The following is a 284,499-nucleotide window of genomic DNA, read 5'->3' on the forward strand; positions in this document are numbered from 1 at the left end:
GGGTGCATGTGGATTTCACAGGGCCTTTTCAGGGCCAACACTTCCTAATAGTGGTCGATTCTCAGTCCAAGTGGCTCGAGGTGGTGCCAACCTCAACCGTGTCCACTAGAGTGACTATAAACATGCTCAGGAAGCTATTTGTGACACACGGCTTGCCAGACACACTGGTGAGTGATAATGGGGCCGCTTTTACTTCGACAGAATTTAAGGAATTTGTAACCAAGAATGGAATCCGTCACATTTGTTCTGCTCCTTTTCACCCGGCCACTAACGGCCAAGCTGAATGCATGGTCCGTACTACCAAAGATGTGCTTAGGCGCATAATGCATGGGGACTGGACACTCCAGTTAACAGAGTTCTTATTGGCCCAACACATCACCCCAAGTGCAGTGACCGGCCGGAGCCCGGCAGAGTTACTAATGGGGAGGAGGCTCACTACCCTCCTTGATCGTATGCACCCGACCAGACTCTTGAGCAATGGCCATCCACTGTGGTGTGGGGGGCTCCAAGAGGGTTCTCCCTGGGGGATACTGTGTATGTCTGAAACCATGGGCCAGGACAGGATTGGGTCCCTGATATCATTGCCCGCTGTACAGGTCCGGTTTCCTACGAGGTAGGGTTGGAGGGGGTTCTGGTTTGGAAGAGACACCTCAACCAGATCAGAACCAGGGCACCTCCGAACATGGAACTTCAAGTGGAACCAGAGGACAGAGAAATGGGTACTTCAGGAGATTCTGTGACCAGGCCAGGTTGGGAACCAGACGGATTGCCAGTGACCATAGGCGCCGACTCCATGGGGCCTGAGGGGGCCCGAGCCCCCTCAAAAATTCGTTTGGGGGGGCTCTGCCCCCCCAATAATTTAAGAGCACAGGGGCAAAAATAGGCAAAAATCAGGCAAAAATAAGATCGGGCGGTCGGGCGGAGGGAAGGCGGAAGCTGCTGCTTTCCTGCATTCTGCCTCAGGGTCTTACTGCCCACCGGCTTCTGTTGCTGCGTTTGCTCAAACTCAACAAAGAGCAGGGAATCCCCTGCCCTCTTGGCAAGCAGAGGGTTAAGGAAAGGATCGAGTCCTTCCTTCTAATTCTTTCCTAGTCACACTGCGTGCAGGCTCCAGCCCACCACCTCCTCCTCTCCGTGCTCTAGGGATGCAGGTGGGAGAGAGAGAGAGGGCTGGCTTGGGGGGGGGGGACTTTTGCCTTCCTTTCCTCCCCCCACCCCGTTAAACTCCTCCCCTGCATTCTTAGCCAGCTGCTTCTCCGCACATCCCTCTTGTGCTTCTTGTCCCTTCTGTGTTTTTCCTTCCCTCCCCATTTAAAACGTGGTGACAAAGCATGGATCCACATGGATCCTCAGGATTTTTGCATTGGGTCACCCCAAATTCACCATCAGATCACATAGTATGTTCATGGCTACATCTTGCACCAAAAAAATCACGCACCCACTGTTGCCTAGGGTCACAGTGGTGCAAAAACGTGGTTACAAAGCACGGATCCACATGGATCCTCAGGATTTTTGCATTGGGTCACCCCAAATTCACCATCAGATCACATAGCATGTCCATGGCTACATCTTGCACCAAAAAAATCACGCACCCACTGTTGCCTAGGGTCACAGTGGTACAAAAACGTGGTTACAAAGCACGGATCCACATGGATCCTCAGGATTTTTGCATTGGGTCACCCCAAATTCACCATCAGATCACATAGCATGTCCATGGCTACATCTTGCACCAAAAAAATCACGCACCCACTGTTGCCTAGGGTCACAGTGGTGCAAAAACGTGGTTACAAAGCACGGATCCACATGGATCCTCAGGATCTTTGCATTGGGTCACCCAAATTCACCATCAGATCACATAGCATGTCCATGGCTACATCTTGCACCAAAAAAATCACGCACCCACTGTTGCCTAGGGTCACAGTGGTGCAAAAACGTGGTTACAAAGCACGGATCCACATGGATCCTCAGGATTTTTGCATTGGGCTACTCCAAACTCACTGTCAGATATTAAAAATCTTTATAAAATAGAGAATTAAATACATACAGAATGTTAAATTTTCAGTTTTGAAATATTAGTACTAGTTTAGTACTGTATTTCTATATTACTATAGTACTGTATTAGTTATTTTCAAATACTTAAATATTTTTAGGGTGTAAGACCCAATTAAAGCCCGTTATTTACATACAGTATTACAGTATTTACATACAGTATTAGGCATACTGTATTAACTTTATTAACTGTATTAAAGCATTAACTTTAAGATATTATATTTATTTAATGAACCCTCAGCCTTATTCAAAGTAAGCTTAAATTAGCTATTTCACTTATTAATCAAAGTGCTATTACTGTGCGACAGCAATATTTTATGTTTTATTCTTTTAATGATAGTTTAGGATTTATTTAAATATCATTTCAGTCTTTTCAGAGCTATATATTCACTGCTCTGTAATAGTCTATAAGCATAATTGTTACTATAAATTAAATTAGCTTTTTACGAAAATACCGTGCGTGTTTTTGTTTTGTTTCTTTTTTCAAAGCCAAAAAGTGTTTAAGGCTTGTCGAGTTTCCCGGAGTGTGGAGTTATAGAGAGTCGAGTTTTCGGGGTTCTAATGTTGATCATATGACTCTAAAATACTTTTAAAAAACTTTAAAACTCACTAATTTTCATCTAAAATTTAGAAAACTTCCCGGGGCAGGACCCCGGTATGGGCCCCCCCAATATTTTTTATACGTCGGCGCCCCTGCCGGTGACTGAGTTATCCCAGCAGGGCAACTTCAGGCCAGAATCCTCAGTAGTTCCATCGGCTGTGACCCCTTCGGAGCCGGCCTCACTGACCACCCCACTCAGACCACGGGTACCGGAGGAACCTCCTGGGTCACCCACTTGGGCACAGGAACCGCAATGGTCCCAGCGGGAGCAGAAAAGGCCGGCATACCTTGATGACTATGTTTGTTCCTTTTGTTAGGAAGTTGGGTGGAGGAGTGTTATGTATTGGGTTTAACACATTTTATGTTACAAAGTGCATTCTAACCATTCATAGAAGCGTTGGTAGTCGAATGTTCTAATGGCAAGTGAGCACATGCACTTTCAACTGTCAACAGTCAGTTCATGCTTGGGTTTATTATTGTGTTGTCTAATCAGTTTGGTTCTTGGGTTCCTATGAGTGAACTGTTGTCACTGACAAATGTTGAATAAACTTAGTTGAGGAACTTATACTGCCTTGGGCTTCTGACTTTTCCCGAACATTTAACATACCGTATTTTTTGCTCTATAAGACTCACTTTTTCCCTCCTAAAAGTAAGGGGAAATGTGTGTGCGTCTTATGGAGCGAATGCAGGCTGCGCAGCTATCCCAGAAGCCGGAACAACAAGAGGGATTGCTGCTTTCACTGTATACCAAGTAGATTTGAGAGTAAATAAAGTTATTTGCACTTCCAGCCCACTGCCTGCTTCGTTTCAGGTTAGCAAGCCATCAGATGAGCCTTTTCCAGAATCGCAAACAGTGCTGATGAAGTGAGTCCGTCCACACAACCATAATCATTAAAAAAAATCAAGTGGAACTAACACAGCATGAGAACTAGCTTGCCTGACATGCTTGAGCCAAAAGTGTGTCTTAAAAAAATTAAAAATTAACCCGCTTAAGAAAATAAGAAGAGCGCCACCGGATCAGGCCAAGGCCTATGCAGTTCAGCATTTTGTTCTCCCAGTGGAGACAAGACGCTTCCTAGAACTCCTTTTAAAATTTGTGTTTCTGTTCGCAGTATCTTAAATGCACCACAGAAACAATTTACACTCAGATGGTGACACATGCATATGTGGGAGAGTTTGCACAGAGGAAGAGCGTACAGGCTTGATTGCAGCCTGTCTCTTTTAAAATTTGCATTCAGCAAAGGCCTTTGAGCTCTACTGCCATCAAGAATTTTCCATTTATAACTGCATAAAAGCCTCTAATTTCTATGCTTTCTCTCTTATATATGTGGGGCGCCATGGCTTAGTTGGTCAAAGCGCCTGTCTAGTAAACAGGAGATCCTGGGTTCAAATCCCAGTGGTGCCTTTACGTTTCTGAATTGATTCTTTTTTCCTTTTTGGTCATGATCTAAAAGTCTTGCATACAACAACAGCAGCAAAAGGATATGGTTAAAGAAAACACGCAGGAACGCACAACAATTACTGTAAAGCAGGAAAACATTCATAACAAGAGTATTTTAAAAATAACACTTTCATGAGAAAGAGCTATTTGGGAAATATTTTTATTATTTTCTTAAATAATGTGGAATAAAATGAAATGCAGACAGGCGTCTTTGGAGATGGATTGAAAGAGAAACAACTATTTCCTTAAACTATTACATAAAAGGTATATTTGTTTTTTAAAATGAAGTTTAATTAATTAAAGGTAAAGGGATCCCTGACCATTAGGTCCAGTCGTGGCCAACTCTGGGGTTGTGGCGCTCATCTCGCTTTATTGGCCGAGGGAGCCGGCGTACAGCTTCTGGGTCATGTGGCCAGCATGACTAAGCCATTTCTGGCGAACCAGAGCAGCACATGGAAACGCCGTTTACCTTCCCGCTGGAGTGGTACCTATTTATCTACTTGCACTTTGATGTAATTTCAAACTGCTAGGTGGGCAGGATTTAATTAATTTAATTAATTAGGGACATGGTTATTCCGGGTTCCCAAAACCCATTTCATCGATAAGACTAAGACTACTCTCCAACGGGCCAAGGAAAAAGAAAGAGTTCTTCTGAACATGTACAATGTTCTTTTCTTACACCTGTGCCGCAATCACAGTCTGCTGAGCGTAGAAGGAAAGGGTTTTCAGGTGAAACAATAACATTTCCAAGCTAGTCTAGGGCAGTGAGCCCAATATTTCAGAAATTAAGCAAGGCACAGATCAAGCCAGAGATCAGTGAGAAGTCTGCGTCTAAGTTTAGCTTAGCAGACCTATCTATCTTTCACAACAACCCCACTCGCACATTAAACATTAAGTTAATAAGACTTCACATATATACTGCAATTCAAATCCATATCACTTAGTTTGTAGCGTTATAATTGCTTTTGAAAATGGAGCATTTTTAGTCGTCTCCCCCATAAGTAAAGGAGGGGGGGAAAATATTACCATCTCCCCGTCGGGGAATCGAACCCCGGTCTCCCGCGTGACAGGCGGGGATACTTACCACTATACTAACGAGGACCTGGTTACGTACGAGTTTTTCACAAGGATAGAAATAGCTGCTTCAAATGACGTAGTTTACAAACTTTTATATTAACATCATATTTTGCCATGGTTCAATTATCTCCTCAAAACCATGCATAGTTTTTCCAATCCTGAGCTTCAACTTACCGTAACGCAGAACTGCATTAAGTTTTTAATCAAGGAAAAGACTCATTCAGGAAAGAAAGGAAGAAGGAAGGAAGATGCTGCAGAGCAGGTTGGATAAAAAATTGCCCATGCATGCCCATTCTTCTCCACAAATAACATGTAACCTATGCTCCTTTTTCATTCCTTTTCTTCCTTTATTCCCTGAACAGAAAGTTTAATAATTGTTTTGAAAACGAAAACTGGAAAACAGTATTTTAATAGTTTTTTAAAACAGCCATAAAACTAAAATAATTTTTTAAAGAAGACTCTCTGCGTTGGCCGGGAATCGAACCCGGGTCAACTGCTTGGAAGGCAGCTATGCTCACCACTATACCACCAACGCTTACGGGAGAAAAATTCGAGAGTTCTCCCTGCTATGGTGACAAACCATGAACGAGAAGCAAATTGACTGTCTCCCTCCTGCTGCACATAAATTCTGTGCGCAAAGTTAACCAACGCTTTCTCAGGGCAAAGAGCAATGTGAGGTATATTCAGGTAACCAGAGCTCAGCCGAATTAGGTGCCTGTGAAATTTAACCGTCCAGGAGATAGTGTATCATCTGAGCATACTATAAAAAAATGCATAACCCTTACCAGCTGAAAAACAAACACATCCAGCATCCAGGTTTCAAGGGCTGAGAAAACTTTTTCTTTCTCAATCGCTTCCTGCACGTCTGCTTTTCAGAAATTAAAATGCGAACGACTGAATCGACCAAGCGGGACATTTAAAAAGCACACACACCACCATCGAGGCAGAATCCATTCTTTGAAACACTCTAAGCGACAGGAACAGCAACCCCAGTTTCTCTAACCCGTCTATCGTGAGTGTTGCGCGGTTTGCGTAAAATGACACAGCTAGCAAACAGCAGGCACCATTTCTCCAGCCCAAGGGTCAGTTACCGTGTGAAAATATTATTTTAAAATGTAGGAAACCACAACAAAAGAAGCGAGGTTTTAAAGATCCCAAAACGAAAAAAATTACGTATCGCGTAGTCGGCAGGATTCGAACCTGCGCGGGGAGACCCCAATGGATTTCTAGTCCATCGCCTTAACCACTCGGCCACGACTACGAAGTGATAAACAACTGTGCAACCTTTCATACTATGGAAATAGCTACGGTTTCAGCCTGCTTCTGTGCAAGTTGATGTCACGGAAGGTGACATTTGAGCTTAGCAATTGAGACCATACTTAATAACTTCCAGTCGGTACATTTTCCTCGCCGAACACCACAGGACTGTGTTTTCTAAATTAACCCAAATCATCAGCCTGCAGAGAGCTTCCTCTTCCGTCACTATTTTAAAAAGACTAACACCGTGATCGTGGGAACGGGCCAACAAAGTTACGGCACACCTTTGATCCCCGCCACATCAACACAAACGCACGATGGATTTCTCAGTCCAGCCAGTTTACGCTGCTCAGTGGTCGGTCATAAACATACAAAAAAACCAGATAATGTACACTTGTGAATGCTTCTTGTGTGAATCCTGTGCAAGTGTCCAGTAACCACGTGATGACTTTGCACGTGAGAACCAATCCGCAAAGTGGGCAGCACTCTCAAAGGCTTCCATAATATACCTTGAGACAGCACGCTTGAAGTTCCTTAAATTGTAGTCGCGCAGCTGGATGTACTGTATAGCAATTTATTGCCTTCGTCGATGAGGGGGCTTCCTTCGTAATCTTATTGAAATTCGTACTTTGAAGGTATACTGTACCTTTTTAAAAAATCAATATATGATGATGCAGTGATAAAGCATAAAGGTTTACATTATTATAATATGCCAAAGGTTTACATTAGGAAGAGGGAGAGGGGAGAATGTATTACTGTAATCTGCAAATACATGGGGGGGGGGAAGCAGGGGTTCAGAAAGTCAGGATGGCCGAGCGGTCTAAGGCGCTGCGTTCAGGTCGCAGTCTCCCCTGGAGGCGTGGGTTCGAATCCCACTTCTGACAAGATTGATTTTTATTACATAGACTTTTGTTAGTACAGTACTTCTGCCATTAAAAAAAATTCTGTAGTTTCAAGGACAGGGGCGTGGAGTTGAAGTGCTCACGTGGCTTGGATGCTTCTACTCTTTCAAGCTACTTTCTGAACACGCCCCTTGACAAAGAGTTCTGTGTAGCTCGAAAGATTACCCCGTGCTTTTAAAACATAATCCTTTTTTGAATGCTTATTCCAACTTAACTGTCGTGCTTACTCCGGTGGATGTTCTGTGGGGCAAAACCACTTCCCGGGGCGGCCTGGTCTTAAAAAGTCAGGCACACCAAGATGTGATTGTGACTTAAGAATACTCCAGGAAAATCTTTCCCATTTATTTTGAAATCCTTGCTACGCATGTCTGTCCTTCATTAAAATAAATAAGTTGAATTTTCTGTGCTAGATTTGTCGTTTAAAAATTTTTTTACACTACTTTCGAAAACTTTGAGAGCCACACAAGGAAAACTGGGCAGAGGCTTGTGGAGCAGCGGCTCCAGTGGCGCAATCGGTTAGCGCGCGGTACTTATACAGCAGTACTTGTGAAAGCAATGCCGAGGTTGTGAGTTCGAGCCTCACCTGGAGCATAAATTTTACTCCGCAGACCCTTCAAGGGTCCTTGTTCCGTCCTGCGTCCCAGATCAATAACCGATGCTTTCATTAATCTTAGAGAATGAGCAGAGGTGCTTAAAGATTTGAAGTTGAGCCATGGAACTAGAAAAAAACATTTCAAAAAGGTGGCACGGTGTGTTTCGATACTGAATTACCATTCGACAGCGCTTTAATTTTCACTATAGTTGTGGAGGTGTAGAGAAAAGGATTCCCCTCCCCCTCAAGGAGTGAAATTTGAAAAACTTCGACATAAATGTATGAAGCGACCTACAACTTTCAAATCCTTAGTGGATGGCGCCACCATGTGGAAACTCAGAGGCATAACTAATAGGATGCTTAGCCATAAAGAATCATAAAATAACCAGCTTTACACCAAAGGCGTTGGTGGTATAGTGGTGAGCATAGCTGCCTTCCAAGCAGTTGACCCGGGTTCGATTCCCGGCCAACGCAGTTACTTTTTTTTTAGTTTCTTCAAAGCTCATCTCCACATTTTGTTTTTCCCTTCTTTTGTTTCTACTGCATTACCAGGTTAAATAAATGTACAAAAACAATGTGTTCATTTTATCACAATTGTAAGATGATTTCTTTAAAGAAAAACAAGTCCTGTGAAGCACACACAGCTGAAATTAATCTGCAGTTAAAGTCTTCCTGGAATTTGCAAAGGTATTTCAATACTTACTGCTTTGCCTGGGATGTTTGAAAAAGACCTTAAAGGTACTCTGAGTGCACTTTAGGTTCAGAGCATGCTCAGAGGTATCCTGGCTTTTAATTATAACCAAAGGCCCTTCCCTACTAGAAGACATGAACTGAGGGTAATTAAGGAGAGGGCCTTTTCTGTGGTTAAGGATGAAAACAATATTGAGGAGTGCTTTTGGAATCAATCTCACCCCACTGAAGAGAAGCCTTATTTATTTCACATGTGTTATGGGGGGGGGGGGAATGGGGTTGGCTTTTACAGTCCAACTCTCTAGGGTGTGGCTTATCTCCTGTTTGACAAGGTCTTTGATAATGGCCACTGATTGCATTACCTGGCAAGTCTAGTTTCTTCTTTTGAGATGGTAAACCTTAGTTCTTGAATCCAGGTCATAGACCTAGCCTATTCATACACAAAATATTCCCTTAAAAAGAATTTGTAAGTGAAAAAAACCATAGGGGGAAGTTTCTCCAATATATTGCCTTCTGCATAATAATATTTGGCATCATTAAGACTCAATATGGCTTCAGGATTGCTCTTCTGTACTATTTCAGACATGTGGTTTATGCACTTACGCATGTGTGTTTACCTTGTGCACTTTATGAACATTCATTTTATTTACAACACCTTCGATTTCTTATAACATAAGCATTTACTGGACTGTCAGATCTAGCAACCAAGTCTTCAAAATCTACTAAACATTACTCTTTTAATGTGTTGAGGGTTTCAGAGGCCACATGCTGAAGCATCAGATTCATCTGCCCCCAGGAAAGACTTTCAGATTTGTTTGCTGGGAGGCCAAACAAAGTTGTTTCAAATCAAGTGTTATCCTGCACTTTCTAGTGCATTTCCTCATTGCTGTCTCATTGCAGGTTTGTTGCACAAGACCTCCCAAACAACTTTAAATGCACAGCCTGAAAATGCCAGTATCTTACTGAACCATACAAAGATAAAAACAGACTGGGAGTGCCCATTGATGCAACTGAAGCAAAATGACCCAGATTAGGTTGCCAAACAACCATTACTTTTAATGCATCATGAATGGGGCAGGGTGTGGATGTCATTGTCTACTCACTGGGAATGCAACCTGAAAGAGTCTTTGAGCCCAAAAGGGTGACCTTAGATTAGAACACCTCCATAGGTTACACAGTTATCTTTCTTTTCCAGCTTCTCTTTGTAAAATTTTAGATTGTAATCTGTGTCAGCTGTATAAGTGCTATGTATACGGGTGGTACTAGCTACCTAAACATATATAATGTTGCCAATTTTCCTGGCCATTGACCAGGTGGTACAATGTGCCCAAGGATCAGTGTTGGGACCTGTGCTTTTTAACTTCTTCATCAATGATTTAGAGTTAGGACTGAGCAATCAAGATGGCCAAGTTTGCCGATGACACTAAATTGTTCAGGGTTACAGATAGGTAGCCGTGTTGGTCTGCCATAGTCAAAACAAAACAAAATCCTTCCAGTAGCACCTTAAAGACCAACTAAGTTAGTTCTTGGTATGAGCTTTCGTGTGCATGAACACTTCTTCAGATACCATCTGAAGAATCTGAAGAAGGTATCTGAAGAAGTGTGCATGCACACGAAAGCTCATACCAAGAACTAACTTAGTTGGTCTTTAAGGTGCTACTGGAAGGAATTTTTTTTGTTTTGTTCTGGGTTGTTAAAGTAAAGTCATGTATGTTGGAGCAAAACAAAAACTTAATTTTATGCATGCATTCATGGGGTCTGAACTGGAGGTGATGGACCAGGAGCAAGACCTTTGGGTAATAATGTGGTAGATGGCTTAGTGACCATATTCACCCAGTTGGCAGCGGCAATGAAAAAGGTGAATTGCATGCTAGGAATCATTCAAAAAGGAACTGGAAATAAAACTGCCAGTATCATAATGCTGCTATACAAATCCATGGTGGGGCACTGTGTACAGTTTCACACCACCTCAAAAGGATATTGTCGAGCTGGAAAACATTCAGAAAAGGGCTACCAGCATTGTGACTCTCCTATGAAGAAAGGATGTGATGCAATGTTTGTTACTTTTTAATTTATAGAAAAGACAAGTAAAAGGTGAAGTTTATAAAGCTATGCAAGTGGAAGTAGAGAAAAGTTTTTCTCCCTCTCTCATAACACCAGCACTTGTTTTTTATTTTGTTTTGACAAAGTAATAATCATAAATAATTAAGAATAAAAATGTGCACCCCCACCACCGACACCATCCAACCTCCCAAAATTTCAACACCTCTTGCAATGGTTTGACTCCTTTCCATTTTAACAGTACAAATTCTGCAAACACCCTCCATATCTCCTCAAAATCATTTCTCCTGTATATTCCTCGTCTTACCTTAATGGCACATGTTAATTTACCATTGATAACTATATCCCACAGCTCTTTACACCATTCTTCCATTTTATATTCTGCTTGTCCCTTCCACTTCCTAGCTATCATAATTTGTGCAGCTGTCAATAAATTTGTGAGCAAGTCCTTCATAGCCTGTGAACCTTCCACCTCATCGTAAATTGAAAATAATGCTACCTCTGAACTTTTGGTCAGCTTTAACCCAGTGATTTCTGTTATCTCCTTAAACACCCTTTGTCGGTTTTTTTAAAAAAACATGTTGACATCCCCACCACATGTGAACATAATTCCCTGTTTCCTGGCATCCCCTCCAACATAACACTGAATATTCCTTGTTTATTTGATTTAATCTGACTGGTGTTAAATGCAATCTCCAAATGAATTTATAATAATTTTCTTTTATTCTTATGGACATCCTATGGAACTGAATGTTGGAAGATTTGGGACCGATAAAAGAAAGTGCTTCTTCACTCAATGTATAATCAAACTATGGAACTCACTCCCCACAAGAGGCAGAGACTGTCACCATCGTATTTATTATGATTTTATTATGTATCAAATTCCCTGGATGTCTTTAAAAGAGGATTAGACCAATTCATGGAGGGGCGAGCTATCCATGGCTACTAGCCATGATGGCTATGTTCAGCCTCCACATTTGGAAGCAGCCATGCTTTTGAATATTGCTGGACACCATGGGAGGGGAGAGGGCTCTTGCATTCATGATCTGCTCTCACTGCTTTCCCACAGGCAACTGTGAGAATGAGGGTGCTGGACTAGATGGGCCATTGGCCTATGGTTTTGAGCAGTATGGCAGTCTATCACTCAAGTTCTTAAGATGCCCCAGCCAAGTAAGTAGAAATTGTGTAGCATAGGCTCTTTTACAAACTCCAGGTTCCTATGTCTCAGGGAAGCTACCATCAATCACCCACCCAGACATGCAGTTTTGGCAGCTGTTCCACAAATGAAAAGATGTACTGTTTTCAATACTCCCCAACATCTTCAACATTCATCAGAAGAGGTGAAAGACTTTTAAAACATCTGATTTGGGCTTTTCAGTGCCCTAGTATTAAGCTTGTTGTGAGGACAGCAAAACTAGTAGCTTCTCTGCAAAATATTTTCCCCTGCTGGTTTAGCATTAAACGTTTTTAACACATTTAGCATTAGCAAGATGTATAACTTTCTCCAGAATGCTCAAATGCTTTGGGCTAAAGTTTGAGTCAGAAAGGCCTCACTTTCCATTGGAATATATATTTTTAAATATATAAGTTTGCTGTTATATTAGCCTTGCGACGCTTCACACACATAAAATACAATGTTGTGGCCCGTACGGGGATCGAACCCGCGACCTTGGCGTTATTAGCACCACGCTCTAACCAACTGAGCTAACCGGCCAGCTGCACGTTGCTCATTCTTTCCATGTGGAAACGCTCTACATCCTGCGCATTGTTTTTATAAATCACATCACAAGGCGGCGCCAGAAGACAAGGAACAAGGAAATTGGACGCCTTTCAGCAGGGATACCAGGAATATTTACTGAAATTGCCTCGAGTTCTTTCACGGAAAAATAAAACACTCCAGTTACGGTGTGCAAAGAACCTAATAATCCTGCTCCCTCCCACAAGTAAGGTCTCTGGCAACCTTGTTAATCGAGATAGTATGGCAGACCACACAACAACGTGTTTTGTGTGTGAAACAAGACCAGGGCTACTCAATTTGCAGGCAATATATATCTGGGGCAGACCCAAACTAGAAGGAATTAATCTGCACCCGTCACGTGTTGCTGTAACTCTGTACTCCTTGTAAACGTCTCTGGAGAATAGAGCTATCCATATGTGAATTTATCACTGCAGCGCTTTTCCGTAACACGGAAGCGTGACATTGAAACCACATCAAATGAAAGGATGAAAGAGAAGAGGAATGAAACCTCATCAAATGAAAGGATGAAAGAGAAGAGGAAGGATACGGATTTTTGAAAGCGGATATGACTATGTCATAAGGCACAAACGTCTCTAACCAAGCCTAATTTACTGAGTTGTCAAATAAACTGGCCCTAATGCTTCTTTCTAGGGTTGGCAACTTACTGCAACCATGGTTAAAGAGACAAAATGCATTTTAAACGCTGTCTTAGGCCGCTCCCCAGCAACTTGGATTTAGAGACTGTCACCGATGCGGAAGTGAAGTAGATACCCTTATCTGCCATTAATATAGCCAAATAAGAAGGGTCTGTAGTATATTAACTGCAACATTAAATTCGTTGAAGTTGCAACATAGCCTAGCTTTAAATTTATGAGGAATTTAGAAATCAGCTCATTTTTTTAAAATGGGAGGGACCAAGTCTCGACTCTCACTCTTAAAACTCCTTTTAAGATATTAGCCAAGGAACTGTGGCACAACACTCCTTAAAGTCTTCGTACTATAAGGATACGTTTCAATACTCCCATAGTAGTAACTCCCATCTTTGTTCAATGCTGCCCTCAGGCTCGCCCGCCACCTTTGTTACTTATCTTGTTTAGGCTGCAGGCAAAAACATACCAATTTTTTCAGCCCTTTGACTAATGAAGCAATCTATGGCCTTTAAAGCTTGGGGCGGAGCATTGCTGGTTACCCTACAATATTGTAAACCACCTTGCAGTTTAGAAATGCAAAAAGAAAATTAAAGAATAAAATTAAAAAGTACGTAGTCGCAACAGCTCTTTTTCTGAAAAAGTGGGTGGCTCTTAAAAGAGCCTTTGGGTATGTGAGGAGGCGAGATTCACTTGGAGCTGGTGTACTTGGTGACGGCCTTGGTGCCCTCGGAGACGGCGTGCTTGGCGAGCTCTCCGGGCAGCAGGAGTCGGACGGCGGTCTGGATCTCCCGGGAGGTGATGGTGGAGCGCTTGTTGTAGTGCGCCAGGCGGGAAGCCTCGGCCGCGATGCGCTCGAAGATGTCGTTGACGAAGGAGTTCATGATGCTCATGGCCTTGGACGAGATGCCCGTGTCCGGGTGCACCTGCTTGAGCACCTTGTAGACGTAGATGGAGTAGCTCTCCTTACGGCTCTTCTTGCGCTTCTTGTCGCCCTTCTTCTGCGTCTTGGTGACGGCCTTCTTGGAGCCCTTCTTGGCCGCGGGAGCGGATTTGGCTGGCTCAGGCATGGTGCTGTAATCACTCAATCACACGCGAAGCAACCAGAAATTCGAGAAGAAATGAAGGCAGCTGCTGAGCGTCCTGTATTTATACGGCTTCCATGCTAATCGCAGGATTGAAACACTCGAATTCTCATTGGCTCAGAAACCAGCGACGCCTATTGGAGGATTCGATTGTTACATGCAAATAGTAGAATTCTAAAACTTTGATTTCTATTGGATGGCATAAATGCCGTCTGCCTATTGGGTAGCAAACAGCACCGGCCTTCCAATTGGACAGATAGGATGAAACTCGAAAGCTAACCAATGGGAATGTGCACTTACAATCCGCAGGACTGAATAAAAGGCCGAGGAGCGCATTTGTTTCTCAGCTTGTGTTCTTTCTAGCAGGAATCGTGAGCTTTATACTCTTTTGAAATTAGCATCATGTCTGGACGTGGAAAGCAAGGAGGCAAGGCTCGTGCCAAGGCGAAGACTCGCTCTTCTCGTGCCGGGCTGCAGTTCCCCGTGGGTCGTGTGCATCGTCTTCTGCGCAAAGGGAACTACGCAGAGCGCGTCGGAGCCGGAGCGCCCGTCTACTTGGCTGCTGTGCTGGAGTACCTGACTGCTGAGATCCTGGAGTTGGCCGGCAACGCTGCCCGGGACAACAAGAAGACCAGGATCATCCCTCGCCACTTGCAGCTCGCCATCCGCAACGACGAGGAGCTGAACAAGCTCCTGGGCAAAGTCACCATTGCTCAAGGAGGAGTGTTGCCTAACATCCAGGCTGTGCTGTTGCCCAAGAAAACCGAGAGCCACAAGGCAAAAGGAAAATAGATCGCGTTTAATCGGAACTACAGCAGAAAAAACCCCACAAAGGCTCTTTTAAGAGCCACCCACAATTTCATAAAGAGCTTTGATCATATGAAACTTTTAGGTTTTTTTAGTGTTGCCGTTTGAAACCGTGCTTCGTTTTCTTAAGCAGGTGTAGAGAAATGTTTCAAGGCCAATATCCATGATACAATTTAAATAACGTGATCTGTGCTACTCTTGCAGTGAAAAAAAGTTGCAACATCACATCTCACTCTTGAAAGATACTAGAAGGCTGTTGTGAGAAGGATAAAATGTTTCTGAACTTCCCACTTAAATTCTCCCTTCAATGAATATTTCCACTCATGGTCGAATTTCATGAGCGTAGTTGCAAACCTAACCCATTCCGCTGTGAGTAACCTGATTACACTCGGAGATTTTATGTTGTGAAACTGCATAGAATTGCACAATTACGAGACGAACACAATTGTGAAATCCATGTTTGAAAGCATAAAACCGCTGCGGTTTTGGCGGCAATTTCAAATGAAAAACCGCGCGGGATTTTGAGGGCGGGGGCCCTTGAGTAGCCAATCACACGTTAGGGCGCGTCTTTCAAATTATCCGTTGGTTAACAGAAGTTACATTATCTGGCAACTCAGTTTCTTTAGTAAGGCTAAAGGAATTCTTAGTCTTTAGAAGGAAATGTCCGATTTCAATGGACTTTGCTCCCAGGGAAGTGGGTATAGGGTTACAGACGAGCTGCAATAAAGACATGGAGCCCGATCCTATGAATGTCTACGGAGAAGTCTCGCTCATCCCAGTGCAGTTTACTCCCAAGAAAGCGTGCAAAGCAATGCAGCAGCCTTAACCAATTTATTAAGGCATCCAATCAGTCTTCAATGTATGTTATGCAGTGCCCAGTATTAAGCTTACTCTACTGAAATTCACTGTAGTTTAACGTTCAGGGTCCTACAGATCACCTATTTTTACGGCTAAGTGCTGCGATGAGGTGGGCATTTGTTGAAAACTCTTTCTACTTTTATTATGTTTTCCGAGGGCGGGAGGATGAACAGAATAAACCACTTTAATCCCTATATTTCTTATAGCATTGCATTTCCATCTATCTAGGAAATAAAACCTTGGGAAGTAGCGGAATGACGAAGGGCGGTGCTGCAAAGTCTATCCAATCAATGCCGAGCCCGGGAAATTCAAATTCTGCAACGGTCCCCTGACCTCATTCAGCCAATCAGGACGCAGCCGCTGGCTATAAAAAGGCGGTCCAAAGACTCCTTGGCTTCATTTCTTTTTCCTTTCTGACGAAGAAACTTCTATCCGCGCGAAGAAGAAGATGGCCCGTACAAAGCAGACGGCTCGCAAGTCGACTGGCGGGAAGGCGCCTCGCAAGCAGCTGGCGACCAAAGCCGCCCGCAAGAGCGCGCCGGCCACGGGCGGAGTGAAGAAGCCTCACCGCTACCGGCCGGGCACCGTGGCGCTGCGCGAAATCCGCCGCTACCAGAAGTCGACGGAGCTGCTGATCCGCAAGCTGCCTTTCCAGCGCCTGGTGCGCGAGATCGCGCAGGACTTCAAGACGGACCTGCGCTTCCAGAGCTCGGCCGTGATGGCTCTGCAGGAGGCGAGCGAGGCTTACCTGGTGGGCCTGTTCGAGGACACCAACCTGTGCGCCATCCACGCCAAGCGCGTCACCATCATGCCCAAGGACATCCAGCTCGCCAGGCGCATCCGCGGAGAGAGGGCCTGAGAAGCGCCTGCACGCGTCCCCAGAACACGAACCCTGTTTCACCACAAAGGCTCTTTTAAGAGCCACCACATGGTCTTGGAAAGAGCTCGCACGATACTAAATTATCTCTTCCCGCTGCCGAATATCTGTTCGATTCTTAATCTTTATCTGCAATAATTTGAATAATCTGTTTGCTAGTTTTCTAATGATCTTTATTAACTACACTACATTGAAACTACATGGAACTCTTACGCTAGTAAGTTCCACCACCCTACTTCTTCCATTTTTACGTTCTGCACACAATACTTGAAGAAAAGACGCTAAGCTGCTTAATTGCAGGAAGCTAAATAATCGGTTACATAACTAACATTGGCTCGGGGTAGAAACGTTGCAATTTTAAAGCAGTTCCACCACCCCAATATAGATTTGAAGCTGAAGGCAGCCTCTTTTTCATAGGCATGTTAAAAGTGCTCGTGGGCTGCTTAAAAACTATGACTGCTGTAATGCCAGCATTTCTTTCCTTTTAGAGGGCAGCAGACACATTGCTCTCATGAAGTGATCCGAGTTTTGCACGGCAATGTAACGCAGGCAGAAATGCCAGGTGAAAAACAGTATATCGGCCGCGAAATCTGACCAAGAAAAGCTAGCTTGTCAGAAGTGGGATTCGAACCCACGCCTCCAGAGGAGACTGCGACCTGAACGCAGCGCCTTAGACCGCTCGGCCATCCTGACTTCTTAAGAAAGGTGGTTTCTTTGTTGAAGAAAGTGTATTTCATTATAACGCATTGGTTTAAGAAGTTTAGTGAGCCATGTGTAACAACAGTGAGGATCAGCTGATAAATCAACTTGTTAGCAGGAATCACCCTCAGTGAAAACGGTCTTTCTTTCCCCAGTTTCCTTTCCCCTTAATCTGCGGAGGAGGAGGCGGCAGCCATTTAGTCCCCAGCGTGGGGAGGGGAAATCTATCGCAATGAAGGAAACCTATCGCCCACACGGTGGCGCTGTATAGTTTAAAATGCTTTGCGATGGGTTATCGCTGAAGAAGCAGGACCAGTTTTTTACCCTGCTGCAATGCATGTAAATAAACATGGGAAAAGTTCATTGGTCACGTGCAGAGGACTTTTTCCTCTTCATAGAAGAGAGGAGAGCATCATTCATTGTCACTCGTGAGGAGGAGGCTAAGGATAGTCTTTCTAAGAAGCGGGAGAGTTTTAGGCTGCCACAACTTTCCGGAGCTGATAAGAATAGCACAGACATTTCGATGTGAAATAAAATCGAAGCAGGGCTGGCTGAAAGAGGAAAAGGTCGTTTTAAGTGCATTGATGGTCTGCAGGGTAAACGGGAGTTTAGCTAATTCCTTATAGCCTTTGACGATGACTCATAAATCCACACACGATTTTGAAGCTTGAAGACAAGCCTGTGAATTGCAACAACTTCAATTCATTCAATTTTTTTCTTAAGTAAAAAATACTTTTAGCAGAGGATGGTTTCGATCCATCGACCTCTGGGTTATGGGCCCAGCACGCTTCCGCTGCGCCACTCTGCTTGCGAAGGCAGGGTCTTTTAGACAGCCTTACAAACTCATGACGTTTGTGTGTGTCAGGAAATGCTTTTTATTTAATCGCTGACTTCTCCCTCTTTAATATTCTGAAGAGTTTTTACTTTTGCAAGTGCCAAACACCCAGTTGCACGTCAATTATCAATCACATTGCCTGTCATTAAGAAAGGCTTGTGCACACAGATTATTAGATTTCTGTAACCTACGGGCGCTGCCGGACGTCATTTCTCTACCGTTTCTCCATTAAAGAGACGTTTCTGTCTGGCTGGCTCTGCCTGTGTAAAAATCCCATCTTTGCCCTTGCCTTTTACATTCACGGTTGAAGATGTCGATCTATTGCTATTGTGATGGTTGCTGCTTTTATTAAATCCCACCATCTCCACGTGATTGTATCTTTTTAACTTGCTATGATCTGGGCTCCCTTGGAATCGAGGGATTACGGTAATAATAATAATAATAATAATAATAATAATAATAATAATAATAATAATAATAATAATAGTTGTTATACTTGCAAGGCAAAGCAAGAGTTTGAAAACTACATTTGCATGATGCTTAAATCAGGAACAAATCTCAGGCAGAGAGATTCACCGCTTCCGTGCATTTGTGTGTTCTCCAATTCTAATATTGGGCTGCAAATAAACACTGTTTTGTAGACATCACTGTCCAAATAACGAAATTTATGGGAGGGGAAAGTCATATCAGCACACGGGAAAGCATCTCTAACCTTTATGTTGGTTTGCTAAAGAAAGTTGGGGTGGGCGCTCAGAATGGTTTCGCCTGTGGGAATGACAGACAAATGAAAGAAATAGCAAAAAGGGTAAAATCAGCGTCGACGAAGGTGGGATTCGAACCCACGCGTGCAGAGCACAATGGATTAGCAGTCCATCGCCTTAACCACTCGGCCACCTCGTCTCTTCCGGTAGGAGCTCTCGGGATGCTTCCTTTTGCTCAAAACAGCCGCGTGTTTCTTCTCAGGTTGTGTGTCATTTCTTTGCGATGTACAGCATTTGATATCAATTTGGAAGCCTGTTTACTAAGTGAGCCGCTACAACTTTACAATCATCCCTTTTCAAAGCAGTAACATTTCTTATAAGTAGGAAAATACCACCTTTCTACGTGTCGTGGGTTCCATAGTGTAGTGGTTATCACGTCTGCTTTACACGCAGAAGGTCCTGGGTTCGAGCCCCAGTGGAACCAGAGCAGTGTTTTTTTAATTGAAATTGATTGAAAAAGTCAAAGGGGACCGAAGAGTGAGAAGTATGTGTGGAAGCTAGAAACAACGACTTCCTTCTGCTTTTTACCTTTCCAAAGCAATTAAAGGAGGTGGTATACATTAATGCACGAGCGACACTGTTGTTTGGCCAGAATTATATGATCTAACTCAAAGCGACTTGGGAGAAACAGAACATGCAATAGAAAAAGATTAATAATCTGTATGCATTACTGTATTCTAGATTTTAGGACGATGAACCCCAACGCGCCGATCCCTTCTCTCCCCACTTTAGTGCTTACTAGGACCTTTGGAACTGCATCAGAGGGTACAACTTCCTACCGTGAAATGACGAGAAAGTTCATAAGGTAGCCTTTTTGTCGTTTTGTTTTAAAAAAAGGTAAATCACAACTGGCCCGTACGGGGATCGAACCCGCGACCTTGGCGTTATTAGCACCACGCTCTAACCAACTGAGCTAACCGGCCACTTGCCTCTGAAAGTTTCCATACTACAATATACTACAATATACACACTCAATGTGCTTAGCAGTTGCAAATATTTTTAGCAGCATAAAAGTCAGACGACGGTGCATCGGTTGAGCACGCTTGGATCCTCCATCCATCGCCTATGAGGCATCTTCTGGGGTTCCTGTACACTAGCAGAGGTCTCATTCAGTCAGATTAGGGAAATAATGGGTTTATAATGTGGTTTTATTTTTATTTCTGGCCTGCTTTCAATATTAGTTCTTCTAGGGAAGAGCATCAACCTCACTCCTTTTTTAAAAAAAGAACCCTTAAGGTATTTGATGATAATAATAATAATAATAATAATAATAATAATAATAATAATAACAACAACAATAATAATAATAATAATAATTTGTACCTCGCCCATGTGGCTTCCACAAAGACCAAAAATACACTAAGATGTCACACATTAAAAGCTTCCCTGGACAGGGCTGCCTTAAGATGTCTTCTGAATGTCAGGTAGTTGTTTATATAATTACAAGGCATTTTGAACTGGTGTTTATTTCAATTATATCCCATCTTTCCTCCACGATTATAGTGGTTCTCCCTGATTTCATCCTTAAAATAACCCTGTGAGGTACGTTAGGGCTGAAAGGTCACCCAGTGAGCTTCATAGCTGAGTTGTCTCTTTTGCTCCTGGGTGGACGGCGTTCATCCATGCTTGTCCAACCCTCAATTGCCTGCACCGGCCCTCTCTTCCATTAGTGGCTCATTGTTTTCAAAAAAAAAAAAAAAAAACCACAAAGAAAACATTAAGAAGCTGCCTTTACACAGAGTCAGACCACCATCTAGCTCAGTATTGTCCACACTGACTTCTTGGGACTTCTTGCATGCAAGGAAGATGCTCAACCGCCCTTCCTGTTACATCTGACTGGCCACAATGGAAATGGAATATTAAGACTAGTTGGATCTTATTCCTGATCCAGCGCAGCTATTCTTATGTTCTTAACAAAGGAGTGCCTTATAACACATCCAATAAATGGCCTCTTTTGACTTCAGCTACTATGCATCTCACTGTCACATTGCATTTTCCCTTCTTCAGCATTACTGATTTTTGAAAAATGTGTGTGTGTGTTTTATTTTTATATATAATTTGGGATTTATGTCTTTTCCTATATTAAAGATTTTCCCGTGTATTTTGCCTTTGGGAGTAAGAAGTTGTAGTCAACAGTTTCACTTTGCCACTTGACTTTCCACCAACCTTGATAATATCCTTTCGGAGGGAAAGACTTTTGATTGGGCGGGGGTGGGGAAACCTGTGGCTAGAAGACTGGGTTCAAATGGCAGAGGGCATGTTAGCCTGTATACCTTGGTTTACTAAACATTAAATTTAATATATATTTATTTACCGGTAATTAACTAATTAATTAATAGATGTACGCTGTGAACCACCGGGCAGTTAACTCAAGTAAATGAAACAATTCAGTACACTCATACCCACATCTGGGATTTTCTTTCCTAGTTCGCAATGGAAAACAACAACAGGCCACAGACACACAGATGCATATTTCTAAAGTCAAATTTGCTTTTATTGGCAATATAGAAACTCCATTGGTCCCACGTTGTTCCACAATTGGATTGGTACAAAGCAACTTATTTATTGCACAATGTCACCCCCCTGTGCCCACTGGAGGGACTGCACATCCATTCTTCCTTGACCCCTCCCTAAGTTCATTCAAATGTGTGTTGCGGGTGTGGGGGCTAGGGACCTAGACTATGTATGAGGATAACAGCACTGGAAAGTTTTGCATCCACAGCACAGGGACCGTGTCTAATCTAGTCTAGTCTCGCTTGCAATTGATGGTGCAGGGTTAGCTTGTGAGTGGGTGTAGAAAGTTTTCAGAAAGGCAGCGGAAAGCAAGGTCAAGGCTGGCCCTGGGGATAGCGCAAGCACCACTCGCAGGCGTTCTGGAACATGCGGAGCCACGGGGAGACCTTCAGAGACTGGCGCCAGGAGGCGGGCATCCAAGGCCACTGCCAGGAAAGGACACATCGCTCCGGGTGAGGCATCATCGCCAAGTGGCGCCCATCGGAAGAGCAAATGCCTGCAATGCCCAGTGGAGACCCATTGGGATTCATAGGGTACTCCTCAGTTGGCAAACCCTGGTCATCCACGTAGCGGAGAGGCGCCAAGCGAGCAGAGCGCACCTGGGCCAGGACGTCATCTGAGCGGAATCGCATCCGACCTGCAGGAAGAGGAAGGGGGAAAAGGTGAGCGATGAGTCGTGGACTCTCACAATATTTATGCGGCAGCCTCTCTCGACTGGCCAGCCTAGATTACTCTCAGTCCAGTAGGAACTTGCAAATGGGGCCACAAAGCCACACGGACAAGGCAGGTTTCTCAATGCTTTGGGTTGAATTCTAAAAACAAACCAACCAGGGGGGATTTCTTACTGGAATAGAATTTTCCCCAGGAGAACATGCACACACACACAAGGTCTGGCAGTGGTGTTAGCATAAGTCAGAGGGATCACTGGACTTGAAAAAAAGGTTTCTTTTCTCTTAACCCCATTCCCAATAGCTCCTCTTGATAAAGAGTGTGCATTGTTTAGCTTCTTGCATTTTGAGCTTTATGTCTTGGTTTTTTCATATTTGCATGCTTCTATGTTCTCTTAAAAAATGGAAATGTTAAAAAAATCCAGCTCCCAGTACTGAAGCTTATTAATTATTGTAATTATGTTATTAAAAGTCAACGCTGCTGCGTGCACCAGAGCCCCTAAGTGCAACATACTGAATACATTTCTTCAAACATTACAGGTAGCCAGTTAAAACTGCAAACATTTTTTCTATCATTCAAGCTTGTTTAATTCCTGTCTCTAAAATAAATATAATTTGTCATTTTACATATTACTGTATAACCCCTTAATTTTTTTTTTATGCTTTTCAGAAATCATTGGTGTTTTATCCCCATTTCCAGTACTTGCACAGAAGGTTTTTCTAAACCTAATTATTAACCCTCTCCCCACCGCACTCAATTTTTTAAAAAAAGGATTACCTTCTCCATGTGCCACCCAGATGCCCAGGGTAGAACCAGCCATGCCCCGCAACATCAGCGCCGGACTCTCCTCGATGCCGACGCTCACAAAACGAGACTCAAAACGCCCAGAATTGTTGGGACTCAGCAGCACACCTGGCTGGATGGCGCCACCTGGAATAATAACCAAGATCAAGAAAATTTTTATATCTTTTTTTTATTTCATATGATTTACATACTGCTTGGTTGTAAAAAAGAAACCCCAAACAAACCTCAACGTGGTTTAAATAAAACAATGACATTGTCAGTAAAAAACAGCCGAAGGAAGTATTTTTTAAAAAATAAAAGAATGATTAATATCAGCAATAAGCTGAAAACATTAAAACATGTGTCAATGTTCTACATACCTGGAGAGGCTTGCCAAAGCAAATAAGTTTTTAGCAGGCAAGGAAAAGAGTACAGTGAAGCTGCCTGCCTATATCATGAGGCAAGGAGTTCCAAAGTGCACAGATTTCTTACAGATTTAAGGCTGCAGGTCTAATCTCGCTTCCCTGGTCCATTAGGGCAAACAGGGTGTTGCCCAACCAAACAAATTCTGCCCCCACTTGCCCCTCTCCTTATTTACATACAGTCCAGGGGGCGCCCCTGGCTCTCAGCTCCCTCCTCCTCCTGAGTCTCAGTGTTTCCCTTGCACGGAGCAGGGAACATGATGGGGTCAAAACTAGAATTTGCTGGCTCTGCCTGTCCACTGGCACTGGCTGCACAGAGTTTGCCTCTCTGCCGTCTGCCAACGGGCACCGGCCACCACTTATTTCTGAGCAGACAAGGTTAGGATTGTAACCAGAAATGTCACAATCCAAGATTTGTCACCCATGCCTTCCTCTTAGCACATTTCTCCCTTTCATCCCGAGTTCGAGTGTCTTCAAAACCCATGACACCTTTGGTAAAGACTGTTCTCCAATTGGAACGCTCGCAGGCCAATATTTCCCAGGATCCTCAAACTAAGGTTACCAGATTTTTTTTCAATGAATCCAGGGACACTTTTCAATTTCAATGGATATTGTATGGGGACTTATTTGTAAATCGGGGGACTGTTCCCGGGAAACAGGGACATCTGGTAACCTTACCTCAATCCACCTCTGACCAGAGCAGCATTCAGGGTGCAAAGCAAGCATGCCCTCACTCCGAGTGTCCTGGTATCATGAAGGGTCCCCTAGCCCAAACCCACTGCAAAACAGGAATCACAACTAAAAAGCCCCCAACAGATGGCCATCCAGCCTCTGAATAAAAGCCCCCAGTGAAGAAGAGGGCACAACCTTCCGAGGGAGTCCGTTCCACTCATAGCTGTCAACCGTCCCTTATTTGGCGGGAAAGTCCCATTTCCCAGCACCGTGTCCCGCTGCTGTCCCTTATTGATGATGTCCCTTAAATTTCCCAGGTTTCAAAGGAAGCAGCTCCTCTCCCTCCCTCCCTCCCTGCTGGCCAGGGAGGAGGGAGGCTCCAACTGTGTTGCTTGGCTGCATTGCTCACCCAATAAGGAGTCTAAGAACGACTGAGGGGGTGGAGCTTGCATGCCTTGTGCCGATCAAATTGGCTGCGTTGCCTAGGGACTCGCCTTTGCTCAGCGCTTCCCAGAGGAGAGGTGATGGTGGTTTTCCTTGCTGCATCCCCTTTGCCGAGTTGCTGCACTGTGGGAACCACCGCTTGAGGCTTCGTTTGGCTGCTGGCTGGGCTTTCTGCCTTTGGCTCGGAGGGGCTCAGAAGTTGAACATACCTGTGCTTGTAAAATCCCTTATTTTGGCTGCTGATCCCTTATTTTTGAGGCTGCTGGTCCCTTATTTTCAAATCTGTAAGTTGACAGCTATAGCTCCACTACCAACTCGCTTACCTTCATCTTGCACATCAGGGCTCTTGGTCCCCACCCAACCTAGCAGTGCCATCAGCTGGCAGCCATTGCAGATGCCCAGGCTGAAGGTGTCTCTGCGCCGATGGAAGGCCTGGAACTGAGCCTGCGCCCTGCGGTTATAGGTCACCGAAGCTGCCCAGCCTGCAAGCAAAAAAATGAGATGAATTGTGTGGATTTTGCAGGCCCTTCCGGACCGCACGTCAAAGACCCCACAGCTATCGTGGCATCAGCGGCAACAACATCTCCCAAAGAGCGTGAGGCAGGTAGGAACCTCCTGCCCAAAACCCAGCAACAAGGCCGCCATCCCTTGCCACAAGATTGGGTGGAAGCTTTCTCCTCGACCCGAGGCAAGCGGACAGCCCCGTTCCTTGCAAGAGGCAGGCTGACCTTTGGCAGAACCCAAAACATCTGCGTAGCTGAACCCTCCGACAAACACCAGGCCACGGAAGGAGTCCAGCGTCATCTCGCCCGAGCACAAGTCTTGCATGGTGAGGTCCCAGACCTGAAGTGAGGGCGGAGAGAAGACAATAAACAGGAGGGCTTTCAGGAAGGGAGGGGATCGAAGTGACAGGAGCATTGCGGGGAGGAGATCCAACTCCTTGCACGAGGTTCCTGTTCCTTCAGATTTTCGGTGAAATCCAATGTTAAAGTCCTACTGAGGGGAGACCCGCTGAAATGACTTACGTCCATTCATCTCAATGAACCTACTCCATGTTGTGTGGCGTAGTGCTATGCTACGACCTGGGAGACCAGGGTTCAAATCCTCACCCAGCCATGAAGCTCACACTCAGCCTGGTCACTCAGCCTAACCTGCCTCACAGGGTTTGTTGTAAGGATAAAATGAGGAAAGAGGAGAACCACAAATACAAATCTTGAGCTCCTCAGAGGAAAATATGGTACAGTCATACCTCGGGTTGTAGTTGCTTCAGGTTGAGTGCTTTCAGTTGCGCTCCGCGGCGACCCGGAAGTAACAGAGTGTTACTTCCAGGTTTTGCTGTTCGCGCATGCGCAGTCAAAATGACGTCACGCGCATGCGCGGAAGCGGTGAATCGTAACCCGCAAACACGGATCGTGTTCACTTCAGGATGCGAACGGGGATCCGGAATGGATCCCGTTTGTATCCAGAGGTACCACTGTATGTTAAGTGTAATAAATAACTAAGACAGGGGTCAGCAAACAAATTTAGCAGCAGGCCGGTCCACTGTCCCTCAGACCTTGAGTTGGGCTGGAGAAGCGGCACTGGGGGAGGGGGCTGGAAGAAGAGGCATGGGGGGGCAAGTAGTCCTCCTCCCCACCCCCACCCGCTGCACTTACCCGCCACAGCTGCTGCTTCTTGTGGGTAGGCAGAGTGAGCTCGTCCGCTCTCTGGCCCACAGGAGCACCAGGTTGGTGGCGGCGACGGAAGGAAAAGGCCGAGTGGTGGTGATGGCTCTGCCAATCAAACAGCACGCCTGGTTTACCTCAGGGCAGCATGAGGACATCTCTGCCAATCAAACACCACTGAGTTAACCAGACATGGCGTTTGATTGGCAGAGCCACCACCAGCACTCGGCCTTTTCCTTCCGTCGCCATCACCAGGAGTCTCGGCTTCACAGCGAGTTCTGGCTTCGCAGCACGGGCCAGATGCAGGACCCAGGGGGGCCTGATCTGTCCCAGGGACCTTAGCTTGCCGACCGCTGAATGAAGGAATGATCGCCAGGTGTGGAGCACACTTCCACCCACAGACAGGCCTCAGCTGTCTGAACATCATGCCCTCTATCTAACCTTTTGCTCTCTTAGTAGTCTGCTGTGCCCTGTCTGTGACCTTTGTCTCTTTTGATTAAACATTGTGCAAGGGGAAAGTGACGCAGTGCCAAAATAACCTTGTACCACCCCTCGATCTTGGGATTGGAAAATGTGTAAAGGTCACAGTATTTGACTGGTTTTGCATATTGTGCTAATAAAAAGAGCCTCCACAGAGCTAGCTGGCAGCTTGCTTATGCACAGTTCACCTGACTCGTGCCTTCACTTCAGCTGAACTAAGACACAGTTATTCCACTTGTCAATGGCCAAGATCCACCTCCAGTGCCAGAGATCATTTTATGCCTCTGAGTGCCATCACAGGAGGGGAGAGTACATCTGCTTGGCCACTGTGAGAACAGGATGCTGGAGGAGTTGGACCTGGGGCCTGATCCTGCAGGGCTCTCCTGACATTATTAGGTTAGAGATCTTCATCTCAAAGCACTTGTGGGCGATGCCTTCACTAAATCCACATTGGTCTGCTCACCTGGAAGCCACCCATGAGGAGTGCCGCCACCATTTCACGGTCCCCGTTACTCCCTTCTTCACGAAGGATGGCGACACGGGGGGCAGGAAGGGCTGTAGGGAAAAGACACACGATTTGTTGTCATCCCTTCACGATTAGGCTGCAAGGTTTTACCATGAACAATTAATCGATTTCACAATTCAAAATATGGTCAACTAAAAAAAGTGGCCTTACTGATTAAGTCAACTCAAAAAGTGTTCTTGATTAAGTGGGCAGGGGTTTTTAAAAACATATTTTTTAATACAGGTACAGTCAAACCTTGGCTCCCAAACGCCTCTGTTTTGGAACGTTTCGGCTCCCAAATGCCGAAAACCCGGAAGTAAACGCTCCGGTTTTCGAACATTTTGGAAGCCAAATGGACTTCCGGAACAGATTACATTTGACAACCAAGGTTTGACTGTATCACATCTCAGAAGATGAATCCCCCATTTCCTCTCGCAAAAGGATGTGTCTCCTAAGAACATGGCTACAAGGGCTCATGCATGTGTTGTCCAAAGCTAATAAAGTATACACTTCTCACTTCATCGCCACTGTTTTTACCCAAATGCAAATGCAATCAATTAATTTGCTAAAATTAATCTGCTAAGAGGTCAGGCAACAGCTCTATTTCCTTTTTCTCTATCTAGCGCTAGCCCAACTCAGGGTAGACCAACTGAAGTTCATTTTGCCTAGGTAAGTGAGGCTCCTTCTTTTCAATGTGTCGACAACCTTTACTCAGGTACCAGGCGGTCTCCCCCTTTCCCCTCCCCTCTTCTTGGCCCTGGTCTGCCCCATACCCATTTCCTGCAGCAGGGGAAGTTCTTCCTGGGGGTTAAAGGTCATGGTGTAGCTGGGCTCCGTGCGCTTGGTCAGCCCTGCCTCTTCTTGGGCCACACAGTCTGGGTTGGCTTGCAGCCTCTCCAGCTGGAAGCTCGTGTCTTCCCACCAGCCGCGCAAGGTGGACACTTTTTCCACCAACACTTCCTGGCCGTTCACGGTGACCTGGATCTGCAAAGCGTCACAACAAGGCAGCAAATTAGCAACAACAACAACAAAAAGCAGGGGGCATTGGCAGTGGGAGATGGAAAAACCGTAAAGAGGGGAGTAAGTGGACTGGCATTATAAGCTACAAGAATTTGCTGAAATGGCGCAGTTAGCAAACACCCTGAGAGGCAATTTAAAACAAAAATTTATGGAAAAGTGGGATAGATATAAAACATATGTTCAAAAATACAGTAAAGGTTCGCTATCTATGCTGGCATTTGATTGACGTTGGAGTGAGACTGAGTTGAGTAATAAGACTAAGAGCACATATTGATATAAGAATGTATTAGATAAACTGCAAAGAAATATACAATAATAAGAGTACATTCATTTGTAAAAAAGGAATATACAACGGGATAGACAGGAAGTCTAGTGTGTTGGTATGTATATGATTTGGGGGGGGGATTGTTTTTGTTTTTTCTCTTTGTTCTTTTTTATTTTCTTTCTAGGTATATAAAATTTGTATATAATTTTTGTATACATGTTGGAAATTATATTGTAGTAAGTCCTGTAATGTAATATGACAACGTTTACCGATGTAATGTAAGAATGTTAACAAATAAATAAAATGCAAATTTAAAAAATAAAGAGGGGAGTAGGTGGGAAGACCAAGTCCCTGCTTGGCCACGAACACAAGAGGAGTCTCCTGGATCAGGCCAAAGGCCCATCAAGCCAAGCATCCTGCAGGAGTTTTCACAGCATGCCTGCAGGAAACCCACAAGCAGGATTCGAATGCAAGAGCCCTCTCCCCTGCTGTGGTTTCCAGCAACTGGTATTCAGAAGCACAGCTGCCTCCAGCTGTTGCGGGCAGAGCCTAGCCATTGTGACTAGTGGCCCATCAATTGCCCTCTCCTCCGTGAATTTGTCTAATTCCCTTCTAAAATTATCCAAGTTGGAAGAACGCTTCGTATGTGGTGGACCTGTGAAAGGGTAAAAGAGTATTGGGAAATAATTTACAGTGGTACTTCGGGCTAAGAACTTAATTTGTTCTGGAGGTCCGTTCTTAACCTGAAACTGTTATTAACCTGAAGCACCACTTTAGCTAATGGGGCCTCCCGCTGCCACAATTTCTGTTCTCATCCTGAAGCAAAGTTCTTAACCTGAGGCACTATTTCTGAGTTAGCGGAGTCTGTAACCTGAAGCATCTGTAACCCAAGGTACCACTGTATAATGAATTGGGGGGGGGGGAATGTTTAAAAGCACCTTTCCCCAAAAAAAAACCAGAGTCCTTTTTGTTGGCGATGATTCAGATGAAAATTCCCAGGTGTCAAGAAAGGCTATTTATGTATGCCACTACTGCGGCCTGGGGGGACGCAGGTGGCGCTGTGGGTTAAAGCCTCAGCGCCTAGGACTTGCCGATCGAAAGGTCGGCGGTTCGAATCCCTGCGGCGGGGTGCGCTCCCGCTGCTCGGTCCCAGCGCCTGCCAACCTAGCAGTTCGAAAGACCTCCGGGTGCAAGTAGATAAATAGGGACCGCTTACCAGCGGGAAGGTAAACGGCGTTTCCATGTGCGGCTCTGGCTCGCCAGAGCAGCGATGTCACGCTGGCCACGTGACCCGGAAGTGTCTCCGGACAGCGCTGGCCCCTGGCCTCTTGAGTGATATGGGCGCACAACCCCAGAGTCTGTCAAGACTGGCCCGTACGGGCAGGGGTACCTTTACCTTTACTTTACTGCGGCCTGTGTTTTGTTAGCCCCATAATGGAAAATGAGTGAGGTCCCAGCTAAAGAAGAATGGCAATTTAAACTGATCGAATACGTGTAGCTTGCTGATCTAACTTATAGAATAAGAGAACAAAAAGAACATACGTTTAAAGAAGAATGGAAAATGTTTATTGAATATATGGGGGGAAATTGTGTACACTTGAAAACGTTGGCAGCATTAGGATAAATTAAATAGTGTAAATAAGTTTTGATGGAAGTAATAATGGAATACTGAATGGTTTCGTTTATATAAAATATTCAGGGATTTACGGTATGCAAAACGAACCATGGAAAGAGAAGAATGGAAGTTATTGATAAGTTAAGGTTGTCTAAATGAATATTCTAAATTGTAAAACAGAAAAGTTAATAAAATTTTACAGATCTTATATTATTTATAATAGAACCTTTCAAGTTGGTGGCCATCACTGTGGGAGTGAGTTCCATAGTTTAACCATGAAGCTCACTGGGTGACCTGGGTAGCCTAGCCTACCTCACAGGCGTGTTGTGCTGATAAAAGGAGGAAGAGTGGAAGAACCATGTACGCCACCTCCTCAGAGAAAAGTGGTTGGATATAAATGCAATAAATAACTAGAAAGGGTTTGTTTGTTTGTTTTACTCGAAAGTTGTGTTTGTGTTTGTGAGCTGCCTCAGAGGGTCTTTCTTGGTTGAAAGGCGGCCTGGAAAATTATCTCTAACAGCAACCCTTTAAGCAATTCTTCCCCCACCAGCCCCACTGCTGCCCCCCAGGGCTCACGTCCACACTCACCATAGCATTAGGGCCCCGGGGACCTGAATGCCCAACTGGCACGCATCGAACGCCAGCCCGCCGGTACCGTTGACAGACGTCGGCCGCCGCCGCACGGGGCACCTCCAGCACCAGGCCCAGTTCCTCAGCAAAGAGGACATCAAGGGCTAAGGGAAGAGAGGAAGCGCGGCTGTGTTAGGGTGAGGGAACTGGAAAAGGACAAGCGAAACAACAAGGGAAGGTTGCAGGGAAGGGTGCTAGTTAATTTAAGGGGGCGGGGAGGCAAGTAAAGAGGCCAGGACATTATAGAGGACAATGGAACTGTCAGGGACTGGGCGAAGGAGGAATGGTGGAGACTGCCTCCCCATCCTGACCCTTCCAGGGAGGAGGAAGAGGAAGACAGTATAGATTTACAGCAGGGGTTTGAGGAAGGCAGCAGCTCAGAGGCAGATGAGGAGGAAAGCTGGGAAATCATCGGGGAGCCAGAGCAACACCTGGCTGACACGTTGTCATTAGAAAGCATTCCAGACCCTCCATCGCCCAGAACCCGGCGAGCCTTGAAAGCAGGAGAGCAAAGAGCTCAAAGACAGAGGTGATGATGATGATGAAAGAGGAGGTGGGAGAGACGGAGGGGGGGTGTAGAGATTCACTCAGGACAATGCCATTATCCAAGAGGCTGGATTCTATAGTCTCTCTCTGTAAAGATTGAAGGGGGAAAAAAGGACTGTAAGAAACTTTTCCTTGTCTTTATACTTTCCTGGGCAACCAGCCGGGAGCTGACAGGAACTGAACGCTCGAAGATTCAGAAAATACTTCTTCACACAATGCCTACCTAGTCAATAGGGCCGGCGTGACCATAGGACAGAGGGAGGACACTGCCTCAGGCAGCAGAAACTGAGGGGTGGCAGCAGCACCTCATTGGCTGTTTCCCTCAGAAGCAGGAGAGCATTGTACCCCCTAACCCAGCCAGCAACCCTCAGATGTGGTGCTGCTCTCTTGTTGCTGGAGTTGAAGTCTGAGTCAGCTCTCGGTCTTTCTGAACGTGGAAGGGGAGCGCCATCTTGTCCTTTACCCTAGGCATCAAAGACGTCTTGGGCCAGAGTCTGATAGCCAAAGGACGTAATTCACTATCGCCACAAGAAGTGGCGACGGCCATCATTTCAGATGGCTTTTACAAAATGAGTTTTGTAAATTTTAGGGAGCATAAGGCTATTGGTGACGGCTAGTCAGGATGGCTGGTATATACCACTTCCAGGTTCCAAGGCCTCTCTGAATGCCAATTGCTACACTTATGGCCTGCAATAACTACCAGTGCCTCCTCCTTTGTCTTAGCCTTGCTTCTTGCAGAACTCAACAGGGAGACGGATGGGAACAGAATTGGCTCCCCCTGCTCTGGCGCCACCTGCTGTTGGCTCCCAGCTTTCCGCCCCATCAGACCCAATGGACAGCAGCTGCCGCTGCATTCTCAGATCCAGGTCAAGGAAACCTTTTCATCCTTCTCCGCCCACCGTTCTCCATGCCCTTCTTTTCTTTGTTGTTGTTGTTGTTGTTTAGTCATTTAGTCGTGTCCAACTCTTCGTGACCCCATGGACCAGAGCATGCCAGGCACTCCTGTCTTCCACTGCCTCCCGCAGTTTGATCAAACTCATGCTGGTAGCTTCGAGAACACTGTCCAACCATCTCATCCTCTGTCATCCCCTTCTCCTTGTGTCCTCCATCTTTCCCAACATCAAGGTCTTTTCCAGGGAGTCTTCTTTTCTCATGAGGTGGCCAAAGTATTGGAGCCTCAGCTTCACAATCTGTCCTTCCAGTGAGCACTCAGGGTTGATTTCCTTCAGAATGAATAGGTTTGATCTTCTTGCAGTCCATGGGACTCTCAAGAGTCTTCTCCAGCACCATAATTCAAAAGCATCCCTCTTTTCCACCCCTGACCAACTCTCCCGCTCACGCTTTGATCTCAAGGCAGTATCCCAGCTACCCCTGCCCAGCACATTCATTTGCCAAGGACTTCCCTTTGGCGCTCGCTCTCCCCCCACTGCATATCTTGTTCCAAATCAGCCAATCTCTGACAGCAACCCAAGCTCAGTGCCACCCTCAAACTCCCACACCACAACTCCTCTTCTCCCTAACTCACTGACCATTGACTCCAGGTGCCCCCAGTTCGATGTGGGCACCACAGTTCCCGGCAAAGGCCATTTCTAGCATGCAAGTCAAGAGGCCGCCATCGCTCACGTCATGCCCTGCGGAAATCACTGCGTCTGTGGGAGAGAGAAATAAATTCATCTGTGTGGCAGAAGAAATTTGTCTGTGTGGCCGAGTGCTGTCCTCAGCTTTGTTAAAAACACACACAAGAGAGACTTTGCTACTGGAACAGCAGCTTCTGCAGTCCCAAGAACCTCATGTTTTATTTAATTTGAAAAGGAAGTTTCTAGTATGGATAGGAAGCTGGCTTGTACACAACGCTAGGCGAGGTCAGAGCGGGATCTGTAGAAGTCAAAAAGCTTTACTTCATAGCCCTGCAAAACTTGTTACCCCTTCCTTTTATTTTTATTTTTGACAAAGTAATTTAAAAAAAACAAAAACAAAAATGTGCACCCTACGCCCAAGACAATTCCATTGTAACTATTTAACCTCCCAAAATATCAAAACCTCTTGTGATGGTTTGACCCCTTTCCGTTTTAACAGTATAAATTCTACAAATTGCCCCTTCCTTATGGCAAACAGAAGCAGGATTAATTATGCAAAATAATAAAAATAATTTATTATTTATACCCTGCCCATCTGGCTGGGTTTTTCCAGCCACTCTGGGTTGCTTCCAACTAAAGATTAAAAATACATTAATAAGCACATACATGCACCTGTGCTCAGTTTACCCAGGTCACAGAGTATTCCTTTTTCTTTGGTGCAGAATTCAGATTACCTTGATGCACAAGGCTGCCCTCCCAGATCCTCTTTCCCATCACAGAAGTATAAGGGATCTGCTTCTTCTTTCCACCTTCCTCCTGCCTTCTGCCATGGCTCAGAGGTGGAGTGCGTGCCTTTCATTTAGGTGTGTTTAGAGTGCCTTTACCCAATGGGGAATTATAAGCAAATATTTAGGTATGTCGTACCAGGGACTGGGACTGGCAGGGCTGGGTCTGGGGGTGGGGATGGGCAGGCCAGGGGTGACCCCATCCTCGTTCAACGCATGCTTACCTTGTAGCAGACTCTGGGTGACTTGGAAGCAGGAAACAAGGGTGCTGGGGTTATCCAGGTCTGGTGAAACATCCCCCAGCTGAGAGAAGCACTGGGTCAGAGCGCTGCCCCCCAGGCGGTGCCGATCAGGACAGATTGCCACGTGAAGAAGGGTCCCTGAAAAAATGCCCAAGAAATCAGCAAAGAGGACAAAATGACTGTCTTGGTTTTTTCTCTCTCCACTGCAAAACACCTTCAAAAAGGGGGCGGGGGGGGGGGAGAGATCTAATTGTTGTCAGCACTTAGTACATACTATCCTTTATGGTGGGAAGGCAAGTTGGTGCAGTGTTTTTGGAATTTGATTTTGACAGATATGTTAAATACTACTAAAGAAGCCATTGCTTCTTGTCTGAACGGGATGTTACTGAATATTTTTGATGATGCCAATGTAGATCCGTTGCCAAAGGAATTGGTCTCATATCTGATCTTAAGTAGTAATTGCAACGGAATGGAAAAGAAGCCCCAAATTTTACACTAGATGCTTGACATCATACCCTCTGGAATAGCTAAAATAGACAAAACACTGCAGATCGTTCGACTCCTGAAACCGTTTGAAAACCAAGGCGCGGCTTTCAGTTGGCAACATGAGCTTCCTGCACTCAAGCGGAAGCTGCGTCAAATGTTTGGCTTCCAAAAAATGTTCAAAAACCAGAACACTTACTTCCGGGTTTTCGGCATTTGGGAGCTGATTTGTCTGTCAACTAAGCCGTTCGAGAACCAAGGTTCTACCATATTAGCAAATATTCTACAAGTCATTCCCTAAAGCAGTGGCTCTCAAAGGGTGTGATGTGCCACAGTGGTGAGGTAGGAGAAGATGGCGAGTGTGGCAGAAAGATGCTATTCTCATCAGCTCTTGACTTTACCTTTTCCATCTGGACATTTGAGGTCAGGGGTGACCGTAGCAGTGATATCTGGACAGACAGCATAAGCTGAGATGACAAGTGTCCCTGGAAAAAGGAGCATAAAGGTGGAGGGGGAAGAGTTGGAAATGGAGAAAATATGCAGTGTGTTAAAGCACATTTATTGAGAGCTAGGAAAACATCCAAAGGTTGCCTGTAGTCAAGCTACAAGGTGCCTGGGGAACAGCTTGTTAGGAAATAACAACACCCTTTTTCTCCCTGTCCCGGGGGACCAAAAGTCAAGCAGCCACAGGAGATTTTTCTGAGGTTGTTTGACAAGGTGCAACCACAGGGAAAGCTTAGAAGCTGCCTCTAGCTCCTGTGTTTTTGACAGAATGTCCCATCGGCTCAAGGATTGGGGTGATCTATTTCCCAGTAGACTAGACAAAGCTAGAGCCTAACCTTTTTCTCTCCCTTTCAAAAGTGTTTCTGCAGACTTGGGTTTATGCCTCTAAAGTTACAACCCACATTCAGTTGATTTGGAAAATGTTTGTGCATCTGTGCACATATGTGAAACACACACACACACACACACACACACACACACACACTGTGGTACCTTGGGTTAAGTACTCAATTCATTCCGGAGGTCCATTCTTAACCTGAAACTGTTCTTAACCTGAAGTACCACTTTAGCTAATGGGGCCTCCTGCTGCCGCCAGAGCATGATTTCTGTTCTCATCCTGAAGCAAAGTTCTTAACCTGAAGCACTATTTCTGGGTTAGTGGAGTCTGTAACCTGAAGCGTATGTAACCCGAGGTACCACTGTTGGTGTGTGTGTGTGTGTGTGTGTGTGTGTGTCGCGTAAGCACACTAGCAACCTCATACCTGGCGTCGCTCAGAAGTTCTAAGATTTTTTTAAAAAAAAATCTGCAGTTTTGAAGTCAGCGGTTAAAACTGGTGCAGTTTCGAAATGTCAAGTTCACTACTTTTACTCAAAAGGGCTTGCAATTTTATCCAAACACTGATGAATACCTGCTCCTTGAGCTCAGGAACCATCTGGCAAAATTTGGTTACAATATCTTAAAAGTTGTCTGAATGCCTATCAGAAGCCGGTCTTTAAAAAAAAAGTAGCAGAGAGATGGCTTGGAAAGCCAGCAAAAATATGAAAAGGGCAAGGGAGGAGTTGAAAATGCAAAAAAAAGAGAGGACAAAACAAGCCTCAGATCCTCAGATAAAATAACCCTCCGAACTTGAGGAGAGCATTTTTATTTTGGAGGAAGGGGGCAACCACCCTATCCCTTGGCAGAAGCTTTTCTGTTCCTCACCAGGTGCCTTAACAGTCTCTGTGCCAACGCGGGCTGCCATGCTGAGGGAGTCCTTGCCGCCGTCCACAGCCACACCCAGCTCACCCATCACAGAGCACATGGCCCTGCAGGCCTCCGCCAAGGCAGCCCCTTCGCCAGGCAACTTGGCTGCCCACATCCAATTCCCGCTGCATTTCACATCCTGGAAGGACACAAATGTCGCCGCCACATATACAGAGAGGTTAGGCAACAGTGGGAAGGAGGCGGTTGCCTGTACGGCTAGCCTCCAACTCTAGCACACAAATTAATGTTTTATATTTAATACGCTTAGAGGTTTCATAAGAGAAATGCGTTGATTTCAGTGTGTGATCTACACAGAATATGATCAGAGACTAGGGCTGGGCGATATCTGGTTTTCAACATCATGATATCTCACCAAACTAAACATCATGATATACCGATATATCACCATGTCTGAAATAAGGATGGAGCTACATAGAGGCATTGGCTGGCTTCACGGTTTCCCCCTTTTAAAAATGTTTGCATAACACACACATCACGATTCGTTATATATTGCCAGTGCAAAAATTATGAAACTTGATATGGACTTCAAACTGGTTTGGGACGATATGTTGATATATTACCCAGCCCAATCAGAGGCAACCCATTATCTGAAAGTTTGTGTATTATTCAGATTTAACACAGTCTTTGCCAACCTGCCCCCCTGCCCACTCTCCTGAGATGTTGGAGACTACAACTCCCAGCCAGTATGGCGTGAATGGGAGTTGCAGCGCAAAACATTTGCAGGGCCTCAGGTTGGCCAATTTAACAGATATTAACATTTCCTGGCCCCTTTAGGCTACTGTGCAACATAAAATAAAGAAATATGATAAGTAGTAAAGAAAACCAATCAGCAGTCATGTTGGTTATTGCACAAAATTATATAATGAAAGCAGCCTTTCTTAAAACTGAAAACACTACAAAATGCCACAGCTTCTAGTAAAATGAGGGCATTGAGAAGACCTTTGCAGAGTGAAAAGCTAGACACCCTCTCTCAGCCTAGTCCACCTTGGATAACCTGAAACCGTTCTTAACCTGAAGCACCACTTTAGCTAATGGGGCCTCCCGCTGCTGCCGCACGATTTCTGTTCTCATCCTGAAGCGAAGTTCTTAACCTGAGGTAATATTTCTGGATTAGTGGAGTCTGTAACCTGAAGCGTCTGTAACCTGAAGCGTCTGTAACCCAAGGTACCATTGTATTAAGGCAAGGAGGAAAAATGTTGGGGGTGGGGTGGGGTGCGGACTGCCTCACCTTAAGGTCAGTGACCCGAGCGAAGACCAGATTGGTGAGGGCCTCTGCCACAGACAATCGGGCACCGGCTGCGGGGTCAATGAGCCCTTTGATAGGCTGCTCCCCAATGGCCGTGGCTCCTCCCACCGTCTCAAAGGGGGAGAGGGCCACCACGGCGACGTCCGCCAGTGGGGTGTGAAGGGGGCCGACGCACTGTTGCTGAGCCACCAGGCCCGTCACTGAGCGATCGACCTGACCAGAGGGAGAAGGGCAGAGGGGAAAAGAGGAGAAAAACAAATCAGCAGAAAATATACCTTCCCTCCATTTTTAAAAAAGATGGCTGGGTTAAAAGAACCCAGAGGCGCAAATCTGTGAGGCATTTACCTTGTTGGTCAAGTAGCGCTTGCTTGCCACAGATGGGAGCCTGAGCACACGCTGAAGGGCGTCCGACACACTAAGGCCACGGGGAAGAGACAGAGGGCTGAGGTCTCGGTGGACACGATTCAAAACAAATTCCTGGTTGGCAGAAATCATCGCCATTGTTTGTTCATTTAGGAAGAAGAAGAAGAGTTTGGATTTGATATCCCGCCTTTCACTCCCTTTTTAAGGAGTCTCAAAGCGGCTAACATTCTCCTTTCCCTTCCTCCCCCACAACAAACACTCTGTGAAGTGAGTGGGGCTGAGAGACTTCAAAGAAGTGTGACTGGCCCACAGTCACCCAGCAGCTGCATGTGGAGGAGCGGAGACGCGAACCCAGTTCCCCAGATTACGAGACTACCACTCTTAACCACTACACCACACTGGCTCACCACTAAGAAAATTTCTCAAAGCAACTGAGAAGTCCGCAAAATGTAAAACGGCTTGAGAACCCATTTTTTAAATAAAAACAACTCTATATCAAATACAAAAGAACCAAGTTCCTGAAAATATTCGTCCAATAAGTATAAAAGGGACAGATCCTAACCTGCTGAAGGAATAAACAATAATGGACATAGGATATTGGAATCCAAGCCAGAGCATTTTAGAGAAGGGATGGGAGGGTGGTGACACGAGAACGGGCTTTTTCTGTAGCGGCTCACCTGGCGCCTTCACTATGGATCTTTATTGTTTATTCCTTCAGCAGGTTAGGATCTGGCTGATTAACATTAACATTCTATGTTTTTGTCTCGCGTTTTTATGCTGTGAACTGCCCCGAGATCTACGAAGGAAGGGCAGTATACAACTTTAATAAATAATAATAGTATCACAGATTCAAAGCATCAAGATCTACTGCGGGGGGGGGGGGGACCTGTGGCCATCTAGATGTTGTTGGACTCCAACTCCCATCAGTCCCCAGGCAGCCTGGCCAGTGGTAAGGGAAGATGGGAACTGTAGTCCAATGTCTGGAAGGCCGCAGGTTCCTCCACCCTTGGTCTACTGGGACACCTTTAAACAGTTACCAAAACTTTTCTTTGGGGATGGCAGGGCAGGGGGAGGGGACACACACACAGGTGTGCCATACCTTGCGTGGCATCTTGCCAAGGACCCATTCCAGCATCAAGTTCACAGGAGTGGCTCTCCCTCCAACCTGCCCCTTCTCCAACTCCACGTCGCTCGCCGGGACCTTTGTGTCGTCAACTAACACAATCTGTCAAGAATTCGCCCAGAAGAAGGAAGAGGAGTCACTTTTACAGACCACCCGCTTCCCAAACTGTTCAGCCTTCAAACCTTCCCAATCCCTTCTCTCCCTTCTTGGATTTTGGCACTCAACTTTAACCTCTCCCCAGTTTCCCAGGCTCAAACAACGTCTGCACCACAACCAGGAAAACCAACCATCGCAGTGAAGGTTTACACTCCTAAAATCTAGCACACGCACACTCTCTCTCTCTCTCTCTCTATATATATATATATAAAGTCAGGGTTAAAGTCAGGGTCTGGACAGAATGCTAAACTGCGTTCATGAAAAATGGAAGCAGAAGCTTCAAAACTCCCACTCACCGGAGAAGGGGAGGAAGAAATGCAGAACCCCAAGGTTCTCAGCTGCAGGTAGTTCCCACAACTGGACACTAGTGGCCAAAATTGTGGAAAACTTTTGGGGAAAGTGTATTTCTGAGGTTTGATGGCTCATAACACCTGACTGGCTCTCTAAACACTCCTGCTCACTGGCTACATTCAAATGAAGGAATGTAGCAAGTTGTGCTTCCCTTTTCTGGTTATTTGGCTATAACTTTTTATAGAATACAGACAACTGAACAAACCTTGTTGCATTGCATTCTTCATTAAATTATCTTTCCATTGATATATAATTTTAAGGCATTATTTTTTTTAAAAAAGTGGTGTTATGAGCCATCAAACCTCAGAAACAAACTTTTCCCAAAAGGTTTCCACAATTTTGGCCACTAGTGTAGTTTATTGTTATGTCCAAATAACGCCCATGGTTTTCTGCACAGTACTTCCCACATCAAGGCAGTCTGCATGGTTTGTTTCAGCCATTCTCTCCACCCCTTCCCCTGCTCCTGCTGTCTTACCCGTCCATCGCCACTGATCTTGCCCACAAAGTCGACAGGGCACCTCTCACGGCGGGCAAGGCGTCGCAGGAAATCTGCATGGCGAGGGCGTAGCAAGAGGGCATTGGATTCTTGGTACTCAGCACCCCAGATCTCCAGAACGCTCAGCGTGGGGTCTCCTAGCTGGGAAAAGGAAGAAAGAAAGAAACGGAGTGACGAAGAACTGACTGAGAAGGCAGAGGGCCTTCTCGGCGGTGGCGCCCTCCCTTCAAATGCCAAGGAGATAAAGAACTACATAGCTTTTAGGCAATCCTGTATCAGAAAGCTTGATGTTTTTATATATGCTGTAAGAGTTCACGGGCACATTCCAGCCAGGCAAACACTCAAGGAGGGTGCTAACCCAGACGTACCGGGTGGGAAAGAGAAGATGCAGCCCAGACAAATACCGTATTTTTCACTCTATAAGACGCACCAGACCACAAGTTTTTGGAGGAGGAAAACAAGAAAAAAAATATTTTGAATCTCAGAAGCCAGAACAGCAAGAGGGATTGCTACGCAGTGAAAGCAGCAATCCCTCTTGCTGTTCTGGCTTCTGGGATAGCTGTGCAGCCTGCATTCGCTCCATAAGAAGCACACACATTTCCTCTTACTTTTTAGGAAGGAAAAAGTGAGTCATAGAGCAAAAAATACGGTATATCTGAAGGGCCACCTCTAGCCTTCAGGTCTGAATTTCTCCACCCAGATGTAGATTTAATTTGGGATTTTCCCAGATTTTCGTTTGCATGGGTTTGTTTTTAAATCTACTGCTCCCTGCCCTGTGCATTTAGGAACAGGGAAACATCTATGGGGAAGTAATCAATAGATATAAAGGACAGCAGACCAGAAGACAAAGAGCTTGGTGTCTGTAGGAAAGTCATAAATGAGAAACAGACCTGGAAGCGGCTTGCGTAGATGACAGCCCCGGCTGGCTCACTCAGTTCCTTCAGCACATTCCCTAAAACAGAAAGCAAAGAGTTTATTTGGAGGCCACACACACACACACACACACACACACACATCCTTATAATTCTTCCAAACTTATTCTCACCCAGAAAAGCAACCGTCAATGGCCTACTGTTCGCCCCCAGCTCAAAACATTCTTATCTCATGTTCTTCAACCTTGGGTCTTCAGATACTGCTGGACTACAACTGCCACCGACCCCTGATAGATAATACTAAAGATCAGGAATGATAGGAATTGTAGTCCAACAACATCTGCAGACCCAAGGTTGAAGAACATTGGCCACAAAACCATTGCTATTCACAAATCATTTACTGCCACTTAGTCAACATAATTTCTTTGTAGCAATGTAAACATAAGAAGAGCCTGCTAGCCAATCAAATCCAGCATCCTGTTCTCACAGTGGCCAACTAGAGACCTGTGGGAAACCAGAAAGCAGGATTTGACCCTAGGACCTCTTGCACCCAAAGCAAGAATCAAACCCTTAGGCCAATGAGCCAGTTAATGTACCAAGCAGGTATAGAATTCTTATAGTGAAGTCAGCTATGCTACAGGGGATGGTTTGTCTTAAGGTCATCCCATAACCTTTGTGGTCAAATGGGACATTTAGGAACGTAGGGACACAGGAAACTGCCTTCTGCCGAGTCTGTACTTTGATCCATCTAGCTCGGTCACATCCTTGGTCTAGCTAACTCAGAACTGTTGTGACAACTCTCCAGGGTTTCAGGCAAAGGGACATCGCTAGTCCTACCCAGAGATGCCGGGGATTGAACTTGCGACCTTCTGCATGCGAAGCAGGGGGTTTTACCTCTCAGCTACAGCCCTTCCCTGGTTGGTCCTCCAACATCACAAAGGAATATCCTGTACATCTGAACCACTAGAAACCGTTCTGCTCTTCATCCTGCAGGTTTCCCCTTCGCTGTAAGGTCCAAATGCTCTTCAGCTGCGGCATGTGGCCCAAATCAAACCACTCAGGAGGGGGAAAAGAGAGAGCACACACGGCTCAGCCTATAGCCACATTCCCAAAAGCCTTCTCCAAGCCGCTCACCGTTGCCTCCAGCGCCCTGGTCGTGCAGGCTGCAGATGGGATTGCCTTCCCCGCTCTCCACGCAGCCTCGCAACACCCGGTTCATCTTCTGCTCCATCTCGGCATCGCCACGTTGCACCGCTCCGAAATCCAGTTCGCTGGCGTTGTCCCCTTGCACCTGCACACACAGGGAGCATTTGCAGGTGTGAAGGGCTTCGCAGAGGGAAGCGGTAGCTTTGTCGGCAACGGGCAATCGCCAGTTAAGAAGAAGGCCAAGGAATGAAGCCAATAAGACAGGAAAGTAGGATTCCAGAAGGAGAGGTCGAAGTTAGAAACAGAATTGTTAGAACCCAATACTAAGAATCTGTCTAGAATGTATAACTTGCTGCTGAAATGGAATACACAGGAAGAAACGGTTAAATCAGCTATGATTAAATGGGCACAGGATATTGGTTATGACATTATGTTTGCTGACTGGGAGCAGTTATGGACCACTGGTATAAAATTTACGGCATGTAGTGCCTTAAAAGAGAACATAATGAAAATGATCTATAGGTGGTACATGACACCAGTCAAGCTTGCAAAAATCTATCACTTGCCCAATAACAAATGCTGGAAATGTAATGAGTCTGAAGGAACCTTTTACCACCTTTGGTGGACCTGCCCAAGGATTAAGGCCTACTGGGAAATGATCTATAATGAACTTAAGAAAATCCTTAAGTGGACTTTTTCAAAGAAGCCGGAGGCCTCCCTCCTGGGCATGGTTGGCCAATTGGTACCAAAAAAGGATAGGACATTTTTTATGTATGCAACTACAGCGGCAAGAATTCTTCTGGCAAAGTATTGGAAGACGCAAGAACTACCCACTCTGGAAGAATGGCAGATGAAGGCGACTGAATTTATGGGACTGGCGGAGATGACCGGCAGAATCCGTGACCAGAGGAAAGAGACAGTGGAGGAGGACTGGAAAAAATTTAAATTATATCTTAAAAACTGTTGTAAGATTGTGGACTGTTAAGATGTCAGGGGGTAAGAAACAGAGAATTACAGCTGTAAATAATAATATTAAGAAATTGGAGAGAGATACAAATAGAAAAAAGGACCAAAGGGTTGCTAAAAAATTGCAAAACAAGGATGCAGTGTAAGGGAGGTATGGGGAAGTCACATCTTTTGTGTTTTGTATATGTCTATTTCTTTTCTTTCTTTTTTTTCGTGTTTGTTGTTGTTTTCTTTTTTCTCTTTTGTCAGTTGTGAAAATTAATAAATATTATTTTTTTTAAAAAAAGGAATGAAGCCAATAAGCAGGGCCATCGTTGCCTGCTGCCCAGCAGTGGCATAGCAAGGTGACATGGTACCCGGTGCAGAAAATTGCTTGTAACACGCCCCCCTCCCCTGCACATAGGGACCTTTTTATTTTTTGCAGCCGAGGTAGAGCCAGTGGGTGGACAGTTTCACCAGAAGGAAGCCTGCGAGTGCCACAGCGTCTCTCACAGACGTTGAATGTCACACAGCATTTTGTCACCCCCCCCCCCCAGGAGGTGACACCCGGGGCAAACCACACCCACCTTGCTACATCTCTGCTGCCCAGGGCTCCTGAAAGGTACCTGCATTTCCGAACCTTCGCCTTAAGGCAAAGGAGATGCCACCTTCACCTGCAAAGGTGAGGATCAAAAGGCAATGCCCAACTTACCTGGATGGAGGAAGCAGCTCCTCCCCCAACACCAATTCGATAGACGGGGCCTCCAACCTTCACGACATTCATACCTAAGGAGGAAATGGGAACTTAAGTCGCAATTGTACAGTTGAAAAGAAAGAAATCTGGTCCAAATTCAACATTCTGAGAATATTAAGAAAAGTTAATAAATTAGATTATAATTAGAATATTGTTTTGGAATAGTGATATTGTAAAACTGCTACAATTAGTTACAAGGAAAATTCAGATGGAAGGGACCAGAGGAAGTCAAGCAATATGTTTATGATCTTGGATGCTCAATCAAAATAATCAATTTGTATTGTTTATGTGTTAGTTGTTATATTTTTTTTTATTTTGATGTTATTTGCTGTACTTCTTTTATGTTGTCTTTCCCCCCCCCTTCTTTTTTTATTTTATTCTAGATTATTTTTGTTTCTACAATATGTGTTAGAAACTTAATAAACATTATTGTAAAAAAAATAAAAATTCAACATTCTGAGAATCTCAACTGTGATTTGTTTTCTTTAATAAAAAAAAAAGACTCTAGTCCTCATGACTCCTTGGGAACATCTGGTAAAATATCAGAATGCAAGTGATGGGAGGGTGGGATTTCCACAGCAGCAAATGCTTCAGCAACTCTTTAACTTCCCCAAGCTCAACAGAGGTAGCATAACACATTTTTGCAAAATAGGCAAGCACTCATTATTACGAACTGACCCGGTTCCTGCAGTCATCATCTGAGACCCTTCTCCAGGTGCCCCACTCATGGGAGGTTCAAAGAACACAAGAACTGGACTTTTCAGTGATGGCCCCCCAACTGTGGAACACTCTCCTCAAGGCGATACACCTGGCACCACCATCTTTAGCCGCTAGGCAAAAGCATTCCTTTGCCACCAGGCTTTTCGCTCTTAATGGTCAGTGGCCTCCTTCAGCGGGCAGGAAGTTTTAGCTTTGCCTTTTAAAAATGTGAATGTGATTTAAATGTTTATGCCGATTTTTAAGTGTATGTGTTGTTTGTTTCTTTCCGTAAGTCCCTTTGAGTTATGTCTTTTTTTAAAAAAGCGACTAATAAGTTTAATAAATACTGCTACTAATAATAATAATAACAATAACAGAGCAGTAAATTCAGCATTGTCCATCGACCATTGACCATTTTTGCATGAGCAAGAACATTAGCACTGAAGGAATAAAGAGTGTGTGTTTTAGATGCATTAAAGAAGCATGTGTATCACAGCAAGCGCAATCTCCCAAACAGGCTAAATTAAATAAAAATTACCAGGCTGTGGGGCTTCCTTGCGGACGTGGGCATCTTCCATCGCTCCAATCCCACCACTGAACATGATAGGCTTGATCCACTCGTGCCGTTCGCCATCTGCCAGACGGAGCCCAAAAGAGCGTGCAAAGCCTGGAAGACAGGTGAGGGGGGGGAATTTTCTCACATTTCCAAACACACAGCCTTCCTCGTTCTCCCTCGCTTTGGCCTCTCAGCTGCCCTAAGCTGTCGCTAAAGGACGCCGCAGTTTCAAAGAGAGAAACAAACCAACCAGCTGGACGCTGAACCTCGGAAGCGAGAAAGGGGCCAAAGATCACCCACGCCGCAAGTCTCACCTGCCAGGACAGGTTCCCCAAATTTGTTGCCGTAGTCTGAAGCGCCATCGCTGGCTCTGATGGCAACCTCCACAGGTGGGGCAAAGTTGTCTGGATACAGCAGGGACGGATCTTCCCAGGGTAATGTGTATCCTGCAGAAACGAATGGGAAAAGAACAGGAGAGATTTCTCCCATAGCCTAGGGCTGCTTCGAATCACCTTTGTGCATGTACACCTTGCTGCCTTGGCAGGGGCACCGGGTATAGGGGGCAGGAGGGCCTTCAGCCACCCATATTGAGGGGGCCGCCATCCCCCACTGCCCCTGGGGGAGCACTGGCTTGCTGGGGGGCACAGAGGGCGGTTTTCGCCCTCCATGATCTCCTGCCACAAAGGGTTGCTTGTGCGTCCCGGTAAGCATGGTCCGACTGGGGGACAGGCGTCATGCATGTGATGTCATGCACGTGAGATGCACCCCGCAATGTTGGACCCAACTTGGCACACCTATGACTTGGACTGGAGGGCGTGACTGCCTTATTAAGAGGAGCTTCTGGTTTGTCTCAAGAGACTGTCACATGCCATGATTATCTGGGCATGTTTTATAGGGCATAAGTCAAAGGATTTCAAATCTGCACAGGAGCAGGCAGCGGTGCTTAGCTGACCTCCCATCACTGACGTCATCACAGCTTACTGGAAGGGAGAAGGGCAAGTCGCCATGGGGCAAACACACTGCCAGGAGTACCAGATTGGTTCCACTGAGGTTTTCGCACTATGCCAACCTTGCTGGTGCCCCCACCTCTCTTTCCCGGTAAGCCACAGCAATGCAAGCAGCAAGGGGGGGGTCGGCTAGCACCCCTGCTCCACCAACTGCTGCTCTTGGTGCGGCTTGAGAAATCTCAGCTTTCCAATAATAATAATGATGATGATGATGATGATGATGATGTCTCTAGTTCTCAAGGTAGGCACCCCATGAAATCTCAGAAGTCAGACAACTTCCAATCATTAGAAAGTAAACGTTCAGCGCTTGGGCTTCGCTTTTGAGCTGGTCAAAGTTGTGCAAACATATTTGATTGGAGTGATTTATTTGGCAGATTCTAGCTTCTTGTGGCAAATGGGAGGGATCTCCTCCCTGGCATGTAGTAAGCACAGCTCTACTGCTTGATAATAATAATAATAATAATAATAATAATAATAATAATAATTCTTATTATTCTTATTTATATGTCTCCTATCTGACTGGATTGCCTAAGCTCCCAACAATTTATAAAACCACAGTAAAACCTCAAATGTTAAAAAAAAACCTTCCCTATACAGAGCTGCCTTCAGATGTCTTCTACAAGTCAGACAGTTGTCTATTTCCTTGGCAACTGATGGGAGGGTGTTCCACAGAGAGGGCGCCACTACAAAGAAGGCACTCTGTGTGTTTCGCTGTAACCTCACTTCTCACGATGCGAGAAGCACCAGACCCTCAGAGCTGGACCTCTGGGTCTGGGATGAACGATGGGGGTGGAGACTCGGAAGGGAGAGAGGGAGGAATCTGGGGTGGGGGGAGAAACCTGTACAACACCCATCCATTTTTTGCCAAGCAAAACATCCTTCTGCAGCTGCCTTTTCAGTATGTTGCGCCCAAGCCACCACTACTAACCTGGGATGAGCAGATTGCCGAAACTGTAGCCAGCAGTGCCTGCGATATAGTGGGCCCCACGGCCTGTGCACTGCACATCGCGGATCCGCCCGCCAGTCCCAGTGGTGGCACCGCTGAAGGGAGCAACGCCTGCAAGGAGAGTTTAAAAGCAATGTCAAAGCCCACACAAATGCACTCCCTCCACGGAGCACCCAGACAGGTTATTCATCGACTCCGTCAATGCAAGGAAGCCCGTTATTTGTTTGAGGCTATAGTGATCCACAGGGGTGCCTGCCTGGGGAATTTACGATGCACTAGAAATAAGCCCCCTGCCCTTCAGACCATGCCCCCTTTCCCATCCACTCACCAGTAGGGAAATTGTGGGTCTCGGCTGTGAAAATGACGTGCCGGGTGGACGTCCGTTTCTCAAAGGGGCTGGAGCGAGATGGGTCGCTGGGCCACATCGAAAGGACCTCTCTCCCTTGGATCGCACTGTGTTTGGAAGACAACACACACACTCAGCTTCAAGAAGCCTCACGGCTTCTTGCCAAGTAATTGGCAAAAAAATGGCAAAAATGTATAAATCTAAATCAAATGTTGGAAATGTAAAGAGAAAGAAGGTTCTTTTTATTGTGTACGGTGGTCTTGCAGTAAGGTTAAAGCTTACTGGGAAATGATATATAAGGAGTTTAAAAAAGATGTTGAGAATAACTTTTATAAAATAGAAACAAACCCCAGAAGCTTTTCTTTTGGGAATTATAGGGACAGAACTACCTAAATTGTATAGAAATTTGTTTATGTATGCTACTACAGCAGCAAGAATGTTACTTGCCCCAAATGGAAAGGAGCAGAAGGCCCAGAAAAGGAAGAATGGATATAAAAACGTACGGAATATGCAGAAATGGTGAAACTTACTGGAAGAATAAGAAATCAAGGTAACAAACTCTTTATAAAAGAATTGAAACAGCTCATTGAATATTTTCAGATAAATTGTAAACAGATAAAAACATTAGCAGGATTAGTATAACAAACTGCAGTTTCATAAGAGTATCTATTTACAGTAGATAATTAAATGAGTAAATTAAACTAATTTGGATACACAGAAGGTATGAAAAAAATAAATTTAAGGAAACGCAGAAAGAGGGGGAAGGAAGTCAAATTTTGAAATGTTAAATGGATTGTAAAATTAATGAAATGAATAAATTTGGAAAGTATAAATAAAAACTAAAAAAGAGAAGGAAGAAGCCACACAGCCACCAAAAGCCACACACGGGAAGGGACTCCCAGCTCCCATTGACCGTAGCCAACAAGGCTAAAAGCCAGGCATGATGGGAGTTAAGAGTCTGCCCACATCTGGAGTGACCAGAATTCCCCAGACAGGCCTTATGAGTTGGCTCAGAAGCAGTTGTCAACCTGGGTCCCTGCAGACAATGTAGGATGTCAACTCCCCTCGGCCTCAGGCAATGGTCAGGGATGATGGTAGTTGTAGTTCAACAGCATCAAGGAAGGCCACAGGTTCTCCACTTCTGTCCTAGGCCTGCCCCATTGCTTCTTCTCTGCTTCCGAGATGGCAACAGGGAGTTGAGGCCACCATTTTGCAGGCCACCCGCTCCTCCCGCCGGTTTCCAAGGACCCCCACCTGCTGTTGTCGCAGAACTTGATGACATTGTTGGGGTTGCTCCGCTCCTGGGTCTTCATGATGGACTCGAAGAGGGACTCCTTGAGCTCCTGCCCATCCACCAGGAGGCGCCCCTTGAAGAACCAGTGGCGACTGTGCTCGCTGCAGGAAGAAGAGGCGGGTTTAGGGAGACAGGAGGCCGCTGGGCACCAGGTCAGGCTATTCGACCATCTAGCATAGCTGTCAACTTACAGATTTGAAAATAAGGGACCAGCAGCCTCGGAAATAAGGGATCAGCAGCCAAAACAAGGAATTTTTCAGGCACAGGTATGTTCAGCTTCTGAGCCCCTCCGAGCCAAAGGCAGAAAGCCCAGCCAGCAGCCAAACAAAGCCTCAAGTAGTGGTTCCCACAGCGCAGCAACCAGGCAATGGGTATGCAGCAAGGAAAACCACATCCCCTCTCCGCTGGGAAGCGCTGAGCAAAGGTGAGTCCCCAGGCAAGGCGGCCAGGCACAAGGCATGCAAGCTCCACCCCCCAGTTGTTCTTAGACTCCTTATTGGGTGAGCAACGCAGCCAAGCAACACAGTTGGAGCCTCCCTCCTCCCTGGCCAGCAGGGAGGGAGGGAGGGAGAGGAGCTGCTTCCTTTGAAACCCGGGAAATTTACCTAATAGTCAGGGGTCCCTTTACCTTTACCTTATGCTGAATAAATTTCTTGTAAATATGCTCACACATACTCTCCTGGCACTTCTGTTGCGTAGCGTTATCTCTGCTGATTAGAGCGTGCCCTAGCTTTTGAAGTTTGGGTCACTGATTCATGTGGCACCAAGGACTGGAGTTCATCCGGTACACTGGCCGGTGGGACGGAGCCAGCTGGGTGCCTGCCAATTGCCCCCGCTTCCTTGGTTGTATGCCAACATTTTCAACCAGCGTGCCGTGGCACCCTGGGGTGACTTGAACGATGGTCAGGGGTGCCGCGGGCAACACTGACCTCTCTCTCTTTCCTTCCTTCCCTCCTCTGATGCCCTCTTGCATCTCTGCTTCCCAAAGGCTTGTACGGCTGCTTGTTCCAGCAGCCCTGGCTACAAGTACCGCAGGAGAATAGTGGCTCTGGGGCTGGCCAGGGGGCGCTGATGCCAGGAGCCGAGGTGGCCTCAGAGTGAATTAGCAAGCAAGCAGGCAAGGGAGCCCAGCCAGCCAGTCTGCCAGCCCGTGCTGTTGGGAATGGACAGACAAGTCTGAGGTGCTTGTGGGGCAGTGTGGGGAGACACCTCTTTGGGGCAGGAGGGGCAGCTCAGAGACCGGGGGTGGTGGCAGCGGTTGCCCAGAGGACTCCCAAGCAGAGGGGAGAGGAGGCTGAGGGAACCCTCCACAAGGGAGGATGTTCGAAAAAGGGTGAGAGGCCGCCAGCTCTGCAGGCAAGGGGTGTCATAACTGGGCTCCTGAGCCCCACATGGGGGCCGCAGAAAGAATACAGTTTGTCAAGGGAGCTGTGGACTTTTGAAAGCCTCTGGCATAGGGTTATCCAACACCTATTTGTTTGGGTTTTTTTTTAAAAAAATAATGAAGTCACTTTTGACCCAAAAAAGGGCCCTCTCCCGCACCCACAAGGCAACTTGCAGTTGAAAAACTTTTACTTTATAAAAACTTTGCATGGTGAAAATCTGCGGGACTCAATGCTGTAAGATGGCCTCCCCTGAGCCTCAAGCAGGAAGGTTTTTCCCAGTTCCAGCCCCACCCCTCTGCACCCCATAGCCAAGCAGACACCTGTTGGACTGAGCGAGATCAAAGCATTCCACGCTGGTGGGATTCCTCCTAAGTTTCTTGAAGAGGTCAGTGTAGAAGTCCAGATCCCAGGAATCAAAAGCCAGACCTGTAAGGCAGAGAAGCGACTATAGTTTATCCTAAACACATACACACAAACCTGGCCAAATAAAGAATATTGTTTCTCATAATCAAGGGAAACTGGGACAGAACAGAGTTCCACTTTCAGAGGTAGGGCCAGAACACTCTCTGACTGGGGCGAACACAGCTTTATCACCTCCCTCAGAAGGCGGTGGATTCTCCTTCCTTGAAGGTTTTTAAGCAGAGGTTAGATGGCCATCTGCCATGGATACCCGAGTTGAGATTCCTGCATTGCAGGGGGTTGGACTAGATGACCCTTGGGTCCCTTCCACAGCTCCAAAATTCTACAAAACCCTTTAAGACCAGAAGGCTGAATCCCTCTAGATCTGTGTTTCCCAACCTTGGTTCTCCAGCTGTTTTTGGACTACAACTCCCATCATCCTTGACCACTGGGTCTTGCTAGCTAGGGATGATGGGAGTTGTAGTCCAAAAACAGCTGGAGAACCAAGGTTGGGAAACGCTGCTCTAAATCCACGTGGGTCTCTGCAGGGGAAAAGAGAAGAAAGGATCCAATGAGATATTTGCCAAAGCTGTGCTCATGCAAGCTAGGGTCAGACAATAATAAGTTGAGAGTTAGCTTCCAGAAACTGGCATTCAGAATCAGAGCATAGCCACTAAAGGTCCTCCATCTCTATCCAAGCCCAGCTTTGCCCTGCTGATTCATACCGAGCTGGTTGTTGGCTTCGACCAGAGCAGGTCTCCCTTCTCCCAAAATATCGACATGGAACACAGGCTCAGGGTGGGTGGCTATAGCAAAGCTGCTGATGGGTTCTGGGTAACACTGCTCTGTCATCCGATCATACAGCGTAGACACTATGGAGGCCTCCTGGGGTGCCGATGGGCGTTGCCCGCACTGAAAGAGAAGGATGTGGAAGCCATCGGGTTAAACGTTTCCAAATCCCTATGGGGTTCTTGCGTATGTGGTGGCATAAGGAATCTAACAGCAGTTTTCTTCCTGTGTTTAGACCCACCCACAGTCACCTTGAAAAGGTATCGACGGGAACATTCGATTCGATCAATCTTTTCTAGTCCGGCTGCCCAGCACACCGACACTGCATTTGTGGAATACGCAGTTGAGAAGTTCAACCTACAAACATAAAACATTTGTTTCAGCAAAACCTGCTCCTTCCTTTGGCTGGTCTATTTTCACCTGGCTTGGGAGGTGAGGAACCCTGTCTGACTCCAGAGACAAGCCTACTTCTGCAATTTGGGATCCCTGCAGACCTTCAGGGTGGGGGGGGTTGTTTAAGGTCAAGATTTAGTTTGAATTATTAGCAGACAGTCCAATTTTACTGTACATATATTAATAATGTTTTTGTTAGCCTAGTGTTTTAAACTATTTAAATTTTGATATGGCTTATAACAACCAACTACGTGAAATTATTTTGATGTGGCCTACAAATAAACAATGGTGTTGGTTTAGTAGCTTAAGTTAACAAATGAAAGCTGTCATATAACATTTGATTCAGCTGTAAAGGCCAAGTTTCAGACATCACAACTAATCCATGGTTTGTCTGTTGTGATCAGGCATTGGGGCAGGACACGCCTTCCTCCCAACGTACTCCGATTTCCACCCTGCTTCTCAGTAACTGTAGTTTGCCCTGACATCAAAATCCACAAAACCATAGTTTGCCACCAAACACAAATTGCAAACCATGGTTCTTAAACATGGTTCTGGTTTGACAGCAAACCACAGTGATATGTTGTCCTCCCCCCTTCAGATTTCACAGCAAACTATGGTTAGCGTGAACCAGGAAACGAAGAAGGAATCTCAACCAAAGCATCCATGACAGATTACCGTCTCTGCAGAAAAACTTCCAAGGGAGATGACTCCTGGGGTACCTTTTAACTCTACAATTGTATAAGCCTGAGGTCTGTTCATGATGCCTGAAACCGGTCAATATAAACATTCTCTTTCTCCCCCTTGCCATTATTGTATAGGACATGGGCAGAGTGGCTTTTTTTCCTCAGCTCAGGACGTACCGAGGGCCGACTTCTATCAGCAGATCTGAAGGAGTTGCACTAAGGAAGGACTTGGGTGCGATGTTGCCGTGTTCGAAAGGGCAACCAAAGATCCACAGCAACTTCTCCGTCTCCTCAGAGTTTGGGGGTGTTCCTCCTGGCGAGGAAACAGAAGGGAGAAATGATTATAGCTACCCACAATGCAACAGGGCAATCACCCAACAGGCAACTGGCTCTGCGACAAGAAGGGGTGGGGGGCAGCCCCATGCCAAACCTCTACTCACTCAGAAAGGAGGAAAAGAATCAATATGCACACCTCCCTCCATACCTCCCCATTCGTTTCATATCAGAATCCAGACACAGTCCGTGTCCCATTTTCGTACCTGTCCAGTTGACGTTGAAACATATTTCCTTCTGCACCCCTTGGAGGCCATTAACCAAGATGGCTTCAGCCGAACGCAGAAGTGTGGCCACTTCACTGTCCTCCTCACTGGGCCGCTGGTAGTAGTGTAGGACCCCCATGGCAGAATCCTGCCAAGGAAAGAAGAGAAAGCAACTGTGAGGGACTGCTTGGGATGGCGTTTTGCAAGGGGCCTCCATTTTCCTTTTTTTAAAAAAACACACAAGATGAGATGGAAGATTCTATGGCAGAAGGAACATAAGTCAGTGGCAGTAAAACTGCCTTGTGTGTAGAAGGTTCAATAAGAACATCGGGCTGAACGCCCATCTAGTAGCCATTGACAGTGCACTCCTCCGTAAAAGGTGCATCCAGGTAGGGTTGTGGGTCTGAAATCCTGGAGTTGCTGCCAGCCAGTGTAGACTACATAGAGCTAATTGGACCAAGGGTCTGACTCAGCTTCCTAGGTTGGTCTACCCAGGCCATGCAGGGACAGGAAGGGTGGGCAAAGGGAGCAGATGCCACAGAACGGCAGGAAGAGACCCGTGGCAGGCGAAGGACCACAGTAATGGAGGGAGCAGGGCTTGCCAGGTGTTGACTAGGCCTGCAATTCAAGGCACGAAAGGGTGGCTGTCCGGATGTTATAATAATAATAATAATAATAATAATAATAATAATAATAATAATAATGATAATTTATACCCCACCCATCTGGCTGGGCTTCCCCAGCCACTCTGGGCAGCTTCCAAAAAATATATATTAAAATACTGTAATACATCAAACATTAAAAGCTTCCCTAAACAGGGCTGCCTTCAGAGGTCCTCTAAAAGTCTGGTAGTTGTTGTTCTCTTTGACCTCTGGTGGGAGGGCATTCCACAGGGAGGGCACCACTACCGAGAAGGCCCTCTGCCCAGTTCCCTGTAATTTGGCTTCTCGCAGTGAGGGAACCGCCAGAAGGCCCTCAGTGCTGGACCTCAGTGTCTGGGTAGAACTATGGGGGTGGAGATGCTCCTTCAGATATACTGGACCGAGGCCATTTAGGACTTTAAAGGTCAGCACCAACACTTTGAATTGTGCTCGGAAACGTACTGGGAACCAATGCAGGTCTTTCAGGACCAGTGTTATGTGGTCTCGGCGGCCATTCCCAGTCACCAGTCTAGCTGCCACATGCTGGATTAGTTGCAGTTTCTGGGTCACCTTCAAAGGTAGCCCCACGTAGAGCGCATTGCAGTAGTCCAAGTGGGAGATAACCAGAGCATGAACCACTCTGGCGAGACAGTCTACAGGCAGATAGGGTCTCAGCCTGCGTACCAGATGGAGCTGGCAAACAGCTGCCCTGGACACAGATGTTGAACTCCACGCCCCAGCCAGCGACCAGGGATGGTGGGAACTGTACCCCAACAACTTCTGGAAGGCCGGAGCTTGCCCATCCTTGGCATAAGACACTGAGCAAGATGCCAGGGGGATGAGCACACAGACAGGGCTTACCAGTGTGTGTCTGCCAACAGATGAAGAGGCTCTACTGGCAGGGCCAGCCCAAGACATTTTGGCACCTGAGGCAAACCACAAAATGGCGCTCTCCTCACCAGGGAAGAAGGGTGAAGATGTCCATTGGGAACAAGGGTAGGAGAAGACCAAGAGCACCTCCTATTTACCAAGAGGCCACTGTAGAGGTGGCAGCAGCAGCAGGCAATGCATTCCTTGGAGGACAGATCTGCTGCCCCTGTGGATCCTGCCGCCTGAGGCCATTGCCTCACCTTGCCTCATGCATGAGCCGGCCCTGAGTGGGCTGAATCAATCATAGAGTTTCCCACCTGCCCCCTTTTCTCAATGTCCCTCTCCACCCCAGAATCCACCTTGCTCTAATCACAGATGTCCCAAAAGCCAGCACGCTGCAGCCAAATATCTCAAAGATAAGAAGCAGCAAATAGGTCAGTGGCCTCCGAATCACATTTCTTGCTTCATCGTCCAAGTTTCAAAGGCTCATGGAACATCCCCCAATTCTCCGCCTCTCAAACTGCAACTGAGAACAAAACGGCAAACTGTACACTGCATGCAACCAGCAGAGATTGGCTCTGTGAACGTGGCTCGATCCTTTTCACACCATCTAGCTAAAGTTAACTGGGACTTCGCTGTCACTGCCATCCGTGAAGTCCTGACTAAAGTGTTAATGCTCTTATTGATGATTAAGAACGTTCTCATTAAAGCGCCAAGGTGTTTTATGAAGTGCAAGAGGGCAGTTCCCTGCCCCCAAAGACTCTACAGTCTAAAATTCAACCCAAAAGAGGCACTAGGGAAATGGAGTCAAGGATACTCAAGGGAGGATGATGCATTTAATTCAGGGACATAGACTAAGGGTTAGTTAGTCTTGGCTAATTTTAAGCAGATTGAGGACTTAATGCAGTTGCCCATAAAGCTATCTAAAGAGAAATAGGAGATTGGTGCCTAAGGGCTTCTGCAGACATCCTCTTTATTGTGCATTCATGATTATTTGTGCTCATTACTGTAACATTATGCGCTCCCACTTTCAATACTGCTTGCTGCTGCAAAAGGTTCAGCACAGATATTCTGCAGTTTTCCAACCTGCACATGCCCTGCAACTGCCTGCTGAAATCCTGCAACTGGAAAATAAACTTGTACTATATACTATTTCAGCAAGAAATCGTCTTGCTCACATGTTCTGACTACAGCTACAACCTGCGGGTAGACACTGCCTCTCCACGTGCACAAGCATTTGTGTGAAAGGGGGCACACGGGCTGATTTGTAAAAATGATCGTGGGCTGGCCTCTTCTAACCCCCCCCCCTTTTTTATAAAAAAAAGTCGTGTTTGGATCACATGTTGCTCTCTAGGCACAGGGCTGCGTCTGCATGCCTCTGTTCGCCAGCCCTTTCTCCAAGCGAGGAATCATCACGTGTGGACAACAACCCACACGCGGGTTCGGTATTATTTCTGACTGGGATGTGAAAATTAACATAAGCAGGAACAAAAATTAATAAATCTGTAGCACCTTGAAGATGAACTGTTGCAGAAGCTTCCGCGGCCTAGAAGCAATCCCGGGAAGGATTGGATTCAGCCCTGCGAAGTGGAAACTCACCAACAACTTCCGTACGCCACACATAGCCTCTGCTAGTTATACCCAACACGTCCGCAGCGGTCTAGAGTTCGAATCCCGCGCAGAAGCACTTCCTACCCCACCAGATCGCAGCGCGCGGCCGCGGAGCAAATGTTTGGGATCCACGCGCCCTTGGATCTCGCAAGGGGCCAGCCAGCCTTCCCACGCTGGTTCCCCGCGTGGCATCGAGATAACGATTACCTGTGGATCTCGCGGGGTGCCCCCTCTCTCACACGCTCTCTGAGCCCCACAACAGCGCGATCTTCTACCCCGGCGGTCGCTCGATCACGGGGCGAAAAGAGGAGCGCCTGCCTTCGCTGCGCTAGGGGGAAAAGTTTACTGCGCGCAGCCCCTTTGGTGGGAGGAGAAAAGGGGGACGTGCCGCGGGGGAGGCGGCGACTCGAGGCAGCGCCCTCCCTATTGGCCGACCCCCCTGCCTCCCTTCTGCCTCCCTCCTTCCCGGCCTTGAATGGAGGCACGTGGGGGCGATGGCCAAACTTTGTTGCAGAGGGGGGCGGAGGGCAGGGGGGAGGTAAACCAAGGAATCCTGACCCACTTCCTCCGTACGATTTCCCCATAGAGAGTCATTGTCTCCACCCCTCACTTCGACATTTTGCCTCCCAATTCAGTCCTTACCCCCAAATAACCTATTCTTGCGAGCCAGGAAGAGAACCCAGGAGTCCTAGCTCATTCTCCTCCCCTCCCGCGCAGAGAATGCGCTCTTCTCCTCCTGCCCATTGTTGAGCGTCGTTCAGAAACTTTTTTTAATCCTTTTCTTTGTCCAAACCACTTAACTTTCTGAGGGTTACGAGGTAGCAGAACCAGGTAGCTAATTCTCTCGTAACGAGGGAAATTTCTTGTGTAAGGTTCCATGGTGTAATGGTTAGCACTTTGGACTCTGAATCCAGCGATCCGAGTTCAAATCTCGGTGGAACCTACTCCTTGGATTTTTTGTGAAGACAAGAAATCTTTGCAAGATCCCTTGTGGTTAGAACCCACGCTTGCAGGCAGAATGGGTTCACAATCCATCATTGGTTTTCCGAGATTTATTATTGATTGCTTGATTGAGATCCAACAGCAATGGCAAGAGGCTACAGAAAGCTGCTGCTGCCAGCCAGTGTAAGCAGTCCTGGCTTAGATGGACAAATAGTCTGATGCATTATATGGCAACTTATTTCTGTTTCTTTGGATACAGACTAGCAGTATGCCCAGAGTAACTATATAATGGACTCAGCTACATTTGTAAAGAAAGCGCTTTATATGCGTTATAACACTGTAACACCAGATGGTTGTCTTTCCAATGGGATTTCCCTGTACAGTGGTACCTCTGGTTACGTACTTAATTTGTTCCGTAGGTCCGTTCTTAACCTGAAACTGTTCTTAACTTGAAGCACCACTTTAGCTAATGGGGCCTCCCGCTCTAGCCGCATGATTTCTGTTCTCATCCTGAAGCAAAGTTATTAACCCAAGGTACTACTTCTGGGTTAGCGGAGTCTGTAACCTGAAGAGTATGTAATCCGAGGTACCACTGTATGAAGTTTACAACCCGTTTAACTGATTCACATTTTTGATGTGTCTAGATTCAGCCTATAACAGGGGTGCCCAAACTTTTTTCAAAGAGGGCCAGATTTGATGATCTGAACATGTGTGAGGGCCAACCAAAGTTGAGCTTTTTTAGGATTGAAGTTATTGAGCTTTTTTTTGAGGATTTTACCCCAGGACATATGCTGCCATGGGAGCAGGATTAAATCGACCAGCGGGCTGGATTAGGCCCCAAAAACAGTTTGCCTGCCCTATAACTAGGGATATACACTAGTAGCTAAGTCTAATGCCAGGAGGAGCAAGCACAAAAAGAGAGGAAAATTCCAAAATCTTTATTAGGGTGACAGTTTTATTAGAGCAACCAAAATCGTAGGTTGGTTCCCTCAAAAACTTGACCAGGGCACATCCAGAATATTGCTGTTTTCTGGTGGGATTCAGTCACATACCAACAAATTAAGGTATTGCAGTGGTGCTGGGTGATTTGCACAACGAAGTACAGTGGTGCCTCGGGTTACATACGCTTCGGGTTACATACGCTTCAGGTTACACACTCTGCTAACCTAGAAATAGTGCTTCAGGTTAAGAACTTTGCTTCAGGATAAGAACAGAAATCAGGCTCTGGCGGTGTGGCGGCAGCGGGAGGCCCTATTAGCTAAAGTGCTGCTTCAGGTTAAGAACAGTTTCAGGTTAAGTACGGACCTCTGGAACGAATTAAGTACTTAACCCGAGGTACCACTGTACAGTAATATGCTGTCCCCCCCCCCCCGCCCCACTTTCAGATTTCACAGCAAACGATGGTTAGCATGAACCAGGAAACACAGAAGGAGATTGACTCTCCTTCCTTTGATGTTTTTAAGCAGAGTTTGGATGGCCATCTGTCATGGATGCTTTAGTTGAGATTCGTACAGGGGGTTGGACTAGTTGACCCTCAGGCCCCTCCCAATTCTGATTCTAAGTTATTGTAGGACTTGGCTTCTGCTACACACAGTGCCTTTACTGCGCTCTTATTAGCCTGAGCTGTTGCTTTAATAAATAAAATAAATGGGTGTTGTACTTACCTCTCTGCTCTGCTACTTAAGTCGCCCAAGTTTAGGTTTGCCAGCTGCGGCTCCCTGTAGCTTGTGGAGCTCCTCCCCTTCTCAGCCCATTCTAAATTTATATGTACAGATTGTGACCAAAGTTCAGATTTGAGCCAGAGGGTGCATTTCGACATCCAACCACAATTTGTTCCTTTTACCATTCTTTAGAAATATTGCTCTCTGCCACATCACGATCAAGTTTAAACTAGCTAAGACAAGACCCAAGTCTCCCAAAATTAATTGGGGTTGGGGGAGGTGGAATTGGTCATTTTTACCTTTGTGGGATTCAGTGACCCTCCCCAGGGTGAATAAGCAGATGCCCTCCTGTCACTGAACTTTTGGCATGTCAGCGATTAACAGTTCCCAGATCTATTATTAACCAGCTCCTGGTGAATACAGAAAAAGCCATATGGGATCAGACCACCAGTCTGGTTCAGCAGGCAGCAGAGTCCAGAGGCAGCAGCTCTGAAAACGTTCTTTAGCCACACCAAATAAATAAAAAAATAGTTACAGGTACACTGCCTCTGAACATGTCAGTTCCATTTATCCATAATAGCCGATAGCTATGGATAGGTATGACTTGGGCAGAGTCCCAAGGGCCAGCTAGAGATGGCTGGTCAGTGTGTCTTGCTGTTAACCAGAAGGTTGGTGGTTTGAGCCCATCCAGGGACAGCTGTGGGCAGGATTCCTGCATGGCAGGGGGTTGGGCTGGATGACCTCTGGGGTCCCTTCCTTCCAACTCTACAATTCTATTATTTGGGCCCTAGGCCTGAATTTCAGCAACTAACTATAAAACCAGCCTCCAACAGTTAGGGTCCAATTCTCTCTATCCAGGGCCTTCTGCCAGAATTGCTTGTTTCTTTTACCAACTGAAGCTCATCTTCCTTCCTGACAGACAGACAAAAGAGGTACTGATGGAAGAATTACAGTGGTACCTCGGGTTAAGAACTTAATTCGTTCTGGAGGTCCGTTCTTAACCTGAAACTGTTCTTAACCTGAAGCACCACTTTAGCTAATGGGGCCTCCTGCTGCTGCCATGCAGCCGGAGCGCGATTTCTGTTCTCATCCTGAAGCAAAGTTCTTAACCAGAGGTACTATTTCTGGGTTAGCGGAGTGTGTAACCTGAAGCGTACGTAACCTGAAGTGTCTGTAACCCGAGGTACCACTGTATTACATTAGACAAATTCATGCAGGATAAAGCTGTCAGTGGCTACTAATCTTGGTGGCTGGGCTTTACCTCTGCTGCTTCTGAATACTTTTGCTTGTCTGCTTTCAGCAGGAAGACACTGAGAATGGGATGCTGGACCAGATTGGGGCACCTGCCTGACGCAGGTGGCTTCTTTTCATTCAGGACAAGCAAAAGGAAGAGATTCTATCAATGCAAACTTTAGCAGATGGGGTTTGTCTATCACACTGCTGAGGTGGGAGCCCACAGATCAGGCTGGATGTAGGGAAACTTAATGGCGGAGGGTGTTCGTTTCCTGTACTTTTTATTATTGAAATATACTGAGAGTCAAGAGTGGATTTCAGGCTCTTTATTCAGCTCATAGCGGTGAGGAGGAATGGAAGTTTCCCCAGAATGTCTGCCTTATATACATTATTTACACAATGGGCCCCACGTGATTGGCTAATTCCGGGATTCTCCTGTAGGCCAATCAGGTTGTGGATTCCCTTCCACCTGGAGCTGGATTGGGTGGCTCCTGTGGACCAATCATACTGCTGCATTCTGGATCCTATTGTTCTAGGACCAATCAGACTGCTGCATTCTGCATCCTATTGTTCTAGGACCAATCAGACTGCTGCATTCTGGATCCTATTCAACTCAGTACATAACAATTATCGTTATTATTCTTTATTGATAAATTACAAGCACACAGAATAAGACAAGACACAAGAAAGAAGAAACAGGAAATAGTACCCACGTAGAAAACAAAACAGAGAAAAAAGATAAGTGTACATTACCAAAAAAAAAAGGGGGGGGGAAATGTTACTGTAGTTAACCTAATGTAGCATTTATAGAAATGAATTCCCATAGTTGAAAGCTCCTGAGCTTGCTCAGCACAAAGCCTTCAGCAGAGCAAATGTGAAGCTGTTGCCACCCCTCCTTTAGTTGCTCTGCTGACGTCATAGGAGCAGCGAAATGCCTCATCCAAGGCCATGGGTGTGGGAGAGGGAAGGGGTTGGGGATGCCATAACCCCACACACCATCCATGGGCCTCTTGTAAGAGGCCAAACAGGCCAAATCAAGCCACCATAAGCGTAAAGCATTTTTTTGGCAGCTCAGAGTGTGTTGCAGAGAGTTTGAGGACACTGTGTCCCAGCCAGTGCAGAAGATGAGCTGACTGGCAGGCCAGGAGGAGTCTGGGGCTGCGCCAGGGAGAGGGAATCTGCGGCTGCTTTCACATGCCGCTGGACTCCCAGCTCCCCCTCAGGCCCAGCCAGCATTGCTAGCCACCGGGCTGGCCTTGCAGGCCTCCCCATTTGTCCCACAAAGGCCTGTTTTCCCGAAGTCACACCCAATGCGATGCCAAGTAGAGACACAGCAGCAGGAAACTGGAGTGAACATCCCACGCATCAGTTCAATCCTGCTTAGGGCAACATCTCTGCCCCTCCCCATGGGCCAACTTTGACAGGTGGGCAGGAGGACCACTCATCTGACAGAAAGACCTGGTTCAACAGATTATAGGATTTGTAATCCAGCAACATTCAGAGATCTATCAGTTCAATGTCCCTGGGTTATGTGACAGTCTCCCTAGAGCAGAAGTAGCACGAAACAGCTTTGTATTTGACAACATTGCCCAAGGGCAATATGGAGGGCAGTGAATCCGCTCAGCTGCCCTCAATTTGCAACTAGCCTGGCACCCAAGCTACCTGTCCCTGTATGGTAGGTGGCAATATTTTTTAACTAGCTTGCTATGAAGCTAGGGGCTTGCATTTCCATGTTGCTAGCCTTCCGGCAGGCTATTAAATAATTTTGCGGGTTCCTTATTTGGGCTTGTTTAGGATATGTATTTGATGCCATCCACCACTTCCAGCTAAGATGGAGTATAACCACGCCTGTGGCTACTTAGCCTCAAGCAAGAGATTTGGGAGAGGGATGTTGAAAGATTATTAGGCACGTGCCAAGGAAGTGGTCAGATTTCCAAATCAATTTGTCTATTAGAACACACAAACCTCCATATACGTAACAGCTGGCTACTAGTAGGTCAGGAAGGAGGATTCTAAGCCAAGCCTTTTCCCTGACATGCTGATTTTCTACATGCGGGGATTTGGTTTGTTGTCCCATAGTTGAGACCTATAGGCTATACTGGAAAAACGCCAACTCATAAGTCGTTTGAAGCCTTTTATTTGTTTTCTTTTTGGACACCTAACGTTTTCAGAATATTGTTTTTAACAACCAATTAATCCAACAGGGAGGATCATGCCGATTGCAGCAGCTACCCCAAACAGAGCTATGGAGATGGCTTTTGCAGCTGCTCCTGCAACAAAGAAACAAGGAGAGAGTCTAAGGAGCTGACTCAGGGTCGCAAAGCCTTTGCCCTAAGAACATAGCAAGTGGTCCTATTATACTTGAAGACAGACTACAGTGGTACCTCAGGTTAAGTACGGTACTTGATTCGTTCCGGAGGTCCGTACTTAACCTGAAACTGTTCTTAACCTGAAGCAGCACTTTAGGTAATGGGGCCTCCTGCTGCTGCCATGCCGCCGGAACACGATTTCTGTTCTCATCCTGAAGCAAAGTTCTTAACCTGAAGCACTATTTCTGGGTTAGCGAGTCTGTAACCTGAAGCGTATGTAGCCTGAAGCGTATGTAACCTGAGGTACCACTGTATTTGTTCATCTAGCCTAGTGTTGTCGGGTCCGACTAGCAGCAGCTCATCTTAGGGCAGAGGATCTTTGCAATCATCACCTGCTCCTCAAAGCTTTAAATGGAGAGAGAACAGAGATTGAACCTGCTTGGGACCATTGCACATGCAAAGTGTGTTTTTCTACATCACTGAGTTCTGTTCCCTCCCCAATGAACTATCATGAAACATGAGCTCTCCAAAGTTTATACGTCACCAATTCCAGGTTGTATTATTAGCATATACTTTAGTTTTTGGGGTGACAATAGTGGCGGGGTTTTTGGAGTGTGTTTTTATTCTGTTTTTGAAGAAGCAGATTTTCAACATGTCCTGATTTTAAGTCAAGCACCCACAGACAAGGCTGGTTCAAAATTTCAGCAGCCCATGGGACATATGAGTGTCGCCCGCAGCATAGAGCTCTAGCTGCCAGTTGGGAAGCTTGGTGTCTGCCTGAAGACACCAACCCCCCTTCCCCATCCCACCTTCTTCTCTCCACATGGCCTGGATCCTTGGTATCTACTCAAAGTTACCAACCTCCCTCTCCCGCAACACACAGTCCCTGCTGTGATATCTGGGCCAGTGAAGACCAGGTACTTATTCCTGTCAAAGTGGCATTCCACAGGTTGAGATGATGATCGAGGCTTTACCTGATGAAGAGCGGCCTGCTATCTGGGATACAGCATGGTGATCTGCAGACCTCTTCCGCTGATATGCTGAAAGACAGGCACATCCCAGTTGTTAGGAAGCAATCAAACATTACACAAGAGGAACACAATGGAGTTGTTCCTATACCCACCACCACAGATGATGTGTGTTAAGTCCACATTACATTCTAGCACATGGGTAGGCAAACTAAGGCCCGGGGGCCGGATCCGGCCCAATCGCCTTCTAAATCTGGCCCGCAGACGGTCTGGGAATCAGCATGTTTTTACATGAGTAGAATGTGTGCTTTTATTTAAAATGCATCCCTGGGTTATTTGTGGGGCATAGGTATTCATTCATTTCCCCCAAAAAATATAGTCCGGCCTCCCACAAGGTCTGAGGGACAGTGGACCAGCCACCTGCTGAAAAAGTTTGCTGACCCCTGTTCTAGCATAACATTTTGGGTTCCTTAGAAATGGAACCATTATTTGAGCAGAAGCCATGCTTTCAAGAAGTGGGGAGGCAGAAAGGTTTTCCTATATCTCTGGGAAGTGAAAACAGCCCTTTTCAAGTCCAGGGGTGTCATGTCGAATAAAATATGGGGGGGCAGGTAAGCCCCAAGATACAGCACACACTTACCATGTGAATGGCAATCTCCATCCATTTTGGGGAGGCCCGGCCCTCTCAAATATTATTTGGGGGCACACAAAGGTACCTCAACCCTTAAGAGTTGGCCAAAGGCATCAACAGGTCAAGCATCTTCTTCTCTTTTTCAATTACATTTTATTAAATTTCAACATTTTTAACATGTACAATCAAAACAATTTCGACTTTTCTTTTTGTCGACTTCCCACTCTGTTTTCCACAGAGTTGTTGCTTCTCCTCTTCTGTCGTACAGTGGTACCTCGGGTTAAGTACTTAATTCATTCCGGTGGTCCGTTCTTAACCTGAAACTGTTCTTAACCTGAAGCACCACTTTAGCTAATGGGGCCTCCTGCTGCCGCCGCGCCGCTGGAACACGATTTCTGTTCTCATCCTGAAGCAAAGTTCTTAACCTGAAGCACTATTTCTGGGTTAGTGGAGTCTGTAACCTGAAGCGTATGTAACCCAAGGTACCACTGTACTGTGAGTTGATCATACCATATACCAAGCATCCTATTCTTAGAGGCCACCCAAGATGCTCACAGGAAGCCCCCAAAGCACAGGAACATTCTCCCCAACTGCAATTCCCAGCAACAGGTTTTCAGAGTTTTTGAGTCACTCTGACAGTGGAGGCCAAACACAGCCATTGTGGCAAATGCACAGCCACATCCCTCCACGAATTTGTATTTGCTGGGATGCCACCGAGGTTCTTGCATTACAAGGGAGAAAAACTTCTCCTGGATAGGCAGTATGCATGCCTGATCCAGGAAGGATACGCCAACAGTGTGAGTGACCGGCTTACCTTTGGCTTCAAGAGCGTAGGGTTGAGGTGTCACCTGCCCCCCCTGCAGTTGGCGGGCCCACACCCGGAGCACCTCGTTGAGGGGGTAACGGCAGCGCAGGGTCAGCCTGGAGAGAAAAGCCAGACCTGTACTCTTACACAAGCCATGTGGTCCATTCCAGCACCACCACCAGAAGAAGAATAGGACAGCATCTCTCCTGGAACATTTTAACCACAGAGCCGCCTCACCTGTACTGGGAGTCCCTGGTTATAACTGGACTTGCTTCCGGAATCAACTCTCTCCTGAAGGTCACTTCGTTCTCATACACCAAGTAGTTACCGTCAAACTGAATGGCAGAGAAGAAATTCAGTGCGGGGGGGGGGGCTCCATAGTTGGGGAACCCTGAGTTGCAGAACTGTCTCCCTTACAGAGGTGTGTCTGGCACCTTCATTATGTTGTTTCTATCTGAAGACGCACCTCTTTACACCCTGGTCTCTTGACTGTAGGTAATTTTATTACTGTTGTTGTTGAACTCATAAGCCACCTTTCTGCCAGCCAAGGCGATTTAAACTAAAACCACTCAATAAAACGAAGAATAACCACTCAATAAAATTAAGTCCTCCCAGGCCAAATGAGAGTCAATGGTATGTGTTTCCCTTGGCCTGTGGCTCCTTTGTTCTGCCACCCTTATTGGTCTTTAGCAGGTCTTTAGCAGCCCCAAGGAGGAGCTGCCCCAACATTGGTGGCGGTGGTTATTAATAATACTGTTAAAACTATTAGTACTAAAAAGTATTATTACTAAATACTATTTTGCTACTTAATTTTTTTACTCGCCCTCCACCAAGGGGTCCCAGGGCAGGTTACAAATTTACAATTCAGAATTAAAAGCAGTTTACACTGATAGGAATAGGGTGGGAATCTTGCAAACATGCGTTGTAAGTGTCTCCGGCCCAAGTAAAGAAGTGTGTCTTCAGAACTGCCCCAAGCTGTAGAGTTCTGTCAGGAGCTGGTGGTACGGGTGCTCCCTGCCCTAGGAGCTACCTACCCTCCTTGTGGTGCCACAAGAAGCCACTGGGAAAGAGAAGAGGGCCTTGGACTCATCAGCAGCCACTGGCCCACAATTCTTGTCCCGTAGGTGGGTTTTCCTGGGGTCCAAATCGGGCTTCGTGTCCAGGCCGAGGACAGTGGCCATTATGGTTCCATTGGGGAGACACACTGCAGGAAGAAAGAGAAAACACAGCAAGCTGCCTTTTACTGAATCAGACCATCGGGTCCATCTGACTTAGCATTGTCAACACTGACCCTCACGCCTCAGACAGGGTCCTAGAGTCCTCCTGTCTCCTTCCCAAAGCCTAGTTAGCACTTGCCCAGCTTTGGGACAGAGGCAGAAGGGCTCTAGGACCCTGCCAGAGCCTTATGCCTCCTTCCCAAAGCCCGCCTCCTTTACGTCTGGCTTTGGGAAGGTGGCATGAGGACTGGCCTCACACAGGGCACCATTTTACCAAGCATGGGTAGAATTTTTGTTAGAGAGGGGTCAGCCAAAGTTGTTGAGCTTTTTGGGGGAACATTATGAGGGGCAGAGGGAAGCGGGTGGTGCTGTGGGTTAAACTACAGAGCCTAGGACTTGCTGATCAGTTCGAATCCCCGCGATGGGGCAAGCTTCCGTTGCTCAGTCCCTATTCCTGCCAACCTAGCAGTTAGAAAGCATGTCAAAGTGCAAAGTAGATAAATAGGTACTGCTCCAGTGGGAAGGTAAACAGCTTTTCCGTGCACTGCTCTGGTTTTGCCAGAAGCGGCTTAGTCATGCTGGCCACATGACCCGGAAGCTGTACGCCGGCTCCCTTGGCCAGTAAAGCGAGATGAGCGCCACAACCCCAGAGTCGGTCGTGACTGGACCTAATGGTCAGGGGTCCCTTTACCTTATGAGGGGCAGAACCCCGCTCCCTGCCCCTGCCCCTGCTGCATACCGAGCAGATACTCTAGGCCCGTCTCCAAAATCTCTCCACTTTTGCCCCTGGCCCTGCCTGCTACAAGCCCACCCCGCTTCCATCAAGGAATATGGGCCTTTGGTTGAAATAGGTTGCCAAACAAGTCTTACTCCACACAAAACAGAACCGCCATGCCCAATTCCTTACCAAGCAGTTTTCCGGTGGGGAAAATACAGCCAACGGGGAATGCTATCAGTGTTGCCGACGTCTTGTTGTCCCTCAAGGTGAAGTCGAGCCGGGCAATTAGTCCTTGGAGGGAGATATCCTGCGGCAACACAAACAAACTTACGTCACACGTATACGATCGGGTCGGCTCCCGCGTCAACTCAAGGCCAAAAGTGGTGGCAGGAGTGTTCCCCAACTCAGACCTACCTCATACACCAAGCCAGGTGCCAAAAAGGGCACTGAGACGTAGTAGTAGCTGCCGTCATCCTGCACAGTGTAGTTCTGCGATGCGGCCAATTCATTTGTCAGCTGCAAATTCCCCACGTATGGGACCCAGTAGCGATCCAAGTTTCCACGGGTCATCACCAGTCCAATCCTCCCCGTCTCACAGAAGCCCTCGAAGGTCGGAAGAACTGAAGGATGGTAGGTGAGGAAGAGGGCATCACCAAATATATCTTGTTGCGTATACAGAAGATGTTACAAGGCACAGCCTCTCTCAAAACACAGTTTTGCAATGACTGAGATTTACTTGCAAGAGAGGCCATCTTCTCCACAGAGATCCCAGACTTAATTGAATACACTTCATTAGGAATCTTTGTGGTCTCTTTCAGTGATAGGCAACGTGGACACCCTCAGGACGCTGTCAACGCCAGCTCCTGTGGTTCCTGATCATAGTTCATGCTGGCCAAAGAGTGTCCAAAATCTAGAGAGCACCATGTTGGGTATCCCTAATCTATTATAATGCTTGCAATTATGTTGTGCATTTTTGGGCACACCTGCATGAAATAACTTAAGAGCAGTTCTGCAAGGTGAGGAGGCCAGAGGCCCCCATTCTTAATTCAAGGACTTAAAACATACAGATGATAAGCACAAACTTAAAAGCTAAAAGGTTTCATGTGAGGGAACAAGGCTGTCACTATACATTTTAGGCTCCCTGATAGAATCCTGGGAACTGTAGTTCATTAAGGGTGCTGGGAAATGTAGCTCTGGGAGAGGGTGAGCTACAGTTCCAAAGACTTTTTGGGAGGAAACCACATGGCTTGAAATGTGCTTCAGACATATGGTGCATACGCAGGCCAAATCTTTCCAAACTATTGCTTATTTCTAAGAATATCTGTACAGATGTAATTTACACTTGATAGGCAATTGTACAGTGGTACCTCAGGTTACATATGCTTCAGGTTACAGACTCTGCTAACCCAGAAATAGTGCTTCAGGTTAAGAACTTTGCTTCAGGATGAGAACAGAAATCGTGCTCTGGCGGCGCGGCAGCAGCAGGAGGCCCCATTAGCTAAAGTGCTGCTTCAGATAAAGAACAGTTTCAGGTTAAGTACGGACCTCTGGAACAAATCAAGTACTTAACCCAAGGTACCACTGTACTGGATTGACTGAGCAACACTGCATTCCTTCCCATGTTTATATTTTAAACTGCTTTGAAAGACAGATACTTCAAAGCCCCTCCCTCTGCTCCAGCAGACTCACCAACATCAGGGACGTCACATTCAATTACCCCAGGGTAGGTGAAAGGCTTGCCCTTTGGGTTCAGGTTGAAGGTGTATTCTAGCCGCAGGGTGTATCTTCTGATGTTGTCATACAGGTACTGGTGAAGAGAAGAGCCCGTTCATGGCACAATGAAAGCTGGAAGCCCCTCCACCCCAAATGTTACGAATTCAAATCTCCATCATTCTCTCAATCCAGCTTGTTATCAGCATGACACTATTTTTTTTAATGTGATGCACTCTACATGGGGCCACCTTCGAAGGGCATTCTGAAACTTCAGGTGGTACAGCCAAAATATTAACCGGGACTGGTTTTATAGGGAGCACAGTTGTACCTTGGAAATCGAACAGAATCTGTTCCGGAAGTCCGTTCAACTTCCAAAGCACAGCCTCCAATTGGCTACAGGAAGTTCTTGCAGCCAATTGGAAGCCCTGTCGGACATTCAGATTCCCAAAGAACGTTCAAAAACTGGAACAATCACTTCCAGTTTTCAGTTGTTTGGGAGGCAGAATGTTCGACTCCCAAGGCGTTCGGGAGCCGAGGTACGACTGTATGACTTGCTTGCTACAGTAGCCTCTCTGACTACTGGCCGGTTCCCAGGCATGATTCAGAGTATGGGTTGTGAGCTGCACAAACACAATTTGAGAACAGGTTATTCGAAAGACCGTGTTCTCCCATAGGAGCCTGCCTGGGTTTAAGCTGCTTGGGAGAAGGCCATCTTTTTAATAAATAATAATATTGCCTCCCCCACCAACATCTGAGGCTCATTTGGCAGGAACTCAAGAGAGGACGGGATGCGGGTAGCGTTGTGGGTTAAACCACAGAGCCTAGGACTTGCTGATCAGAAGGTCGGCAGTTCGAATCCCCACAACGGGGTGAACTCCTGTTGCTCGGTCCCTACTCCTGCCAACCTAGCAGTTCGAAAGCACGTCAAAGTGCAAGTAGATAAATAGGTACCGCTCTGGCGGGAAGGTAAATGGCGTTTCCGTGAATTGTTCTGGTTCGCCAGAAGCAGTTTAGTCATGCTGGCCACATGACCCGGAAGCTGTACGCCGGCTCCCTCGGCCAATAAAGCGAGATGAGCGCCGCAACCCCAGAGTCGGTCATGACTGGACCTAATGGTCAGGGGTCCCTTTACCTTTACCAAGAGAGGACCCCCTCAGTGGCTATTCTCAGGTTCTGAAACTCCTTGCCATGGAGAGGTTTTGCCAGCTCAGTCATAGGAAGTCACCTTATACTGAGTCACACCGTGGTTCCATCCAGCTCAATACTGTATACACAGTAGCTCTCAAAGGTTTCAGGGAGGGCCCTACCTGGAGATGCCAGGATTCGAACCAGGGACCTTCTGCATGAAAAACAGTTACTCTGCTACTGACTTAAGGCCTTTCCCCATGTCTTCCTTCTGCTACCAGGCAAATACATGTTTGTTTAAACCGGTCTTTGGCCCACAAGCCAACTTGTAAATAATATAGTTGGCTTAACTTCTTTTTAAAAATAGTGTTTTACCTGCTATGGTTATGGATAGCCAAATTACAATTGGGAAGGTCTCTTGTTTGCTTGTGTGATGGAGAAGTAAGAAATGTAAGATATTCTAGAAAAGGGGTGGGAATCTCAGGTCCCCAGGGGCCGAATGTGGCCCTCAGCAATCCTCATGCCACATCCTTCACAGGCCTTATACCCCAAGCGCTTTTGTCTGGCTGGAATATCCCATACTTAAATTCTGCTTTCCTGGATGGAGGACAGGTGGGGGGGGGGTAGAAGAAACTAAGCTGCTGTACCAAGGCAAAGTTTACCTTCATCAAGATTGCTCAGAAGGAAAATACTAAAGGATAAGAGCCCAGAGTAAATGCAAACAGGTCACTGACTACCTTTCCCTGAATGGAAGAACTTCGACGCCTCACCTCGAAAGACCAGCAAACACACACATTCTAGTCTTTCTCTTTCACAAGACTGTAATTTCCCTGCTCAAGCTCTACTTTGCAGCAATGAGGACTAGTCTCTTATCATGGCCTCTGAAAACTATACTCTGCACACACACACACCCTGGCTGCCTGTGAAACAGAAACAATCCTTCAAAGCTGACCGCAAGTTAGGCCCCTACCTCCTGCTCCACCAGGGGGTCAGTGAAAGGGACCTGCAGGATGAAGACCCTCGTGTTGTTGGGGTTGGGGGCTTCGCCCAGGCCGAAACCACGCCCTTTGAGCTCTGCGGGCGTTAAGGGCTTGCTGCCAACCGCGATGGTGACCAGCTCCAAGTCTGGGAGGAAGTTGCCTAGGCTGATGTCGAAGTAACCTCTCTCAGCGACTGTGTCTGGAAAAGAGATGGTGCATTGGGTAGTAGATGGCGTCAGCTGAGGCAGAGACAAAAGCAGCGTTCAAAACCCCCATTGTCCGGCGCATTTTGCGACAGGGAATCTTATTAGCGCAAGCAGTTTCTGAGCTCTAGGCGCAGTGCCGCACCCAAGATTTCAGATTAAAACTGCAGAGTGGAAGGAAAGGAGGAGCTTTTCCTGCCACCCCACTTCCAACTACTTTCTGAAAACTGGAGAAGAGACCTCCTTAAGAATATTAGGGGAGTGGGCAGGGGAAGGACTAGACCATGTGAAAAATGAACACAATATTTAGCTGCAGTTCATTCATTTTCAGCATTGTATTTTTGTTATAAAAAAAGTGTGCCTGACATTCCATTGTTGCACCTATAACCTAAGCTTTAAGGTGCCACTTAGCTCCTAGCTTTCATATCTCAGTTTCTAACACTGGGAAAAATTGTCCCCCACAGCTCCACTTCCCTCAAGAGAAGGAAAGTTTGCAAGGGCTTATGACCAGCGGTAGCCCACATGGTTCCTTCAGATGTGTTTTACTCCCATCAGCATGGCCAGTCCTCAGAGTCAATAGGAGCTGAAGTCAGGATGGGCGCCATGTTGGCTGGGAATATTCTGGAAACCTTGCCAAGGCCCATTCTTTGTACCACAATGTTCACTGTTCCCCCCTGTGTACATATTGTGGGGGGGGAGAGCTGTAAAAGAAAGAAAGAAAGAAAGAAAGAAAGAAAGAAAGAAAGAAAGAAAGAAAGAAAAGCATTTGGCAACCAATGCACCCCTTTGGTTTCAGATAGTACAGTGGTACCTCAGGTTACAAACACCTCAGGTTACAGACTCCGCTAACCCAGAAGTAGTACCTCAGGTTAAGAACTTTACCTCAGGATGAGAACAGAAATCGTGCAGTGGCAATGGGAGGCCCCATTAGCTAAAGTGGTACCTCAGGTTAAGAACAGACCTCCAGAACAAATTAAGTTTGTAACCAGAGGGTACAGGGGTACAAGAGTCTAAAAAGCCCGGTACGCAAATTTTCACAGCCCTCTAGCAGCTATGGGGGCTCATTTACCAGAAGTATTTAGTGTTAACTCTGGAAATGTATACTACTCGATTCTGACCAAACTAAGCCTCCTAGAGCAAAATATACGTCAGGTGGTGTGCTAGTTGTGAAATATACTGGCATTATTTTCAGCTCTCCTACCCTACCAATAGGGTTGTATCCACCTAAGCTAGTGTTTGTTGCCCCAATGGAATTAATGGACCTATTTGAGCCAAAGCCATTCATTTCAATGGGCCTACTCTGAGTAGGGCTAACATTGACTACAACCCCACAGGGTTTCATACCATGGCATATAAACATAATGTCTGCCCGCAGGCTTTTGCAGGTGCCAACAACATGGGCTCGAGTATAACCTCCCCGGCGCTGTCATGAGTGCGGATCATCACAAATGCACAATAAAAAGGACATCTAGAGGGGACCTCTAAAACTGCATTGAGTATGGAAGAATTACCAACAATCGAAGAATGGAGGATGAAGTTAATGGACTATGCAGAATTAGATAAATTAACAGAAAGGATTCGAAACTGGCAGGACCAGAAATTCACGGAAGACTGCAGTAAATTTACGGACTATTTGAAAAGTATTTGTGAAGATCAGGCGACGTTTGTAGGTTTGCAAGAAGTTTTGTGAGGAGTATTATTGGAATTATTACAAAAATGGATAAAGGGGAAGATGATTTGTTAAGAGACTTAAAGGTAATATAAAATTGAGAAATGCAGAAGTGATTACAACGGTGGATTTTCAGAGGTGCTGATGGAAGTCTAAAAAGTTTGTATAAGTGATAAAGTTGTGTGGTACATTTTATAATTTATATGTTAAAATCAATAAAAATTATATTAAAAAATAAAATAAAACTGCACTGAGTATGGATGGGTACATTCATTTTATATGGTGCTTTTTTTAAAGACATGCTAAAAAGTGGACAAGCAAAGGATCCGGAAGCAAAGAAGGGTGAGATGGATAGCTAAGCCAACGTTCAGCTTGCTAGGATGCAAATAGGATTTCAGATGCGAATGCAATTTCTCTTGCCTAGACAGAGGTGTATTTCAAGCTCCAAGAGGAAGGAAGAACAAGGCCTGAGCTTACTGTCAGTCAGCACAGGTGCATGAGGAGCAAATGGTGTGCGGATGGCCTTGAAGCTGCGGTGGCGTGTCCGGTCACTCTCGTCTCCCTGCCACCTGCGGTCCAACAGCAGCTTTATGCTGTAGGTGGTGCCGTAGTGGTTGTCAATCACGTCGCTCTGGAAGCAAAAAGTGGGAGGAGGAATGTCAAAAATGATTCCTGCTTGAAACGCTAGAGAAAATGCTGCTGCTGCCAGTCAGTGGGAACAATATTAGGCTAGATAGAGCCTGGTACCAGCTCTGTATAAGAAGCTCCTTTAGAAGCAACCCTAGCATTAATCCCCCCCACCCCAGAGTCTATTAACCTCCCCACTCACCATCTGCAGATAGACTTGCAAAATGCTGCAGGGACCGATTGCTGCCAGACATTAGGATAAACTTTTTAACGGTGAGACAAAGTTTAAGGAATGGCATAAGAGCAAAAAGAAGTCTTTCTTTGAGGGCAGCCAGATTGCCTTCATTGGAAGAATATTAGCTAGGGCTGTGCCAATAATAATAATAATAAATTTTCCAATTTCTCAAAAAGTTATTTCTTCTGCAAAAGGGGAGATGCCAGGGATTGAACCTGCGACCTTCAGATGCTGTAACACTGAGCTATAGCCCTTTCCAAAACAGCAGATACTGACCTCCATGAGACCTCCTGGGGCCCCAATGGGCACTGTGATGCTGAAGAATTTGGTGTCTGCCAGGAAGCTGTATCCATTTGACAGGATGGTGGCTGCATCAATCACACGCCCATCCAAGCCCATCTCAACAGCTTCATCTCTATACAGATGCGGGAATCTCACCAGGGACGGCAAGATCCGGGGGGTCCCCCACCTTAAAGTGGTGGTGGTGAAAATAGGGAGATCTGCAAGAGACAGAGATTGCCCTTGTTATTGGCACTGCATCACATCATAAAAGGTTCGCCAAAAACATGAGCCAAATTTGACAGGTGGGAGGGACCCCGCAATCACCTGCTGTCACAATGGGGTCAGTTGATTGGACGCTTTAAAGTCCCCCAAAATTGGGACTTCAAAGCACCCCACAGGGCTTCCAAAGAGCCCTGCATGATGCTTTAAAGCAGAGTTTCCCAAACTCAGGTCTCTGGATGTTTTTGGACTACAATTCCCATCATCCCTGACCACTGGTCCTGCTAGCTAGGGATGATGGGGGTTGTAGTCCAAAAACAGCCGGAGACCTGAGTTTAGGAAACACTGTCTGAGCCTGCTTTCTTCAGATCATCTGCTGTGCAGAGCGAGTTTGCCTTGGGGGAAATTGCTAGTATGGTCAGTCCTCCAGGCTGTGTGATCCTGTGGGGAATTTGCTCACACAGCTCGGCCAACAGGCTTCAACTCTAACATCGAAATGGATTTCTCTGTCCCCGTATCCATTGCACCCAGATTTTGATGCCACAGACAGAGCACATAGTCACAGCAAAATGAGAATCTTCAGCTGCATGTAAAGGAGAGGTAAATGCCCTGGAATCGATGCCAGACGTTAAGAATAGGGACAAGTCTATTGAAATAGAGTGCCGTCATTTTTAATCCATTAAAACAGAGCTGGGCAAGGGCCGCATTCCCTTATGTATAGCCTTCTGGGGGCCACATGGGGGGGGGGAGCCAGAGACAGGACTAGGAGGAGCAGCAGGTATACCTGTTTTTTGCACACACACACACACACACACACACACACAAAAAGAGGTTTACAGGTACATATATATCTCCATAGTAGCAGGGAAACAAGAGGCAACACTGCTCAAGGATACTTCCCATCCCAGAAAAAACACATGAGGCAGCTGGTGAGAGGGGCATGACCTGCAAAGAGTCCCCCAAGGGCCAGCTAGGAAGGCCTGGAGGGCCAGATCCGGCCCCTGACTAAGTCCCAGAGTTAAATGTCGAAGGGCAATGCAAAAGCAGAGAGACTCACTGATGGGACAGGCAAGAGCGGTGTCTACCATGAGGATCATCCAGGCCTGCTTGTAAAAGACTGTGGCCCGTGCCACCTCCACTTCCAGGCCCTCGACCTGCAGAGGAAATTGACAATAAGGATGTAAGGTTAAAGCTCCAGCACTGAAACCAGGCAGACCAGGCAGGCAGCAACACCATTAGGGAAGGACTTCATTTGGCATTATTCTCTTCCTCATTCCCCAGCCCCAGGGTGGGTTACAGCATTAAAATCCAACATTAAAAATGGTTTAAAACAACCCTTAGCCCTACAGATGCTGAGTTCTTAACCGGCCGCATGGTGGGGAACCTGCAGCCCTCTGGACACGACTGAACCACAACTCCCATCAGCCCCAGCAAGCACGGCCAATAGCCAGGGATGAGCGGAGTTGTAGTCCAGCAACGTTTGGATGGCCACAGGTTCCACACCCCAGATCTGATAATTGTATGGACTCACTTAAAAACCCCAAAATGCTTTATATATATAATTTTTATTAAATTTTCTGTTTTAGAATTTAAAATACTCATTTTACATCAAGATATCAATGACTTCCCTTCTCTTCCCATGTTTCATTTTACACAACATAAAGTCCCTGCATATTTTACAAAAACGGTACCATTCAGTATTTAGAAGAAGAAGAAGAAGAGTTTGGATTTGATATCCCGCTTTATCACTACCCAAAGGAGTCTCAAAGCGGCTAACATTCTCCTTTCCCTTCCTCCCCCACAACAAACACTCTGTGAGGTGAGTGGGGCTGAGAGATTTCAAAGAAATGTGACTGGCCCAAGGTCACCCAGCAGCTGCACGTATTGCATCCATCAAAACAGTTGAATTTATCTTAACGCTGCCAGCGTTTTCAGCTGTATACAGTTATTTCCCATATATTCAATAAATGTTTTCCAATCTTCTTTAAACGGGTGTTCTTGTTTCATTTTGTGGGGAGGGGGGACAAAGTGCTTTAGAGCACTTCCTGCACTCTTTTGCGAGTGCACTGCTGATGCAAGTTAAGTGGAGAATTATTTAACTATGAACGTGCATAGGACAAGGGTATCCGAGCTAGCCTGGTTCTTTTCAATAAGGAAAGCCATCCCCCTTCTGGCACCAAACATTGAGCACCACACCATGGTTAGGCAGGCCTCGGTCCTGTATACCTGAAGGAGCGTCTCCACCCCCATCGTTCAGCCCGGACACTGAGATCCAGCACCGAGGGCCTTCTGGCAGTTCCCTCATTGCGAGAAGTGAGGTTACAGGGAACCAGACAGAGGGCCTTCTCGGTAGTGGCGCCCGCCCTGTGGAACGCCCTCCCTTCAGATGTGAAGGAAATAAGCAGCTATCTTCTCTTTAAAAGACATCTGAAGGCAGCCCTGTTTAGGGAAGTTTTTAATATTTAATGCTGTATTGTTTTTAACATTTGATTGGAAGCCGCCCAGAGTGGCTGGGGAAGCTCAGTCAGATGGGCGGGGTATAAATAAATTATTATTATTATTATTATTATTATTATTATTATTATTATTATTATTTGGTTGGTAGCCATTAATCCTTCCCAACACAGACATTTTCTCTCTCTTTCGCCTTACCAGGGAGACTTCGGTCTGCTGGGTGCCATAGGGAGTGCGGAAAAGGACGCGGGTAGCCGTGGTGTTGACGCCATAGCCCAAGGCATGTGCTTCGGTGGCCATCATGTTCTGCAGGGAGCCGTTCTGATAGTGGAAAGCCACCTGCCACACCTGGTTCACAGCCCCTTGGGCCTATAAAAGGCAAACCCATGAGGGGAGAGTTTAAACAGAGACTGGAATCATCCCACTTGCCTGCCCAATGACACACAGGGCCTCTGGGCTGGGGCAGGTACCCCAGAGAGGTTACTTTCGTGTTGCTAATACAGCAGTCAGCCTTCACCCCCGGAAGCGAACTCCATTGTCTCTCGAGACAGACAGATGCCAGCCACAACTCCCATGAGGTTCAGCTAGCTTGGCCAATGGTGAGGGATGGTGGGACTTGTAGTCCAACATCTCAAGGGTCCCCCCATACCCAATGGGAGAGGGCCAATGGAGGACATTTTGGTGCCTAAGTCAGAAAATAAGATAGTGCCCTCCCCACAGAAGCTGACCAGGTTGACTGTTCGGCTGGGCTGCGGAAAGGGCAGAGCCATTCACTGCCCCAGACGGCATCAGAGCTGGCTTAGAGGGCGCACAGCGAACAGCCTGGCACACACACACAGCTCTGTCCTCCGATACATTTTAAACACGCTCCGCCTCTCGGCATCTGCTGCCCGAAAGAGGAGCTACCTCACTTGGTCTAATGGTAGGGCTGATTCTGGACAACGCTAGCTCATTATTTACTTCCCCGAAGAGATCCATCCAGCCTTCTCCTTCTGCTTCCCTCTTATCAAGAATATCTTCTGCTGTCCCCTTCGTCCCTCAAAATCCTTACCACAGGCCACACTGCAATCCAGTCTTCATTCAGAGCCTCGCTAGCTATTCCTGGGACTGCCCGTCGGACGGAGACCTGCAACCACAGCCCTGTGTTAGTCCATAAAAGCATCTGGTACAGTTCCCAAGAGCCACAACAGAGATGGTCAGATTCGGGACAGGTTTTGCAGCACCATTCTTCTCTAGATCTGAAAGACTGCCTTCGCTAACACATCCCCTGCCTGCACTTTTACGAGCAGTTTTGCCCTGCTCAGAAGCCCAACTGCAAGATCAAGCAGCTGTACAGGCAGGAGATGGGGCCTTCTCAGTGGTGGCCCCATTTTCATTGGTAGTTAGTGCCCATTTGGAACAAGTAAGGCAGAAAGCAGGGAGGTCAAGAATAGGAGAAACCAGAACCAATGATAGAAGAGCCAACCAGTTCCAGTTTTCATAGAACTGTAGAGTTGGAAGGGGGCCTGAGAATCAGCTTCTCCAGTGCAGGAACATGCAGTTGTCCCATAAGAGGATCGAACCTGCAACCTTGGCACTATTAGCGCCACGCTAACCAACCGAGCTATGCAGTTTTGTTCTCTGTGAGTTGTACAAGGGCTGTACAGACTAAGGAGCATGAACTTCCTCTCAAGTGATTTGAACACGGTTCCTTTGCTACCAGCTTTCAAAAGGGTCTTGGGGGGGAAACCCTTTTTTCTAGGTTGAATGCTTTTTCTTAAAATCGCAGCAGGAAGCTCACAGTGGTATGTTGCAAGCCTGTGCATTCCGCTTAAGCTGCTGCTTTAAATGACTGTTTATTGAAATGCAATATACTGCATCTCTAATTACCTGATGCAAGAGCTTTGTCCTTGGAAATACTTAAAACTATCAATAAAAATAGATAGGAGCAAAGGAGCCAGCTCAATAGTTTGCCACTCAAAACCGATCTTCCTTCCACCTCCACTCACCTCCATGTAGTTTTCCTCACAGACGATCTCGCGGGGGCTCCATGGGGCACCAAGGGGGCAGTTCATAAAGACGTCGTAAGTGGCCGTCAAGTTCGCTGGACTGGTTACCTCCACCTGGAGCTGGAGGCTGAACTCCTGGTCAAACTGGACAGAAAGGAAATCTCATTTTCTCCCCCACTTTTCAAGTTAGTCCCCTCAATAGCATTTGCCTGCCCTAGGCTGCATCCGTACCACAACATTCAAAGCACACTGATACCATTTTAAATGGCCATGATTTCCCCCAAATAATTCTGGGAGCTGTTGTTTGTTAAGGGTGCTGAGTCTTTTTAGGGGACGCCTCATCCCCTCAAAGTACTACAATTCCCAAAGTGGTTTAACAGTCAGAACCTCTTCACAGGAAACTCTGGGAATGGTAGCTCTGTGAAGGGAACTACAACTCCCCGAATTCTGTGGGTGAAACCATGACTATTTAAAGTGGTATTACAGTGGTACCTCGGGTTACATGCACTTCAGGTTACATACGCTTCAGGTTACAGCCTCCACTAACCCAGAAATAGTGCTTCAGGTTAAGAACTTTGCTTCAGGATGAGAACAGAAATTGTGCTCCAGCGGTGCGGCAGCAGCAGGAGGCCCCATTAGCTAAAGTGGTGCTTCAGGTTAAGAACAGTTTCAGCTTAAGTACGGACCTCCGGAACGAATTAAATACTTAACCTGAGGTACCACTGTATAGTGCTCAACTTGTATGGTGTGAATGTGGCCTCAAACTCTTGAACTTTTTATCTCCTCATGAATGACAAAAATCAGCATTTTGGGCACTGCCATGTGTTTTTTTAATTGTTATTAAGTTTCTGTGTTACAAACAGTGCTATTTTTCTAGAGAAAGAGGTGCGAAAACTCACCATGAACACCTCTTTCTCTTAGAATGGCAATGGCACCCACCTGAGACGTGCCAAAACTGAGTTGCGGTGAGTTCCCCCTGAAAAAAGCCCTGGTTACAAATATAAATTTCACCTTTCTACATCAGGCCACAAAGACCCACACTCTCGTTCCTCCATCCAGGAAGAAACATTACAAAGTTTAAGCACATTTCAGCCAGGCGAGAATGCTCCTTAAAAATGGCTGATCTGTGGTGGTGGTCTGGGGAGAGACCCAAGGGGCAGATAAAGAGGATTAGAGGGCCGCATTTGGACCCTGGGCCTCACCTTGGCTTAGCAGAAGGGAAAGGGGGACAAATCACATGGCAGGTTCAGAGATGCACAGATTCTCTCCTGCCTGCTGGCATTTGGCACCAGCAACACTGGACCAGGGTTAACTTTAGCCGCACCCAATAAAGTGCTTATCAGGCTGCACAAAGAGAGATGATGGCAATAGGATGAAACCCAAGTCCTGCCCATTTTCTGCTGCCAGTCAGTGTCAACAACACTGTGTTAGATGGAGGAACGGTCTAACTGGGAACAACGCAGCTCCCTCTGCTCCCTCTCCTATTTTGCCATGATTGCATGACCCCTGCCCCTTCCAAAGGGTTTAGCAGCATAGCCAATCCTGTAACAGAGTTTTCCTGCCTGCCTTCCAGGAAGGGCAAGACTGAATTTGAGACCACCTGCCTGGGAAGCAGCGGAGTAAGATTTTAAAAATAAAAAATAAAGTGCATTATGTATCCTGCACCATTAGTTATGCCCCAGTTCTTGCACAATTTAAGCATGCCAGTTTGCTTTTTAAACAAGTTTACAAAGACACCATTAACACGAAAGTGAACGACCTGCTTACCGAATTGCGGACTGAACAGGCCAGAAAGGAAACTCTTATCTCAGGGTTGCCATACAAGTCGGTGCCACTGGTGAAGCCACACTGAGAGGCAACATGCCCCGTCACAGGGATGCGCTGTTTCTGCTCATCTACGGACAAGAGGAAGCAGGTTAATTCTATTGGATAAAAAAAACCAGGACACACAAACACACAAACACTCTCCCGATAGACCTCCCTGCATCACGCTCAACTTTCCTTGAAGCAGCTAGATCTTGGTTACCCACCTCAGCGGCGATGCATGAACAGAGTACAGTGGTACCTCGGGTTACATACGCTTCAGGTTACATACGCTTCAGGTTACAGACTCTGCTAACCAAGAAATAGTGCTTCAGGTTAAGAATTTTGCTTCAGGACGAGAACAGAAATTGTCCTCTGGCAGCACAGCAGCAGCGGGAGGCCCCATTAGCTAAAGTGGTACCTCAGGTTAATAACAGTTTCAGGTTAAGAACGGACCTCCGGAACGAATTAAGTACTTAACCCGAGGTACCACTGTACCCTGTTTCAGGCATCCTACAGGGATGGGTAAACTTTTTGAGTCTGAGGGCGGCTTCAGGGCAGCCTTCCAGGGGCCACATGCGAGTGGTGGGCAGGGCCAGAGGTAAGGGTGGATGGAGTAAAGAATGCACATTTTAGCTCTGAATGGCGGGTGAATTTCTACACACACACACACACACACACACACACACACACACACACACACCACTTCTCTATGCTGCATCCAGGAAGGCAAGAGGCATTGTCAGAATTCAGTGCCGGGCAATAAACACTCTGAGGAACGCGGGTGGCGCTGTGGGTAAAACCTCAGCGCCTAGGGCTTGCCGATCGCATGGTTGGCAGTTCGAATCCCCGCGGCGGGGTGAGCTCCCGTCCTTCGGTCCCAGCTCCTGCCCACCTAGCAGTTCGAAAGCACCCCTAAGTGCAAGTAGATAAATAGGTATCGCTTTCTAGCGGGAAGGTAAACGGTGTTTCCGTGTGCTGCGCTGGTGCTGGCTCGCCAGAGCAGCTTCATCACGCTGGCCACGTGACCCGGAAGTGTCTCCGGACAGCGCTGGCCCCCGGCCTCTTAAGTGAGATGGGCACACAACCCTAGAGTCGGACACGACTGGCCCGTACAGGCAGGGGTACCTTAATAAACACTCAAGGAGGGTATACAACAGAGGGGAGAGGGTCTGGGGAGAGCCCCAAGGGCCAGGCAGAGATGCCAAGAGGACCACATCCAATTCCCTGAGCCTGAGGTTCCCCAGCCCCAGTTGATGCTGTTTTCAGCAAGAAAATTTGCACTGGCAGAATTTCCTTCTCTTGTGCTGCCAACCAGCTGATTCAGTCTCTTGGCAATCCACTGGGGGAGGGACTGATTCCATATGGCAGAAATTACTCTGGTACCCCAAGATACCACTTACTTGTGATTTCCAGGGTTCAGTTTCAGCCACTAGTTAGCTTGGGGGGAAAGTAAAGAGTGCCTCTGAGCATGTGCAGACAACTCCTTTCTTATCGCAGAGAAATCAAAGCCAGCCTCTGCGTGCCTGGGATTAGGAGTGAACCTTTGACCACAGCCTTCCCAGATATTCACACCAGATGTTTTTGGACTACAACTCCCAGCAGGCATGCTGGCTCAGGCTGATGGGAGTTGTAGTCCCAAGGACCCAAAGGCACGTTATCAAGAGACAGCTGCCTTAGCACTTCTCCCTTTCAAGGGAAACACTCCATACTTACTGAAGACGCTGTAATGCCACAAATTCTGGCCCAAGGCAGCCTTGTCCATCCATATCCAGAAATAACGGCCCCGGCATTCTGTCCGCGCAGCACCTTCCGGGAAAGAAAATGTTTTTCTATCAAGGAAAGGCCCGCAGACACTCTATATCACAGCTGCCCTTCTGCCCCAACAAGCAGGCAAACACACTCCTCCCTCACATCCACTTTAGGAGTGGAGTTCTGGATCTGGTCAGTAGGCTGGATCCTGATCTCCCCCCCCCCCTCCACAGACCACTTTGACAAAGCCGCAGGTCTCTCATCTCTGCTTTAGACACTACCCCCCAGGGCTGTACACACAGGAATCCAGTCACTGGCCAGCAGATCCGAGTGCATACGGGTTGACAGATTCCACTAATGCTAACTGTTGCATTAGGGAGCTGTGGTGTTCAAGAAACTCTGAGCAGACATGTTGGGGAGATGCTCAAAGTAGCTTTTTCCAAAATACAGCCCGTGTTTCTCAAATTTGGGTCCCCAGCTGCTGTTGGACTACAAGTCCCATCATCCCTGACCACTGGTTCTGCTAGATAGGGATGATGGGATTTGTAGTCCAACAACAGCTGAGGACCCAAGTTTGAGAAACACTGAATACTGAAGCCAATATTTGCACCACACAAAGGAGATGGTGAGAATGAAGAACATTTGCCGACCCACCCACACCCTCCCTTTTAGTTTTACTCTCAAGCGCATCGGAAGAAAGACCTGATGCTCACCTGGGGGGAAAGGGATCGACTCCACCACTTGGGACAGATACATACAAAGCAGGGCTAACCTAAATAAAGAAACCAAGAGACAGAAATTGAATCAGTTTGGCTTTTACTTTAAGACACAGGAGAGAGGTTATGAGAGCATCACACCCCACAGCCCCATTTGAGTAGGGAAGGGTGCAAAACCGGCAACTGAGCAATATGATCTCTAGCTGTATGCATGAGTAACCCCCTCTAACCTATGGAAAGATCCAAAGATCTCAGGACAGCAGGAGAGAAGAGGACAAAATGGTATAAAACAGACTTCTCCCAACCTGGTGTCTTGCAGATCTTTTGGACTACAAGTTCCATCAGCCGCAGCCATACTGCTGCTTGTGGCTGATGGGAGTTGTAGTCCAAAGCAAAAATCACACCTCAGGCTGGGAAACTTTCAGGTTTAAGGTTCAAAAAGGCATTCAAGCTTGAACAAAGAAAGAAACCTTAAAAAACAAAAACAAAAAACCAACCAAACAGTTTCTTTCTAATGTTCCTTCTCTAGAGGAAGAGTTGAGCACAGTATTGAAAATGCCAGGTGTCCAAATCTCAGAGTATTCAAAGAAGAGAAAGACTGTAAGCAACATTTTGAGATCTCAAGACCTGGACTAACCATTTCTCCCCTCAAATAATTCTGGGCACTGTAGTTTTGTTGGGAATGGCAATACTAAGATGCTAACTACTGTGCCCATAATTTCTTTGAGGAAAGTAATGTGCTTTAAATTTAATGTGTGTACACAGCCTTGGAATAAAATCCCATTGAGAGAGTCAGCTGTGATGGCAGGAGTTAGAAAAGGCAGGGAGGGAAATAGAGAACCATGTACATACGGGATATAAATACAACAATAAACTGAGTTCAGTAGGAGTAGTTCCCCAATGGATATAGATTTGCAGCCTCAGTGGCTTTTCTTATTGCCTTTATGAAGTGTACAGCGTAAAATGTGATTTGCAGAAGCCCCTTTTGTATTGCAAATACAAGTCTTCACATGCACTCTGAATTTCCTGTGTTATTTCTATTTTTAAAGCTGCTAAAGAGTTAGAGAACACGCCCGCCTGATAATGTAAAGCCCTCTCCAAGAGAGTCAGCTGAAATCATATGACAAGCGTGCATGTCAGTAGGAGGGTATATTTCATGATTTCAGCTTTGCTGAATAAAATGATTGTTACGTGCATTTCTTAGGAAGCTGTTTTATACCAAGTCAGACCATTGGTGCAGCTAGCTCGGTGTTGTCTACACCAATGTGGGCTTGCCATACGTCCAGAATTTCCCATACATACACGGAATACTGTACTTGGAAGCAGTGTCCGGGTGGAAATCGGCAAAATGTCTGGGAAAATCAGGACGGAGGGCACCCCATGTCAGCAGTGTTGTTTTTGCCAGTTTTCCTTAAAAATAGCTCAGAAATGTCTTTTTTTGCAATTTTGCAATATTATTATTATTAATATTAATATCTCAACAACTTTGGCTTTAAAAGCTCAACTATTGAGTCCAGATTTTCAGTTTTTGAAATATGGCAACCCTACCTTAAGGTTTGCAGAAATACTATATATATATATATATATATGCTTTCGTAGATTTTCACGGGTACAGGAATGCAGGTTTTGGTGTCCTCGGGTGTCTTCCCGTGTAAAAGTTGGGGTGTCTAGGCGACGTTTCGACGAGGTCTCACTCGTCATCTTCAGGCTGGTGCTTTCGGCTTCTTGTTACTGGAACAGAGCGGGATCTCAATGTTTGAGTTCCTATAAATACTGTAGAGGGGGTGTGGTGTCTAGCCTCCAATGTTCTGGGCAGAGAGGAAGTTCCCAGGCTAGTGTGCCTTTTCTTCTTTTGTTCCTTAATTACTTGAGAGATACCTTGAGTGATTTCTTGAGTGATATCCTGAGTACCACTTAGGTGGGTCATTAGGTGTGGATTAGTTGCTAAAGTCTTTGTGTCTTGACCTCTTGAACTTTGTGAAGAGTTTTCCTGAGAAGATGGCTGTATTGCACTTAGTTGTGCTTTGGCTTGGCTTCGTGTATAGGGGCGAGCTGTGGTTTTGTGGCTAGTGTCAGCCAGATCTGTGTAGGGATTGCAGGGGGGTGCAGCATCCGGAGGTGCCACCATGGATTGGCTACTGGATGGTGTCAGTAATTCATCTGTGGAGAGGGTCTGGGTTTGGGTCTGGTGTGGTTGATTGGTGTTGGCGTTCTGTGTGCCTCTGGATCTGGTGTCAGTTTTTGTGGGGAGGGCTAATTTCCAGATGTCTGGCAAGCGGGATGTGTCGTCACGCTTGTTCATGTTGTGAGGGTGTTTCTCTATCTCGATGGCTTCCATGATTATTCTCTTGTGGTGATGTTCCGTGTTAAAGAGCAATTTGGAATCTGCAAAATTAATTTCGTGTCCTGTTTCTTTCATGTGTTGGAAAAGAGAGGAAGTTTTTTCTTCTTTTTTGACGGCATTCTTGTGTTCTGCGATACGTGCATTTATTCGTCTGTTTGTTTGTCCAATGTACGTGGCTGGGCAGACTTTGCAGGGTATTTCATAGATCCCTTGGTTTTCCAACTGGATTTTATCCTTGGGGTTTCTGAGGATATTGGCTATTTTTTGGTTGGTGCAAAAGGCTGTTTTGATATTGTGTTTATGGAGGATTTTGCTAATTTTATCTGTAGTGCCCTTGATATAAGGAAGGAGGGCCATGCCATTGTTTTCTTCTGTGTCTTGGTTTTTGGGGGGTGTTTCTTTTTGGATTAGCTTCGTAATCCTGTTTTGCTGGTATCCATTGGCAATTAACACATTTGAGAGATTCTGTAACTCAGTTGTCAAGTGGTCTTTGTCAGCCAGGCGTTTGGTTCTGGAGATGAGAGTCTTGGCTACGGAGTTTATTTGTGCAGGGTGGTGGTGTGATTGTGCATGTAAGTAGCGGTTGGTGTGTGTTTTTTTCTGGTAGATAGTGTGTCCTAGGGAGCCATCAGGTTTTTTGTAGATTAGGACGTCAAGGAAGGGAAGTTGGTTGTTGGCTTCTATTTCCATAGTGAATTGTATTTTGGGGTGTAAGTTGTTGAGATGTGTGAGGAAGCTATCCAGTTTTTCCTTCCCGTGTGGCCAAATTACAAAGGTGTCGTCAACATATCTGAGCCAAAGTTTGGGTTTGTGTTCTGACTTGTCTAAAGCATTGGTTTCAAAGTGTTCCATGTACAGGTTTGCGATGACCGGTGAGAGGGGTGATCCCATAGGTGCTCCTTCTATCTGTTTGTATCTTTGTCCATTGTGGATGAAGTACGTGTTGGTTAGGCAGTGGTTGGTCAGGTCCAAGATGTATTCGGGGGGATTGTATTTGTTTTGAATAGCTGTCAAGGCTTCATTAATGGGCACTTGTGTGAAGAGAGATACAACATCGAAGCTCACAAGTAGGTCATTAGGATGTAGGTTTTGCTTCTTTATTGTTTCTATGAACTGGAAGGAGTTTGGTACGTGTGAAGAGATGGATTCTGCATAGGGCTGAAGTTGCTTGGCGAGAAATTTAGCGAGATTTTGTAGAGGTGAGCCTATGGAGCTGACTATTGGTCTGAGTGGTGTTCCTTCTTTGTGTATCTTGGGGAGGCCGTAGAGTTTGGGGCATCTGGATGATTTTTCTCTGGGGATGATTCTTAGCTGGATTTCTTCACTGATAGGAGAGGCTTTTATTTTGGATTTGGTGGTTTTTTCCAGATAGGTGGTGGGATCTGTTTTTATAGGTTTGTAGGCAGGATCTTGGAGTAGCTTTGATAGTTTTGCTTGGTAGTCCGATGTGTTCATCACCACTGTGGCATTACCTTTGTCTGCTGGGAGAATGATTATGTTGTTGTCTTTCCTCAGGTTGGTGAGTGCTTTCTGTTCTTCTTTGTGTAAATTGCTTCTGGGTGGTTTGCTGGAGCAGAGGATGTTGGTGACTTCAAGTCTGATTTTATTGGCTTCATCTGGGTTGAATTTGGTTAGGCTAGCTTCGACTCCGCATATGATGTTTTCCGTGGGGATGCGTCTCGGGGCGACTGCAAAGTTGAAACCTTTGGAGAGTACTTTGGTTTCAGTTGTGGTGAGGATCCTGTCTGATATGTTATGTACTGTTTGTTTCATGGGTTGCTGTGGAGGGTGGCCGGGCTTCTGGCGTTTCTCTAGTTTGTGGAGTTTGTTGGTGTGTGTGTCTGTCTTATGTGAGGTCTCCGTTTCAGCTCTCCAGACGGCTAGTTGTTTGCATTTGTCCCAGAGTGCAGGGTGGATTTTGTTACAGAGTTTGAGGTGAAGAGTGAGTAGATCTTTGTTGGTTTGGTCTAGTAGGTATCTTTTCTTGTGTAGTTCGTTTCTGATTTCTGAACTACACAAGAAAAGATACCTACTAGACCAAACCAACAAAGATCTACTCACTCTTCACCTCAAACTCTAACAAAATCCACCCTGCACTCTGGGACAAATGCAAACAACTAGCCGTCTGGAGAGCTGAAACGGAGACCTCACATAAGACAGACACACACACCAACAAACTCCACAAACTAGAGAAACGCCAGAAGCCCGGCCACCCTCCACAGCAACCCATGAAACAAACAGTACATAACATATCAGACAGGATCCTCACCACAACTGAAACCAAAGTACTCTCCAAAGGTTTCAACTTTGCAGTCGCCCCGAGACGCATCCCCACGGAAAACATCATATGCGGAGTCGAAGCTAGCCTAACCAAATTCAACCCAGATGAAGCCAATAAAATCAGACTTGAAGTCACCAACATCCTCTGCTCCAGCAAACCACCCAGAAGCAATTTACACAAAGAAGAACAGAAAGCACTCACCAACCTGAGGAAAGACAACAACATAATCATTCTCCCAGCAGACAAAGGTAATGCCACAGTGGTGATGAACACATCGGACTACCAAGCAAAACTATCAAAGCTACTCCAAGATCCTGCCTACAAACCTATAAAAACAGATCCCACCACCTATCTGGAAAAAACCACCAAATCCAAAATAAAAGCCTCTCCTATCAGTGAAGAAATCCAGCTAAGAATCATCCCCAGAGAAAAATCATCCAGATGCCCCAAACTCTACGGCCTCCCCAAGATACACAAAGAAGGAACACCACTCAGACCAATAGTCAGCTCCATAGGCTCACCTCTACAAAATCTCGCTAAATTTCTCGCCAAGCAACTTCAGCCCTATGCAGAATCCATCTCTTCACACGTACCAAACTCCTTCCAGTTCATAGAAACAATAAAGAAGCAAAACCTACATCCTAATGACCTACTTGTGAGCTTCGATGTTGTATCTCTCTTCACACAAGTGCCCATTAATGAAGCCTTGACAGCTATTCAAAACAAATACAATCCCCCCGAATACATCTTGGACCTGACCAACCACTGCCTAACCAACACGTACTTCATCCACAATGGACAAAGATACAAACAGATAGAAGGAGCACCTATGGGATCACCCCTCTCACCGGTCATCGCAAACCTGTACATGGAACACTTTGAAACCAATGCTTTAGACAAGTCAGAACACAAACCCAAACTTTGGCTCAGATATGTTGACGACACCTTTGTAATTTGGCCACACGGGAAGGAAAAACTGGATAGCTTCCTCACACATCTCAACAACTTACACCCCAAAATACAATTCACTATGGAAATAGAAGCCAACAACCAACTTCCCTTCCTTGACGTCCTAATCTACAAAAAACCTGATGGCTCCCTAGGACACACTATCTACCAGAAAAAAACACACACCAACCGCTACTTACATGCACAATCACACCACCACCCTGCACAAATAAACTCCGTAGCCAAGACTCTCATCTCCAGAACCAAACGCCTGGCTGACAAAGACCACTTGACAACTGAGTTACAGAATCTCTCAAATGTGTTAATTGCCAATGGATACCAGCAAAACAGGATTACGAAGCTAATCCAAAAAGAAACACCCCCCAAAAACCAAGACACAGAAGAAAACAATGGCATGGCCCTCCTTCCTTATATCAAGGGCACTACAGATAAAATTAGCAAAATCCTCCATAAACACAATATCAAAACAGCCTTTTGCACCAACCAAAAAATAGCCAATATCCTCAGAAACCCCAAGGATAAAATCCAGTTGGAAAACCAAGGGATCTATGAAATACCCTGCAAAGTCTGCCCAGCCACGTACATTGGACAAACAAACAGACGAATAAATGCACGTATCGCAGAACACAAGAATGCCGTCAAAAAAGAAGAAAAAACTTCCTCTCTTTTCCAACACATGAAAGAAACAGGACACGAAATTAATTTTGCAGATTCCAAATTGCTCTTTAACACGGAACATCACCACAAGAGAATAATCATGGAAGCCATCGAGATAGAGAAACACCCTCACAACATGAACAAGCGTGACGACACATCCCGCTTGCCAGACATCTGGAAATTAGCCCTCCCCACAAAAACTGACACCAGATCCAGAGGCACACAGAACGCCAACACCAATCAACCACACCAGACCCAAACCCAGACCCTCTCCACAGATGAATTACTGACACCATCCAGTAGCCAATCCATGGTGGCACCTCCGGATGCTGCACCCCCCTGCAATCCCTACACAGATCTGGCTGACACTAGCCACAAAACCACAGCTCGCCCCTATACACGAAGCCAAGCCAAAGCACAACTAAGTGCAATACAGCCATCTTCTCAGGAAAACTCTTCACAAAGTTCAAGAGGTCAAGACACAAAGACTTTAGCAACTAATCCACACCTAATGACCCACCTAAGTGGTACTCAGGATATCACTCAAGAAATCACTCAAGGTATCTCTCAAGTAATTAAGGAACAAAAGAAGAAAAGGCACACTAGCCTGGGAACTTCCTCTCTGCCCAGAACATTGGAGGCTAGACACCACACCCCCTCTACAGTATTTATAGGAACTCAAACATTGAGATCCCGCTCTGTTCCAGTAACAAGAAGCCGAAAGCACCAGCCTGAAGATGACGAGTGAGACCTCGTCGAAACGTCGCCTAGACACCCCAACTTTTACACGGGAAGACACCCGAGGACACCAAAACCTGCATATATATATATATATATATATATATTTGCTTTCGTAGATTTTCACGGGTACAGGAATGCAGGTTTTGGTGTCCTCGGGTGTCTTCCCGTGTAAAAGTTGGGGTGTCTAGGCGACGTTTCGACGAGGTCTCACTCGTCATCTTCAGGCTGGTGCTTTCGGCTTCTTGTTACTGGAACAGAGCGGGATCTCAATGTTTGAGTTCCTATAAATACTGTAGAGGGGGTGTGGTGTCTAGCCTCCAATGTTCTGGGCAGAGAGGAAGTTGACTTTAGCAACTAATCCACACCTAATGACCCACCTAAGTGGTACTCAGGATATCACTCAAGAAATCACTCAAGGTATCCCTCAAGTAATTAAGGAACAAAAGAAGAAAAGGCACACTAGCCTGGGAACTTCCTCTCTGCCCAGAACATTGGAGGCTAGACACCACACCCCCTCTACAGTATTTATAGGAACTCAAACATTGAGATCCCGCTCTGTTCCAGTAACAAGAAGCCGAAAGCACCAGCCTGAAGATGACGAGTGAGACCTCGTCGAAACGTCGCCTAGACACCCCAACTTTTACACGGGAAGACACCCGAGGACACCAAAACCTGCATATATATATATATATATATATATATATATATATATATATATATATATAAAGTTAAGGGGAAAACACCTAATAACAACTCAACAGGCACTGTGCATGCTCGGGGTCTCAGGATGCTGACCTTGTCTAGGCAGTGGCGTAGCGTGGGTTGTCAGCAACTGGGGCAAGGCAAGTAATTTGCGCCCCCTAACCCATGGATTTGCGCCCCCTAACCCTAACCCCCAGATGTTGCGCTCGGTGTGGCCGGGCCCCCCTGCACCCCCACGCTACGCCACTGTGTCTAGGGCAGGGAGGGAGTAGGCAGGGGAAAGGAAGAAAAGACAGAATATCTCAGTGGGTACAGAATGTGACTCTTATCTGAGAATTGTGGGTTCAAACTCCACATTGGGCAAAAGATTTCTGCATTGCAGAGGGTTGAACTAGATGACCCTCATTGTCCCTCCCTTCCAGCTCTACAGTTGTAAGATTCTATGACTAGGAAATGCAGCGCAAGAATTCTCTGATCCACAGTACTGTACAACCTTTTTATTACAGACCCGTTCTGTCTTTCCCCGCAACAACCCCCCCCCCCTCGATTCAGTGATGTGATTCTTTACTTAACAATATGGCTGTCTCCAAGGAGGCACTACAAAACTTCTGGGGTCGAATGAGCAGATTTTCAAATTCCATAGGAAACACATGAAGCTGCATTAAAGTAAAGGTAAAGGGACCCCTGACCATTAGGTCCAGTCATGACCGACTCTGGGGCTGCGGCGCTCATCTCGCTTTATTGGCCGAGGGAGCCGGCGTACAGCTTCCAGGTCATGTTAACTAAGCTGCTTCTGGCAAACCAGAGCAGCGCACGGAAACCCTGTTTACCTTCCCGCCACAGTGGTACCTATTTATCTACTTGCGCTTTGATGTTCTTTCGAACTGCTAGGTTGGCAGGAGCAGGGACCGAGCAACGGGAGCTCACCCTGTTGCAGGGATTCGAACCGCCGACCTTCTGATCGGCAAGTCCTAGGCTCTGTACCCGCGTCCCAAAGCTGCATTATGCAGAGTCAAAACCTTGGTCCATCCAGCTCTGTAGCGTCCACTCTGACTGGCAGAAGCTCTCCCGGGTTTCAGGTAGGAGTCTCTCCTAAACCTACCTCGAGGTGCCAGGAATTGATGCTCTACCCTTTCCTCTTAAAATGCGCCTGGCTTCCATTGGGCTCACACCCAAAACCTACATGTAAAACAGGCATGATAGCCACTATACTATAGCACCCACAAATTCCAGGGGGACAGGAACTCTGCCCTAGTTAGGCAGTTAAAACACTACATGAGCATAAAAAGTTTGGGAGTTTTAGAAGACCCTCCACACTCCCTAACTGTCCTCTCCCTACCGATAGATCAAGTACCGGTGGGGCAAAATGCTGTTACACCAGATAATTATTTACATAACCTTTCTAATCTAGAAGACAACCTGATTTTTTTAACGATGAAGACCTCGCTTACAGAAAATAAACAACACTGCCCCCCAAGCTCAAAGACACACTGAGAAAAATAAAATTGACTTACCCTGCAAAAGATGGGGAAGACATGATTCTATTACTGTACTCTCTCCCCTGAGAGTTTCCCCAAGCAGCCTCCCACCCAAGTTTCCTCTCACTTGCAACAGATGAGAGCACTTTATATTGCTTCCTGGTTCCAAACAGTGTATCTCACCTGCTCCTAGTCACACCATCAGGAGCTGTTAGGGAGGTTGTCCTAATTTCATACCTTTTGAGCTAAATGTACTAACAGGATGCTGTGAATCAAGAGGAGATCTGTATGGATCTAAATTTTTACACGTTGTGTAATTGGGTTTTATACCTTGCGAACAGCTTTTAAGTGGTAAAAGTAGTAATTGCCTTCTCCTGTTCCCACATTCTCTACTTCTTTTATTCTTCAGGAATTTACAAAACTTCTGCTTGCAGGCTTGTGACCTTTTCTTTTTCCTCTCCCCAGGCACCTCCTGCCCTGTGCCTTTCACAGACAGGAATTCAGCAGGTAAAGCTTTCCCCCTGCATTGAGATGCAGCTCCAGGAAAAGCTTCTGCTGCTGAATTTCTGTCTATTAAATGCATGGGAGCGCTTATGAGGAAAATAAGTTGGCTTACAGAAGATAAAACAGTAACGTCAAAAAAAGTTTACAGCACTTCTAACTGATTTTATCTTTATTGTAGCTTTTAAACTTTACTGTACTGACTATGGTGTTAAGCGGCATATAAATTGCTCCAATAAATCAGTAAGATGCTTAAAAATATTAGGGTGGTATTAACAGGCTTCAGCTCTGTGCCTTGAATAGTGGCAAGACAGTCAGACATCCAACAGGTGCAGTTTTGTTATCTCTGTGATGGCAAAAAAGCAGCTCCGGCTTGACACTTCTATATATCGCATGCAATAAATATTAATTAATTTATGTATGGTGCTTTTCAACTGTGCTTCAGCTTATAATTGCAACCTGGTTTATAATATAAAACCAGTGGGTAAAAATTGCAACAACACACAGCGTCTTTAAAACAGCAACAATTTAAAAATTAAATGACCCATCACAATAAAAATTACAGTGGCCAGGTGGAAAAGAAAGAAGGGCAGGGAACCTGCTTCTTTAATAGTTGTCCAGAAGAAGATCTTTCAACAGGTGACATGCTACATTTACTAATTCCAGCTTCTGCATGACTTTTAAAGGTGCAGTAGCCCTGGCATTTTTTTTTAAAATAAATCACCCCAAAACCATTCAGTTAAAGTTAAACCAAAGAAGCTACATTGTGCGCAGCTACTGGAGTGGGGGTGGGGAATGATATGGAAATGAAATTATTCCTAGATTTATAATCATGGATATGATTCTACGATATAGAATTATGTTTAATACATCAAAGTAATCGCTTCCCCGTTACGCAAAGCAATCCTCTATGTGGCTACTCAGAAGTTAGTCCCATTGACCCAGGTAAAGGGGTAGAGCATTGCAGCCACAGTTTTATCAAAGTTAATGATTTTTAAATGAAATAGTTAAAAAAGGGAAAGTATCGTAAGAGATAGGATTGGGCAGGAAATGTGTCAGCTTCTGAGTCGCACAGAGCGCTTCTCAAACAGGCACAAGGGGAAGCTCATTCATTCGCTGCTACGCGTATCATTCACCGCCTTTCAGAGCGTCACTGGAGTTAGGCGGGGGCTTAGAATGCTCGAAACCAGTCGGCTACATCGACCTATGCGATTGGACGAGGTGCATGTCAGTCACACCATCTTCTGCGGACGTCACAATCGAATGCACGGAGCGAAGGCGTGGCAGAGTCCAATCCGTAGTTTCTGATTGGTTGGTTTGCATGCGAAACCTTCCGCCTTTGGGCGGGCAATTCATTCGCGGGGTACGATTTAAAGGGGAAGCAGCAGCCGGAGCCCTAGAAACGAACGTGACTCAAAGGTGAGCCTGGCCCAGGGAGAGTGGGCCATCCCAATAATCAAGCAGGGAGCCTTAAAAATAATAAAAGGAATTATTTATTTCCCACCCCCCCGTGCTTCCAGGAATTCCCCCTTTTCCACGACGTAGCTACGAAGCGACCTGTGGTCCACGGAAGCTTGCGCCCTATTAAAGTCACTCTTCCAGGTGCCACTGGACTCTTCGTCGTTTGTCCCCATCTCTTCTCCCGTTTGATATAAGCACTGCCCTTCTAGATCAGGCCAAAAGGCCATCTAGCCCCAGTCTCCAGATGACGCTGGACATGATTAAAAGCAACAGCCCTCCCACCGCCTTTCAGGAGTAGCTAGAGTGGTGCCCGCCACATTGTTCAGTTCCAGCTCCACCAGCCCCAGCCAGCGTGGCCAATAGTCAGGGATGATGGGAGTTGTAGTCTCACAAGCTCTGGGAGGGCACCACATTGGCCATCCCTGCTTTGGAGGATCAATAAGCTACTAGTTAATACTGTAGACCCTCCAGATTCAGGAGCAGGGACTGAGCAAGGGGAGCTCACCCCGTCGCGGGGATTCGAACCACCGATCTTCTGATCGGCAAGCCCTAGGCTCTGTGGTTTAGACCACAGTGCCACCCGTGTCCCAAGGGTGACTCTTCAACCTTGGATCTCCAGATGTTTGCTTAGCCAGTGGCTAATTATTGGTGATTGGAGTTGTAGTTCAGCAACATCTGGGTACACAAGGTTGAAGAAGTGGTTTAAAAAAACCTGTCCATGATGGATTTGTCTAACCCTATTTCAAGCTGTCAGAGTCAAGGGCCACACCCGTGTTTATCTTGATGCCATCCTCATGGTCTTAGGAACATCCTTGTGTTCTTTACCAAGTCCCATCACTTAGCTCAGAGCTCATTGCCTGGCAATAGTTCTCCAGGGTTTCACCTGGAAATGCCAGGGATTGAACCCGTGACCTTCTGCGTTCAAAGCAGATGCTCAGCCCCTGAGCCACAGACATTCCCCAAACTATGGCCCTTCCCTGTGTACATTTTTGTAGGCATCTGCCGTAGGTTGTGTGTGTAAAAGAGCGAGAATATGTAAGAAGTGAATCCGTGGCTGTCGGCATATACAGTGTTTAAGAACTGGTGTCTGAGTTTGATTTTTCTTCCTCTTCCCTCCCTTTCCCTTTTCCTTGTGTGTCGCATCATCGTACAGCTTTTGTCCTTCGTATGCTGAAGAGGCACCTCTCTATATCTTGACCTTGGACGCCTCTTCCTGTGACGGTGATTTGTTTTAAACTGTTTTTAATATTGTTGTACTGCGCCCTGGGATCTTGTGGTCAAGGGCAGGTAAGAAATCAAATAATTAAATATTCTCTGAAGAAATTAAGCTGGGGTGTTGGAGGTGATGACACCTGTAATGTTCAGCTTCAAATTCTTTCCAAAAAATCAGTGCACTCAAATGAATCTCCCCCCCCCCCCCCCGCTTTTCTTGCAGGCAGAAGGCCATGGACTATGAGGTGGATCCACAGCCGCAAGGCCACCCGCTCTTTGGAGGAGCCTTTTCTGCTTTCCTCCCTCCTGGAAGCCTGGATGTCAGGTACGTCAGACCCCGGGGGCAGCAGTTTGATTGAGGGTATCCTCACACCTAAGATCTTCCAGCAGGGAGTTCCCCTTTGCTTTGCCCCTAAGCTAAGAAAAAAGGGTGATAGAGGGAAGTAAAGGCTTTTCTGTATTCCCTTGCATTTTAAAAAAATGCAATACACAATTAGCTTGTGGATTTAATTGGCCTAAGAGATTGTGCGAACTTATAGCTTATATGTCTCCCCCTCCCCTTGACATCTTTTTAATTAAAAAAAAGGATTGGACGCAATTATGGAAGATTATGAGGAGGAGGGTTTTATTTTAAATTACTTTTTTATTCAAAATTAAAACAAAACATATTATCTAGAAACATATCATCCTTATTTTCCCCCTTTATTCCTTCCTCCCCCTCCCCCCCCACAGAACCCACCCACCCCCTCCCCTCCGACTTCCCTCAATTCCAGTCTTTGATTTCTCTAAAAATACTGTTTTCTGCATGTTACACAGTTGTATAGATCCTCAGACTATTTAAGTAATAGTTATCAATAAAATGTTTGTGAATGTTTATTCAAAACCAGTCAAGGAGTCTGGTTCGCTTTGTTGTGTCTTCAAATACTTTGTAAAGGGTTCCCATTCATCTTTAAAGTCACAGTTATCCTTGTCCTGTAGCTTGTATGTCAGTTTTGCCAGTTCTGCATAGTCCATCAATTTTTCTTGGCATGATTCTTTAGTTGGGGTTTCTTCAGTCTTCCATTCTTCTGCTACTAAAACTCTCACGGCCGTTGTCGCATACATGAAGATGTTTTTCAGCTTTTTTGGCAGATCTTTCCCTATAATCCCTAATAAAAATGCTTCAGGTTTTTAAACAAATGTTAAATGGAACATTTTCATCAATTCGTTATATATCATTTCCCCAATTTTTTTTATTACCTTACAATCCCACCACATATGATAAAATGTCCCCTTCGAGGAGGAGAATTTTATTTATACCCCGCCCACCTGGCTGGGTTTCCCCAGCCACTCTGGGCAGCTTACAGCATATATAAAACATAGCAAAACATCAAGTATAAAAAAGCTGCCCAATACAGGGCTGCATTTGAGATGTCTTCTGAATGTTGTGTAGTCCTTTATCTCCTTCACATCTGAATGGAAGGTGTTCCACAACCGAGAAGGTCCTCTGCCTTGATGGGCTTATCAATGGCTATCAGCCATGATTATGATAAATGGAGCATCCATAAAGGTAAAGGGACCCCTGACCATTAGGTCCATTCGTGGCCGACTCTGGGGTTGCGGCGTTCATCTCGCTTTACTGGCCGAGGGAGCCGGCGTGCAGCTTCCGGGTCATGTGGCCAGCATGACTAAGCTGCTTCTGGCGAACCAGAGCAGCGCATGGAAACGCCATTTACCTTTCCGCCAGAGCGGTACCTATTTATCTACTTGCACTTGACGTGCTTTCAAACTGCTAGGTTGGCAGGAGCAGGGACTGAGCGACGGGAGCTCACCCCGTTGCGGGGATTCGAACCACCAACCTTCTGTTCGGCAAGCCCTAGGCTCAGTGGTTTAACCCACCGCGCCACCCGTGTCCCTATCATAATCATAATATCATAATCAGCCATGATTATGATAAATGGAGCATCCATAAGCAGGCACAATATACCTCAGATTACCAGGTGCTGGGAGGAAGTGGCAAAGTGTGGCTGTTATCATTGGGGTCTGCTTGGGGCCATCTGATTAGGCTCTGTTGGAGCAGTTCTTTATCTTCTTGACATCCACAGGGAGGGTGCCACTACCGAGAAGGCCTTCTGCCTTGTTCCCAGTAACTTTTCTTCTCGCAGTGAGGGAACCAGCAGAAGACCCTCGGAGGAGGACCTCAGTGTCCAGGCTGCGCGATGGGGAAGCCTCACAAAGGGTGCTGATACCTTTAGCCCACCTGCCCAACCTTAGCAAAGTCAGGCCAGTCTTACTTGATTTTCCCACCTGACCCAACTTTTCCCCTTCCAGTGAGATGCGCCAGGTCCCTGATAACCAGGAAGTCTTTGTTCACCCCAGCACGGATCAGAGCTTCATCGTAGAACTTCTGGAGTACCAGGCAGATGTCCCCGATGAAAATGCTGCCAGGTTTGTGATGGGAATTGCAGTCCTTTTGTTGCGAAATGGAGTAAAGTTTTGCAGGAAGAACCCTAATCCTAAACTGACTAACTGAGATTTAAATACAGTGGTACCTCAGGTTACATACGCTTCAGGTTACATACTCCGCTAACCCAGAAATAGTGCTTCAGGTTAAGAACTTTGCTTCAGGATGAGAACAGAAATTATGCTCCGGCGGCACTGCAGCAGCAGGAGGCCCCATTAGCTAAAGTGGTGCTTCAGGTTAAGAACAGTTTCAGGTTAAGAGCGGACCTCCGGAACGAATTAGGTACTTAACCCGAGGTACCACTGTACACACTTCACCTGCTCAGAGAAATCTCTCTTATCATCACACGTAGAGAGGGCTGATTCCCAACACTGGTGTGGGGGAAAATCATGAGTTTTGTACTTGTATATCTTCCTCCAGACCTTCATAAAATGTTTTCTCCCTTTGGGCATTTATCTGATGTAGTTCTGCATGAGGTTTAAAAAACAAACAAAAAGCAAGCAGGGAAGCCTATTTATTTCATTCCACGCAGGAATCGCTTCCCAGGAACCGTCTCGAAGCAATTTTGCAATAATAAATGCAATAATATGTCGGGCAGATCACCATGCAAGGCCACTCTTAGCCTGCAGTAACAGAGCAAAGACAGGGGAAGGGGATGTAGCTCAGTGGGAGAGCGCGTGCTTCGCATGTACGAGGTCCTGGGTTCAACCCCCAGCATCTCCAGATTTTTTGAGGAGGGAAGAAACATCTGTTCTTCAGCACAGCTTTCCTGAAATGTGCTGCTTTTCTTTTTTAAATCCCTTTTTAAGACTTTACTAGGGCTGTGTTTGTTCGTTTAAAGCTGAATCTTATCAAATCTGAAACAATTTGAGAACGGAACACAGCCATTTTTTCTGGACTTTGCGATGCAGTTCTCTAACCAACTGTCGTTTATGGAAACTGCATATATATGGGGAAAGTGTGTGCATACAGAGCCATGCATTAGAGGGAATTATGAAAAGAAATGCATTCCGTTAGGGAAAGTTGCTCTCAGAAATGTTTCCATTAGAACTGCATATGAAAAACAGACTGGAAAAATGAGAAACGAAAGATCCGAAATAGACCGATCTTCCCATCCCTGCTATTAACGTGCTGTTTTGGAAATGCGAAAACATTTCCCTTCCTTTTTCTCTGCACCTTTGGATGGTTATTAAGGCAGGACAAAAATGGAGCTTGTCCGTGGCATCTTATGCTCTTCTAGCGATTTATTTGAACTGGGGGAGAGAAGAGAATGATTGTGAAAACATCCCACCAGCAGGGAAGTATAGGTCCCATCCACACCATAGATCTAAAGCACTCTAATGCCGTTTTAATTGTTGTGGCTTCCTCCCAAGGAATCCTGGGGCCCCTGGTTTGTTGAGGGTTCTGGGAAATGTAGCTCTGCGAAGAGTATCCTAACGACACCTTAGCGCCCCTAACAGACCAATAATGAGAAGAGGGACCATGTGGTGCCACAAATCAACCAACCTGAGAATGGGCAGCAGGTGGTGAGCCCGGGGATGTAGCTCAGTGGTAGAGCGCATGCTTTGCATGTATGAGGTCCTGGGTTCGATCCCCAGCATCTCCACTTTTTGTTACTCCTTGCTGTGCAGGGAATTTATTATTTATACCCCGCCCATCTGGCTGGGTTTCCCCAGCCACTCTGGGCGGCTTCCAACAGGATATTAAAAACACAGTAAAAGATTAAACATAAAAAACTTCCCTAAACAGGGCTGCCTTCAGATGTCTTCTAAAAGTCAAATAGTGGTTTATTTCTTTGACATTTGGTGGGAGGGCATTCCTTAGGGCGGGTGCCACTACTGAGAAGGCCCTCTGCCTGGTTCCCTGTAGCTTTGCTTCTCGCAATGAGGGAACCGCCAGAAGGCCCTTGGCGCTGGACCTCAGTGTCTGGGTAGAATGATGGGGGTGGAGACGCTCCTTCATGTATACTGGGCTGAGGCTGTTTAGGGCTTTAAAGGTCAGCACCAAACTTTGAATTGTGCCCGGAAACATACTGGGAGCCAATGTTGGTCTTTCAGGACCAGTGTTATATGGTCTCGGCAGGCACTCTCAGTCACCAGTCTAGCTGCCACATTCTGGATTAGTAGTTTCCAGGTCACCTTCAAAGCTAGCCCCACATAGAGCGCATTGCAGTAGTCCAAGGGAAATGACTGAGGGGCTGTTAAGGAGATCAGCCCAACAAAGGGGACTGGTCTGACAGGTTCAGCAACTAGATTCAAAACCTCACCTGCTACAGAATCACAGGCCTGGAAGTGACCCACAGATATCATTCAGGCTTGCCTGTCCTTTAACGCCCCCCCCCCCCACACACACACAGAGAGAGAGAGAGAGAGAGAGAGAGAGAGAGAGAGAGAGACACCATCTGTCTGTCTGTCTGTCTGTCTGTCTATCTAGATGACCCATGAGGTCCCTTCTAATTCTACAATTCTATGATTCCAACAATAGGTATGTTTTGATAAGTGACAAGTTTTAAACTATAGTTTCCTTTTTAATTCAAGCTGAAGCTTTTTTAAAAAACCCCTTTCCTTTCCTCACTTAGTTGGCAGCAATGTGTTGTCAGAGGTTTTCTTTCATTTCCTTTAGTGGTAGATATTTTAGTGGAGACACTGCAGACCCAGGAAGGGGATGTAGCTCAGTGGTAGAGCGCATGCTTCGCATGTATGAGGTCCTGGGTTCAATCCCCAGCATCTCCAGGGTGGTTCTTTTTCCCCTATTGTTGGGTGGCTTCGTGTGCATCCAGTGCGACTGTAATGCAGGAATCTTCTTCTATTTTTTTTTTTTAAGAAGACACTCTTACACACTACATTGGTACCTGGGATTACAGACTCCGCTAACCCAGAAATAGTACCTCGGGTTAAGAACTTTGCTTCAGGGTGAGAACAGAAATCGTGCGGCGGCAGCAGGAGGCCCCAGTAGCTAAAGTGTTGCTTCAGGTTAAAAACAGTTTCAGGTTAAGAACGGACCTCCGGAACGTATTAAGTTCTTAACCCGAGGTACCACTGTATTTTTTTAAAAAATAAATGCTTTAGCACATACACACACGGGTGTAGCAAAGATCAAGTAAATAAATAAAAATACTTAACTAAAAGTAGAAATTGTAGAAAGGTTTTGACAGATTTTTCTGAGCACTTGGGGTCCAGAGAAAGGTAATTTTGCTGAGACATTTCATTCTGAATCTGCTAGACAGAGCCGGGCAGAGGATGATGACAGGTGAGTGTTTAGTCCCTTCTGTCCCCCCCCCCCCCCGAAACATAAATCCTGGCTATTTCCATGCATACACAGTTTTTCTCTGCACCCCTGGAGTGGTGGCCATTAAAGACAGAACAGAAAGCGATCTGATTTTTAACTGCTTCTAGCAAATATGTGCTGCAGAGTTAAGAAAGGATTTACAGTGCGGTCCTTGGCAGGTTTTCTGGGGTGTACGCCGGACTGCGATCAGGGGTGCTTTTCCCCAGGGGAAGTGTCCCTATGCAGGACTCCAGCCTTAAATGTGTTTAGGCAGGGAGAAAAGCCTAAAACACATGGAAGGAGATGTGATCCTTAGAACTGCCCTAGAGGTCCTTAATGCTAGAATTGAACACAGCCAGGATGGAGGCTCTTTCTCTGCTTCCGTAGATCCTGGAGGCTACATTCTGCCTCCATGCTCAGAGGCAGTAATGCTTTTAAATGCCTTTTAAATGTGTTTGTGGGTGGGTGGGGGTTACAGTTCAGTTGTTTTTGTTTTAACTATTTGTGGTTTTGTCTCTGTGAACCACCCTAGATCCTCTGATGAAGGGCAATATATAAATCTACTAATTAATAATAATAATAATAATAATAATAATAATAATAATAACAACCGGAGAGTACTCAGCAGCTGTGGAACCAGGGGATGTGGCTCAGTGGGAAAGCGCATGCTGCGCATGTATGCGGTTCTGGGTTCCATCTCCACTTTTTACTCCTTGCTCTGCAGGCAAACGAGAAATGTAAAGAAGGAACTGCACAAGAACCTTCATGTGAACCATTCAGTCAGGGTTAGAAACTGCGATATGAAGGCTAGGAGCTAAATGGCACCTTAAACCTAGGTTATGGGCGCAACAACGGAATGTCTAGGCACGCTTTTTTTATGTAACAAGAATACATAGCTGTAAATGAACCAACTGCAGCTGAATTATTATGTTCATTTTTCACATGGTCTAGTCCAGGGGTCAGCAAACTTTTTCAGCAGGGGGCCAGTCCACTGTCCCTCGAACCTTGTGGGGGGCCGGATTATATTTTGAAAATATAATAATGAACGAATTCCTATGCCCTACAAATAACCCAGAGATGCGTTTTAAATAAAAGCACACATTTGACTCATGTAAAAACATGCTGATTCCCGGACTGTCCGTGGGCCGGATTTAGAAGGCGATTGGGCTGGATCCGGCCCCCAGGCTTAGTTTGCCTACCCATGGTCTCTAGTCCTTCCCCTGCCCACCCCCCTAATATTCTTAAAAGGGTCTCTTCTCCAGTCTTCAGAGAGTAGCTGGAAGTGGGGAGGCAGGAAAAAGCTCCTCCTTTCCGTCCACTCTGCAGTTTTAATCTGAAATCTTAGGCGCAGTACTGCACCCAGAGCTCAGAAACTGCTTGCACTAATGAGATTCCCTGTCGCAAAACGCGCCTAGAACAATGGGAGTTTCGAACACTGCATTCAGTTGGTGGAATCCAAATTTGTTGAAACCTAAGAGGGTAAGTGAATGTCAAGCATAAATGAGTTTCGGGATCTGTTTGTAGCTAGGTGCGTAGCTGGGTGTGTCCCACTGCCTAGGTAGATAGGCAGGCAGGCAGATAGATAAATATGCTCCTTCTGCTTTGATAAGAGACAGATGCTAATTTCTAGCTTCCTGTTTTAATGTAACCTGAGGCTTAATGATCCCTTCCTCACCCAGCTGGCAACAATGGGTTCTCAGAGACACAATAGAACAATAGATGCTTTGGTGGAGGCCTCATAGAATCAGGAAGGGGATGTAGCTCAGTGGTAGAGCGCATGCTTCGCATGTATGAGGTCCTGGGTTCAATCCCCAGCATCTCCATGTTCTTCTTTCCTTTTAAAAAACTGCCCCCCCAAAAAAAACATAATTACAAATACAGAAAACTATAAGCATGGTCTTCTCCAGACACGTATCCCAATTATCCAGTATACCCCAATTATCCAGATTGCAGTATGAAAAAAACACAAAATGGTTGGCAGCGTACAAATGAACCAGTTAGCAATGACAAAGTCCCAGGTTTGTAGGCAGTCTTTGTCTCACAGGCATAGAAAAGTACAACGTTAGTTTTAGGGGCTTTCCTCCTACGAATGGGGGGTTTGCACAGAGTTCTTAACATGGAGGACGGTAGTTATTTTTAAACTGAGCCTATGCTCAAGGTCAAGGTAGGGGGTTGGACTAGATGACCCCTTTCAGCTCCACAGTTCTATGATTTTGTGCCTTCAAGCTTGCAGGTTCTACTGTTTTACAAAAACCCCAAGATCCATCAACTGGGTGGGTAAGACGTAGCCTTAATAACACACACACACACACACACACCAGGATTTGTTTTGAGTACTAGAACTGAGCTGAGCTCACAGTCCCTTCACAGAATAACCCCATTCCTGGTTATTGTTTCAACCTAATCTGAAAAAAGGTGGCTGGAGTTGGGCGCTGCCATTTGTTCCTGCCCTTTTAAAACAATTGGGAGTCAGGCATCTTTGCTGATCTGTGGCAAGCCACCCTGCTCCCCACTCTTGTTCTAGATAACATCTAAAGAGACAGAATGAAGAAGAGCAAACCCCCGTTTTCAATGTGTGGACATTTAACATCCAGGGACCAGTGGAAGAATTTTTCAGGCTTCCAGTTTTCAATTGCTGTTCTTCAGTGAAGGACCTTTAAAGGGAGACTCCACTGCGAAACAGCTGAAATAGAACTTAACAGGAAGTTTGATTTTCATAATATGGGCATGAATTGAGACAATGGTCTCACTATAAGTATTAACCATCTTAGGGTGACTGAGTTATTACCAAAATGGCTGCTGTTGTGGGCGGTACTTTGTAAAAGTTTTGTGTTTTTTTTTAAAAAAATATTTATTAGGTTTTTGCAAAAGAAAAAAACACATAACAACCACAAAAGTGAAAAGAAACAAAACATAATCAAAGATATAAAACAGATCAGAACAACAAAATACAGAAAATAAGATTCCACCCAACAAATTAAAAAAAAACCAACTCCAACTTTTAAAATCATACTTAATTAACTTTCTTTCTTGACTTCCTCGCGCCTCCCTTTTTTGTGTTCCTCTTTATCCAATCAGATACAGCAAATCCTTACCGTCTTTCAGAGCTCATTTCTAATTGTTAGATTCATTCTATTATGTCTCCAATCTTTCCTCCTTATACTTAAACACCTTTAAAATAGTATTTACTTTCGACATAATATAACTTTAGTCTTTCACCCTTTTCTGTTACATTTTTGCATACTTTTTTAAACTGTATCACTAATGCCAAATTATTTTCATATCCAACATCGTTTTAACATTCATAAACTTTGCAGTGTTTCTGCAAATAGTCTTTAAACTTCTTCCAGTCCTCTTCCACTGATTCTTCTCCCAGGTCTCGGATTGTGCTCGCTTCGGCAGCACATATACTAAAATTGGAACGATACAGAGAAGATTAGCATGGCCCCTGCGCAAAAGTTTTATCTTTAATCGGATTGTTCTTTCTGCATTTTATCGCCCTTTGATCGTCACTGCTCAGAACTCTTCCCTCTACACCCATTAGGACAATAACACACTGTTGCCATATTATGAAAGACTTAACGATTTAGTTTGTTTCTGTGCAATTTTTCATTTCACCTTGACTTTCTTTTGTAAGGTGAGGAACAAATGGAACAAACCTTGAGAGCGCTTCCAGCCTGCAAGAGCAGGAAGTGGGGATGTAGCTCAGTGGGAGAGCGCATGCTTTGCATGTATGAGGCCCTGGGTTCGATGCCCAGCATCTCCGAATCTCTGCCTGGGAAATGCTGGATGGAGTGTGAGGCTTGATCTCTGCTACCTATAAGATACTGGAGGTCACCTGTTGGTATCTTTCCATGACTGAGACTGGTGTTCACACCTTTCCCCTCCCCCCTTTTCCAACCAGATATCACTTTGAGGACATAACTGGTGCTTCTGCCAGCGCTGAGATTTTGAGCCAGGAAGCGTTTGCTCCCCATCTCCTAGCTCTGGAAGGCTGCAGCAGCGCCTGGGGCCTCACCGCCCGCCAGCTGGTGGCCAAGTTTGATGAGGAGGTGGGTATCAGGGCTGCCTGAATAGAACTTATCAGGAACTTTGATTCTATCAGTATAGGCTTAAATAGAGACAGGGGTTTCCCACCCCAATTCATGCATAAATTACCCTAGCAGTGTTGCCCGGTTGGGAATTTTTCTCCCAAGGATTGCTCAAGTTTTCTCCAAGGTCTGCTCAGGGGGGCAGAGGGGTTGCTTATTTATTTATAAAAATATATCCTGCTTCATCATTAGGGGGTGGGAACCAAAGTGGCTTACAGCAAGAGTATTTATATATAATAAATAAAAAGCACGCAACAAGTTAAAATTAAATGCCTCCTGAATTTTTTTTCTATGCCATCCAACTTATGTAGGCAATCAAAAAACCATAGTTGATGAACTATGTTTTTAAATTGCCTACGTAAATTTGATGGCATAGAAAAAATTCCAGCAGACATTCAATGGCTAAAACAGAAGATGTCTGCTTAGAACTCTTTTTGGAAGAGGGACTCCAAACTTTGTTTCCTCCTCTTTCCCCTTTCTCTTTCTTTCTCTCTAGAGGTGTGATAGGGAACTTGTGGCCTTCCAGACACTGCAAGACTTCCATCCCTGATCACTTGCCACACTGGCTGTGGCTGATGGGAGTCCAAACAGCAGCTGGAAGGCCACCGGTTCCCTGCCTCTCACCCAGAGCCTAGGTAGCTCAGTTGGTAGAGCATCAGACTTTTAATCTGAGGGTCCAGGGTTCAAGTCCCTGCTTGGGCGTTACCCATTTTTGTGGCTGAGTTCAATCCCCAGCACTGCCGGATAAGGCTAGGATTTGGAAGGAGCAGTTTTTAAAAGCCGGGAGAGAGCGCCTTCTCTTTTCAACGTTCCTCTGCCAATTCCACCTGCAGTTTGTTACGGGTGTGGGGAATTGTAGCTTTGCGATGGGTAAACTACGTTTCTCATGTTTGTTTGTTTTTTACACTCTCATTTTCTTGAGTAGTGTCTTTGCATTTGGAGGTGGGGGGAGGGTGCTAGGTGATCAGAAAACAGAAGGCCGTTCCCAAGGGCTTTGATGACTCCCTTTTCGCTTACAGGCCAAGAACGAGGTGACTCTACATTTGGTCTTGCTGCGCTTGCCCCAGTACGGGACAGACCTGCTTCTCACCTTCAACAACCCCACCTTTATCCAGTGAGTATTTGCAGACTGAGGACCACATTCGCTTCTCCCTCTTCTTCATCCAGGCAAGCAAGGACGCATTGACCAGCTGGGCAGAAATACTTGAGGAGGGTGTGACTGGGGAAGAGTCTCAAGAGCCAGAAAGAGAAGCTGGGAGGGCAACATTTGGCCCCAAGGAGGGCTGAAGTTCCCCACCCTTGCTGTAAAACAGATACAGTAAAAGCTCTGCTAGGCAGGCTCCTGGTCATAGCTGTCAACTGTCCCTTATTTGGTGGGAAAGTCCCTTATCCCAGCGCCGTGTCCCGCTGCTGTCCCTTATTGATGCTGTCCCTTAAATTTCCCGGGTTTCAAAGGAAGCAGCTCCTCTCCCTCCCTCCCTGCTGGCCAGGGAGGAGGGAGGCTCCAACTGTGTTGCTTGGCTGCGTTGCTCACCCAATAAGGAGTCTAAGAACAACTGGGGGGTGGAGCTTGCATGCCTTGTGCCGATCAAATCGGCCACATTGCCTGGGGACTCGCCTTTGCTCAGCGCTTCCCAGCGGAGAGGGGACGGTGGTTTCCCTTGCTGCATCCCCTTTGCCGGGTTGCTGTGCTGTGGGAACCACCGCTTGAGGCTTCGTTTGGCTGCTGGCTGGGCTTTCTGCCTTTGGCTCAGAGGGGCTTAGAAGCTGAACATACCTGTGCTTGGAAAATTATTTTGGCTGTTGATCCCTTATTTTCGAGGCTGCTGGTCCCTTATTTTCAAATCTGTAAGTTGACAGCTATGCTCCTGGTGCAGGGCTTTTTAACATCTTAAAGGAAATGTGCCAGTCCTCATGGAGGAATTCTGCATTGCTTCTTGAACACACGGGCACAGCAGAAAGGCACTTTGCAGAGGTGGCAAAGAGGCAGAGGCTGGCTGTGTGTGTGTGTGTGTGTGTGTGTGTGAGAGAGAGAGAGAGAGAGAGAGAGAATATGAATTTGGAGTACTCCTACAGTAACACCCCCCTTCCCTTTTTTCCTCCGGTGCCAGTCCTCTAAGCAGCAGCGCAGACCCAGGAACAGAGGTTCCAGCTTCTCCTTCTCTGCCTCCGTGGACAGTGGAGCATTTCCACACCTTCGTACGCAGCTTGCGGCTCCTCGACCCCGGCATCTTTGGTTAGGACATCTCCAAGATGCAGCCACTTACCATCTGTTCTGCAATCCCAGAATCGTTTGGGTGAAGACTCTTAAAGAGGCTACTTCTGGTTAAATGTCTGGATCATCCATCTGCTGCTTCGGCTCTCTGGACATGGACTCCGATTGCCCAAAGGACATTTGCATGGCAGAGGGCGGTTTCGTGGCACCTCCGCTCCCAGAAGGTGGTTTCAGGTCTCCCCCTGCCTTTGGGCGATACTGGCCTGCTGTTCTTCCGTTTGCCTTTGGAAGGGGGTCTATTCCTCTCAGCTCCAACTATGTACCCCACCCAGCTCAGGGAGGGGAGCTGGACTTGTCCTTCCAGGTTGCTGCACCTGTTTGCCAATGTATCAACCACCTTCTCCAACCTGCCTTTTGAATTTCCTGCAACAAGGGTGTTTTGGTGTATCAGTCCGTTAGAACAAAATTCAGAGTCAATTAAAAAAAAACCAAAATGCCTTTTATTTGGACCAACCAATGTTTATAATATGGGGTATAAGCATTTAGAGTCATACATAGTAAATTCTTGGGTTTGAGGACCAAAAGCAGATGTTTATGTTTCTTTTATTTTTCTTTCCTACACATCCTCATCCCCCTGTTATTGTCGATATTTCACCTAAGGTGGTTCTTTCAGACTTCTTTAGGCTATATATTGCCCTGTGCTAGGGTGTCAAGTTGCACAGAGGCATGCTGGGAAAAGGCAGTAACTGACCATCCTTTGAAAATATATAAAAAAAGATATACTTCTAAGTCTTGCATTTAAAACCCAGTCATATATATTGCTCAGTGCTAACTGGAATTCATAGGTCCATTTTTAAGGAATGATGTGTATGGATTGCAAATAAATGTTACTCCAATGATAACTGGAATAAAGACCTTGCCGCCTCTTTTTTCCTGGGACTGCAGCTATTAGAGCACGAGTTGAGCTAGATTTACACACCCTGCCTCGCCATTAGCCATGCTTGCTGGGGCTGATGGGAGCTGAGGTTCGTCAACATCTGGCGGACCAGAGGTTTCCCGCACCTGTGGTAAAAGCACTTTTCTAAGCGTTTGTGTGGTTTGTTGCTATACAACGTGGTTTAGTGACAAAACCCTGGATCTCCTACATCTTTGGACAGCCATCACTCTCCCCCCTCCTCCTCAGCAGATTTGAGAGGATGGAATCAAAAATTGCCATCTCCCTGCAACTGAATTTTAATTTTAGCTGAGACTGAGAGTAGTGGAAGGAGAAATATTGCACTCTAGCGCCACCCAGGGGCTGGCCTATTGCAACTGGATTCTCATGGACACAGGAGGCCTATGAGGCCTACCTACTACAACGGTTGCTATGGAAACGCTTTGTGAGGCTCGGCAGGCCTTTGTCTAAAACGTGGGGCTGGCCTTGCCAGCCACAAATCGTTCTTTGATTGCTTCTTGCTTGGGGCTGTTGGGCAGCTGGCCATGGACTTAGCAGACCATAATAAGCAACTGGCAGAAGGCTACCTTCACCTTGGTGGGCTGGCCTGGGGAAAGGGGGCTGCTTTGGGTGCAAAAATCCTAAAACATGCGTTCGCCTCACACAATTGTCTCCTCGGTTGATAAGCTACGGCCGCAAGCTTTGCTATTTGGGGAAGGGTTTTGTGGGCATATATGTATATATATATTTATATGTATGTATATAAAGCATCTTCCCAAATGTGCAGCCAGTGAAAGAGAGAAAGGTCCAAGCTGGTGAGAACAATCACGGGCAAATTCAGCTACCGTGTGATGGGTTGCAAGGCTCACCGTGGCCCCGGAGCCAAGGTCAGAAACATCGCAGGAGGACGACACTGGCCTTGCAGATGCGAGGGGAGTTCAAGCAGGCAGCCGGCAGAGGCCGCCGCAGCAGACATCATCGCTTCTGCTGTGTCCAGCCACTGTAGGACTGGCGCAGCTGGTCCCAAAAGAGGAGGCTCAGGATGGTGTGAGGACCGATGCGGAAATAGGAAGCGCCTAGGCCTTTGTAGATCCCAAAGAAACCTTCCGAACGGATGATTTTGGAGAGGCAATCAAAAAGGCCCTTGTACATCAGACCCTGCAGCAGAGAGAGAGAAGAAAATCAAGCTGTGTTTTTATTTTCCCCTTTTCTTACAAAACTCACTGAGGTCTCAATTCAGACTTCAGCTTGTGTTCTCCCACTTTCCCCCGGGGAAACCCAATCTTTACAGCTGAATTGCAGGAAACATCAATTGGGTTTCTCTCTCACCCCCCCCCCCCAAAGGAATTTGGGAACTGTAGTTTGCTAAAGTTGCTTGGAATCGTAGCTCTGCGAGGGGTAAACTATAACTCTCAAGATTCTTTGGGTGAAGCCTTGTGCTTTAAAGGTACGGTTTGGATGTTGCCATAGTGAGTGGCACTTGTAAAGAAACCGTGGGCACTGGGAAACTGATCAAGGCAACAACCAGGGTTGCTTTTAAAGGCAAAAAGAGAGTACTGGAGACTGAAGGAATTGATTGTGTATAGATAACAGGCAAATATTGGTAGTTTATAATATCAGAAGGGGGATTTTCAAACAAAATCAGTTTTGACACTGGATTACCAGAAGCTTGTTTATCTAAATTCAGATGGATTTGGTTTACAAATTCAGAAGGGGAGAACTTTCACACTACTTTTGAGAGGCTGGACTTCAGTTTCTGATGAGTGAATGTTTGAAATGCTCAATTGGTTAGCGCTCCATGCTAATGACACCAAAACTCTGGATTTGATCCCTGTATAGGCTTTGAATTCTTTTTAGGAAGGGTTGCAGCTCAGTGGTAGAACATCTGCTTTGCAGGCAGAAGGTTTCAGCTTTCATGTGGGGGGCTAAGAATGTCCCCAGTCTAAAACCCTGGAAATCAGCGATGACAGTGGTTTGATTCGAGATACAGTCAGCTTCCTAAAAGATGTAACTATGCACATTTCCCCACAGAGGGGTTTACTTCCAAATAAACATGCATAGGATTAGCCTGCAAACTTATTTTCACTTTCAGTGAAACCCAGTTTTTAAATCTTATTGGTAATCTTATTAATTCTAAAATGTTAATGAAAGCTTCCAGTTTCCGGGGATCGACTGGGACATCTGATATGGACAGATAATAATTGATCTGGGGGCAAGCTGGGATCCAGACCAAGTTAGTTGCACTTAGGTCCCGTTGAAATCAATGGGACAGGTGACTCATGACACACACTTAAGCCCCATTGATTTCAATGGGGCCTAAGTGCAACTAATTTAACCTGGATCCTTCCCATGGTCTCCATCTTCGCCCTTGTCTACCCTGCCCCTAAAACACACCAATAGCTCATGCTTTCTCACCATGTTTCTCCCAAGCCATGCTTACCTCACCTCGGGGTCCTACAGGCTGATTGTAGAGGCGGGTGCTGGCCACATCAAAGGGTGTCATGGCGACAGCCACAGTGACACTGCTCGTCATTCCAGCGCTCAATGCCTGCAGCCAACTGTCCTTAGGGAAGACCTGGGGATGGGAGATGGGAAGTGATCAAGTAGGAGCAGGTGGAAGGGCCACAGCTCAGAGGCAGAGCTCTTGGCAAGCAGGAGGTCCCAAAATCAATCCCTGGCATCTCCAGCCAGGGCTGAGAAAGTCACTTGTGTGAAACTCTGGTGACCCACTGCTAGTCAGTGTAGACCAGAGGTGAGGAACCCAACAACCAGGCCAGATGTGGCCCACCAGGCCATTTCCACAAAACTGTGCCAATCTGCCATTATATGTCATGACAGGTGTGTGGCAGGTAGAGATGTGGGCTGATTGGCTGCTCATGCAGCTGGTCCCTCCCTGCAGAATGGAGGATTGAGCTCTCCATACATCTGCTGATGGGCAGATAGTTCAGCCCTGCTTAGCCGCTATCTCCTCCACCGTGTTGGCCAACTCTAGGCAGGTCCACCATGTGTCAATCACTTGACATCATACAATAAGAGCTGTTCAATAGTGGAATGATCTCCCTTGGGAGGAGGTGGACTCTCCTTTTTAATCTTTTAAGCAGAGTTTAGGTGGTCATCTGTCACGGATGCTTTGGTTGAGATACTTGCATTGCAGCGGATTTGACTAGATGACCCTCCAAGACGCATGTCCAACTCTATAATTATATGATTCTATGCTGCCAGATTATTAGTAGGTGGGTGGTCCCACCCACCTGTCAAAGCTGGCCCACGTGATGGGTGGAAGGGGGATATAAAGATCTGGCCCACCAAGACCAAAAGGTTCCCCATCCCTGGTGTAGACAGTGCTGAGCTACAAGGACCAATGTGGTCATGAGCTCTAGAGGCAGGAATAGTGCAGGAACCATCGGCCGAATGCTTTATGGGTTTTTTTTTTTTAATAATATTTATTAAGATTTTCAAAAATACAGAAAGAGAAGATTAAAGTACATTCAAAGCCTTATTTTCATACACCCACTTTCCGGGACTCCCTCTTTCCCCCACCCCTACCATATTCCCCTATCATATTGTTGGCTCCACAAGCTCTCAGTTCTAATTTAAAACTTAATTTGTTTAAACCATTAGTCGAATTTAAATTTAATTTTGTACAATCCCCATCAATACCCTTACTAACAAAACAAAAGTTCTTTCCCCAGGGCCCACCCCCTTTCCATTCCACAATTTCCCCTTTTTTTTAATGATAAAGACACCCCACACAATAAGAATATAAGAAAATGAAAAATAGAAAGTATAGTAAGTAGAAGAAAACCAATTCAGAAAATAGTTGACAAGCCTTTGGATTCTATTTCTCCCCCCCCCCCCCCCCCGTCCCCGGTTTAGTTTCCCCCTGGCCACCAATCCATGTTGTCTGCCTGGAATTTTTAAAGTCCATAAATCACATTTGTCCCCCAACTCCTTGCTGGCTTTTTCTTTTTATAATTATTTTTAGAATTATTTTTAAACCATTTAGCATCAAATCTTTAATAACGCTCCCCCTATTGTTCTTTCCAAGTTGTAGTCCAGTTTCCTCTTGTTCCGCTGCTAAAACGTTCTAGTTCAGAAATTTAGTAAGTCTGCAGGGGTTATTGTTATTCAGGAACAAAAACTTGCGTTCAGTCCCTTCCTTTCTTCAATAGAAAATTCTATTGTCTCCTTTAGCTGAACACCCTGTAGACACAATATTGTTTCCGTTTTGCAGCTTTCCCAGAAGATAACCAGTCCTGTAAAATTCCGATGGTATTTTTCCACTTACGACCTTCTTTGTAATGTCCCGAAGCTCCTCTAGGGGGATTATTGTAACTTTGTTTTCTCTAGTCCAAAAGTCCAATTGTTATCCATGTTTTCGCCATTTTGTATCCAAGTTTTAACGAGTTGTAACTAATTGTAACAAAATTTAACCAGCAAAGTCCTCGTATTAAAGTCCTCTTTGAATTTCCGACTTTGACAGCTACTTTGACAGCTGTCAAAATCTCCTTCGCTTTTCACCAGGCTCTCTCCTCAATCACCCCGGTTCCCAGGGGGGGGGGTTGCGTTTTCCCTCTCCCTCAATTCTTCCTCCAGCACAGTTCTTGTAATTTCCCATCGTGGAATTCTTAGTTTTTATCAGCAATACAATTCTTTTTGGACCTTGGTTTCCCAGTCCTTGTTTTGGAAGGTTTACAGTAGGGAGGGGGACTGACTTCCTTTTTGGATCCCCCCCCGCTCGTATCAAATCCGAAAAAATTTTCTTTTTTTTTTCTCCTTTTAAACCCGGTTTCCAAATTACTCACGGGTTGTTGTTAAAAGTCCGAATTCTCAATGGAAGAAGTCAGCGCTCTCCGCCGGATGGCATGCGGCTTCGCTCGGCAGGGATAGCAGAGGACTCAAAGCACCACGCTTCTCCCCGGCACCCGATCCGTAGCCTTTAAAAAGGCTCCTTCACGAGTCGGGAGGGCGCTAGCGGTGCCAGCCGAGTCTCCATGTCCACGGCCTCCGTGGCCGTGGTTTTTAAGGGTCCCCGCATCGCCGGTGCGGTAGGACCCAGCCCCTGCCGAGCAGGCTCCCTCCGGAGCTCGGAGGGAGTCCGCCATTCGGCGATGGCGCCAACCCGGAAGTCCGAATGCTTTATGGGTTTGCAGCCTATAAGCTCAGGGATTTAAACTGAGCAGAGAATGAGCATTCTGAGAACCACATGCTTTTATTTTGAAATGAAACATGCACACCCTTTTGGACCTGAGCACCAAGTGCAAAGTGCCTGGTGGCATCTCAAAAGCAGGAAGAAAAAAAACCTTCCAGTAGATGAGGGGGGAAGAGTTTTAGCATCTTACTCTGCTCCTTGGCACCAGAGCCATTTTTTTCTTCTCCACAACAGGCAAAAGTAGAATAAATGTACACAAAGCAATCACACAGACGCACATTTGTTTTGTCTGCATTATCTATTCAGTTTGCGGGGGGGGGGGGGGGTTGGTATAAAATTTGAACCAATGTATTAATTATCTTTAAAATGGGCAGCAGCACACACACAATCCTGGCCTCAGCCGTCCTGAACGCAATAGAGAATCCACTCGCAACCTGCTCTCCTGGCACAAATCAAGCCCAACTCGTAATGCAAATCGTAACACAAACACAATTAAGCTCTCTAGGGAAGGTTAGCAGGTTGACATCATATGTACAACAAAACCACCAAACAAACAAAAACACACACTTGTATTGATAGATTTTGAAATACACTATTTGGGCTTGAATGCTCAGAGGTGCAAGGGGAAAGAGCAATGTCACCATGACTTACTCAGGGCAGTTATGAGGAACCTTTGCCCCTCCAAATGTTGATGAACTACAACTCCCATCAGCCCCAGCCAACAGTCAGGGATGATGGGAGTTGTAGCTAATTAAATACTACTACTACTACTACTACTACTACTACTACTAATAATAATAACAATAACAATAATTTTATTATTTATACCCCACCCATCTGGCTGGGCTTCCCCAGCCACTCTGGGCGGCTTCCAAAAAATATTAAAATACTGCAATACATCAAACATTAAAAGCTTCCCTAAACAGGGCTGCCTTCCCCAAATCCCACCACCACCATTGCAATCCAAACCCAGGCTGCTGTTGCAATTGCTATGATAACACACAAAAGCCCAGTCACCTCTGCATCTCTGCACCCTCTTTACCTCAAGTTGGCTAAATAATTCTTTAGAAGAAGAGAAGGTAGCAAGTTGTGTAGAAGAGCCAACCATGACACGAGGTGCAGCTGAGAGGGACCCGCGCCACAGTCCCAACACGCCGTGCTCTTTGTGGATCATGGCCAGAGCATGGAGCATCCCCTGAGCATGGGAAGAGAGAGAAAATGAGAACCAAATGTCCTCCTGAAATGTCATTGGTCAGTTAGGACTGAAACGTGCAGCCAGTTAGATTGTATAAAGAGCCAACATCAGGCCAACATCCTGTTTTTACAGGGGCCAACCAGAAGCCCTGGGGAATCAGTTGAAGATATTGTGATATATTGCGATGGGAGCAGCAATTAATTGGGCACCCGGTTTAATGATTTCCAATACAAGGTCTTGTACTGCTGGACTCCAACTCCCACCAGCCCCACCCAATATGGCCAATGGTTAAGGATGATGGGAACTGCAGTCTAACATCTGGAGGCCCAGAAGCTCCCACCACTGGCCAAGACATTCCTAGCATGGGAATACAGAGACTTATTCTGTTACACTTGTAAGGCTGAAGGAATGATGGGAGCTGTTGTCCAAAGCCAGCTGGAGACCCAAGTTTGGGAAACTCTGGTGCAGGCTTCCTCAAACTTGGCGCTCCAGATGTTTTGAGACAATTCCCATCATCCCTGACCACTGGTCCTGATAGCTAGGGATCATGGGAGTTGTAGGCCAAAAAATATCTGGAGGGCCGAGTTTGAAGAAGCCTGCTCTGGTGTAACACAACCCCATCCTGCAATACACGTTTGCCATTGGGGGCAGCCTGCTGAGAACAAGACACAGGTGGACAACCTGTGGCCTTTCACATTTTTGAGCACCAACCCCCGTCAGCCCATGTCCATAGAGCAAATGGCCAAGAACTATGGGAGCTGGGAGTCCAGCAACATACAGAGGTGTAGGAATGAAACCACGACAGACGAGTAGTAGGTGTCATGTGAGAGGCGTCTGCCGGGGGAAGCCCCCGGGAACTCTCTTTTATTGATTATTACAAACATTGCCACAGGTGTGCTTGTGGCTGATTGGTTGATACAAACACAAAGCAACTTGTTGCTGATTGGTTAACATAGGTACAGGGCGGGAATTACATATAAACATTAATCACCAATAGATTAAAGGCTGGGAAACGGGGCCGGAACTAGACAGGCATGAAACCTCCTAATTAAAATATAACTAAAGATTGATATAGCATGACTAAAACAATTACTAATGATTGATCATAACATGAAAGAATATAATAATCGAGTTCCGTAGATGTGGTCAGCTATGCATTGAGAACAGGTCATCATGAACTTAAGATGAACTGAGCGATGAGGGAATGTCTTGGTGTTTGGGACAGGTTCGTACAGTGTGTGCAGAAGCAGAGAAAAGATTATAAGCGAGACTTCCCAGAATGCCAGAGAAAAGAAGCAATACTTCCCATAGCAAGACTTCCCACAAGGCCACAGTTATGTGCAGAAAGAGAACTTCCCTTCACAGAGGGCTGCAGTTCCCCTACCCATTTCCACATGATTACCTGAAGTATGTGAATGTGAAAAGAGAACATCACCTTGTCTCTCTGGAACCCAGCCATCCTCTGTGGCCACTGAGTACACTTCATCAACAGTGTTGCTGGCTGTTCCTGGTAGTGACCCCCACGGGGAGGCCTGGATGCTGGGCAACCCTGAGGGTTGCCAGGGTAATGAAATCTTTTCACGGGAGATACTGTCCCCTTGGTACAAGCAAGCTAGGAGTTCTTAAAGGGCCAGCATGCCTGGCTAGGTCCCTGAAAACTATCATCAATGCATTTAAGGAAGGGCCTTAGCTCAGGAGCAGAACTCTGCATGCAGAAGGTTCCATGTTCAGTCCAGGAAAACCACTGCAAGCCAGTGTAGACAATGCTCAGCTAGATGGACCAGCAGTTTGACTCTGGACAATGTAAAAAACCGAGCGAGCCCCACATACCTGGTGCTGGTATTGGTGCCCTACAGCGATCTCAGCAGCGGACTGAGCCTGGATGTGGGTCTTCACCTGCAGTGGAAATGGAAGAAACGTCTTGTCACAACATAAGGGGCCTATTAATAAAAATGAGGATATGCCTCCCTACAGAGAAATGCCATCTTCAAAAACCAGAAACGACACTTCCGTTCCAGGGCAGAGAAGTGTTTCTCAGGTGGAACTTTGTTGCGTGAACCAGGGCATTCAAACGCCTACATTCAAGGCCGTCCAAAATTTCCAAGTACAGGAAAACAGAGTGCATTACTTAACACTTACACAAACGCTGTCCTGTAGCATCTTGCTATTGGCCAGTGTTGGCAGGGAGGAGGATGCAGGAATGGATGGACCACAATGACAAGATGTCCAGAAAGTCAACATCTGACACTGTGTGACAGATAATGACAGTGTTTTGATCTCAGGGACTTTAAGACCCAGTTGGTTGTAAATGAGAGAAAAACAACAGCTGTGTGTGTCTGTCCCTCTCTGTGTTTTAAATGCTGAGGACTAGTGTATGTAGCATTTAAAGGAGGATCTTTTCAGCCTAGGCACCACATCCCCTCTTGGCCAAATCCCCAACAGCTAGCAGCAGTGGGTGCTGTCAGATGGATAAAAAGGGAGTAACTGGAAAGTCATTTTTGACAAGACTGTCCATGAACTTAAACTGGCCTTAAGACCAGTGAGACAAATCTCACGTCTTGAAGGGAAACTGGGACTTTTCCTATGAATGATTGTGTTGACAGAAAGCCACAGAAGAACTTCAAGTTGGAACTCAATGATAAATATATATATACATGCCATACCAGCAACAGAGGCTGCTGGTCCATTCGAGCAAATTGGGCACTGTGCCACCAACCCCACTGGCCTATTATTCCTTACAACCAGCCCAAGATGTGGCATTGCCCATCAGCTTCCTCCTGAGTCTCAGTGTTGCTTTTGTGGGACTCAGCAAGGGGCAGATGGGGAGAAAACTAGAATCAGTGGGCTCTGCTTGCCATTGGTTGTGGTGGTGAACCTACTACTGGTCTCCCTGCCTTGCACCCTATCAGTCCCCATTGCACATCAGGACAGACACATGCAAAGTTTCATGCACCACCCAGTTCTACAAAGCACACAAACCTGACTTTCTTGCCACTCAAGATTGCAGAATTCCGGAATTGGGACGATGGAATTCCACCCCCCCAGAGGCGTAGGAAGGTCTGGTGGTACCCAGCACAGAAAATTTCTTGTCACCCTCCCCCCACAATGATTTTATTTATTTTTTTGCCTGCGAAAACGGTTTTACATTATTTTATATTTTCTTACAAAGGAATGTGGATTCTGGGCCTCTGATAACAAGTAGGCGACTGTGGACAATACTGAAATTTACAGGATGGATTGTGTTTTGGCTTGTGTTATTTTATTTATATTTATTGTTTATCTATTTAATAAAATTTATTTTTAATAACCTGCAAAGTGGTTTATCAAAACAAAAACCCAAAAAACACCACAGCAGTAAAATCAAGAAAAATTAACAATCCTACTTTAAAACATACAAAAGCTAAAATATTAAGATTAAAATTACTTCAACTTCCTAAGCATCTAGGAATGCTTGCCTAAAGAAGAATGCTTTTAGCAAGTGCCCGAAAAGAGTCTAGCAAAGGCACATGCTTTGTTGCAATAGGCAGGGAGTTCCAAAGTGCAGTTGCTGTCACAGTAAACAATGCAGTACAGACATTATTTATATATCTTGACCCTGCTCCACTGAACTGAAATTTCAGCCTTCACGACATAGGAAAACGGCCAAATAAACAGCTGTTTTGTGGAGGAGGGTCAAGATATTAACTGATAAGCATGAAATTTCATATATAGCTATATAATCCCTAGTGTAGTAAGATAAGACCTTTGGAGCAGGCATTTTCATAAAAAGTTTTTTTTATGAACCTCCCTAGTAGGGCAGTAATTGTTCTTTGATAATTTGTCACCCCCCTGCATGATGGTATCTGGGGTGAACCACCCCCGCCCTCCTTCCTACGCTCCTGCACCCACCTACCCAACGGCTTGCAAGGACCCCTCCCCATCCATCCCTGTACTGATTCCCCACGCTTTGTGACCCACCATATAGATGGGGCTGCTCACGGTGGCACTGACCACCCCAGACAATGCCCCAGCCACGGTGGTGCGCAGGAGGCTGATGCTCCCGTCGGAGGCGTGAATGTAGCCCGCCGTGTCGGCGATCCCATAGAGGCCCAAGCGGAGTCCGTTAAAGCCAAACTGGTAAAACAAGGCGGGCGAGAGGCCCCGCTGGAGAGCTGACAGGCCGTCCACACGTCCAATGGTGTAGAAGGCATGGAAGACGTTGCGGTAATGGCGGGTGTAGGTCCCCGGAGCCCGGAGCTCTCCTTGCAGCTGCATGCGGGTCTTCACCACCTCCAGCGGGTTGGTAAACAGGCAAGCCCCACAGGCTGCCACCCCACTGAGGAGGAAGTCCATTGTTGGGGAGCCGAGGGAGAAAGAAATACGGTTGGGGTGGGTGAGGGGAAGGCAGGAGATGTGGGTTTTCTATGGAAGAAGACCAGGTGTTATAAGGAGTTGGGGAGAGGGGGACAAGGGACCTAGATGGATTAGGGGGATATACCCCCCCCCAAAAAACACTGGACCTTGGTTATAGGTCTCCGGAAGGCCAAAACAGCACTAGTGCTGGCATTAGCAGATGAGAAATGGAGCGAAACAGATGCTGTGAAGGATGGAGTAGATACATTTATGGAAGGGTCAGCTTTGAGAAAGGAGGAAACAGGCAATCTAAAAGGTCCCAGAAACTTTCAGGCGCTAAGGGTTCAGAAGGGGTGGGAGGCAGCGGGGTGACTGGCGATTTTAGATTTTCCTTTTTTCCAGGTTGGGGGCCAGGTGGGGGGGAAATGATATTCAAGGAACTGGGGAATTAAGGGCTGGAGGAAACAGGTACTGGTTTGAGAGGTGCTAATTTGAAAGGGGTCCAAATAGGGGCATAATTTGGGTTTGGCGAGGCTAGCAGGGGGAATGTTATTTTCAAAGCAGCTGATCGGTGGCCAACGGATTCCAGGCTATTTGGGATCCAGTCTCTGGGGAGGATCCTGCTGCACAGGGGGTTCTTTTTTGGGGGGTGGGGGTTAAAAGAGAATATGGTGGTGGATGGAGAGAAAGGAGCAGGACTTCTGCACCAGTAATGGGAGCCGGGATGGAGGACTGCAGAAAAGCCAGGGGTGGTGTTGGGGAGCAACCTTCCAGGGAAATGACAAAATTAAGGACAGGGTGGGGGGCATTGGGTGAGAAATCTGGGGAAATTCGGGGTGGGGTCCGCTGTCAGATGGGAAGCGGGATCCCCGGTTCCTCACGTGGCCAGTGCGCAAAGGCGGCGCTCCCACCAAACATCTTCGCCCTTCGCCTCCTCCTCTCCATCTGAGCCGGCGCCGGCTTTGCCGGGAGGTAATACCCGCAGCGGCAGGGATGGGCCACGCCCCCAACCGGCGCAGTTGTCCAACGGCCGGCCACTTCCCACGACGTTGCTCCTCTGATGCACCAATCGGGGAAGCGATGCCTGACGCGCCCCCTCCTTTTTCCTTCTCTGCACAGCCGTGGTGGGCGGGGCCTGTTTAGCCCAGCCTGACCTGAGCGCTCCAAGGGCTTATGAATGAAAACCTGGCGGGTTAAACCAGGACAGGCGGGAGGGGAAATGCGATTTTTCTTGGGGGGGGGGGGGGTCTGTCTATCTTTCCGCGATCATCTCGATAGTAGAAGCTACTGTGCCAAACTCAATTTCTGCAGAAGCGATGCGGGTATGAGGACAGGCAGACTTGCTCCGGAGTCAGCCCAATGCCGCGTCCAATGGGCCTTAATAAACTGAATTCTTAGCGCGTAGGATCAGACCTTTAAATCAAAATGCTAATATTTTCCTTGGGGCGAGTGACGATGCAGGAGGGCTGAATGCTGCAAACGGCCCGAGTGTACACCTATCTGCGTCGCTTTCAAGGGCATTGGTGGGCGTGAGTAATTAAACTGGATTAAGTTTGCAAGGCGCGCTTGCATAGGGCACATGCCCTTTGGAGTTCCGGAGCGATGGACAGGAAATGCCGGGGCCTGAATCCCCGCGGCGGAAAGGTGGAACCGAGATCCGCCGGGGGTAGCCAACGTGGTGCCCTCCAGATGGTTTGGACCACATTTCCCATCATCCCTGGCGGTTGGCCATGCTGGCTGGGGCTGATGGGAGTTACAGTTTAACGAAACCTCTGGCTGGCGCCGCATTGGCTCCCTTTGCAATCGCTCTCCCGGTGATTCCCCGAGGGCTGGGCGAAATACAAAACACGCGCACGCATGCAAAGCATTTAAAGCAGGGATGGGGAGCCTGCGCAGCTCTCTTGGCATTGCTGAACTACAACGCCCATCATCCCTGATCATTGGCCATGGGGGCTGAGGCTGATGGGAATTGGGGTTTATCCGCAGATCCAAGAGATGGTCTGCTCAATGCATTGCTGCCTGCAGAGCCGACTTGAGCGCCTTCTACCGCACAGGGCCCGGAGGCACGTGTGGCAGGAACCGGCTTGCGGGCACCTCGCTCAGAGAAGCGTACCCCCGATGTGTCCCACCCCGGACTTGCGCGTAACGAGATACGAAAGAAATCCCCAGACTTAAGCCGCCTAGTAAGAAACGTGGCTGTTTCATGGATGACATCAGGATCTGAACTCTGCTCCACTCAAGATCCTCTTCTGTTGGAAACATTTCTCATCTTTGTTCTAAATGCGGGGGCTGATCTAATTTGCCATTTTTGGGTACCGCACGCACAATTTCTCATCCACTTTCCAACGCTCAGCGGCCGGCCGGTTAGCTCAGTTGGTTAGAGCGTGGTGCTAATAACGCCAAGGTCGCGGGTTCGATCCCCGTACGGGCCAAGGAACGTTTTTGGGAAACGCCATTAGCTCTCTCGGAGCATCTTTGAATGCAGAAGTTCACAGGTTCACTTTCCAGACTGGGCTGGAACAGTGGAGGTTCTCTGCCCGCTACTCTGTCTTTGCAAAGTAGTAGATTCTGTTTTGCTTAGGACCGCGATCCACGCTGGCAGCGTATGACCAACCCAGCTGCTGCTTTGCTAAACAAATGGCGAAAATGGTCTTAGCCCAGCTGCTTTAAACAAATCCCTTGGCATCAGTTATCTTAAGTTCTTCCCTGAATGCTTGGTTCCCAAACTTTAAAGGGAGTGGCAGGTTTGGTCATAATTTAGTTTTTCCCCTGGATAAAGTTTTAAATGGAAAATGCTAAGGTTTCTGTGCATTCCTACCTTTTGCAGTACAGAACTAGCTGCTTTTAGGTAGTGTATGCAGTAAACGACTGTTCTGAGGACATGGGGGGAAAAACTTGGAATCTATGGTTGGCCATTGTATGCTTGGAAATAGAATCGGCTAGGCATGGTAACTGGGATTAATCTTGATGAAAGGATATTGGGAGACATTTAATGAATAGGCAAATTAGACACATTCTCAGAAATGGTTATTTGCAACCACATATGATGAGGGCTGAAGAGCCAAATAATTTTGATTAGTTCTGGATGATGACAGTGGGTTGCATCTATTACAATTGCTGTGATCCTCTGAGCAGGGAGTAAAAATCACGTGTGGATTAAAAAAACACTGCTTTGGGTGTAGCCTTCGCAGCCGCCTCCTCATTTTTGAAGCTGCCCCTGTGTGCATCTGTATTTCAATAAAGGCTTCTCTTTTCACTTGCATCTTTTGCCTTTGGGCTTTTGTGAGGGTATCCTCCAGTCTAGGAATCCTATTTTAAATTTCTCCAACGCTAGCATTCGGGGCTTGCTTCTCCCCAAACAATGCAGGTGGCTTGATCCGGTTGGGCCAAGAGTTCCTTTGGGGGAAAGGGTTTGCTTTGCATGCAAAATTTCCCAGGTTCAATTCCCATAATATCCAGGCAGGGATGGGAGAGACCTTGCTCAAAAACCCTGGAGAGTTGCTGATACTGAGATAGATGGACCAAGAATCCAGCTTCCTATGTTCCAGAAGTGGAACTCAATGTTTCTTTTTGGCTTCCACCCACGGCGTGTCAAAAGATGAACAATTAACGGTTCACAAAAATCTCACTAGGTGTGCTCCCAGGTAAAATACTTTTATCGAGCCTTTTCCTTGATTTGCTTGTGGGAAGGGAGGTTAGGCAACATGTCAAAGTGAGTGTTATCCCCTCCTGTTCCAGAGATTTCCCCCATATCTTCTCTTGTGCATGAAGTCTGCTTTGTTGGGGGAAAAAGATTGGTTGCGCAAGACCTCTCAATAAAATACAACCTGAATTTGCTGGGGTGTGACTGAATCCCACCCCAAAATAGTGTGTGGCTGGAAGTGCCCCGAGTCAGTGATATGGTTTGTTCCTCCCAGCTCAGCAATAGTAGAGTTCAGGGCATTTGGGCAATTCACAATAGAACTTGCTTGTCCGCAGGAAGCCATCGTTGCATTCTCACAAGCCGGGCCACTGTCCAACTCTGCTCTCATGCACCACATGACCAGAGTAGCTGGGTCCTGGATTAAGAAACTAGAATCTCAACCAGCATTTATACATATAAAAAATGGTGGCAGCAGCAGCAGCAGCAGCAGCACAGGAACTCCTGATAGGCACCTGTCAATCTAGCATGCCATTGTGGCCATTCTTTGGGAGTTTCTGCAGCCTGGTGACACCAAGCAGTTAAGCTTTGATAATATTAGCAGTACACTATCAACTCCCTGACTGCTTTATGTAACCCACTGTGACTAAGCGGTATATAAATCGCTAAAATAATAAATATGCCATTTTTTAGTTATAGCCGCAGCAACCAAACAAAACTATTTACACATCTCTGCTGCTATGAATTGGAAATCAAAGAATCAGTTACAGATAGGTAGCCGTGTTGGTCTGCCATAGTCAAAAAAAATTCCTTCCAGTAGCACCTTAAAGACCAACTAAGTCAGTTCTTGGTATGAGCTTTCGTGTGCATGCACACTTCTTCAGATACACTGTGTGAGATTTCTCCCCCAATTTCTAGGCAATTTTAAGCACCCAAAAGACAGGCAAGCAAGGGTTCAAGGGACAACCCTCGCCCCAAGCCTTGATGGCTGTCGAGAATACTTGCCAGAAGTTTTGATCTGCTATGGGACACCTGTGCCCAGTCAACCATGCAATGTCTGAATGTCTGCAGATAAAGCTTTGCTAAGCCGTCATCTCAATTCATGGTATCGTGTTACTTGCTGCATTCCGAGTTGCACAGCGGAGGTCCCTTACGACTGTAAACACACAGATCCAAATAACTGGTGGTGATGGTAGCAGTGGGAGGGAGCTCTCCAATTTCATAGTAATTATTTGGAGAGAGAGGGAAAAAAAAACCACCACAATTATGGATCTGAAAGGCTCCAGTATTTACTGATCCTGTAATTGCGACCTATATATTATACAGATGTATGTAGAATACCTGCAATGGTTCTGTAGCCCAACAAAGACAGCTTTGGAAAGACAATTTGAAGTTGAACTGAAAGGTCAGCAATAAGCTGAAAAGGTATTTCTTCACCAGGGATGGCTTGTATTTCTAAAACAGTAGATTTGGGGAGAAGTTAAGCAGAGTAGCTATTGCATAAGGCTCTTGTTGACCTCTGCCTTGTCTCAGTTCCGCAGGCGAAAATGGTTCCCATGCACACCTGACTTAGGAGACAAAGTGCAGCGCAGATACCTCCCTCCCCAATCTCAAAATGATGGGAAACTGAAAAGCCAGTGAGATGTGATGATCTCACCTAGTTGAAGGGGTGGGCTCTTACAAGTTTGTTCTGGGCTAGGGCTTTGTGGATTTGCTGTCAAAGGGTCGTGAAGCTCACATGGTGGTTTGGAAAAGTCCAGGGCGTACCAAGGGAAAAGCAAACCACCAAGTTAGGGCTCATCTCCAAGCCGCAAGTTATCAGCCTCCAGTGTTCCCTCCTCTTCCGCCAGCAAGACCGTACAGAAAGGGAAGAGAAATTTCCTGCAATTGGTTGAGTTCTCAGACTCCTCTAAAAACTCATCCAGCTGTTCCTTTTGCCCATCCTTTGGAACCTGCATCCTCCCCGGGGCCGCCAAACATATAACTTTCTCACGCCGAAATTGCCACTCAGTTTTTCGCTCCATTTTTATTTGGAATTAGAAAAGTCCACAGTCACCATCATGTGACCTACAGAGTTTGCATATTTCCTTAAACATTAAGTTCCTTCCCCCCCCCTTTACACTCTTTTGTTTTTTTCTTTTCTTTTAAGGCCAATAGTGTTCTCTGCCATTTTTATTTTTGTTAAATTCTCTTTATTTCTCCCCAGAAACCCTGCCTTCAAAAAAGAAACAAAACAAAAACTTGGTTACGTTGCTCCACTATAGGTTTTCTCTTATTTTTTTGCCTTGTCATGTTGACACAGCAAAAAAAAAGAGGGGACGGGGGTTAGTTGGGTTGGTAGAGCCACTAAGCTCACTCGCATCTCCACCACACACACACACACACACACACAATCACTCAGGCAGACACACACAGTCCAGAAGTCACAGTTTAAAAATCTGGAGAAATTGGATGTGGACTAGAAACTGAATGAGAGAGAGAGAGAGAGAGAGAGAGAGAGAAGAGAAGAGAAGAGAAGAGAAGAGAAGAGAAGAGAAGAAAAAGAGCTTGGCTCTTAAACTTTCTCTTTTGTTCAATGTTGCATATTTTCCCCTAATGTTTCAAAGCAAGTGCATCTTGAGGAAGACACGAGGGAGGGGAAAGAGGAAAAAGCACGAGAGAGAAAAGGAGGTTGAAAATGGAGAGAGAAGAAAAGGAGCAAGTCACAACAGACCCGACACCAGCTTTTGCCAACCTCGGCTGGCGCTCCTTTCCCCCGATGTATTGGCCAGCAGCTCCCACCTGGGTCAGAGCTGCTGTCCAGAACATCTGGAGGAAGCCAGGTTGGCAAGGCTAGTCTACACTGTGCCATGGGATGAGAAAGACTGGGTGGGGAAAGTGGGGGTGGGAGAGGAGACAGAAGACTGCCGAGTGCCAAAGTTTCTAAGTGCTCCCTGTTTCTGAAGAGTTCCTTCTGATCACAGGAGCCGGAAGTCTCCTTCCAGAGGTCCACACGTTCATGCAGAGATTCCCACAAACCTGTCTCTACGGTGCAGCTCAAATCTTAATGGTTTGTCGCCCGGGAGAGGGGCTATTTGCAAGCTTGGAGGAGAAGCGATTAACAGCCAGGCTGGCTGGCTAGGAGGAAGGCCGATGCGATCAAGTTAGGGGTGGCAGTACGAGAGTTCTGCCTGTCCTTTGAGTCCCCCTAAAACATTCGGCCCTTCCCCTTGGTTCAGGTGTGTGTGGACAGTACAAGAATCCTACACCTGGGAGGACAGAGCGGGAGACAGGGAAGAAAGGGGGTCCTTGCCTCCTCCTTTTTCAGCCGGGAGGGGGAAGTAGGGGTGTTACAGCCAAATTTGGCCAGGAGAGACTAATGCCCTGAAATTTGGCATGGAGACAGAGAGAGAGAGAGAGAGAGAGAGGGGGAGAGAGAGAGAGAGAGAGAGAGAGAGAGAGAGAGAGAGAGAGAAACGAGTTAGTCACATGAGGCTCGTTTCCACTTGTGTGCTTACAACCTGGCCTGCTTTGGCTCGACGAGGAGAAGGAAAAGGAGGGTGGCGGGGAGGTGGAAAGAGGGCTGGCTATGGCTTTTGATTGGTTAATGGATTGCACAGAGTCACAGAAAGAGAGAGGGCAGGCGGAGGAGGAGGAGGAGGAGAAAGAATCTGCCACATCCCGACAGCAAGAGTTGACGGCGCGAGAAAGCCGCCACGATGCCCAAGGAAGGCGGGAGCCGTGCTTGGCTGGCAGTGCGTCGTCACCGCCTCCCGCCGCCTCAGAACTTCTTGGGGCCCCAGACGGACGTCTGCTTGGGGACCACGCCGGTGCCGAAGACGGGAAACTCTTCGGCGCTGCTCACATCTGGGGCCTGAAAGGGGAGAGAGGAACGATGTCTTTCCTGTTCTAAATGAGTAGCGCATGCCGCAATGACCCTTTGCCTTTTGAGCAAGCTGGTTCTGCTTTTAAAAGGAACCCAAGGCACTAGGCCTCATGGGTCTTGAGGTTTTCTTAGCCCCTTCTTCACATGCACTGCCTAATATTGGCCAAAGCGGGCAGCTTCTAAGGCAGACTCTGCGTTGATGACGGACCCAAGCCATACCTTGTTCCCAGACGCGTTCCAGGGGGCATCGCGCACCACAAAGCCCTTGGCCGGGCCCCGGGGCTCCTCTTCCAAGCGGGACGGAGGCTTCATATACGCAGCCATGGCTTCGGTCTCCACCACGTCCATCATCTGTAAGGAGAAGCCTCCCGTTAAAATTGGAGGGTGCTAGCGGAGTCTTGTGGTCAACTCGAGGGCCTCTCGGGATGCAAGACAGATTTTAAAAAACTGGAATAAGGAGCAGTAGCTGCCCTCACCCCCTCAAACCACCAACCAAACCCACACGCTACTTGTGCCAATTTTGCACAAGCAAGGCAAAGCCTCAGGCACTTCAAAGCACCTTTTGCAAGTCCTGCTGGGACTTAAAAGCGCCCAGTCCCCTGACATCATTGTTTTATTTATTTATCATTATTTTCCTTGAATTTTTATTAAAGCTTGAGAGAACAAAGAAAGAACAGTCTAGAAACATCAAATATCAAGCATTTCTTAAACAAAGAAAATAAAGAAAAGGAAAAAGGAAAGGAAAAACGTCCAATTCTCCATCTATCAGCTTTAAAAACTGGCGTAAAATTCTTACTTCCTAGTAACATTCAACTCTCCTACTTTCCATAAACCAACCTTCAGCTCCACCCCCCAAAGTCTTCATACCCTGATACCACAAGTTCACTTGTGCAGAAAACCCGTAAGAGGTTTCCAATCATTAATAAAAGTCAACAGTGATTATTTTCCGATTAAGCAAGACCAGCTCTGCCAACCACCTGACATCATCATGACATCAAGGTGACCTGACAGGTGGGCAGCCCTGGCCACCAGTCCAATTTGGCCCACGCACCTGTGACATGGCACGAATCTCGCTAGAAGGAAGCTCCCCCATCCATCAAGCTGCTTGAGCACCCCTCCCAGCCATCTCCCCCCTCCTCACATATTCCTCTTCCAAGTTGAGCATGTGGTCTATAGCGTCGTCCACGTTTTCCGGCAGCCCTGTGACCGTGACTCTGTCAGGGTCACTGGAACCCGGTTGAGGGAAGCGGATGTCGACCTGCCGGGGTGAGAAGAACAAGGTCACAAGACTGCACTGTCCAAAAAGCATCAACTGGACGAGCGAGGGCCTGGCCGTCACAATTTTGCTTGCCCACCATTGTTGGTGGGGCAGACTGCAGAAGGGTCAGGCAACTTCCGCCCCTCAAACACAGAACAGCCACTGGCAACCCCCCTCCTTACCCGAAACTCCTCCATAAGCTTGCGGATGGCCTTGCCCCTCCCGCCAATGATACGGGCGTGAACCCGGTGATCCAAGCGGACATCTTCGCTGACCATCTCCTCAAGGTCGGCCACAATTTTCAAGATGGCGTCCCGGGCCCCCTCGGCGTTCTTCTCGTAGCCAGTGATCGTGATGAGGTCCTGGACCCGGGCGGAGGAAGGAGAAAGACCGAGACAAAAAGACAGCGGGACTTTTAGAGAAGCTTCATTCCCTCGCCACTACAGATTGAGGGGGGCGGGAGGGAACCCCACAAATGGGCATCACTTTGACCAAATGGGTACATGGAAATCTGATTCTAAGTGAGGCTATTATTTATCAAACTTCTTGCTTGCTTGTTACTTCTGGAGGTCTCCAAGCAACTTACATTTGGAAAAGATAAAAATATATTATACAGTAGTACCTCAGTTTTCCAGCATCTTGGAAGCCAAACGTTTCGTTTTTTGAATGCCGAAAACCCAGAAGTAATTACTTCCGTTTTCAAATGCGCCTTGGAAGTCGAATGTTTTTCAATTTTCTCCATAGACTTTGTCAACCGCCCTTTGTGCCTCGGTTGTCAAACGTTTCGGAAGTCGAACAGTCTTCCGGAATGGATTACGTTTGAAAACTGAGGCACCACTGTACCATAAAGGTTAAAGGACATACAAAGCGTTAAGCTTTTCAAAATGTTCCTTTTAAATGAATTGTGGAAGGAGGGCTTATTCTGTTGCCTTTGTTTTCATTTTTATTATGTATTTGTGGTTTTCATATTGTGATTGTAGGTTGTGAGCTCCCCCGAGATCTACGGGTAAAGGGCGGCAAATAAATTAATAAATAGAAATAAAATAATAAAAAAACCAAAACAAATTGCAGCTCTACTTATAAGCGAGCATAGACAAGTTTTATGTATGTCTGGGCCTTTTCACTGTGGTGGAGCATTATGGAGTCACTCTCTGGGTCCCGTAATCCCCCTGGGTAGAGGGGGCCAGTGACACACAGCAAAAGAAAGCAGAGAGACTCACCTGATTCTCATCCCCCTTATCCGGGAACTGGATGGTGACGTCATGGTCCTTCCGGATCTGGGAAATGACCGCCCCTTTTTTGCCAATGATCTTTGGGTGGTATTTGGGTTCCACGCTCACCGTCAGCTTGAAGCCACGCAACGCCTGAGGAGGAGAGGGAGAGGGAAGCCGGGAGTTACTGGTTGGCCTCAGGAACCCATCCCTCAGTACTCTGGTGGGTGGAAGCGATGCAGCTGGGAAGCCAGTGGGTTGGGCGTGTTTATGTCTCGAGGCTCTGGGCTCTGGCAGTTACCCGGTCTTCCTGCTCTGCCTGCAGCTCCCTGACCCTCTCCAGGAGGCCGGCCCTGGCCCGCTCCACATTGGGGACCAAGCCTGTGATCTTGATGACGTCCGACTGCTGCTCAGGCTGGGGCACCGAGATGTTCACCTGAGGAAAGGGAGAAGCGTCGCTGTCTTTAAAAGAAAGGCGGTGAAGGCTGCAAACCTGTCAGGGCAGGGGACCTACGGCCTAGCGTCATTTCCTAACTTTCCTTCAGATACATTTATAACCCAGCCCAAACAAGAACACTTAAAACTGTGCATACAGAACATTTAAGTCAATTGCCAATATGCAAATATAATGTTCCCTGCTCTGGGACGAACGGCACATCTCAAAGGCTCCCATTAGGCTTTCAAAGTGTTCCAAGCTAGATGCAATGTTCCCAGGATCCTTTGCAAAGGCCTGTTCTCAAGAGTGCTTATGAAAGTCCCTCCCTCAGGTGCTCCACAGAGTCCCTTCCTACAAACTACTTTCTGCTGCTGCCACTGGAGAAAGCAGCAGGCCTCTCCCTTCACATTATTTCTCAAGTACAATTACACCAAACATGAGTGAATTATATAAAAATATATGCATGCCTTGGAATCCACCAGGGACTAAAACAGGCAGCTAAACACACCTATAATTATGGAGCATAATCTTCAGAACAAAGAGCCTTTACAAACACACAGTTCTAGTTTCCTGATCTAGCTTAACTGCCCATTAAGTTTTATTCTTTTAAATATCATTTAAACTGAATAGAAAATACAGCAAGATGGAAGACAAAATACAACAACAACAACAACAACTGAACACCACCAGGAACAGCTTGGTTTTGTGTTTTTTTTAAAAAAGTCCATGTCCCAAAGATCTGTCTGGACAGCAGTTTTGAAAAGGTGCCCTAATGGAGGCAGAGAGGAGTCCCGCCAGACGTTTCTTTGGCAAAGTGTGCCCCAAGGCAGGGTTTGCCACGCTAAAGGCTCAGTCCTGGTTCAATGCTGGCCAAACCTCAGGGGTACAGTGAAGGGTGTCTCAAAAAAAGAAGCACCTAGGTTTAACTTTCTAGTGTTGGGTAACATGGTAAATTACAGATGATTAATGAGCCAACTAATTAATTTTTTAAAAAAAATCACCCACCAGTCTTAAATCACCCACCAGTCCTCTTTAAATAAAAGTGCTCAGCAAACTATGTACCTTGGAAAAGCCGCTTGCTATGAATTGGGCCCAACCAAATTTTTCCCCAAAAGGGCTTTCTACATACAGTCATATCTTGGGTTAAAGTCTCTTCAGGTTGAGCGTTTTTGGGTTCCGCTCCGCGGCGACCGGAAATTAACGGAACGCGTTACTTCCGGGTTTCGCCGCTCGCACATGCGATGCTCAAAATGATGTCACACGCATGCCCAGAAGCGGCGAATCGTGACCCGCACACACGCAGACACGGGTTGGGTTCTGCTCTGGATGCGAACGGGGCTCCTGAACGGATCCCCGTTCGCATCCAGATGTACCACTGTACGACATTTGTTTGCAGTGCCCCCTTGTGGGCAGTGCCCTCTCTGAAAGCAACAGGACAGCATTGCTGGCGACAGACACAAACACACATGTTGCAGTGCGCTTGTGTCTTCATCCCTTCTCCTCCTGTTCTCATACTTCCTTAGCTGTGGCAGGGTTAACGTAGATGTGCTTGTGACCTGGTCCGTCACAAGGAAGCCCAGGGCTGCCACGTGGAAGGCAGAGCGAGCTTGTTTTCTCCTGCTCCAGAGGGTAGGACTTCAAGTTACAAGGAAAGAGATTCCGACTCAACACCAGGAAGAGCTTTCTGACAGTAAGAGCTGTCTGACAGCGGAACAGACGCCCTTGGGAGCTGGTGGACCCTCCTTCCTTGGAGGTTTTTAAGCAGAGATTGGGTGGTCACCTGCCATGGATTGCTTTAGTTGAGATTCCTGCTTTGCAGGGGGTTGGACTGGATGACTTTGGGGTCCCTTTGCACTCTATGATTCTGTGAGTCTATGATTTGGCCGCCTAGTCAATCTGGTTGCAGACCACTGAAGCTTCCTATACCATCGACAGCGAACCCAGGACACACGAACAACATTTAAAGGAAAAGGTACGCCCAGTGTTTTTTTTTTCTTTTTAAAAAAATGTTTAGGGGTACTCTCATTTTAACTCAAGGAAATGACCATTTTATTGTTCAAATTGGCAAAAATAAATATACAGTCATACCTCGGGTTACAGACGCTTCAGGGTTGTGCATTTTCGGGTTACGGACGTGCCGAAACCCACAGGTACCGAAACAGGTTACGTCTGGGTTTTGGCGCTTGTGTATGTGCAGAAGCATTAAATCATGCTTTGCGCATGTGCAGAAGCACCAAATCGCAACCCGCGCATACGCAGACATGGTGCTGCATGTTGGGGATGCTGTGGGTTGTGAATGTGCCTCCCACATGGATCACGTTCGCAACCCGAGCATCCACTGTACAGTAAATGGACAAAAGTACAAAGATTCACAAAATGAATCTGCACCCCCCCCCCCCCCCCAGAAAAAAGCACTGAGTATGCCAAAGGCAATGCTCAGGCTGGAAGCAGGGCTGGAAGGAGGACCATGTGTTCCTACCTCGTACTCCTCCATCATCTTGCGAATGCCGGCCCCCTTCTGCCCAATGATGTAGCGATGGAGATCAAAGGGGACCTCCACATCCACTGTGATGGGAACCAGAGCCTGGAAGGGTAAGAAGAGTAAGGATTTCTGCAGGGAGCTTCAGAGTTGTTTTGGTCCTCCATGTCTATAGAGGATCCTTTTTATTTTATTTATTGAATTTATATACCGCCCTATACCCAGAGGTCTCAGGGCAGTTCGCAGAAGCGAAAAACCAACTGAGCAAGGCTGGAGAAATACATGCAGGCTCACAACCCTGGATCAGGCCCCAGCTCATCTGTATGGCAGGAACCAAAATGGCGAAAAGCACAAGGGATCATGCCGTCTCCGGATGCTGGGAATCACACCCAGCTCGCAGTCTTCCCAGAGACAACAGGCCGGCCGCTCTGAGAACAGGAGGCTGGACTAAGTGGGATGCGGGCCTGACGCCAACAAGGCTCTGCTTACATTCTTACGGTGCTGAAGGTACCACAACCGAGCAAGGAAGTCCAAATCGAAACACTCCCTATGGGCAGGTTGCCCTGACTGGGAATCCAAAGAACAGTAAGGTCCCCAATATTTTGCCTCTTTCCTCCACCACCTCCCCAATGATGTATATGCACCTAGAAGCGTATACTCAGTCCAGGGCTTGACCAAATTCCTCCCCTGCCATGAACCTGCCTGGGCCTCTATTCTCAACACAGCCCAAGCTGATGCACCTTGCAGCTATTGCTGACTACGACACCCCTCTCCCCATCATCCTTGACTATGCTGGTCAGGACCGATGAAGAGCTTCAGTTCAAAACATCAGGAGGGCAGCAACTTGGAGGAAGCTGTCTTAGGACTTAGGTCAACATCAGAGGTCCTCCTCCAGGTACTTCCACCCCCTTCTGAGGAAGGTCTGAAGGGGCGTGACCAAGGAGAGGGCCTTTTCTATACTAGCCCAGGACAGAGGGAGAAGATTCCTACCAGTAGAGCTGCCCGCGCCGCCTCGCATTTCTCCTTGCGCCCCGAGATAAGGATGATGTCACATTTGCGGGGGGCAGAGTCCAGCTCGGGGCTGATGTCGCCGTTTTCCTGAGACTGTGCTTCTGAACCTAGCGGGGTGGGGAGAAAACCAGGTGAAAATATTTCCCTGCATGGAATCTCCCCTCCCCTCTACCTGCAATCCCCTCTACCTGAATTGTCATCTCGCTCCGGGAACTTGATCAGCACGTCGTGGTCCCGAGTGATCTGCTGCACCTTGTAACCTTTGGCTCCCATGACGACCCGGTGGAAGCGCTGCGGGATGACGCACTCGAGGACCACCTGGGCTTCCTGGAGAAGAGGTGGGAAGCAAAAAAAAAAAGAAAAGGAAAGTGGGATGGGGCGAGCAAAGCGAGTTCAGGTTGCGGGGAAGGGGCAGCGGGGCTAAGCGTGCTTGCGATGACTTTGAAGCCAACAGAGGAGAAAAGGGATTTCAATCCTGCACGGTCATGGGGTGGGGAGGCACGTTCAGCCCCCATTATCACCAACCTGCAGCTTAAGGTATTGTTCTCATCTTAAAAGAGAATCACAACATGACACATGTTGGAAAGAGGGGGTTGTTGTTGTTGTTATTATTATTTATTGAATACCGCCCTATGCCTGGGGGTATAAATCAAGATATAAAACCACAAAATACCTAATAAAAATTAAAACAAACACCCAATAGCCCCCCCCCCAAAAAAAACATTTTAAAAGGGCATAGGATGTAAATCGGATCAACCACAGGCCTGGCTAAAAAGGAACGTTTTTGCCTGGCGCCTAAAGTGGTACCTCGGGTTACATACACTTCAGGTTACAGACTCCGCTAACCCAGAAATAGTACCTCGGGTTGCGCGGAAGCAGCGGGAGACCCCATTAGCTAAAGTGGTACCTCAGGTTAAGAACAGTTTCAGGTTAAGAACGGACCTCCGGAACAAAATAAGTACTTAACCAGAGGTACCACTGTATAATGAAGGTGCCAGGCGAACTTCCCTGGAGAGAGCATTCCACAAATGGGGAGCCACTGCTGAGAAGGCCCCGTTCTCATGTTGCCACCCTCCGGACCTCTCGAGGAGGCACACAAAGGAGGGCCTCAGAAGATGATCTCAGGGTCCGGGTAGGTTCATATGGAAAGAGGCGGTCCTTGAGGTATTGCGTTCTTGAGCCGTTTAAGGCTTTATAAGTCAAAACCAGCACTTTCCAAACACCCTCTCTGACCCAGACTCCAGAAACGGAGGCCTACCAGGTCGCTGATAATCTCCAGGATGCGTCTCTTGGCAGCTTCCACGCAGTCCTTCGCTCCCTTGAGCATGACGCGGTCGCTCTGGACGCCCGTCCGGGGGAAGCTCACCGCAACCCCGCCGTACTCTTCCGCAATCTCCCGCAGCACGTGGCCCCGCCGCGCCACAAAGTGGCGGTGGTACTTGGGGTCAACCATCATGGAATCCTCGATGACGTTATCCTGGGGAGCAGGAAGAGGAGCTGGGGGGAAGGGCCCTGTAGCCTCTCCTTCCACGGCTACAGTCTCTTCCCCAAATCATGGCCAATGTGGAAAAGGGACGCTATCCAGCTTTGCGCAATCTTACTCTCCAAAGGTTTGGGCTCTTTCTGGAAGACCACTAGTCCTCGGGCAATGAGGTTTATGGAGGTTTCCGGGTGGAAGTCAGCCTAGTATTGCTGCTCACGTTTATTGATTCATATCCTGCATCTTTCTCCAAGAAGCTCAAGGTGGTGAGCATGGTTCTCCCCCGCATTTAAACCCCACAACAACCCAGAGAGGTAGGTCAGGCCGAGAGGCGCCCAAGGCTCACCCAGGAAGCTTCGTGGCCCAGTGGAGATTGAACCCTGATCTTCCAGGTCCAAGTCCAACACTAACCACTAGGCTGCGCTGTGCCGCTGAATGCTACCAACTCGATAGCTGATTAGCGGCTGGTGGCTAAGCAACTGCTAGGCTGCCGTTCACCCAAACCAATTCTAGGGGTGCTGTATGCTGAGCATGCATATAACCATCCAAACCAGATGCAAATGCAACAAAACAGCCGAGCATCCACATTCATATATATACCAGGTTGCAAATGAGGCTTTCCAGCTCGTGCTGGGCTTGCCGCACCGCATCTTCCTTCCCCACAATGGCGATGATCTCCTGGTCCTTGTCGTCGGGGCTGGGGAAGATGATGCGGGCACCGGTGCGGTCCCTCACTCTGCGGATGTTGGCGCCCCCTCTCCCGATCAGGAATTTGTGGTACTCCGGCTTGGCGTGCAGCTCTGCCGAGTGGTTGTTGATTTGCTGCGGGTGGAGAGGGCAGAGGGCGGACAGCTGAAAGCTTGCCAAGAAGCGTCCTGCTCTGTGGCACAAATAAATACTCCCGCCTCCTAAACCGAACTGTAGAGCTCGCTGCCAAGGGAAGCACTTTCCGTACAGTTTTCTGCTTAGCCAATCCAGCCCATGGAATCGGCACGCTACCTACCGTATTTTTTGCTCTATAAGATTCACTTTTTCCCTCCTAAAAAGTCAGGGGAAATGTGTGTGCGTCTTATGGAGCGAGTGCAGGCTACACAGCTATCCCAGAAGCCAGAACAACAAGAGGGATTGCTGCTTTCACTGCACAGCGATCCCTCTTGCTCTTCTGGCTTCTGAAATTCAGAATATTTTTTTCCCTTGTTTTCCTCCTCCAAAAACTAGGTGCGTCTTGTGGTCTGGTGCATCTTATAGAGCGAAAAATACGGGATTTGTTTTTTAAAAAATTTCCATGCGCAAAAAGTCTGCGTGGGGATGTTAACATTTTATATGAATTCTAAATTTGTTTATTTTTGGGAATGTTTGCAGATCTAAGTCAGCTGGAGACCTCGGCAACATGGGACTGATCAGCCTAATCGATAAAAATGACACACCACCTCTCATGTCAAATCTTAAGGCGTTGTACAACTATGTCACAATACAATTAAAAACATTAGAAGTGTGGGAAGGAAAACAAAAACTAGGGCAGAGTTAAAATTATACTATGTTCGCTGCAGCAGCCTCAAGCACAAACCACTTCGAAAAGGGGGAGGGGTGTGTGTTTAGTCTCATAGGAATTATAGGAGAGATAAGCCGCAGAAGAACTCCTAAAATTGCCACTAACTGCAGCCAGGACAGATAGTTGCTCATTACTTTTTTAGCTGCTCTGTGTGGATGTTGTGTCGCCAAAAAGTACTGCGCGACCATGAATGATCCAAGCTCTTCGTGCAATGGACTGCAGTTTTAGAATCCTGCTGTTTTCCCAGGGATTACTTCCATGCATTTGATTTATTACATTTAAATTCCACTCCTTCCTTCCATCAAGAAACCACAGCCAGATCACATTGGGGGGGGGGGGCGGGTTAAGCCGGGTGATCTCCCATCCAACATCTGACCCGGGAGGGACATACAGTGGTAGCTTGGGTTACATACGCTTCAGTTTACAGATTCCGCTAACCCAGAAATAGCTTCAGGTTAAGAACTTTGCTTCAGGATGAGAACAGAAATCGTGCTCCGGCGGCGCGGCAGCAGCGGGAGGCCCCATTAGCTAAAGTGGTGCTTCAGGTTAAGAACAGTTTCAGGTTAAGTACGGACCTCTGGAACGAATTAAGTACTTAACCTGAGGTACCACTGTACTTCGCTTCAAATCATATTGTGTGCCTTTGAAATCATGCCTTCATAGGCTAGTAATTTGGGAGAGCAAATGGAGCTGGAATATGGAATTTTAAGGCCACATTCGCACCCTATTTAAAGAGCTACTATACCACTTTAAACGGTTGTGATTTCCCCCAAAGAATCCTGGAAACTGGAGTTTGAGACTTGTTAGAGGAGACCCATCTTCCCTTTTCTCTGAGTGGTTTGAGAGCTGTACCTCTGTGAGGGGAACAGGGATCTAGCTGAGATTCCTGGATTCCAGGGGGTTGGACTCCCAACTCCACAATTCTATTCTAACAGCTCTCAAGCATCTTTAACAAATTAGTTCTCAGGATTCTGGTTTTTTTTTGGGGGGGGGGGGGAGCCATGACTGATTAAAGTGGTATAATTCTGCTTTTAAAAGTGTGCCGAGGATGCGGCCCATGGCTCAAAGGAAAACAGGGAGGTGTGAAGGATGCCCTCTGTTATCGTAGCAACTTGACTGCCAAAGAACAACTGTTTTCTCCCCACGCTCTCCCACTGCTAACACCAGGCAACCTCCGATTTATTTGGTACCTTCTCTTCCGCGATCTGCAGCAGCTGCCGTTTCGCTTTCTCCACCTCCTCGCCAGGCCCTCGGATGGTGACCTTGTCACTGCCCGACCCCTCGGAAGGGAAGTGGATGTGCACCCCGCCACACTCCTCCATGATGGAGCGCACTAGCCGCCCCTTGGCCCCGATCAGGGAGTTATGCAGCTTGGCTGGTATAGACACATCCACTTCTTTTATGTTAGCCTGGGAGGGAAGGGGTGGGTGATAGAGAGAGACAAACAGAGACACAAGGGCTACAAAACCCTTTCTCCAAGGCCAAAGTTGGCACTTGCTTCCAAAGCAATTGCCACAAAATTTTAATATCCTGCCTTTCCTGTAAGGTTCAAGGCGAGCAAACAATTAACTAAGATACAATAAACTGCTGAACTTGCATCCAATGGCAGAAGCAAGGGATTAAAATATCTGGAAACAGGGGTGTCCCAAGAGCAGCCCCACATACAACATGCTACAGATTGCCTTTGGCCCAATCCAGACAGTCATCACCATAAACCATGGCTTATTGTGGAAAGAACAAGTCTAGCCTTCCCCTAGGCACTGAATCTCCCCACTTCCACTGGCACGGCAAGGAAAACAATTGAAGCTTTAACTTCCAGGGGTTAAAGTGGAAGCTTTTGGTTCCAATTTTATATTCATTGCAGCCAGACCTAAAACTGTAGTCAATCCTATCTCTGGTTTGTTGAAACAAGACGGTTTCATCAAACCATGGTTAGATGTTGCCTTGGTTTCAAACAAGCCAGAGTTAAGATTAACCGGTCTGTTAAGGTTTGGATAACATACCAAGCCGCAGTCAATCTAAAATGGAAGCTGAGAGCTTCTGAGCTCCTCTCCAAGGTGATGAAGGAGTGAACATGCACCCCCGAGGAGAGGCTAGGCTCACTCCTGTCACAATAAACTGTGGTTTGATAGTGTGACTTCCAACTGCAGCCGTTGTGTTACAGACTGGAACATGTCCAAGCTGTGTCCTTGAGATCTGAAAAGACTAACAGGAGGAAACTGCTTCACACACCCACCAGCTCCCTCTGGATGGCCAGGATGCGGTCCCGGGCGCACTCGCAGTTGGCCTTCTTCCCAGTGATCAGGATCACCTCCGAGTTGCTGTTTTCTGTGGGGAGGTCAATCTTGGTATTGGTTTCCTCTCGAATCTATTGTGAAGAGACAACATCAAACCCAGACCCTCAAGGCTAGGCTACCGTAAGGGACTCTACAAGGAGCAGCCCTTGGCAATGGCTTGGAAGAGGGAGGCAGGCAGGTGTGAGCAGCTAAAAGGTAAAGGACCCCTGGACGGTTAAGTCCAGTCAAAGGCGTCTATGGGGCTGCGGCGCTCATCTTGCTTTCAGGCCGAGGGAGCCGGTGTTTGTCCACACACAGCTTTCTGGGTCATGTGGCCAGCAGGACTAAACCACTTCTGGCGCAACAGGACACCATGATGGAAACCAGAGTGCACAGAAACGCCATTGACCTTCCTGCCACAGCGGTACCTATTTATCTACTTGCACTGGTGTGCTTTCGAACTGCTAGGTTGGCAGGAGCTGGGACAGGGCAATGGGAGCTCACCCTGTCACAGGGATTTGAACCGCCAATCTTCTGATCGGCAAGCCCAAGAGGCTCAGTGGTTTAGACCACAGCGCCACCTGCAGTGACCAAGTGAGCAGACCGCTGTCTGACAGCAGCAGTTGGTTAGGACCCCTCTTAGACCAAAGCTCCAGAGGTTTGCATTGGTTCCTTACAACATCAGAGGTGTCAGGCCAACATGCTGGAATTGACTCTTTGATTCTTAACTGGCTTGGACCTCTATCCACAAAAACCACTTCCTTCCTCAGAAAGCGAGATACTCCACCACCCCAAGCCCAGTTCTTGGGGGAGGGGAGGAAATCGGAAGGAGAAACCCCCCCCCCCACTCTTTTACCTTTTTGATGTTAGCACCTCCTTTCCCAATAATGTTCTTGTGGAACTGCTTGAAGATAGGGACTGGAATAGAAAAACTGTTTTCAACCTAAGGCAAAGAAGAAGAAAATCCATGAAGTTAAATATGGTGCCTGGAGGAGTGAGACAGACAATGCTGGAGAAGAGGAATGGAACCATTGATAGAGACATTCAGAAGCATCTTGAGATGGCAGAGATAGAGCTGAGACAGAAAGGATCCTGGGTACAAAGGCAAAGGGCAAACTCAAAAGACAAAACCACCAGGTTTCTGGCAATTCTCCTGGAGAAAGAATGGAAGAAGCAAAAATGGAAGGGACTTTTCTTTTTAAATTAGGGTGGGAAATCGTTGGCAATAGGAAATGAGATATGGAAATGGGTATGAATTAATGAATATAAAAGAACTAAATAATTATGGATTATTATTTCAATAAGGAATGAGACAGGGCCTTCTCAGTGGCGGTGCCCTGTTTAATGGAAAACCCGATGGGATTCTGTCACGCTGAGCAAAGGGGGGGGGGGGGAGCCAAGCAGCGGCCCTGTTCATCTGCAAGCCTAACCGGGTGGGACTCACCAGCTCCGCAATGACTTTCTGGAGATACTTGGCGCACTTTTCCACTTCGTTCTTGGGCCCACGTAGCTGCACAATGTCGCTCTTCTGAGAGGGGTCTGGGAAGTTGATGATAACCTGTAGGGGTGGAGCAGTTATCAGTACGCAGAGTCAAGGGGTAGGCACCTAGAATCCTCTTCTTTTGTGGGGAGGGATTAAATGAGGACAGAGTTAAAAAGGTGAGCTTCTAAGCTGCTATGCAACTCTGGAGATCGTGCAGGGCAAGGCTATCACAGCAGCTACAAGTTGCTTTGCATCTTTAACTCGGCTTTCCCTCTCTCCATGCGCAACAATGAGTTATAACAAAGGGCGCCGAGTCCTCATCCTCTGACTTTCAATCAGGTATTGCCCATACTTCTCTACAGTCAAACCTCGTTCTGCATCCGCCTCGGCTTCAGCGAACATCTGTAGCAAACCTGGAAGTACCAGAACGGGTTACTTCTGGGTTCGCTGCTCGTGCATGCGCAGACGCGGCACTTTGATGTGCATCATTTTCGGGTTGCGGCAGGGCCTCTGGAACAGATCCCCGCCATAACCTGAGGTTCCACTGTATTTCGTTCATATATATAATTTTTATTAAACTTTCAGTTTTACCATTTTGAATACTCATTTAAACATCCTTATACAGTGGTGCCCCGCAAGACGAATGCCTCGCAAGACGAAAAACTCGCTAGACGAAAGAGTTTTCCGTTTTTGAGGTGCTTCGCAAGATGAATTTCCCTATGGGCTTGCTTCGCAAGACGAAAACGTCTTGCGAGTTCTTGCGAGTTTTTTTTCTTTCCCCCCCTTTTTCTAAGCCGCTAAGCTGCTAGTAGCGCTAATCCGCTAAGCCGCTAATAGCGCTAATCCGCTAATAGCCGTGCTTCGCAAGACGAAAAAACCGCAAGACGAAGAGACTCGCGGAACGAATTAATTTCGTCCTGCGAGGCACCACTGTACTTCCATTCTTATCTTTCCATGGTTCATTGCACAACATACATCCCTGCATATTTTATATAAACTAAACCATTCAGTATTCCATTATTACATCCACCAAAACTTATATACACTGTTGAATTTATCTTAATGCTGCCCAAGTTATCAAATAAACACAATTTTCCTCCATATATTCAATAAACATTTTCCGATCTTCTTTAAACATATGTTCTTCTTGTTCTCTTATTCTATATGTTAAGTCCACAAGCTATTCCATCAGTTTAAGTTGCCATTCTTCTTTAGTTGGGACTTTGCTCGTTTTCCATTTTTGGGCTAACAAAACACGAGCCGCAGTAGTGGCATACATAAATAAGCTGGATTTCTTATGGACAGTGCCAATCCTGAATGTATTGGATTTGTGACCATTATGCTCATTTGCCTTCAGTAGCAGTAAAGCTCTGCTGGATGAAATATTAATTGCCTCTGGTCCATTTTGGGGGAATCCTGCAACGTGTTTAAGTTTTCACTCTGCTAACTATACATTGGAATCTACTCTGGATCAATCTTGAGTAGACTTTCATGACAAAAATATATATAAATGTAATAATTTTTCTTTCCTACCTCAGGAAACTTGTCACGGATCTCCTTGATTTTCTCGCCTTTCTGCCCAATGATGGTCCGGTGGAAGCGCTGCTCAATTATGAGGTCCTTCGTGCGTTCATTTTCCTAGGACAGAAGCCCACACAACCAGTCAGCTGCATCCGCCCCGAGAGAGACCCCTTCCTGCTCAATGGGGCTGCTACAAGCACTGCCCTTGCGCAAATGATTCTGGGAGGGGATCCACGAAGGAGCACCCAGAGTCCCACCTCCTTTATCTGTCGTATTTTTTCCATTCTTTTATTCAGTACATTTCTATCACACCCTTCCTTCAAGGAGCTTCAAGGTGGAATACACGGTTCTCCGCCCTCCCCGTTCCATCCTCACAATGACCTTGTGAGGTAGGGTTCAGCTTGAGAGGAGGTGGCTGGCCTGAGGTCATCTTAGTAAGCTTCACGGCCGAGTGGAGATTCGAACCCTGCTCTCCCAGGTTCCTAAGCCCAACTTTCCAACCAATGCACCTTGCTATGTGCTGCTCTGACTCCTGTAGAGGCAGAATATTTCCACTTAAGAGGCTCTGGTTTGCACGGAGCCAAATCACTGGTCAAATTTAGTCTAATCTTGCCTGCTTTGGGCAGAAGCCGACAATCGGGCTTGGTGGTGGTGATGCCTGGCTGGAAATTTACCAACAGGGCCTTTTCAGTGCTAGCTCCACATCTGCGGAACACCCTCCCTGATGCGAAGCGTCTGTCTCCCTCCTTAAGGGATTCCCAGAAGGAATCTAAAAGCATCCCTGTTGACCCAGGCGTTTGATGTCTGAAAGGCACTGTTCATGGCATCTCTTCAAGCTGAGAGTATATTTTAGAACAATTTTTACAATGCTCTTTAAAAAAATATATATAAACAACATTTTACAAGGACAGGAAGAAACATTACAGACAGAATAATTGCCACACACAGGAAGAACAAGGATAGTTTGAGTGCCTCACTTGTCGTTTTATAAATCATGTAATGTGTTAACATGAATAGATTTTATTAATATTGCAGTTGTTGTATAAAGGATTATTATTTTGACCGGAATGTAATAGAAATTAGTAAGATTTTGGAATGCAGATATAAAGAAAACCATCAATTCTAGCATGCGGGGGCAGGGTGGCACCTAAATTATATAATTTGATATCTGAACGATTGGTATTAGTAACTGTATTATAATTTGGCATTCTTAATAATGAGGCTGTTATTTGACTGTAATTGAAAACTAATAACATTATTATCAAAATAAAATAAAGTAAAAATAAATATAGATGTGTTTGCTGGCCTGGGCTCCTTTGGGAGGAGGACGGGATACAAATTGAAAGAACAAATTCTGAGTTATTAGCCCTCCAACTCCGCCCCCCCACCAAATAATCTCATTCACCCCTGTAACCCCTCCAACCTCACCCCCTCCCACTGCCATGCATTTCCCCTTCCAATCTCCCCTTCCCTCTTCCTGATTGGCTCCTGCTTCTTCTTCCATCCCAACTCCAGCCTGGGGAGGCTAAGGGAGAGATGAAGGTACCAGCTGAGATGCTGGCCTCCCCCTTACCATGCGAGCAGCCATCTCCAGCAGCTCCTTGCGGGCCAGCTGAACCCCTTGCGGGTCTCCCTCAATCCGGATCAGGTTGCTCTTCTCGTTGTCGGGCGGAATGCGGACGGAGACTTTGTGCTGTTCCTTGATGCGGTTGACTGGCAGCACGCAGAAGGGAAGAGAGACAGACAGACAGGCAGGATCAGAGACACAGAGGCCAGCACCAAACCTTTGCAAGCATTGCCTGGCAGGTATCCTCAATTGTCACATAGCCGCCACCCACCGCAACTTCTCCAAGACAAGACAAATTGCCAGCACTTGCGTTGGCACACCAGAACTCACTGTTGGCTCCATTCTTCCCTATCAGGTGACGATGGAACCGCTGATCAATGAGCACTTCGGTGTAGTCCATTCGGCCGAGCTGCAAAGGAATATTTTTGGGAGGGCAGGAGGGAAAGAGAAGATGGTGAGCTCGCCTCGTGGCCGCCGCCCAGAGTGGCTCTGTTGCAATTCTACTGTGCCCTCTGGAGATGCATTGATGCTATTTCTGCCCGGTCTACTCTCAGCATTCTCCTGAATTTTATCTGCTTTTATAATTTTACTGTTAGAACCCACCTTGGGACCTTGTGGAGAAGGGCAGTTAGAAAATTATAATCTAATTATATTCTTAAGGCTTTTTAACAGATTCGGTTTCCATCTCATATGCTAATGGGGGGCATCTTATTTACCCCCACCCTGTGGAACATCCTCCCATCAGATGCCAAGGAAATAAACAAGTGACCTTTAGAAACAAAATTAAAAAAATTGCTTCCAGTAGCACCTTAAAGGTAAAGGGACCCCTGACCATTAGGTCCAGTCGTGGCCGACTCTGGGGTTGCGACACTCATCTCGCTTTATTGGCCAAGGGAGCCAGCGTACAGTCATGTGGCCAACATGACTAAGACGCTTCTGGCGAACCAGAGCAGCGCACGGAAACACCGTTTGCCTTCCCACCGGAGCAGTACCTATTTATCTACTTGCACTTTGACGTGCTTTTGAACTGCTAGGTTGGCAGGAGCTGCAACCAAAAAACAGGAGCTCACCCCGTCGCTCACCGCCGACCTTCTGATTGGCAAGTCCTAGGCTCTGTGGTTTAACCCACAGCGCCAACCGAGTCCCGTAGTAGCACCTTAGAGAGCAACTAAGTCTGACTTTTAGAAGACACCTGAAGGCAGCCCTGTTTAGGGAAGTTTTTAATGTTCGATGTTTTATCGTGTTTTTAATATTCTGTTGGGAGCTGCCCAGAGTGGCTGGGGAAACCCAGCCAGATGGGCGGGGTATAAATTATTATTTTCAGTTTCATTATCATCATCTTAGCTCTCAATATACCAAGCCCCACCCTAGGCTAGGCGGCTCCTGCGAGCGTGAACTTTTTCACAAGATGGTGGGATTTCGGTTCGTACTCCTGCGACTGGGCCAGCAACAGACAACTCTGCAGCAAGAAGCTGCAGTGGCTCACCAGGTCCCGAATAATCTCCTGGATCTGCATCTGAGCCAGCTCCACCTCTTCGGTGGGACCTTCCAGCGTGATCTTCTCATCGCCGTCCGTGAATTCGATGTGAACCTGAAAAGGGACAAGCAATCAAACTTCTGATATGCCTGATGTGGAAAAAGAGATGACCCAAGTATCCCCCCAAAGGCATCTTTTTAAAACAAGTTTTTTTAAAAATTTTATTTCAAAACCAAAAAAATTGCAAACATCAAATTCAAAATCCATATTCATTTTCTAACATAAGCCTATTACATAGATTATCTAAATTAAAATATATCTAATTGCTCTATGCTTCCCTTTGCTATATGTAAATACAACGCACTTAACAAATTATATTATAAATGATATTATAGGTTCCCATATACCCCCTCCCCTTCACCCATGTGTGATCTCAATAATTTACTTCTTCCATCTTGTTGTGTTGTTATAATCCCCCAAAGGCATCTCTTATGTCCTGCGTGCCTAAGGTGGGTTGGCAAACTGCCACTCTCCTGCGGCGAGTAGTCATTGCCTCCAGGTGACCACCTCACGATGCTAAAATACAAGCTGAATAGGCAAAAGGATGGGCAAAAGGAAGAACGTCTTCACACAACATGTAGTTGAACTATGCAATCTGGTGGTACACAATGCAGGGGCGGCCACTGACTTGGACAGCTTGAAAAAGGGGATTAGAAGAATATCCCCAATGAAAGACTAGCAAAAGCTACTAGCTGTGATGGCTACATACTACCTTTAGTATTAGAAACAGCCTCTGAGTTAGCCGCTGCTGGAGAAACCCATGGGGAAGAGCAACTTGCTTGTGGGCTTCCCAGAGGTGTGTGGTTGAATCCTGCGAGTAACAGGATGATGGACTAAGTAGGGCTTTGGCTCGATACAGCAGGATTCTCCTTATAGTCTTAAGTCTTGCTCCTTGAGGCCAGCAGTACACCACAGATGACTGGCCCTGGTCTAATGGGTGGGACATGTAGTAAAAACTTGTGGACTAGTAACTTGCAGGTTCGTTTGCTAGCTGCCCCTTCTATCCGTCAAATAGGCACATCAGAACACCCAAACCAAGCCTCCTAGCAGCCCAAACTAGCCCACGTCTTGCTGCTTGGGTATCACACCCAGCTCTTCCTCGGGCTACAGGGATCATATGTTGCGTATCAAAATGGAAGCATGGCAAAAAGACATGCGGTTTCACTCCGATTACTCCAGTCTCTTGCATAAGCAATACTTGCCTTCGGAAGCTGCTGGGTGATCCTGCCAATGTTCTGTCCTTTCTTTCCAATTATAAAACGATGTAACCAGGCTGGGGCGGTTACTTCAGCTACCATCACACTCTTCGCCTGGTGTGGTGAGACAAGAGGGAGTTTTGTGGTCAAATCACAGTTTCCCTTGAGACCAGATTGGCATGCTAGGTTTTTTTTCCTCCCCCTTTTAAACACATAGGCTCTCCAAATTTCAGCTGTTCTAGCGCGGCAATGACTGCGTTCTGTCTCTGGGTGCCGCCACAGTACCGTTTCAAATATCCATCTCAAGTCGCAATACAGTGGTAAAAGGTAAAGGTAAAGGTACCCCTGCCCGTACGGGCCAGTCTTGACAGACTCTGGGGTTGTGCGCCCATCTCACTTAAGAGGCCAGGGGCCAGCGCTGTCCGGAGACACTTCCGGGTCACGTGGCCAGCGTGACATCGCTGCTCTGGCGAGCCAGAGCCGCACACGGAAACGCCGTTTACCTTCCCGCTGGTAAGCGGTTCCTATTTATCTACTTGCACCCGGAGGTGCTTTCGAACTGCTAGGTTGGCAGGCGCTGGGACCGAGCAGCGGGAGCGCACCCCGCCGCAGGGATTCGAACCGCCGACCTTTCGATCGGCAAGTCCTAGGCGCTGAGGCTTTAACCCACAGCGCCACCTGCGTCCCTTTAGCAATACAGTGGTACCTCGTGTTAAGTACTTAATTTGTTCCAGAGGTCTGTTCTTAACCTGAAACGGTTCTTAACCTGAAGCACCACTTTAGCTAATGGGGCCTCTTGCTGCCGCCGCGCCGCCGGAGCACGATTTCTGTTCTCATCCTGAAGCAAAGTTCTTAACCTGAAGCACTATTTCTGGGTTAGCGGAGTCTGTAACCTGAAGTGTATGTAACCTGAACCGTATGTAACCCGAGGTACCACTGTACTTAGCATCCCCAGGAGAACAGGGTTCAAATCCCCATTGAACAGTGAAGCTCACTGGGTGACCTTGGGCCAGTCGCCATCTCTTGGCCTAACCTACCTCACAGGGTTTTTGTGAGGATGAGATGGGGAGGAGAACTATGTACACCACCTTGAGCTACTTGGAAGAAAAAAGTGGTATATAAATGTAATAATACTCAGCACAGAAAGGACTGTCTCTCCCCATACAAACCAACCCGGACCCTGTGCTTGTCACCTGAGGCCCTTCTTTATGTACACACACAAACACCCCCAAGAGGTTTGAAGGGTGGTAACATGAGAATGGGCCTTTTCTGTGGTGCCTCTCCGATTGTAGAATGATCTTCCCAGAGAGACTCGCCCGGCACTATCTTTGGGTGCCTGGCAAAAACTTTCCTCTTTACCCAGGCCTTTGGCCATTAAATGATCTATGGCCTGTTAAAGCTGTGAGTGGGTGGGTGGGGGACTGTTATTACGATTATTTTGTTATTATTATGACTGTTATTATGCTTTTTATTATGTTTTTATCAATGCTCCATAAAACGTGTTTTTAATGTTGTACACCACCCTGGGATCTTTGGATAAAGGGCTGTATAAAAACTGAATAAATACTAAATACAGTCGTACCTTGGTGCTCGAACAGAATCCATTCCGGAAGTCCATTCGATCTTCCAAAGCATTCAGAAACCAAGGCGCAGCTTCCGATGGGTTGCAGAAAGCTCCTGTAGCTAATCGGAAGCTGCGTCGGATGTTCGGCTTCCAAAAATCGTTTGCAAACTGGAACACTCACTTCCGGGTTTGCGGTGTTCAGGAGCCAAAATGTTCGAAAACTAAGCTGTTCGAAAACCAAGGTACGACTGTAAATAAATCCCAACACAGGTCTGAAACCTGTGATAAAAGAGAGACCAGGTGCAGCCTCTTGAACGGCACCTTTTTTTTTAATTTTCCTCCGCTAAGAAAAAGCTAATTTTGGACATGGACGGGGGGGGGGGGGGGAGGAGCAAAGAGCCTCCTATGAGAAGATTACCCTCTACAGTTGCGTAAGACAATTCCCACTAGGTGCTTTTTAAGACCTACATGGTTGCAAGGAACAAAACAAAAAAATCCGATTACATAAACTTGCTTTAAAAGAAATGGTAAAGGCCTTTTTAATTTTTTTCCCAACAGCAATAAAACTGCCAAGCCACTACAGATGCACCTTCTTGATCATCCTTAGTGGTGCAGTCAATCCCCCCTTGGTATTCAGGTGGCCCACATGGTCCAAACTGCGCATAAAGAGGACCAGGCGGTCCAACACAGATGCTCAGAGCCCTTTACCTTGGCATAGACCTGAGTCAGAGCGGGACCCAGCTTGTCGGGCTCGCCTCGGAGGATGATTGTTTCTGAGCTGCTTTCCAGGGGCGGCATCTCCACTGAGACTCCGGTGGCTTCCAGGATCTCCTGCAGGGTGTTGCCTTTGGGGCCGATGATGTACTTGTGCTGGGACTTCTTCACCTCCACCGAGATCGTGGTCGTCTTGCGCTTCTGAGAGAGAGGGAGCGGGAGGGAGTGGCAGCTGCTTCACAGCATGGAAACAGGCAAAGGCACCAAAAGCCTCCCAGCAAGGCCAGAGGAAAGCAGCTATTATCAAACCTTCCCCACTCATCCAGCTAAAGCGAGTTGGGGCAGCTGACCGCACTGCACTCAGAAATAAGCTACAAATTAGGGCTGCAGCATTTATCCCGCAAATGGGGTGGTGACGGCCCTGTAGGTGCTGACTCCAGCACCAATCAACGCCACCCAACATGGGCCATGGGCCAGGGATGATGCGTGCTGCAGCCCAGAAACATCAGAAGGATCATGGAGCACCTTCACCCACATCGTTCAGCCTGGACACTTGAGGTCCAGCACCAAGGGCCTTCCGGCAGCTCCCTCACTGCAAGAAGTGAGGTTACAGGGAACCAGGCAGAGGGCCTTCTCGGTAGTGGCGCCCGCCCTGTGGAATGCCCTCCCATCAGATGTCAAGGAAATAAACAACTATCTGACTTTCAGAAGACATCTGAAGGCAGCCCTGTTTAAGGAAGTTTTTAATGTTTGGTGTTTTATTGTGTTTTTAATATTCTGTTGGGAGCTGCCCAGAGTGGTTGGGGAAACTCAGCCAGATGGGAGGGATATAGATAATAAAATAATAATAATAATAATAAAATAATAATAATAATAATAATAATGGGCTCCCCATCCCTACTTTATACTGTTAAATGGCTCACAGGAAGTTATAAGCATTCTGGTGTCCCTGATTAACGAGGGGGCAGATTTTTTCCCTGCACCTTGCAAGAGCCGTTTTTGCAGATGCATTCCCTCCAGTCAACAGGGAGGAAAGGCTTTTAAGAGGATTTCCGCTGCAACACACATCCATGTTCTCAAAAAAAATCAATGTTTCTTTTTTTCTGCTGCTCCTTTGCAAATTTCAGCAAGGTGGCGGTCCCAAATCCACCCATTCCATGTAGGAAGTGCATGTAGAAGTGGCCAGTGATTTCTTTAGGGCAGGTTTTTGCCAACCTGGTGCCCGCTGGATGTCTTGGCCTGTCATTCCCATCCGCCCCAGGCACCGCCGGGACCACCTGCACTCAAAGGGGCAGCTTGATGTAGCTGACACTCCCTTTCTTACAGAAACTGCCAGCTAAAACGCTAAGCGACAGAGCTCTGTACAGCTTTGGTGCTTCTGTCAAAGTGCTGTTAATGTCGCCTTTTGCAGGGACAGGCAAACCCACCCACCTTATCCTCATAGATCTTGCGGATGCGCAGGAGAGCCTGGGCCACCGGCTCCTTCTCGCCGGTGATGATGATCTCGTCTTTGTTGACGCTGGGCGGCGGGATGTTGATGCGAGCTCCGGTCTCCTGCATGATCTCCTGGACCACCTTGTTGAAGGCTCCAGCAATGAAAGGGTGGAAGGCCTTCTCCAGGTTCAAGCGCTCCACGGCCCGCTTATCCTGGAACACAAGGGGAAACCTGCTGATCCACGTGAAGAGGAGCAACCTCTGCTTGATCACAGGCTGCCCCGGTCCGGTATATCCAAAACCTGTAGATCAAGTCTCAGTTCTGCACTATTCAGCACCTCTCCTGGAAATAATGGGGCGGCGAATTGCTCGCCGTATGCTTTCCCCTTCCTGTCAATCACCCAAGACTGATTTATTTCCCCCGCTATGAGCTTCCTTTTGAAGAAGGGAGCTGGGATACAGAAGCTGCTGTCCATAAAACGCAGTCAAGGCCAAGACACAGAGCCTGAAGAGCAGCCTTGGCTGGATCACACGAAAAGCTAATCTATTCTACTTAGGCGTTCTGAATAAATGGTATTGTATATCAACCTGAAAACTGTGGGATGTATCAGCACTGAAGCAGTCAAATGCAACACTTCCTGTTGCCCAGAGTGGACACACAGGGGGATGTTACTCCAGCCAGGAGGACTTCCTGTCACACCTGTCTGGAGCACCCTCCCCCTGTGTGTGACCAGATAGATGGGCGTGACCCTGGCAGAGCCTATAAAAGGGCTGGTCACGCAGCCATCTTCCTCTTTTGCTCTTTCCTTACAGAGGATGGAAGCCACAAGGTAGAAAGTCTGAGGCCAGACATCCGGGTCGGCGCCATCGCCGAATGGCGGACTCCCTCCGAGCTCCGGAGGGAGTCTGCTGGGTAGGGGTCGGGTCCTGCCGCGCCGGCAACGCGGGGACCCTCAAAAACCATGGGCGGAGATGCCCATGGACTTGGTGACTCGGCGGGCACCGTTTGCGCCCCCCCGACCCGCGAAGGAGCCTTTTTAAAGGCTACGGAGCGGGTGACGGGGGGGGGGTGTGGTGCCATGAGTCCACTGCTTCCCCTGCCTAGCGAAGCCGCATGCCATTCGGCGGAGAGCAACGACTTCTTCTTTGGAAATTTCGGATTTGGATTAAAAAGAACAACCCGTGAGTAAATTTATTGGACTTAAAAGGGAAATTTGATCTACGAATTTGGAGCAAGCGGGGGAGGTGCAAAAAGGAAGTCCGCCCCCCCCCCCCGTTGTAGATGGCTTAACGCAAGGATTTGTCAACTAAGATCGAGAGATGAACTTGCTTACTTGAAAAAAAATGTAACTTCACGAAGGGAAATTACAATAATTGTGCTGGAGGAGAAGATTGGTTTGTAGGAACTAAAGTGCAACCCCCCGGGAACCGGGAACGATCCGCTATGAGAGACTGGCGAAGAGACACAGAAACTTTGACAGCTGTCAAAGTAGCTGTCAAAGCAGGAAAATAAAAGAGAACTTTGTTACTATGGCTTTGCTGGTTAGATTTGATACAATTTGGACATAAATTATTGGAAATAAAGGCAACAAGTTATTTGACTTTCGGGTCTGATCTGGAAAGAAATTAAGTTACCATATTCCCTCTAGAGGGAGGCTGGGACATTGCAACAGTAGCAGCAAGTGGAAAAATACTATGAATTTGAGCAGGATTTGTTATCTCTTGGGAAAGCTGCAAAAACGAAGCATTATTTTGTCTACAGAGGTCTCTATACTAAAGGAGACAATGGATTTATCTATTGAAGAAAGGAAGGGACTTGACGTAAGTTTATGTTCCTAAATAACAAAAGCCTCTGTGGAGAACAAGAAGTTTCTGAATTAGAAGGTTTCTGCAGCAGAACAGGAAAAAGCAACCTGAGGAATAAGAGCTGGACTAAACTTGAAGTTGGAGCATTTGGAACATCCAGACTTTAAAAGGATCAAGAAACAGAATTTGAGTTATACTCTTAAACATAGAGGTCTGGATGGAAGAAGAATGAACTTTTCTGAGAGTTTCTCCGAGATTGGACTTTCTGAAATTAAAAGCTATCAAAAGACGGCAAAGTGGAACTGAGATATAGACGTGGATGCACCAGGCTGGCAGTAGACAATGGATGAACTTTGGGGATCGGAACCGGGGACTGGGGGGGGGGCAGATTTGGAACCCAAAGGCTGTAAAATTACATATTTTTCTTTCTTTTCTTTTTTTCTTGTCTGTTGTTTGAAAATAGGGGAATTCGTGGAAGGGAAATGGGGTCGACCTTAGGGAAGTATATAAAATATAAGGAGAAATGGTTAAATAAGATAAATAAGATAAATTAATTTGGAATAAATGGGTTATTTAAAATTATAATAAGACTTTAAAATTCGGGGTAAGAATTTGTGGAATCAACTTAAGGGAAATGGAATACAAGAGGGGGAGGGGGGGAGTCCGGGAAAGATGTTACTGAAACTAAGTGTAAACTATATTTTTCTTTTCTTTCTATCTTTCCTTTTTATTCTGGAAAATTTAATAAATATTATTTTATTTTTTTTAAAAAAAAACAAAGTCTGAGGCCAAGCTCAGACTTCTTTTCTCTACAAATGTAACTGTAACCACAAGATAAAGCCTGTCATCAAAATACTACTGTGGACTAAAGTAAACTTTATTTTTAATCAAGACTGCCGTGTTATTATTCCAGAGGGAAATAAAAGGGAAAACTTACCAGGAACAAGATAGACTGGACAAGCCAGACTGGATTGCTTGGCTTAAATGATTCTAACGAATCCATCAACTAGCTTCGAGCAATGTGCACGGGAATGTGCTCTGCTGCTTGCTCACTAGCGTGAGTGAGGAGGGATAATATTTAATCAATATATGCTCTCCTACTTTCCTCAACATTCCCACAAAAATAAACACAAATAGCTCCGCATCCTGGTTGTCACAGTGGTCAACCTATGGGAAGCTTGCAAGCAGGACAGAACGCAACAACACTCTTCCAGCTTGCAATCATCAGGAATGGGTACCTCTGAGGCAAACTGTCTCTGACAGCCAAGGGGAAAGATAGCCATCATGGCAAGAACCCCTTCCCAGCCTTCCCAAAATACCCCATTGAAGCTGGTATCCCAGATTTAGCAATAAAACCTGGCCGCACCAATATTGTGCACTTCATGAAACCCCTCCATGTTGTGTCTAGAGCCGCAAAAATTCCAGACCTTCAGTTGGGTGTCTTGTCCTAGCCGTGGAATGCAGCATGCTAGAGTCCACTGCAAAAACCTGCTCGCTGGTTTTAAAATGAAGAGAAGCCGTAAGGCTGGCTGCAAGAAGTCTCTTGCACAACTGCTTCCCATTCCCGTTGCCTTCCACCTTTGGAGATAAAGGGTTGGGAGTCGCGACTCTTTCTCCCCGGCTCACCTGCTCTGCCGAAATGAGCAAGATCTCGTGCCGCGCTTTCTCAATGCCTTCTTTGGTGCCCGTGATCTTGATCTGGTTGCTGGGGTCCTCCGGCCGTGGGATGTTGATCTTGGTGGCCGTCTTCAGCTCGAGCTCCTGTAGTTTCTCGCCGTTCTTGCCGATCACAAAGCGATGGTGTTCCTTGGGGATTGTGACAGTAGCTGAAGCCTGTGGAAAGGGGAGGGGACAGTGGCGTTGCTGGGTTTTCCAAATGCAGTTTTAACAAGGGCTGCTTGATACAGAAAGAAAGGGAGCTGCCTTACTCATTTGCTACATTTATATCCCACCCTTCATCAAAAGACCTCAGGGCAGTTTGCAGAATAATAGCCGCTTGCGGAAAAGCGAGAGTCGCTGGGGTGGAGGGAATCACACTTTGGGGTGGAAGGGCTTTGCATGCACCTGGGTCTGAAGCCGAGCGACTATTTCCTTCCGAGCTTTCATGACGGAGTCCAGTTTGCCGGTTACCATGATGGACAGGCCCTGGTCCTTGGCCAAGGAGAGCTCAATATGAGCCCCGGTTTTCTGCATGATGTCCACGCACACCTTGGCCTCGTCACCTTCTCCAAACTGGCTGTTGTCCTTGTAGCGTCGCTCTTCCAGGGGGACGTGAAACACCTGCCAAGGAAGGAAGACCTCAGGGGCCGTGTCTACATGCCGCAAAATGTGTATTTCCAAATGCAAAAGCAGTTAATGCTGGACCGGACCAATAGGACCATCCAGGAAAGAATCCCACTTCCCTCTGTTTGGAAACATCTATCTTGCATGAGAGCGAGTGTGGTGCAGTGGTTAAGAGTGCTGGACTAGAACCTGGGAGACCAGGGTTCAAATCCCCACTCGGCTGTGAAGCTTACTGGGCCACTCACTCATTCCCAGCCTATCCCACCTCGCAGGGTGGTTGTGGGGATTAAAAGGAGGGGCAGCAGGAGAACCACGCCATCCACTTTGAGCTCCACAGAGAAGTGAGATATATAGGCAACAGATAAATATGCGCAATCTGCTTTCAAAGCCACCGTGAAGGGTTCCACACATTAATTTAAGTGCAGCATGGAGCAGTTTCTCCTGCTTGCCTCTCCCTCCATTTTCAATCTACTTAACTGGATGAATGCGAGTTTTTAAAAAAAATATACTTTTCAAGTTTGTACATTTCACTAATTTTACAATCATTTTGGAATTTCAAAGCTTGACTTCCTTTCCCCTCTTTCTGCGGTTCCTTAAATTTTTAATATCTTCTGCATATCCAAATTAACTTGATTTGCTCATTTACTCATCTTCTTTAAATACTCTTATGCAGCTGCAGGTTATTACAATAATCCTGCCAATGTTCTTATATGTTTACAATTTATCTGTAAATATTCAATAAACAGTTTCCATTATTTTATAATAAAAGAATGTTATCTTGGTTTATTATTCTTCCAGTAAGTTTCGCCATTTCTGCATATTCCGTAAGTTTTTGTATCCCTTCTTCCTTTGCTGGGACACCAAAAGGCCCATCTCGTCCTGCATTCTCGTTATTGCAGCGGCCAACCCGTTGCTACTGGGAAGCCTACAAGGAGCTATCATGAGTTGGAAGGGACCACGAGGGTCATCTAGTCCAACCCCCGGCAATGCAAGAATCCTTTTGCCTAACTGGGGCTCAAACCCACGACCCTGAGATTAAGTGTCTCATGCTCTATCAACTGAGCCATCAAGCAGGATAGGAGCACAACAGCACTCTCCTGCTCATCCTTTCTGAACTGGTACCCAGAGGCTTCGGATACTGGAGATGAGACAGAACAACCATGACAATTGCTCTCCTAATAAGAGAAGGATGCATAGAGGCTTTTTCGCACAGTCGCTGCCAATCCTTTGCCTAGCGTACATCCAAGACACTGGTTTTGAGCGAGGCAACACAAGCAGTCAGTTCAGCTCTACTGCTTCCAAGTTCAAAACCATCTTTCTAGGTCTGCCGATTATTTTGGCTACGCATCCAGCAATGAGATAAACACTTCACAATTAACATCCCCCATAGGGAAGCCTCTCTCTCTCCCTTGCGCGCGCGCACACACGCACACGCACACACACACACGGTATTCTGCGAAGACACGCCAGCAGCAGAAGTGGAACTCCCTGTGCCCTGCCTCTGCACACTCACCTGGGTGATGACAGAGGATTTGATAGGCCGGATTTTGTTCCATACTCCCGTAAGCTCACTGGACTTTTCCCCCGGGGCTCCCTTTTCTGGGAGTGGCGGAAAGGCTTCCAAGTAAGTGGGGATGTAGGCCTCATCCTCTGGGACACCACCTGCCCAGCAGACAAACATAGAAAGAGACAGCAAGATCACACACGAGGGTGGGAAGGAATCCTGGTGTAGAGAAGGGATTGTGCAGGCAACAGAGAAGACACACCCAGGCTTCTGATCAAATTACTTTGTGGACTAGAGACCACTTAATCAGATGCATCTACTCTATATTTTGGAAGGTTGTCCGTTCACTGTGCATTTGAACCCAGCAACTAAAGAGGCGGCATCTCAAGATGCTGTGAAAATGAGGATGTTATTTTCAAAACAGCCCAATGTCGTTTCAGCCACTTATTGCCTAAAGGCGCTTCTTCAGGGGTCAAATTGAAGAACAGCCTGCAGAGATCTTGCCAGATGTATCTCCTGTTCACATGAATTGGCAAATGGGAGAGAATATCTAACAGATATTATCTCCTAAGGCTGTTTTCTCCATGTGACCCCCCCCCCCAAAGGCAGCATTGGGATGCTTTGAAAATAAAAGCTTCATTTTCACAGCATCTTGAGATACAGGTTTGTTTTGGGGTTCATTTTGGATGCTCTCTGGTTTTTGTGGGGGCAGGGAGGGGGGTTTCTGTGATGCATTTGGACACCAAACCTTGCGCAATGATTCCTGAGATCAATGAGCAGATTTTCATCTATGCTTGGATGCAATCGTACGGCACTTTTAATCAATAAGGCAGATGGAACCTTTCAAAACTGATTTTTTTGGTTTATTAGAATTCCTGAGCAATGCCTGCAAGTATAAACCTCAGTTGGCAGGAGTAAATGCACACAGTGGTGTAGAGTAAAACAAAAATTAAGCAGCAAGGTCCACAGGGGAATGAAATGCAAAGTGGATTGTGACCATCATGCCACAAGCTTGAAATATATTATGTAAATTAAGTGCAGCCGGCTGTTTACAAGCCAATGTTGCTGATAGCACAAAGCACCCTGCCATTGGTTAGCCAATAAGGCACTTGTAGTGGGAAAAGAAGCCATTATTTTGATTCAATACACAGAAGATAGAACTGAACTTTTGACAAGCTTCAATAGAGCAACTTCACCCTAGAGTTTCCCTTCTGAATGTCAACTTTAGGGCCAATAACAAAAGAAACCCAGGAAGAGTGAAAATTTCTTCAACCGGTGTCTGCATATTTACCTTTCCAAAGTGTGTTGGTTTATTAGTTCCGCCAATGGATTCCACTCTAGCCCTATCCATCATCAAACACGCATCTCATTCATTGTGTGAGCAGCAGCCTCACAACACACCCACATCAAAAGATTCCTGCCCGTCTCACCTCGTGTTTCTTCATCCCTCAGCCCGCTGCGGTGCTCAGCAAAGCTTTCGGGTGTTAACACTGCTACCGAGCTCATAGCTTCAAACCCAGATTTGCGCGTTTCCGGTATTCCACTGTTGGAGTGACGAAAGAGAGAGAGTTAGGTCAGGAGTTGGCGAAGCTATTGTGACTCCTTTAAAAAGAGCGACCACATCACTTAAGTCAGCCTCCTAATAACCTCGTCCCTCCAGGTGTTTTGCTGGCTGGGGCTGATGAGAAATGTAGCCCAAAACATCTGGATGAGCCCAAAATTGTGCGGAGGTTGCTCTAAGTGCATCGCTCACCTTAGATCAACCATGTATTATTATCCAATGTTCTTGGACTTCCCAATACCAAATGAGCCATGCCTGAACAATAAACTCATCAGCCCAAGGCTCCCCCTTATATCTCACTACCAACACCACTGTTTGAATTCAGGTAGACAACCAGAGAAAAGTGGGATTTTTTGAGTTGCGCTGCCCCATTTGTGGTGCTACTCATGCATCAGGCAATTTTTTTTTATTATTATTTTTTGCTTGTGGAGGATGCCTCAGAATTTGAAATGCTCTCCTTGCCAAGTGTCAGATGTTGTTGCATCAAAGCAACCAACAAGAAGAGTCAAGCAAAATATTATGGGTCCCCTGTCCCTCCACTCAGACTGGCAGTGGAGGAGCGATGAAGGAAGCTATTTTAAATGAGACTCGGAGGACGTGATCTGTTTCAGGTTTGAGGGAGGATGCAACCTCAGCTCCTATTTTCTTCCACTTCTCCAATGCAATCACCACAGTAATATTGAGGCATGAGAAACGGGCGCCATCTATTTTCAATTGTTTTTGAATTCTTAAGCGTTTGCATGAGCTGCATTAATCGCTCGCTGGATGGCTTATTTCCGCTTTACTTACATATTATTCCATTTTTGGATAGGATGACATCGACGGCAATGTCGTTTGCTAATTTTTAACTGTTGTGCTCAAAGTTGTTAAAATAAAAAATTCTATATTGAAGCGGTTTGCGGCAATAAAAATATAAAATCATACAATAAAACCTTAAAATAGTTTTAAAAAATCAATTAACCATTGTGGAAGGATGTATTCTTCATTGCCTGTGTAGGCCTGGAGGAATAGAAGCTTTCAGCAGGCGGTTTAGTGTTGTTGGAAAAGCGGCACACACATGTTAAAACAAACACATGCAGAAATACATTGCCCACCCCGTGGCGCAGATGGGAAGGATGTACCCATGCTTTCCACCTTGGCAGAGGCTCCCAGCGACCCCGGGTCCCCCTGCTGCACCTCACTCTTCCCTTTTGCTGGATGCGGGGAGAGGGAGACTCACCTGCAAAATGGTCAAGTGCCAGAAGGGTCCGTCCTGAACGAGGCTACCTGTGGCGCTTCAGCGTGACGGCTGCTTTGGTCCTGAAAGAAGGATTAAACGCTGTCAGGAGGACCCACTTATGAGCAGCGCAAGGGGAGCCCCTTCCGCCTGAGCTTGGAAACAAACTCTTCAACACAGCCCTGTGCCAAAACGCAAGGTAGGTTATCCCTGCAAATTATGACTGGCTGTAAGCAGTATAAAAAAATGAAATTAGTACTAATACTAATAATTTTTACCATTTGAAAATGGCGCCTAGACATTCCATTGTGGTGACAGTAACCAAGGTTTAAGGTGCCATTTGGTAATTAGCTTATATATCTGAGGTTCTAAGACAGTGTAGAGAAAGAGAGAGAAAAAGAGAGGGATATCTGCTCCATTTTGGAATGTTTTTAATGAAATCATTTTTGTTTTTAGAAATATAAAATTATAACAACCAAAATGCTTATTCATATATAGACATTACTCTGAATCTCGAGCCTTCCCTCCAACCTCTCCATGGATCCTATTGTCAGCATTTACAACTGCGTATTATTCTATATTCCAGGGGTCAGCAAACTTTCAGCAGGGGGCCAGTCCATTGTCCCTCAGACCTTGTGGGGGGCCGGACTATATTTTTTTTGGGGGGGGATGAACAAATTCCTATGCCCCACAAATAACCCAGAGATGCATTTTAAATAAAAGGACACATTCCAGGACCATCCATGGGCCAGATTTAGAAGGTGATTCGGCTGGATCCGGCCCCCAGGCCTTAGTTTGCCTACCCATGCTATTCTATATCAATCCATATGGTCCATAATATTTGTTACATTGCAAGCAGATTAAAATCTGCTTGCAATGGTCTCCTAAATAATAGATTATAATTTTTCTCATTCTTTTAAAAAGTTTTTGACCTCTTGGTTCCTGAGCTTTCCAGTCAGTTCTGCCATTTCTGCATAGTCCATCAGCTTAGCTGGCCATTCCTCCCTGGTAGGGACTCTTTCTTCTTTCCATCCCTGGGCTAGTAGCATCCATGCGGCTGTTGTCATGTACCATAAAAAGTCTTTTCTGGTCCCATTTTGGGATAGCTTTATTGTGTTTCATAATTAATTATTTTGCCTGTGGATATAAATCTACTGCAACCTGTCCTGGGACTTTCTGGCGAAAGACAGGTGAGGAAACCTTATAAATAAATAAATGTCAAAGAATACGACCGAGCTCAGGTTAGGAGGCAACTACTGGCAAACGATAAGGTCTGTGGTTTAAGAAAATAAATAGCAGGCCTGCGGAATCAGCCCAATGTCCCATCTAACCCAGCACCCAGTCCTCATCTTCCCTTCCTGTCCATGAAAAGACGGCTCACAACTTGCAGCAAAGGTGCTTTTCGTGCCCTCGGCTTCCCAACCCCCATTAAGAAAGAGAGGCGGCGGCGGCGGCGGCAGCAGCGCTAAGCTCTATGGGGAGGATTTGAGAGAAATCCTCTTAAGGCAACCGTAAAGGAAGGAAGAACGAACCTCCTTGCACTTGGCAGGGGCTGCTATCACCTCTGTGTCAAAGCTGCATCCAGTATAGCAAAGGTTGCTGCAGGAAGGGAGAGAAATTGCTAGAGAGAATCCCCCCTCTGTGCACTCCTAATCCCCAAACAGCCTTAAAGCAGCACAGCTGAAGAAAGATCCTGCCCCCCCCCCAAGATCCTGCCCCCCCACAACCTTGACTATCTTTTAGGGAGCTGGATATCACTAAAGCAGAATTTTACTCTATTTTTTTTCCTTCCAAAAAGCAGGAGTCATGCGATGCCAGCCTCTCCAGGATTTCTGCATTTCGCTATGCAGAACTCGCACTTACACTTGGTATTATCTTGTTTCCAAAAATCAAGAAGAAATAAAGAGACAGATCGTGTTAGATTGCTAACATTTCTTTTTCTTCCATCTTTCGTAGCTCTAATTTTATTGTATTACAGTAAAAGCTCATTTTTTTAAAAAAAAAATTTTTTTATCAACTAACAGAAACAGGTATGTTTAACACATTTGCCCCTCTGGGTTGTATCCGATGCTAGTGCTACTCATCACACTTATAAGCAACTGCCTTACAGAGGGTTGGACAATTGCTCCATCTAGCTAAATACTGTCTGCACTGACTGGCAGCAGCATCTTTAGAAGGGCTCTTTTCCAGACCTACATGAGAAGGCCAGCAATTGAAATTGGGACCTCTTGCATGCAAAGCATGGGCTCAACCATAGAGCTGTGCTATCGGTACAGCCTCAAAGGAATAGAATTGTAGAGTTGGAAAGGACCGCAAGGGTCGTCTAGTCCGATGCCTGCAATGCAGGAATCTTTTGCCCAATGGGCCCACTAATACTAATACCCTCTTTTTCCTCCAGAAGGGGCCACAGCTCAGTGGTGGAGCACCTGCTCTGCACACAGAAAGCCTCATGCTCATCCCTGATGGCACCTCCAATTTAAATGACTCCAGGGTAAGCCCTCTTTCTCTGTCTGAGACCTTGGAGAGCCACTGCCAGGCAGTGGACAAGCTAACTGGTCTGACTCTGCAAAAGGCAGCTTTCCAGTGTTCAAAAAGTGATTTCGACAGACGCAATGAATGCATTTTGGCACAGCTTGAGTTGTTTAGTTGTTTAGTCGTGTCCGACTCTTTGTGACCCCATGGACCAGAGCACGCCAGGCACTCCTGCCTTCCACTGCCTTCCGCAGTTTCGTCAAATTCATGTTGGTAGTTTCGAGAATATTGTCCAACCATCTCGTCCTCTGTCGTCCCCTTCTCCTTGTGCCCTCCATCTTTCCCAACATCAGTGTCTTTTCCAGGGAGTCTTCTCTTCTCATGAGGTGGCCAAAGTATTCGAGCTTCAGCTTCACAATCTGTCCTTCCAGTGATTAAGGGCTGATTTCCTTAAGAATGGAGAGGTTTGATCTTCTTGCAGTCCATGGGACTCTCAAGAGTCTCCTCCAGACCATAATTCAAAAGCATCAATTCTTCGGCGATCAGCCTTCTTTATGGTCCAGCTCTCACTTCCATACATTACTAGTGGGAAAACCATGGCTTTAACTATACGGTACAGCTTGAGTATCGTACAGCAAAGTTCAAAAGAACACACAATGGGAAGGGTAACTGCACCGCAATCAGCACATGGGTCCATGAAGCATGGATTAAAATTCATAGAGGGCAACATCCCTAGTCCAGCGTTGCCTGCCTCTGCCTTTCGGTCTCTCTGATACCTGAATTCCCCTCCAGGGACACAGCGATCAACCCCACAGATCTGCCTAAGCTAAGCCGTTTGTGTGGGGAGAGGCAGTCCAATCCACCACGCTGCCCCGACAAGGACGGATGGGCAATGCCTTCCTGCTGCAGCACTGCCATGTTCCCTGGGAACTGGCCCTCGTTTGCCACGCGCCCCCCTGTTGCCATGCGTCCCCTCTCCCCCCAAGCTCCCAGCTCTGCACCGCACGGTGACCGAGTTGCAACCTCTTCTCCTTGATGCAATCCGACAGGACTGCGGCCTCTGGTCATCAATAAATAAAGACGGGAGAGAGAAAGAGCTAAAGACATAAACAAGGAAAGCTGCGGGAGAGGCAGGGGAAACCCAGCGCTGAACTGCAGGAGCCTGGCCTCCTAAGATGAAAAGAGGACACCTCCGGAATCTACAGAACCAACAGATGCTTCTTTTAAAGAAAAATCAAGGCATGGCTCTAGTCCTCAAGGTGTTAAGGAGACACGTGTATCTGAAAGCAAGGGAGATTCCCCCTAGCAGGTCAGGGACACAGGAAGCTGCCTAATGCGGAGTCAGACCACTGGCCCATCTTGCTCAGTGATGCCTACACTGACTGGCAGCAGCTCTTCAGGATTTCAGGTGGGGGTTTCAAGGAACCCTACCTGGGCATGCCAGGGGCCCAAAGCTGTGACCTTCTGCTTGCAAGTGGTGTTAGAAATTAGCCAGGTGTGTTTTGCAACTAGTGCAGGTCCAACTGCAAGCACATGGAGATCTCTGGATGACAGGTTAGCAACTGACATCTCCATCTGGCTGGCCATGCCAGCTTCCTTAAGCAGGTAAGCAGAAGAACTTATGTATTGCATTTATACCCCACTTTTTTCTGCAAGGATTACATGGTTCCTCCCCCCCACAGTTAATCCTTACAACAACCTTGTGAGGTAGGCCCAAGATCACCCAGTGGGCACCATGACTGAGTGGAGATTTGAACCCTGATCTCCCAAGCCCCAGTCTGACACTCTAACCTAGAGATTTCCAAACTTTTCATGTTGATCACGCTTTTTAGACATGCATCATTTCATGACACAGTAATTCAGTTTTACTAGCAAACCAGAGGTTAAACTAACCCCTTATAAGAGCACGGGGAGTGTTTGCGTGACACAACTACACACTGTGGATGACACACTAATGTGTCACGTGACACTCAGTTTGGAATGCTCTGCTCTAACCACTACACCACACTGGCTCCCTAGAGTCCTTCTGCTATGGGGCAGCTCTATAAATTAAGTAGGTAAAGAAATGTGGGGAAAACAAAATGCCACTTAGAGAAGGATTGGAAATATTTTCTTTGAAGACTTGGTTTGTTTTATTCTGGATTGTTTTACTTGATGTTGTGTGTTGTAAGCCGCTTTGAGGTTTTTTCTTTTAAAATATAAAGCGGTATAGAAATGAAATTAACAACAACAAATTTCACCATAAAAGGCACCTAGATAGACCGTTGTGGCAACCATAACCTAGGTTTAAGGTGCCATTTGGCAATGAGCTTATATATCTGAGCTTCTAACACAACCTGCAAGGCAGATGCTTACAACTGAGCTGTGGAGCTATTCATACAGCCGTTCTCTCTGCCTTGAGAAATGAGACCAGAGCGACGAGGCTGAGTCACAAGCTTGATAGTCGACAAGCAGAAAGTTCACCAGGTTGAAGAGAGTGACACCGTATGGGAGAGGAAGCTTTCCAAGTTCCCTGTCCCAAGTGCTTACTGTCTGCAGAAAGTGGAACACCGCTGGACAAGAAACGTCACCTCTGTGTTGATTCATGTGTGGGTCTGGTGGAAAAGGAGGGGAGGACAGACACATCACCGGTAGCAAGAGTTCTGAATGAGGCATCTGAAAATAGATTGTGCGCCCTGCCAGCACAAGGGAGAAAAGGGAGAGGTGTTTGCAGGCAGGGTGGAGAACAGCTGTTTCTGTGCAGGCTTAAGTCATTTGCTGTTTTGCCTCTGGTTGAACTTTTCAAGCTCCAGCTTCTTGTCCTGCCATCTTGCCTCTCTTACTCCTTCGCACAAAATGAAAAATAATGCAAATCTGGTTCTCAAAGTGTACCAAACTAAACATTTCTCCAAGCTTCCCATTTCCTGCACTAGCTGGCCGAATTCTCTGCCAGAGTGGAAGAGCAGCGCATCAAGGCCACAGGAACAAGCTGGGCCGGCTCCGCTCCAGTTTGATTACAGAAGATCGCTGGGCTCTGGCTTTGAGCCTGGCCTCCAAAGCAGCACAACTTTATTCATCGGGAAATCTCTCGTTTACCCGGCTGGCAGCACAAGCAGAGCTGTGCAAACACCAGGAAGGCCAAGAGGACGGCGAGGGCCAAAAGCAGCCGTCAGCCACGGAACGAAGAGAGATGCAGGCCAAGCAAGCAGTTGCTCTTTTTTTTTTTTTGGACTCCGAAAAGAACGGCAGCCGGTCAAGGCTGTGTTGGTGCTTGAGGATAAGCATGAGCCTCTGGCCAGAATGAGGAGCCTCAGCCCCAGGGTTCAATGCAGCTCTCCTGATAGCCTTCCCCCCAATTGTTTGCATGCTCCAGTACCCATGAAATTTGGAAGAACCTTGGGTGGGGGAACACGGGGCAGAAGAGAGATGCCTTTCTGAAGTCTTGGCAAATGGGGCAGGAGAAGGCACATAGCAAAAACCATGGCATTCACTCCTACAAGATGTATAGCTACCAACCTGGAAACGTTAGACAAGCTCAGGGATGGGAAGTCCATCTTTTCGCCATGGTTATTTTTGAGCTCCATAGTCCAAGACAGGATGATTCTGAATGCCAGCTGCTGGGGGATGGCAAGGAAGGAAAGCACAGTTGTGCTCAAGTCCTGCTTCTGGGCATCTAATGGGCATCAGCTGGCTTTCACCAGGGACCTAACCTTTAGCATGGCAGGCCCTGCCAGCAGCGTTTCAGCAGGAACCACCCCCCACCTCCTTTCCGACGCCTTCTGAAAACGAGGTTGTTTAGACAGGCCTTTGCAGTATGAGTTTTCTCTTCTTCACCAACTGGCATTTACTGACAAGCTTTTAGAGATGCTTTTTGTGGAGTTTATTCACTGTGTGCCGTATATCACCTTGACATATTTTAATGGAGGTGTGGATTACAAATACGTAAATAAAATCTGGTTGGCTGCTGTGGGAACAGGATGCTGGGTTACACTGGCCTTTGACCTGATCCAGAAGGCCTCACCTTATGTTCTTAAGACATTAAGCCTGAAAACTGAGAAAGCCAACTGCTCCCCATCCAACCCGGACTCCTGGCATACGGTGATAACAAATGGAGATGACGCTCTCCGAGTTATATGAAGGAAATGGTTGCCTAAGAAGCAGAAGTTTTAATAATACCCAGTACTGGCAGCCAGGCCTGCCTTGCTCCTGATTGACAGCGTTTGTCACCCAGACTACAGACCAGTCTCTGTATTCCAAGCTCCAAAATGTCTTGTGAGGAAAGCATCCTCTAAGGGGGGTTGTGTTGCTAACTCTGGAGCAAATGCCCTGGGATCTCATTAACTCCAACTGAAAGTTTCAGAGTGTTTTTCTCGGCCCGATCCCATTGTGCAGATGCGTTCAGGAGTGTTTCTCAATCATTAAGGCTAAAGCCGTTGAGATGAGAAGGCATGAGAATGGGTTTCACTTTTGCCAAACCCTAGTCAGCTGCTCAGCGCCAACTGGGCTGGCATACAGTTCCTTCCCCTGTTTTTTTATTCCAGTTGTATAAAAATCTGATTTGGAGGGACCTTGGGGGTGAGCAGGCTCTGAGCAGCGGCTGTTCATACCCAAGCTGTCTTCCGTAACCATGAGGACCAGAGCAATTATACATACCCTCTCCTACTACTCATGGTTAGAGAAGACTGTCTGCATACCAATAGCCACTGCTGAGATCCTGCGTGGTTAGGAAGTAGAGGATGCAATAACACTGCAGCAGCTAAGCAGGTCTAGGTCCAGTCAGTGTTTAGATGGGAGGCTCCCTAGGAACCCTACGTACAGTCTTGAGATCCATGGTGGAAGAAATAATAGCTGTGTACTTTCCAGGCAGGTTTAACCACAGCAGCTTCATTTTAAAAGTGGACCATTATGCAGCATTATATTCAGAGAAACATAGCCGTTGTGGTCAGGGTTCAAAATTAGCAGGGAATCAGGCGCATTGTATGCCTAAAAATTCTCCATTTGCCAGCACCTCTAAAAGTCTGGGTGCCATTTTTTGCACCTGACTGACACTCAAGGATCACTGGAATGTATGTGCTTTGAAGCCTCAAAGTATATGTTAAGGATAGACAATACGTTAAGGAGTTTAGCAATAAAGTGTAGAGTGTTTTGAAAACTGAAGTATGGCATCAATATTTTTATTGTAAACACCAAATTAAACATGCATTCGCAATTTCTGTTAAAAATGTGATATTAACAATATGCTTATCAAAATAATAAAAAGTGTTGCCGATCTCCCCAAATGGAGACTAGACATTCTGTTTTGGCACCCACAACCCAGGTCCCAGGAGCCACTTGGCTCCTAGCTTTTCTATTACAGTTTCTAACACTGATGGTGGCTGGTAGCAGTTGATCACCTTATCCTCCATTAGCTGGGGTACTCTTTTCAAGCCATCCCTCGCTACATCCAATTCCACTGTTTAAATTCGGTGTTGAGTGAAAACGTATTTTATTTTTGTCTGTCCTAAATCTTCAGTTTCATTGGGTGGTCCAGGTCCTAGTATTAGGAGAAAGTGAGGAAATACATATCCCTTCCCACTTTCTATAAACCATGCTATGCCAGATGTCAACCAATTTGCACAAGACAGCAGGTGACTTAAGGAACAGTAACAAACAGGCAAAATGACTGACAGGTCCCAGCTACCAAGCAAGTTGAGGCAGGGTTAAGAAGTGAAAAGGAAGCAACGATATGCGGTTAAAGGTAAAGGTAAAGGTACCCCTGCCCGTACGGGCCAGTCTTGACAGACTCTGGGGTTGTGCGCCCATCTCACTCAAGAGGCCAGGGGCCAGCGGTGTCCGGAGACACTTCCGGGTCACGTGGCCAGCGTGACATCGCTGCTCTGGCGAGCCAGAGCCGCACACGGAAACGCCGTTTACCTTCCCGCTGGTAAGCGGTCCCTATTTATCTACTTGCACCCGGAGGTGCTTTCGAACTGCTAGGTTGGCAGGCGCTGGGACCGAGCAGCGGGAGCGCACCCTGCCGCAGGGATTCGAACCGCCGACCTTTCAATCGGCAAGTCCTAGGCGCTGAGGCTTTAACCCACAGCGCCACCTGCGTCCCTAACGATATGCGGTTACTGTTCCCCAATGTCGCTGACTGAGGACACAGCAAGACACTATACTTTACAGGAATAGATTGAACACTGGCAACCAGTTGCCTTTCTCTGACCTGGAAGCAACGGAAGGGAACCGATGGCCCTTCAGATGTCGTTGGACTCCAAATCCCATCAACCCCAAGCCAGCATAGCCCAGTGATCAGGGATGATGGGAGCTGTAGTTCGGCAGCAACTGGAGAGGAAGAGGTTCCCCATCTGTGGCCTAGAGCAAGCCTTCTGACCACGACCAAAGATACCTTCATCGGGGTTGCTAGGCAACAGCACATTGGCCACATCTCAACTACAACAAGCCAGGAAAAAGAGAAAGAGTGGCTAAGATAGGCATTAAGTGGGATCTTGGAGGGAAAACATTGCTGAGATGACAACATGAAGCATACTTATCGCAGGGCACTCTTCAGTCTTTGATCTGAAGCTGCTGCTTCCTTTACAGGGTCTTCAAGGAGGAAAGAGTTAGGCCCAGAAATGTCACAAACTGGGGCAGAGCTATGACTTACTATGACTGACTGACGGCCTTCCTTGTTACCATCAGTCTACTGGGGGGCCCCTAAGGCTGAAAGTGACGGACTAGGCCTGCCGAGGTTTCTGGGAAGGGAGGGAGGCTGAAAAAATAGTAGGGTTGGGGGGGGGGTCGAAGGCCTTTGCAATCCCATGATAGGAATTCTTAGGAAAGGGGCTGAAAACAGATTTGACAGCGTCATTTTCCCAAGCCCACCACAAAAGACCACTCACATATTCATAAAAAGGGATACTGTAGAGATGGAAAATGCACAGCAGGGGTGGGGAGTGGGGTTTCAGTCTGGAGGTCACCTTTCCTCAAGGAGAACGTTATGGGGGGGGGCTCCATGGAAAGGGTGGAAAGAAGTTTGTGGAGAAACAGGTGAGATTCTTCCCTTTATACAGTAGAATTCAGAGGTTTACACGTACAGCCACATCTCCACTCACACTTCCTGAACCTCCACCAGACAAGCGAGAGGCAGTATAACTGCTTGACCCATTCCAGCCAGGAAAAAGGACTCAAGGAACACAGAGCAGAGTGGGAAGAACTACAGGGGCCAGGTAGAAAGGTCTGGAGAGCCACACACCTGATGTACAGTGGTACCTCAGTTTACGAACTTAATCTGTTCCGGAAGTCCATTCTTAAACCAAGGCATGCTTTCCCATACAAAGTAATGGAAAATGGATTAATCCGTTCCAGACAAACAACCCCTAAAACAGCAATTTAACATGAATTTTACTATCTAACGAGACCACTGATCCATAAAATGAAGGCAATAATCAACGTACTGTACTATAAAATAAATAAGACAGTATTGTAGATTATAAAAATTAAAATTAATTTTTCCTCTTATGTGCACTGATGATAGTCATTGTTTGGAGGGGGGACTTTTATCCATTTCTGCAGTCATACAATCAACCAGTAGCTGAACTGGGTTCCACAGTATCACAAAAACGAAGACACAAGCCACAGTCACAGGTCAGTCCCGTAAAACGAAGAACAAGTCATAGTAAAAAAAATAAATGAAAAGGCCACACAAACAAAACCGCAACAAAATAGCAAAAACAAAAGCCCCAAATATCACACCTCTGTGTTGTGTGGGTGCTCGGGACTCAACAGCCAACAGACTCAACAGAAAGCCTCAGATTAGCAGCGGGGGGCACAATTTACAAATGGAACACACTCAACAGGAAGCGGAACATGTTCTGCTTCCAAGGCAAAGTTCACAAACCAAAACACCTACTTCCGGGTTTCCAGCATTCTTATTCCAAGTTATCCATAAACTAAGCTGTTCTTAAACCAAGGTACCACTGTACAGAAAAGGGCAACCAATATCACCAGCGGGCTGAGGCACCTTTCCTACGACAAGAGGCTAAAAGGGGAATTGGGGTGTTGAATTAGCAGGCTCCAGTGTGGCCAACATTGGCTTCCCCCAACCAGGTGTTTTCCAGATGTTGTCTGACTCCCATCACCCCCCGTCAGTATGATCTGGGATGACGGGTATCACAGTCCAACAACATCTCAAGGTACCAGGCTGGGGAAAGCTGGCTTACACCATTCTAAAATGAGTGTTGTGGAATTACTGGTTGCCGAACACGGTCCCAGATCCAAATCTTCACTTTTGGATACCTTCAAGCGGTGGCAAGCATAGCCGGAGGAACAAAAGGACCAAAATGCAGGCGTTGTTTTGCAGCCCCACCGCCTGCGGTTGTTCATTCAGACTTCTCAAGAGCCTTTAATTGGGCTCCGCAGCGACTCTCTGGGTCTCGGAGGGCCACGCAGGTGCAGGTGCTAAAAGCAGCTCCTATTTTCATATCAGTGGGAGTTGCCGTTTCCCCCTTGAGTTGAGACGGAGAGAGCGCTTGACGAAAAGCAAGAGGTTGTGGAGGTGGGGAGGGATTAAAGCTTTTATTTTGTCTTAATACGTTTGCTAGTGTATGTAAAGCCACACCCATTGTACTCTCAGCACTATCATCCAATGATTATGCATTGTCTCCGCCCAGAATTCAATCTTTCTCCCCATCACTCATAAGCATGCCGCCAGTGGAGGAGAGCTGACCCCCTTTTCTAGCCAGGTAGCAGAGAGCCAGGTAGCAGAGATGTTAAAGAAGGGAGCCAGCAACCTACACAGCTTTGCAGCTGATATCACACAAGTGGAAAGATAGTTTTGCATGCAGAAGGTCCCATGATCAATCCTCAACATCTCCAGGATGGACAGGGAAGACCCCCTCACCTGGCTGAAGTTCTGGAGACAAATTTGTGGCTTGGCTTCTATGACTGCCACCACCCCACTCCAAAATTACCAAGGGAATGCAGCCCTCAACAGAGAAGATTTCCCCACCCTGGTGTTAAAGCATGTTGAGGAACATAGTCTGAAGGCAGCAGACGGCACCATAGGGCAGCCCAACATTTGATGGAGTGGCCCAACTCACTTTCGAAACCAAGATTTGACTGTCAGAGGGGACTTTGAGATGTTGCTTTTCGCTACAACAGGGATGGGGAGCCTGTGGCCCTCCAGATGTTGCTGGACTCCAGCTCCCATCAGTCCCAGGTCAAGCATGCTGGGATTGGCAATTCAGCAGCAATCTGGTTAGCATGACTTTCTGGTTAGTGGGGGACAGTAGTCCACTGCAGCCAAACCATGGTTTCCACTTCACTCACCAAACCATGGTTTTTCATCCACGAGGTAGGGTTATCCGTCACCAACACTTTCTGAATGGGGCTCTAGATGATTTAGAAATGTGACCACAGGAAGTACGATGCAGTGGCTGACTTAACCGCACCACCTCTCAAAGCTGCTACTTAAACTTACTTCTTCTTTTGCCCCTCAGCAAATGTCATTTGGCGACAGCTCTACCACCCACATCTATTCCCACTAAATCAGGTGAGTGCCTCTTCTCATCCCCTGCAAAGATGTGACATCTAAACTAATATTTTTATTGTGTACAGTGGTACCTCAGGGTAAGTACTTAATTCGTTCCGGAGGTCTGTTCTTAACCTGAAGCACCACTTTAGCTAATGGGGCCTCCTGCTGCTGCCGCACCACCAGAGCCTGATTTCTGTTCTTATCCTGAAACAAAGCTCTTAACCTGAAGCACTATTTCTGGGTTAGCGGAGTGTGTAACCTGAAGCGTATGTAACCTGAAGCGTATGTAATCCGAGGTACCACTGTACTGTGCACTGTTAAGGGGTGTGCGGAAAGAGAATTCACCTGATGTTTCTGCACATTGCAAGAAAGGTTCAGATGTTCTGTGGCTGCACTAAGTGTAAGCAGTTGACCCTGCAGACTGATCTGGAGGCCAAAAGGAACCAAAACCATCTTGAAAAACTAATCGCTACACCCTAGTCAGCAGGAGATGGAAGCCAGGAATTGAGATGGGGTCGGACTAGTTAGCTACTGGGGCAAACAAATAAGCAGCAGAAATGACAGCTTTCACTGTGTGCTATAAAAACTGTATTGGATTTTGAATGCAATGTTCAAGGAGCTGGGCCACACAGATGGCCAGTCTGTGACCTAGTCGGCACAGCCAGCCTTGACAGCAGGAATGTGCAGCATGGCTTGGCAGTGACTAGGAGGCCAGATGACCACATATTGCCAAGCTATTCCAGAAGAACTCTATAGATTTTTTTCAGAAGCTTGTCCAGGCTTCCCTAATGGCGCAAGAAACATTCCTGGAAAAAGAACTCCCCCACTACGAGCTACCTTCCACCTGTTAGAAAGTCAAATATATAAGCTAGATTTTTAAAGCCTAGAAAAATAAGGATAGGCACTAAGCAGGAGAACATTCCACAATTGCGGTGCCACCACTGAGCAGACTCTACCAACTCATGAGAACATAAGGAGAGCCTGCTGGATGAGGTCAATGGCCCATCTACTCCAGCATCCTGTTCTCACAGTGGCCAACAAGGTGACTGTGGGAAAGCCACAAGCAGGATTTGAGTCCATGAGCACCCTCTCCTCCTACGTTTTCCAGCCACTGGTATTCAGAAGCATTGCTGCCCCCAGTTGTGGAGGAAGAGAATAGCTATCATGGCTAGAGGGAGCCACTGCTATCGTCTTATCCTCCATGAATTCGTCTAATCCTCTTTAAAAGACATCTAGGTTGGTGCCCATCACTCTTTCCTGTCGGAGGGAGTTTCATAGTTTAGCTATGCTCTGCCTTCATTATACACCTTTAGGCGCCAGGCAAAAACGTTCCTTTTTAACCAGGCCTTTGGTTGATCTGATTGACATCTTAAAGGTAAAGGGACCCCTGACCATTAGGTCCAGTCGCAAATGACTCTGGGGTTGCGGTGCTCATCTTGCTTTACTGGCCGAGGGAGCCGGCATTTGTCCGCAGACAGCTTCCAGGTCATGTGGCCAGCATGACTAAGCTACTTCTGGCGAACCAGAGCAGCACACGGAAACGCCGTTTACCTTCCTGCCGGAACGGTCCCTATTTATCTACTTGCACTTTAATGTGCTTTCTAACTGCTAGGTTGGCAGGGGCAGGGACCGAGCAACGGGAGCTCACCCCATTGCAGGGATTCGAACCGCTGACCTTCTGATCGGCAAGTTCTAGGCTCTGTGGTTTAACCAACCGCGCCACCCGCATCCCTGTGATTGACACCTCATGCCGTTTTAAAATGTGGCTCTTTGGGAGGGGGTGTTATATATTGTGGTTTTTATGTTGATCTTTTCTGTACACTGCCCTGAGACCTCCAGGTATAGGGCAGTATATAAATTCAGTTTAATAATAATAATAATAATAATAATAATAATAATAATGAATCATCAGCATCTCTTTTGTCTGTCCTGAATCTTCCAACATTCAGCTTTGTCATATGTCGACTAAATCTAGCGTCATGAGAGGAGAAAAACTTTCCTATCAATCTTTTCCATGCCATGCATAATTTTATAAACTTCTGCCACGTCACCTCTTAACTCTCCTTTTGTCTGAACTAAAAAGTCCCCTATGCTGCCACCTTTCCTTTGATCATTTCAGTTGCCCCTTTTCTAACGCTACCATATCCCTTTTGGGGGTGAGTAAACTCATCTCCTGCTCCTCATGACATACGCGTGGGCCAGCCATTGTGCAAACCAACTCCCCACCCTCACCCCATGCCTTACAGATGTTATGGCATTGCAAGTCCTACAGTCCCAGCCATCATAGCTAGCGGTCAAGGATGATGGGGAGTTGGGCCCTAAAATGTTGGGAAGGGCACAAGCTTGGCAAAGGCTCCTGTGAGCAACAGCGGAACAAGCAGATGTACATCTTGTGTGGAGTAGGCAAAGCATATTAGGATAAGACAGGTATTTGGATTCAGTGGCCCAGAAGCCCGCCTTCCCCCCCCCCCCCAAACACTCCTCAGCGCTCAAGCAAAAAGATCAGCACAACGCCTACCCACAATGGACTGAAAGAGATGCCAGCAGTTAGCTGGCAGGTGTCAATGCTGCCAGAAGAACACATTTATCCAAAGCCTCAGAACAATTCTCTGCACACTAGCCTATGGGCACAGGCCAAGTTCAGGCTGTAGAAACACCATATGCCTCTATATCACTCCCCCCCCCCCCCAAAAAAAGGCTGTGATTTACTCTACACATTAACTTCAGCAGTAAAATACTTCAGTTTGGTACTGTTTGCACAGCTGTCTTGCTAAGGATTCCAGTCTGGCTAGTCCCTCTTTGCTTTGACTTCATGCCGAGGGGATGGGGGGCAGACAACAGCCATTCCACCTTCAGACAGTTATTTTCTTACATTTCTATCCCACTTTTTTCCCATCATGGAACCCAAAGTGATGTAAATCTCTCTTCCAGGCACTGAACAGGCCTAGACCTGCTTAGCATCAACAGAGCGGTGGCTTCAACTGTCTTGTGTATGCATGGCTCTTCCTGGAGAGGCCTGAATCCCAGTTTGCATCAAACAGCAGACTCCAAGTTCCTAGTCCATAGGGATGTACCATTTCAAGCTTGAAACGGAGGGGAAATTCAAGGCAGAGTGGTGGAGATTTATCAGAATTTTGACTTTAGAGCAGGCCTCATGCTCCACAACTAGCAAAAAGTATAGAGCTTTCGAATCCCCGAACAGCATACAGAAATATATAGCTCTGAAAGTGGAGGGAACATCTTTAGGAAAGGGTACCCAATCCATTGCAACCAAGTAACACTCTAAATATGGGAGCCATTGGGGACTAGGGAGAAACAACAGTCTAAAGCCACTACTTATAACCGGTTCAACTCTCCCATAATTGTGTACTTCAAATTCTCCAGTTGGGCTACAACTCCCATCAATGCTGCAAAACATCTGGAGAGCACCAGGTTGAGGAAGGCTGGCCTAGGACTGCCAGCAAGGAGGTTTCCCCCCAGCTCATCTAGCTATCTAGCTCCCCTGGTTCCTAGCCCCACAGAGAGGCACCCTCGCTTTATAAGGCACTCAGAATTCCCATCAACAAATTACAAGGACACTGTCACAATATCACCTAACCTTATTAGCAAACAAAAATGAGTGGCAAGCTACTTCAGCATCTTTGAGGAGGTCTGCGCAAAGGTAACAAGTCCATGTTGGGATGGCACATCCAGCAGCTGCCACAGCTAATATAATATTGCCTAAGAACAGGCATCTCCTCCCCACCCACCCACGATCCCCACTTTGCAAGAGTTGCCCATGGATACGTACCCAAGAGAAGCTTTCTGAAGTAGACACAAGGTCCCTCCAATTCAGCATCCTGCCCTCAAGGTGGCCAACCAGATGCCTATGGGTCTCCCATGAGCAGGACAGGAGCACTATAGGCCTTTCTCCTGCAGTTGCTCCCCAGCAACTGGTATTCAGGATCTGGCTGCCTCATGGTCCTGGAGGCTGTATGACTAGTAACCACTGACTGCCTTTTCCTCTGTGAATCCATCAAATTCCCTTTTAAAGGCATCCAAGTTGGTGGCCATCACAGCCTTATGCGGAAGCAAATTTCATGGTTTAACTGTGCACTGAAATGCAGTGGTACTTTCTTCTTGTCTGCCCTGAATCTTCCAACATTCAGCTTCAATGTGGGTCCCTGAGTTCCAGAATAATGAGAGAAAGAAGTCTCCCCACCCGCTTCCTCCTAGATCAGGGGTCAGCAACTTAAGGCCCATGGGAGAGTCCCCGTGTGCTGTGCTAAACTCGCTTCCGCGGCGCCAGAAATCGCGTCTGTACGTGCGCAGACACCAGAAAACACGGGCGCATGCTCTCACGTGTATGCGCAATCTGCCCCCCTGAGGGATCTCCACTGGAGTGAACCTTGCTGACCCCTGTCCTAGACTATGCCTAATTTCATACACCTCTATCATGCTTCCCTTACGTACCCACCTTTCTCCTAAACTAGAAATCCCCAAATGTTGTGTGACCTTTCTTCCATGGGGGAAGAGGCTCCAACCTGTAGATCATTTTTGGTTCCTCTTTGCTGAAAATTCCTCTCTAGCTCCTTCTAAATGAACGGTGACCAGACATGAATGCAGAATTCAAAATGAAGCCTCACCACAGATTTGTAGAGTGGAATAGGGAATGTGCGTTTTCCAGAGCCGTCGCACACTGGGTTGACATTTTCATCAAGCTACTCAACACTGACACACCCTCAAGATTCCCCCTCCATGTCAGTCACTGCAAGCTCAGACCCTACTTGTGGATATACTGAGTTGCTTATATAGAAATAGGGGAACACCAGATACCATAAATCAAGAGGATCTATACTTTGATCCAGGTAGCATTTCCCAAGCTGATAATTTAAAAAAAAAAAAAATCCCACGTCCACAGTTCCTTCTTCCCATGATATTCAGGCTCTGAATATTCACCCCATACATTCAAATCACTCTTATGCCACGTTAACAGCTATGAAGGACCACAGGAACTGTAATTTAACAAACTACAGTTCCCATAACCCTCCTAACTGTTAAAGTGGTTCACTTTAAATGTGTAGTATGGCTGGGACCATGTCTCTGCAATTTAAGTGAAGGTGAAGAACCATTTGGCCTTTTCTTCTCCCAAGAGAGCATCTCTCCCTGGCTTGTTTTTCCACCACTGGATCTCAGGGGAGGATTCCGCGAGCTCCAGCCACCGATTAGACTAGGCTGGAGAGCCTGCTCCAATTCTAGCATCTCCCACAAGTGGTTTCCACCTCTGCAGCTACCCTCCATCCCAGAGGCCTAGGTGGAACGGAGGGAAAGCAGGAGGCGTGGCAGAACACACAAGATGACTTAACACCTGACTGCCAAAAAAACCCCCAGAAACCCTGACACACTATGATGGCCATCTTTGAATCACTTCTAGGGATCCGTGATCTCTACCAAGCTCTGCGTATCAGAGTAAAAGACCTGCTACTGTTTCACAATAACTCCCATCCTCGAACAAGCAGAGTCATGCCAGCCCCTGCACATTTCAAATGGTACAGAAGTTACGGTCGCTCCTGGACCAAGAGTCTGACTGAAGTGGTACAGGAACTGGTGACTTCAAGACTGGACTACTGCAATGCACTCTATGTGGGGCTTCCCTTGAGCTGGACCCAGAAGCTGCAGCTTGTGCAGAATGCTGCAGTGTGGTAGTTGAGAGGGGCGAGGCCATGTCTGCATAGAACACCGCAGCCTTTAATAGGTAAAGCCCTTAATAGCTTGGGACCACTTTACTTGCAGGATCGCCATGTCTGAGATATAACCAGTTTTCTGCTTCGATCTGCAAAACTGGCACTGTTACGGGTGCTGCATAATACTTGGTTGTGCACTTGAAGAAATTTATCTTTAAGTGTAGCAGCACATAGACTTTGGAACTCCCTGCCAATTGACATGAGGCCAACACCTTCCCTCTACTCTTTTTGGCAGCTGCTTAAACATTTTTGTTTAGGTATGCCTGTCCAGACATTAAGTTACATGTGCTTTATCTCTTTTCAGCTACTGTTGATGTTAACTATCTTCTGAATGCTCTTCAATGTTTTTAACTATTTATTGAAAATGGTAGTATTTTATTTAATATTTTTGTAAACCATTTCAACTTTTTTAAAAAATCAAGCAGTGTATAAATCTTCTTAATCATAACATATAGATATAAGTTAACGGGAATGAAGATTTGAGATCACCCTCCCTCAAGAGGCACCTCATCCTGTATCTTTGAGAAGTGAATGTCGAAACCAGTGCTGCACATTTCAGAACTCAAGCTTCTCTTAATAGTCTTTGTGTCTCCAGCATTTTGCAAGTCCCTCCACACTCAGGTGAATTTCTATGTCCCACCAAGGTTCTAATTTCCACGCACACTAGCTTTTGCCCCAGAGAGATAGACAATAGCTGCATATGAAATCAGGGTAAGAATTATAGCAATCAATCTTGACCCGAATTGGTTACAAACTACAGTAACCAACACTAAGAGTAGGCAAAAGCCATCCTCGAAGTAACTGCAGATCTGTTAAGGCAACAGGCATCAAATTTAGTAGTTATCGCAACAGTCAAAAGGAGAGAGTTTGGCTTGGCACTATTCTCCTCCATGCATTCTCCAAGACTGCTTATTCCCCCATTCTCCTAGTCCTCTTGATGTGATCGCAATAGCAAAGGGAGCCTCAAGCCCAGGGGCTGAATGCAGTTCTCCAGGCTTTCATCAGGCCTCTAGTACAAGCCACACCCACTCACCATCCATGCTCTGCGCCTTCCCTGTGCACTTCTGCCTGGCTTGAATGAGTCCTCGAATTGTGACAACGCTTCTCACTTGCCTAGATGGATGCATGCAAATGCAGAAACCTCTGGCTTTAGTGTAGCTTGAACGTAGCCCATTGCATGCCAATGTATGGTAAAAGATGAAGAAATGGGCCTCCAGGTGCACGTTAGGGTTAAAAATGGGTGCTGGGCTTGAGAAGGCTGAAGATACCTGCATTATGCTGAAGGATAAGGCCACAAAAAAGCTTATTCATCCTCTTAGTGAAGTCCCCACAGTCCAACTGTGCAGTCAGCATCTTATTCCCCATTTTATCTATTCTTGTTTCAAAGCCAATCTCTCACAACAGCCTTCAAGGGACACACCACCAGCTTAGGGCCCCTTGCCACTATTTTAACAGCCATATCTGAAATGCCCTATCATACCTCTCTACTGCCACAATCCATTTCCCACAGCTTAAAAAACCCACCCAATTTTATGCAGAGTCAATCTAAGCCTACATTATCTGCCTTTCTTCCCAATGGTGCCCTGAACCCCTCACCATTAATTGCCTGCTATCTCACACATGCACACGCTTCTCGCAGCATCCCACCGTACCCCTGTATCTGCTATCACTCTCGGGTGAAGAACCCCCTCACCCAGTGAAAGATACCCCAATATCGCTGCCTACACTGTTTCCATCACCCTAATCTCCACTTACCTGCAGCAGTTTCCCCATATCAGACCACCCTTTAACTTTAGGGAAACCCCAGTCAAATTCCCCCCACTCACCTTTCACCCAGGGGCATCTGTAGAAATGTTATGGGGGCAGGGGCCCAAGCAAAACACTGAAAGTGGGGCAGGGTAGTTTCTCACACACACACAAATGAGGGGAAATCACGCTTTTACGTTTTGCCTCATTCCCCAAGGGTCAACAAATGCTGGAAACTTCCAATATTTTTTTTTAAACTGAAGAATCCTGGGAATTACAGCTCGTCCACAACAAACTGCCCTCCCCTTCGCTGCAGCTAGCCATGCCAACACCTCTGTGCATCCCAATCTCCTTTCAGCCCTCGCTGCTTAAGACACCTGCATAATTTCTCAGTAGGGCTCTCTGATCTAGCCTCCCCATTCTCCTGGACCCCCTTTCCAACACCACAGCACAGCCCCCTCTCCTTTCCCTTTAAACCCCTCTACCCCACAGTCACCCTATACTATCCTCTATATCCCTTCAACTCCACCTGCTCGACAGGCCAGCACACTCTCCCACCCCATTTTAACGCCCTTCAAACCCCTCCGAACCTCCCTGTTGGGCATCGCTGCATGGACCACCCACCCACCCCACATCCCTTTAGTCCCTTCGCTGGTGGAGACACCCAAAGCAGAGCCCCGCCGCTTTCCTTTCACCAACACCACGCCATCACTGGCCCCCTACACCCTTTCGAGGCACCCCACCGCCCGCCCACCCCACATCCCTTCAAGCCTATCTACTGCTCATCCCTATATCAGACCCCCAGATATTATCCCCACCACACCTCTGCAATTTCCCTTCCACCTGCTCTTGCTGAAGACCACATATAACGAGCATCCCCATCTCTAATTTTTTTTTTTTGCAAGGGAGCCCCCCCCCCCGACTCACCCCCACCCCAAAATCCCTGGCTGCCCTGCGTGCCCCCTGCAGCCTCGCTCCCCTCGCACTGCATCCCTCGGCCTCTCTGCGGCCAGGCCCCGGCGGAGGGACTAGGCTCTTCTCCCGCGCCGCCTCACCTGCGCTGCTGCTGCTGTGGCGGCGGCGGCGAGTCCCGCTGCTGGAGGCTCAGCGTGGCGGTGGCTGCGGCGGCCGCCGCCGAGGCCGAGAGGAAGAGGAGGAGGGGAAGGAGCCGCGAGGGGGAGGCGGGTGGTGGAGGCTGCTCCGACTCCTCCACCGCCGGCGCCGCTGCTGCTGCTCTTGCCGCAGCCTCCGCCCCCTGCCGCTTCCCGGCGCCGACTGACAAGGAGCGCAGCTCGGACACGCCTCCCCGTCCCCGCCCTCCGAGCCTCCTTAAATAGTGCACCGCCTCCTCTCCCCGCCCACTTCGCCGCCGGGGCCAATCCGCGGTCACGGCGGCGCGAGGACCGCCCACCCCTGCCCGCGGCTCGGGCTCCAGCGCGCAGGCGCGAGCGAGTCTCGGGTTGAATGTAGGCATGCGCCAGGTATAGAGAGGGCGCGCGCTCCCGGCTCTTTTTCGCGCGCCCTCCCCTCTCTTCCCCAATTCCCAACGCCTAGAGATACGGAGGAAAGTTGGCGCGCAGGCTTGACTTCCGGCGTTTTGCGGTCCCGAAGGCAGCCATATGCGGGGCAGGAAGCACGTGGCGGGCCGCTAGAGAGGTTGCTATGTGCGGGGACAGCTGATAACGAGCCTAAAGAGATTCTGAGAGGAGGCGCCACGGGGTCTATTTTGAAGCTTTTGAAAGTCTGTGGGGGAAGCCGCTCTAGCCCTAACGGTTGGCTTTGCCATGGTAGTACAGCGTGCTCAATTGGGAACCAGAAGTGGCGTGAGGTAGCTATTGGAACTTGACACACATGCAATTGCGTCACTGTGCCTTCTGTGTACAGTAGTGCAGGGAGCCGCTTTGAACACAATTTTCTTTGGTGCACAAATTTAAGGGGCCGGTCCTGCCATTAGATGGAGTGAAGTAGTTGCTTCGGGCAGCTGGTTTTGGGTGTTAGGAAACGACAGCAAACCGCTAGCCATTTAATCTATTAATATTATTGGCATTATTTTCCAAAAAAAACCGTGGTCAGCCTTCAGCACCAACTCCTGCATACTCCCTGATATTTAGGATCAAATATTAACTGCATCTTATTATTAACCCTGCCAGCTAGTGCAAGGCACTGAATTACTGTGTTAGCTCTTTTGCACAATTTTTTTGTGTATGGGGGGGGGGGTGGGAATAATTTCATCTCCTTACCTGGCCATGCTCAATTGTTTTTCATTCTTTGAAGTGGCGGAATATTTCATTAGTTCTGTTCAATAACGACACACTTCTTCAGTCTGTCCTCTGGCAAAAGTAATCTCACCTAGGCTATGTTTTGTCCAACCACACATTTTATTACCTTGCCCAAGACTGGCCTCTGATTCCATGAATTCAATAGTTTCTCTTTTCATTCCTCTCCCCTCTGAATGCAAAAAGACAGAAACCATCCCCCCCCCCCAGGACAATATATTACCAAGTAATCTGAAGGTCTGTTTGCACTCATACAAACCTACTGGATCCCTAAGATCACCACCAAAGGTCCTGTTTTCTGGCCTGTCACTTGTTAAGATCAGATTGGCAGGACCTTTGGGTGATGACACCACAAGTGCATGTTTCCGTCTTGGGCAAAATCTACACCACATCTCTTCCCATTGTCATACAAATTTTAAAATCCTTGTTATTTCCTCAGACATGTTAAAATTGATTTTATTCTTTTCGTAGGCTCTCAGATGAGGTATTTACTGCAATGCATTTTTAAAAGTGTTTCATATTGCACAATATAAAATTGTTTTCGTTTACCCTGAGAAATGCCTTGGGAGTGGGATACTATGTTAACTAAAATGAGTATTTTGTGCTGTACGCAGAACTAAGCCCCGCTAGGGACGATTTTCACAATGACCAGCCAGCAGCCCTGAGGAAGCTCATAACCAAGACAAAATGATAAGAGCTGCTGCTTTGTTCCGCCCATCAGGAAATCATAGCTATGCTGTACAGAGGCTTCTTGCTCTAATCATAGCCAACTGGTCCTTAAAATAAAACCTATTATGGTGGCAGCCATAATCAAATCCTATAGCAGTGAGTTTCACAGAAACTGCATTCAGTGGCAGGGGTCATTCTTTGACGTAATCATGAGAAAGATAATGCCCAGATGTTGGCGAGGGTGATACATTCAGGCTAATGATGGCTTCCTATCTTCCGTATCACTCCTGCCACAATCTTGCAGCATTGCTTGTGCTCCAGAAAAATTTCTCGTGATTCACATTTTTTAATGGAACACAGTGACACCTAGAGGCAGTAACACAACACTGCAGCCAGGGGAAAATCAGCAGCTGAATTAGAGGGAGCAGTCACCAAACTGAGGGGGAAATCTGGAGAAATCTCTAAAATCTGTCTGTTTGTTTTTTGTGTTTTTTTCAAATAAAGGGGTGGCCACAGCTCAGACGTAATGCAAACAAGTCATGTGATGTGTTGGTGGCCTCACTGAGCAGGTGGGAAACTGGGGAATGAGGAAATGCAATGAGGAAGTTTCTTAGGAAGATGACAATGCTGGAGATTAAGAAAAGGAAGAGGAGAAAACCCTGAGGGTTTTCCTCAAGGAAAAGTGTTAATGTAAATGAGGACAGTCTGACAGAAGGCACTCTTCCCTGACAAATATAACCTCAGCCCTTTAGGCTGGCCCTGGAAAAGACTGTTACAAGTTTGTTTATTTTGATTTGATTCAATTTATGAATTACCTTTCTGTAAAATATCTCCAAAGCGATTTCACAGTAAAAACAACAAAACTGAATCCCCCCCCACATATATACAAATAGTTGTGTGTGTGTGTGTGTGTTTTTTTTAAAATCCATATAGGAACACAATTAAAAACAATTTCAAATTCAGAACAGATACAGACACATTTCGTTTTGTTTATTGGTTTTATTATATTTGTTCGTTGCTTTTTCTCGCACAAGGCAACTCAAAGATTCTTACAATGGGATCTCGGTTTTCAAACGTAATCTATTCCGGAAGACCGTTCGAGTTCTGACACATTCGAAAACTGAAAACTCAATGCGGAAGCTTCAATATGGAAGCCACGTGGCATGTTTGACTTCTGAGACGTGTTTGAAAACCGAAACATTTACTTCTGGGTTTACGGCGTTTGAAAACTGAAATGTTTGTCAATGAAGTTCAAAAACTGAGGTACTACTGTACAAACAAACAACAAAACAACATACAAACAAAAAACACTACATAGATACATTAAAACCAAGGGGAAAATGTATTAAAAACATCCCACTGACACTAAAAGGCCACAGGCGGTTAGAGGCCAAGGGCCTGATTATAGGGGGAAATGTCTGCCTGGTGCCTAAAGATGATGGTGCCAGAAAATGCCACCCTCCAGAATGCTCACAAAGAAGATTGCAGAGTCCAGGTTGGCTCATATGGGCAGATGCGGTCTTTGAGGCCTGAGAAATGCAGATTCAGAACGTTCACATTAAGACGCAAACCAAATTCATTTCTTCCCTCTGCTTAGTTGGAGATGTCAGGATTGGAACCTGGGATCTTCTGTAATCAAAGGATAACACTCTGCCACTGAACTTCCAGAGGTGCTACGAGCTACTACAGGTTCAGCCACGTGGATGAATATCCAAGATCTCTGGGAACGAAGCCAAGCGCCTTTCTTGGAACCAACTTGCAAGATGTTGACCAACCCAATCCTACTCAGAGTAGGCCCATTGATGAACCTAGCCTACCTTAGATTCATTAATTTGAATGGGTCTCATTAAGTAGTGGGTGGACATAGCAGACAGCACAGAGATTTCTCCAAGTAGTTCTTTATAAGTAAGCTGGAACTGAACTGAACTGCAAACAGCTCAGCAGTCCTGCTTTTATAGGCAGCCGGCTGTCAACATTGTAACAACAACAACTAAACTAACTGACGTGGACCAGAGTGAAAACTACTGTACAGTACTGTGGTACCTCGGGTTACATACGCTTTGGGTTACAGACTCTGCTAACCCAGAAATAGTACCTCGGGTTAAGAACTTTGCTTCAGGATGAGAACAGAAATCGTGCTCCAGCGGCGCGGCAGCAGCGGGAGGCCCCATTAGCTAAAGTGGTGCTTAGGTTAAGAACAGTTTCAGGTTAAGAACGGACCTCCGGAATGAATTAAGTACTTAACCTGAGGTACCACTGTATATACAGTACACAATACCCCTGGTGGCCAGGGTGAGAACTTCAATACATAACAGGTCTGTTCCAAGTAGGGCTAGTGTTGGATACAAATCATTAACTTATGGGGTAGAGAGACCAGGATGAACCAAAGAGTTCTAGGTCATATTCTATCTTCCTGGCAAAAGGAAACTATTTTATGCAAGTCAGGCCATTGGCCCATCTGACTCAATATTGTCTACTCCAGGAAAGGGCAACCTGTGGATCCGCAGGCATTAGACTGCAGTTCCTGTAAGCTCCAGCCAGCAATGGTGAGGGATGATGGGAGTTGTAGTCTTAACAACATCTGCAGGGCTACAAATTCCCCATCTCAGATCTTCCCTAATCCGTAGCAGCTCTTGCTGGTTTTTAGACAGGGGTTCTTCCCAACCCTATGTGGAGATGCTAGAGACTGAACGTGAGATCACCTTTGTGATTCCCAGCCCTTGGAACCTGCAAAATCTAGTGACTCCCCTTGCCCCATCTTGTGGATTAGGAACTTGAAGATCTCAGGCATAGCAACACCCATGGTCTGTGAAAAAGCCAGCAGTACTTTCCAGGTTGAGATTTATTTGTTTACAACTGCAGCCAACCTTCAGATTCAGAGCTTAACTGTGCTCATCATCTGAAGACTCTACTCTGGTGAGTGAGGGAAGTGGTCCAAATTTGTGAGCGAGCTCTGATCCCATTTATCTTAAAGCCTTTGATGTTTTCTGTAGCAGAACTGAACGCCCTGCCTGTATTTTCCCATAAGACTCTGGGCTCAGCTATACAGCCACAGATAAGTGCATTTTAAGTGCATTGTATAAATGTGGGACTAGATAGCGCTGATAAGCTCATGGTAATAATAATAATAATAATAATAATAATAATAATAATAATAATTTATTTATACCCCGCCCATTTGGCTGGGTTTCCCCTGCCACTCTGGGTGGCTTCCAACAAAATATTAAAAATACATTAACACATCAGTTATTAAAAACTTCCCTAAACAGGGCTGCCTTCAGATGTCTTCTAAACATCAGATAGTTGTTAATTTCTTTGACATCTGATGGGAGGGCGTTCCACAGGGCGGGTGCCACTACTGAGAAGGCCCTCTGTCTGTGCCTATACAGTGGAATATACAGTATATATGTATATGCCTGTGCATATACAGTGGAACCTTGGTTCTTGAACGGCCTGGTTGACAAACAAATCGGTTCCCGAACTCTGAAAACCCGGAAGTATGGTAAGTGTTCCGGTTTTTGACTTTTTTCCGAAGCCAAACATCCAATGCAGCTGTCGACTATTATTTCCAGGGCGCCTGTACCAATCGGAAGCCATGCCTTGTATTTTTTTGAACATTTTGGGAGTCAAACAGACTTCCGGAACGGATTACGTCTGAGAACCTAGGTTCCATTGTATATGTTACAACATTTTTTTTTAAAAAGCATTTTCACAGCGTTTTTTATATCTGTGTTGATTCAGCCTCTGGCTGTATACGTTTAAAGCGTGCACACCCACAAATCCTAGGAATGGTCGTTTGCTAAGAGTGCTGGGAATTGCAGTTTTTTTTGAGGGATAAAGCTCAGTTTTCAAGATTCGTGGTGGGGGAGGGGAGGTGAACCATAAATGTACGGTATGTACACAGCTTTATTCTTAAACATGAGCAGGGTTTGACTCAGCCCCATCTGCTCTCCATCATGGAAGAACTGAACCCAAGACTTGGCAGCCTGAAGGTGGAATCCAGTTTGGCATATGGCTCACGTGTTGCTTGGTCACCTAACAGGGCCTGTAATTAAACTTCAGCCCTGAGGGGAGATGGGAGCTGCCTGAGGGCAGCCTATTACATAACCCAACAGAGCCTGGGAATCCTGAGCCAGGAATAAGATAATGACTGTTGATGCTGCTGTGTCGCCTCTGTAGGCCTAGGAGGACTGAAGGGAAGACTTCCAAATGAAGGGGCAAATGCACATACACAAACATTACACACTCACACCCTGTTGTTCACTGCCTGTTAGTGCCTGAGGTGGCCTTTCTAACTTTCGTTTCATTTCCATTCTTCTTCTTCTTATTTATGTATTCATGTATTTACGCAGCGGCACGACGACAAGACCAGTCACCAACCCTCACCCTAAATGTGCCTCACAGGGTTATTGTGAGGATAAGGAATATAAATAATATATAAATAATTTTTTATTTATACCCCGCCCTTCCCGGTTCAGAAAACCGGGCTCAGGGCGGCTAACAACAAATTTAAAACACTTAATTGATGCAACAAAAAACAGCATAAAATACAGTATAAAACGTGAATAACAATAAATTCAGAATTCAAAAATCAATTTGGGGGGAAATCCATCCAATAAACATTAGATGATCACCAGGGCTAGCTGGCTAAATTAGTCCTATTTGGGCCAGCGAGGAGACCAGGGGATTAGATAGATAGTAAAGTAGATAGATAGATGATAGATAGATAGATAGATAGATAGATAGATAGATAGATAGATAGATAAACAGATAGGTTACAATGAGATAAAACTAAAAAACCAAAAAAATGTGGGTGGTTTAAATAGGCCTGAAAACTGCCACATCCCCATGGCATCCCAACAATGCCTGCTTCCCTCTTCTTTTTTTCAGGGTCCCTTATTTGTTCCCGCTCATTACTGTTAAAATCGCTGCTCCTGCATTCCTATTTTCGCTTCCTTACATTCCCTTTGCCCTCCAGGGAGTTGCTCGCTTTGTTTATTTATTTCGTGCATATTTTAAAATTTCGTTATATATTGCATATAAAACGGAGAGAACAATTACAGCAGCAGATGGAAGAGAACACATGAAAAACAAAGCCATAAAACAGGCAGGCAGGGTGAGAGTTGCTCGCTTTATGGCTCTTCAGAGTTCGGCACCAGGAACACGGCAACTTAAATCTTTGAGCAGGCAGAAAGGTGAACTGTGGCTGCATCATTTTGTACTAAGTACAGCTTTCGGATCATTTGTGGGGGAAGCCCTACTGTTATGTACTGAGTTGAATAGGATCCAAAATGCAGCAGTCTGATTGGTCCTAGAACAATAGGATCCAAAACGCAGCAGTATGATTGGTCCGCAGGAGTCACCCAATCCAGCTCCAGGTGGAAGTGAATCCACAACCTGATTGGCCTACAGGAGAATACCGGAATTAGCCAATCACGTGCAGCCCATTGTGTAAATAATGTATATAAAGCAGATATTGTGGGGGAACTTCCATTCCTCCTTACCACTATGAGCTGAATAAAGAGCATGAAATCCACTCTCAACTCCGAGTATATTTCACCCACATAGAACAACTGGAATTGGACAGAGCAGAGGAGGTAGATTGTTCAAGACTGGCAGGACCCTGGGGCAACTAGGCCCAGCCCCATAGCCAAATGTCGCCCCAAGCAAGGAGCATCAGGAGGAATCTGGTTTCTCCCCTTTTAATGTGAACCACCAATTTAACATTTCCTGAACAAATATGCAGCTGAAATAAAGGGCTCTCTTTCCAAAGTGACTCTTCTATAAATTTCACGACGCTGTTCTCCCACCTAAGAATGCATGCAAAAATGCTTATTGTAGTGAAAAATGGAAGCGAAAATATTAGTGCGACTACATTGTACAAAGATCACATTCCTTTAGGTGGAAATTCTCATGCCAATTTTTCCTCATATACACATTTGTGTATGTACTTTTCCCTAGTGTATGCATCTACTAGGCAGAATGGCAGATAAAAATGCATATATGAGAACCTGAATTGAAACTGTATATGAATGTTCATATATATATATAGTTCATATATATATATAGTCACAAATAGGGAAACAGGGCAAACCAAATTTAGGACTGGGAAAAATGAGAAACTGAAACTGGCAGATTTGCCCATCTCAATCTCCATCACTCCCTGCTTCCATTTCATAGAATTGTAGAGTTGGAAAGGGATCCTGAGGGTCACATGGTCCAGGGGTCAGCAACCTAAGGCCCATGGGCCACAAGCGGCCCATGGGGGTTGTTTAACCAGCCCATGGACCCCCACGGCCCGCTCTGTTTGGTTCCCATGCGCCGTGCTAAATCAGCATGGAGCAGAGCGGGGACCGCCTTCTGTGACACTGGCCAGCTTCCCATTGGCTGCAGCAAGCTCCTGTAGCCAATGGGTAGCTGCACACGCCTCCTCCGCGCTGGAAATAGCGTTTGCGCATGTGTGCGTGTACAGGCACACACACACTCCGACCTACCGCGGCGTCTGCGGGACCGTGAACCGTCCCAAGCCACAAAAACTTTGCCAACCCCTGATGTAGTCCAACCCCCTGCAGTGCAGGAATCTGTATATCATCCGTGACAGATGGCCACTCAACCTCTGCTTAAAAACCTCCAAGGAAGGAGAGTCCTCCACCTTCAGAGGGAGTCCTTTTCCACTGTCGAAAAGCTCTCACTTTGGAACATCTTTTATTTTTCACTTATATTTAGAGCCCACATTGTGATTCTGGTGCATTCATGATTTATTCTTGTCATACAAGAGATTAAGTCTGCATGCATAGATCTGATTGCGAGTGTTCTCTCATCCACACACCCACCCACATGTACGCCCACACCCGGCTTGTTCAGCAGACGCCGATGCTGCCAGATTTCCCGTGCATTAAGAAGAAGACATAGTTAACCCAGCAGGACACAGTCTCCAGCTTTTACAAGTGAAGATGAACTGTTTGTATGAATCCTTTTTTACTGTTGCATTTCTGCACTGCTAATGCTGCTGCCCTGGGGGATCGCCTAAGGCTGCATAGACGCCATACATTTAAAGCCCATAACTTCCCCTAAAGAATTCTGGGAACTGTAGTTTGTTAAGCGTGCCGGTCACTGTAGCTCGGTGAAAGGTAAACTACAGCTCCCAGGATTCTCTGGGGGAAGCCATATGCTTTAATATTAATAATATTGGCGGTTCCCAATCAAGTGTTAAAAACAGTACAGCATTAAATACATTAAATGCATTAAATACATTAAAATATGTACGCAGCTCAGGTCCCTAAGCCCATCGCTGCGTGCAACCAGCAAATATTGCTTACTCAGGAGGCCCCATGCACGGGGTTATCCTTGGGAATCCTGCTACAGCCCCAGGCAGAAGTTGGAGAATGTGGCGGTGGAGAGCTGTCATCTAATGGCCTTTAAGCGGCGGCTCATGTAAAGCTTTGTTTGGTGAGTCCCATCCTTTCCCAGATGGGTACATTCAGTCTCATCAACTCCTGCCCTGGAGTGACAAAGCTGGGATGAGAACCAAGGTGGCGAGTTGCTGCCTGCCCTGCATGGTTGCCCCGTGATTCATCACTTCGCGCCCGACGGGAGGTACAAATAGAAGCTTGATGCTGGAGTGCAAGCCAGTGTACCAGCAGCCTCCCTACTTTGGACATAACCTCCAGCGATATACCGGCAGCAAGGCATCTCTTTAACGTAGCATCTGTCCATAATGGCTTTGTTGGTGCCTCCTGAAGATCTTAAGATGAACGGGGATTTGGAAGAGACATGGCCGCTCTTCAAGCAACGTTTCCTCCTCTACATGAAAGCGACGGGTGCGGCGCAGTGGCCCAGCGACCAAAAAGTGGCCCTCTTCTTGATGGTGGCTGGGCCAGAGGCCTTGCAGGTCTACAACTCCTTCCAGCTGGACCCGGCGGAAGAAGAAGACTTTGAGGTGGTGCTGGCCCGCTTCGAAAGACACTGCGTGCCACGCCGCAGTGAGGCCTACGAGCGCTTCCTCTTCCGTACCCGCTTCCAGGAGCCCCACGAGTCGCTGGAGGATTTCCTGGCTGACCTGCAACGCAAGTGCCGTTTTTGCAACTTTGGGGCCCAGCGGGAGTCCCTGGTGCGGGATCAAGTCGTGCTGGGTTGCCGAGACGGCCTGGCCAGGCAGCAGCTCCTCCAAGAGGATGGGCTCACCCTGGAAGGCGCCGTCCGGATCTGCCGTTTGGCCGAGGAGAAGAACAACAAGGAGGCTCAGACGGAGCTGAGGATGGCTGAGAAACGCAGAGGCCAGGTTTCCAAACGGAAGGTACGCCGTGTTCGGAGTTTGGGCAACAGGATGGACAGCTGCTGGCAGCAGCAATGCGACGACTGCCTCAGGAAGGAGACGTTCAAAACATATGTCTGAGCCATTGTTGTAATTAGACACTGAACTGAATCCTCTAACCAGTCAGCCATTTTTCTTCTACCATCTTGGACTGGACCATTGGGTCTTCTTGGTCAGACAGTATCTCCTGGTGGGATGTTGGACAATAGATGGCAGCAAACAAGAGAAACTCTGGAAGAAAGATGGTCTGTGTCTTTGACCCCCTAAGAAAACAGCGTGGTTCTTGGCTAGGGACCACCTAGGTCAACCTCCTGCGCTCCCACTATCCCTGACATTGGCTATCTGGCTGGGGCCGCTTGGCGTTGGAATCTAACAACACCCAGAGGGCATGAAGCAGGAGAAAGTTGGCTTAGGTTTACTGCGAGGCCTTGGGCAAGTCATTAAAGCTCAACGTTGATAATGGTTGCTCATTGATTTTAAAAACGGGGAAAAGGAAAGATCTCCAGTAGGGTTGCCATGAGCAAACCCAACCAGAATGGCCAAGCAGTTCCAGATACCATGATGTGCTAGATTTCCAGTAGAAAGGTTATCTGGGGAGAAATCCTTAAAAGTTGTGTATTTGCGTGGAAATGATCCACACAGCTAAACGTGAGTCATTTCAGATTCTCAGGTCTGTGTATGCGCATAACTCAATCCAAAATTCTCAGTCAGAACTTGTAAACTCAGGGGAATTTAATCCACGTGTTGGTTTGGGTTCCTTTTGTGAGGGGCAGGGAGGAGTTGTGGGTTGAATGTAATTTTGTAGTTGGCCGCTGTGTGAGTCCGTGATACTGTTGTTTCGGTGATGTTCACTGTGTTTTCATTGATATGTCTGTATCCTCCGAAGTGAGCCGAAACAAATTGTGGGGATGGAAACTCTCTGAGCTGCCAAAATTCACCCCAGATTGAACAGATACTCAGGTGTCTTCCCACTGACCTTTGCAAACAGCAGGCGCTCACACCCACATTAGTTTCTGCAACAAAATCAGTCTCTTATCATTTGGTATTGCTGTTTCTCTCTGCATTTCTCCTGCAATGAGAATGAAAAGCAACAGAGATCCCAATCTCCTTTCCTTTGAGTAGAAAAGTATGAAGGATTCCTTCTTTTCAAAGGACACTATCAAAAAAATACTCCTTGCTGGGGGAGACAATAAACCCAAAGCTGTCCTTGCTCTTCACATGGCAGTGACTTAAGTTTAAGTCACTTAAAATTGCCAGTTTCCACTGTGACCTCCCCTGACCCTTCAAGGCTGGAGCCAAAGGGAAACCCCATAAGCCCTTTCCCTTCCCCCAGCTGCTAATTTGCCTTTTAATCCCTTGTTGTCCTCCGCATCTTTCAGATGTCCCAAATCTAGTTTCCCCTGACTTAGCCTGGAAACTATTCCAAGACTTGTCCACAGTGGGAGAGGATATCTATTTTTGTGTTGTTGTTAAATGTTTTTAATTTTGCATTTGTTAAATTATTCAGGCGGGTTGGGCCCTGTGTGGCTCTGAACACTCGTGTATTTTATTTATTTATTTATTGTCACCAATAAAGTTTGTCTTACTCTATCGTGCTTTGTCCCTGCTGTGTTTCCTTTGTTCTTAATGAACGTCAGACTGGATCTTAAGATGACTTAAGGACGTTTGCAGGAGGAAAGTTTCCTGCCAGCTCTTAACCCCTTGCAATCCCCTGTTCACCCTCCCCCCCAAAAAATAACGTTGAATGCTGCATTGGGGTGGAGTGACAGTCACCTAACATCAGTCTTGGATCCTAGGAACACAAATAGTAAAGCTGTATTGGCCCATAAGAAAAATCCCGAAATCCATATTACGACGATGCCCTTATTAGGTGAACCAACATGTCATAAGAACAGAAGCAGAGCCCATCTAGTCCAGCATCCCGTTCTGGGAGAAGGACCGTAGTAGCTCAGTGGTTGAGCATCTGCCTTGCATGCAGGAAGTCCCAGGTTCAATACCAGGCATCTCCAGGTAGGGAAGTTCCCTTGTCTGAAACCATGGAGAGCAGCTTCCAATCAGTGTCCACAATACTGAGCTAGAAAGGTCTGACTCGGTTCCTATGTTCTCACAGTGACCAAGCAGATGCCTATGGGAAGACCTGGGAAGAGGAATTGATGGTTAAGCCACTCTGAGAATTGTCATTCTCTGTGTGCTGGGCCCAGGGGTAACCCAAGAACTGCGGTCCAGGTCCAGTCCAGAATCTGTAGGTTCTGCTAGGAGTCAGTCCAACAGGCTCAAGGCAGGAAACCAGGCAAGGACAGGTACAGGGTCTGGCATACAGCAATGTTGCTCCCGCAACCTGCGGTGGGGTCTGACAGCCTTTTATCTTTGTCGGGGTAAGAGCCGGTCCTGATCCCCCGGCGACTCACCTCCCTGTTTAGCCCAGAGGCAAGCACTCCTCCTGCGAGTACTCAGGTCTCTCCTTCTCTCAGATCTTAGTCTCTGCAGCTTGGGAGATGTCGGTGGGTTACTAGACCCAGGGGCCGCCTCAGCCTCCCCTGACCAAACCGGTAGTGGAGCAGCTATAAGTGATGGCCCAGCTGAAGGCAACGAGGTAATCCCCGCATCTGGACCCAGGGCAGGCTCAGGCCCCTGACCTGGCCCAGCTGGTGTTTGTTGCAGGGGAATCTGTGCAGACTGGGACTCTTCAGGCTCAGGCCCCAGGCTTGGTTCAGATGATGCCTGAGGCAAAGGATCGGGTGCAGACTAAGACTCCACTGGTTGTGAGTCCAAGCCTGAGACCCAGGCCATCACACTCTGGGGGCAACGGGGGTCTCAGAATCCTTAACAAACTAAATGTAACGTCTATGATAGATCCATTTATTGATCCAGACCAGGATTCCAGAATGCTCTGGCCTAAGCATGAACCAGTCCACTTAAGGAGAATTCTGGAAAGAAGAAAAACCATCACAGGAAAAAAGAGAGTAGGAACAGGCATAGCCCAGGACAATGCTGCTGGCTGGGGCAAAGGACAAGATGGTTCTCTGCTCCAGCACACAATATCACCTACAGTAGATGAGTTGTCTGGTTGCTGATTATTGCTTCAGCACTGGGGTGTATGTTAGTGTAGGGGTAGTACTTCTGATGGGGGCACATTGTGCTCCTTCTGGTGTAGTTTGCCCACCTTTGGTGCCCACCCTGCGCTCAGCTCTCAGCTGTGGCTCCTAGAAGCTGTCACCATGCGACAACAGCCACACAATGGAAACTGCTTGGACTGGCCAGCTAAACCAGGTGAGGGTAGTGAGTTAGGGACTTCCTCTGCATGCAAAGACAGGCAGAGAAGACCATTAGTGAATCCAACAGGAAGAGGGCCAGAACCAGGCACGGGGCCTTCTCAGTAGTGGCACCCTCCCTGGGTAACACCCTCCCTTCAGATGTCAAGGAGATAAAGAACTACACAACTGCCCTGCATTGGGAAGTTTTTAATTCTTGATGTTTTACTATGTATTTATATATGCTGTAAGCCGCCCAGAGTGGCTGGGGAAACACAGCCAGATGGGTGGGGTATAATAATAATAATAATAATAATAATAATAATAATAATAATAGTTTACATTCAAGAAGGTGGTTTCTGCCTGTGCTGTAGAGGGAAGTGAGTGTCAATAGGCTCATCAACTTGGATGATGAGGTGCCCAAACATTTTTCAAAGTGGGCCAGATTTGATGAAGTGACCATGCGTGAGGACCAACTAAGGTTGTTGAGCTTTTTTTAGGATTTGGTGCTGCTAAAAAGTTGTGGGGCTTTTTAAAAAACAATTTTACCCTGAAGTTATTGAGCTGTTTTTTAGGATTGAAGTTGCTGGGTTAGGCCCCCGAAACAGACTTTGGACATGCCTGAGGAGAAGGAAAACTCTGGTCCCAAACTTCCACTGCCTTGTGAGATATCTTCGGAAGGAGGGTATGTGTGTGGAAAGGCTAAGGAGTAAATCCAGAGTGGAGTCCCTAAGAGGGTGGGATGGTCTCTTGTACGCCTCCTTCCAGCAACTCCTGAAGCCAAGCTAATGCCAAACGACTTGCTCTACTTTCCTTTGGACCACATCGGGAAGGCTGAGATGGAGGGTCTTGTCATCTGGCCCTTCATTTTTATGTATATTTATTGATTTTATATACCACCCTATACCCGCAGGTCTCAGGTGCCAACTTGAATAAAATGTGGGGGGGGGGGAGGCAAGCTCTGTCCCACATAATATCTCACAAGACACGGCACACACACACAATTTGAATGTCAACACCCATCGACTTGGGGGAGGGGGGCTCAAATATTTTAGGGGGGGCAAAGGGACCTCAGCCCCTAGGAGTTGGCTCCTATGGCCCCAGGGAGATTGCTTTGGTGCTGCTAATGCAGCGGTTTGACTTCACCCCTGGAGGTGCACTCCATTGTCTCTGGAGACAGGCAGGTGCAAACTGAGAAGAGGACAACAGCCTCCAGGGCACCGTTATTTGCACTGATGCATTTGCATAGGTTATTTTCACTCACGCATTCATTTATGGGCAAACATCTACCTAGCAGTATACATTACTCTCCCAGAGAACCGCACTGCAAAATTCGGAATTAGTGTGAATTCAGGGGGATGGCTTTGTTTTCAGTCTATGCACCATTTCCAAAAGTATGAATTATAATAATAATAATTTATTATTTATACCCCGCCCATCTGGCTGAGTTTCCCCAGCCACTCTGGGCGGCTCCCAATCAAGTGTTAAAAACAGTACAGCGTTAAATATTAAAAACTTCCCTGAACAGAGCTGCCTTAAGATGTCTTCTGAATGTCAGTAGTTGTTTATCTCTTTGACATCTGATGGGAGGGTTTCCACAGGGCGGGCGCCACTACCGAGAAGGCCCTCTGTTTGGTTTCCTGTAGCCTCACTTCTCACAATGAGGGAACCGCCAGAAGGTCCTTGGCGCTGTACCCCGGTGTCTGGGCAGTACGATGGGGGTGGAGACGCTCCTTCAGGTATACAGGACCGAGGCCGTTTAGGGCTTTAAAGGTCAGCACCAACACTTTGAATTGTGCTCTGAAACGTACTGGGAGCCAATGCAGATCTCTCAGAACCAGTGTTATGTGGTCCCGGCGGCCACTCACAGTCACCAGTCTAGCTGCCGCATTCTGGATTAATTGCAGTTTCCGGGTCACCTTCAAAGGCAGCCCCACATAGAGCGCATTGCAGTAGTCCAAGCGGAGGATTACTAGAGCATGCACCACTCTGGTGAGACAGTCCGCAGGCAGGTAGGGTCTTAGCCTGCATACCAGGTGGAGCTGGTAGACAGCTGCCCTGTACACAGAATTAACCTGTGCCTCCATGGACAGCTGTGAGTCCAAAATGACTCCCAGGCTGCACACCTGGTCCTTCAAGCACAGTTACCCCATTCAGGACCAGGGAATCCCCCACACCCACCCGCTCCCTGTCCCCCCAAAACAGTACTTCTGTCTTGTCAGGATTCAACATCAATCTGTTAGCCCCCATTAGGTAGGTTACATCTTTAAACGCAACCTGAATTGGATTTCTCCCCCACTTCTACGGGTCAGGGTAGGGTGGGCAAGGTAGAAAGCGGAACAAGCTTAGCAGCGCAACTTTGGGATTCAAAATGCCTCAGGAAGCACTGCCCTAAGGGAGATCCATGCGTGGGAAGCTGGAAGCGATGCTTGCTTAGGCCATTGCTGTGGCATGAAAAGATTCCGCCTGGAGCTGGTTGGGAGAATTATCTGTAGCGGCAGGATAAGTGCTCCCTGGCTGAGTCTGCAGGATGTGCTGAGCAGCACATGCTTCCTTCAAGACGGCCTCCTGCCCTGAGGAGCTGGACCAGCCTGGCGTGTAGGAGTCTCCGCAAATCATTATCAGCTTTCTAGTCATCATGAGGTCTGGCTGGCAATTAACTCCAGGAAGATGGAGGAGGGGTGAGCCAAGGCTTGACTCCTATGTGGGAAAGGCGAAAATTCGGAACAACTATCCCTGGATGTGCCCGTTGGCTGGTTGTGGCGGGTAGGGGTGGAGGAGAAATTCAATCCAATTCTTATTTAAAAGTGAACCTAAGAGATTTGCACTTCCTGAAACAATGTATGAACCAAAACACCACCAGCCTTTGAAATGCGCACTTCTCAAAATGTCTCCAGTCAAGTAATGTGTGACAAAAACGGCATTTTATTATTGCCGTGGCAGCCCAGTCAGATGTGTGGGGTACAAATACAACAACAACAACAACAACAACAACAACAACAACGCTTGCCTCTCACCCTGAGGTCCTAGGGCGAGTTACAACAATTAAAACAATGTTAAAGACAAGTTGAAACAATGACAGAAATTAGGCGGGTACTAAATATATACCTCAAGTGTCAAAAGCCAAAGTAAAGAAATGTGTCTTCAGCATTCAAAGAAAGCTGTATAATGAGGCACCTCTGTGGAAAGGAAGTTCCACAACTTTTACTAGGATAAAGTCTGCATAAACAAGCATATATTAGTGAGGAGGGCACAGAACTGTGCATTATATTTGGGATATTTGTTTTGCAAGACAGTGTGTAGAAAAATATATTAGGAGAAACGGGCAGCTAAAATGCTGGTGGGTTTTCACGGGCACCACATACAGATGCGTCAATGTGGAGAATTTGAACTTAAGATGTATGCTGCCACCCTCAGGTCCTGCTTGTGGGCTTCCCATGAGCATAATAATAATAATAATAATAATAATAATAATAATAATAATAATTTGTACCCCAACCATCTGACTTGGTTGCCCCAGCCTCTCTGGATGTCTTCCAACATATATAAAAACGTAACAGAACATTACAAAAGGCTTCCCTATACATGTCTGTCTTCAGATGTCTTCTAAAGATTATCTGGTTGGCCACTGTGAGAACAGGATGCTATGGCCTGATCCAGGAGCACTCTTCGTCTGTTCCTACGTACCGTTGAATTCTACGTGGCTGAAATTTTGCTTATTGTACGAAGGTAAGATGGGCACAGGGACGCGGGTGGCGCTGTGGGTTAAACCACAGAGCCTAGGGCTTGCTAATCAGGTCGGCGGTTCGAATCCCCGCGACGGGGTGAGCTCACGTTGCTCAGTCCCTGCTCCTGCCAACCTAGCAGTTCGAAAGCACGTCAAAGTGCAAGTAGATAAATAGGTACCGCTCCGGCGGGAAGGTAAACGGCATTTCCGTGCCCTGCTCTTGTTCGCCAGAAGCAGCTTAGTCATGCTGGCCACATGACCCGGAAGCTGTATGCCGGCTCCCTCGGCCAATAAGGTGAGATGAGTGCTGCAACCCCAGAGTCGGTCACGACTGGACCTAATGGTCAGGGGTCCCTTTACCTTTACCTTAAGATGGGCACAGGGACGCGGGTGGCGCTGTGGGTTAAACCACAGAGCCTAGGGCTTGCTAATCAGAAGGTCGGCGGTTCGAATCCCCATGACGGGGTGAGCTCCCGTTGCTCGGTCCCTGCTCCTGCCAACCTAGCAGTTCAAAAGCACGTCAAAGTCAACTCCCTATCAATGCCAGGATATGGATCCTGAAGATTCACTTCTGGCTAAAACTCATATTTTTCCCAGTGGGAGTGGCTCCATTGACTCTATTAGACCCGTTCCAATCTAAATGGAGATTGTTGCTCTATGAAAAATTGAAGGGCCTGGGGCTTTCCCCACAAGAACTTATAGCCTCAGGTTTTGAAAAGGCTAAAAGGATGGTGAGCCAGCGAATAGGAGATGTAGAGCTTCAGGACCATATGAGCAAGATAGATAAATATCCAGCCATCCAAGATTATGGAAAAGGGTTCAATCTAACACCATATTTGCTGGATTTACAAATCGCAAAATACAGGCGGGCGTTTACCCTTACCAGATTTGATGTACTGCCATCTGCCTTACTAAAGGGCAGATACGTGGGCAAACCCTATGCTGAACGAGTCTGCCCATGTGGTCTGAAAGAGGTGGAAACGGTTTCACATGTGTTGCTACACTGCGACCTCTATGGGGATATCAGGTCACTGTTTATTTCCCCTATCGTTCAGAAATTTCCAGGTCGATCTGAATCTCAGCGGCTGAAAATCCTACTAGGAGATAAAAACCCAGAAGTAACACTGAAAGTGGCCAAATTTTCTGCGGCTGCGATCAAGCGGAGGGCATTAGCTGTAAAAAAGTAAAAGACTTGACCCCTGGACAAGCCCCCTCATTTTTTAAGTCTATACATACATTGTAGTGCGTGTGTGTGTGTGTGTGTGTGTGTGTGTGTGTGCATATGTGTATTGCTTTTATGTATAATTTTACAATTTTTAATTGACACCATTACTCCCCTTGTAAACTATCGTTGTTGTTTTTTCTGGTCTATGACCGTAATAAATTAATTAATTCATTCATTCATTCACGTCAAAGTGCAAGTAGATAAATAGGTACCGCTCCGGCGGGAAGGTAAACAGCGTTTCCGTGCGCTGCTCTGGTTCGCCAGAAGCGGCTTAGTCATGCTGGCCACATGACCCGGAAGCTGTACGCCGGCTCCCTCGGCCAATAAAGTGAGATGAGTGCCACAGCCCCAGAGTCGGCCACAACTGGACCTAATGGTCAGGGGTCCCTTTACCTTTTTAAGATGGGCACTGGTTGCTTCCTGCATGCCCATGCCCGGCATGTCCCACCGCAAAGGTTGCCCCTGAGAGACCGTGTCCCTCATGCTGAAAAAGGGCCCTCCCCCCCACCTAAATTGACAGAAACTTTGTGGTTGTTTTTAAAACCGCTGCTCCAGACACCACCTGCACAACCATCACTGGACTAGAAGAATGTGTTTCTAACCATCCCCATCCTGAACAGGCCTCTCTGAGGATGGAATGAGATTTATGGCTCTTTGGGCTGCCGTTTTAGCATCCATCATTGGTGAGAGGGAGAAGCTGCCTAAAAGGTGACCAGGCTAATCATTAGATAGCACATGCCTGCCCGTCTCCTCAGGGCCCAGCATGATGAATCACGGTCCTTTGATGGTGGGTATTTTGGATATGACTCAGATGCTGCATGTCTGGTGAGGTTTACAGCCCCCTCAAGCAGCGGCCAGTTCCTATTTCAAGAGCTGCAGTCCTAACTAAGCACACTTGCATCGCATTTTGTGGCTTTGTTTTGTGTTTCTATGCTGTGAACCGCCCCGAGATCTTTGGATGAAGGGTGTTATACAAATTTAATAAATAAAAATAAATAATAATAATAATAATATATAATAATAATTTATTATTTATACCCTGCCCATCTGGCTGAGTTTCCCCAGTCACTCTGGGCGGCTCCCAATCAAGTATTAAAAACAATACAGCATTAATAAAATAATAATAAAATATTATAATAAATAAATAAATAAAATAAAATAGGGATGGGCAAATGCCCCAATGCCATCATGAACACAGATCACCATGCAACTTGGAGAGGTCTTTAGAAAGCAAGATTGGGGTTGCATTGCAAAAGTAATAGTGCCAGAACATAGAAGGAAGCCATGCCCCCACCCAACAAACTTAGATTTATTTATTTTTGAAATTGGACTCCTCAGATCTGTTCATAAAATGGGGTTGGCATCCATTGTCATCTTCTCCTTTCCAGTCCTAGGATGTGCTTGAAAATATGGTGGAGTCAGATTATCTGCTTTACAAATAAATAAAAAATCTACCCCACCTTAACATTTCTTTAAAATCTTTTGAAAAAATTAAGGTAGCTTACAATCAACACTCAAGTAAAAGAAACAACACAACATTTAGAACAGGCATAGGCAAACTCGACCCTCCAGATGTTTTGGGACTACAAATCTCATCATCCCTGACCACTGGTCCTGTTAGCTAGGGGTGATGGGAGTTGTAGTTCCAAAACATCTGGAGGGCCGAGTTTGCCTATGCCCTATTTAGAAGCTTAATTCAAATATGACCCCCTCCAAAATGAAAAAAGACACATAAAAACAGCAGTAACACTAATGTTTATGAATAAGAGAGACCTAAAACAGCAGCAGCAACTTTACAGATTTACATTATTTTCAGATTTATTTCTTGGAAACATTTATATAGGGAAATAACATTTCAAAATCCCCAAACAGCTTAACAAAAATTAAAACGATGTACAATAAAACACAAATCCATCTTTTCAGTGAACAATTTTCTACATGGTTGGAATTCCTCTGTGTAAGACATGCGCTTCTTAATAGCCGTCAATTATTATTTATTATCGCCATCATCCTCAATTACATTTCTTACTCACCCTTCTCCATCAGGTCTCAGGGCAAGTTACAACAACGTAAAACTATTAAAACCCATTAAAAGCAATTTACAATCAGGAGACTAAGGTAGGTCCTAAGATACACATAGTTCTCGGGCGTGAAAGATCACAGTGAGAACAGGTATGTCTTCAGCATATAGTGAAATATATATATTAAATCTGCCAGACACACCTTTATAGGGCCAGACACAATTCTAGGGACCTGAAGTGTATTGGGAGGTGGGTTCCTGTAGAAACTATTAGTTCCTGATTCATAAATGTGGCCTGGGGTCATCATGCGTTAAAGCGCATTTTGTGAAAACAAGGATTCTGACTAGAGAATGCTGGTGTATCTTAAGGGGACTGTGTGATATGAGATAGCTGAATTGGGGTGGGGAGGCAAAGGCATCTAAAGTTTCTTACTAGGGCGCTATTCAGATTATACGTCTAAAGCAGTATCATGCCATTTTAAAAAGTCATGGCTTCCCCCCAAAGAATTCTGGGAACTGTAGTTTGCTAAGGGTGTGACTGAGTTGTTAGGAGACCCCCAATTTTCCCCCATAGCTGCAGTTCCCAGAATCCCCTCAGAAAAGGGATTGTTTGCTAAACCACTTTGGGAACTGAGGGCAAAAGGAGTCTCCTAACAACTTTCAAACTACAGTTCCCAGGATTCTTTGGGAGAAGTCGCAAGTGTTTCAAATGGCATCGTACTGCTTTAAAAAGGTATAGGGCAAGTGAATATCTTCCAACACTGCAAAAGCAAAATCCAGGACACCATCTTCCTGGATGCCATATTCCCATTTATTTTTTTCTCACGAGAGCACGGCGGCCATTTTGGAAGTCGTGATCAAATGCGATTTCGCGCTGCAATTTTCCACTGAAAAAAGTGTCTTTCTGGGGGGGGGGGGAGCATGTCACTTGAAAATGCATATTATGGGGCACTGTGTGAGACTGTGGCTCTGAACAAGAGCACTCTTTTTTTGAGGGGGACAGAGGTACGAAATAGCGCGAGATCATGGCTCCCCAAATGGCCGCCGTTCTCTCACATAAAACATGGGGTGTCCCGGCTTTTATGGGACATTTGTGGGGTATGCAAGGGTGCGGGTGGTGCTGTGGGTTAAATCACAGAGCCTAGGACTTGCCGATCAGAAGGTCGGCAGTTTGAATCCCCGCAATGGGGTGAGCTCCCGTTGCTCAGTCCCTGCTCCTACCAACCTAGCAGTTCGAAAGCACATCAAAGTGCAAGTAGATAAATAGGTACCGCCCCGGCAGGAAGGTAAACGGCGTTTCCATGCGCTGCTCTGGTTCTCCAGAAGCGGCTTCGTCATGCTTGCCACATGACCCAGAAGCTGTATGCCGGCTCCCTCGGCCAATAAAGCGAGATGAGCACTGCAACCCCAGAGTCGGTCACAACTGGACCTAATGGTCAGGGGTCCCTTTACCTTTTTAAGTAGGGTCTAAGTCTACTGAAAGGAATGAGGAATAAGGAGCCAAGAAACACCATGGAAGTTTTTGATGTATGTAGCTTTCAGATTTACGAAACAGCCATCGCCCGGTCTAAGCACATTGCGTGCCAAGTGCTTTACATTAAAAACATTAAAGCAGGAAGTCGCTTGGTGGTAAAGAGATTTAAAAAGATTTAAAGCATTTTTCAGGAGCAGCTAGCTATTTTGTATGGGCTGGTGCCCCCGGCCGCAAAAGGGCTTTGTCTCAATTTAAAGCACTTTGCGTGGCGCCCCCTCAGTGGAAATAATGACACATGACACAATTATTAAGGTTAATGGGCTAAATGAGGCTACAACTTTTATTGGTTACAGGTGATGAGCGGTATTGGCTTAGGCATTGATCCTAACCGACTATATCCGACTTCAGTCCGTCCACTTGAAGGGTTAACCACCAGTAGGGGGAGTCCTGCTGATGCACATCAACTAGGAACTTTCCCGGGGTCACCATTAGGGGGCGTGCCTTAGGCCCTCACCTCCTTAGGCTTCGGACAGGGCCACGCCCCCTCCCCCAGATACTGTAACTTCCCCTCTTCCATCCACAGAGCAATACCAATGCCTAACAGCCAATACCAAGAAAGTTGTGATGATTTGCTACGAGGTAGGCAAAACCAAGTGGCTGGTGTCGATTTGTCAAGTGGAAAAATTCCTACCAGGCCCCTCAACAGCGACCAAAGCAAGGTCAAAGAAGGAAAACCTTATAGGGTGGGAGAGTGGGAAAAGCAGGAACAGCTGGAAAGCGGCAAAGAGGGAGATCCCCGGCCGCGTCCTGCTTTAAATAAGGCAGGCCACACCCCCAGAGCCAGCCGATTGGCTGGCCAGGAGGTGACGCGGCCGGGAATCCCCCCTGTCGCAAGGTGTGGGGCTGTGGAGACCGCAACTCCACCTCCTCCGAAGGGCGGAAGTGGCTTTAACTGAGCCCCATGTGGGTCCACCTCTAGGGCTGGATAGGTGTAGGTGGACACAGTCTGGTGGGTGAGTTTTGGGGAAGGACCTTGATGCTGAGACAGAGTATCTGCTTTCATTGCCGAAAGCCCCCGATTCAACAACAACACCCAGCCAGACCATGTAGCCCAATAGTGCATACACTGACTGACAGTGGGAAACCTACCACAGAGCCAAGGTCCTTCACCAAAACTCACCCACCAGACAGTGACTGTTATCAAGGTTGGCCCAGCTGTTAGATGGGGTGAAGCTGCTGCCTCAGGTGGCAGAAGCCCCTGAGACGGTATCCCTTGCCACCAGCACCAATTTGGGGTGAGATCTCACAGATTTGGGGCAACCTCACATGGTTTCTGCCCAGAATTGACAAGCTGTCACCCGAAACCACGTTAACTTGAGGTGGTAACCTCAAGTGGCTAAACAGGATGTGCCACCCATCTATTATTGTTGCTATTATTATTAGGAAGTTAATTTATTAGTCACCTTCTGAGCTGCTGTCTCAAGGTGAAAACAGTTAAAGACAGTCAAATAGACAAAAACAGCAACTACATTTAGAACAAGACCAAACAAGCTTATTGGGAAATGATTTAGAATGAGTTAAAAAAATGTTTATAATAACTTTTGCTATAAAACCAAAAGCCTTTTTATTAGGAATTATAGGTGCGGAGATAGCAAAGGAGCAAAAAACACTTTTCATGTATGCAATGATGGCGTAGCCCAGAGATGGAAGGAAGACAAGATTCCTACAAGAGTGGACAATAAAATGGATGGATTATGCTGAGATGGCCAAATTGAATGGAAAAAACAGGAACTAGGGTGAGAAAAACTTCAAAAAGGAAAAATTTGTAACTTATTTGAGAGAACACTGTAATCAGCTTAACACATTGGCAGGAATACAATAACTCTTGCAATGTGAAATGAACTAATAGTTTTATGGACAACTAGAGAACATTATGATATGCGGTGAAAAGGGATTATCAATGGACTCCACAGAGGGGAGGGAGGATGTCAAATAATTCAGAGAATGCTTTATGTTTTGATTACATTTTATTGTAAAAAACCCAAAAAATTATTATTAATAATAATAATAATAACCAAAACCCTAACCAGCGAACGCTTGTGGCAAAAAAACATTTATCTAGGTGGGGAAGCCTAAAGGCAGCAGCTCCTTATATCCCCAAGAGGAAGGGAAGGAGAGCAGGATCAATGAGATTTGCAGCATGGAGGACTACAAGCTTCAAACAAAAGATTCGGCTCCTCCTCCTTGGAATCTCTCGGAACCTGTAAAAAAAGTAGCCACATGCAGCATGGAAAGATGGAGAGAGGCAGAGTTCATTCTGGCAGATGCTGGGGCTGATCCAGGAGCTCTTGGGGGGCAGCCAATAGGAGAGGGCGAATTAGCATCCGAGGTGGGGAAGGGTCCAGCTGGCAGCCCTCCTCCTCCAGATGGCAGCTTTGCAGAGCATCCCATCCCCTTCTGCGACTCGCCAATTTAATTAAGGCAGGAGGAGTAATGATGGTCATTTAGCATCACCCCAGAATGGGATGCTGGCGCACATTCTACAGGCAAGGGGGGAAAAATGCCCGATGCTGACCCCTGGCGGAGATAAGCGGGAGGCCTTGGCTCTGAGCTTCTTCACACATCGCATTCTTATTTTTTAAAAAACAAGCACAGTGCGTTGAGAGGTGCGTGCTTGAAAAAGGGGCACATTGATTCTTTATTTTAAGGTTTAGATTAGAACGACCAAGCAGCGATACGAAACAGGAGCATATCACTGTTCTTAAACTGTTAATAATTAGTTTTTAAAAGTCAAATTAAATAAGAATGACAGCATGTTTTCCTTAGAGGGTACCCCAAATCGTAGGCAAGTAAGCCCACAAAATTTACAAGAATGAAATTTTATATATTTAAAATTTTATATATGAATATATACATATATATATCTCCACTTTCCTGCTGGGGGCTGGCAAATGAGAGACAGAGTGTTGCATTTATTTATATGCTGGGTTCCCTTCGCTTGCAGCCCACTTAAGTTTCTACATCAGTGCTTGGAACAGGGATGAGTATCCCTTAGGAACAACCTAGCATACAAGTGATTCATAAGGAGTTGGTGGTCTTACCAACTGGCATGGAAATTGCTCCAACGCGGAAGCTGGCAGGCAATTTTTCCCTTGCAGGGATGGCTGGACAGGGTGTTGGAAATGGCCACATCTGAAAAAATTAATGCACCACTGCGGAGTTGTTTGTGGGCTGTCTTGGAAAGATAAAATCCGGCTGCATTCAGTTTCCAATTCTCACATATGTTAACAGAACAATGCTGGTTCTTTCTCCTCCAGTTACCTAGTTATCCTGATGGAGAGCTTTGATAAGTCACGGTGGGTAGATTAGGCTTCTTTCGTTTTTTAATTCATCTATTAAATTACAGCTGACATGGCAACTACTTTAATATGTCAGGTTTCCCCTCTGAATTATACTCAACATGTTTGTTCTTTGGTTCTTGATGTTTACTTTCTTACATGCATTACTCAAAACTAATTTTGCTATATTTTATTAGCGAAAGGTAATAAAAATATTAGTAAAAACTAAAAACAAATATTAATTACATTTATATACTGCCCTTCATCTGAAGATCACAGGGTGATTTACACATTTACAAGGTGTGAGCGGAAAGTTTGGTGAATGGTCACAGAAATCGGACAGTGATTTTGGAAGATAAAAAATCAAAAGACAGTGTATGTGTGGTTTCAGTGTTTCTGTGAAGGGCGGCAAACCATCAAAGATGACCCTCAGTCTGGCAGACTGTCGACGAGCAGAACGGTGGCAAATGTCGACAGAGTTTGTCAGTTACTGACGCAGGATCGGCGTTTGTCCGTCTGAATGATGGTGGAAGAATTGCATAATCTGCGTGAAATTGCTACTGAGGCTACCAAGTTGTCCCACCCTCCATTTTCTCCCGATCTGGCCCCATCGGATTTCTTTCTTTTTCCAAAACTGAAATCTGCACTGAAAGGGCAGATTTTTCAACATTTCACATGGCCAAGCTGCTGTGACAAGGGAACTGAAAGCAATATGAAAAGAGGACTTCTCCAGAAGTTTCCAAAACTTCTACGGACATTGTCAACAGTGCATTGTATCAGAGGGGGCCTACTTTGAAGGCCTGTAAGGCAGGTACAGTATGTTCAAATATTTCTCGCTGTCCGATTTCTGTGACCTTTCACCAAAATTTCCAGTCACACCTTGTATATTTAGAAGGCCAAATGCAACGTCTTAAGTTTATCAATTTGGTCTTCGAGACTCTCTCCACAATGGGAGCATAGAACACTGCCTTATACGGAGTCAGAATATTGTGCAAAGTGTTCTCTACACAGGCTAAACAAAATACTAAAAAATTCCTTCCAGTAGCACCTTAGAGACCAGCTAAGTTTGTTACTGGTATGAGTTTTCGTGTGCATGCACACGAAAACTCACACCAATAACAAACTTAGCTGGTCTCTAAGGTGCTACTGGAAGGACTTTTTTGTTTGTTTGTTTCGATTATGGCAGACCAACATGACTACCTACCTGCATCTACACAGGCTGGCAGTGATGCCCCAGGGTTTCAGAGAGAAGTCATAGCGCAACCTGGAGATGTCATTGGGATCGAACCTGAAATCCCCTGTCGACAAGGCAGATGCTCTACCACTGAGCTACAGTCCTTTCCCCAAGGAGACAGTGGCCACCAAAAGGCCATGGTGAAGGGAGGGCAATGGCTGCTTTTCAGGCCAGAGGTGTACAGGGATATGCCAAACGGAACAGTGCCAGGCAGCTCCTCCAGCTGGCACCCAGCACTGAAGCTTGGGAACAGCGCCAAACAATTCACTGTGGGAGCTGGGCCAGTTGGAGATGAGCAGGGCTTGTGGAAGAGATGATCTAAGGGAGAAACAGCCAACTGGTGGCGGTGGTGGGGGAAGAGAATTTAATAGTCCAGGCAGGTAAAGGGGTCTTACAGGAGCAGGAAGCCTAAATGCTGTTTATTCTCAAATATGGAAGGATTATGTTGTAGTTGATTACTCGTTCCTTATCTGCATGAAAACTGGAAATACAACTCAGTAAGAAAACTTTAAAAATTATTATGTCCCACAACGCCAAAATAAGCATCACTCACTCTATATATTTTATCATCATGTGCACTGTGTAAACATGCCAGTTTTCATCCCATGCATGTTTATTCAGAAGTAAGCCCCTGTGTTAAAAGGGGGTAGACTCTTGCTTATTTGAGATTAAGCCCCTTTAGATTCAACGGTACTTACCCCTGAGGTACAGAGGACTGTTATGTCAATTAGTTTAATCAATTAAATTTGCAAATGGGTAGAAATTCCATGAAGTTTTAGGACCACTGAAATGAATGGGCCTTAGACTCCTGTCCATTCATTTCCGAGGGTCAACACAATGCAAGAAGCACCTTTTGCTTTCATACGATGCCCATGTTTTGCAGAAGCGAAGTGGGAGCTGCAACCAAACATTGCAGTGCGGAGTCTGCCAGTCCTGTCTCCCTCCAACACACTCCATTTCCCCTCCCACTTGGTTTGCTGTATTCTGCCACCCCCAGCAGTCACCCAGCATTCTGTAGCCACTGAGCATGCTCAGATCTCATTGGGTATGATGTGTCGCCACCCCCACATTTATGTTGCTAAAAAAAAAAAAGTACTTGTGCAAATTGGGAGCTCCCTGAGCCTGCTGATACCCCCTCCCTTGGTGCATGGGTGCTGCTGTTTGGCTGCTTTAGCAATGACACCCCTCGGACAAAATAAATAGAAGTAATTGGTCTAACAAAATCTTATTAGGCCCCATCTGCACTATCCAATTAAAGCAGTATCACACCACTTTAAACCATCATGGTTTCCCCCAAATAATTCTGGGAAGTGTAGTTACAGATAGGTAGCCGTGTTGGTCTGCCATAGTCAAAACAAACAAACAAAAAAATTCTTCCAGTAGCACCTTAAAGACCAACTAAATTAGTTCTTGGTATGAGCTTTCGTGTGCATGCAACTTAGTTGGTCTTTAAGGTGCTACTGGAAGAATTTTTTTTTTGTTTTGACTCTGGGAAGTGTAGTTTGTTAAGAGTGATGAGAGTTTTTTTCCTCCCCGCCTGCAGTTTTTGTAAGGGCTTGTATTAAGAATAACAGATTATTATTTTTAAAAAACCCAAACTGCTGGCCAGTTCATCCAGGAGGAACTTTCTTTTATTGTCAATTAATAGATTTATTAAGCACTGCAGCCCTGTTTTGGGCAGTGTATTAAGCTTACTGTCCTATGAATGTTTATCTAGGAGTAAATGCCATCGATCAAAGTGGAGTAAACATATTGTGGGGTTGGATTTGTTACCGGTATATCATTTTAAAGGAGGGACTCTCTAAACATTTACAGGCGTTGAAAAATAAAATACTCCTTTTTTACCACACTGCTAGGAGCAGACACACGTTGGCTCTCTTTTAATAAAGTCAGAAATGAATAACTGTCTTGGGCTTCAACCCTAAACACAGTTACTAGATCAGGGTTTCACCTGGGGTCAGTGGAACTGTGCAGGGGGTGAATAAAGACCTAGGAAGTGGGAAAGGGCCTAGGGTGGAAAAGATGAGCACGGCGCATTTTTAAGTATGATGGTCAGAGTTGGATTCAGCCATGTTGTCGATCTTCTGTACAAACAAGCAGGCGGAAGCGAACATTCTTAAAACGCGGTGACTCAAGTCTTGAACTCACAACCCTAAGGCCCAACAGTCACAAGCTTGTTAAAGCTTTATCAGCCCAGTCCATCTCAAAGAGGAGATTAAAAAGCAGGGCGACCTCATTATTTTCACTTTTCTTTTTTACTTTATGATTCCTGGCAGTGGCGGTTGATGATTAATGAACGCTGATTGCGTGCGGATCTTTCTTGACCTCTATTTACATTCCTAATTGGGCTGGGGGCGCAGACAACTTGATAAGCTCACCCGGAGAGAAAGAGAGTGTGTTGCAGCGATTGCAGCGCCATCCTGCGCATAAGGAATTCATCATAATGTTTGCAAGGAAGAGAGACCCACCGTGCTCAAGGGGCAGTGGCGGTACCTGAAAGTGGAGACCTGCACTTCAGGGGGTTGGACTAGATGACCCTGGGGGTGCCCTTCCAACTCGACTCCCTTAACCCTAACAATACCCACCCCGGAGTGGCTTACCCCTTAGCAAACATGTTAACGGCAGGGGCCCGGATTGCGCGTTACACGCGCCCCGGAGCGCCCCGGGGTGGGGCTGGAAGCGCCGGGCGGGGGCGCCGTCTCGGTGGATCGTCTCCCTCGCCTCTTCCCCGGCTCCTCCTCCTCCTCCTCTGGTCCGGGTCCCAGGCGAGGGCGGGGGCGCACATGGAGGCGGGTCCCTGAGCCAACTGCGCCCTGGAGGCGGCGGAGGCGGAGGCGGCAGCAGGCGAGCGCGGCAGCCGGCTGGCGGCATGCGGCGGGCGGGACAAAGGAGGACGGCCGAGCCCAGTTCCTGCGGGAGATCGGAGACCCAGGACGCATCGCTAGCCTCGCTTCTGCTCGCCAAGGCGCAGATCTGCGATCCGGTTTGGCTGAGCGTCCCTCTCCTCGTTCGCTCACGCCGGATCGTGCCCGGCTCCTGAGCTGCTCAAGGTGAGAAGGTGAGGGAGAGGCTCCGGGTTAAGCCTCTGGTATCTGTCGGCTGGATCTCCCATAAACCTGATCCGGCGGCTGGGTAGGTGATCTTGTAGAAACACGCGCACCTTTCCCTCTGCGCCGCGGAACCTTTTTCGCCACCTCCCCAAGGGTCGGGCTCAACTCTACAACGCGTGAAGAATACGGTATATATGTATATATGGAGAGAGAGCGCGTGCAAGTGTGTGAGAGTGTCATTGAACATGTGCAGAGTGCCTTTTGCAACCCCGATGAGAGTCGGCGACTCCTTATGGGGTTTTTAAGGGGGCGGCTCCCAGCAGGGCCCCCAACACCTTTCATGTGGAAGAGCTGGACTTATGAGGGCATTCAAGTTTCTTACGTTGAGTCGGATTGTGGGTCCACTGCTGCTTTCTCTGTCTGGCTGTGACTCTCCAAGGCATGGAGCGGTGGGCGTCTTTTTGCCACCCTCGCTGCCAGAGATGTTAAAACGGGAGACTGCCAGAGATTTGAGCCTGACGCCACATATAAATCATGTGCTCTGCCTCCGAGGTATGTACATGTATTTAGGAGGCGAAAGGCTACACGAATTCCTGTGCATGTTTACAGGCGGCTGAACTCCGTGGCATTTATTTTTGAACAAGCGTGCTCCGGATTGTACAAAGCGGGACTAATTGTGCATAGCAGCGCATTGTTAGAACGGTGCCCCACAAACAGTTTGTACCCTCTGGCTTTATTTGGATCTTCTTAATGCCCGCGCATTCCCAGGTACAGAGGTTAGAAAAACCTGCAGCTGGAGCTCCGACTATCACCTGGTTTTGGATAACCAGAATGCAGCTCAGGGTCATGGAGAGTCACACTTACCAGGAAGTAAGCCCCATTGGACTCTGTGGGATTTTCTTTTGAGTACATGTCCATAGGATTCTACTGTCAGTGAATTAAAGGCCATATAAAAAGTCAGGTAGCGATTTATTTAACCATTTGCTGTTCCTAACATGTGTGGAACCAGCAATAGAACGTGGCTGTGTATGCCGTATTTTTCGCTCTATAAGACACTCCAGACTACAAGATGCACCTAGGTTTTGGAGGAGGAAAACAAGGAAAAAAATATTCTGAATCTCAGAAGCCAGAACAGCAAGAGGGATCGCTGTGCTGTGAAAGCAGCGATCCCTCTTGCTCTTCTGGCTTCTGGGATAGCTGTGCAGCCTGCATTCGCTCCATAAGACGCACACACATTTCCCCTTACTTTTTAGGAGGGAAAAAGTGAGCCTTATAGAGCAAAAAATACGGTACCCACATTTCAGCAAGGTTTCGGTTCAGGGTTCCAGCCTGCTTGCCCTCCTCCAGGACACTCCATTCCACCTACACCCAGTTTTCCTTTTCCAACTCGGCATTCTCTACCAACTGAACAAGCTTGGTCCTCATTGATGTTCAAGTCCTCAGGATGTTCGCCTGAGCATGCTCCTACTTCCTTTGCGTTCCTCGGCGGCCCTGTTTTGGTACAGTCCTGTCGGCACGCACCACCTGAGCTTGTTATTGGAGGGAGTGATTTATTGCTACCATTCTGGAAACACCTTCTTGCCCATTTCCTGCTGTTACAGAGAGTGGCCACCAAGAACACCTCATTTGATCACCTTGCGGTTCAGGTTTGCTACCTGGAGGATACCCTTCCAAAGACATTGTCCATGGGGTGACCTCTTGACCAAAGTCCAGCGTGATCCTCCTCTCACATATCCACAGTCGGATGTCTCAAATGACAACGCTCAGTTTACCTGGCTGCGATCTGTGCTCAGGCTATTGCAACCTCCATTTTACGCACAATCCTAGTGCCTTGGGGTGAGTTTCCATTGTGACTGGGCCCCAGATGGAGCGGGGAGTAGACGAGGGTGAGGCTTCTACAGCTTGGGGCTGAGAGATCAGCCTGGCTTCTAATCTGATGAAGGTGCAGGAAACCCTGGAGCAAAAGGAGTGAGTCAGTTTCTCCAGTCACAGGCAAAGGGAAAAGCCCCCAGCTCTGCAGGGTTCCGGGTGATGCCTGATTCCTGAGCAGATGGCAAAATCGGGAGGGCTTTCTGGACAAAGGGCACTTCCACACACTCCACCTGTCTGTTGAACAGTTATCCTGATTCGTTCGCAGGGAGATTAGACGACATTGTGTCAAACAAGTGTTATTTCGCATGTTTGCATTTTGCTTTCCTTGTTGCAAAAGGTCCGATATTTTCAGCAAGCGGGTTTGTCGTTCAAGGCACACCCACCCAGTTCAACTCTGATTGCGCAATCCCGAATTTGCCAGTACAGTGGTTACATACGCTTCAGTTTACATATGCTTCAGGTTACAGACTACACTAACCCAGAAATAGTACCTCGGTTTAAGAACTTTGCTTCAGGATGAGAACAGTTTCAGGTTAAAAATGGACCTCCAGAACCAATTAAGAACTTAACCGGAGGTACCACAGGTGGCGCTGTGGGTTAAACCACAGAGCCTAGGACTTGCCAATCAGAAGGTCGGCGGTTCGAATCCCCACGACGGGGTGAGCTCCCGTTGCTCAGTCCCTCTTCCGCCAACCTAGCAGTTTGAAAGCATGTCAAAGTGCAAGTAAATAAATAGGTACCGCTCTGGCGGGAAGGTAAATGGCGTTTCCATGCGCTGCTCTGGTTCGCCAGAAGCGGCTTAGTCATGCTGGCCACATGACCCGGAAGCTGTACGCCGGCTCCCTCAGCCAATAAAGTGAGATGAGCGCCGCAACCCCAGAGTCGGTCACGACTGGACCTAGTGGTCAGGGGTCCCTTTACCTTTACCTGTATGGGATTGAAAATTGTGACAATCCAGAAGGGCTCGCAGAGAACCGGGGGTGGGGGGAGGAGGACGACAATGATGACGACTGCCTTACGCCAAGTCACACCATTGGTCCGTCTAGCTCAGTATTGCCTGCACTGATTGGCAGCAGCTCTCCAGAGAGTCTTTCCCCAGTCCTACCTGGAAGGTGCCATTGAGGATTGAGCCTTCTGGGGCCTTCTGAAGCAAAGCAGATGTTCTACCACTCAACTACAGACCTTCTCCTTGTCACCCACCAGGTGTGCTGGGTTAGAAATGGGAAAGGTGTGCCCTGTGTACAAGACAAGGAAGCTTTATACTGGAGAGATGAAATACGGAGGATCTGTCAGCAATTGCCTTCCCATACAGAGACAGCTGGGAGAGGAAAGCCTTGGCACATGTGTGCATGTGTGCATGTGCGTATGTACACAAGACAGGTGGCTTTGTTGCCAGGTGCCTTTGCACTCATGCGCTTAGCGGGCAAATGATGGGGAACTTCCAGCTCCCTGAGCAAGTTCATGGAATTTGGGGTCCTGCTCTCGGAGGAAGTCACGCCTAGTGGTTAGAGCAGTGTTGTGCCAAATCTCTGGTACCTAAGGCACCCTTTGTTTTCATCTGAAGCAGAATGGGAAGTGTGTTCTGGGTGAGCGGATTTAAATTGCCGCGGGGACAAAAAAGGCCATTTTAGATAGATGACCTTGTGGAGGAACTGGCAAAGGTATGGCAGCAGCAGCTGTAGCTTCAAACAGGTGGCTTTAAAAGGGGATCAGACATTCAGGAAGAAAGAGGATTTTTTTTACCAACTATTTTTTAGCTGTGGAGACAGTAGAGAATCTCCAGGTGCTGGAGGACTGAATGCGGCCCTCTGGGGCTTTTTATCTGGCCCCTGGAATGCTCTGTAGGCCCCACCTTTCACCGGCCCTTCTCTCCCACCTGAGTTGTTTTCCCCTGGCTAGATTGCATCCCTGAACTCTGATAATGCTTGTCTGGATGGAGCACCAAGAGGGGGGTTTGTGCTGCAGAGAAACTAGCCTGATGCTCCGCCCACTTGTCTCTGGCCCCACCCACCATGGACATGTGATCCTTGCCAGGTTGCCCCAAAGAGAATGCATCCCTTGGGTTGAACGCCACTTACTGGAGAGTAGCAACCAAAGAGGACCGCTGTGCTGATGTCCTGCATGTTCGCCTTTCAGAGCACATCTGATTCGCCACTGTGTGAAGCCAGATGCTGGGCTAGATCGATGTTTGGGGTTCTCCTTAACGGGATGATTTAAATCCCTTCCCCCTTTCTCTTTTTTAATGCGCATACTCTCCTGAACATGCGTGCATCCAAGCCGGTGGTTTATATAACCATAGAATTATTTCAGTTTGCAGCCAAGCAGAGCATTTATAGAGCCTAGGACCATAGTCCAAAAACCTTTGGTCGTGCACGACCCTTGCGGCGGTGAATTATATCTGTGTAGAGATAATGCGCAGGTTTCTGATAAGCTTTTGCTGCGCAGCTGCAAAGATGTGCAAAGTGAGATAAACGTGTTGCTTGGAAGCTGAGAGTGCAATCCTGGAGTTGCATCATGGAGAAGAAGGAAGTCTGGTTGGACTCAGTGTAGTGAATCTGATGGACAGGAGGCCCTGTTTCTCTCAGAGACAGATGGCTAGCTTGTGTCCTCTAGATGTTGTTGGACTACAACTCCCATCATTGTGGCTGTTGGCCACTCTGGCTAGGGATGATGGGGGTTGGAGCCCAATAACATCTTGAGGGCTGCAGGTTTGGAGGTCCACAGCTCAGTGGTAGAGCATTTGCCTTGCGTGCAGAAGGTCCCAGGTTCAGTTCCTGGCATCTCTAGGTAAGGACTCTAGGAGGAGCACCTGTTGAAACCCTGGACAGCCTCGGCCAATTCTTGTAGACAATACTGAGCTGGGTGGGCCAATGGCCTGATTCGGTATGAGGCAGTTTCTAATGTACCTTACATCTCATATTTTTAAGTAAAGGGCCACTCTGTTCTGGTGGCCAGTCTAAATCAGAGTGGGGACTTATCTGAATCAGATAAATGTTGCTGGAGATGCAATGAGGTAGAGCAGGCATGTCCAAAGTCCATTTCGGGGGCCTAATCCTGCTCCTGTGGCAGTTTATTTCCTTTTAAATCTTTTATTGGAATTTTATTTACAACATAACACAAACCCCCCACCCCAATACACAAATCCACCCTCATTAACTGTGAACATAACATACAGTGAACATAGCATACAACAATACAAACAACCAAATAAAAGACTTCTGTATCTGTCCTTATTTACTTCTTATAAACTGTTATTATTAAGATTTTTCTAATTATAACTTAAATGTCCACAAAGTCTCTTGCAGACATTAATTGAAACAAGTCCAGGTATGTATTTTAGGGCACTATTTTGTGAAGTATTCTCTGCATTTTCCCCACGCTTTTTGAAAATCTTGTGTAGTGTGATCTCTAATTGCCTCTGTTAATTTACAACTTCAATAATAAACAAACAACTTTGGTCGGCCCTCACGCATGTTCACTTCGTCAAATCTGGCCCTCTTTGAAAAAATTTTGGGCACCCCTGAGGTAGAGGGTACGTTCTTTCACACGTGGTGGACCTGTAAATGGGTGAAAGAGTATTGGGAAATAATTTATAATGAATTGAAAAAAATGTTTAAAAGTACTTTTCCAAAAAAAAAAAAAAACACTCAGAGGCCTTTTTGTTGGGGATAATTCAGATGGAAATTCCCAGGTGTCAAAAAAGGTTATTTATGTAGGCCACTACTGCGGCCTGTGTTTTGTTAGCCCCAAAATGGAAAATGAGCAAGGTCCCAACTAAAGAAGAATGGCAACTTAAGCTGATGGAATATGCGCAGCTTGCGGACATAACATACAGAATAAGAGAACAAGAAGAACATTGGAAAAGAAGATTGGATAATGTTTATTGAATATATGGGGGGGTTGTGTGCACTTGAAAACGTTGGCAGCGTTAAGATAAATTCAACAGTGTCAATAAGTTTTAATGGATGTAATAATGGAATACTAAATGGTTTAGTTTATACAAAATATGCAGGGATTTATGTTATGCAACATGAACCATGGAAAGAGAAGAAGGGGAGTTTTTGAAATGTTGTTGTTGTTTAGTTGTTTAGTTGTGTCTGACTCTTCGTGACCCCATGGACCAGAGCACGCCAGGCACTCCTGTCTTCCACTTTGATATTTTAAGGTTATTTAAATATGTGTCAAGTGTGGACCTTCATCCCTTTCTGTCTGGCCCCTGGGACTCTTCCCAATCCATGCCCTTCGCTGCCTGTGCGCCATGCCCTCCTGCAATGCTGCTGCCCGACTGGATGGATGATGGTGATTTGAGTGTCTTTGTAAACCAAAGATTTATATGTGGCTTGGGTGTAGCCCACTGTACAAAGGCCAGAGTCGTATTTGTGGCTTTTACTATTGTTCCCTCTGGCCCCTGAAGGGCTGTCTACAAGGACATGGGTCCCTGGACCTGAAAATAGTTGCCCACTGCTGGTCTAAATGATTTATAAGCAGGTGGGGATATAGCTGCCAACTTTTCCCTTTTCTTGCGAGGAATCCTATTTGGAATAAGGGAATTTCCCTTTAAAAAAGGGAAATGTTGACAGCTATGGGTAGGGGGGACCTTTGGCCCTCCAGCTGCTGCTGAAATATGACTCCCATCAACCAATGGTCAGGCATGATGGGAGTTGTAGTTCCGCAACGTCTGGAGGACCAAAGGTTAACCACACCTGGTTTATAGTTTGCCTGACAATTCTAACAAGCTGGGATGGTTCCGTCGGTACAGCATGAGGCTCTTGATCTCAGGACTGTGGGTTCAAGCCCCACATTGTGCAAAAAGACTTCTGCCTCAGGGCTTTGTTTTGGCACGATACCTGAGCCTGCCATCAGTCAGATCTTTGGCTGCGGTTCTGTAGTTAATTGCCTTTTATTGATATGTTTACCCAGGAGCAGGTCCCATTGAAACATTACTGCCGTGTAGACGTGCAGAGAATTAGACTGTTGCCTTTGGGGCACTTTTCGTTTCATTCCAATGTCGTTAGTTGCCTTTAAGAACTCTTGCGAAAATGGATATTGAAATGCTACAATAAATATATATCCTTATAGCATGTATGTAAAAAATGGTAAAACATTGCACTTTGAAAATATATATAGTACACCTGTCTTTCTCTATCTGCATTTTAAACAGCTGCATATAAACATCCGAATATATTTTATTCAGGTTTGTGTGCAGCCACAGCAGGTACTGTTAACACTCCAGTGGTTTGACTTTACCCCTAAGGTGTATTCCTCCATTGTCTCTCTCATTGACGGATGCCAACGGGGGTGTACATCCCCACAGGGATGCAGGTGGCGCTGTGATCTAAACCGCAGAGCCTCTTGGGCTTGCTGATCAGAAGGTCGGTGGTTTGAATCCCCGCGATGAGTGAGCTCCCGTTGCTCTGTCCCAGCTCTTGCCAACCTAGCAGTTCGAAAGCACACTAGTGCAAGTAGATAAATAGGTACCGCTGTGGCGGGAAGATAAATGGTGTTTCTGTGCGCTCTGGTTTCCATCACGGTGTCCCGTTGCACCAGAAGTAGTTTAGTCTTGCTGCCCACATGACCCAGAAAACTGTCTGTGGACAAACACTGGCTCTCTCAGCCTGAAAGCCAGATGAGCGCTGCAACCCCATAGTTGCCTTTGACTCAACTTCACCGCCCAGAGGTCCTTTACCTTTACTTTTACGTCCCCACATATACGTGAACAATCTCCCTTTAAAACAGAAACACTCCATCATCTTTGCCTTTAAAAGAAGTGGCTGGCTCCCCCACCCCCACTCCCAAAAGCCTTATTTTCATCGTGAAGGTTGCTGTTCCCCAACTGAGGAACTATAATGGGAGACTCCCGTGTGAAATGAAACATAGCAAAGACAGGGCTAATTCAATATGGCACTGAGTAGCGGAGGCCGCTGTGCTTGTTTGGCATCCCTTTCTGCTTTAATTGAAGCATCAGATGACAGTAATTGTGTTACCTGCTCCCTGGACCCCTGTTGTTTACATCCCGACCCGCTCAGCGCACACTTGGGCATGTGGATGTGCGTTTGCCAACTCATCTGACGGAGTGGGCTCCCTTCCATGTGGATTTACGCCACAGTAAATCGGCTAGCCTTTAGGTGTTGCAAATCCCTTTATATGCTTGCCAAGTCAGGACCGCGCTTTGCGGAGTGGCCCGTAGAAAGCCTTGCTGCAACAGACCAAATGGGCGAACCCTTTCCGGGGAAACTGCCCAAATTTTCTATAGGTTGGCCAGATGAAGTGGCATGGAGGGATGGAGAGAGAGATTTAGAGAGAGAGAATGCTATAGAATCCTGCAAACTCTTTTACCATGGGTCAACAGTCCTGGGTACAAAAAAAGGTTCACCATACGATATGATACATCTTTATTGTCATTGTCCCATACAGAACAACAAAATTGAAAAAATCTACCTCAGACATTCAAAAACAAACAAGCCTTCTATCCCAGCCTGGTTAACCCACTAAAAAGTCTGATACCCCATAATCAAATACAATATACTCCCACAGAGACTACATTAAAAGGTAAAGGGACCCCTGACCATTTAAGTCCAGTCGTGGCCGACTCTGGGGTTGCGGCACTCATCTCGCTTTATTGGCCAAGGGAGCCGGCATACAGCTTCCGGGTCATGTGGCCAGCAGGACTAAGCTGCTTCTGGCGAACCAGAGCAGCGCACGGAAACGCCGTTTACCTTCCCGCTGGAGCGGTACCTATTTATCTACTTGCACTTTGACGTGCTTTCGAGCTGCTACGTTTAAATCCAAAATCGCATTTGGATAAAAGCTGTTTCTCAGGCAGCTAGTCCTAGTCTTTATAACCCTGTACCTTATTCCAGAAGGCAGAAGCTGAAAGAGATCATTTCCGGGGTGCGTACTATCTGTGCAGTGTTAGAAATTCTCCCGGGGCCAGCCAAGTTTTGGGACTGGCACAGGTCCAATTGTGATTTCTGGGTGCCAACTTAGCGACTGACATCTGACTGGCCCCTCCTGCTTTTTAAGCAGGTAGGCAGAAGAGCTCATTTATTGCATATATATCCCATTTTTTCCTCCCAAGGTTCACTCCTCTCCTCAGTTAATCCTTACAATGACTCTGTGAGGTAGGTTAAGAGTCTGTGACTGGCCCCGGCTCATCCAGTGAGCTTCATGGCCGAGTGAAGATTTGAACCCTGGGCTCCCAGTTCCTTGTCCGACCCTCTACCAGGCATGGCCAAACTTGGCCCTCCAGCTGTTTTGCGACTACAAGTCCCATCATCCCTGACCACTCCTCCTGTTAGCTAGGGATGATGGGAGTTGTAGTCCCAAAACATCTCGAGGGCCAAGTTTGGCCATGTCTGTGACACCACCCTGGCTCCCTAGAGTCTTTCTGCTATGGGGCAGCTCTTTAAATTAAGTCGGTGAATAAATATGGGGAAAGCAAAACGTCACTTAGAGAAGGATTTGAAATATTTTCTTTGAAGCTTGCATTTGTTTTATTCTGGATTTCTTTATTTGATGTTTTAATGTGTTGTAAACTGCTTTAATATTCCCCCCCCTTAAAATACAAAGCAATATAGAGATAAATAGCAATAAACCTCATTGTAGCAAAGAAAAAAGGTGTCTAGACGTTCAGTTGTGGCGACCACAACCTAGGTTTAAGGTGCCATTTGATATATCTGAGCTGAGAACCATGAGTCTTGCAGAGTGATAATTGCCAACCCTAGAAGTAGTTGAATTTTCTTGAGTGCTCACTTTGGGAGTGATTGAATGGTCCAATTACATCCAGCGCAGAGGTGGGGAAGAATTTCCTGCTTCCGAGACAGGTTGAAAGGAGGCCAAGGTGATGGACAGTTATGGGATGGACTTTAATTGTTTCACTGTTTTATTTCCCGTGAAACACTGGCGGCATGGGGAAATGGTCAGAGTCAAAGTTGGCCTGATGTAGTGGACTCCGTCTTTGGAGTCTGGCTAGGGGAGATCTGGGTTCAGATTCTGCCTTCAGCTGGGGACTGCGGAACCATAAAGTGCCTTTTCGCAATAAAAAAATTGCCACAGGAGAGATTCATAATAATGTCGCCAGCCAGTGTCAGTTCATGCAGAATGCAGAATGCTTTTTACCCGTCTTTTGTGAAAAAATGGGTGCTTGTCTCCTGCTTTTTGTGGGAGGCCCTCAGACCTTCAGCGAAACTGTGTCAGAGGAAATGCGGGTAAGATATCAGGAGGCGGTAATTGTGTTTATTTTGCAGGGCTATCATTCAACAGGGGCGTGGGCCGGTCAACTTTCCTGAAATGTTTTTATAGTGTGTGCCAGGAAACCTATTTTTATTTTGATAACTCCGTAGCGGAAGGCACTCTGTGCATGCTCAGAACTGCTCTCTCTCTCTCTCGCTCTTTATCTCTGATCCTGGGGACAGGGTCCATGGCCGCAGGCCCTGTTTAAGCTCAAAGCTTGTTCATGGTTAAAAATTTAAAAAAATGCATTAAGCATGCCAAAGATGAAAAGAGGTCGGCGCCTCACAGATTTTGGCTGCTGCTGGTGGCAGTCATTATTTGCCTATATTATTAAATTTTCTGTTTTACAATTTAGAATACTCATTTAAACATCCTTAAAATAGCAATGACTTCCCTTCTCTTTCCATGGTTCATTTTGCATATTATAAATCCCTGCATATTTTACATAAACTAAACCATTCAGTGTTCCATTATTACGTCCATCAAAACTTATTTACACTATTGAATTTATCTTAATGCTGCCAGCGTTTTCAAGTGTACACAATTCCCCCCCCATATATTCAATAAAAGAATTCCAATCTTCGCTAAACTTATGTTGTTCTTGTTCTCTTATTCTATATGTGAAGTCCGCAAACTGCGCATATTCTATTAGCTTAAGTTGCCATTTTTCTTTATTTGGGACCTCACTCATTTTCCATTTTTTGGCTAACAAAATACGGGCCGCAGTAGTGGCATACATAGATAACCTTTTTTGACACCTGGGAATTCCCAGACGGAAATTCCCAGGCAGTCATTATTTGTGACCTCCTTTTGGGAAAAGAGGTGTCTCAGAGGATTACAGCCTAGCTGTTGCCCCTAAACACCTAGTTTTCTATGTGCATGGAAGTGTTGTGTCTTGGGAAGCATTCAGTTATCTAAGAACCTCCCTGTGCTGCTGCAGGTGGTGCTAGTTAGACACAGGTTTCTCACCTCATTGAGGACTAGTGACTTGACTAAGTATATTTTTATTTTATTTTTGAGGGCATTACTTTATCATTTTTGTGTTTGTTTCACCTGGGCTCTTCCGGGTGGAAGACGGGGATATAAATTTGCTAATTGGCACTATCACTACTCTGTGGAAATTTGGAGCCGAATGAAAGGGACTGTTGGCATTGAAATCAGCTCTCTCAGGGTTGGGGGGGGGGGAGGCACCGTTAGGGCAATAGTTTGGAGCAGCGGGCCAGGGTGCCACCTCACAAAGAGCAGGTGGGCTTCCAAATTCAGTGGGGTGGGCATACCACATTTTGGAATAAGGCTGCGTATATATTTGGAAGCACATTGCTAGCCACAAAGAACCATAGAATTGTCGAATTGTAGAGTTGGATGGGACCCCATGGGTCATCTAGTCCAACCCCCGCAATGCAGGGATCCTGGGAACTGTAGTTTAAGGGTGCTAGCTCTGTAAGAGGTAAACTACAGTTCCCAGAATTCTTTTTTTTTTTTTTGAGTGCTTGTACTTCAAATATTTTTAAAATGCATGGTGTCTATGCACTAGGTTCTTCCACCCCAGATGACCATTAAGTCCAGAATCTAAACCTTGCTGTCCACACCTATGGGTGCTGTTTTTCTTCTTCTTAATTGCTAAAAGGGTTAGGGACAGGGAGGACACCGACTCTTCATGCATAGATGTCCATTGAGATTGCTTGCTTACCAGGCTCTCATTCCGCCTGGAAGGAAGTGTACATTGTGTTGGAAAGGGACAATGGACACAAGACAGTTTGCGGACTGCTCCCCCTTTCTCGGAAAGTGACTCATCAGCCTCCTCTCTGGGAAAAGCCTGTGCCAGTTTTCAAAAGTTTCTAAACAGTTGGGTCTCAGCATAACCACCCAAAAAAGGGGCGTGGTGCGGGCGGTGGCATTGTAAATCTCATCTCTACAATTCCCAGAGTTCCGTGGGAAGCGGGAGCAGTAAACCACTAGTCCCCAGCTACAATTCCCAGAACGGCTTAACCATTAATTCGCCTTTTCAGGGAACGCTGGGAACTGTAGCTCTGTGAGGGGAATCGGGGTCTGTTAACAACTCACAATAGTGCCATTATCAAACGGCAGTTCCCAGGATTCTTGGAAGGAAGCCGTGAATGTTTAAAGTAGTAAAATACTGATTTAAAGGGGCCTGGCATTCAGAGTTCCCATAACTATTTGTTGGGGATGACAACCCAGGATCAAACTTGATTTCCAGCAGGGGAACTGTGTGAGTCTGCTGCTACAACATCAACAGTCTTGCAGCACCTGAACAACTAAAGCATTTTATTGTGACATGCATCTGGGATGGGGGTGGGGTTGGTAGCTGGACGTTGGATGTTGCTGGACTCCCATCAACCGCTGACCAGCAGGGCCAGTGGTCAGGGAAGATGGGAGATGTAGTTCCAGGAACATCTGTCAAAGTGTGGGGGAGAGGATTGATAGTATGATGGCTATTTTTTTCTTAGGCTATCTGTCGGTGTGCTTTTCATCATCTTTTTAGCAATGTTTTTATCATTGATGTTCTGTAATGTGTTTGTAATGTTGTACACCCCCCGGGATCTTTTGATAAAGGGGGGTAAAGTGGTACCTGGGGTTAAGTACTTAATTCGTTCCGGAGGTCCGTTCTTAACCTGAAACTGTTCTAAACCTGAAGCACCACTTTAGCTAATGGGGCCTCCTGCTGCTGCCGCGCCGCCGGAGCACAATTTCTGTTCTCATCCTGAAGCAAAGTTCTTAACCTGAGGTACTATTTCTGGGTTAGTGGAGTCTGTAACCTGAAGCGTATGTAACCTGAAGCGTATGTAACCTGAGGTACCACTGTATATAAATTGATGCTGATAATAATAATAATAATCTGGACCACCACAAGTTCCTCATCCATGTCACTTTTCTGCATTACAAACCCACCTCATGTGAAGTGTTCTCCTGAGTTGCTGGTGTTTCTGCACAGGGCTGTGGATGTAAACAGGGGCAGAAAATTACAGACAGCGGCAATTACCGTTATTAATGTGTAGGTGTTGACAAAACATTTGAGCACCGGCCTACTAATTAGCACATGCAGTGTGATTTAAAACACCTTACCTGATTTCAAGCCGCAAGTGGGTTGGCAGAACAGATTTGTAGGTTTCACAACCTTGCTCTTGTGCCCCCGCCCTGGCCCATACCCAGCACACGCGGGACAAAAAATATTTTTGCTTGCTGCTGACACAGAAATCTGTATGCAGTGCAATAAATCCCTCCCTATTCTCTGTGCAGGAATGCACAAGCGCTTTACAACCTGGGGTGTGCCCAGAGAAAGCTATGCAGATGCCACACGCACAAAAGGGTGCGACTTTGGCAGCAAAGCTCAGCTCCATGAGATGCTTCCCTTTTATACCTCCCCCCTGGTAAGTTTCTAGTTCTTATTGAGGCCAGCTTGATGCATGCAAGGCTTGTTCGGTCTTGGAAGCTGAAGGGGTGGCTGAATAAGATTTTGAGAAGTCATGGAAGCAAGGCATTGTTGCTGCGGACCGTCCCTTGATATTTGTAGAAACGACGATGCAAAATACGGTGAAATAAGGTCCTTAACTTGCATAATTTGTGCAGGTGGGCAAACCCAAGTTCTTTTCAGGTATAGTTTCTTTTATTATCATTCTTTTTTAGTGTATGGCAATACAGACAGCTTTTGGCACGGGGTGTGGGCGGCAGCGGGGGAAAAGTTGTGCAAGAAAGCTTTCAGAGTGGGATGTCTGGCTACATTTGATTCCCACCCCCTCTTATGTAATAAGGTTCTTTCGCAACCCTCTTGTGCAAAGAAACAGTAACTATGCATGCAGGAGCCTGTTTCTGCACACAGAGCAGTTTTTTAAAAGGTATTTTTAAATCCTGTCCCTTGAAAATTGTATTTCTGATTTAAGAAATGAAAGCTTTTTAAAAAAAGGGTGCAGATCCTGCTGTCAGCAAATGAGGTGTATGTTGTGCACAGAGAGGCCAGGAAGGACGAGGTGGCCGAGTGGTTAAGGCGATGGACTGCTAATCCATTGTGCTCTGCACGCGTGGGTTCGAATCCCACCTTCGTCGTTACGGAATTTTTTGGGGAGGGAAAAGGCCGAAGCTCCATAGAGACACAGTCGCACTGAGATCTGCGGGGCTCTCTGGATTGCAGCCAAAGTGCCTGGGGACCCCCATCAGCCCCAGGCAGTATGCCCAGAGAACAGGGGATGATGGGAGTTGTAGGCCAACAAGATCTGGAGTACCACAGCTACTTTAACAAAGCCCAGGAATGACTGTTCTAATAAACAAATGTGTTTGGAGATAAGGTCAAGGCTGGTTGCAGGGGTTTGGGGTTTTTTTTTTTTTTTTTGAGGGGTGGCAAAGCTGTGTCTCCCCTTCCCGCCATGGGCTTATCAGGTAGTGGCAGGTAGCAGCAATTGGCTTCCATTTTAATTTCCCACAGTGCCTAGGGTTGGTGCTATGTCAGGGGCATTGTGGGTAATTAAAATGGCTGCTAGAAGACTCTTGGCTGAAACCATGGAGCCTTCAGTATTTGATTGGCTGAACCAATGGCTTGACTTACATCTCAGTTCACAGTACATATTAACCAACTAGTGCGCATGTAAACATATTAAACGGTGTATATACAAAACACCCTGAATTATTTTTAGACCAATGGTCCCTACACCCTAAGGTGGAGCATCTTAAATAGTTTACACTAGACATATATCTTGCATGATCCATCTTCCACAGCCGGAAGCGTTTTGACCCAATCTTCTCCAGTGGCCAACCTCGCAGGGGTGTTGTGTGGCTTAACCTGGGGGCAGGGAAATCTTGTAGTCTGCGCTGAGTTCTGTGGCAGAAGGTCGGGGTTGCAAAAATGTAATAAATAGAGATGCCACAGTCAAAAAGAATTGAGTTCCCAGAATTGTTAACCTCTCTGTGTGTTTGCAGGTTTCTGCTTGTAACAACAATGGATTCTTTTTGCAGTCATTATTTGGCACATTGCATTTTAACCCTGGGAGAAGAAAGCAAGCCTTAACCTGAAAAGGGTGGCGCTCTCTTAAATAAACCATTGGTGTATGCTGCAATGAGTTGGCATAGCTTAGCCAAATCTCCACCCATATCAACGTTTTGCATCGTTATGGCCCATCTTTCGTGGCCTGTTGGTGGCCAGATGAACATAAACACAAGAATAATAGAATTGTACATTTGGAAGGGACCCTGAGGGTTTTCTAGTCCAACCCTCCAGCAATGCAGGAATCTTAGCTGAAGCATCCATGGTGGATGACCATCCAGCCTCTGCTTAAAAACCTCCAAGGAAGGAGAGTCCACAACTTCCCCTGGGAGTCCGTTCCACTGTCAAACAACTCTTGTGGTCAGAAAGTTCTTCCTGATGTTGAGTTGGAATCTCTTTTCTTGTAACTTAGATCCATTGGTTCAGGTCTCTAGAGCAGGAGAAAACAGGTTTGCTCCATCTTCCATGTGACAGCCCTTGAGATATTGGAAGATGGCTGTCGTATCTTCTCTCAGCCAGTGTGGTGTAGTGGTTAAGAGCAGTAGACTCATAACCGGGTTCGCGTCTCTGTTCTTCTTCTTCTTCTTCTTCTCCTCCTCCTCCTCCTCCTCCTCCTCCTCCTCCTCCTTTTCCTCCTCCTGTTTCCTCCTGTCTCCTCTTTAGCAGGCTAAACATACCCAGCTCCCTCAACCATTCCTCATAAGTCTTGGCTTCCAGAACCTTTGAGGAACACTTGAGGGAACTGAGAGCCCTGCAAGATCTGCCCAATGGCCCATCTAATCCAGCATCATGTTCTTGTGGCAGCCGGTCAGATGCCTCTGTAATTCAGAGGCACCGTGGAGGTAAAACACACCCATCATGGCCAGAAGCCATTCATAGCCAGATCCATGTTTTCCCCTCACCCTCTTTCACCACCATCCAAACTGGTGGTCCTGGCTGCTGCTTCTTGCAGAAGCAAATCCCCTAGGTCCTCTTGCTTCTTTCCAGCAAGCCCGCTCCATGAATAAGTCCTCTGTGCTCGTCTCCCACCTTTCCGACCGCCACTCCCTTCCCTTCCCAATGAATGAGAAAAAAGGCGTGCTGTGCTCTGTCTCTCTCTGGTTTCCTCCTGTGTGCAAAGGCATCTGCCAATCGCAACCCTTCCCTTCCTGCTTTTGTGCCACCCGGCACCCTCTCATCAGACAAGAGGAGAGGAGCACCAGCTCTTCTTTTCCCTCCCCTCCCTTTCTTTTTTTCCAGCAGCCAACTCAGAAACAAGGAGCGGTTTGATTCTTTTTACGGGCAAGCTCTCTCTGGAGGACCACAGGCAGAGACGGCTGGCCAGGACTGAGTTGCGGCAGGCTTGCAGAATGCAGCTGTTGTAACCATCCTGTAACAACAGAGAGAAGGAAAGAGGACGGTTTTCCCCCACTCTGGAAGCTGGCTTGCTTTTTTCTTTTTGTGTGTGTGTGTGTGCGCGAGTCTGCCTCTGGATTTCTGGCTTTTCTCTGAAAACTCAAGTGAGTCCGTGATGTGAAGTTCCCCCGCCTTGCAGAGATTTTTCATTGTGGATGGTTGACCCAATCTGGCGTGGAAATACTCCGGAGGCAGCCTGGAACTGAAGGGTAATGGATCTTTCTCGTGCAAGGGAGTTTCTGGGAGGCTGGGCTTAACAAAGGGTTTTTATTTCATTTTAAACAGGGCTTAACAAAGGTGTTCTTATTTAGGAGAGAAAATGGTCCCAATTGGGAGAGGCAACCCAACCTTTTGGAAATCTTCTAAGATGCAGGGGGGTTCCGTCACTCATTGGAACATCAAAGCCAGCAGTTTGAGGGGGCGGATCCTGTTCAGGATTTTCTGCGACTTTCGTCTCCCCACCCACTCCCTGGCAACCATGTGGATGGGTGGGTGTAGCTGGGCTTCTTCGTTCCGTAGGCTTGGGAGAATCTCCTTTGGAGAAATGGATCTGGTCCCCGGGGTAGATTGGAAGCGAAGGACTAGGCTGGGTGGGATCCAGTCTTCCAAGTACATAGGCTTAGAGCAGGGGTCGGCAGCATGCGGCCCATGGGCCGGATGCAGCCCACAAAGACCGTTTTACTGGCCCACGAGCCGCCCCTGAACTGGCGCAGCGTGGTGCGGGGACTTGCTGAGCGGCGCCAGAAATTGCGTCTGCGCATTTATTAGAAATTGCACCTGCACATGTCCAGACGCCGAAAATCACTTCTGCGCGGGCATGATTTTCGGCGTCTGGGCATGTGCAGAAGTGATTTCTGGCACCGCGGACATGTGCAGACGCAATTTCTGGTGTCGCACTGCGCCAGTCCAGCCCATGAACAATCTCTGTGGGAGTGATTTGGCCCATGGCCGGTAAACCTTGCTGATCCCTGGCTTAGAGCAACACTTATAATGTTCTTTTTAAAGATGGTGGGGAATCTGTGGTCCTTTACACCTCTGGTCTCTCTCAACAATAGGCCACACCCCCTCTCCAGGATTCACCCTGCATCATTCTTGCTGCACATACTCCTCAGGTGCTTTTGCCTGGCTGGAATCTGTCCTTCAGCTGCGATTATGCCTTTTGCTCGCCTGGGTGGAGGGCCGTCTTTGCGCACACGTGTGTTTGTGTGTGTCTGTGGAAGCGTCTCTCCTTTGCATGGCTGTTCAGAGATCCATTGCCCCTCCCACTTCTGTCTCTGGCTCCACCCACCACTCACCTGTGGCCCCCCCATGTTTCCCAAGAGTCCTTGAGCTGGAAAAGATTCTGCCCCATAGGGACCAATTCCACATTCACTTTCTGGGGAATCCTTTGTCTCCTCCCCTCGCAGGCTTAAAATTCAAGTGAAATTGGGGGTGGGTGGGGGGGAAAGAGGAGAATTAACAGCTCTGCGTTATTGCTGGCTGGATTACATGTGTTTTCTTAAGCTGCTCCCAAGAGAGGCTAGTTTGGAACTGGGAGCGTGAAAAGTCTTACAGTAATAGGAACGCCCCCACCCTCTCCAGAAATCTGTAGCAAAGGAAAAACTGCAGGGCTGGAATAAATTTGCCCAACTGAAAAGGAACATATCAGTGAAAGGGTCTTCTCCTCCCCCCAAAATTAAAGTAGGCAACAGGGTATGGGGAATAAAATATGTCCAGGGTTAAAGAATGAGCGTTTCTCTCCCTTCTTCCCCCACACTTGCCAATTTCAATGGTTTATTTACAAAGCTGCCTGCTTCATGTGGTCTCAATTTTGAATGATTCATCCAAGCAGTTTGATTTTTCAAATGAGAGAAGAGCCCATTAAACGAACACAATGACAGGACAGACTTTGGTCGCAGACAGGGAGAAAGTACAGTTCAGAGAGTTAAAAAAGGCAGGAATATGTGATGTCATCAAAAAAGAGTGCTTTTGAATACACGCAGAGTTGCCAGATATCTTGCCTTTTTAAACACACACACACACAAATTTGTCCAAAAAAGTACAAAGACTTTAAAAGATTACTAAAGTGATAAATTGGTTATTGAAATTTCTTGAAAGACAAGCACACACGGATAAAGAGAAAATCAGAATAATGAAAAAAATGAAGACCTCCATAATAAAATTAAACAAAAAACAACAACACAACCCCAAGTAGTACTGTAGTTCAGCACATTAGGAGTCTTTGGTTAAAGGTAAAGGTAAGGGAGCCCTGGCAGTTAAGTCCAGTCGCAGACAACTCTGGGGTTGTGGTGCTCATCTCGCTTTACAGGCCGAGGGAGCCGGCGTTTGTCCGCAGAGAGTTTTTTCTGGGTCATTTGGCCAGCAAGACTAAGCTGCTTCTGGCAAAACCAGAGCAGTGCATGGAAACGCCATTTACCTTCCCACCGGAGCGGTACCTATTTATCTACTTGCACTTTTTGGCATGCTTTTGAACTGCTAGGTTGGCAGGAGCTGGGACCAAACAATCGGAGCTCACCCCATCGTGAGGATTCAAACCGCCGACCTTCTGATTGGCAAGCCCAAGAGGCTCAGTGGTTTAGACCACAGCGCCACCCGCGTCCCTAAGGAGTCTTTGATTACAAAGCAAAATAATTTAATTGGAGAAGAGATCGTACTGTGGCAAAGACACTTCCAGTGTCTTTCTGGTAGCAGAAAAATTGGGTTTGATTCAGGAGCCCAATTTTACCCAGCATAAGGGATACTGAGTGGTATAACTTCAACTTTCTCTAGGTTTGATCAAGTTGTGCTCCGTTGGAATAATATAGCCAAATGGACTCTCCTTGTGTATTCCTGCTGTAAATAAGGAAGAGCTCTCTATGGGGGCTGATTTTTTTCCACCCTGCTATAAACTAGGGGCGGATCCTCCTCTGTTAAACCTCTGTCCCACCAGCTCCTTAACCTGGTGTGAACCAGCTGTAATTCTGCTGGAGCCAGGAAGACTGTGTGCACATTCCTGTTTATTCTGGCTTCAGTGTGTTGTTCCCACCACTGGTGTTGGAAGCCATGTACAGTGGTACCTCGGGTTACAGATGCTTCAGGTTACAGACTCCGGCAACCCAGAAATAGTACCTCAGGTTAAGAACTTTGCTTCAGGATGAGAACAATAATCGTGCAAAGACAAAGAAGGGACGTTCTTTCATCAGTGGTGGGAATGTAAAAAAGTTAAAAATTTCTGGGAAATGATATACAATGAGATGAAAAAAATGTTAAGATATACTTTTGAAATAAGAAGCTTTTCTTTTAGGGATGATAGGAAAGGATAGGAAAGAAAAAATCAGAAGCTTTTCTTTTAGGGATGATAGGAAAGGACATAAGAAGAAAGGACTTTAAACTTTTCCAATATGCTGTAACGGCAGCCAGAATCCTGTTGGCCCAGAAGTGGAAACGAGGAGATACCAACGATAGAAGAATGGAGACTAAAACTGATAGACTATGCGGAATTGGACAAATTAACTGGAAAAATCAGATATACTAAAGACCAAAAGTTCATCGAGGACTGGGGGAAATTGGTGGATTATCTGAAAAACACTTGTGGTATAAATACAACGTTAGTGGGATTTCAAGAGGCACTGTAAAAAATCAAATATGTATTGTTTATTAAAAATAATGGGAACAAGGAAGAATAATGACAATACAAAACAAGGGAATGCGTATTAAAGATACAAAAATGGATGACTCTCAGAGACGCTGAAGGAAGTTCAAAATTGACACAATTTATTGTATTCGGGTTAAAATGTATAAAATGTATAATTGGATGAAAATTAATAAAAATTAATTATAAAAAAGAGAACAATAATCGTGCAGCAGCGGCGCAGTGGCAGTGGGAGGCCCGATTAGCTAAAGTGGTACCTCAGGTTAAGAACAGTTTCAGGTTAAGAACAGATCTCCAGAACGAATTAAGTTCTTAACCCAAGGTACCACTGTACACATGATGTTAGCCACAGCCGTTTGATGCGTTTCCCCTCCAACCACCTTCCAACTGATCTGAAAACGTAGGCCATGTTCGCTTTGGGGTTAAGCTGATGTCTGTACAGTGGTACCTCGGGTTACATATGCTTCAGGTTACATACACTTCAGGTTACAGACTCCGCTAACCCAGAAATACTACCTTGGGTTAAGAACTTTGCTTCAGGATGAGAACAGAAATTGTGCTCTGGCGGCGTGGCGGCAGCAGGAGGCCCCATTAGCTAAAGTGGTGCTTCAGGTTAAGAACAGTTTCAGGTTAAGAACGGACCTCCGGAACGAATTAAGTACCTACTTAACCTGAGGTACCACTGTACGTTTGAGGCAGCCATTGTACACAAACAGTGGACAACACATGCCCAGATGACGGCTTCATAAATTAGGAGTTAGCATGGAATTAGCATGGTGGTTTGCAGGGCTGGGGGAAACCAAACTGCTCATGCGCACTGGATGAAGACATGTCTGCCCCCCTCCCAGTCTGGTGTGCACAGCAGTGTTCAAATGCAACATGAAACGCAGCGGGAGGGAATGACCTCACTGCGTTTTTGTAGAATCATAGATTTGGAAGGGACCCCAAGGGTCATCTAGTCCAACCCTTGCAATGCAGGAATCTCTGCTAAAGCATCCATGAAAGATGGCCATCTACCAGTGTGTACATAGCCCAACTGTCTGGCTTCTTTTGTTTTAAACCTGGAGTAACACTTAGTGACCATCAGTGCAATTGACTTTCACTGGGCTCGTTCACCAGGAAACAACTAATATGAGCTCTCCTGAACTAGCGACTTACCCTTTCTTCACTCAGTTGAAATCCCTGCAATTCTGGGCTGCATCAATAGGAGTATAGCATCTAGATCAAGGGAAGTAATAGTGCCACTGTATTCTGCTCTGGTCAGACCTAACCTGGAGTACTGTGTCCAGTTCTGGGCACCACAGTTCAAGAAGGACACTGACAAACTGGAACGTGTCCAGAGGAGGGCAACCAAAAGGGTCAAAGGCCTGGAAACGATGCCTTATGAGGAACGGCTAAGGGAGCTGGGCATGTTTAGCCTGGAGAAGAGGAGGTTAAGGGGTGATATGATAGCCATGTTCAAATATATAAAAGGATGTCACATAGAGGAGGGAGAAAGGTTGCTTTCTGCTGCTCCAGAGAAGCGGACACGGAGCAATGGATCCAAACTACAAGAAAGAAGATCCCACCTAAACATTAGGAAGAACTTCCTGACAGTAAGAGCTGTTTGACAGTGGAATTTGCTGCCAAGGAGTGTGGTGGAGTCTCCTTCTTTGGAGGTCTTTAAGCAGAGGCGTGACAACCATATGTCAGGAGTGCTCTGATGGTGTTTCCTGCTTGGCAGGGGGACTTGATGGCCCTTGTGGTCTCTTCCAACTCTATGATTCTATGATTTCACCTCTACTACCTCTTTTCGCTCTGGAATGAATCTTAAGGGCCTCTTTGCAATCATTCCTTTTTGGGGCGTGTAAATTTGGAGTAACTCTGAAGGATAATTCCCCACTCACCTCTCCTCTCTCCCTTAACTCAACTGAACTCTACCTGCCTCAGAGGTTTTGTGTGTTTGGCTTTGTGGCCACGATTCTCACTCTGCCTTTCATCTTGGAGTAATTCTAGAATTTGTGGACATCCAGGGAAACGCAAGTACCGTATTTTTTGCTCTATAAGACTCACTTTTTCCCTCCTAAAAAGTAAGGGGAAATGTGTGTGCGTCTTATGGAGTGAATGCAGGCTGCACAGCTATCCCAGAAGGTAGAACAGCAAGAGGGATTGCTGCTTTCACTGCACAGCGATCCCTCTGGCTTCTGAGATTCAGAATATTTTTTTTCTTGTTTTCCTCCTCCAAAAACTAGGTGCGCCTTGTGGTCTGGTGCGTCTTATAGAGCGAAAAATACGGTACTTGTTCACACAGCATAATTTGCTCCTGCAAGAGGTAGTGATGGCTACCAATCTGGATAGCTGTAAAAGAGGATTAGAGGAATTCATGGAGGATCAGACTACCAATGGCTGCTAGTCAGAATGACTAAGCTCTGCCTCTGTCATTAGAGGAGACCATATACCTCCAAATACCAGGTTCTGGGAATCACTGGTAGGAAGAGTGCTGTTGCACTTGCGTCTTGCTTGTGGGCTTATTTCCACAGACAGCAGTTTGGCCACTATTGGGCCATTTGCCTGTTCCATCAGCATTCTCCTTATACTCTTAGGAAATCAGAAGTATCTGCTTTGCAGCTGATAAATACCACAGCTTTGTGACTCACCCTGGTGTAAGCCAAGAGTCAATGAGATAGAGTCTGTTCTTCCCTATTTCCTCCTTTCATTTTCAACTTTGGGGTAAACTTTCAAGAAGAAGAAGGAGGAGATCTTTTTGTGGTCTGTGGATAAATCCCTCCCTTTGTTCAGCTGCTAGGTGTGGACTGGGAGTGGTTGCAGGAGGCCTGGGGAATCCGATCAGGACAACTTTAAACTAAATACTGAGAGAGAGGGAGACAATATCACAGACAACAGAGTAAAACCTGATACTAGAGATAACACCTTCATTGATATATAGGGAACTGAGGTGGTGCTCCAGAAACCTTCTAAAGAAGGAAGCAGCTAGAGGGGATGGCTTATGGTCTCAGTTGACTCTATACTAATGCCCAGAGAATGGGAAACAAGAAAGATGAATCTGAGCTCTTAATAGAAGATGGCAAATATGACCTAATAGGCATTACTGAAACCTGATGGGATGAGACTCATGACTGGAATGTAGAAATTGAGGGGTATAAACTATTAAAAAGGAATAGGGCAAACAGGAAAGGAGAAGTAAAACTGCATGTAAAGGATGTGTACAGTTGTGCAGTGTTAGAAACTGAGATATGAAAGCTGGGAGGTAAATGGCACCTTAAACCTTGGTAATGGGTACAACAATAGAATGTCTAGGCGCAATTTTTTAATAGCAAGAATATAAAGCTGAAAATGAACTGCAGCTAAAATCTTATATTTATTTCTCACATGGTCTAGTCCTCATCTGAAGACTGCAAAAAACAAAGCCATGCTTTACCTGTCTGCCCCACTAATATTCTTAAGAGAATCTCTTCTCCAGTCTTCAGAGAGTGACTGGAAGTGGAGAGGCAGAAAAAGGTCCTCCTTTCCTTCCACTCTGCAGTTTTAATCTGAAATCTTAGGCGCAGTACTGCCCCCAGAGCTCAAAAACAGCTCACACTAATGAAATTCCTTGTCACAAAACGTGCCTAGAACAATGGGAGTTTTGAACACTGTTGTGAAGAGATCCATGAGGAGCTGGCAAATGTGGATGAGGTAACTCTTAAGTGGATTTGTAGCTGGTTGACTGACTGAACCCAAAGAGTGCTCACTAATGGTTCTTCATCATCCTGGGAAAAAGTGAGAAGGGTTCTGTCTTGGGACCATTTATAAACGACTTGGCTGAGGGAATTGAGGGGATTTGCAGATGACACCAAACTGGGAGGGGTAGCTAATGCCTCAGGAGACAGAATCAGGACTCGATGACCTTAACAGATCGTAAAACTGGGCGCAAACTAACAAAATGAATTCCAATAGTTCACAGTTCAGGAGTACACTTGAAACTGGCATTGCTCTGGATTGGCAAGTGGCGATAGCTTTGGTCAAGAGTCTGTGTGCGTGCAGGTTCTGCTGGTGTGCTGGCATCACGGCAGATTTTGTCACAATTACGTATGCTGGTGAATCACACTGCCTAGGTAGATTTTTCAGGCCCCTGTCTGTATCTTTAGATGCCAGATAAAAACTTTATTGTTTTAATGTGCTTTTCAGTGTCACAATTTCAGAGAATTCGTTAGAGGCTTAGACAATAAGGATTAGTAGTGGGGGTGCTGTGCAGAATTTCCAGAATCTCAGATGCTGTTTTGCAAATAACAGGTCGCTAGCCCTCATTGATCATGGAAATAAAACTTGCTTGTTTGTTTGTTTTTAACCTGATGACAGTTTCATTTTGGTTCTTAGCTGCCTTGCCCTATTTGGGTTCAGAAAGGTGTGGTATTGATATTGCAGTCAGTAACTTGCCCATGGAACCCATTGCCACTGATGGGCAGGGGGACGTGGCTCAGTTCTGTTGGGTTGGTGAAGCAGACCCCTGCAGAGAGCATGATTGAAGTTTCTGCTCATTGGTTGGTAAGTGGAGAGTTCAATCCTGCTGGGTGCTGCTTCACAAGTACTCCATGCAAGAAATTCTGTGCTGAAGCAGACCCCACCTCTGCAGGTGCCAGGATCGCCCACCTACCGGTCACCTGATGTCGTTATGACGCTAGATGATTGATAAGTGGGTTGCTCCACCCACTTGTCAAAGTTATCTTCCAGGGTAGAGGGAGATAGAGATCTGGCCTGCTGGGCCAAAAATGTGTGCCCCCCCCCCAATATATCAGATAAGCACCTATGATTGCATAGGTACTGGCTCCCGTTTCTCAATTGAGAGAGAAGTGTGTTCTGCAAATCCTGAGGGGACTCTCTTTTCTTCTGTATTGCTTTGCCTTGAGTAATACTTGTGGCTGAGTGGCACTAATAAATACGGGTTTAGGATGCTCTGCTCCTGGCTTTAATAAAGCCCGGACTTGCAACTAGCAGATGCACAGCGTTTGCAGGTGATGGATTTTCCCATCATGCCTTGCTTCTAAACCTGCATGTGGCTCCTTGTTGGCTATTGTTGGAAGAAAGGCGATTAAGTGCATGGCAGCTCTTTCATAACGGCCTTAGGTCATGTCGGGAAACGCTGGAAATCCAGGATGCCCATTTTAAGAGCATTGTGTGGGCTTTTAAAGGGCTTTAAAGTGTTTTGCTGAGCGGACCACATCTGGGAAGTGGCCAGAACCACTTGCTCCAGACGGGTTTGATGCTGACAGATAATTTTAAAGCAGCTGGCTTTTTAGCTGGCGTTGTGCTCTGAACACGCACACATTAAGTTTTGTTGGGGTAACACATGCAGTAAAATGAGTGGATTATACCAGTTTAGGCTGCAAGTGGGGAGGATTCCCTTTTTCTTTTTTAAAAAATGCTTCCCTGGATTTAAGAAAACCCAACAAACCACACACTCAGCACATCTGTATGCAAGTGGAAAAATAGTGTAGCTGGGAAAGCTCGAGTCTGGAACATTTCTCACTGCTATCCTAGGCTTTTTGTTTTTTTAAATAGCAGATTGGTGTTTTGTTTTTTTTATAATGTGGACTCCCGCCTCCCTCAGCGACCAACCCCTCCTCTTCACCTGCACTCTAAGGTGGCACAGTCTGTTCTACCACCTCGCTCCACTGCTTGTGGAGAAAGTTGTTTTTTCCCCATTACATTTATTCCAAATTAGCGGAAGCAGGTGAACTGGTTGTTCCAGATTGAAAGTAATGTGCTGTGATGCGTGCATCTGCATGTATATAATCACTCAGAACAGTATATTTTTTTAAGTGAAGCGACCACAGCCATACATGGAATTTGGGTCATAGAATAAGAGAATTGTAGAGTTGGAAGGGACCTCAAGGATCATCTAGTCCAACCCCCTGCAATGCAGGAATATGCAGCTCACCCGTACAGGGATTGAACCCGCGACCAATGGTGTTATCAGCATCACACTCTAGCCAACTGAGCTGTACGGTGGACGCTCGGGTTGTGAACGTGATCCGTGCGGGAGGCATGTTCGCAACCGCGCAGCGCCGCAACCGCGCATGCGTGGGTTGCGATTCGGCGCTTCTGCGCATGTGCAAAGCGCGATTTAGCGCTTCTGCGCATGCTCAACTGCTGAAATCCAGAAGTAACCCATAATGGTACTTCCGGGTTTGGCAGGTCCGTAACCTGAAAAAAACGCAACCTGAAAAATCTGTGTCCCGAGGTATGACTGTATATGGCAGATAGATTTATACATAGGAAGAAAAATCTAGTTTAGCAGGGGCAAAGAACAGGGGATGTAGGACTTTTTGTTGGGAAAATTGCATGGGGGGGGGAGGAGTTGCTGCTCTCCCACACCCTGGTGTAAAAAGCACAGCTTTTGCACATAGATGGCCCTTTAGAAATGCTAAGAAAACAATACTCTGGCAGTGCTGGCCGAACAACTGTTGCCCCGTCCCTGGTTGTTCCTTTTTTCCTAGCATTTCCTTTCCTCTGCAGTGAGAGGATGCTAACTAAAACCTCCTCGTTTCCTGCGTCCGGAAAGACGCATTTCCCTTCTCCATGGAAAAGGGTTGGAAAAGGGTAGGATCCATGAAGGGGCTGTGGCTTGGAAGAGACAAGTCGCATCTGCAGGGAGCCTGTCTGCAGTTTCTCCAATAAGTCCTTGATTGTTCCAGGTACGGATTCACCTCTCAGCTTTGCCTACCCTTTCTGATTCCTCCCTGGGGTTTTATCTGGTGGCTCCAAATTGCTGTAGAAGCCTGGGCTGCAGCGCAGTGTGCCTGTACGGTCCTGAATAATGAGGACTGGCAACTTGTTATCTGCAAAACGGTATCTTTTATTCTGGCATTTCTGTGCAAAAGCCCCACCCCACGGCCGTTGCTTGTGGCTTGGGCCTCTGTTCAAAATGTAGAATCCTGCACCTGTGCTTTGCTTCTGGGAGGGAGGTGCCTGCCCCTGCGTTTTGCAATTGCCAGTGATTTAACATTTTTACAGATAATACCAATTTGTGATATTTTTTGCCATGTAAAGTTATCTGGAGTGCCAGTGGGGGTGGAAAGGGGTAGCGTGTTCCTTTCATTTATGTGGAGGTTTATTTCAAGCTGCTCAGGGGAGGGTATATGATGCTCTGCTTACTCGGCTACTTTATTCTTAACAACAACCCAGTGAGGTAGGCGAGGCTGAAAGAGGGGCTAGCACAAAGTCCACCAGTGAACCTCTTGTCTTGACTGACTTGGAATTTGAACCTGGGTCTCCTCAGTCCCAAGCTGCAGGAATTCAACAGGCAAAGTTTCTTACTGCATAGCATGTGGTTTGGACTTAGGTGAATATTTCAGCAGGTTTCTTGAAGGAGGAACATTGTGTAAAGCATGGGTGATGCTGGGACCATTCCTCTCAAGTCTTTTAGGCTGGTCCTCAGGACTCCTTCCAACTCTATTCCCCTTCCCAGCCACACCCTCTCCTGGTCCTTCTTCAAATCCTCCTCAGGTGTGTGCTTGCTTCGGCAGCACATATACCAAATCCTCCTCAGGTGTTTTTGCCTGACTGGAATGTGCTCTTGAACTATGAAAATTCCACTTGCTTTTCTAGATACAGACTAGAGATGGGTATGGGAATGTGTTTAGAAAGCAGCTGACCGTACAAAGGCAAAATTAACTTTAGTTCCTCTGCCCACCTTTGCCTCTGACCCTGCCCATCCCTGACATATGGCCCCCAGAAAGTTTTCCAGAAGGAAGGCGGCCCTCAGGCTGAGAAACTTGCTGCAAAACGGGAGAGAGCCCCCACCTTTTAAAGAAAACAAGCCGCAGCTTTTTATTGGAGATGTAACAGAAGAGCTCTGGGTTGAGCTTCCATTTTGATATTTTGAGGATCTATCCCATTCTCAGCTTGCCCCACTTTTTAGGAGCTGCTGCCTTCTGGAGTGTGAACCTCCAGGGAGCTGTCACCTAAACAAGCTCTTGTCACTGCAGAGCTGGCTAGATCACTCCAGGTTTCTAGGGCACAGCCCAGATTTGAGGAGGGCGGAGGGCCCGCTTGCATCGGTTGAAGAATGGCTGTGGGATGTTGTTGGATGAGGGCTGTCTCTGCTAATTGAGGACGCTGGACTTAAGAGTGTCATAGACACACACACACATGTTGTCATGCATTCTACTTGTAGGAAGGATGCCTGAACTGACTCTTCCTGTCCAGAGAATCTCTGAGCATGCCTAGAATTCATTAGGAAACTGTATTATACTGAGTCATGCCAGTGGCTCATTTGGAGTTTTAGCATGCTCTGCCTCTGAGTTTTAGCCTGCTCAGAACAAAAGTGCTGTTTAAACTGTTCCCTCAGTTTAAAAGTCTGAATCCCTGCCCAAGCTCTGAGCATCTTGCTTTATTTTCTTCTCCTTCGGAAAGTAGGGCTCTCTGGTACAGTGGTACCTCAGGTTACATACGCTTCAGGTTACAGACTCCGCTAATCCAGAAATATTACCTCGGGTTAAGAACTTTGCTTCAGGATGAGAACAGAAATCGCGCAGCGGCGGCGTGGCGGCAGTGGGAAGCCCCATTAGCCAAAGTGGTGCTTCAGGTTAAGAACAGTTTCAGGTTAAGAACGGACCTCCGGAACGAATTAAGTTCTTAACCCGAGGTACCACTGTAGTTAATTCTTAAAACGAGAGGTGTTAGGGTTTACACCCCATAATTGATTATGACTACGTTCTAATACAGTACCTCATCTTAGAGACTGCTCCCAAAAGCCTGCTGTGTTGTCTGTAGACGGCGCAGTTTTGGCTACCTAAGGATCTTCACAATTTGCTTTCAGTTTATGGGATCATTGTTATTATTTCTCATGGGCCAGGATGAGTTCCACCATTAGAAATACAGTGGTACCTCGGGTTAAGTACTTAATTCGTTCTGGAGGGCCGTTCTTAACCTGAAACTGTTCTTAACCTGAAGCACCACTTTAGCTAATGGGGCCTCCTGCTGCCGCTGCACCGCCGGAGCACGATTTCTGCTCTTATCCTGAAGCAAAGTTCTTAACCTGAAGCACTATTTCTGGGTTAGCGGAGTCTGTAACCTGAAGCGTATGTAACACGAGGTACCACTGTATGGTGGGGGCGAGCACCCCCAGAAACGTTTTTCATTGTTCTTGAGGAAAGAGAAGCTTTTTTTATTGACTGCTTTCCCTCTCTCCACTCCAGAAACATGGCTGTGTCTCTCCTGGGAGCCTGGAAAGGGAGGGGGGGCTGCCATTGAAATGCTGAAGATCAGCTGGAAGGCAGGCAGCTTTGCAGCATGTCAAGGGATAGGAGGGAACTATAGCTGGGAGGCGCCTGGCTCCGGCCTCCCCGGGGGACGTTGGCCTGCGGCCGGTTGGCGTTGGATATGCGCTGCTCCTCAGCTGGTCATGCATGCTCTGCCTTCCCTCCCTGTCATCGATATGATGAGCGTGTGGGGAGTGTAAGGAGGGGCTGAGAGCGAGAGTTTTTGGACAGGATCAAGAGGGAGGCTTTTCTGGCCAAGGGGGTGGAGAGAGAGGGAGGAAGGAGGCTCTGCAGAAGAGAATGGGGGCAGAATAGCCTCTCACTCCACCCCAGCAAAGCTCCTGTGCACTAAATGACTACAAAAACCTCAGGCAGGAATTCAACAGGTGTGGAGGGAGCTTTCCTGTTGAATTTCTGGCGCCTCTTTGTGGCTGCAAAGGCTTGAAAGCCTTAGATGGGGGCAGCTGTAAGGTACCGGCTACGGGGTTGCCGTAGCAACCGCTGCACTTTTGCGGCCTACGCTCCTGCTGCTAAAGGGAGAGGCCTGCTCTTCTTCCCGAATGGTAATGAAGGAGGCAAAGAAAGCAGGTCCTCTTTGAACAGAGAAGGGGGAACGTTTTCTTTCCTACTTCTGCTCCCCACCCCATGTACAGGTTCAATGGTAGACACAGGTTGAAGCCTAGACACAGCCTAAAGGGAATCTCAAAAAGGTGTGAAGATGAAGCTCTGGCTTTGGGGAAGGGAGTCACGTGGTTTTCAGGGCAGACAGTCTCTCTGCAACCTTCCAGTCCACACTCAGTGCTTTAGATTGTAAAGCAGGAACCATGAACCTTTTATTTCAGCTCGAGGGCCACATTCCCTTCTGCACGAACCTCCTGAGGGCCACCTTAAGGCAGAGCTTAAGGCAGAAGGTGACAGAGCAACAAAGGTAAAATTTACCTTTGTTACAGGAGGCTAGTTTCTACATACACTCGCACACTCCTCCCTTATCCTCCATCCAGCATTATTAGAAAACCTGGATGCATGTAAGGCAAAAACGCTCTGGGGTGTGTGAACCTGGGTTTTGCCTGGGGAGAGCTATGAGGGCCGGATAAAGACCTGGGGGGGGGGGCACATTCGGCCCCTAAGCCCGAAGTTCCCGACTTCCTCTGCAGTCTTATAGTGCTGCCCAGAGGGTGTTTGTGGTTGGTCACAGAGAGAACAAGAGAGGCTGGCAACTGAATCATAGAATTGTAGAGCTGTAAGGTACACCAAGGGTCATCTAGTCCAGTCCCCTGCAATGCAGGAATGAGAAAGAGCAGAGCAGGCTGCCTTGAACCCGCCCTTGCTCACCCACAGACTGGAGTGCTCCTAGTTCAGGGAGCCAGACAGTCCTTCCCTCTTCCAGGATACTCCATTCCATTCCTGCTCCCTCCCTCCCATGATTTTCTCTCTCTTTTCTCTTCCCTTTAGTCCACACACAGAGGACTGATTTTTATTTTCATATGTATGAAAATATACGATTGGGGGGTGGTATAGGGGAGGCCACGTTTTTGGGCCAATTGGGGAGAGGAGCTGTATTCAGATGGGGGGGGGGTTCAACCTGCGTGACATTTTCTCAGCCTCTTGGAGCTGCTGGGGCTAAAGGTTTCTGGCGTTTGATTTTAGGGCCCAATAGGAGCAGCAGGCCAAGCAAGGACTTTACACTGGCCGTGTTTCGGTTTGACGGCCGCCGGTTGCCGACCAGTACCCCTCCAAACACACACACATCCTTTCTCTACAGGCCCATCCCCTTTGCCTCCCTTGCTGTTCTATTTCCTGACAGGCACAAAGCCTGACTTTCTCTACCCACATGGCGGGCCCAAAATACCCAGCAGCTGACATCCTTGCAACTGTCTCCTGAGAGACAGCTGTCCCAAATTCATTCCTGCCTCCTCACCACCCCACCTCCCCGTCGCCAGTCCCCCGCCATGCATGTATGTGAGTGCATGTTTGCATGTGTTCAGCGGCCCCTCTTCTGCTTGGCCGTGGTTTCGCAGCCGTCAGGTATGGGAAGAGGTAAGATGAGGCTAGGAGAACAGACTGGAAGTCTGAAGCCTGCAGAGCACTGTGTGTTGTCTGTGTGTGCTGGGGGATGTTTGAGGGTGTGTCCCTGTGTGGCAGGGTTTGGAACGTGTTTTCTGGAATCGAGATCTAGGCCAATTTTTTTAAAAAGGAACAGTCAGCCTGGGAATTAAATCTGCTGGGATGCGGGGAGGGGGGATTTTGGAGGGGACGACTGGCACATTCTTTCCAGCCCTGCCCAGTTTTTGATCCAGGAGAGTTTATATGCAGCTGATAAGGGCACTCGCTTGGGCTCAGAAGTAAATAGAAGCTGTGGCATTGGATTTGAAATGAAGGGAATCTATACAGGGATATGTGCTCTCTGTAATGGTTCTCTCTGCCCCCCTCCACAGTCTTCACTGAGGAATGCCAAAGTATTTCGTGGAGTGGGTGATGCAAGCTTACAGCAGTTGCACTAATAGTTTCTTTGGCTTTTGTTACCACTTCTTGGAGGTGGAGGGTTGAGCTATTCTGCCCTTGCTTGGCATCCTGACCATATAAACACTCATGCATTGAGTGCCCACTCCTGTATAACTTGAGATTTCACCAGTCCCTATATTCTCTCCCCCCACCCCCAGGTATCTTTTGGAAATCATAAGGGCTACAAACTTGACGTGTTTGTGTGTGTGTTAGAGAGGGAGGGAGATTCTCATGCAAACACAGAAGTATGGAAGATTCACTCGATTGTGGGATATTTGGGGTATGTTTTTGTGCTGGAGGCGGGGTCAGGGACTGAAGTGGGTGTCACGGTCCCTTGGGGTCAAGTAGCAACTGCTGTTTTGTGAGTTCCTTTAGAGAAGCAGAAAAGCCCTGGAGGAAAAAAGGGCTACAATTTTTACTTGTCGGACTGCGGCGGGGGTGGTTTTGGTGGAATAGCAGCTTTGAGGGGGCAGGAAAGGTTTGGCAGGAAAATGGCTCCGAGTGGAAAGTCAAATACTCCTTCCCTTCCCACGGTCCCAGTAAGGACCAGAGTCTACTTCACTACCACCACTGTAGCTGGTTTTGGTTGGCATGTCATTATGCCATGCAGGAGTATTCCTTCAGATGCTGTTGGACTACAACTCCCATAATCCCTGACTATCAGCCATGTAGGCTGGAGTTGATGGGAGTTGTATTCAGTTATATCTGCTGATGCAACTGCAATGCATAGCCTGGTCATTTTCTTATTTATTTATTGCACTTATATCCCACCTTTTTCCTCTAAGGAGCTCAAGGCATACATAGTTCTCCCCCTCCTCATTTACCGTATTTTTTGCCCTATAGGATGCACTTTGTCCCCTACAAAAATGAATGGGAAATGTGTGTGCGTCCTATGGGGCGAATGCAGGCTTTCAGGAAGCTATCTGCAAGCCTTGGGAGCCTGTGGGAGTTCCCACCGGGCTCCCAAGGCTTGCGGACAGCAGCCTGCAGCCCAAAACCCGGGGAGCGCAGCGGAGTGCGCCCCGGGCTTCAGGCTGATATCCACAAGCCTGGGGAGACTGGCGGGAGTTCCCGCCAGGCTCCCCAGGCTTGCAGATAGCAGCCTTTTCTGGGGGCTGGGGTCAGGGGAAGCTTGGGCTTCCCCCGCCCCAGCCCCACGCCTGGGGGGTGGGAATATTTTTTTTCTTTATTCCCCCCCCCAAAAAAAAGTAGGTGCGCCCTATGGGCCGGTGCACCCTATAGGGCGAAAAATGTGGTAATCTTCACAACAACCCTTGTAAATTGCATTAGGCCAAGAGGCAGTGACGGGCCCAGGGTCACCTGGTGAGCTTCATGGCTGAGTGGGGATTTGAACCCTGTTCTGCCAAATCCTAATCAGACAAGGGCTCTTCCAAGTTGGGCTTTTGTTTTTGTGGGTTGTGTTCTGCAACACATACCATTGGTGCAATATTAGTGCATCAGTGGTGGATTTATTCTGTACCATCTCCATAAGAACCTGCTGTGTGTCTGCACGTCATTCCACTTTATGAGTTATTCTGCGATTCTTGCCTCGTGTTATTGACTTTATTGCCGCCTAGAAGCCTGCAGGCTTCTCGCAGGCATCTGGTTGGCCACTGTGAGAGCAGGATGCTGGAATAGGTAGGCCATTGGCCTGATCCTGCAAGCACATCTTATGTTCTTACATTTGCTCTTGCTCCATAGAGCGACAAAAGGAGGGCCAAAAAATAAAACCAGAGCATTTGCAGTATGAAAAGCTGCAGAGTTTCCGCAAGATGCACTGAAGTTGTATCTCTGCCCTGAAACTTTTGTAGCCACAAAGCAGGATGGAAAGCAGGGTCACGTCTAAACTCTCCAAGCGCAAAACGTCAAGAACGCGCAATAAAATGGATGTCTGATCTTTTCCATGCTCCTGTTTTACCTAAAATAGGTGGAGTTGCCATCCCCCTTTGCTGCTTGCATCAAGGTCAGACTAACAGCCTCCCCTCCACCATTTCCTATGACTTGCCTCTTATTTTATCTCCAAGTTCCTTGGGCAGCCTCTGGCCAGGCTGAGCAGCCCTGTTGCGGTCAACATCCCCAGCTGGAAGTACGAGAGCCACACCCGGGAGTGCGCTAGCCAGGCTGGAGGGCCTGTTCTGGCAGCTGGCCCTTAAGGGGGGGGTAGCATTTAGAACCGGCTGGGCTGCCTCGTGTTTCAGCTGCCCAGAGGGCAGGATGCTCTGCCTGCGTGCAGAGCAGAAACGAACGAGGTTGTGGAGGCCCAGTCCAAGTGATAGATGACGACAGGGCTTTGGGCAGGCGCTGCCAAGACCTTGTGTATGACTCTGGAATGCTTCCGGAAGGAAGCCTGATTCAAGCGGACGCCCAGAACTTTAATCCTGAACCGGGGTTGAGGGGGTGTTGACACAATCCCTCCTTTAAGCTGCTGGTTTGCCTACAGGGCTCTTCCCTCAGCCTCCCATGAGCGAAAAGCTGTAGCTCCATGGCTGAGCACATGCTTGTCGTGTCAACAACACCCGTTTCAACCCCTGGACTTGAGAAAGGCCCTGGTCCAAAACACTGGAGAGAGTCGCTGCCCATCTGTGTGGGAACAGGGGCAGTCAATGTAGTGTCCTCTGGATGTTGAGGACTACCACTCCCATCAGCCCCTGCAAGTGTGATAAGTGGTCAGGGATTATGGGTTTTGTAGTCCAGCAACGAACGGGAGGGCAACATCTTTGCCACACCAAGTGTGCACACTCCCAGTTGCTTTGCGTCTAGCGTATTCCCATTGGTGGTTTGGAAAGTGATGTTAGCCGCAATCCATATCTATCCTATTGTTTCTTATGAAATAGTGTGTTTCCCCTCCAAAAGCAGCTTCAATCCGAATTGAGGAAAAGAGCTACCTAGCTGTATGTGTACACAGCCAGTATGATTCAGTGATAAAGCAACTTCCCATGAATATATACTGCTAGTAGCCTTTGTAGGACAGTGTAAATTGGGGCTGGTAGACCAGTATGTGCCCCCTCCTTCCCCAAGGGGTCCAGGGCCCCTTCAGCTTCTTAACCTTAGCCTTGACCCATGCCTGTATTAAACAGAATGATGTGACTGAGTCACGAGATGGTGTAATGGACTGTGCTGGCTACAATTGCAAGTGAAATGGGATACCATTTGTGAATCCTTCCCTTATGCTAAAACAAACAAGCACTTTCTGCAAATAAAATAATGTGTGTGCATCGGGGACAAAGGCTCCATTCTAGCCTGTTTCTGACTTTGCAAATTCTCCCGTTTGCAGAGAGGCTTTTGAAAAAACAACACGAGAGAGCATTTAAAAAGCAATTCCCTCTTTCCGTCTTAAGTGGCACAGTCTATTCTACTGTTGTTTCAGAAGGGTCCCCACTCTCTATATACAGCCAACTGACATTGCCTTCTACAGAGTTAGTCCATTGGTCCATCCAACTCAATATTGTCTACTCTGACTTGACATCAGCTGTCTGTCGTATCAGGACATTCCCAGCCATACCTGGGGAAGCCGAGGATTGAACCTGGAACCTTCTGAGTGCAAAACAGAGGCTCAGCCGCTGAGCTACCACCCTCCTTAAGTGATAGAGCAGGCTGAGCTACTTTTGATGGTGGGGATCCAGTCTTTTGAATGCTTTATGAGCAAAACACACAAGACTTTGCAGCAAACATAGGATGAGCACGGCAGGAAGTGGTCTGAAAGTGGTCAATGGCTTCAAGTTGCAAGAAAGGAGATTCTGACTAAACATCAGGAGGACCTTTCTGAAGCTGTTCAACAGTAGAATGGGCTTCCTCGGGAGGTGGTGGATTTTCCTTCCCTGGAGGCTTTTAAGCAGACGTTGAATGGCCATCTGTCCTGGAAGCTTTAGCTGAGATTCCTACATTACAGAGGGTTGCCCTAGGTGATTGTTCCAAATGTACAGTTCTATGATTTCATTCGCTTAATGTGAGGAAGCATTTAAAAAAATGCAAGTTGCCCCCGGGCAGCCTGTCAGGCCGAAAAATGTTCCCTCACCCCTGCCTTTATTATTATTTTACTGTTGTTAGCCGCTCTGAGCCCGGCTTCGGCTGGGGAGGGCGGGATATACCGCATTTTTCGCTCTATAAGACACACTTTCCCCCCTCCAAAAATTAAGGGGAAATGTGTGTGCGTGTTATGGAGCGAATGCAGGCTTCATGGCTTCAGCGAAAGCAACGCGAAGCCTCTGGAGCGCAGCAGGAGTGCTCCCGCTGCGCTTCGGAGGCTTCGTGTTGCTTTCGCTGAAGCCAGGAGAGCAAGAGGGGTTGGTGCGCACCGATCGCTCTTGCTCTCCTGGCTTCGCTTCGCTGGAGAGGCGCTGCGCAGCTTTCCTTCTCTGCGCAGCGCCCCTTCAGCGAAGCGGGAGGAGAAATGGAAGGGGCTCCGTTTCTCCTGCCGCTTCGCTGAAGGGGCGCTGTGCAGAGAGGGAGAGATTTTTTTTTTCTTGTTAACCCCCTCTAAAACTAGGTGCGTCTTATGGTCGGGTGCATCCTATAGAGCAAAAAATATGGTAAATAAAATTCTGTTATTTGTTATTATTTAGGCTTCTGCTTGATTGTGTCTGCCTCTCGCTCTCCCTCCCCCCCCAGGAAATGAAGTCGTGGCGGCAGCGCTGCGGATGACCCACCCGCTGTGAAGATGTCCTCCATGGACCCTCTGCCTCCGGCGACCCCTCCGACCCAGAAACCCACGCGCATCATTAAGCCCCGCCCACCCACCAGGCCACGACCGTACTTGCCCCCCAGGCCGGACTCTGCCAGGCTGAGCCGTGGACCAACTCCACCTTTGCCCCCAGAGGGCTCCTCAACTGAGGCTGCCAACGATGGATCCACTAGGTCGGCTGATCCCCCCTGCAGCCAACAGCAGCAGCTCCACAAGCTGCAGAACTCTGGTGCCGTTCGTAAAATCGTCGTGCGCTTCAGCCACACGGAGAAAGAAGAGGCTGGGAAGCCGGCTCAGCCTGCTGTGAACTGCAGCCAGGTGCCTGTCACCGAGAATGGGGAAGAGAAGATATCGGAGGGGAAGGAGGGGCAGTTGGGTAAGTGAACTTGGCTATAAGGCTATGTGGCTGTTTGTGGCTTCCTTCCCTATTATCGCATTGGCCTGAATATAAGCCTCACATTTTTCCCCCCAAATTCTGACCATGAAAAGTTAAAAGTGTGGCTTAAATTTGTTACCTTACAAAAAATGGCTTTTACGATATTGCTGCTGAAACAGACATATGGGTGTGAGTGCCTGCAGAATTTTAAGGGAGCGGCTTATATTCGGGTACAGCGGTACCTCAGGTTACAGACACTTCAGGTTACAGACTCCGCTAACCCAGAAATAGTACCTCAGATTAAGAACTTTGCTTCAGGATGAGAACAGAAATCGCGCCCCGGCAGTGCAGTGGCAGCAGGAGGCCCCATTAGCTAAAGTGGTACCTCAGGTTAAGATCAGTTTCAGGTTAAGAACGGACCTCCAGAATGAATTAAGTTCTTGACCCGAGGTACCACTGTATTGTCTTTTTTCTTTCCCTCCCTTGAATTTTAAAGGTGCGGCTTATATTCGGGTGCGGCTTATATTCAGGCCAATTCGGTATCAAAATATTTATAGATCACACTCATTAGAAAACGCAGCAAGGCAGTATACAACATACAGAACACAAAGTAAGGTAAATAAAAATGTCTTTGGCTGGAAGGTAACCTCTGGCCCTGCAGGCCTTGGGATGCTTCAAAAGCCATGTGCATCCCGAGCTGGAATCTCTGCCCCAAGTAATGGTGAATTGTTTTGCTTCTTGTATAAATTGTGCATCCAAAGCATGTTTGCATATCAGCCCAGGCTGGTCCATTAGGCTGAATGGGGCCCTGCCTTGCCAACTTCATTCTGCCCTCAAGCAGCCCTCTGTCCTTAACAACCAGTGAAGCAACAGCCTTAGCTGTTGAATTTCTCCTCTTCAGTGTCAGTATTGCCCTTGCAGGGAGGTGTGATGGGGACACAACTAAAATAGGCTTCATTCACACAACAGTTTGTTCCGTTTCCTTAGCTCAGAGCTTTCTAAACTGTGTGTCGCGAGATGTTAGTGTGTCGGCTGCGGTGTGTAGGTGTGTTGTGCGAATTCTCCTGGTGCTCCTCCTGGCACTGGAAAGGGGTTAGTTTAACCTCCAGTTTGCTAGTAAAACCGAATAACAGCCTCGTGAAATGATGCATGTCTAAAACGTGTGTCACCAACGTGAAAAGTTGGGAAAGCTCTGTCCTAGCTGTTGATTTCCACACTCTACTTGAGCTTTCCAAATTCCGCGATCCCTGTTCGTAGGATCCCTGTTCGCTTCCAATTCTGCCTCCCCCCATTCCTGTCCTACCTCTATCTTTGTGCATCAGTGCATGGCAATATCTAAAGCAGCATCTCTTCGCACGGCAGAGGCTCTGTCTTATCTTCGACAAGGCCTCCAGTGTTGCTCCTCTTCTCTTTTTTTTAAATTTATGTATTTGGTTTTTCAGATTTAAATTTTACAATCATATCCAACATACAATATAAAAACAGGATTCCAAAGAATCTCCTGGACTCCCCTGCTCCCCTTTGTGGGTCCTATTGTTAGCCATTTCCTCCTGCATCTTTTATGATAATGCAAATTTTTTACATCTCCATTGTGTCCAAAATTCACCATTAAACTACAAGTGTTATTCCAATCCTACTAATGATTTTAGGTTTTTAAGACAAATTATAAATTTCTCCCATTCCTTATTAAAAATTTGGTCTTCCTGATTTCCGACGGTTCCGGTCATTTTAGCCATTTTGGCATAATCCGTCAACTTGATCTCCCATTCTTCTCTGGCGGGGGCTTTATCTTCTTTTGCTTCTCTCTTTCCCACAGATCCCAGTGAGGATCCCCAGCAGCCCGTGTTGCATGTGGTGGAGCAGAACGGCGTCGAGTCGCCAGCCACCTGCCCCTCAGGCTGCCCCTGCATCTGCCATCAACAGCGGCCAGGCATGGTCTTGGCCTGGGTTCCGGCACATTCCCAGCAGGCCGACTGTGAGGACGGGCCTGCCTCAGACCTCTCGTCTTCTGCGGATGAGGGAGGGCCTGTCTTCCAACACCTCTTGGTGCTCAATGCCCCAGCTGCCCCCAGCCCCCCAGCCTGCAGTGGGCGGCCCCCTAAATCCCGCCGTTCTCCCCGCAGCAAGAAGCCCCCTGACCCGCCTCCCTCGGCCAACGGGCACCCCGAAGGCGGTGTGGTCTTGACGGGGTACCGATCCACCGCCGAGCCTCTTCCGCTGCGTTGCCCGCCCTTGATGCCCAAGCCCCCCCGGCGCAGCAAAGCGGGTTCCCTTGCCTCTTTGGACGGTGAGGCCTTGCCCCCCGCCATCCCACCCAAGGCCCCCACGAAACCGCCTCGCAACTCCTTAGTTCCTTTAGCCTACTCTCGCCGGAGTTCCCTGCAGTACCCGCTGGAGATGAACCAAGCTCAAGGCGACACCTGTCTCCTCTCTGCGGTGGAAGGGCTCCTCATGCCTCCCCCCTCAATGCCCCCGCCGCCGCCGCCCGTCTCCCAGGCACAGGCGCCCCTTCCCCTCCCACAGAACCAGCCCCCTCTGCCCCCTTCCTGCCAGTTGCCCACAACCATGACTCCCCCTCCGCCCTCCCAGCCGCCGCCGCCATTGCCTCAAGGCCTCCCTCCTCCTCCAACCCAGCCACCGCCACCCTTGGGTGAAGGACCGTGTCAAGGTAACGACAGCACCCTGTGAGTGAAAGACATAATTGGGAGAGGGGGGCGGCCTAGGAAGGATAAGAAGGGTGGAGTTAAGAGATTTGTTAGCCTAAGATTTATTCAGTATATTCCATGCCTCCTGAAAAGGTCCCAAGGAAATTGGCCAGCAAGGAAAATAATAAAAGACTAAAATTACCCAGAATATCGTATTTTTCCATGTATAAGATGATGCTTTTTGCTAAAAAAAAATAGGCAAAAATTGGGTGTCGTTTTATACACGGATAGTGAATGCAGAGGGGGGGACGTGCGATTAATGGCAGCAGCAAGCAAGAGAATGGCAGCGACGATTGGGTGGGTGATTGGTGGCTGCGGAAAGGCCTGCTGGCTATTGGCTGTGGCAATTGGGCAGGTGATTGGTGGCTGTGGCACGTGGGCGGGTGGGCTGTTGGCGGTGAGCGGGCAAAAAATTGGCAGCTGCGGTGAGGTGTGCAATCGGCAGTGGCTGTGACAAGGGGTCAGCAGTGGCGGGCAGGTGATGGAGCAATTGGTGGAAGTGACCTCCCCCCCCCCAAAAAAAGCTAAACAACTTACTTTCTTAATTTTGGGTTTAAAAAAATAGGAGTCGTCTTATACATGTTGGTGTCTTATAGATGGAAAAGTACAGTAGTTACCTAAAATAAAATAAAAACGAGTGAGAGCAATACCCTGCTTCCCACACATAGCTTTATCTCTGCTCCTTTTCCAATCTCAACTAACTCTGCAAAATTTCTCTCTCACCAGATGGCTGTGAAAATGAATGCCCGACTCCTGGAGACTCTGACGTGGAGACCCCAAATGACGGGTGCGTTGGTGTTCTTCCGTGTGCCCACAAATTCCTGAATGAAAGATGTCCATGGGTATTTCTGTGCAAGGAGGATGCTGAGCTTGATCGGGGGATGTTGTGATGGGCTTGCCCAGATTTCTGGGTGATTCACAGTGGATATAGGAACATAGGAAGTGAGTTGCTAATATTTGAGTCAGCTTGCCCCACTTTGGACAAACCACTGCCTTCTGGAGTGGAGATTGAACCTCGAGAGAGTTGTGAAGTGAAGTGAAGTGTGCACTGTTATCTCTGCAGAACTGGTTGGATCACTTCAGGTTTCTAGGGCGTAGCCCAGCTTTCGGGAGGGCAGAGGGTCTGTTTGCACCAATCAGAGTATGGGGTTGGAATACCGTCTTCTGCAAATTGTGTCTGTTGAAGCAGGAGGCTGAACTTAAAAGTGCCATAAACACACACAGAGAGATTGTCATGCATTCTGCTTGTATGATCACTTTGTTGACTTTGCTTGTCCAGAGAATCTCTGAACGAGCCTAAATTTCTACCAGGTCCATTCTACTATTGGTCCATCTAGGTAGAGGTAAAGGGACCCCTGACCATTAGGTCCAGTTGTGGCTGACTCTGGGGTTGCGGCGCTCATCTCGCTTTATTGGCCAAGGGAGCCGGTGTACAGCTTCAGGGTCATGTGGCCAGCATGACTAAGCCGCTTCTGGCGAACCAGAGCAGCTCATGGAAACGCGGTTTACCTTCCCACCGGAGCGGTACCTATTTATCTACTTGCACTTTGACGTGCTTTTGAACTGCTAGGTTGGCAGGAGCAGGGACCGAGCAACGGGAGCTCACCCCGTCGCGGGGATTTGAACCGCCAACCTTCTGATCGGCAAGTCCTAGGCTCTGTGGTTTAACTCACAGCACCACTCGTGTCCCAGCCCATTGGTCCATCTAGCTCAATATAATCTACACTGGCTGGCAGCATCTCTCCTGGGGTTTCAGACATGGGACGTTCCTATTCCTAAACGGAGATGTTGGGTATTGAACCAAGGACTTTCTGGATGCAAAGCAGATGCTCAGCCACTGAGCTACGATGCTTCCCCAAGATAGTCAAGTGTTTCGGACTCACCATTTTTTAGCAGTTGCAAGAACAAGAAGGTTCCTTCCATCTTGTTGAAATGAAGACTGCATGGGGGAAACCTGGACTGACATACGTGTGTATAAGAACTCTTAGTTCTGGGATTGAAAACTAATTCCCAGGCTGAGAATGTGCTCAGAAGCAACCAGTGGGTTTCCAAGTGTATTTCTTTTGCATCTGGTGATTTATTTATTTTTTAAGTGGATCTTACAAGCCTGCAGTCTGACTGCTCCATCACCCTTGGTTCAACCAGGAAGGCATCATCTCTTAAGATAATTTTACCAATTAGTTTCTTTCTGCTTCTCCTTCCTTGCAGACACTGCACGGTGCTATCCCCAAAGGGCCCTGACTGGGGACTTTACCTACAGGATGGTAAGTGGGAAATTGGTGCTGGAAAAGGGTTGAGCCTGGATCAGGCCAAAGGCCCATTGAGTGCAGCATCCTGTTCTCACAGTGGCTAACTGGGGGCCCATTCTGGGAAGTCAGCAAGCAGAACCAGCACTCTTCTCACTTGTGAATCCCACCAACTGGTATTTAGAGACATAAGGTCTCTGAAAGTGGATGTAGAACATAACTAGCCACCAATAGACCTATCCTCCTCCGCTCCTCTCTTTAAAAGCTTCCCAAGTTGGCCATCATTACATCTTATTTATTTATTTCATAGATTTCTATGCTGCCTAATAGAGCAACAGTGCTTTGGAGCAAATTCCAGAGTTTAACCATGCGCAGTGTGAAGAAGTTCCTCCTTTTGTCTGTCACAAATCTCCTGACGCTTAGCTTCCATTCGATTGCTTCTGGTTTTAAGAAATTCTCTGGGGCTTTATTTAGTCTTGCCTTGCGGAACAACAACAACAACAAGACAACAACAACAACAAAATAATAGAAATAATAACACAGTGGTACCTCGGGTTAAGTACTTAATTCATTCTGGAGGTCCGTTCTTAACCTGAAACTGTTCTTAACCTGAAGCACCACTTTAGCTAATGGGGCCTCCCGCTGCTGCTGTGCCGCCGGAACACGATTTCTGTTCTCATCCTGAAGCAAAGTTCTTAACCCGAGGTACTATTTCTGGGTTAGCGGAGTCTGTAACCTGAAGCATATGTAACCTGAGGCGTATGTAACCTGAGGTGGTACTATAATAGTAATTATTATTATTATTATTATTATTATTATTATTATTATTAGTCTGGAGGGGCTATGTGTCTCTTTTTGAAACCCGTTTCCATCTCTTCCCTCCTCAGAGCCCCTGTACCAGACGTATCGCCAGGCTGTCATCTCCAAGGAGATCAAGAGGCAAACGGTCCCCCGTAACAGCAGCTTCAGCAGCTCTGACTATGGGGGCCCTTCCCCTGGCGAAGGGCCCGCGGGGCCTCGGGGCCCCATCCCGCATAGCACGCTTTGGCAGGAGCTGCCCGCTGTGCGAGAGAGCGGCCTTCTGGGAAATATCAGCCCCGAAGAGAGGAAGATGCAGGAGGTGAGTTGGCTGTTGTCTCGGGCAGAGTGATCTCCTGCCGTTCTGCCATTATGAGATCCTGTCATTGGAGATGGGCAGAGACTGAATCTGGGATCTTGTGCATAGTCAGAGCTGAGCCACAGACTCAAACTGAATGAAAGTGGCCAAATGAAGAACTTTTTTGAACCCAGAACACTTTGAGAACCAAAGAATTGTAGCATTGGAAGAGACACATTAGTGCTGTTTATTTGGGTTTTTTTTTTAATGGGGTCATTTTATAATTGAGGGAATTTGGGATTTATTTGGCAGCTGCTTGTGTGCAACTTTCAAAAGGGTGGCTCCTCATTCACAAATTGCGTGGGCTTGTTTTGTGTGTTTTAATAGCTCATTCTAAACTTTAGGAAGCAGAACACTTTCAGATGAGATTGTTGGCTGCTGATCAGTGTTTGAAAAGCATGAATTGATTTTACCCCGGGACAAACAAAATCCATACTTTACATATACAAGTTAATCGGGTTCTCAACTAGCCCATCATGAGAGATGTGATAGATAGGTTTTGCTTTTCCTGGCATCCCACTTTTTATGGTTCTTAGCAATTAATTAGTGAAAGATAAATAGAATAGGTAGGATTAGCTGTGTTCCGTCACATCACATACACTAGATTAGCACATTATGCTATTCCAAACCAGAGAGGAGTTTGCATCCAATCTGCTTCTCCCTGGTCATTCTGAAGCTGCGCCATGCTGAACTCAGGAAGAGCTCGGGTTTGTGTGTTGTCCATACCTGGTTCATGGCTTAACCCTTTCCAGACTTAACCATGAGCTGCAGCCAAGGTTTGCTGTATGAGTTACAGCTTGTGATTTGTCCAGGAGAGCAACACTCCAAGCCAAATAATTGCCTAGCTCAGCATGGCACAGTAGCAAAATGACCAGAGTTGAAGCAGCCACAATCTCCCATTCTGCAGCCTGCACATTCATGCTAAACCATGGTTTGGCGTAGTGCAACAGGCGAAGCAAACCATGGTTGTGATGAGTCCTGCCCATCTCCTCCCATTGATGCCCCTTTCCATGGTTCTTGCCTCTCCACCGTGTCCAGAGCCTTTTTGAGGTGGTGACCTCTGAGGCGTCGTACCTGCGCTCCCTGTTGCTGCTGATCGAGCACTTTATGGAATCGCGGGACCTGACAGCCACCATCCTTCTGCGCGAGCACCGAACCCTCTTTTCCAATATCCGCAAAGTCAAGGAGGTCAGCGAAAGGTCAGCTCCGCCTCTTTCTCTTCCCTTCTTCTGTCCCATTTCTCTATATCGCCATGGGGCTATCCGGAAAAGTAAAGGAAATTGATCTATGATTATGCAGGAAAATAAGATCCTGCCTTTTATTGAGTCTGGGGACATTTGCAACCCTGAGTTTGAACGTGGGACCTTCTGTATGAAAAGCATGTGCTCTACCACTGACCTCCAGCCCCTTCCCCACTTCTTGTGAATGTCCCAGATATATATATATATATATATATATATATATATATATATATATGACTATTCATGATGCCAGTCCTTCCCTTTGGCAGATTTCTGCATGATCTTGAAGGACGCCTGGCCGAGAGCCTGCAGATCTCGGACGTCTGTGACATAGTGGAGGCACATGCACAGCAGAACTTCTCGGTCTACATTGACTACGTGCGCAACCAGCTGTACCAAGAGAAGACCTACAGCAGCCTCATGTGAGTGGCAGAAAGAGAGAAGGAAGCAAAAGGAGTTCTGTTGGGAGACTCTTGATAGTTTCAAAGGCCTCTCGATGGGAAAGAATCTCTTTCTTTTTTTTGCGGCTGGTCTAGCAATTTCAGATTGTGTCTTTGTTTTTTACCTAGAGCATTTAAAAACTGTGCTGTTTGGGCTGAAAGGTATTCCAGAGTGGCTTCAGAAAAAGAAAAACAGCATTAAGATGATCCCTGCCCTCTCAGGCTTAAAATCTAGAAGAGACCACATGAAAGGGAAAAGGGGAGAGGAGGGAGGAGGACGAAAACAAGCTCAGGCACCAGTTCTTAAAGTTACCCTTCTAATATTGACCAGCTGGGACGGAGACAGTTCAGGTAGCCCTGTGGAATGGCTGCCTGCGAAGTGACGGTTGAGGCAAGGTCAGAAGTGGAGGCACTGAAACAGCCTTTCTTCTTCTTTTGCTCTGCAGCCTGATGGAAGAGCTGCTTGCTTGGGTGTTCATAAGAAGCTGCATTGTACGGAGCCAGACCTTCGGTCCATTGAGCTCAGTATTGGCTACCAATTTTTCTATGTTTTGAATGGTTCTTATTTTTATTGGGAAGGTGCCTTGAGTCCTGTGTCAGGCAGAAAGGCAGGGAATAAATATAATAAATATAATAATAATAATAATAATAATAATAATAATAATAATAATATAATTAATAATAATAATAAAAATAATAATTAATTATTATTATTATTAATAATAATAATAATAATAATAATAATAATAATAATAATTACACTGATAGGCTGGGGCTCTCCAGTTCAACAACATCTGGAGGGTAGCTCTGGTTTAGGGCTTTAAACGTAACCACCTGTGCTTTATATCAGCTCTGGAAATGAACCAGCATAGCCGGTACAGAATAGCCTTCATATGCCCCCATCGCTTGCCCCTCTCAAGTAACGAGGCAGCCGTGTTTTCTACCAGAGGAAGCTTCTGAACCACCTTGAAAGGCAGCCCCGCGTAGAATGTGCTGCTGTAGTCTAGTCTGGGTGTAACCTGGGCATGTATAACTATGGCAAGTTCCATCCTCCCCTCTCTAGGTGGCGCTGCAGCAGGAAGACATAGCCCTCTTTCCTGATCCAATCCTGCCTCCTCTCTTCCTTCTCAGGGAGAAGAACCCCCAGTTTGCCATTGTCGTCACCCGGCTCCAGGAGCTCCCCCAATGCCAGCGGCTCCCCTTCATGTCCTTCCTGCTGCTTCCTTTCCAGAGGATCACCCGGATCAAGATGCTCATAGAGGTGGGGGCTCTGGAGACATTCAAGGAACCACAGAATCATAGAGCTGGAAGCATCTGCCAACCATTATCTATCTTCCCCTGCAACGTGTAGCTGCAGAGGGAGAGCGTTGAGAGTTTTCTAAGGCACGCTCAGTGCAAGTCTTCAGCGAGGTCCAGCAGAAGTGCTGTTGGCACCTTGGGCAAATGGGAGATGCTCTCCCAGAATCCTCTGCAAATCTCAGAGGTTGTGTGGCAGATGTGTCAATGTGGGAGGGGGTTAAAGGGACCCCTGACCATTAGGTCCAGTCGTGGCCGACTCTGGGGTTGCGGCGCTCATCTCGCTTTACTGGCCGAGGGAGCCGGCGTACAGCTTCCAGGTCATGTGGCCAGCATGACTAAGCCGCTTCTGGCACACCAGAGCAGCGCACAGAAATGCCGTTTACCTTCCCGCCAGAACGGTACCTATTTATCTACTTGCACTTTGACGTGCTTTCAAACTGCTAGGTGGGCAGGAGCTGGGACTGAGCAACGGGAGCTCACCCCGTCGCTGGGATTCGAACCGCCGACCTTCCGATCGGCAAGCCCTAGGCTCTGTGGTTTAACCCACTGCGCCACCCGTTCATCCAATTGCTTAAGAGCAGAGGGTGCACCTGAAACCCATATTCCTACCCCTCTAACTTTACTTGTATCTCCTAGAATATCCTGCGTCGGACAGAAGAAGGCTCATTGCGAGAGCAGAACGCCATGAAAGCTTTGTCCTCGGTTTCCAAGGTGAGGATGACACTGATTATGTGAACTTACGCAGCCATCTCAGACCGAGTCAAACCCGTTAGCCTGCTATTGTGATTGGCAGCAGCTCTGCAGGGTCTTTTCCAGCGCTGCTACCAAATATCATTGCAAACCAGAGATGCCCTTGGTTGACCTTGGAATCTTTGCCACCCAAAGCACCGAATGTGCTATTGAGCCCATGGCACTGCTTAATCCTGCTCCTTCCCAATAGTCAGGTGCTAAATGCCAATGGCTATGTAGCCAGAATGGGGCCAAAGATGACACAAGAGGGATGTTTCAGACTAGTTGGGGTGAAATCCCAAGTTTCGCAGAAGTACAAAAAAACAAAAGGAAGAAAAACGAACCCAAATTTACCCTGATGATGACTGAGCGTGTTTACTAGTCAAGAAGAATGGAATGGAGTACAGTGGTACCTCGGCTTAAGTACTTAATTCGTTCCGGAGGTCCGTACTTAACCTGAAACTGTTCTTAACCTGAAGCACCACTTTAGCTAATGGGGCCTCCCGCTGCTGCTGCTGCGCCACCGGAGCACGATTTCTGTTCTCATCCTGAAGCAAAGTTCTTAACCTGAAGCACTATTTATGGGTTAGCGGAGTCTGTAACCTGAAACGTATGTAACCCAAGGTACCACTGTACTCTGGAAAGGGTGTGGTTGGCTGGAGTGCTGCACACTGCTGCATTTTGTTGCAGATATTTGCATGTTTGTATATATTTAATATTTAATACTGCCTGTTTCCTAAGCATTCCCTTCCCTTTGCGGTAGATCAGCAGCCTCTCGATGACCACAAGTAACATGACTCTTTCCTCTCTCTCCTTTTCCCATTCCCTCCATCTCTGACCAAGATAATAGAAGAATGTAACTCTGAGGTGGGCCGCATGCGTCACATGGAGGAGCTCATCCACATCGCCAGCAAGATCGAGTTTGACAAGCTTAAGGTCAGGAAGTCTTCATCTCTCTGCCTTGCCTTTGGGCTCACTCCAAATGGCTCTTCCCTGATGCTCTCTGCCTGCCTAAATTGCAGAGTGAAAACATTGCTGTGCCTCTTCCTCTTTGCGACTTGTGCTAAGCAGCGTAACAGAGCGCATTATTTTTCTCCGCTTGGTTCCAAATATCTCCCTCTCCTTTACAACGGTGCCTTGCCCAACCCTCGGAAATAATAAGTCATTTGATTGCGTTCCCTGGAATCGGTGAGCTACCCGTGTGATTGGAGCATTGACGTTCTGTGAATTTAGGGTTCAAACCCTCACTCGGCCTTGAAGCGCACTGGCTGATCTTAGGGTCCCTCAGCCTAGCCTACCTCACAGGGTTGTTGTGAAAATAACATTGCCTATCTGCCGCCACCTTCAGCTCCTTGGAAGAAGAGCAGCATGTAAATGTAATAATAATTGCAAAATTCATGCTATTAATAGACATTGTGGACCGTTTGAACATCTTATTTACAGTTAAGCAGTATACACATTCTGCTAATTAATTAATTAAGTTAATTAATTAATTAATTACTTGAGCTAATTAATTAATTAGTTAATTGAGTTGTCTTGCTGGTCAGCACCACCCCTGCCGGAGGCAGTGTGCTTCTGAATTCCAGTTGCAGAAACCGCAGGTGGGGAGAATGCTGTTGTGCTCAGGTTCTGCTACTGAATGGGCTTCCCATTGTGGGCATCTGGTTGGCCAAAATGAGAACAGGATGCTGGACTAGATGGCCTGACCCAGGAGGGATCTCTGTATTGTTCTTAATAGACCAGTTAATATTGCCGGTTGTCAAATACGCCCAGAAACTTTGATGTCAGGGATGCTCGAGAAATTAGCCCGCTGGCCTTACTTACTCACTTAGAACAACCACACTTAAAAAATAAAAATAAAAAAGTGAGGCCTTGCCATTGCTTCTCTTTCTTTCTGTTTTTAATTTTGATGTTTTTAAAATTTGCGACTCAAGGCTGACCCGCTTGTTCCAGGATAAAAGCCAAAGAAAGCCCAGAGCTGTTAGTTAATCACTCGCAGTTCTAGAAAGCTTACCGTACTTTTCCGTCTATAAGACGCCCCCATGTAGAGGACACTCCCTATTTTGGGGGACTCAAATTTAAGAAAATGGGGGGAGATGGCACAGAGTTGTTGAGCTTTTTTTGCAGAGGATTGCCCAGGGTTGTTGAGGTTTTTTGGGGGAGTTGCCAAAAATCGCTCACCCACATACACATCACTGAATCTGCCTCCCGTCTGTCACATCGCCTGCATAAGTTGCCAATTGACCACCCAACTACATACAGGAGCGTCAGCCAATCAACACTACCCAGTATGGCATAGCGGTGAGAGCCAGTGTGGTGTAGTTGTTAAGAACGGTAGACTCGTAATCTGGTGAACCGGGTTTGCTTCCCCATGCCTCCACATGCAGCTGCTGGGTGACCGTGGGCTAGTCACACTTCTTTGAAGTCTCTCAGCCCCACTCACCTCACAGAGTGTTTGTTGTGGGGGAGGAAGGGAAAGGAGAATGTTAGCTGCTTTGAGACTCCTTCGGGTAGTGATAAAGCGGGATATCAAATCCAAACTCTTCTTCTTCTTCTACCCATTGACGCAGCAGCCAATAACACGCCCAATAGCCGCTGACTGCCTCAGAAGCAACCAATCAAACGTCCACCCTATGCACTGCCCATGTATAAGGCGACCCCCACTTTTTAGCATGATTTTTAAAGAAAAAACCATAGTCCTATACACGGAAAAGTACGGTACTTCCCGTTGCTTAGAGGAAAGAAAAAGTTAATTTCATTGTTTCACAATAGCAGTCTTTTAAAAAAATTATAATTAGTGTAAGTGTAAAACCTGTAAAGAAAGCACCTTTGTGTTTGATCGGATGAAGTTAATGCTGTCTAAAAAACATTTGACCTGACACTTAAACACCCACACCCCCACACCCACGCACATGTCAAATGCTCAGCAGAAAGTACCGTATTTTTTGCTCTATAAGACTCACTTTTTCCCTCCTAAAAAGTAAGGGGAAATGTGTGTGCGTCTTATGGAGTGAATGCAGGCTGCGCAGCTATCACAGAAGCCAGAAGAGCAAGAGGGATTGCTGCTTTCACTGTGCATCGATCCCTCTTGCTGTTCTGGCTTCTGAGGTTCAGAATATTTTTTTTCTTGTTTTCCTCCTCCAAAAACTAGGTGCGTCTTATAGAGCAAAAAATACAGTAATCCAAGTTGGTGGCCTGTATTGGGGGCTTCAATTCTGCTTTGATTTCTCTTTGATCCAGGCAGTTCCCATCATCTCCCAGAGCCGGCAGCTGCTGAAACAGGGCGAGCTGTTGGAGGTGGTTCACCGGGGCACCATCTTTGGCACCAAGCCCAAACTGGTCCCCATTTACTTGTACCTCTTCAACGACCTGCTGCTCATCACCCAGCGGAAGAGGTGAGCTGAAAAACAGGGAGCTGCCTTACAGCGCAGTCCACTAGAGTCTTGGCCCATCTCTCTTGGTATTATGTGCAGGGGCTCTCCAGAGTTTCAGACAGGAGACGTATTCCCAGCCCTACCTGGAGATGCAGGGGAATAAGCCCTGGGGTCTTCTGTGTGCAAGTCAGATGCTCTCACCTACGACTCTTGGCTTGTATGGGGTTCAGTCCCATGATCTTGGTGGTATCAGCACCAGGCTGAGCTAACATGCTGGATTTTTTTCTCCTTGGCAAGGAGTGGTTGAGTAGGTTTGTGTGCTTGGCCCCCAGACAAAGGAAAGGGCATGCAAATTTTGGACAGGGTCAATATGGGGAAGGGAAGGGATCTTAAGAAGTGACTCATGGGGCAGAGAAGCAGAACTGGGTAGCTGAAAGCCTGCTGCCTGTGATGCATTTATACTAATTTTAAGTCTCAGTCAGTTGCCCACTTTCCAAGCCTGTTGCTTTATTCTGAAGGACTAGAACCTTTAAAAATAATAAGTTCGGTTTACAAACGGAATCCGTTCCAGAAGTCCGTTCTTAAACCGAAACTGTTCTTAAACTGAGGCGCGCTTTCCCTAATGAGGTGCCCTTTCATCATTCAGCTTTTGTTCTTAAACCAAGGTAAAGTTCGCAAACCGGGACATTACTTCCAGTTTTGCAGAGTTCGTAAGCCGAATTGTTTATAAACAGGACTGTTCTTAAACTGAGGTACCACTGTGAAGTCAAACCTCGGTTCCTGAATGCCGAAAACCCAGAAGTAAATGTTCCGGTTTTTGAATGATTTTCGGAAGCCGAATGTGCTAAGCGGCTTCCGTTTTGAAGTTTCCCTATTGTATTGAGGTTTCTGCTTTCAGTTTTCAGTTGTCGAGCGCTTCAGAAGTCAAACGGTCTTCCGGAATGGATTACATTTGACAACCGAGGTTTGACTGTAATAATAAGAGTGGAGATTGCCCAAGTGTTGGCTGCTTGTGGGGTGTGAACATGACAAAGCACACACCAGTCTATTTATTCCACTTTGCTGAAGGAATAGAAGCCATTTTTCAAGATGATGTTTTCTGTAAAGAAAGAGGGCTTATATGTGCACATTGCGGCTTAGCAGTCCCTCTGCTATAGGTTTTCTCTTCTGCTTCACCCTCTCCTGCAGTTCAGAGCGCTTTGTGGTGCTGGATTATGCCCACCGCTCTCTCGTCCAGGCCCAGGGCTGCTGCGAATCCTCCACAAGCCACAGCGCGGAGAACAGCTTCTACCTGACGCTGCTGGAGAACCATCAAGGACGGAGCAGTGACCGGCTCTGCCGTGCCCCAACACAGTGAGTGGCAGAGATCAGGCTGGGCGTGGGATTAGGGAAGAAAATGACAACTAGCTAAAGTCCTGGTTTGTACATGATGCAAACCTATGGTTGATTCAACCATGGTTTCTTACACCATGGCTTTGTGTTGCGTGCAAACTCTGCCCAGGGGCTTCCCTGTGGTTCTGATGCATCGAATCACTTTCCCAAAAAAACATTCTTGCAGGACCGCAATGACCTCACCTCTTCCAGAACCAGCCCACCATGGCGAAAGATTCTTTTCATGGATTTGTCATTTGGTTTCAGGTCAGATATGCACCGCTGGATGGGTGCTTTTCCTCGCCATGAATCCCAGTCGGTTGGCAAACAGGAAACCATCTATGAGGACTGGGGTGAGACACATTGGTTTCATGTACACACTGCCTAAAATCCGCTCTTGTCATTACTACCAGCAGAATTTATTTGCTTTCTTGTTACATTTAGATCCCACCTTTCTTCCAAGGTACCTCAAAGGAGTGTGTGTGTCCCCCACCCCCACTCCAAATTTTATCCTCCTGACCACCCTGTGAGATAGGTTAGGCTTAGAGAAGGTGTCTGGCCTAGTATCACCCACCTGAGCTTCACTGCCATGCAAGAATTTGAACTTGGGTCTCCCAGGTCTTGGTCTGAGGCTGTGTACACACAATGCCTCTGGAGTCCATTCAAAGCCCATTCATTCCCTCAAAGAATTCTGGGCGTCGTAGTATGTTAAGATTTGCTGGGGACTGTAACTCTGTGAGGGGTAAACTACAGGGCCCAGAATTCTTTGAGGGGAAAGAGTGTTCCTTGAATGTGCTTGAAGGGTATGTAGTGTGTATATAGCCCGACGTGCTAACTGCTTCAGAGGTGGGATTTGAATCAGGATGGTGGTGCTGGGAGGGGGACAGTGGTCAGCCCCCATGTACACTGATTTTCTTGGATTTGTTTATAAAAATACTTGTATACCACAATTTCATTTTTTAAAAAATACCAAGTCGGTTTACAGCAATTATACACAGCATACATAACAAAAACCACATCGAGATTTAAAATTATAGATCAGCAGCTAACTGTGACAGGAAATGTTTTTCTTCATGGTCTGTGTAAGCCTCACAATTGTAAGCTGCACAAGCTCACCAATGTAAAATGACGCCCTCACCTTAAAGCTGCGGTTCCCTTCAATTACTGGTAACTAGTAAGTTATTTTTTGAGGGCAAGACCCTCTTCCCCTTCCTGGCCATGAACCATAATCCCCAGATTCCTAGTGTTCATTTTTTGGTTTTTAAATACAAAAAAGAAAGCAAGTTTCTAGCGTTTGTAGAACCTGCAATACAAGGCAAAATGCACCATTCTCATTGTTTTTCATGAGGAACAGGTCTGTGTCCAACGTACTCTCAGTGTTTAATTTGCCTCCCCCTGGAACTATTTTTGTGGATGTGTGTGTTCCTTCCTCCATGACTGTGTGTCCAATTACATGAAGATCATTTTCACCTATATCTGTAAACCTCCCTGTACCCTATGTCAATGCCTCTTTTTCATTCTTTCTTTCTTTCTTTCACCTTCCCTCCTTCCCTCTTCCCTCACAGACTGCCCTCAGGTGCAGTGCATTGAGACCTACTCTGCTGCCCAGGCCGACGAACTGAGCCTAGAGCCTACGGACATTGTCAATGTGCTACGCAAAACCAACGAGGGTATGTGTGTGTTTAATATCGAAATGTGCGTACGTTTAATAGCGACGTGTGTGGAGTTATCGAATCACTCTGTAAAAGTGTCACTTATCCCAGACAGATAAAGGGGAGGGGGGAGACATTCATCACCTAAGGTATGCCATGCTTAAACATGGAGGTAGTTAAAACTATGGAATTTGCACCCAGAGGCAACATATGGTTCTGAATCCCAGTTCCTGGAAACCGCAGGTGGGGAGAATGTGGCTGCGCTCAGATCCATCTTCTGGCCTTCTCACCAGGGCATCTGAGAGAACAAGATGTTGGACAATATGGGCCATTGGGCTAGTCCATCGAAACTCTTCCTAAGTTCTTACAAGGCGGTGTTTTTTGAAGTTGAGGCCTGTAGCTACCGAAAGAACGGCCCTCCTTCAGTTTTTGACACACACACACACTCCCTGCAATCTAGGGCCCACACACTTTATTGATATGCTGCATTCTGACCCTACCCTTCCTGCAAAGCAGCAGGGCTGCTCTGGAAGCTTCAAACTGAACTCCCAAGAGAACCCCCCCCCCCAGTGGCTTTGAAGGCGAGGAAAGGGGCGGACATGAAGTGAGAGGCTGACGGGTCTCCTTCCCTTTTCCTCCTCTCTTGTAGGCTGGTATGAGGGCGTCCGCCTGACCGATGGCAAGAAGGGCTGGTTCCCCTCACGCTACGTGCAGGAGATCACGAACGAGCACGTGCGGCGGCGCAACCTCCGCGAGCGCTACCGTGTCCTGCAGGCCGCCCGCCAACTCCAGCTGACACGCACCAGCCACACGAAGAGCAAGTACAGTTCGGCCTGAGGCGGCAGGCACAGAGCCATGGAACGAGGATGTTTATCCCAATACTGGGCTCAGACTAAGAGCAACGTCAGCTCTGCTCAGGGCAGAAGCACTGCCACAAAGGGGTGCGCCAAAGATGGCAGCAGTAGGTGGCGCTAGAGGGGAGGAAGACCAATATATAGCACAAGCCCACAATGCTTCTCGCTGGACATAGACTGTAATGCCACAAGCGGGCCACCGGAGGCGTTGGAGGCACACCACCCAACCTGCCTGCTTTGCCTGCTGTTTGCCAGAAGAGGGCGGTGCTGTCAGCATCTTCAGCTTCATTGCACTGTTAACAGAGCCACTTACAGTTGGTTCGACTACAAACTCGTCCGAACTCTTCAGCACTTCTCCTGCTTGGTGGTGGAGCCCAATGCCCAGGGCGATGACAGCCAACTTCCTCAGCCAGAGGGAGGGTGCGGTGGGTGGGCCGCCTCCAGCAATGCTGCATGGGAAAAAGCCAGATCGCCCCACCCACGTCTGCGGCATCATTGCCAGGCCTGATGCATTGAGGTAGATGATTCAGGGGCACCCGCAATGACAAACTTTGTCAGCGCAGGGGTTATTCTTTCCTGTCTGTGCAGGTGGTGCTGTGGTCTAAATAACAGAGCCTAGGGCTTGCCAATCAGGTCAGTGGTTCGAATCCCCACGATGGAGTGAGCTCCCATTGCTCGGTCCCAGCTCCTGCCAACCTAGCAGTTCGAAAGTATGTCGAAGTGCAAGTAGATAAATAGGTACTGCTCCAGCGGGAAGGTAAATGGCGTTTCCGTGTGCTGCTCTGGTTCGCTAGAAGCTGCTTAGTCATGCTGGCCACATGACCCGGAAGCTGTATGCCGGCTCCCTCGGCCAGTAAAGCGAGATGAGCGGCGCAACCCCAGAGTCGTCCGCGACTGGACCTAACAGTCAGGGGTCCCTTTACCTTTACCTCCTGCGCTCAGAGGGTTGAATTTATGTGCTTGCAAAGACCGGGTTCCTTTTTCACATGGAGAGGAGCAGCTAGTTGGAGCCTCCCTTTGCCAATGCCTGTTAACAATGCAGGAGGTGGGCACTCCATTTGAAAGCAGGGTTGCAAGTGTAGTCCGCCCCCTTCCCAGAACTGGATGCTTGAACACAGCACCTTCTTTGCCAGTAAGCTGGAGCAGGATTTGCACACAGCCCCCATCCTCCTCTGGATACAGAGGGTCAATTCCACGTGTGGGTAAACCGACCCAGAACCTGCCCCAAGGCCTCGTGGGCCTGATGCTGCTTCCCACACCCTAGCCCTGGCTCTTGAGGGTGCCCTAACTGCGGGGTTGGCTGTGCCTTTTCCTACCAGGCCACGCTAGGAACCTGGGATTTACCTTTTGCAAAAGTGGGGAATCCCTTCCTCTTGGTGCCATCGATCTCTGCTAATATTGCAGAGACTCTCCCTGCTGTTCGTCGCCTCAGGGCCCTCACTCTACCTCAGCGGCTATGCTCCTTGCCAACTGCCAGAGTTTCCTTGGCTTTTCTTGCATCTTCTTCCCTGCTTCCACCCTGGAAACGTGGCCACGGACCTGCTTCTATTTATTATATATGACAGCCTCTTAACTCCTATATCCTACAGGAGATTTCTGCACCCCCACCAGCTCTGGTAGCATCAAGGAGGTGCGGACAAAAAAGATGTTTAACTTATTCTGTACCATATTTGCCTGCACTGTTGTCTTTTTGTTTTTGTTTTGTGTTTTTCTATCGGAATTGCTTTTTTAAAAAAATGAAGATGATGGAAGAATATTGTGGCAATGGGCTTTTTCTCTGCCTCCTTCTCTGGTGTTTGCAGATACTTTTAAAATACTGGTGACATTTCTTTTTCCAACGTCCACATGGGGAGATGAGTACACTGTCTTAGCCAGCCCTGAAGTATCCACTACTGTACCAGTGGCTCTTCTGACCCTTAGGCTTGTTGTTTCCTACATTTAAAGATTCTTCTGAGCTCAATCCCCTCTTTCTAGACAAATGGGGGGGAGGACCTGCTATTTTGGATCCACTAGTCTGGAAAAGGACAAGGCTCAATCAGCCTGTCCCGAGAGAGGGGGCCATTCTGCAATGTCAGCATTGGGTGCTAGTGGATTTTTCAGCCCCTCCAGGTGCAGAAGCACAGCAGCAGGAACGGTTGCTTTCAACGGCAAGTGTGTCTCTGTATGAGTTGCTGGGCTGGACTCCTTCCAGCTGGAACACACATCCAGATGAGGAAAGCCTATTCTGCTAGTGCAATCTGCTTTTGGTAACCTGCTGCCTGCCAGACGTCTTGGACTGCAATTCCCATCAGCCCCGGCCAACACATTATTAAAGTGGGCAAGGCTGATGAGAGCTGTCATCCAGGGGGCAGGGAAAGAGGCTGTCAGCGGCTATTGTGCGTGTTATTGGGTGCTGCGTCAATGGGTAGAAGAAGAGGAGGAGTTTGGATTTGATGTCCCGCTTTATCACTACCCGAAGGAGTCTCAAAGCGGCTAACATTCTCCTTTCCCTTCCTCCCCCACAACAAACACTCTGTGAGGTGAGTGGGGCTGAGAGACTTCAGAGAAGTGTGACTAGCCCAAGGTCACCCAGCAGCTGCATGTGGAGGAGAGGGAATCGAACCCGGTTCCCCAGATTACGAGTCCACCGCTCTTAACCACTATACCACACTGGCTCATACATTCCTTTGCTGGGGTGTGTGTGTGTGTATGGAACATAAATGTTGCTGTTTTAATGCAGGCTTAGTTTCCAAACATACTCCCACATCTTCCAGCCAAGAAGAGGCATTGTCAGAGTTCCGGCCAGGCAAAAACATTCAGGGCAAAGCAGGACAAGTGAGGAGCGTGCAGTCTGGGGACTGTTCCACGGGCCAATTAAGAGATGCCTGGAGGGTCACACTGGTCCCTCCCGCTCCTGTTGTAGTCCAGAAATATCTGTAGGGCACCCCTAGTGAATCCAATTCACAGACACTTTTGAAAGCAAGCCGGTGGGGAGGAAGGGTGTGCCTCTGGTTATAATTCGGAGCGGACATTTTCAGGTTCTATAGACCAGCAGTTGGACTTGACAGAAGGCTGCCTCAGATCTTCACAAGGAAATGGTTCCTTAGGCCCCAGTGCTCAAGAGTGTCTTTCTCACACATTTGACTGAGAGATCTTAGGCCAAAGCGCTTCCCTTAAAGCAAGGGATCGCCTCTCCCCTCCGGCATCCCTGAGAGCTGCGGACAGAAAAGAGTCTAGTATAAAAGGTAGATTTATTTGGTGTTCTGTGGAACAGCCACGCCAATAACTTAATGCACGCTTTGTACAGGAAGCAGCCGACGCATGTCCACCCTACCAGCCAGGCTAGGCTGAGGGCCAAAAAGAAAAGCCCACAGGATTATGGGAGATTACGCAAGGCCCCTGTCTCAGAAGTGCCAGCCAGGCCTTTTCCGCCTCACCCTGGGGGAGGGGAGCTCCTGGCTTAGGCATGCTGACAAATGGAAAAAACATTCCTCCCTCCCTCCCACCCCCAAACAACCACGTTTTCCACATACTGCTAAAAAGACATTAGTCACACTTTGCAGATGCCCCAAGAGAGGTGCGTGTGTGTGTGTCTGAGTAGGTGCTGCCTTGATCACAGTGTTTAAAATACTTTAAAAAATCAAGCATAAAAGGGACCCCTGCTGCAGAATAAGGCAAGCTCTCCCTGTTGCTGTTCCACCTCGAGGTTAGGCCACTTCCACACCAAACATTTACAGCACTCTGATACCACTTTTTTAAACCATGGCTCCCCCTCACAAAAGAAACCTAGGAACTATAGTTTGTTAAGGGTGCTGAGAGTTGTTGGGAGACACACACACAGAGCCCCGATTTCCGGAGTTGACTAGGATGAGGGACTGATTGTTAAACTACCCTGGGAACTGTAGCTGTATGCAGGGAGGAAGACCACACCATATATTTAAAGCACAAGGGCTTCCACCAATGAATCATGGGAACTGTAGTTTGCCTCCAGAGCTATAATTCCCAGCACCCTCAGCAAACTACAGCTCCCAGGATTCTTTGGGGGAGCATGACTTTTCAAGTGCTATAACCACCTTTAAATGTATAACATAGGTAAAATTGAAATGTATAGACAAGCCCCTTTTCCCTTCTGTGGGAATTAATAGGTGACCTCTCATTAACTTCTCCCTTAATACTGATTTTACCTTGTGCCTGTAAGAAGAGAGATTTTTCTCTTCATCCTCCCCCGGCCTCTTTTTTTTAAAAAAATGATGCAATGAAATGAAGAAACACCTTCCACTTAGATCCTCAACCGCATGTGGTTGGGAATTATAGATGAAAAACACTCTGCAGTTGCTCAGAGGCATTCTTTCACAAAATGCAGCTTCGGTGTAACAAAGACACTCATATAAAAGGTGGGTGGAGGGAAAGAGTGAAGACCTGGGGCAAAACCAGAACAGCAGCAGTACATATATTTGTAGGAAAACCCCCAGAGGTGCCTTGATTTGAGGAAGGGACTAAAAAACTGTTTAGAGAATGATTGTACTACTGCTAAAACAACGGTATCTGCAGCTGGCTGGGCCACGCTGAGAGAGGGAGGCACTGAAAACACATCCTGAACGGGCGACGTTTGGTTAGAGACAGAGGCACAAACAGCCTGTCATCTTCGACCCACATATTATGGGGTTGGGGGTGGGGGAGGTTGGTGGAACGCCACAGGGCAGCAGTGGCTGCCCCCAGCACTAGTAGTGACCCAAAGTTCATTGCCAGGCAAGGACTGTATCCATCAGCACCGGACGTAGAGTTATTTGTTTTCCCTCCATTTCCGAAGGCACCAAGGAAGGCAGCAGCCGAGCCGGAGAGATGGACCCGGTTGCGTCTGCCCCCCCACAAGTCTCTTCCTGCCAGTGTGTTGACCGCCGCGGCCCACTCACTGCCCCAGGACCAGGGGGGTGGAGCTGGTGTTAGGGGTCCACAAACGAGACCATGATGTAGCGGGTCCCACGGGTGGTGGGCAGTCCTTCGTGGTAGTGCGTGAGGCGTCCGGGATGCAGCAAGGTCCATCCCTTGCGGGGGGATTCCACTTTGCAGTTGTAGCGGATAAACCGGCAGCCGCCTCCCTTTGGTGGGGGGTGGGGGGAGGAGAGAGAGAGAAAAAGTACGTTGCAAACTGTGTTTGAAGCTTGCATGTGCTTGTGTAAAAGGGTGTACGATTGCTGATTTGCACAGCTCAGCAGTTATACGTACAGACTGTACACTTGTTGAACTATGAACATGCAGTGTTTGCATTTTATAGTCAACGAAAGCACAGTATTTATACCTGTGTAAGGTTAAGGTACAGGGACGCGGGTGGCATTGTGGTCTAAACCACTGAGCCTAGGGCTTGCCGATCAGAAGGTCGGCGGTTCAAATCCCCATGACAGGGTGAGCTCCTGTTGCTCGGTCCCTGCTCCTGCCAACCTAGCAGTTCAAAAGCATGTCAAAGTGCAAGTAGATAAATAGGTACTGCACTGGCGGGAAGGTAAACGGCATTTCCATGCGCTGCTCTGGTTCTCCAGAAGTGGCTTAGTCATGCTGGCCAAATGACCCGGAAGCTGTATGGCAGCTCCCTTGGCCAGTAAAGCAAGATGACCACAGCAACCCCAGAGTCGTCCGCGGCTGGACCTAATGGTCAGGGGTCCTTTTACCTTTTAAGGTTAAGGTAAAGGACCCCTAGATGGTTAAGTCCAGTCAAAGGCGACTATGGAGTTGTGGAGCTCCTCTTGCTTTCAGGCCAAGGGAGCTGGTGTTTGTCCGCAGAGAGCTTTCCAGGTCATGTGGCCAGCATGACTAAACAGCTTCTGGTGCAACAGGACCCTGTGATGGAAACCAGAGCACATGGAAATGCTGTTTACCTTCCCACCGCAGCAATACCTTTTTATCTACTTGCACTGGTATGCTTTTGAACTGCTAGGTTGGCAAGAGCTGGGACAGAGCAACAAGAGCTCACCCCATCACGGGGGTTCAAACCGCTGATCTGGTCAGCAAGACCCAGAGGCTCAGTGGTTTAGACCACAGCGCCACCTGTACTTTTACCTACACACACACACACACACACACACACACACACACACACAAAACCCTGCTCCAACTCCCGTCCTCTGGGGGTGCTCACCTCATAGTCGATCCCTTTGTGGTTCAGTGCAACGTTGATGGTGAAAGTGGAGGAATCGTGATGCGGCCGGAGCGAGGGCTGCTCATCCGGGCGGTAGCGGACCATGAAATTCATGATCGCTCGTGCCTGCAGAACGGCAGTGAGTCAAGCATTGTCTTGCAGGAGAATGGCAAATTGCACATACATACACCCACCCACCCAAAATAATAGTGGAAATAATTCAGGAATCGCCAGACTTTGCTGCCGTGCCCAGGCTTATAAATAGCCACCAGATGTGAGAAAAAACTTGAAGCTTTTGTGAAACTGGAGATGGTCTGATTATGCTCCACCCCCCTCTGCTTCCAAAGTTTGGGACAGTTTCGTATTCATCTCCCCACTTGGGCTCTTCGCAGCGACCCTTTTCCCAACCCCTCAGCTGTGATGCTTCATCAGGCAGGCTGGATGCTTCCCCCTCCGACAAACCGCAGGAGCCGATACCTTGGTGTAGTAGCCGGGATAGAGCTTTTCCGTGACGGGAGCGATGTAGTCCTGCAGGAACTGCAGCCATTCCTTCTCAAAACCAATTTGGTTCATGTGGATATCAACGGTCGGGACATTCTCATAGCCACCAGCCAGCCGGGAATCCTGGGGGAGGCAAAATCGCCAAGGCAAATGGTACTGAGAAACCAGTAGCATACAGTGGTACCTCAGGTTAAGAACTTAATTCGTTCTGGAGGTCTGTTCTTAACCTGAAACTGTTCTTAACCTGAAGCACCACTTTAGCTAATGGGGCCTCCCACTGCTGCTGCCGTGCCGCCGGAGCACAATTTCTGTTCTCATCCTGAAGCAAAGTTCTTAACCCGAGGTACTATTTCTGGGTTAGCGGAATCTGTAACCTGAAGCGTCTGTAACCCGAGGTACCACTGTACTGGCAAATTCCGCCACTGCCTTTTCTAAGATTCTACAATAATCTTATAATACAACAATAATAACGATTAAGGATGCCCCAAGCCACATTTGCCTCCCCTTGCCCAAAATTTCAAGCTGAAACCTCTCAAGGGAGTTGTACGGTCCCTTCTGCCAAATTTAGCAAGTAAAGATATATGAAAGAATACATGGTGCTAAAAAAGTGGATAGGAAGATGCTTTTCCTCCTTCCTCTTATGGAACATAAGGAAAAACCTGCTGGATCAAGCCGAGGACCGATTTGGTCCAGCATCCTGTTCTCACAGTGGCCCAGCAGATGCCCATGATGGGAAGCATGCAAACAGGGCCTGGGGGTGTTCCAGGGAAGCTGAAAGATGGTAGAATCAGGACAGGCAAAAGAGGCAGTAACTTCTTCATGGAGTTAAATTATGGACTGTGCTCTCACAGTAATGGTGTCACCAAAACTTAGATGGCTTTAACATAAGATTACAGTGGTACCTCTGGATGCGAACGGGATCCATTCCGGAACCCTGTTCGCATCCTGAAGCGAACGCAACCCGCATCTGTGCATGCGTGGGTCGCGATTTGCCACTTCCACACACGCACATGCCATCATTTTGAGCGCATGCGCGAGTGGCAAAACCCGGAAGTAATGCGCTCCATTACTTCCAGGTTGCTGCGGAGCACAATCCGAAAATGCTCAACCTGATGCATATTCAACCCGAGGTATGACTGTATAGAGAAATTCAGGGAGGATAAGGCTATCAACAGCTGCTAGGCAAAGATGTTCTCCGCCTTCTCCCTTGGAGGCAGTACACCTCTGAATAACAACAACAACAACAACAATAATAATAATAATAATAATAAATAAATGAAAAGGACCCCTGGACGGTTAAGTCCAGTCAAAGGCAACTATGGGGTTTGGGTGTTCATCTCGCTTTCAGGCCGAGGGAGCTGGTGTTTGTCCAAAGACAGTTTTCCAGGTCATGTGGCCAGCATGACTAAACCGCTTCTGGCGCAATGTGACACCGTCACGGAAGCCAGAGTGCACGAAAACGCCATTTATCTTCCCACCACAGCAGTACCTATTTATTTACTTGCACTGGCATGCTTTTGAACTACTAGGTTAGCTGGAGCTAGGACAGGAGCTCACTCCGTTGTGGGGATTCAAACCGCCGACCTTCTGATCGGCAAGCCCAAGAGGCTCACTGGTTTAGACCACAGCACCACCCGCATCCCTACAACCTCTCAATACCAGCAGCTGGAAACTGCAGGGTGTATGTGTTTGGCCTCTGTGACAATAAGAAAAAGTGTCAAGGCTAGATGAGCCTCTGGCCTGATCTGGCAAAGCTCTTCTTTATGTTAGGCCCAAAGAAGAAGGGAGGGCTCCCACCTCGTGCTTCCCTCCGGACCACTGGCCAAAGTTTTCTGCCTCTTCCACCAGCTCATCACACATCTGGTCGGTGAACACGGGGAACCAGTAAACGTCAGGGCAGGGCTGCGAAGGGGGAGAAGGGTTGGCGTGAGAGAGAAAGGAGAGTTTCCGAGACACGAGATGCGTGATGCAAAGGCATGGGAACCGAGAGATGCTTACCTGCTCGTAATAGTCTGCCTCCAGCACCTGAGTGTAATTCTCATGGATGTATTTCTCCTGCCAATCCTGAACCAAAGGAAGGGGGGGGGGGGACAGAGACATTAAGGTATCCAGGGAGTACATCTTGGATTTCCCCAAATCACAAGGAGCAAGTTCCTAGACCTCATGGCTGCAGAGAAATGCTAAAAAATAATAAACCAGCATACAGCAGCAGAGACAATGGGCTCTTAACTGGCACTCAGATCTGATAAGCACTGTGTGGCCGGTTTGAGGAGCTGCCATTTTTGTTTCCCACTATACACCAGCATGACATCACTTCGGGGATACTAAAAGGGCATTTTATGATTTCCCACAATCCTAGGAGAATGCCAAATCAAGACATTGCGGTAAATTTTTAGGTAAGTGTGCAGCTCCGGGTGTGTGTGTGTCCCAATGTGGGACAGTGGCCACAAGATGGCGCTTGGCTAGGGCCCCCCCTCAAACTTGTGGGAAGATGGGTAGCGGGAGGGGAGCCATCACACCCCAGTGCATTGCGGAATGACGGAAGGCAGGAAAATGGACTGCTTCTCACCAAGGGATTCTCGGAGATCTGCCTGAGGTCAGGATATAGGTGGGATATGTTGTATCTGGCGGTGGAAATGAGGCGCCCAAACTCATCCCGGTTACTGATGTGAAGGAAGATGCCCTGGGGGAAGGAATAGATAGTTAAAATTTAGATAAGTAGAAAAAAGAAGAAGAGTTTGGACTTGATATCCCGCTTTATCACTACTACCCGAAGGAGTCTCAAAGCGGCTAACATTCTCCTTTCCCTTCCTCCCCCACAACAAACACTCTGTGAGGTGAGTGGGGCTGAGAGACTTCAGAGACGTATGACTGGCCCAAGGTCACCCAGCAGCTGCATGTGGAGGAGCGGAGACGCGAACCCGGTTCCCCAGATTACAAGTCTACTGCTCTTAACCACTACACCACACTACCACAGCCACTATCCACCCCCAAATACATGCATCCTGGGAGGCCACAGAAGTGCTCCCCCATATACCGTATTTTTCACTCCATAAGACATACCTGACCATGAGACGCACCTAGTTTTTAGAGGAGGAAAGCCCCGTTTTTATGGGGTTCCAACTCACACAGTTCTGCAGCTTCTTTAGGAAAGGAAAGGGAGCCGTTTCTACAGTTTCCAGACAGATAATCTAATCAGCCAGTCACATGTCGCTGGGGAAACAAACAGCCTCCGTCTGCAGAACATTCAACAATGGAGGCCTGGGCAAGGGGGCGGAGCCAGAAAGGGAGCCAGCGATCGACCACACATTCGCTCCATAAGACGCACAGACATTTCCCCTTACTTTTTAGGAGGAAAAAAGTGCATCTTATGGAGCAAAAAATACGGTAATTGTATGGTTATATGTGTTCTGCAAGACCACAGAATTTTGCTATTGAGAACATCATTCACGGTGTAGAGAACCTTAAAAGGTAAAGGGACCCCTGACCATTAGGTCCAGTCATGACCGACTCTGGGGTTGCGGCGTTCATCTCGCTTTATTGGCCGAGGGAGCCGGTGTACAGCTTCCGGGTCATGTGGCCAGCATGACTAAGCCACTTCTGGCGAACCAGAGCAGTGCACGGAAATGCCATTTACCTTCCTGCCGGAGTGGTACCTATTTATCTACTTGCACTTTGACGTGCTTTTGAACTGCTAGGTTGGCAGGAGCAGGGACCGAGCAACGGGAGCTCACCCCGTCACGGGGATTCGAACCGCCAACCTTCTGATCGGCAAGTCCTAGGCTCTGTGGTTTAACCCACAGCGCCACCCGCGCCCCTTGTAGAGAACCTTAGGTATGGTTTTTGGTTTTGTTTTTAAAAAAGAGGTTTCTAGCCTTTAAGATTGGGCAGACAGAACTGAAATCCCGGACAGCGAACCAGCAGTGAAACTCTCCAAAGTAGGACAGAGCTTCTGTTAATCTTTTAACTTTCCCCAAAAGTGCTAGGTGTAGAATAAAATTTATGCAAATCCAGGCAAACGTGTTGGGTTTGCACCATCACTGGTAGTGACAGAACACAGCTTTCAGTCTGGGAGATCTAGATTCACGGGACATCTGGGAGGCGAAACACTCCTTACCTTCTCCCTCACAGTCTTGCAAAAGGCCATGTCTGGGTCCGTGTCATCCAAGGTGAAGACGTTGCGCTGGGGCAGCTCCTGGCGCAGAGTTTCCCCTCGCAGCAAATAGGCCTGAGAGATGTAGGGGACATTCCACACTCCGCTGTAGGAAGAGAAGAGGGAGAGGAAAATTCTCAGTGAGAAGGCAAGCCGCCATCATTTTCTATTCTGCCCTCTAGTTGTCGCACGCGGCAGACTCCCTTTCACTGCAGTTCACCTTCTTCCCAAAACTATTCATTTCGCTGGCAGATCTATGTAACTTACATAAGTTATGCAACTATGAAAAAGAAAATTCCTCTTCCCTCCTGTGCTTCTTTCCTTTTGTGTCATGTCACTGTAAGCCTATGGGCAGGAACTGCCTTGTTTAAATGAACTGCAAGTAAGCCACTCAGGGAATTTTTTTGCTGAAGAGCTGGGCACAAGAAGAGCCTGCTGGATCATGCCAATAATAATAATAATAATAATAATAATAATAATAATAATAATAATAATTTATTTATACCCCGCCCTTCCCGGTTCAAAAACCGGGCTCACGGCGGCTAAAAACAAATTTCAAACTATCAATTATAAAAGCAGCATAAAATACAGTATAAAAACATGAATAACAATAAAATTCAGAAATCAAAAATCAATTTAGAGGAAATAAGCATTAGATAATCCCCAGGACTAGCTGGCTGAATTGGTCCTACTTGGGCCAGCGAGGAGGCCAGGGGAGAATTAGATGTGGGGTCTCAGAGCAGGTGATCTTCATAAAGGGGAGGGGGAGGGAAGAAAAGGGAAATAAAAGATCAGGCTGAATTCAAACTAAAGGCCAGGTGGAATAGCTCTGTCTTACAGGCCCAATGGAAGGAGGTTAAATGCTGAAGGGTCCTAGTCTCATGGGACAGAGCATTCCACCAGGTCGGAGCCATCACTGAAAAGGCCCTGGCCCTGGTGGAGGATAGTCTGACTTCCTTAGGGCCCGGGACCTCTAAACTATGGTTATTCATGGACCTTAAGGTCCTCTGTGGGGCAGACCAAGAGAGGCGGTCCCGTAAATACGAGGGCCCTAAGCCACAAAGGGCTTTAAAAGTCAAGACAAAGGGCTTTAAATGGCTTTAAAGGACACTAGCCAATCTAGTCTGGCATCCTGTTCTCCCAGTGGCCAAAGGGATGCCTGTGGGAAACCAGCAAGTGCGACTCAAAAGCACAGGAGCCATCTCCTCTCCTGTGGTTTCCAGCAACTGGTATTCAGAAGTATAGCATAACTTCAATAGCCCTCTCCTCCATGAATTTGTCTAATCCACTTTTAAAGTCATCTAGGTTGGCGACCAGCACTGCCCTCCTGTGGCAGTGAGTTCCATAGATCAACTCTGCACTGCGTGAAGAAGGACCTAAATCTGTTCTAAATCTTCCAGCGTTCAGCTTCATTGGATGCCCACAAATTCTAGTGTTTTGACAGAGGGATAAAAGCTTTTCTCTAGCCAGGTTCTCCAAGCCATGCACAATTTTTGTTAGCAGTCTAAACCTGTTGTCTTCTATTTGTAATACATTTGCAGAAACAAAGAAAAAACATCGACTTGATGGCAGGATTTAAATAATCACTCACATCTCTATTAACAGAGAACATTTAAAATAATGAAGAAATGATATCGTGGATTTTAAGAAACAGCAGTATGTAATAACAAACCAGAAATGGAAGCTGAGTGAAGCTCGGGAGGGAACAGGTGAAGAGGTGTAATATGTACGGTATGTTATTGATATGAGATGTATGTAATGATAGAAAAGAAAGTGAATAAAAATTTATTAAAAAAATAAAAATGAACCTGTTGTCTTCTGGCCCATCCACATGCTGTTTGGGGCCCACTTCATAACTTTTTTCAGGTACCACATATCTGTATACCCCGCTGTTGTGACCCACCTTATCTCAGGCCGTGACCCAGGAGGGGTCCCAACCCCCAGCTGAAGACCAAAGCTTTAAATATACAAATGAAATTATTGGGAGTGAAGCAGAACCCTCCTGTATTATTACCACTCCCAGATCTTCAGATGAAGAGCAGTGTATAAATTTAATAAATAAATACTAATAATTCTTCTTCCCACCCACCCACTTCTTCCCACCACGACTCACATCCTCTTGCCCTGGACCAATTCCACGTAGTCCTCTGAGCGCGCGTAATACTCATCGGGGCTCAGGGCCCCCCAGAAGTTGGACCAAAGCTTGCCGTGGCGGGACATCATCGGAGCGATCACCTTCCTGGATCGCGGAGGGAGAAAGAAGCAAAAGAGAAGTCGCTTATGAGGAGATGGGGGCAGGAGAAATGCTGTACAAAGGGTTTTATAAAAGGCTCCGGGGAGGAAAAAGGAAGCATCGGTTACTTGTTCTCCTGGATCAATATCTGCAAGATGTCTGGGTTTGCCACAACCACGTCAGCATCCAGGCTAAAGTAGTAGTCACAGGTCGGATCCTGGCGGCAGAGGTCCCTGTTGCACAAGCGAGGAAATTGTCAGAACGGGTCGAGAACATTTCTCCTCTTATAGGAGAAAATTCCAGTTTAACTACCTTCTCTGCTTTTACTTGTTGTGTTGGTGCTGACCTTTAAAGCCCTAAACGGCCTCGGTCCTGTATACCTGAAGGAGCGTCTTCATCCCCATTGTTCAGCCTGGACACTGAGATCCAGCGCCGAGGGCCTTCTGGCAGTTCCCTCATTGCGAGAACTAAGGTTACAGGGAACCAGACAGAGGGCCTTCTCGGTAGTGGCGCCACCCTGTGGAACGCTCTCCCTTCAGATGTGAAGGAAGTAAGTAGCTATCCTATCTTTAAAAGACACCTGAAGGCAGCCCTGTTTAGGGAAGTTTTTAATATTTAACGCTGTATTGTTTTTAATACTTGATTGGGAGCCGCCCAGAGTGGCTGGGGAAACTCAGCCAGATGGGCGGGGTATAAATAATAAATTATTATTATTATTATTATTACTTACATGGCCATGTCTCTCGCTTCCCCTTGGCTCAGCTCCTCCTCTGGACCGACAAGCTTGATGCTCTCAAAGGCCCCACGGAGCTGCTCCCACTCGGCTTCAATGTGCGGCTCATGATACACCTCCTGCAAAACGTTGGGACAGGTTAAATGAGCCTCCCTAGCAGGGAAGCAGAGTTTCCCTGATGTTGCCACATTCCGACAAGGCAGAGAGTTCCTGCGCCTTTACATCCAGACCCCAACAGGAGATCAAAATGCCACAGATGCAGCGGAACCTCAGAATGCCTGGGTTCCAAAAATCCCCCCCCCCCCCAACAAACATGTCACATCAGTGCCATACATTTAAAGCTCTATTATACCACTTTAGACACTCCTGGCTTCTCACAAATCATCCTTCCCCTCTCAGAACTACAATTCCCCGGATTCCCCGGGAAGAAGGATTGTCAAACCAGTCTGGGAAATAGATTCAGGTAGGTAGCAGTGTTGGTCTGACGCAGTACAAATACATTAAAAAAAAAAATTGTCCTGTAGCACCTTAGAGACGAACTAAGTTTGTTCTTGGTATAAGCTTTCGTGTGCATGCACACGGAATCTGAAGAAGTGTGCATGTACACAAAAGCTTATACCAAGAACAAACTTAGTTCGTCTCTAAGGTGCTACTGGACAATTTATTTATTTATTTATATATTCAGTCCGGGAAATGTAGGGGTCTCCTACCAATTCTCAGTGTTCATAGCAAACTACAGTTCCCAGGATGCTTTGAGGGAAGCTGTAACTGTTAAAGTTGGTATCATAGTGCTTTAAATGCGTAGTTCAGAGACAGCCACCGGTTACCTAGCTTATTAATTTGCCTGGGGGCACTGATACATATCAGTATTTTAACTCTTCAAATGTCTTAATATATTGTTGTCAATTTTCCTCAGTGATAATTTTATTGCTTTATCATTTTGTAAACTACTTTGAGGTGTTTGGTGTGTTTTTTTTACAGTCAAACAGTGTATAAATTTTACGAAGCAAATAAAATAAATAATTAGGGTATCACATGCAAATCAGCATATGTAAATTTGTGCCATGGGTCCCGAGTCCCAAGTCATTTAAGAAGCTATGACAGCTCCCCCCCCCCCCGCCCCAATGCTGTTTATCTGATGGTCTAGTTAGACCAGAGCTTTAAATGTAAAATGAGGATCAGGCTAAAGTTAGGGACAGTGCAAAATACCTATCCTTTGTAGGGTGTGAGTGTGTGCATGTGTATAACTCACGTGATTGTGGATGAAGAGCTGGAGATGAGAGTACGGATAATTCAAGGTCAAGAGACGCTGAAGAAACTGAGGCAGAAAGGGTGTGGGCTGCTCGATGAACACACCCAGAAGCACGCGTGGATACGATTCTTCCTGTGAAAAGGAGAAGGCACAGGAAAGGTGAGCTCAAATATGAACCTCCAGAAGCCCACTCTCAAACACTGCTCTTGCAGGGACCAGCAAGGTGAGGCAGTTGCCTCAGGCGAAAGAAGAGATGGAGGGTGTGTGTGTGTGTGTGCGCGCGCCTTTAGGCTTTGCTTCCTGCCTCCAAGTAGACCTACCACCCCCAGATATAGAAAAGGACATCATCTCATCGACAGCAGCTCAGTTCGCTTCCGTATGAGGAGCGAAAGGGAAGCCATTTTGTCCTTTGCCTCAGAAAATGCCTTGGGCTGGCCTCCCTCAACACCTTCCCCCGCCTCCAGCCTCACAGTTGACTCTTCAGCATCCCGATTTATCCTCTGACTCACCGGCAGGCCTGACAGATCCAAGAGGTTTTCGTCACAAACTTCGCAACCCCCCTCGTAGGTCCAGGTGTTGGGGATGTAGTTTCCCAGATAGTTCAGCTGCAGCTGCAGGGATGGAAGGAGAAGGCAAGAACACCAGTCAGCAAGATGAGGGGAGGAAAAAAATAGAGGACAGTTGCCCCAAACACCCCCCCAATCTGAATTTTTCTCTGTCGGTTTTGCCACCATGAAGACTGTAAGCTTGGGAGCCTGTTTGCCTTCCCAGATATCAGACAATGTTTCAATACTGGTTTGGCTACAGAGCCCAGAGGCAAATAGAAACGCGACATCCATATTGTTTATTTGTACTTTTATCCCGCTTTTCTTCTGTCCATTGGCCTAAGTGGGGTCTCCCATCCAGGCACGGACCAAGCATGGACCTGCTTAGCTTCAGCAAGCTGGCCGCAGACTCCCAACTCCAAGGAATAAGGTCTTCTTCGACCAAGGGGCATGACCAGGAGAGGAGCTGTTCAAATACCTTGGTGGGCCCGTTGCCATGGATGACGACAGGAAAGGTGTCGTAAGCGACGTTCCGGGCGCGCACTCGGGTCCGTTCGAATTTCAGAACTACTTCGTCTGTTAAGCAAGGAGGATGGAATAAAGAGGACGGGACAAACCGAATCTCTGCTTCCCAAACCAAACACCCTGTTTCCCCTTTCAGAAATGTCCACCACACAGTGGGGATTATTGCAATCTGCAGCTTGCCGCATGACTATGAAGTTTCAAACATGCAGATCGGGGGGAGCTAGGCAACATTCGCAACATACATTTAAATGGGAATGTACCACATTTTAAAGCATCACGATACCACTTTAAAGTCATAGCTTCCCCCCAAAAAAGCATTCTGGGAAATGCAGTTTGTTAAGGATGCTGAACAGACCCCTATTCCCCTCACAGAGCTACAATCAAGCCCTCTTCCCAGGGAATTCTGGGAATTGGAGATCTGGAATAGGGGCCTCCGAGCAGCACCCTTAGCAAACTACAGCTCCCAGAATCCTTTGGGGGAAGCTGCAACTGTTTAAGGTGGTACCACGGTGCTTTAAATGTACGGTTCTGGCTGCGTAGCGTGGGGGGTGCAGGGGGGGCCGGCCACACCGGGCGCAACATCTGGGGGTTAGGGTTAGGGAGCGCAAATCTACGGGTAAGGGGGCGCAAATCCACGGGCTAAGGGGCGCAAATTACTTGCCTTGCCCCGGGTGCTGACAACCCACGCTACGCCACTGGGCTGCCCTACTGATGTGTTCACTCATAGACAACCAGAACACTGCTACAGAAAATATCAACCACTCACCGATGGCGCCATTCAGGTTCTGGAAGATCTTTGACTTATGATCCAGCGTGATCTTATGTTTCTCCTGGGGAGACAGGAAGGAGGAGGTAAGAACAGAAGCCTCCCTTTACATAATCATCATCTTCCATCAAAACGCTACAATGACAAAGCACCCATAGAGTGCCACTTTAAACACAAATCCAGCAGGGATTTATATGTCCTATCTATTTATAAATTCAGTGTGCTTGCAGTATCAAGCTAGGACCTGTGAGAAACAGGGTTCAATCCCCAGTCAGCCACGAGACTCACCTTGGGCCATTCACTCACTCTCACCCACCCTGTGGAACACCCTCCGACCAGATGTCAAAGAGAAGAACAACTACCAGACTTTTAGAAGACATCTGAAGGCAGCCCTGTTTAGGGAAGATTTTAATGTTTAACAGACCACTGTATTTTAATACTTTGTTGGAAGCTGCCCAGGGTGGCTGGGGAGACTCAACCAGATGGGCGGAATATAAATAATTTTTTATTATTATTATTATTATTATTATTATTATTATTATTATTATTATTATTATTATCATCATCATCATCATCATCATCATCCCACCCTACCTACCTCACAGGATTGTTGTGAGGATTAAACAAGGAGGGGGTAGAACTAAAAATACCACCTTGACCTCCTTGAGGGGAAAGGTGGGATATAGGTGCAACAAATAAACAAATAATAAATGTCCATTGCTTTCCATTGCTACTGTGTCCTTTCTTTTAGCAGATGAAGATGATCTGGTGACAGCAAAAACTGCAAGGGTTTTAGCGGGGACAAATAGAATAAGATCTATTACAGTTATACCCTGGCTGCTGAACAGCCTAGTTCTCGAATGTTTTGGCTCCTGAACGATCAAAATCGTTCATCGTGACTGTTCCAGTTTTCGAACGTTCTTTTGGAAGCTGAACATCCAACGCGGCTTCCGATTGGCTGCAGGAGTTTCCTGCAGCCAATCAGAAGTCGCGCTTTGGTTTTCGAACGCTTTGGAAGTCAAACGGACTTCCGGAACGGATTCTGTTCGACTTCCAAGGTACAACTGCATTTGATTATTGACGTAACCCCTTTAAAATGTATTTTCTATAGTTATGTTTCTACCTCTACCTTCAGGACATTTTATTTTATTTTATTGTTAATGGCTAGTGGCTGATACAAATAGAGATTCTTCTGATTCTTGCTTTCAATGCGTCTGCTCAGAGCATGCTGGGACATTGGATAGAAATCTTTATTTCCCTATTAAAAATGGGTATCCTGACTTTCTGTGAAGTGGTGAACAAAGTCCGCCCCCCCCCCCCCGCAAGACTTTAGCTTCCAGCTTTTGAGCCAGAGAGATGAATGCACAGAGTTTTAGTGTTTTTCCGAGAATCCGGTCCTGCTGCTTTGCAAGGGCATCAGATTTCAGTTTCCCGGCTGCTGTTGAAAGCAGCTTAAGATGGTCAACTCAGAGGCCTCCATGTGTCCCTTCCACAGGCAGCAGGGGAGTCTCTTAAAGCCCTCCAGATTTTGTCGAGAGTCCAGCTCCCATCAGCCACAGCCAGCACGGCCAGTGGTCGGGAATGATGGGAGTTGTAGTCCAGCAGAACCCTGAGGGCCACAGAGTTCCCCATCTTTGTTTCTCAAGGGTAGCAAAGACTCAGCCAACCCAACAGACTCACTCGCAAGGCAGGATCCAAGTAAATGCGTGTGTAGAAGAGCTGGTCGTCGTCGTCATCTTTGTACTTCCAGAGCTGGACGATGCGGTTGATGGTGGGGGCGTAGCCAATGAACCCTGAGGCAGAGAGACACCAATTTTGGGATTTTTGAGGGGGTGTGTACTGTTTCAAGCCTACCCTTGAAGCCTTAAGGCAGGAGTAGGGAACCTTTTTATCCCGAGGGCCACATTCCCTTCTGGCAACCTTCTGGGGGCCATGTGCCAGCGGTCAGAAGCAAAAGTGGCTGGGCCGATCTATGTTACCTTTGTAGAATAGGCTAGTTTCTATATACATTGGTACCTCGAGTTACAAACGCCTCAGGTTACAAATGCTTCAGGTTACAAATGCTTCAGGTTACAAACTCCGCTAACCTGGAAGAGTTACCTCGAGTTGAGAACTTTGCCCCAGGATGAGAATGGAAATCGTGTGCCAGTAGTACAGCGGCAGCAAGAGGCTCCATTAACAAAAGCATGCTTCTAGTTAAGAACAGTTTCAGATTAAGAACAGACCTCCGGAATGAATTAAGTTCGTAACTAGAGGTACCACTGTACGCACAGAGAGATACACACACACCTCTCAACCAAAGACATTTTTTGAAATGACTGGCAACATGGACTTGATTGACATCTGGAGAACAAAGAATCCCCTAGAAAGACAAGGAACATTCTTTTCTGAAGCCCAACTGACATGGACAAGAATTGACCAAATTTGGACAACTAAAGGCCTGGCCCCGAAAATAAAAAAAGTGGAAATCTGCCCAAGAACCTGCTCCGACCATAACGCTGTCAAAATGGATATGAGACTAACTCCAACCGGCTCCTTCAGATGGAGGATGAATGACAACTTGTTTAGAGATCAGGATATTGTTAAAAAGGCCCAAAAAGCTTTGAAGGACTATTTTGAGATAAATCTGAATACTACAGTCGAAAAAAGAACTGTTTGGGACGCAAGTAAGGCGGTGATGAGAGGGTTTCTGATACAGCAGAATACAATCAAGAAAAAATGACAAGAAAGACAAGATCTTGGAGAAAATTAAAGAAGGTGAGAAAAAGTTAAGATCGAAACCGAAATCAAAGGAGATCTTAAGAGAAATTAAACACTATCAAGTACAATATGCAAAAATGATGAACCAAGAAGTAGAATGGAAGATCAAGTTAATGAAACAAAGATCCTTTGAATCGGCAAATAAATGTGGAAAGCTGCTAGCATGGCAGCTGAAAAAGACACAAAAGCTGAACACAGTAACAAATTTGGAAATTGAGGGAAGAAATATTCAGAACCCAATGGAAATTAGAAAGTGCTTCCAGAGATTCTTCAAACAACTTTACACACAAGGGCCGCAAAATGATTCAGAGATAGATCAGTTTTTACAGAAGTATGGTTTACCAAAGTTGTCTCTTAAGAACAGAACAATCCTGAATTATAAAATAACACAATTAGAAATTGAGGAGGCCATTCAGAACATGCAATTGGGCAAGTCTCCAGGGCCAGATGGGCTTACCTCCAAATATTATAAGACATTGAAAGACTATTTGATGCATCCATTAATGGAGGTTTGCAATGAAATTATGGAAGGGAAAAAGGCACCGGAGTCGTGGAAAGAAGCTTTCATCACATTGATACCCAAACTAGAATCTGAAAAGACGCAACTCAGGAATTACCGCCCCATCTCCCTTTTAAACGTGGATTATAAAATATTTGCAGACATTTTAGCAAGAAGATTTTAAAAAGTACTAAATGAAGTAATCCATAAGGACCAAGCAGGCTTTCTCCCAGGTAGACATTTGTTTGCTAACACAAGGAACATTATTGACATTTTGGAACTTTTGCAAACAAATATTAATACAAAAGCTGTTTTAATCTTTATAGATGCAGAGAAGGCCTTTGATAACATCTCTTGGAAGTTCATGAAGAAAAATTTGGAAGGAATGGGAGTGGGGCGGGGGTTTTATAATGGGATAGAGGCAATTTATTCAGAGCAAAAAGCTAAATTGATAGTCAACAATGTGGTGACAGAAGAGTTCAGAATTGAGAAAGGAACACGACAAGGTTGCCCTATATCCCCTTTATTATTTATATCGGTCCTGGAAGTGCTCTTGAATATGATTAGAGGAGACCGGTTGGTGGAAGGTATTCAGGTCGGAGCGAAACAATATAAATTGAAAGCATTTGCAGATGACCTAGTTTTGACCCTACAGGAGCCAGAGCCTAGTATTAAAAGGGTATTGCAACTGATTCAGGAATTTGGTCGAGTGGCAGGATTTAAACTTAATAAACAAAAAACTAAGGTTTTGGGGGAAAATCTGACTTCTTTAGAGTCAGAAAGGTTTCAAAAAGAGACAGAATTAAATGTGGTTAAAAAAGTCAAATATCTAGGGGTAAATATAACAGTGAAGAACAGAAATTTATTTAAAGACAATTATGAAAAATGTTGGTCTGAAATTAAAAAAGACCTAGATGTCTGGTCAAGATTGAAACTTTCCTTGTCAGGACGTATTGCTGCTGTCAAGATGAATGTATTGCCAAAGATGTTGTTTTTATTTCAAACTTTGCAAATAGTGGACAAAATGGAGTGTTTTGGGAGGTGGCAACGAGATATTTCTAAATTTGTCTGGCAGGGCAAAAAGCCCAGAATCAAGTTTAAGATATTAACTGATGCTAAAGAAAGAGGGGGCTTTGCCCTGCCAGACTTAAAGTTGTATTATGAATCAGCAGCCTTTTGCTGGTTGAAAGATTGGCTGCTTCTTGAAAACACTGATGTTTTAGATTTGGAAGGATTTAATAATGTGTTTGGTTGGCATGCATATCTGTGGTATGACAAGGTTAAAGTGCATAAGGCTTTCAAGAACCATGTTGTCAGAAAAACAGTGTTTAATGTCTGGTCAAAATATAAGGACTTATTGGAAAATAAAACCCCAAAGTGGCTATCACCAATGGAGGCTAAGGCCCCGAAAAGACTCAATATGGAGGCCAAATGGCCGAAATATTGGGAAATAATAGAAAAAGATGGTGACAACTGGAGACTGCAGAGTATGGAGAAACTAAAGGGGAAAGTGCGAAATTGGTTACATTACGCTCAGATTAAAGAAGTCTTTAAGTCAGACAAAAAATTAGGATTCCAGGTGGAAAAATCAAAGTTAGAAACAGAACTGTTAGAACCCAGCTCTAAGACACTTTCAAGAATGTATAATTTGCTGCTAAAATGGAACACACAGGATGAAACGGTCAAATCAGCTATGATAAAATGGGCACAGGACATAGGGTACAACATCATGTTTGCTGACTGGGAAAAGTTATGGACCACCAGTATGAAATTTACGGCATGTAATACTCTGAAAGAAAACATTATGAAAATGATATACAGGTGGTACATGACCCCAGTCAAGCTTGCAAAGATATATCATTTGCCTGACAATAAATGTTGGAAGTGTAAAGAGGCTGAAGGAACATTCTTTCACCTCTGGTGGACGTGCCCTAGAGTGAAGGCTTTCTGGGAAATGATATATAACGAGTTGAAAAAGGTATTTAAGTACACCTTTCTTAAGAAACCAGAGGCCTTCCTCCTGGGCATTGTCGGCCAAAGTGTGCAAAAGAAGGATCAAACTTTTTTTATGTATGCCACAACAGCAGCAAGGATACTCATTGCTAAGGGCTGGAAAACTTAGGATTTGCCCACACTGGAAGAATGGCAGATGCAGCTGATGGACTATATGGAACTGGATGAGATGACCGGCAGAATCCGAAACCAGGGAGAAGAATTGGAGGAGGAGAACTGGAAGAAGTTTAAAGATTATCTACAAAAGCATTGTAAACTGTATGAATGTTAAGAAAATTGTATGATCTGCAACATCAGGGCTCCAACAAATTGATAATTTATATCTGTAAAAGTTAATGTAAATGAAAAATAAGATAAATTGTGGATAAATGGTATTCTATGATTAACCTTTGACAAGAGAAATTTAAAAGATTAAATTTGAGATTTGAATATTGGGAAATTTTAATAGACAAATTAAATTAAGTTAATAATTTGCTGGTAAAACTTATGAATGTAGAGAGTAGGAACAAGAGGCGTGAGGAAGTCCAAGGATGTTTGTGAAGTGAGGATATCTGAACTTGGTATGTTTTTTTATATATATCTTTATTGTTAAACAAAAATTTAATAAATATTATATATAAAAAAAAAAACAAGCAAGAGGTGTTCTCAGAGCTCAAAACACATTCCAGCCAGGCTAAATTCCTCAAGGTGTGCCTGAGGGGTCAGTAAGAATTCCAAGAGACAGGTAGAAAGGCCAGGAGGGTTGCATTTGGTCTCCAGGCCTGAGCTTCCCAGCCCACCTTAAGGACTAGAAACTTTTTTTTTCTTTTCTTTTTTAAAGTAAAGCAGGAATTCTCAGAATGCTGATCTCCACATTTGGAGATCAAGTCTGCCCCTGGAAGGTGAGCACCTGGCCTGTTGAAAACAGAGTCTTGCTGCTGGATTATTACTCGCAGGGCACTTTCAAAGCACACCTGAGCTACAATCCTGGCACACTTCCAGAAGGGCATTAGCAGCAGCATCCTAGCTGGAGTCGACAGGACAGTTACAGAAGCTCCTGTCAGAAGGTGCTAAGAAGCCAGTCATCAATCAGGCCCTGTTACACTCACATTTGCTGTGCAAGCTTGTAATTTAGCATCTAAAAGGTAAAGATAAAGGACCCCGATAGTTAAGTCCAGTCGCAGACGACTCTGGGGTTGCGGCGCTCATCTCGCTTTACAGGCCGAGGGAGCCGGCCTTTGTCCACAGACAGTTTTTCTGGGTGATGTGGCCAGTATGACTAAGCAGCGCATGGAAACGCCATTTACCTTCCCGCCGAAGCAGTACCTATTTATCTACTTGCACTTTTTGGCGTGCTTTTGAACTGCTAGGTTGGCAGGAGCTGGGACTGAGCAACAGGAGCTCACCCTGTCGCAGGGATTCGAACCGCCGACCTTCTGATTGGCAAGCCCAAGAGGCTCAGTGGTTTAGACAACAGCACCACCCGCGTCCCCTAATCTAGCATCTAGTATAAACTATTAAATAGCTTTTACACTCAATTCCCTCTGCTCCAAGCTTCTAGTCCATATGGCTGTAGATATAAACTTGTAAGCGTGTGAGCAGCAAATAGCTAGAACCTCAAGCAGAAAGAAAGCGGTAACAGTACTTTTCGGGACAGAAGAGTAGGTCTTTATAGCCCCAGTGAGCATCTCATTCCTTCTTCCAATATAATGCTTTCCTAATACAGTGGTACCTCGGGTTACATACGCTTCAGGTTACAGACTCCACTAACCCAGAAATATTACCTCGAGTTAAGAACTTTGCTTCAGGATGAGAACAGAAATCGTGCTCCGGCGGTGTGGCAGCAGTGGGAGGCCCCATTAGCTAAAGTGGTCTTCAGGTTAAGAACAGTTTCAGGTTAAGTACGGACCTCCGGAACGAATTAAGTTCTTAACC

At 46.8% G+C, this 284,499-nt stretch overlaps 8 protein-coding genes, 1 long non-coding RNA gene and 1 pseudogene across 21 annotated transcripts in view; 5 read left to right on the forward strand and 5 right to left on the reverse strand.

Annotated features, from left to right (window-relative positions):
* Window positions 1–13,670: 13,670 nt before the first annotated feature.
* PFAS (phosphoribosylformylglycinamidine synthase) lies at window positions 13,671–58,577 on the reverse strand. Of its 3 annotated transcripts, XM_083706528.1 has the most exons (30): window positions 55,879–56,031; window positions 52,550–52,697; window positions 52,188–52,323; window positions 51,186–51,291; window positions 50,871–51,057; window positions 50,067–50,172; window positions 48,322–48,462; window positions 47,050–47,174; window positions 46,704–46,832; window positions 45,083–45,214; window positions 44,751–44,879; window positions 43,472–43,545; window positions 41,803–41,959; window positions 40,687–40,748; window positions 39,776–39,937; window positions 38,770–38,895; window positions 37,653–37,784; window positions 37,290–37,520; window positions 35,999–36,179; window positions 34,695–34,778; window positions 33,793–33,948; window positions 32,736–32,855; window positions 30,619–30,764; window positions 27,904–28,114; window positions 27,089–27,180; window positions 25,210–25,324; window positions 24,805–24,963; window positions 22,938–23,090; window positions 21,918–22,128; window positions 13,671–14,129 (listed from the first exon to the last, which is right to left on the reverse strand). In XM_083706528.1, exons 2-30 carry the CDS (start codon window positions 52,686–52,688, stop codon window positions 13,745–13,747), a joined length of 4,287 nt encoding a protein of 1,428 aa, XP_083562654.1. In that variant the 5' UTR covers window positions 52,689–52,697; window positions 55,879–56,031; the 3' UTR covers window positions 13,671–13,744. The 3 variants fall into 3 exon arrangements, with proteins under 3 accessions (XP_083562654.1, XP_083562652.1, XP_083562653.1); XM_083706526.1 differs by lacking the exons at window positions 13,671–14,129; window positions 55,879–56,031 and adding an exon at window positions 58,278–58,577 and having other exon boundaries at window positions 21,448–22,128; XM_083706527.1 differs by lacking the exon at window positions 13,671–14,129 and having other exon boundaries at window positions 21,448–22,128; window positions 52,550–53,161; window positions 53,893–55,889.
* On the forward strand, window positions 14,398–15,019 carry LOC310830594 (histone H2A type 2-C pseudogene; annotated as a pseudogene). The gene has a single exon. The product of its transcript is annotated as a histone H2A type 2-C pseudogene (transcript).
* LOC310830597 (histone H3.2) lies at window positions 16,254–16,740 on the forward strand (the record flags this gene model as incomplete). The annotated part of the gene is made up of 1 exon (XM_083710378.1): window positions 16,254–16,740. One exon carries the CDS (start codon window positions 16,254–16,256, stop codon window positions 16,662–16,664), a length of 411 nt encoding a protein of 136 aa, XP_083566504.1. The 3' UTR covers window positions 16,665–16,740.
* A 3,051-nt stretch (window positions 58,578–61,628) lies between the features above and the next one.
* LOC310828801 (uncharacterized protein) lies at window positions 61,629–91,341 on the reverse strand. Of its 2 annotated transcripts, none has more exons than XM_083706680.1 (19): window positions 91,277–91,341; window positions 81,919–81,977; window positions 81,170–81,262; window positions 79,418–79,545; window positions 77,651–77,794; window positions 76,714–76,788; window positions 75,861–76,031; window positions 74,266–74,362; window positions 72,984–73,207; window positions 72,323–72,476; window positions 69,964–70,172; window positions 67,845–67,962; window positions 66,570–66,775; window positions 66,345–66,462; window positions 65,255–65,424; window positions 64,458–64,555; window positions 64,230–64,336; window positions 62,791–62,856; window positions 61,629–61,777 (listed from the first exon to the last, which is right to left on the reverse strand). In XM_083706680.1, the coding sequence occupies exons 2-19, from the start codon at window positions 81,959–81,961 to the stop codon at window positions 61,689–61,691; spliced, it is 2,310 nt and encodes a 769-aa protein (XP_083562806.1). In that variant the 5' UTR covers window positions 81,962–81,977; window positions 91,277–91,341; the 3' UTR covers window positions 61,629–61,688. The 2 variants fall into 2 exon arrangements, with proteins under 2 accessions (XP_083562806.1, XP_083562805.1); XM_083706679.1 differs by lacking the exon at window positions 91,277–91,341 and adding an exon at window positions 91,130–91,260.
* A 1,559-nt stretch (window positions 91,342–92,900) lies between these two features.
* On the forward strand, window positions 92,901–107,195 carry RANGRF (RAN guanine nucleotide release factor). 2 transcript variants are annotated; one of them, XM_083707161.1, is made up of 7 exons: window positions 92,908–93,013; window positions 94,209–94,342; window positions 94,491–94,592; window positions 96,578–96,694; window positions 103,882–104,029; window positions 105,088–105,182; window positions 106,180–107,195. In XM_083707161.1, exons 3-7 carry the CDS (start codon window positions 94,501–94,503, stop codon window positions 106,307–106,309), a joined length of 582 nt encoding a protein of 193 aa, XP_083563287.1. In that variant the 5' UTR covers window positions 92,908–93,013; window positions 94,209–94,342; window positions 94,491–94,500; the 3' UTR covers window positions 106,310–107,195. The 2 variants fall into 2 exon arrangements, with proteins under 2 accessions (XP_083563286.1, XP_083563287.1); XM_083707160.1 differs by lacking the exon at window positions 94,209–94,342 and having other exon boundaries at window positions 92,901–93,013.
* On the reverse strand, window positions 106,761–118,946 carry SLC25A35 (solute carrier family 25 member 35). Of its 2 annotated transcripts, none has more exons than XM_083707091.1 (5): window positions 117,522–118,946; window positions 115,395–115,460; window positions 113,412–113,564; window positions 109,658–109,792; window positions 106,761–108,375 (listed from the first exon to the last, which is right to left on the reverse strand). In XM_083707091.1, the coding sequence occupies exons 1-5, from the start codon at window positions 117,894–117,896 to the stop codon at window positions 108,193–108,195; spliced, it is 912 nt and encodes a 303-aa protein (XP_083563217.1). In that variant the 5' UTR covers window positions 117,897–118,946; the 3' UTR covers window positions 106,761–108,192. The 2 variants fall into 2 exon arrangements, with proteins under 2 accessions (XP_083563217.1, XP_083563218.1); XM_083707092.1 differs by having other exon boundaries at window positions 108,214–108,375; window positions 109,663–109,792.
* A 4,590-nt stretch (window positions 118,947–123,536) lies between these two features.
* Window positions 123,537–177,227, reverse strand: LOC310828758 (vigilin-like). Of its 2 annotated transcripts, XM_083706538.1 has the most exons (29): window positions 176,980–177,213; window positions 175,212–175,291; window positions 156,494–156,573; window positions 155,144–155,256; window positions 153,723–153,871; window positions 151,991–152,206; window positions 151,553–151,759; window positions 148,118–148,333; window positions 146,681–146,887; window positions 144,415–144,522; window positions 143,162–143,266; window positions 142,006–142,084; window positions 141,682–141,821; window positions 140,121–140,225; window positions 138,549–138,662; window positions 137,961–138,047; window positions 137,065–137,196; window positions 136,019–136,237; window positions 133,877–134,098; window positions 133,055–133,273; window positions 131,985–132,123; window positions 131,776–131,903; window positions 130,786–130,890; window positions 128,172–128,306; window positions 127,880–128,023; window positions 126,842–127,021; window positions 126,543–126,659; window positions 125,621–125,752; window positions 123,537–125,389 (listed from the first exon to the last, which is right to left on the reverse strand). In XM_083706538.1, the coding sequence occupies exons 4-29, from the start codon at window positions 155,217–155,219 to the stop codon at window positions 125,297–125,299; spliced, it is 3,774 nt and encodes a 1,257-aa protein (XP_083562664.1). In that variant the 5' UTR covers window positions 155,220–155,256; window positions 156,494–156,573; window positions 175,212–175,291; window positions 176,980–177,213; the 3' UTR covers window positions 123,537–125,296. The 2 variants fall into 2 exon arrangements, with proteins under 2 accessions (XP_083562664.1, XP_083562663.1); XM_083706537.1 differs by lacking the exon at window positions 175,212–175,291 and having other exon boundaries at window positions 176,980–177,227.
* Window positions 177,228–198,022: 20,795 nt separating this feature from the next.
* LOC310830900 lies at window positions 198,023–200,930 on the forward strand. The gene is made up of 3 exons (XR_014557692.1): window positions 198,023–198,139; window positions 199,464–199,519; window positions 200,512–200,930. It is a non-coding gene; the product is annotated as an uncharacterized lncRNA (long non-coding RNA).
* Window positions 200,931–206,213: 5,283 nt separating this feature from the next.
* Window positions 206,214–284,499, forward strand: part of ARHGEF15 (Rho guanine nucleotide exchange factor 15) — a 289,598-nt gene continuing 211,312 nt past the window's right edge. The window contains exons 1-17 of one of the 6 annotated variants that reach the window (XR_014557103.1): window positions 222,247–223,203; window positions 242,978–243,426; window positions 245,243–246,094; window positions 246,858–246,918; window positions 248,340–248,395; window positions 249,265–249,497; window positions 250,572–250,732; window positions 251,044–251,196; window positions 252,346–252,475; window positions 253,150–253,224; window positions 254,086–254,178; window positions 256,483–256,637; window positions 257,805–257,969; window positions 258,255–258,340; window positions 259,553–259,657; window positions 260,289–261,126; window positions 265,846–265,864. Coding sequence is in view for 4 of the 6 variants with exons in the window: in XM_083706605.1 (XP_083562731.1) it covers window positions 243,027–243,426; window positions 245,243–246,094; window positions 246,858–246,918; window positions 248,340–248,395; window positions 249,265–249,497; window positions 250,572–250,732; window positions 251,044–251,196; window positions 252,346–252,475; window positions 253,150–253,224; window positions 254,086–254,178; window positions 256,483–256,637; window positions 257,805–257,969; window positions 258,255–258,340; window positions 259,553–259,657; window positions 260,289–260,476 (2,913 nt within the window). In the remaining 2 variants the exon portion in view is untranslated. Of the gene's footprint in view, window positions 206,511–222,246; window positions 223,204–237,443; window positions 237,905–242,977; window positions 243,427–245,242; window positions 246,095–246,857; window positions 246,919–248,339; window positions 248,396–249,264; window positions 249,498–250,571; window positions 250,733–251,043; window positions 251,197–252,345; window positions 252,476–253,149; window positions 253,225–254,085; window positions 254,179–256,482; window positions 256,638–257,804; window positions 257,970–258,254; window positions 258,341–259,552; window positions 259,658–260,288; window positions 262,248–265,845; window positions 265,865–284,499 lie in introns of those variants that run through there. The other 5 variants (XM_083706605.1, XM_083706607.1, XR_014557102.1 and 2 more) reach the window with 5 other exon arrangements.
* PLOD3 (procollagen-lysine,2-oxoglutarate 5-dioxygenase 3) overlaps window positions 263,705–284,499 on the reverse strand; it is a 38,280-nt gene continuing 17,485 nt past the window's right edge. Inside the window, exons 5-19 of the mRNA XM_083706690.1 lie at window positions 278,994–279,106; window positions 277,314–277,377; window positions 276,501–276,598; window positions 275,987–276,088; window positions 275,478–275,609; window positions 274,223–274,344; window positions 273,621–273,725; window positions 273,373–273,498; window positions 271,224–271,365; window positions 269,676–269,789; window positions 269,105–269,170; window positions 268,904–269,008; window positions 267,083–267,229; window positions 266,606–266,731; window positions 263,705–265,571 (exon numbers count right to left, since the gene is read on the reverse strand). Coding sequence (XP_083562816.1) covers window positions 265,416–265,571; window positions 266,606–266,731; window positions 267,083–267,229; window positions 268,904–269,008; window positions 269,105–269,170; window positions 269,676–269,789; window positions 271,224–271,365; window positions 273,373–273,498; window positions 273,621–273,725; window positions 274,223–274,344; window positions 275,478–275,609; window positions 275,987–276,088; window positions 276,501–276,598; window positions 277,314–277,377; window positions 278,994–279,106 — 1,718 coding nt within the window. The 3' untranslated portion in view covers window positions 263,705–265,415. The remainder of the gene's footprint in view (window positions 265,572–266,605; window positions 266,732–267,082; window positions 267,230–268,903; window positions 269,009–269,104; window positions 269,171–269,675; window positions 269,790–271,223; window positions 271,366–273,372; window positions 273,499–273,620; window positions 273,726–274,222; window positions 274,345–275,477; window positions 275,610–275,986; window positions 276,089–276,500; window positions 276,599–277,313; window positions 277,378–278,993; window positions 279,107–284,499) is intronic.

This window comes from Podarcis gaigeae (assembly GCF_964106915.1).
Source record: "Podarcis gaigeae genome assembly, chromosome: 13".
Lineage (NCBI taxonomy): Eukaryota > Metazoa > Chordata > Lepidosauria > Squamata > Lacertidae > Podarcis > Podarcis gaigeae.

Coding starts and splice junctions, on each gene's coding strand:
- LOC310828758 (XM_083706537.1), bottom strand. CDS start 155,219: ATGAGCTCGGTAGCAGTGTTAACACCCGAAAGCTTTGCTGAGCACCGC. Junction 140,226..141,681: donor TGGAGATGGCTGCTCGCATG/GTAAGGGGGAGG, acceptor CTTCTGTCCTAG/GAAAATGAACGCACGAAGGA. Junction 130,891..131,775: donor CGGCGCGGGCAGCTCTACTG/GTAGGAATCTTC, acceptor TTACCCTTCCAG/GCTCTGGTTCCCATCACAGT.
- RANGRF (XM_083707160.1), top strand. CDS start 92,916: ATGCGAAACCTTCCGCCTTTGGGCGGGCAATTCATTCGCGGGGTACGA. Junction 93,014..94,490: donor GAAACGAACGTGACTCAAAG/GTGAGCCTGGCC, acceptor CTTTTCTTGCAG/GCAGAAGGCCATGGACTATG. Junction 105,183..106,179: donor AACAACCCCACCTTTATCCA/GTGAGTATTTGC, acceptor CTCCGGTGCCAG/TCCTCTAAGCAGCAGCGCAG.
- PFAS (XM_083706528.1), bottom strand. CDS start 52,688: ATGGGGGTCCTACACTACTACCAGCGGCCCAGTGAGGAGGACAGTGAA. Junction 37,785..38,769: donor TTGGCAAGATGCCACGCAAG/GTATGGCACACC, acceptor TCTGCCAACCAG/GAATTTGTTTTGAATCGTGT. Junction 28,115..30,618: donor CCCGGGGCCCTAATGCTATG/GTGAGTGTGGAC, acceptor GACGCTTTGCAG/ATCCAGGTCACCGTGAACGG.
- LOC310828801 (XM_083706679.1), bottom strand. CDS start 91,152: ATGTCTTCCCCATCTTTTGCAGG. Junction 81,263..81,918: donor GTCGATCCCTTTCCCCCCAG/GTGAGCATCAGG, acceptor CTTTCCCGGAAG/GTGCTGCGCGGACAGAATGC. Junction 79,546..81,169: donor GTGGCATTACAGCGTCTTCA/GTAAGTATGGAG, acceptor TCTTGTCCGTAG/ATGAGCAGAAACAGCGCATC.
- SLC25A35 (XM_083707091.1), bottom strand. CDS start 117,896: ATGGACTTCCTCCTCAGTGGGGTGGCAGCCTGTGGGGCTTGCCTGTTT. Junction 115,461..117,521: donor TGAGCAGCCCCATCTATATG/GTGGGTCACAAA, acceptor TTTCCACTGCAG/GTGAAGACCCACATCCAGGC. Junction 109,793..113,411: donor AATTATTTAGCCAACTTGAG/GTAAAGAGGGTG, acceptor TCCCATCCCCAG/GTCTTCCCTAAGGACAGTTG.